This window comes from Pinus tabuliformis, chromosome 2_1 (genome assembly GCF_031772625.1).
Source record: "Pinus tabuliformis cultivar Carrire ecotype Pingquan chromosome 2_1, CPIR1, whole genome shotgun sequence".
NCBI lineage: Eukaryota > Viridiplantae > Streptophyta > Pinopsida > Pinales > Pinaceae > Pinus > Pinus tabuliformis.
In genome coordinates, this window is record NC_142299.1 from 734,571,408 (window position 1) to 734,859,765 (window position 288,358).

A 288,358-nucleotide genomic window follows, 5' to 3' on the forward strand; every position below is an offset into this window, starting at 1 on the left:
GACTAAATACTTCAAGGTGGAATGGTTTAGGTACATCTTGAAATGTCCGCCGAATAGATAGTGCCTAAAATTTTAGAGCACATACACTATAGCCAAACCTTTCCTCTCTATGGTTGAGGAATTCTTCTCAGAATTTGATAATTTTTCTCTCACAAAAGCTATAGGGTGGTCCATCTCTCCGTCACTAGCCTATGTCAACACTGCTCCCAAAGCAATGCAGGAGGCATCAATGTGCACATGGAATTCCTTCTTCCAATCCAGGGAAGCCAAGATCGGCATGGTGACCATCTCTCCTTTAAATACATCCAGACTGCATTGACATTCTTTATCCCAACAAAATGTAGCATCCTTTTCCAACATTTTCTCCATAGGAGTTATAATTTGAGCATAAGCCTTGATGAACTTTCTGTAATATCATGTATGCCTGAGCATTGCACGTAGTTGTTTGATAGTTTTCGGGGCCTCCAAATTTACTGTCACTACGATCTTGGCAGGGCCCACCATCATCCCTCGCTTGCACAGCACATGACCTAGAAAAATCCCAATGGGTATGAAGAATAAGCACTTCTTTAGGTTGAGTGTGATTTGATATCTTCAGAAAATATCGTAGATCAAGCGTAGACTTGCAACATGGTGCTTTACTAAACTGAACACCATCTAGTTGTCAAAGTACACTTCTAAGAACCTGTGAATAAACTCCTTGAACGCCACAATGACTACACAAGAGAATATCATCGACGCATTCTTGAGTCCGAATGGCACTAGAGTATACTGGAAACAACCCCATTCGGTTGGGAACGTTGCTTTTCTCCTATCTTCTGGCGCAATATTAATCTGATGGTATGCCAAAATTCCATCAATGAATGAGTAGGCCTCTTGCCCAACAATGTTTTCCAATACCTCATTAGTAAATGGTGTCAGAAAATGATCATGGACACAGGCATCATTAAGTTTTCTTACAGCTACACAAATCCTTATTTCTCCTTTTTGTTTCTTTTCTTGAACCATCATTAGGCTCACGTAATCATATTCCTCTACTGGTTCGATAATGCATGCCTTAAGAATCTTATCCAACTCCAAGCAAAACTTTTCCTTGTACTCCGGATTAAAGTGGTAAAGCCTTTAGTTAATAGAATTTGTGTCCAGTTTCAAAGTAATTTTCATCACACCCAAGTCACCATGATGCCTTTTAGGTCTGAAAAATTTGTAGGAGAAAGATCCTGGTACTCACGGAGTAACTCAGCAACGTTATCCACTATGGCATCATTTGAGTAGTCTCCGAATATTCACAAATTTTGGCTTTGCTTCAGTACCAAATTTAACTTGCTTGGTTTTCAATGGCACAATGATTTCTAGGTTCTCTATCTACGAACCATCAACTTCACAATGGCATTCTACCTCTAGAGTATTGATATTTCTTGGATCTTCATCCTCCCCCTCAACGGTCACATTATAGCATTCCATTGCATGGCGTACCTTGGAGCTCCAATCTGGTTGAACCAACTCCAAAGGATCCTACAAAATTATGAATATCACTGCCTTAACCACTTGCAGAGCTTCATCAATGCATTCAAACCCATCTTCAAGGTTGAAGGTCATGAAGAATCCTTCCCTTATTATATCCCACTCCATAGTACCATGGCGGAGCTCTGTCTCTAAATACCAGTTCATAGGAATGGTGTCCAAAGTATGACAGAATAAGTGCACCCACTCCATCTATGGCTCTGCTCCAAATGTTTTAGTCCACTTTTCTAGATGATTGACCAGATCATTTCTCCCATCGTATTTCTCAGTCAGGCGAAATTTAGGACGACCAAATTGCAACCTCATCATCCTTCGATACTCTCACTATTCATCAACATTATCTTTGTGCTTACCCCGCCATCGTGCGGACGTAGTGCATACCGAAAAATCCAAGGATTGGAAGAGATGATCCTCAAGGAATTCTCTTTCAAAAGAATCTAAAAGCTTATCTACGTCAGTTAAACCATCATAATAGGGTAAATTTATTACGTTCGATGACACAGAGTGCAATGATTTAGTCATCATGTTGCAGTGCAGCATAGATACTTCATGCATCTTATTCTACCAATGCTCCAATTCTTCATCTGAATTCGAGGTGTAGTAAGTTTCCTGGTCCCATGAAATCAATCCATTAGTTGTTGGATTAATAGAGTCTTGATCTTGCACTGTTATTTGTATATCTGATCCAATTCATCATCACTTTCTTCGTAGTTGCAAACCAGTTTAGTATAGCATTGTCCTTCCGAGGGTCTAGTAGTACTACCACCCAAAGTGATTTCATTTCAAATGACATGGTCTGCTTCTTCAAGTTGATCACCACATTCATGTCAATGGCCCAGTAAATTCGAAGGAGCATGGGGTACGAGTTACTGTAATCAACAATTTCTATCACTTCAAAATCAGCCAGCACACTTGCATCGTCGATATCCACTATTACTCCATGTAGCCATCTCGTAGGGATGATGTTTTGCTGGTTTTCCATTCTAAGTTGGATTGAAGACCACTGTAGCACAGGTCTCCCGATTATCTCCCATGTATGTTTAGGTAACACGTTTGTGTCAGATCCCAGATCCAAATAACCTAGCCCATCTCATATTCCCCTAGCTGTGGAGTGAGCCTCATTTTGTGACCTGTCCTTGCCTTATGTTTGACAATTTTTCTAACCATGTGGTGTCCATCATGGGTGTGTTCCTTACCATCACATTTTTTTTAGAAATTCCTATAGGCCTTTCACAACTTTGCTATTGCCCAGTACTTTCATACGGGTTTCCAAGAACATGGTAAGTACAGAGGGATCAAGCTCTATAGGCAGGCTAGTTTCTAATACTTTGTTCTAAATTCCTGATGTAGATGCCTCAGTGAAGCTTTTCTTGGCTTCCATAAAAATTTCCTTTGCATGCTCCAAATCGAAACCAACCTCCTTTTCTAGGGCCTTGCGGACCCATCCATCCTCTTCAGGTTGTTTTCCCTTATCGTCACCAGTCTTTATATTGTTACTTAGCACGATATTTACATTCGAATCTTCTTAGCGGCTCTCATCCCTCATCATTTGTAAGTTATGTGTAGGTTGTTGAGGTTGTGCCTTCTTTTCCTTCATCTTGGCTATCAACATAGGGCCCTCTTCTATGGAGTGGTCAGACTAAATGTAGTATTGGCATGATGGGCGCATTGTATTCTGACATTCTCGCGCATAGTTTCCTCACATCCCACAATTATAGAAAATAAATTGACCCCAGCCTCTACCAGGCCCTCCTCCTCCTTGGCCTCATCCTCATCCCTGATATCCTCCATGCGCTCCCCTATGCCCTATTTTAGAGGCCGAGTTTCTACTTGCATCCACTACATAGGATTTTTTTCCATCATCAACTCGCAATTGTGACAATGGTGCTCATCGTGAAGCACATATTTGGAGAAATTGCAGAACAATTGTTGTGGTGTTTGAACAAACTTTTGCACAAAATGAAAATTATTTGTTACATGTTTTCCAACCACTTGACAAATAGTGCACCAAAGTGTGGGCCCTACACTTGGTCCTGTTGGAGCTTCCTCCCTCAAGGGAATCGCTCCCCCCTTACAATATAATTTGGAAACATAGGCAGTGGTATTTATCATGCCCCTCACTCTTACACTTTAGTCACCAAAATTCCTCATGCACCTCTGGCCTATCCTCCTCTTTTTTTAAGCTCTGCAATTCCAGGAATAGGCTCTGCAACTACAAGTGAATTTGTTGAACTCCCAAATTCTCATCCTTAATAGGTGTCTAGTGCACTCTCATCTTGATTTCAAGGGCTTCTTCCTAGGTTCCTATCTTCTGTTGTGACAAAGCAATTCTCAAGTGCGGCGGAAGCGAGGCTATAAACCACTTGCGGTACTGACCATCTGTGAGATACATATTAGCTTCACGCATTACACATTTCAGCCTTTGACCTAAATCCCCAGGCGTGTCACTAGCCTTCATTGTGATTTCCTTAAATCTAATGACTGAATGCGACTTAGACTTAGGCTTACTAAATTCTTTTTTCAAAGCAGGCTTAGTTTCTACTAACGATGCCAATAGATTATCAATGGAATACTTAATGTACAATGTCAGTGCAGTATCATGCAGAGCGGTAACCAATTGCGCCTTCTTTATATTATGATCCATAATCTGTTGGTTTTCTACACAGAATTTGTAACAAACCAAAACTGATTCGCATCCTCACTCCCTATTTCCTTGAAAACTGGCAACTTCATTGTATTCAACATCTTGAATGGAGGTGGTGGTGGCGGCAGCGTGGGTGAAGGTGTATGCTGTGGAGGAGAGGGTGGAGGTGGAGTGGATAGATGTTGTATCAGTTGGACACACTCTACGATGAGGCTTATGCCATTCCCTCATCATTGCTCGAAGGAGGTCCATTCAACGGACTATATTCAGGACCTTTTTTCTCCACATCTCTGAAGAGCTTTCCACTCCATGTAGCTCCAAACATGAAGGAAATGGCATAACTCGTTTTTCACACAAGAGCATCTTAATCCAGGTATTCAGAGATCTTAGGTACTTACCTCATAGCCCCTTGAAAAAGTGTCGCTCTGCTTCGTTCTAGCTAAATGAGGTACCAACTGCAAATTCTGTCACAAATCCTCCTATAATCTGGTCAAGCTAGTGATCAACATCATGCACGATATTATCTTCAAAAGCTTCCAATCTCCGCACTAGCTCTAGAGTCCACACTATTGGACCGTCAAGCTTCCACCTTCCTTAGTTGTCTACCAACTTAGCTATCCACTCGTATAATTCGATCGGGAAGGTGCAGAAGAAAATTTCATGTATTTCAGTGTACAAATATGTGTCCAACCCCTGTCCTTTTGACAGGTGAAGATTTATGTTCTCCTGTGCCGCGACTTTGTGAATCTTCTTATCCAACCACTTCTCAATTTCCTTCTTGGTCACATTCCAGTGATGTGACATCACACATTTCCTTGTGTAGATCCCTATCCCAAAAATGGAACCATTTGTTGTCTTAGTGGGTCTTGGCCAAGGTTTAGAGTTAATTGTACCAAACAAAACCCTACATTGTTGGCCCTTTTGGCATCAACCTACATAGTTTAGGCTAAAGTCTCACCCGGAGTAGTATGGGGGGATGCTGGAACCAACTTTCCACATCCAAATATCACTCTGATGTCCCTTATATCCCTAGATTTGCATTCACACAGATCTATAAGCCCCTGAGTCTAGGTATTGCAACTTTACTTAAGCAGTCTTTAGACCTTCACAAAGGTCTATGATAGGGTTTTGTGGACCTTTAACAGTTGAATCACCCACTTATGTGCACCATAAAGAAACCCTAGATCTGAGGGCGTACAAATCTACTTAAATATTCAACAAACGTAACATAATGTATTATGAAACTTGAGTAAGTACTTAAACATGCATTGTGTACAATTGGCAAAACTTATCCAATAGAGTCGCGCATTAATACATCATTATTTTTTAAAGACAATATTCTATTACAACATATATCGTAAACATAGATAATAGAAGTAAATAGATAAACATATGAAATTCTCCAACAACCTTCTTTATTGATCTTCAATATGAGGTTGCAGACTCAAAACTACCTTGTGCACTTAGCTGCAGGGGTCCGCACACTTATCTATAGGCTCCACTCTAGGCCTTCATGCACTCAGTTGTAGAGTCTTTCCTCTTCTCTAAGACTTATTCATTTGTGCTATCTTCTATCAACCCATTACATTCATCATTCGTTACTATCCCTTACACTCTCTAAGACAACTCTATTTATACAATCCCATGGTCCATGGGCCATGGGTGGATCTCAAAACTGACTCAGCTTTACATAAACAAGGGTTATAACCCTTTTTGACTCCTAACGACCTACGCGTTCTGCATGAACAATTCACGGAGACTTTACATATTTTCACCAAAATTTACATCAAAACTTGGGTTTTTACCCCCAAAACTGACCCAAGGGACCCCATCCCAACACTTCATCCAATGTTAATTCATATAGTGGTTCAGATATATCCTCTTAAGATACAAAACCATGGTCTAAATCATCTTTTTTATCTTCAGTGATTTTGAAAACACTTTTAGTTTCTTCATCTTCATGTCATTCTTCAAGTAAACTTTCCTATGGAAATAACAAAGAAGCATTTGAAGGAAGAGAATTTGCAAGTGTACTTTAAGCCTCATTTCCAGAGTCCCTACTCCCTTCCATGTTATGTTGACCCATAGGTCGAAAATCATCATAATTTGGAGCTTCTCCTTTGTGTGTTGTTCCATTGTAGTTCCTCTTAAAAATTCTTCACATACAAAGAGATTTTTCCACAAAATCTAGATTCCAGTATACCTGTGTATATATTGTACACATTCAATTAAAAATTATACATATGTTTGAAATGAGTAGCCTGTGAAACATTGTACAGGCTAAGAAAATTCTTATTTAAATAAAGGTCATATAAAGGCATTGAATTATTATTATCTACTTTCAAAGACATGGAAAAATAGAGTAAAATGATTCAAAACTAACTTGTTCTCGATGACCGAGCTAGTATCCTAGTGGCCCAAAGAGAGCTTCATGTTCAATCAAGAAGAAGATAAGTCTATGCCATGCACGTGCTCCCACTTTTTCCTGAAATCCATCAGCAACAACAACTAATGCATGCCTATCAATCTGCATATAATAATAAGAGATAAGCAATCAAAATTATAAATTATAATTCATATTATACCAAAAAACTTTATGCCTCAGTCATAAAGAAATATATATACCTATTTTTGCCTCATGTTTCTTTCTTTATCAACCATCGTAGCCAATGCTTGAATATATTTCAACACAATCATAGAAAAATTCTTTTCTAAAGCCATAACAGGATCAGTTAATTTAGAGCATTCCAACCATGCAGTTCCCATTGCCTCAAAATTACTCTATCTCTTCATTCTTTCTCGATCACCAATACTCCTCGCCTGCAATGATGTTGTCATCGCAACAGTACTTAGACCCCTTCCAGAACCAATTTTGGCACATTTCTCAAGATCTCGTGTAGCTGTCCTTTGTAGTTGTCTTGTCATTTGGTACAGGATGAGGACTTCCTAGTAAAGTAGATGGTTTTCAAAATCTTTGTAAAGATATGTGCTCTTCTTTCCAGAACTGACATCTCACATCTCAAGGGTGTATTTTTGGAATATCAAACTCCACCACCACCTGCCCGAGAAACTGCCATTTCTAATGCCATTACAGTTGGAGAAGAAAATGAAGAAGCCCAACCTAGACATATAACTACAAGGGCAACCTACAAAGGACATACATTTTCATCACTACCATTAAATTAAGGGAAAGGTAGAGAGTGAAAGATAAAATATTTTTCTGAAGTAGTTGGGATGACAATGCCTCGTAAAGCTCAATTCTAGGGAATGTAAGTAGGGCAGAAAATATGATATCGTTAGACATTGTACAATTGTTCCCATATCCTGGTACTATATAATTAACCATATTATAGGAGAAGGATATATATTTAAAAAAATACATATTTAAGCATAGTAGCTAGCTATATAAATCAATATATGATCCAAAATTCATCAATTGATGATCAAGGATCTTGAAAAGGCATAAAATTCAAAGTTACTAGATTTGAGTGGAAGTAGTGCCATTGCGTAGAGCTCGCAGAAACAACTCCAAAACAATTTGAACGAGTGCACTTGGCCTATGAATGAATGAGGAATTAGTTGTGGAAGTTTGTGATGAAACGATGTTTTACTACTCAACACATGGCAAAATTACAGGTTTAGCTCAGTGGCAGATCTCCAACTTCGTTATAGTGGTAATATCTCCAGTTGGTTGCATGGCGAGATTTGGGTATATATGGTGACATTAAAAGTGATTTCCATTTATGGTGAATTAAAATCTAATTTTAAATGCAATATATATATATATAAACCATATATTAAAAATATTGTACATTATTTATAGATTAAAAAAAACTATGTACAAAATATATAGTGGAATGGAAAATGGATATAAGTTTAAACTATGTCAAATGGAATTTAATTTCAAATACATGTTACGTGGTGGTTGAACGTATACCATATATGGTGGGGATTAACATTATAGCACAAGAATATACATATGGTTGAACACATGTGTTAAACATAGTGTATGGTTAACATAATTCGAAATCGTTGTATTTGTGATTGCAAAATGTGACACAGAATCTCCGCTTCAAACCATGTGAACAAATGACGTGGCGTGCTCCAAATCCACTGTGACTGCAACAGTTCAACTTGCTCCTCCATTCACATGCTATATTCCATATATGGTTCTAACATTTATGCCATGGGTTCCACCGCTCCACTGTGACCACAAAGTGTTAAGGCACAGTTTGACAGCACTGTGCTCAGATGACAAGATCACTGAAAACGACATGATATGTTCAATGACATGCCACAAGTCCACAACTCTATTGACTTCCCATAACATATGATATTTTTTATATAATGTTGTGCATTTTTTATAGTTTTGATTGCCCCGCAAAAGATATGTAATATTTTATATGGGTTTTCGGTTATAAACAAACCTTTTCCAATGTGTCGAATATAGAATGGGGTTATAACAATAGGACCATATCGTTATATGGTTATAAAAATATGGTATGTAACTTAATACATTTCTATATGTGGGTTATTCACCATCACTACATATAAATGTAATGTAATTGCATGAAAAGAGTAGTTGTGACATTTTTGTAGCAGAGAAGAGGTTTAGTGCAACTGTGGGGATTTGGAGGTAAAACTTTGTAGGTTTATTACGAGAGTTGTAAGATGTCTTTTTCTGAGCCATTAGTTACGTCAGAATCCTAAGATCGAACATAACACAAAAGGACCGTCTAGGGACCTTGTTGATGTAACTTTGATGTATGTTTTTGGATTTGAATTTATAATATAAAGGCCTCCCTGCTGAAGACGACGGCCCAGAGATGTAGGCTTGAAGATAGCCGAACTTCGTTAATAATCTCTTGCGTCACTTTTCTTCTCATTGTTTTTTGTTCCAATATGCTTCAAAATTTCTTAACAGTTTTTCATGCTTATGTATATAATGGTGTTTCTAAATCATGCATTAACACTTTCTAAATAGTGAGTGAATCACATTTCAATTAAAGATATTTTCTTTTGGGATCATTTGGTATCATAGCGAGTGTTGATAATTGTGATTTCAAGTGTGCATGATCACGAAGAGAAAATCAAAGCTTGGTGAAGGAGAACTTCTTGCAAGAGATACAAAAGTTGGCTCGAGAAGATACGGATGAAGGAGGAAGCGGTGATCATCCGTTTGGATTTGATGCAAGATTCGTAGGCACTTTCATCACTTTGCGAGCCATGTTCGAAGAAATGTATCGAGAGTTTAAGACAAAAAATATATAAATATGAAGAAGGAAAACCATCACAATATGGAAAAGAAGATGAAAGCAATCAATAATAGCCTATCACTTCTCTCTTGAATCCATATAGAAATTTGAAACCGCTGTTGAAACTCGATGTTAAGATCGAGTTACTGATGTACAATGGAGAAGTTGATGCTGAGAACTTGACAACTAGGTTAGGAAAATGGAGGCATATTGTAGTGTGCAACAGATTGCTAAGGATGAAGTCAAAATCTTACTAGCATCGCTTCGTTTAAGGGGCACATCATTGATCTAGTGGCAGAGTAAGATACAGAAAGGTACTGAGCATGTTAGTAAGATTTTTCCATCATGGGTTGATTTTATTAGTGCACTTAGAAATTAATTTTATCCATTAGGATATATGGAAAAAACTTTATTAGAAAGGAAAGGACTAAAAGTTAGGAAAGGTCAATCAATGCAGGAATATACAGATGAGTTTCATAAGAAGGTGTTGATGTTATATTTTCCTTTGTATACTCAAGAAAATCTAATGAAATACATAGGAGGATTACTTGAGTATGTTCGCAATACTGTATTTATGTTCAGTCCTACTAACTAGGATGAAGTGGCAGTACATGTGACTTACATTGAAACAGGTAAGTTGGGAGTTGGGGTATCATTAGAATCGACAGTCGTAATGGAAAGCAAGGGAAAAGGAAAAGTGAAGAATGTAAACTTCGACAAGAAGGAGGTTAGAAAATTCTCTTGTAAACATTACAAGAAAGAGGGCCATGATGAGGATCACTGTTGGCAATTGCATCCTAAAATGAAACCGAAGTGGGATAGAAAAGGGAAACAAAAGGTTAAAGAAATAGCGAAACCGTTGGACCTAGGGTCAAATTTAGGCAATGAGATGTAGATCACATCATTGATTATGACTGGTAAATACGATGAAGGTAATTATTCTAACAGTACCAGAGGAAAGTTATTTCATATAAGGGTTGTTATGAAACATAAAAATATCGAAACATTGTTAGATAATGGATCTCAAGCTAACCTAATTTTAGAAAAAGTGGTTAAGCAATTGAGATTGAAAACCATAAAGCATCCTAAACCGTATAGTTTAATTTGGATGAGAAGAAATCATAAATTAAGAGTAACTAAGGAATGAATTTTACCATTTGCAATAACTTCTCAATTCAAGGATAAGTTGAAGTGTGATGTGGTAAAACTAGACAAATGTGGAATGGTCTTAGCTAGCTCGTATTTATATGATATAAAACCAATCTTTACACGGAACAAAATCAATATCACTTCTTCAAAAAAGGCATTGAATATGTTGTGCATTCTCTTGAAACAAAAGTAGTTAAATCTCTTTTTATAATTGAATAGTTAAAACAAGGAGCTTATGTCAATAAAGATGTTGTCGTACAGTCTACAGAACCTAAAAAATAAATCATTAAAGTTAATTACAAACAGATAACTCTACTTAATGAATCCAAAAGTGTACATCAACAAGAGTTGAAACATGATAAGTGAAGTTTTGCTTTAGCTATGAAAGGAAAGTAGGGTATGGTTTCACGTATGTTAATACTTTTAATGGGTTTATTACTGTTTATTGGTGCCTATGTACTACCAGAAAATATGAATGTAGATGTGGGTGAAAAAGGACTTGATATTCTGCAGTTTGTGTGTTTTGTTGACGACTGCATGGATGAGTAAAGTGTACAGGTTCAAAATAGAATGGACAGGTACTTGCAAAGTGGGAAAATGGAACCCACAATTATTTTATGGAACCTAAGCCTTTTGGTGGTCCAAAAGGTCTAAGTGGTGAGGAAATGATCAGAAATTGGTCAATGTATGATCAAGGATGTACAAGAAGCATAAAATTCAAAGTTACTAGATTCGAGTGGAATCAGCGCCATTGCGTAGAGCTCACAAAAACGACTCCAACATAATTTTAATGCGTGCATTTGACCTTTGAATGAATGAGGAAGTGCTTGTGGAAGTTTGGGACAAAACAATGTTTTACTACTTGACACATGGCAAAAGTACAGGTTCAGCTTAGTGGCTGATCTCCAGCTTCGTTACAGTGGTAATATCTCCAGTTGGTTGCATGGTGAGATTTGGGTATATATGGTGACATTAAAAGTGATTTTTCTATATGGTGCATTAAAATCTATATTTAACTGCATTATATAAAAAATAAAACTATCTATATATATATATATATATATATATATATATATATATATATATATATATATATATATATATATATATATATAAACCATATGTTAAAAATATGAGGCATTATATATAAATTAAAAAAAAGCTACGTACAAACTATATAGTGGAATGGAAAATGGATATAAGTTTAAACTATGGAAAACAAAATTTAATTACAAACATATGTTACATGGTGGTTGAACATATACCATATATGTTGGGGATTAATGTTATAGTGCAGGAATATACATATGGTTGAATGCATGTCTTAAAGATAGTGTATGGTTAACATAATCTAAAATCGTCAGATTTGTGATTGCAAAATGTGCTACAAAAGCTCTGCTTCAAATATTGTGAACAACGATGTGACGTGCTCCGAATCCACCGTGACCACAACAGTTCCACCGGATCTACCATTCACATGCTATCTTCGATATATGGTTGTAACGTTTTATGCCACAGGTTCCACCGCTCCACCGTGACCACAAAGGGATAGGGTACAATTTGACATCACCGTGTTCTCCTGACAACAATGTCGGAAACAACATGTTATGTTTAATGACATGCCACGTGTCTACAACTCTACTGACAGCCCATAACATATGAGATTTTGTATTTAATGTTGTGCATTGTGTATAGTTTTTATTTCAATGCAAATGATATGTAATATTTTATATGGGTTTTGGGTTATAAACAAACCTTTCCCAATGTGTTGAATATATAATGGGGTTATAACAATAATACCATATTGTTATATGGTTATAACAATATCTTATGTAATTTAATAGATTGCTATATGTGAGTTATTCACCAACACTAGGTATACATGTAATGTAATGCCATGAAAAGAGGAGTTGTGACATTTTTTGTAGCAGAGAAGAGTTCTAGTGCAACTTTGGGGATTTGGAAGCAGAACTTTGTGGGTTTATTTCGGGAGTTGTAAGAGGTCCTTTTCTGAGCTGTTAGTTGCATTAGAATTTCGAGTTCGAGAGGAAAATAGCTGGACCAACCAGGATCTTGTTGATGTAACTTTGATGTATTTTTTTGGCTTCTAATTTATAATATAAAGGCTCCCCGTTGAAGACGAGGGCCTGGAGATGTAGGCTTGAAGATAGCTAAACTCTGTTAACAATCTCTTGGGTCACTTTTCTTCTCATGGTTTGTTCTTCTAATATGCTGCAAAATTTCTTAACATTTCTTCATGCTTATGTATTTAATGGTGTTTTCAAATCATGCATTAACACTTTCTAAACAGTGAATGAATCACATTTCAATTAAAGATTTCATTTTTTTGGATCAATCTATTTATCAAATTTACACGTATTTCTACAGTGAGAAGTAATTATGCATAAGCATCCCATAACAACAACTAACAAGTAAATTTCTCCACTTAAATCGAGTATTACAAAAATGTTCCGATAGATTGGCCCAAAAAAGGATTGGTAGTGATAGAGATCACTCTCCTCTGTTACCCCTCCATGTTTTACGAAATGAACTAAAAACAAAATTTGATGACTGAAGGAAATGATCAATTGAGAATCAAGATTACCCTATGGGATTGGTTGCTTTGACCCTCAACAACTATGGAAAACCTTGTTGGCACTCTCCAAGACCTTAAGGGTAATGAGGCACAATGCAAAATTTACTGGTTTGGAATTTTTTACACCCAAACCTTATTCCAATCGCCAATAGAGTCTCGAAGAAACTTTAGACTCATTACCCACTATCACCTTAGCAATCATGTTTGCTTGAGGATGGTGCTTTTCCAACTTGAAGGAGTGGATTTAAGCGCTAATTCTCACCTAGAAAACAAGCTCAAAAGGAGTAAATTAAATCAAGAAATAGAGAAAACTCAAAGAAGGATCAGATGCACTATGTTACTAGTTTAGAATTGTTTTCTTCCAAACCATACGATAGTGACCAATGGAAACATGACGCAACTTTAGACAAAATTCCCAATATCACATTAGAATTCATGTCTCTTGATTCAGGCTAGTGTTTTTCCAACCTCAACGCGGGGGTGAAGCCTTTCTTCCAATCTACAAATCAAGATCAAAACAAGTAAATTAGATCAAGAAAAAAATAAAATTCAATGAAGTATATATCAATGAGGGAAGGATGAATCCAGGAAGACGAATCCCTACTCCCTAGGCTCTCAAGTCAAAAGAAAAATAGATGTGAGTGGCGAAATCAAATATGGCATCTAGTTCAAATGAATCCAAATGGATAGGGGCCAAACAACCTTCTTATCACTAATGGCCAAGAGTGACCCATAGGTGAAAGAACCATGCATGCAATTCTATCCTGGCCACTTCATGACTAGGTCAAGCGTAGGGGAAAAGTAAGTACTAAATTCAAAGCTACAAGTAGCAAAGTTTGACTAACAAAATAATTGAACCTTAGCCTAACACTATTACATCTAGGGATTGAATCAAAAGGATGATCACAAATGGTCATACAAATAAGGAAAGAACAAATCCACATAGCATACAAAAAAGTGAAACTTAATCAAATAAGAAAATCATTCCAGCAATAAGATAAATCAACATGTTAGGAGAAACAAAAAATAGGGCCAAACTACTCATTTTATTGGCATCAATGCCCAAGAACAAATTAAAAAACATGGGGGAGTGAAGCCCCATCATTCAACCACTTTCTCCTTCTCTAAAAACTAAATAAATAGATAGTTATTATTCTAAGTGGTTGTGACTTCATCAAACAAGAATAATCATGCATGTGAACTCTAACTAAATCTTGAGCTGAATTGGAACCACAATTGAATAGATAAGGTTGAGTTTTACATAAAGTGTCTGTACTCACCTCAAGTAGTGCACCCTCCTTTTAGAGAAGGGTCTACTTCTTTGTTATAAATAATCTTCACTTACACTACCCCTTGCAAGGATAAGATGAAATCTTTTCGAAATAAATTTTGGGCAAGATATATTGTTAAAATGATTAATTATTTCCAAATCTATCCACACCAGGACACTGGTCAATATCCTCATGCTCATCAAATTATAATTATCGAATTATGTTTTTCGCACACTTCAACACATGGCACCATCCTTTGACCCATCATCTCCATGTAAGCACCATGTCATTGCCTAAAAATTGGTGTACTAAAAATAGTAGTGACCCCTTCTAAAAAATAGAGTCTCAAAATGTCGAGTTGAACATCATAAAATATAGGAACCTCAAAATGCCAAAATGTCTCCCATGGAAATACTTAATATAAAAGAAATATCTACAAATAACTGTTGCTAAAAATAGCACCACCTCGCATGTCATCAATCATTAAACTGTCTACCTCCAAGGAACCTCAATATGTGCTCTACTTTGCCATGCTAGCTCTACAGAGTCTTGACTCTCTAGCGTTTCCATGAAATCAAGTCTCCAGCTGCAAAATATTGAAGTACCGCAAAACACCTCACTTGTCAGGCATTCTTCGCTCAGGACTATCATGTCTTTGGCATCAGTTTTTGGTTGGAAATTATATTAGATGGATGTAAATATAGTCTTCCTCAATGGTGTGAGAAGTATACATTAATCAATTGAGATGATTTGAGGTGTATGGACAAGAGACCCATTAAAATTCTATTATGGCCACTTCATGACCAAGTCAAGCATAGGGGAAAGGTAAGTACTAAATTCAAGGCTACAAGTAGAAAAGTCTGATTAACAAAATAATTGAACCTTAACCTAACATTATTACGTCTAGGGATTGAATCACAATGTTAATCACAAATTCCCATACAACTAAGGAAAGAATGAATCAACATAGCATATAAGAAAGAGAAACTTAATCAAATAGGAAAATCATTCCTGCAACAAGATAAATCAACATGTCAGGAGAAACAAAAAATAGGGCCAAACTAACTATGTTGACATCAAAGCCCAAAAAAAAAAATTACAAAACATGGGGTAGTAAAGCCTCATGCTTCAACCACTTTATCCTTCTCTAAAAACTAAATAAATATATAGTTATTATTCTATATGGATGTGACTTCATCAACCAATGTTAAAATTGGAAACTAGGGAAAAATTCCACTTTGGACAGCTCTTTTGAAAAAGATAGTTTTTGAAATGATTTCCTCTTTTTGAGAGGACCAAAAATGACCTAACAATCACTAAAATTGGATAAAGGAAAATATATTTTTGAAGCAAGCCCACTCATGTGTAACTCATCAAGGTTGGCTTGGGGTTAATCTAACCAAGTTAAACCCCTCTTCCACTCCTATAAAAGGAAGTGTCCTCCTTCCTCATTGTACACATTCAAATCTCATATTCTTCTCTCTGAAATTGGTTGTTTCCCTAGGAGATCAAGCAGGAGGACGAAAAGCATATTTTTGGGTTATCTATATTCATCCTTGAGGTAATCGAGTAGTAAAGGAGGCAAGATGTGGGTTTTAGATCTGTTTGGTTTTATCTATTAGTCTCTTGTGGGACCAAGGTGCTATAGGAAGGAAGTTGTAGGGATCAATTTAGTTAAGGAGAAAAGTTGGAGTTCCTTTATATAAAATCCCTCTAATTCTGGTAGGCCGCAACCATAGGAGGCTAATCTAGGTAGGCAAAGGCCTCATTCCTCATGTTTGATGGGTGATAGCATTCACCAAGAATCTACTTGTCTAAAGAGCGTAATCAAAAAAGCACATAAAGTTGTTTACAGGCCTAGAAGGAGGACAAGCTGCAAAAAGTTGAAGCATCTTTCAAAGAAAGAAGGGTCACAGTTCTTGAGATCAAATCTGGGCTAATATGGGATCTATATCTACATCCCTAACCACAAAATTTTCACTATAGGATCCCTCATCTGATCAACCTAGCTTTTATTGGTCATTCTTGGACTGTTTTGGGCTTATTCTATTCATCAAAAGAGGTTGAATTACTTGAACCATAATCGAGCTCCTTTTCCTATCTTGGGGTTTTTCCCTGGCTTAAGCCAATTTTTGTGTCTTTTGTCTTAGCTTGTCTTTAGCATATGATATTTATGATCGTTCCTTAATTATTATCAATGTGATAATGATTTATATGTTACTAATGAAAGAGATAGAAGTAAACTTGGGCTTATGTGGAACATTGAAGTAATTTTCTTAAGCAAATATTATGTTAACCAAAAATTATCATGGTATCAGAGCCAGTTGAGAATAAACCCTACAACAATGCATCACCCTACAACTAGAGGGATGAAATATCTGCAGTTTTGGTGGGTATTCTCTATGTGATTTAAAGGATTTGTAGATTATGGTACTAAGGCACAATATCTTCAAAAGTGAATTTCTTTATGGCACATCTTATAGCCTATTTAAGGCATATCATCGTTGTGCATGCAGGATTTTATGAAGGCATATTCGTAGGTTTCTAACTCAGATCTGAAGGCGTCCTTCTATGGTCTTTGACATGCCCTAACCATTGTAACCCAATCCGAGATGATTGATGTTGCCTTATGAGAAAAACTTAAGAAAGTTTATTTAAAGTTCCAAATAATTCGCAATTGGTTCATTGATTACTAAGTCTATTCAACCTCCCTTGAACTTAAGCGAGAGAAATTTGTATCACATGTCAAGGATCTCTATGGGATGAAAATTACATCTCACTGAAGGTTAGTCACCTCAGGTTATATTCCAACAACAACAGCTGGTGTACCTCAAGAACATCTGGTTTTGTACTCTTGAAATGGATATGTTGATGATGATTTAAGGGTCACTTGGTCTTCCTTAGATCAAAGGTTCGATTACTTTTTTTTCACCCCTCCATTTCAAAGCTATATCTCTTGCATTTAAGGTCTAGTTGAGATATCATTTCAAAAACATAGTGATGTTAATCCTATGGAGAAATTGATATGTATGATGTCCCTATCTATTGAAGAAGTGTGCCCTAGATTATGGGGTTCTGTGAAACTCTCTTAGGTAATGTCAATAATAGGAATGACAAGTCCGAAAAAATGAAATTTGATGAAGCTACCAAGGACCACAAATCAGCCTCTATGAAGTGTTTAACGAGGGTGATTCCCTGAGACTATACAAATCTACTTCCAGAATAACTGAAGGTCCTAATCAATGAAACTTTTATGAGAAAATCAAAGTCCTATCTCGAGGAACAGTCTAAAGAAAATAACATAATTGTTCTCTTTTGACAGTTTTTGATCTGTTTGTAAAAGAAAATATAGCTCCTTTTTAATTTAGCATATTGGATAAGGGTTACAACATTCATGAATTCATCATTCAAGAAGAACACTTATAAGAAGAAGCCACTGGTACAAAAGTCAAGCAGCTATGACCTGGTCTCATATATATATCCCATCCATGTCTTCTAAAGAAGCTGACCTATCAAGGGTGGTTGAATAAGCTGATATTCTTGTTTCTCCTTGAAGAAATAGTCTTGAATGTGTTGGTTAGGTAATAAGGCTGAGAGCATGCATTGAAAAATCCTCAGACGATTCATCCTTGTATGAAATCATACAATGAGAACAACCCTATTACAACTTATTGCACATGGAGCTTAGTTTGTCTAAACATATAATTTTTGTTGATACAATACAGATCTAAGATATAAAGACCGAGATCCTCTTGACAATTCCATATCTTATTTAGTAAGAAGGATCGTGATCTAATATATACAGACCAATATCCTCTTTACAATTCCATATCTTATGCAGTAAGAAGGATCATCTAACCAAGAGGGAGTTGGTACCTTGCTTTGACCAACCCTCAGCAAAGAAAGGGATTCTGTGTCTCAGTAAAGATGTCCTTGAAGAGGGTATTAGAAATATTCTAGAACCTCCTCTATTATCAGGTACATCTCTTTATTGAATAATATTACTTATGAAATTCATATCTAGATCTATGTTAAGGAGTGGTGTGTCACCTATACAAGTCTCATTGAGATTCATATCCAAATAATATATCTATGGGATCTAAGGAGACATGTTATGGAACCGTTCTAAGGATTTCTAATCCATATTGCAATAAATAGGTCAGCTAATGTAGGCCCACACTAGTTTTCAAATCACGAGGTCTAAAAGATCCAAAGACCACATCAATTGGTTGATGATCTTGATCTAATACGTCCAAGAGATAATCTACATATTACTCAACTTACAGGTGATTGAATTATAGTAATATGTGTCATACTAAGTTACAACATGAGATCTGAGTTTATGTTATCAAAATTCTATAGGAGATCAGAATCTATTCTGCTAAGAATGTTCATAATTTGACTGAATCGAAAGGAATACAACATGTTGAAGTTATTGTTATAAGTTAAATGATGTGATGGCTCAAGTATGAACAAAAAGTGATAACTAAAATAATGGTATGTATGAATCAACTCATTGAGACCCTTCACTAGATGATGTATATAAGATATACTACAATTATAATGAGTATGAAATTCCTCATTAAAAATATTTCTTGCTAAGAGTCTTCATATTAAAACTTGTCTGACAATGACAAGTCCAAGGACGTTTTGATATATATAATTTATGGCATGCAGATCTTATACCAAATCCTTATTTTCATTACAATACTCAGATGTTGGTACAACTATAGCATAGCCCAGATAATTGATTGAATCAGTGTGTTAAAGATAGCATAGAGAATACATAAAAACAAGAGTATGTTTTGAAGATTCCTTGGTCTGTGATAGGATCCTATCATGCATTGTTGGTTATTGATTATGTCTATGAAATTTTATGAGCAGCTCACCTCTAACATCTCTTTAGTCTTAGAGGGAGTTGTTTGTTGAATCCTCCTCACAAGTATAGAAAAAGACATTGATGTTTATGGAAATGCATTGTCACAATCATGGAATTCTTAATTACATTAATAAATTATCTTCAAATTTAATGGATCTCATGCTGAGAAGATTTCTAGGTGGATACTTTAAGGAACGTTTAATGATATGAAATATTGAAGAACCATCTCTGGAAATTCAAGCTTAGGATTGTGGTCTTCCTTAGTAAAGAGGGAGTAAGACCAGTTAAGTATTTTCTTTCTAAAGATTTGGGATCTTAAATATGCAGAAATATAACGATTGATGCTAAGATCTCTGCTAAGTTGTTTCCCTTCATACATACATATATATAATGTTGAGTCAAGCAATGAAGCTCCTATTGATGAAGCAATCATCAATACCATCACCAAGATCTAGTCCCGATTTTCATAAAGAATCTTGACACTATTCTCTAGATGAAGGGATATCTAGTTAATACCATGTAATTTCAAAAAAATAGTTGTACTAAAGTAGTAGTAAACCCTTCTAAAAAATAGTCTCAAAAAGTCGAGTTGAGCCTCCTAAAATATAGGAACCTCAAAATGACAAAACATCTCCCATGGAAACACCTACTATAAAATAAATGTCTAAAAATAAATGTTCATAAAATACCACCACCTAGCATGTCATACACCATCTAACTCTCTACCTCCAAATAACCTCAATATGTGCTCCACTTTTTCGTGCAAGCTCTGTAGAGTCTCGACTCTCCATCTTGGCCAATAAAGCAAGTTTTAGCTGCAAAAGATTGTAGTACCATAGAACACATCACGTGTCATTCATCCCTCTCTCATGACTATCATGTCTTTGGCATTATTTTTTGGTTGAGAATTATATCATATGGATGTAAATACAATATTCCTTGGTGTGAGCAGTATACATGAATCAATTGAGAGGATTTGAGGTGCGTGGACAAGAGACCTATGTGTGAACGATAAATAAAACCCATTATGGGCTGAAGAAAGAACTTTGTGATTGCTATTACAGGATTGATGAGTGGATGTTACATTTGGGCTTAAAACCTTCTTCATATCCCATTCTTTATTATTTAATTGATAGATCTATTCTACTTATTTTGGTCTCAAGAAGCTCATAGTAGGATGTAAGGAAAAGTTCGCAAAGCCCAAGTAAGTGTGTAGTTGAGATTCTAAAGAGGTTTTAGATGATGCACTATAAACCGCTAGATACTCCTATGATACCTAAGTAAGTGTGTAGTTGAGATTCTAAAGAGGTTTAAGATGATGCACTATAAACCATTAGCTACTCCTATGATACCTAATATGATTATTGATTTGAGGCTTCTGCAATCTATATTTTGTGTTGTGTTATCTTCCGCAATCATCACATTCATATTTTCTATAATGTGATGTTGAATACTAATTTGGATTCAAATTTGGTAAATGCTTTGATGCATAAACAATGGATTTGACCTTTCATGTATATGGTTAATACCAGAGCTAATATACATTTTTAAGTAGGCACTTTGAGCCAATATATGGTTAATTCATGGTAGAGTCACTAGGTAGCCACAAAGCATGTGATATGCTACTTAAAGGGCACAATACGTTATGGTAAGTTGATGCCATATGGGGTTATTGATTCCAAATGGGAAATGGATTCTAGTGACATGAAAAGTTCTTCAAGTTATTGCTTTGGTTTGGATTCATGAGTGATATCTTGGTCTAGATTCTATAAAGAAGCAAGCATCATTCACATCGAGTTCATCTAAGGCAGAGTGCATGGCAACAGATACTACTACTTATGAATAAATATGCCTTTACAAGTTGATAATAGAGCCGTCAGATGAGATCTCAAAGCCTACTATGGTCTATGAGACAATCAGTGCCATATCATACTCTTAAAATCCAACATTCCATGACTACTCCAAGACTATTGATATTAAATATCATTTTATTCACAACATAGTTGAAATAGAGTAGTGGCTCTAGAGTATTATCAAACAAGTTCACGGGTTGCAGACATCTTAGTTAAGCCCCTAGAAAAGGGGAATTTCAACATGTTCATCAAGACACTAGGTTTGGTTGAGAAAACTTTCCACACTAATGGGAGCGTTAATTTTTTTACCTTGTTTAACTCCAATTGTTTTCTCCACAGTACCAAGGCAAACTTAATAAGCAGGTACAACTGCAGATTCATACTGCAACAATAAGGGTACATCTACTGTAGATTCATATAACAACAATATGTTTTGGTACCCTAACCACAGTAGAGTGTGGGGAGTCTTGGTCCATGCACCTATATTTGTATATACCCATCTTTTCCACGTTCGGTGAATTATAGCTTCCACACTACATCAAAATTAGCCATTCCAATTTTTCTTCAGTTCAATTTCGAAATCATATTCAATTTAGTTCAGTTCAGCGAAAGTAGATCCCTATTTAATCAGAAGGCTTGTGTGTAATAAATTTCAAGATTAGGTATAGGGTGCATTTCTTATGGAATGGGATTCATTCCTACAAGCTCCAATTCATCTTCCAGCTCAGATGCACTTACGTGGCACACTTTATCCATGTAGTTGGAGAACACTTGGTGATTAGAATAGGTTAGGGCTTCAGTTAAGATTAGCAAGTCTTTTCTTTTGAGTTATTTCCATGTAGTTTTGTCTTTCTATATTCAATAGAATATATATGTGATTCAAATCCAGATCTATGCACTAGCTATTGTCATTTTTCTGTAGTATGTGTCTATAGATTCATGCATTCTTGTATTTGAAAACTATTATGTTGATAGGTTTCAAGATTTAAATTTACTTAGGATTTAGGGTCAATCTTTGAGTGCAGAATCTACTTATGATGGTCATGAAAACAATGATCTTGGAAGAATCCAAAATCATAATGTTGTTGATTTTTCAGTGTATGGTAGCAAATTTCAACAAATTAAAAAAAGGAAAACACACCTTAAAATGCATTTTGTTACATAGTTTTACATCTAATTTTTCTATGCCCTTAATCGTTACATGTTTTCTTGATAGTGTAAAAAGCACATCTTGTTTGCATAATTACCTTAGAGCCACCACAGATAGCCTTATTACTTGATGATGTGGAGGAGAAGTTTTATTGAAATAAAGAAGCATTGGAGGATGTAAACTAGCCACTAGATGATATTTATTGCGGTATTTGAAAGATCTAGCAATAGCCATGATCAGGATTTAAATAAGAACACAACAAATTATAGAGATAACCATAAACACAGAGATGCAACAGAAATAATACTTCATTTCATTATTGTAAATTACTGAAATATGCTTACAAACAAAAATGGAAATAAACCAGCTAGGGCGATGGTAGCTTATCTCTTAGAAGAGATGTGGCAACTACATCACTCTAAACTATGTTACGATGAGGCTCAAAGGCCTATTTATTGTTGAGAAACAATGGAAAACCCTTAACATCCAAAAACCTACCCCTAGAAGATGAAACACCAAATTGTGAGCCTCATTTGGGTAAATTGGTACAATTTCCCAAGGTCGTAACTTTGGCACCTGATCTCCATTTGACATGTACAATAGCTCATTAGAAAGATCTATCGAAGAACTATAACTTCGGGAAGAGAAACATTTCCATGACCCCATGTTCCTCCCATATTTTTCAAAAAATTTCGTTTCGGGCATCAAAATGGCTCCGAAAGTTTAGGACCTGAAAAACTGCTAACAATAGTAAATTGTGCTACAATTACGGAAACTGAAAAACTGCGAGAGATAGTTGTGGGGGTCCAAATGGGATAGGTTGGTGGCCACCAACATCCACTTGGATCATTCCTCCCCCATTAGGATGAAATGGTCCTCATTGTGTTGAGTTTCTCCCTGAGATGAGGAAGCTTCTGCTTAGCTGGGTCTCTGGTAAGCTGTTCTACAATCTCTAATGTGTCTAGTTATGGTGGGGAGCATGGTCGGTGACGATCCACATTGAACACTCAGTGTAAGCGAAGGAATGGAGGAACGTTGTGCTTCAAAAAATTATCTCCCATAGCCTTGGTAATGGTGTAAGGACCATGTTGGTGTGGTTGGAGCTTCTGATGGGCTCTTCTAAGGCATTCTTTCTGCAAATGTAACCAGACTTTATTGCCCACCTGAATCTTGTGTGGTACCCTTGTAGGTGAGGAGAAGTTGTTCCTATGTTATTTCATGGCCGTATCCCTCTGTTGTTGCTGCTATGTGGAGGAACCCTTCGCGGGGGTCATGGATGTGGTGACGATCTTCCCCTTACTTTGGGAGCGAACCAGATAGATGAATTTCCTAGTCTGGGAGATGAGCTTGTTGCCTTTCTTAGTAGAGATCAAAGTGGTGGCGGTAGGTGGGGCTATCTCTGGTATCCTGTATAATGAATTATCCATAGAGATAATGACAGCACGAGGCCTTGACTCATACACACCATGTCACCTCCACAAATATGGCTGGCCTAATAATACATCACAAACATCCAAAGGTGTAACATCACACAATACCTCATCCATGAAGGACTTGATGCTATAGGGAAGCGGCACTGCTGGCAAACTTTGATATCTCATCCTTCGTGAAGCCACCCGATATTGTACGGTTGCACGTGTGGTGTAGTCGGTAGGCCCAACCACTTCATGACCTCTGGTGAAATGAGGTTCTTTTGGATACCACTATCACAATGAATTGCAGCAGCGAACCCTTCACCCACATCTATGAGTGGAAAAGATGCTCCCCCTCCTCTAGATCTTCAAGTTCATTCTTCTAGATCTTGGCGATGGAAACAGTGGCACTAGGCTTCACATCAATGATCTACTTCCCTTTTCCATTCCCCTTGTCGGGTTCTAGCTTAGGGTTGGAACATGAATTTGATTCGAAAGCCTTAAACTCAGACACCAGTGACTCCTTGGTGTGACACTCACTTGTGCTATGAGTGGGACTCTTGTGGAACTCACACCACTTTCTTCTGTCCTTCTTCGGCTTTATGGTGTTGTTTTTTTCTTGCAGCTTCGATGGGTTATCTTGGGTCACCCCGCCTTGGCTTTGTCCATTGGGCTTCAGATTTGTGGATCCAAAGTCTCGCTTCTTCTGTTTGAACATTTGCTTGATTTTGACATCATATCGGTACGTCGTGCCGAGCGAGGAGATGTTCAGGAACTCGATCTCTTCCTGGATGTATCTGTGTAAGCAACCGCAGTATTTGAGTACCATATGCAAATCAAAATCTTTGATATCCAATTGTGTGCAAAGGGTATGAAAAATGTTTGTGAAATCTAGCACATCTTGGTCCCTTCCCTACCGCAGCGTGGTCCACTTTATGTATTTGTCATCGTAGCTTTTGACAGGGTAGTACTGCTCCTTGATGACATCCTGAAGGGGATCCCAAGTGTGTGTGGCTGAAAATAGTGGGCCTGTGGTTTCATTCTTCTTCTCACAGTAGGTTTCTCACCAGTCCTTGACGTGGGGGGCTGCTTTGAGAAGGGAAAAATCAATTTTTTCCCAACTCAAAAATTCATTAACAGAAAAATACCCTTCTAGTAGATTTAACCATTTATCTACAACATCCACGTCTATTTGACCCTTAAATATGGGGATTTCAAAATTAACTTGTACCTTAAATGATGTGGTGTTTCAGGAGTAGCTGTTGGAAGCCAATGCGTCACCTTTGGGTAGCCACTGAAGGATCTACGCAAAACTATCCATCATCGCGTCCCTTTGTCTTTCGAGGGCTTTTTAGAGCAATATTTTGATAGGATCTCCTGCCCCTTCATCTTTCTTTTCATCCGCCATGAGAGGCCATCAGGAATTGCACGACTAGTCTTGCAAATGTTCGACCAGTTCAATCCCTAACTCCTTATATCCCGACCTTGTTGGGGACATGCAAAGAAAAACAGAGAAAAAGCAGACCCATCTGATACCACTGATCCAAATTTAAATAGGAATGAAACAAATTAAAAATATAACTATAAACACAGAGATGCAGCGGAAATAATACTTCATTTCATTACTGTAAAACTGAAATATTCTTACAAACAGAAATGGAAATAAACTAGCTAGGGCGATGGTAGCTTATCTCTAAGAAGAGATGTGGTGGCTACATGCCTTTTAACTATGTTACAATGAGGCTCGAAGGCCTATTTATTATTGAGAAACAATGTAAAACCCTTAACATCCCAAAACCTACCCCTAGAAGATGAAACACCAAATTGTGGGCCCTGTTCGGGTAAATTGGTACATCAATTTCCCGGGGTCGTAACTTTTGCACCATATCTCCATTTGACACATACAATAGCACGTTAGAAAGATCTATTCAAGAAGTATAACTTTGGGAAGAACAACATTTCTACGGCCCCATGCTACTCCCAGATTTCCCAAAAATGTCGTTTAGGGCCTCAAAATAGCTCTGGAAGTTCAGGACTTGAAAAACTGCTAAAAATAGTAAATTGTGCTACAATTACGGAAACTGAAAAACTGAGAGAGACAGTTGTGGGGGTCCAAATGGGATAGGTGGGTGGCCACCAACATCCATCTAGATCAAGCTAGTTGCCTACTCTTTGGTTGTCTGATTTATGTTTGGACTACCTCCAAAAATTGATGGACTACATTTACAGGGGCACAAATCAGTGATGGTAAGATGTTGACAACTTGACACTTCATTATATGATCAGAGGTTCACCTTATTTTTTTAATCTTTATCCTATGTGTAGCTATGACTATGTTCCAATAATGGAACATTTCTCTTCTAGTGGTAGTAGTAGCAAACTCTCCTACAGTAACTTTCTACAGTGATAATGAGAGTGAAGGGTCATTTATGGAAGCCATCAAAGCCCCAATCTCAATTCCAATGCTCAAGAAAGTGGAATGGTGCTTTGTCAATACAGCATATCCATCAAAATGTGGAAAATATATCGTTAGTTCATTAATGAGGTTGATGCCTTGTTAAGTTGTACACTATCGATTTGGTGTCAATATGGCATATCCCATCCAAATAGCATGATCTCTTAGGGAATGAGGCCTAGACAAATTCATAGGCAATTTTGGTGAAATACCTCACCATCAAACCTAGAATCTCAGTTGAAGGAATTTGTGATTATATGTTTGTGTGACTATTAAAATATCCTTGAACAATTGAATCCCTCTATTTCTTGGCATGAGAAAGAGAAAATTCACTTATTCAAAACCACAAGCAAGTATAGGATATGTTGCATATTCTCCTCTAAAATTTAAAAGAGTTATTATCCCCCTTTCTATAATTATTGTAAACCTTATAAATTATCGTCAATCCCAAATGATAAATTCAAAACCATAACCAAGAATAGGACATGTTGTAGGTTCTCCTCTAAAATTTAAAAAACTTACTATCCCCCTTTCTGTAATAATTGTAAACATTAGCGATTGTCATCAATCCCAAATGATAAATTAATGAAAGAAGGCACCCAATCTCAAATAATCGAGTCCAACTGAAATAATAAAAATGGTAGGATGAATAATTTTTCTGATGAATCCTCCATTAGCTAATGAAAGAAATAAAAAGATGGAGGCGACTATGAATTTGAGGAATCATACCAAGTGGAAAGTTTAAGGAATTATTCTCGTCTAACAAAACTGACTAACCAGCCTATCAAAACTTTGGAATAAATTTTTTAGTGTTTTTTATGGTTTGATTTTTGAATAGTTGTTAGCTCGGTTAGCTATTCAACATATCCAATCCTACCCATTGTGTATGTAAAGACATCCCCCAGCCCATTGTATTACACATGCCTCTTAGTTTTGAGGATTACTTTTGATCAGTAATAGTTCATTCTAAGGGAATTATTTCATTAGTTTTAGTTCATTCTAAGGGAATTATTTCATTAGTTTGTTGGATTACTATTACCTTTTGGACGTTTCCTGTTCTGTCTTGAATATAAGTGAATAGGAATTACATTTCATTTCATTGATTGGTTTATGCGAGAGCCACCTCTGCTAACATTATTAACAATTTAAAGTATTATTATCCAGGACAAGCAATGAAGATAGGTAACTTTTTTCTACATATTTTTCTCTATCCAATTCAACTTTTAGGGCATATTTCTTAAAGCACTTTCAGAAATAATTGTTGAGACAAAAACTAGTAGGAGTAGACCATACCATGTACTGCCACTCTATCCAGTTGTTGATTACAAAAGCCTAACAATTGATAATGTTTGTTAGGGATACATTTCTACACTCATTAGATGAAAGAAAACATAGGAAAATATGCTGAGTTTCAATGGAAACCTCATTTATTCCCAAAATTCCAATCAAAACTTAGCTAACTCACCAGCTCCTCTGGCCCCAATTCTCACTATGGTGTGCCTGACCATAATGAAATTTCAAAAGAAAATGAGGCCTCTTTGATTTCTCACAAAGATAGCAGCATAGAATTCTAAGAGTAAGCATACAACCCGAGGTCTCTAATTTGTGACTGTGCCCGTTAGATGAATAATATAGGTATATAATCAAAGAAAATGCACAAATAATTGAGCTCTATATCCTTGTAATTTATATACAATGTATTTTAATCATGATATAAGGAATCTAGTTCGTACCTCCCTAAACTAAACCAAAAATAGAGAGGCAAGTTCCCACAAAGGTAAATTTTTGTCAATGTCATCTCCCAAGGTTTTAGCATATAACAAAAAATCAATAATATTTGAGAAGGAAGTGTAATTAAGACATAAAACCCTAATTTTAGTTCAGGTTCCATACCTCAACATGCAAGAAATAGTCGTAGTTTCAGTTCTGACCATATTGTGAAAGTATTAGCTCTTGTCGTGGTTATTGAAAATCACGGATACATGGGATGGAGAAAGGGTTACGAGAAACCTCCATTTTGTGGTGCACGGAATGAGAGTTACAATGTTAGATTAAGAGAGTGGCATGGTTGGAAAATAATAGTTACCAAGCCTCTCAATGGCAGTATGCATGAAAACCCAACTACCCATCTCCATTAGCCTTGATAGATGGATAAAGCTGGTGATACAGTGCAGTTTTGGGGAGATAAATCCCCATTTTATTAGTGCCCTGCGATGCCATACCCATATTGTTATGCATATAATATGCAAAATCCCAAGGAAAAAAATATCATCCGACAAACCTCTCTCGAAATAGATGTTTCATCACCTTCAACCCTACTTATACCTGCAGAAGAGACAAATAAATACAAGGACCTCCCTCACACCTATCAGGTTCACTGCAATAGTAATTTAATTTGTTATCTTGTAGCTCTGACTTGAGCCTGAAGGCCATGTATAAGTCACTAATCCCATAACTCTAAAAAAGGATTCTAGCTTCGCCACAGTCTTGGCATGGCTCCCCACCAAGAAAACTATTGTTCTCCTTAACCCCTTTATCCCCGCTCAACACTGAAGCATCCATAGATTTGTACCCTGTAACTCGGTCATCCCATAGCCTAAAATAAAGATTCTAGCTTTCTCCACAGTCTTGGCTTGACCCTCCACCAAGATAGCGAGAATGTTTTCCTTATCACCTTTTTCCTCTCCCAACATTGGTGTATCCATGGATTCGTAGATCCCATAGCCCTAAATAGGGAGTCTAGGTTCACCACAGTCTCAGCATGCCCTTCCAAATGTATTTGGAATTTCCTTGCTAAAAAACGAACTTCTTGTTTGCCTCTTTTCCTATTTCTTTCTCTAAACTAACCCGACCTAACCAAAAATTAAATATATAATTTCATTGCCAATATGATAATAACCTGCCTTAATAAATGTTAGTGCTTGGTATGTTTCTCAAGAAAAGGAACTGTTTGTATTAGATGGAAAAACAAAATGCATTGATTATAAGATAATTTCCATCCACACCATAGAATTAAGCTATTTCAATAATATTTATGCTTATGCCATTGATAGAAAATTTCCCTTATTAACTAATTGATATTGTGACTATTAAGTTGTTTGATCAATTGGTATATATCATCCACTAATAATACATGTTTTTTATTTCAATGTTTTTAATAATAAAGTGTCAAAGGTTCAGTTAAGAGCTAGTAGCAATAATTATTAGTTCAATTGGTAAATTTTCTTGCAAAAGAGTTCATAGAGTTCTCGATACAAAATCTTATTAATTCCCTTAGGGTTACTAGTTCTTATTTTAGTTTCCAGTTACTACTGTGCTCCATTTGAAGACCAAGAAAGGGGGTAAATCTATGGGGATTGAAAATGTACCACCAACCTCCGTTAGCACTTTAATACAATGGTTAGTGAGGGAAAACATTTTTTGAAACATGAAATGAACAATAGTTCATTTACTAAGTAACAACCAAATATTAATAAGATATAAGATATATATGATAAAATATAATGGATCCATTTGTAACACTCAATCCCAAAGTATTTTATGTTATGATTAGTTATTATCATACCTACGAAAATATTGATTTCTTGTTAATTGTTTATTGGTGTTATTGGTATATATACAAGGTACGTGTATGTTATCTACATACCCATAAATGACATGGATACGCTAGTATTCTATGGTCTATTATCCTAAATGATCGATTAATTATTAAGCTTATGATTAGAGCTAAGATTTATTAAGCCTGATTATTACTTTAAGTAAAACCTTATCAATAATTTAATATTAAATTAATTTTGGTCCTCTCATGACTCTTTGACTTTGATTAAATAACTAAACTTGTTTGATTACTTATCATGTATTAATTCTTATTATTTGGTGGTGGTGGGGGGGATGTGAGTTATGGGACTTAAAGAATGGGTAGGTGAACCATTAAAGTGGAATAAATATTTTGGGGAAGGGGAGGATGGAGAGAAGGAACTCTAGTCGTTTTGTCATATTTGGGTTTGTTGAATTTTTGGGGAGAGAGGAGAGGAAGAAAGTTGAAAGAGTATGGATACTAAGGGTTCTCTAAGCAGATGATAGGAACTTGATGATTTGAGCACATGGTTTGAAAACACTATGGGCAGAAATTAGGGCTTGGGCACAAAGGGTAAGGGAATTTGTGGAGATTCCCTAGTACTAGGATGTGAGAAATATTATTCCTAGATGGTTGGGTCACAAATTCAGTCAGGTGGGCTTGAAGGTCATGGGAAGGAAAGCGACTTCATGGACCTCACAAACTCCATGTACTCTTCTTACTATTGATTTTATCTAAATTAGTTTATGAATATTATGTGTGTGTGTATACATATATCTCCATATACATATTTAAATGCTTCCAAAATATTCTTAAGTCAAATGAATATACAAAATGTAACATGGGAACATGGTAGTTCAAAATTCTTGATGCCTTGTCTTAAGAATCACACATGGTATCAGAGCTGAGATTCAAAATATAGGGCCTAAAACCACTATAATAGCCTTAAACACCCTTCATCCATCGATAAATTTTTTTACCTGCAATCTAGCAAACTAGGCACATAGGCCTACATAAAATAACCCTTAAAAAATGGTGCATCTCTCAAATTCCCAAAGTTAGGCATCAAACCATTACAAAACATGTCAAAACCACAACATATAACTATGAAGAAAATGGCACAAGGCCACTAATAGAGCCCCCATGGAATAACCTAGAGCAGATCTGATAGGAACCAAAATGATTATGAAGCCCCAGCCATTGACACCTTGATGCAAGGCAACAATACACACTAGTAGATAAGAAGTGAAATGTAAATGATGTTCCTATTTGCACAGTCTCAAGAATGACCATCGAGGTTGATGAGTTGATTCCAAAGTAAAAAGGAACCTACTCTATATCTCTGTGTGAATTTCATACCAATGAATCAAACATGAAGAAAGATAGATACTATTGTACACATAATCCTTGTATAGTTAGCAAAAGATAAATTATTTTGTGGGAAGTTGTAGGTCTTATTTTCTTTGATTCATCAAAAGTAAGCATCCATAAGTATAAATATAATGTAAAATTTTTACTATAAAAAGGGTAGGTAAGGCTTGTTGGAGAAAAGATATGTGGTAGCTTAGGCAAAAACAAACCTAAAAATATTTTTGGTGAAAAGGTTATTTAATTAGTTTTTTAAGACAATATTAAACAAATTTACAACCTACAAGGATGCAAACTTCGACATTGCCCTATTTTATATGATAATCTAACATAGCAAATGTATATGGCCTCCTTGAGAGCTTGAGGTGGCTACACTAGATCACAAATTTTGTGGTAAGGATTAGATTTTTGGGTTCTCAAGTGCTCCCAAGACAAACAATTCTATCCAAGTTGGAGCCAAATGTTACCCACAATCTTGTGGGGTAACCTTGGGTGGTCGTAAAACTACTTCTTGAAGACAATGATTGTGTTATTGTTTGTGGAGCTAGATTTGGATTTTAATCATGCTGAAAGTGTGAGGATACTGAACCAAGTACATGACATACTAAATTCATAAATGAGAGGTTACAAATGCCATATTAAATTCATAAATGGGAAGTTACAAAAGCTAAAAGGATCCTGTCTCTCCCATTATTTGGATGGAAAATAAAGAAGAAGGTTGCCTGCTAATGGCCAAAGTACTAGGTGATTATGGTATCCTAGATGAGAAATAACCATAACTTTTCAAGATTTTTTTTTCAGAAAAATGATGGTGTCAGAGAATTTACTCCAGCTTAATCACATGTCATTGGGTGAAGTTGTGCATCCAATGCTACTTGAACCAATTATTTCAATGACAATGGTATAAGGCAATATTGAATCATGCCATGGTCAAGTCTTACAATGTTTTAAAATGTCTTAGAAGATGATGAGATAATGTCTTATAATGAGTGGAATTCTATTATTTGTAGGTTTAAAACTTTATCTACGAAAAGAGGCACTCGTAATTTTCTTCATGGCATTCAAAACTGCAAAACAAACTATTCTTTTAGCACTGCTCTTACATATGTCTACTAGAAATTATGTTTTTTTGTCAAGGTAAGGTACAAAGAAGGTCATAATAATGTCAAATGCAAAGAAAAAGTCTTCAATCACGTCTACAACAAATAAGACTCCTTTTAGCTCCTCAACAAACCCAAACTCAAATGGTGAAACCCTCCTTTCTTCTTCTTGATAAACCCAAACTCAAATGGAAAAGCCCACACTGAGTAAATCACCCGCATGGTCAAGAACGTTTCTCAGGCCCTGCAAGTATAGAAATTTCAATATAAATCACACTCTCTAATAATTCATCCTCTCATAAATTATAAGGATCTGTTCTAATAAAAATCAAATATTGTTACTAACACAAAAGACATAGAATTGTTCAGTTATTTTGATAAGGGATCATGGAAGGTATAGATCGATCAAAGTCATCCCTTATTTTTTTCGAGAAGGAATAATGTCGACTGGGAGAAATCAAGATCAATCTTGACCTAGGGCAACCTAGTGAGACGACTATCCTAGTTTCTCTAGTGGTTTATCTACATGCATTATGTGAAAATGATGGGAAATCTTATAAAGGAACAAATCTTTTATTTCAGGGAATCTTTTAGCTTGTTTGACAAGGACGGAGGTGGATGTATCAAAAGAAAGGAGCTTGGGATAGTAATGCATTATTTAGGCCAAAACCCCAATGTATATAGGAAGTGGTCCAAATGTTTATACTCAATAATGAAGTCTCGAATAAAAACAGCCACAAAAGAGCATTTCTAATATGTTTGTAAATTTAGCATCTTAAATACACCCTTCCAAATTGATTTTGAAAAGGAGCATCGAATAAATAGATGAGTCGAGTCATCCATTACCTTCATACAGAGTAAACAATAACTAGGCCCACTATGTCCTTTACGACACAGATTGTCCCATGTCAATATGAAGTTAGAAAGATCATTTTAATGATATTCTTAGGCAGAGCGAAAAGATGAAGCCAATATACACAGATGCTATGAAGGACTGCTCAAACTAGAGTTAACTTGCCTCCTAGGGAGAGCCCCCTGTGTGCCCATGATAACAGTTTACGATGGATTTTATTTATAAGCCAACTCCAATCCTTAATTTCATAATTATTAGGCTAGAGAATAAATCAAATATATTTAAAACTCACATCCAATGCAGTGCAGATAACACCAAAAATATGAGAAATCTCTAGTACTAGTGCATCATCTGGGTAAGTATAAATCATATGAGATTTAGTATTATTCTTAAGGAGTCCATAGACCGATCCAAAGAGGTCAATAATACCATAAATGTGTCTCCATGTTGGAATAGGAAATCTACCAAATAGTAACAAATCGTCTCCACCATAAGCAAGGAACTCGAATTTTCTTCATGCACTAGCTATTTTGGGTTGATTGTGCAATTAATTGGATGATCATTGAGTTTGATTGATTTCCTACTGTACAACTGACTTCCACTAGCTCCACAAGGAGTCAAAACTAGTTTAACTAAAAACAACTTGATATAATTGAATTTGATTGTTAAAAATTAGCAATCAAACATGCTTAACTGAACTTTAATTCCTCCAAATCGAATTTACTGATTAAATCAGGTGACACAAGCCATGTCACACAAGTTTACTGCATCCAAGTGATTTGTTAATGTGGAAATTCAAATCTTCTCAATTTAATCAAGGAAAAATCAAATTGAGAATTTCTTGTTGCATTTTTCAAGACTCCATCTCAGCAAGAAAGGGATTATCAACCACCCCTATCCTACACCTGTGGAACTCAGAATTCACTCTTTACAAAGATTTTTTCAAAATTTCAGCATCTTATTCATCTGTCAGAATTTAATGTAGCAACATCATCCACCTCCACATACAGTCTCATAAATGTTGATATTGTATTTCTATATGCTTGGATCGATCGTGAAATACAAGATTCTTAGAGAGATTTATGTAACTCTAATTATCATAGTTGGAGCCATCATCTGACCAAACAGTCCAACAAATATATTTCTCATCCAAATCTCCTCACACATCATTTGACTTGCATCGATGTATTCTACTTTTGTCAAGCTAAGCACCACATATATTTTCTTCCTGTTGTACCAAGAAAAAACTACAGAACTAACACTAAAAATTCCACCTGATGTACTCTTTCGATCTAATGGACTTCACGCCCAATATGCATCTATGAAGGCACATGAATTCACTCCCTCTTCTTGTTTCTACCATAGTCCAAACTGGGTTGTGCCTCCAAGGTACGGTAAAAGATGCTAGATTCCTTCCAAAATAATTTGGTTGGCCTAACCATAGCTTGGGTTTGTTGGTTGACTTCATAGCACATATCTAGTCATGTGTTCCCAAGATACATAAGTGAACCCACTAGATTCCTATAAATGCTAGCATCCACTTCTTCACTTGAAGTGACATCCTCCTTCCTCTAGTTGTTTGCTAGATCTATCTCCATGGGTTTACAACTCTCCATAAATAATCTCTGTAGTATCTTATTTGCATAATTTCCTTGAGAGACAAATAGATCGCCACTGCCTTTTCATACTACCAACTCGAGGAAGTAGTGCATGAGACCTATGTTTTTCATTTTAAATTCTCTTCTAAGGTCCTCGTTATAATATTTAATCAGCTACTCATCACTAATTAAAATCAAATCACCAACATATAAGACAATAATAACCAATTTACCTTCTACCAAAATGTGATAGAAGTTTGCATCCACTTCACTTATGGTGAAGCCCAAACTAGTGAGATAGTTATCGATCTTGGCGTACCAATCTTGACGTGCTTGTTTGAGATTGTACACCACTTGCTTGAGTCTACACACATGAGACTCCTAATCAAATGTCTCAAAGCCTTTCGGTTTTCGGATGTACACCTCCTCCTCAATAACCCCATTGAGAAATGTTCTTTTGACATCCATTTGGTGGATCTTCCACCCCATCTGCATAGCCAAAGCAAGAATTAATCTAATGTATGAGTACCTTGCTACGAGAGAAAAGGCCTCCTCATAGTCAATTTCCTCAACTTGAGAGGACCCCTTGGCTACAAATATGGCCTTACACCTTTCTATTCTCCCATATGTTTCTTTCTTCACCTTCAAGATCCATCTCGAACCCATTATTGGTTTATATGTTGGTCTTGGGAACACTTCCAAAACATTGGTATTTGCAATGGATTCATATTCCTCCACCATTGCATCAACAAATACATGTTTTTCTATTTATTCCTCAAAATAGGATGGATTAATCTATATAAGCTTAGTCATAAGATCCATGTTTCCAGTGTACATCTCAGGTGACCTCCTTTTACTGCACAAATTTGAAGGAGCTCCCACATTCTCCCTCACATCCTACACAACTTTGTCAGCTTCCTTGTTTCTTTTTCTACCTTCTCTAGATGGTTCTAGTTGAGGGAATTTCTCCACCCTTACTCCTTAATTTGTGGTTTCTCCATAACTTCCTAAGGCTCCTCCTTTGGAGCTAAAATCTCCCCTTCTGGTGTGATCTAAAGTTCCCTCTCAAGAAAGAAACACATAGCTTTCTTGTCATCAAACTTTACATCCCTTCAGACAATTATCACTATGAGAGATGGAAAGTGCACACAGTAGTTGTGGGGAGTTTTTGTGTAACCCAAAAATAACCCCAATTCTAAGGTAAATTCAAGCTTATTCCTCAATTCTTTGGATAAATGGCAGTAAACAGAGGCTCCAAAAATATTGGAGTGCAACACATCCAACTTTCTCCATGAGAAAGCCTCCTCCAATGTAATCATGCCAAGAATCCAATGAATACTTCAGTTCCACAAAAATATTATTCTATTACATGCCTCAACCCACAAATGTATAAGTAGGCCTTGGTCAAGTGACATTACCCTCATTGCTCCCATAATGCTATGATTCTTTCCCTCAACCACCCCATTCTATTGTGGGTTGTGGGGTGTTGTTAACTCTCATCGAATGTCTTCTTTCACACAATTTGTTTTAAAGTCATTCAACACATTATCACCTCCATTATAACTCTTGAGAGCCTTCACCTTCCTGTTGGTTTCTTTCTCAACCAGTTCCTTGAATTATAAAAACTTGGAGAATGTCTCATCTTTGTTCTGCATGAAGAAGATCTAACACTTCTGTGAGAAGTCATTAATAAAAATAACAAAATATTTGTGTATGGAAGTGGAAGTTTTCAAGAAAGGTCGACAAACATCAGAGTGTATCCTTTCTAGGATTGCATGTTCTTTGTTGTCCCAATCATGGAATGTGGATTTTGTGTACTTCCCCGACGTACATCCTTACCATACATCCTACTACTCAAGTGCTCCTTTAGGGAGGCCAATGGTTATTTGTTGTATAATATTTAAGGTTCCATGATGAAAATGGCCAATTCTTTTGTTCCAAAGTTCACCAACATCACATTTCTACACTTTATCTACCTTAGTGCTTAATGCAACACAACCTTCCGCATCTAGCCTATACAACTTCTTCAAACAAACCCTGACCTGCTTCACCTATCCCATGGCTATTTGCCTCAGGAATTCGTTTTCTTTGCTAAAAATCACATCATAACTACGATCTTTCAAAACTGCAACAGAGATGATATTTTTCTGTAGGCCCGGAACAAACATGACATCCTTGAGCTTGAGAGGGGATCCCAACTCCCTCTGAAAGGTGACTGTACCAATATTAGTCATGTTGTACCTTTCATCCTCCCATAGCTTGATGTGCATTTGGAGATCTTTCTCCTTTATATCACTAAAAAAATCCCTACACCTGTCATGTAGAACAATGCACCCGTGTCCAAGTACCACACGCTCATCGTCATTGTGTTGGATATGCATGCGATAAGGGTAAAGTTAAGATTGAACTATGAAGCCAAGGATTCACCTGCTACTCCTCCTAAGGTCTTTTTTCCTTCCTTATTTTGTGGACACTTTCTGGCATAGTGCCCATATTCATGAAAATGGAAGCATATAATTTTTAACAAATCTTTCTACTTCCCCCCTTGGCTAGATTCCAGTTTGGTTTGATATTTATTCCCTTTTCCATTCTTTCCCTTTCCAACCAGTAAAAAGTTTTATTCATCAGGTTTTTTGGATGAGGTTCCATCTTTGGTATTCCCCATTATTTCCTCCTGTATGAAATTAGACCATAAGCATTCCCAATTTAGTAGTTTCTCTCTCCCATTCACTGAATCTTGATAGCTATGACAACTTTTGGGAAGGCCCAGAAGGGATATGCTTACCAAGTCATCCTCTAAAACAGTAATACCAGCTCCTGTAAGCTCATCATGAACTTGTGTGAACCTCCTCAGATATTACAAGACAAAGTCATTTTTCTACATCTTGATATTTCAAATTTTATCCTTGAGCACCACTTTCCTGTGGTCACTAGTATTTTGGAACATATATATTAGTGCATAACACATCACATAAGGATTTTCTTTCCCATGGATATTGTTGACAATGTGGTCCCATACTCCCTCCAATATTATTTTCCACACCATCGGTACATCTTTCTTCCAATGAGAAAGGCTTTAGTCATCAAATTCTGCTGGTTTTACAACATCACTCTTGATGTATTCTAGAAATCCATTGTCATCAAATACCTCTTCCATCTTATCCTTCCATGTAATGAAATTAGAGTTTCCTTCCAAGGAATAATCTAGCCACGACCCATTGAAGGTCATCTTCTCATCTCTTAAGAGATCTGGCTACACTAGACTACAAATTCAGACTTCTTGAGAAGCAACTTCAAAATTCCTTCTCTATTGTGAATTCTACTATGATACCGTGTAGAAATTATGGCGTATATTTGCAACTTCTCATGAATTCTTTTCAAAATCACAAGGCACAAACATTCTCTACTACTCTTCGTAAGTTAATTCACAATTTAGAACAAAAAATTTATACCTGCAATAAGAAATAAAAAAATATGCACACAATATTTTTCCCCGAGAAAGTAATCTGCTAAAAACCCCAATGCCTTCTTGCATTAATATGATGAACATATATGTATTACAATTGCTTTTCTCAACTTAGCACAACTTACAATTAAATAACCTATCTCTATGCTCATTGACAAGCTCTAACCCAAACTTTGTCAATTTCTGCCTCTTCTTGAGCCACTATTTCCTTATGCAATTCCTTGAGAAATTAGGAACCTATTATTTACAATTTTTTCCAAAATGGATTGCGCAATTCCTAAGGTTGATCATCTGACTACATGCAACACTTGTACACTCAAGACTAGTCTACAACTAATGTTACACTGACTTGGAATCTCCACCACAACTCGGGAACTCGAATTCTTTGCATGCACTAGTTATTTTTGGCTGATTGATCAGTTAGCTAGATTATCACCGAGTTTGACAAAAATCCCACTGCACAACTGACCTTCCACTATTCTCTCCAACAATTAGAACTAGTTTAACTGAAAACAACTTGAGATAATTGACTTTCATTACTTAAAATTAGCAATCGCAAATTCTTAACTGAACTCTATCTCCTCCAACTCAAATTTACTGAGTAAACCGGGTGACACAAGCCATGTCATAAAATTTAATTTCATCCAAGTTGTTTGTTGATGTGAAAATTCAAATTTTCTCAATTGAATCAAGGCAAAATCAAATTGAGAATTTCTTGTTGCATTTTTCAAAAATACTTTATGTGAATCTAATCCATGTGGCTAATGACTGTCAGGGGTTCCAGCACAACAATTTGTTGATAACAACAGCCAATAGATAAAAGTAGCGTTCAAAATAAATAAAACAGTAAAAAAACACATATTAAAATACAATCGATGGAGACCCCGAAAAGTACTCCAAATATATTACTACCTATCCACGTTCATCAAAAGTGCCTATGTTGCTCCTCTCATGAAGCACACCTTTGTTGTCGGCCTCCATCACCCTAAATCCCATCAATTGTTGTCAACCTCCATCACTATGCTTCCTGAAGAAGCCATCAATAATGTAAAGATGGATGCCTAGTCATTTACCTTTACCTCTTTCACTAGCACCTCATATTGAAAATTTTAAGACAAAATATTTCTTTTGTATTAAGAGATTTCTGTCACATACCCTGGTAACCTCACATGTGAAAGCAAGGAGTTAGAATTTTTTATACAAATTACCCTCAAGTAATTATCCAATTCACAGCTCCTCATTCCTCGTTAACTATTAGATATAATGTTCATTAGTACATAAAGTAAATTGCAGTAAGTTGCATAACCATTAACCACCCCTGTGGTAGTGTAATAACATAACTGTCTCATGAACCTCACATCTGTTTCATGATTTCCTTAACCATATGAATTAATTAAATACTTGGACATTATGATTATCACATCAATAAAGAATCATCATCATCAAGGATTCAACATCATCAATTGACACAAAAGGCAATCACACCATTGAACACCAATATACCATGGAAACCCCGTAGGTTGAAAACCAGAAAACGTTTAATCTTATGATTAAACACTCGTGAGGGTTTTCACCCCTCACTCAATGGTTTATAAGGGATTCCATCCCTTAACCATTGTTATAAAATTATTACAATAAATTATCATTAAGTTGTCACATAACTAGCTATAAGCTAATACATTTTCCATAATACCCTTTACTTACATATCGCCACATGCAAAATTCCTTGTGGCATGATTGTTCTATCAATGTACGATCCCACATCTCGTACTCATCTGCATGGACCATTAATCCTTTTCCTGCCACAACGTTAAATATAATCTATGCCTTGCACAAGATATCCAACTGTACCTGTCCATGTTATCATTATCAACATTGACATCAGAATTACATTTATAAATAATCATATAGCTAGCATTTCCCTTCGCAAATTCGTACAGGATGAAACACTAAGGCATTCCTTTGAAGGGACTAACTAAAACATTAGTTATAATCTTCTTACATAGAAAATTTACATAAACTTTACCAAAAGAGCTAGTCCTTTAGCCATTACTTTTGTTGCCTACAATCATGTAGCAAACTAACACAACTTGTTGTCTCTTCCTGCATGCGTATGTATACCCTTTTTAATGAAATCTAACACAAATCTTGTGTGCTTACTCATCTCGTTCAACAAGAAACTAAGATAATAGTTACGTTAGCATAAAGTAATCACATATCATTTTCCTAAAGAAATATGACTCAATAGTTCCATCCATACAAGAACATACTTCTATAACACGATGGGTAATCCTTAGTGCATCCCATAACTTATGATAATAGCCCTTATTTGATGTATGCAACACATATTCCCTTTTCTAGAATTCTACCATATAATTTAAGATTAGTGTGACTACAAAAACTGTCCTATAATTTAGGATTAGCATGGATTGTGACTAACTAATTAACTCCGAGTACACCTAAGTGAACTACAGCGACGGTATAAATAGATTTCTATGTAAACTTGAGCATTTGATAATATGAATCCAATAGGCTCGCTTCATATACTAAATACCTAGTATTGAACTCAGCTCTTGCTGGAAAAATAATACAAAATAGTAAAACGTGTCAACATGGAAGAATTCGCAGTTTCCATTAGTCAACAATGCACAAGAATAAATGAATTAATAATGAGATAACCATCTAGAAGATAACAGGAACTAGATATATATATATCCCATTAAGAATGTCACAATTTTGAGATATACCACTAAACTCTTTCTATTAGAGAGTTCACTCCAACATTGCCTCTGCATATCTTTAACAGAATTAGAAATCCATCAGAATTTGAAGCCTTCTAATTCAACCCACTCACCTCTTGCGAGGAGTCTAGAACTCAAAAAAAGCTCAGTAGGTTGTATAAAAAGAACTGCAAGGTCTCCAACGTGTTTTCTGAGATGAGAGTATATTTCATGGCGATGTTTAGAATGATTTCCATCAACAAACTTTGGTGATCTGAAACTGTGGCTGATCAGATTTTGACAACGTTGACATTGCTCTTCCAAGAGCCCACCATGCAAACGGAGCAGCCAGAGCAGCATATACTGCTACCGATATTGCTCTTACTATGCCATTGGAAAAAAGAGGAAAGGCCATGACAAAAAGTACACCGAATATACCCAACCAAGGGGTGAACATGGGCAAAACTGGGAGCTGAAAGGCGTTTAAAACAAGAACCCCAATTGACATGGAACCCAGTAAATAAAGTCCCCAACCAATCAGAGGATTATTTGTTCTTGGAACAAGCAAAAATGGAAGCAAGTAACTTCCCACCATACAAATAGAACCAACAGCTTGGGAACAATAGAATAGAATGACAAACCCTGTTCTGATTTCAAGAAGTAGAACTTAGATGAAGCTGTTTGGGAGCCTTTGCAAGCAATCATTGATAGAGCCAGAGTGACCAAGTAAAACAGTGACTCGGCTATAACAAGAGGAATCTCTGCACCATACCCTATTGTCTGATGCCTCTGATCATGCCAAGGAAGCCCTAAGGGGAGAACTAGCCATGACCACCAGTACCATGGCTTCATCCATGGAACACTAGGAAAGGTGATGACACTATTTGATCCACATGGAACGTGCCATTTCAGCTTCAAATAGAAATAAGAAACATCCATCTGATATCCTAAAGGAAGTCGATAGATTCCATTCAGTTTAGACCCATTGACAGGAGGATAAAACATCAGACTATCTAGCAAGTCATTAAAATACAAAACCAGAAATCCTTGGTCTACACCATCTCTGTTTTCTTAATGTTTTCAGTTCATGCATCATATCATGGAACACAGCCACTGAGGGTTGCAAACAAACAATAAGTAAACCACATTCAGAGATAGATACAACAATTTAACATAAATGACAGCACATCCAACAAGGGTTTCATGAATACAAGTTGCTGTTCATTTTCAAGAAATCAAGATGCCGATGCTCGCGGGAGGGTTCTTCAACCAGGGGAGAATCTCGCCAGTTTAGGCATCTGTCATAAAAAGAAAGCCAAAACGAAATAGCATACCTGTAACACAAAAAGTGTAACAAACCTCTAAAACCTCTTCCCGCAACTTCGCAAACATTCATGAGGCCTCCCCAAGGCAATCGGATCCTCCTCGTTTGATATCATCCCAGCCAAATCTTGATGCCTCAACCTCCAACTACTGAGAAAGTGGCCAAGCATCTCGTAATATCTCTCGTCTCAATGCTAATCCAACCTTTTTCTTTTAGCCAACCGCTGCATGCCTCCATTCTTTCCTTTCTTGATTTCAGTTTCCACAAATAACAAGGATTATTTTTGTAACTAATTCGTAACTTAAAACTACTTTTACGCAAGGTTGATTACGATAGGGATATTACAATTTCCTTAAAATCCCCCTTCTTGTAGTAGTTTTGAATGCAACGAAAGTCGAGTTGTCTCTAATCGCATCAGCAAAGATTGAAGGGACAAAAGAGGAATTGATATCCGGAAAATCTTGTGAAGAAAGGTTGTCTCTTTCTTCAGAGTTAGCTAACCCCACAAAATGAAGAGCCCAACAAATCATTGTATTTATATAAAATAACGTGAATGGAAAGTGAAATAACAACCTTCGTATATGCACGAGACAGTAGTAGCCTACAAGTTGGCGAACTTAGGGCCCACTGCGAGAGTCAATTTTGTAGTTGTTAGATAGTATTTTCTTAAATTGACATGTTTTTGTCTTAATTGTTAATTGTCTTAAATGGGTTTCGTCTTAAGTGGCCACTGTCTTAAAATATTTTTGTCTCAAACTATTTCTGTGTTAAATAAAAAGTTTTGTGTAAAATAATTTTGTCTTAAATATAAAATTTTGTCTTAAAATATTGTTTTGTCTTAAAATATCTTTGTCTCAAACTATTTTTATCTTAAATTTTATATTTAACACAATTTAATTGATATTAAATTTTACTCCAAAATAACTAAAATGAAAAGTATTTATTTAAAACAAAAATTTGTTATCTTAAAAATTCACTTGGTGTTGTAGTAATACAAACATTATAGATATAACTTAAATGAAATTGAAGATTGGAAATCAGTTCCATGAGTCCCCCACACTTCTTATACATTCATGTTGATCTTCACTCAAATATTAAAGGGGTTGGATAACATTATAGATATAACTTAACGAAATAGGAGATTGGAAATCAGTTCGGTGACTCCCCCACACTTCTTAGACATTCATGCTGATCTTCACTCAAATATTAAAGGGGTTCCAATCCTAAATTTGGTATAAATTAATATTACAGTCGTGTTGACCTTCACTTAAATATTAAAGGGGTTCCAGTCGCAATTTTTGTAAAAATCAATACTAGACAGTCATAGTGAGCTTCACTAAAATATTAAGGGGGTTCAAACACTCAATTTGGTTGAAATCAAATGTCGTAGTTCATGGTAACTTGCAATATACTTCTGTTGGGAATATCCTCTTCAGAATGAGATATGCATAGTTAACCACAAATTTCTTAAACAATGAAGAACCCCTCCTCGCAGTCACCTAGCTCTCTCCCATCAAATATACCACACCTGATTCTCTCGCTCTTTCTAAGAAACCAACCTCCTGCTACGGCTCCAACTCAGTGGGGTTGAGTATTTTTGTGTATTTTTATGTGTGTTGTTGTTTTGTTTATGCCAATATTTATTTTCAACATGTGTTGACAGTTCCTTATGTTTTAATCTGAAAAATTCATTTCCAAAATTATATACGTTGAATGTATGTTTATCGAAAAGGGCATTTAAGTGAATGGGAGTGATAAGGTGAAATTAAAACCACGTTGGGATTGCATGAAACATTTTAGTCATCAAATTTCAACAAGTTAGACATGAATAAGATGAAAAAATGTGTAGGAAATACATGCACCAACAATAAATTCAACACAACAAATCTATGTGATAAATAGGAATTCAAAATAAAAATGAAAATCCTATTCCAAAGATATATTTGCATTTGATGACAAAAGAAACTACTTGGAAAGATAGACCTGATTAAAACATAAAAAATTAAGTGCACTATAGTTTGAATAAGAGGGTTGACTATGAAATACATATGCAATCAGAAAACAAAAATCAAATTGCTTTGAAAGAAAGAAACACAGAGCAAAGTAAGCTACCAAGTGTAAAACAAAATATTTTTTTATCCACGCACAAATATGCATTAATAAAGTTAAAATTTGATTAGAAAAGATGTTCGTAAAGAGATAAAAGTCATGAGAGAAAATAAATGTGGTGGGTCAATCCTCATTGAAGTAAGTTTTGTTCTATGTAAATATTTAACTTCAAACATTTCATGTTGAAATGCTAACCTTCTTCCCCAAATATATTTGCAGTTGCATTTACTGCTAGGACAAAAAATTACATGAAAATAATTTATGTTGTATATGAGAGTGATTATGTTGATTGTAGTTTGAATAAGAGGCATTGATATGAAATAGAGAACAAATAACAATTTCCTTTAACAAAGGAAAAAAGAAGTGTACCATATGTTGATAAGTTTTTAGGAGAATATCCTAATTTTGATTTTGAGAATATCTTAAGTTTTTAAGAGAATATAATAATTTTGTCTTAAACCGTTTTTGTTTTAAATATAATGTTTTATCTTAAAATATTGTTTTGTCTAAAACTGTTTTTTAATAAATTTTATATTTAAGACACTTTAATTAATATTAAATTTTACTGTAAAATAAATAAAATAAAAAGTGATTTTAAAAAAAAAAAATTATTGTCTTAAAAAAATTTATCTTAAAAATCCACCCGTTGTTGCAATAATAGAAACATTATAGATATAATGTAACCAAATTGGAGACTGAAAAACAGTTCCGTGAGTCCCCCACACTTCTTAGACATTCATGCTGATCTTCACTCAAATATTAAAGGGGTTCCCATCCTAAATTTGGTATAAATTAATATTACAGTCATGCTGAGCTTCACTAAAATATTAAACGGTTCCCAATCCTAAATTTGGTAAAAAACAATACTAGACAGTCATCTTGAGCTTCACTAAAATATTAAAGGGGTTCAAATCCTCAATTTGCTTGAAACATATTAATAAATTAGTGTTTATAAATTAATTAATTATAATAATAATAAATTGCAGTAATTGAAAAATTAATAAATATATTTAAAAATAATAAAATGATATCTCTATTAAAAAATTGAAAAAATGAAATAAGAAGAAAATCTTTCAATATTATTCACAAATGAAATTATTTAATATTTTCTTCAAATTTATATCAACACCATATAGAACCTAAAACAATCAAAAATATATATTTAGATATTATTTTGGGATTCATCTAGGTTAATTAAGTCATTTAGGTATTGACTCTATGGATTCATTTCACTAGTTTCAATCCCACTTCTTACCCCTGTGAGCATCACCGGAAGCAATGAGTGCTATGTGAACTATTCAAAAATCATGAGAAATTAGTAAGTTAGGACTACCTCTCATAAAAATGGTCATAAATGAATCACTTAATTAACACAGTTGAATCCAAAATGATATCTAATATAATGCACTGTTTAAACCCCATACTCAATATATATATTTAATTAAAAAAAATTCAATAATTTTTTAAAAATATTGGAAATATGTAATCACTTTACTAATCAATCAAGGAAAAGAAATATGTAATCCCTTTACTAGGAAAATAAGAGTGTCGGAACTACCAATCACTTCGCATCCTCATGGAGGTCTTCCGTACTAGTTTAACGCGGTATCATAAAAGTATCTTCTCTGCTAATTCAAGGGTGCAGAATAGAAGTATTACATACAAATATTATAGGTATAACCTACTGAAATAAATAAGGGGATTCGAAATCAGCTCCCTCAGTCCCCACACTTCTTAGACAGTCATGCTGAGCTTCACTAAAATATTAAACGGGTCCCAATCCTAAATTTGGTAAAAAAACAATACTAGACAGTCATAGTGAGCTTCACTAAAATATTAAAGGGTTTCAAACACTCCATTTGGTTGAAATCAGATTTCGTAGTTCATGGTAACTTGCAATATACTTCTATTGGGAATATCGAGAGAAGTCGTTCCTTGTCTGCAGTTCCTCTTCAGAATGAGATATGCATAGTTAACCACAAATTTCTTAAACAATGAAGAACCCCTCCTCGCAGTCACCTGGCTCTCTCCCATCCAATATACCACACCTGATTCTCTCGCTCTTTCTAAGAAACCAACCTCCTGCTGCGGCTCCAACTCGGTGGGGTTAAGTATAAATTGTCTCAAGGAATCTAATAACTCGTTTTCGAATTCCACATTCCCAATCCTTATGTCTCCGTAGCCGTACAATGCAACACATCGATACATTTTGTATTCCCTTAAACTAACTTGACGAAATCGAAAACGTTCTTCAACTGGGACGGTGCTGACGGGCAAATACTTTACAGAAACAAATACAACGATGGAATGGATGGACGGTAGAATTGTGATAAAATGAGAGAATATGGGTGGAACTCCCTGTGACAGTTCCGAGAATAGAGGCCCAACTCCGGGAACTCTGTTCACATTCAGGTCTGTGAATAAACTCTGAATGCTTTCGTCGGACACCCTGTGCTCCACGTCATAAGCATATTTCCTTATGTGCGCATAATGCCACACATACATAACAAATAACAAAACTGCTGCTAAAGCTAAGGGTAGGTATCCTCCTTGGGGAAACTTATAAAGAGCTGCTGAGTAGTATATCAGCTCCACTGATCCAATCACAACTAGAAATATTGCTACCAAAATCAGATTCGTTTGCCATATCATAAGCATTACGAGCGTGAGAAACATTGTGCTGATGAGCATTACACCAAGCACAGCAATACCTGCATGTAATATACAATTCAACAAATGAATCAGTATTATTTTCTATAAAGAGTTTTGGAATGAAGTTACATAGTATAAATCAAATGGGTCCTAGATACCAGTAGCCACCCATTCATAATATGCATTAATATTTTTTTTATTTTTTTTTTTTTTTTTTTTTTTTTTTTTTTTTTTTTTTTTTTTTTTTTGAATTTATGAATTTACAAAATAAGTATTTAATATTTATTATGGAGTAATAAGTACTGGTATATATCTATATTATTTATAATTTATTTTAAATATCAATCTAACATGAGCGGAAAAGAGTTAAATTTTTTCTAGTACAAACTTTTTTTAATCTGCAATAAATAGTGTATTTTTTTTATTGTTTAAATTGTCTTTTTGAATGCTGTAGAAATTACATAAGTGAAACTTATAAGTCAAGAAAATGTATGTCCAACACACTTTTGTTGGACTTTGACAAAAAAATCATATACTAAAAAAACCTTAAACTTTAAAAAACTAAAACCACTTCAAACTTTTAACCATAAAACTTATTTTTTTTCAATAGCCTTATATGATATATACATCATTTTTAAAAATAATTTATAAAATATTTTACATTACATTTGCATTACATTAAAACAGTTTTTTGTTATTTATATATATATATATATATATTTTAGCATACTTCAATATAAGCTAATATTATGTATTTTATTTATAACCCATATTGGATATTTAATTATATAGAACATTAATATATTTTCTTTTAACAATTTTTTTTCTTCTCTATAGATATATATGAAGTTTCAAATGCTAGAGGCAAATTCCAACCTAGAATCCAAAAATTGTTAATGGTAAAACTTCCTATATATTTATATATAGAAAAAAGGGGTTAATGTTGTATATAATAAATATACAATGTGAGTTATCAATAAAATATTTTAGTATGAATCAATATTAACATATATTTAAAAACATATCAATAACCAAAAAACTATTTTAATATGAGTTGATCTAGGTTGGTTGTAGCTTATATTGTCTTTCTATTTAGAGAATATTTTGTTTTTATTTTAAAAGAGATATTTGTGAACTCCAAATTGACCGTTGACATATTTACACATCCCCTTCACAGTAGGTTGTAGAATGAGCCTTGTGGTTCAATAAATTCTTACTAAGATTTAAAAAATATATAAAACTATTTAAATTGCTATCTTGTTTTAAATTATTATTACTTTTATTAACTATTTAAAAAAATATAGATAAGTTAGATATATATAAATATTGAAAAGGAAAGGGAACAAGATTCTTAATGAGGGAGATTTACTCTCATTGTGGCAAGGGTATTTTTAATTTGTAAATACATTTTATTACAATATAATCACCAAGGCTTATCAATAGCCCATGCGTAAAAAGCCATAACTCAAATCAAATGATATTTGTTTGTAGGGAATTTTTTAGTTAAACAAATTAATTAAAAGGGAAATACAAGCGCATAATTACTCCATAAATCTTTGACTTGTGTATTAATATATGAATGTTCTAAGTTATTCTTGGAAGATTAATCTATTATCACCTAATAATAATTTATATTTAAATTAAAATTCTAAAAAACCTATTTTAAAATAAATAAACCAAATTAACCTTTTAAATTAAAAAATATATATTTAATAATTATAATATGAAAATGGACTGAAATACATTATTCTTGAACCGGATTGAGAACTGGAGAAAATGGCTCCCCGCTCTGCTTTGAAGGTCGCCGCAGCAGCAAACCCTACTCCTTTGACGAAGATTCCTGGAGATGCACAGGCGAGGCCGCCATTGCCAAAGGCCGTTTCTGTACAGGCTAATGCTCTAGATGCCACAATACGGAAGCAGTCATTGAACAAAACTGACAGAGTAGTGGCAAAATCTGGTGCCGACTCAAAGACGTGAATAGGGGAAATACCTTGGACAACATATGTGAACCATGATGCGACGCTTCTCTCTGCAAATCTATACAGGTACCCATTCTGTTTCAAGCAACAGGAGGAGATCCTCGTAGCGGCTGAAGAGATGAACACGGGTTAGCTTATTTACTATGAAAAGAAAACTAATAGGACTGCGGATTTTGGGCTGCACTTGAGACCTATTCTGGAGGGAGCCTCTGTCTGCGTCCGGGGTTCTATTGCCAGATTTTCTGGCAACTACGCCATTAATGACTGCGACACTGACATTTAACGAAGCTTTGTGGACAACAGAAAGGAGTCCGCAGAAGAACCAGAACCTAAATCGCTGGTGAATAACCCTCCCTATCCTCACCATGGTTCTAAGAATTCCTGGACCTGTTGGAGCCAGGTAGTAGGGGCCAGATCTGAACCAGATCTGCATGAAGATTCACATGTTTTCTAGATCCAATTCAACCTCTCGGGCAAGACAACAATGCAATGGGCACGCACAACAGATCTTGTGCAGGACCTTTTGCAAAATCTTGAATGCTGGCTAGGGATCCCCTCATCTTGCCTCAGACTGATATACAAGGGTAAGAAACTTATGAATACCCTTCCTCTCTCTTATAACAACATTCAGAGGGATGCCTCTATTGTAGCTACTTTTCGTTTGAGAGTGGGTTCCTTCAGGTAGACCTCCTCTTCACCTTCTTTCTCTTATAAAGATGCTGTCCGCAAAGATGCTACCCATTCACAGCCCACTTCAATAGCAGGCCAGCCATTTGAGGCTCCAAAGCCTTTTCTGGTAGACAAATCAGAGGATATTCCTTCCATCAATCTCTCCCATCCTAGGATTGATGATCGCTAGCAGATTTTTGCAGAATCTGCACTTGTATGCAAGTTTAATGGGCTATGGCCTCGCACATCAGACCTATACCAATGGATTCATACCAACTGGACTAAAAAAAGCCAGATATACTTATGTTCAAAAGGATTTTTCATTATGGTTTTTGACCGAAATGAAGATTACCAGAAGGCCTTAACGGGAGGCCCTTGGTTCTGCGGCTTGGCTGGGATTTTTCTTACTCCTTGGTTTCCAGACTTCGACCTTTCTACAGTTGTTATCACCAAGATTCCCATTTGGGTCAAGCTCCCAAACCTTCCGGCGCATCTATGGCATATCTCGGTCTTCATAGCCACTGCAGAAACTTTAGGACGCTACCTAGCTGTAGATTCTTCTCGGAAGGCAAATGGGCTCTACACCTATGGTAGAATCTGTGCAGAAATAGATTTAAGCAGAGGACTGTCAGATCAGATTAATCTCAAATATGGAGATTTCCATTGGACTCAAACCTTGGATTACGAGAATACAGCCTTCCGTTGCCGCCATTGTCATCAAACAGGACACCTCCAAAGTTCCTGTCCCCAGTACGTCGACAAAAAGAAGATTCTGAAGTGCAAGCCCAAGTCCAAAAGTTGGAACCCCTGTACGCCTCCTTCCCATATGGACGATTCAGATTCCTCCAGTTTGGATGAGGAGGAAATTGTTGAAGATGGGTAGAACGTTGAGATTCCGCTGGAAGCTCCCTTGGATGATCCGGCAAACCCCTCCGTCTCTCAAACATCCCAGAAACATTCTCATCTCACTTCGTCCTCAGACTCTGAGAAGGATATTCCGCCGCGAGGGCAGAATAGTCTTCAACGTGTTTCAGCTCAGCCAAGCTCCACTGAATGGGTCAAAGTAAGCAAGAAAAAAGGAAAAAAAAGTCGTGTGATAGTAACAGCCCCCTCAGGGTAGTTCTCTTTGCTTAGTTCCAATTCTTTGTTATTCCATGTTCTCCATAGCCCTCTCCTGGTTCTTCGCCAAGGAGCAAGGTGGATCCCATCTCCTTGGGCTCCCTTTCTTTTCTGCTTCGCTTGCATGCAAGCTTGATTGTACTATACTCTTCTTATTTTAATAGAATTAGTCTTTACTCAGAAAAAAAATAAATTATAATATGAAAATGAATATTATAAAATATCTAGAAATTATATTAAACAAATTTACTGAGAAATGAATAAATGGGAAGGAATATAGCAAAATTGTTAAAATATTTTTAATAATGTATAAGGAAATATATTTCTATTTTATTTTTAATAAATTCTAATTATAAATAATATTTACCAACATAGTTAATTTCATTAGTTCTTTTATAAAATTTAAAATTGGGTAATAAATTTGATATTTAATATTTTGTTGTAAAAAAAATATTATATTTATTTGTTGAGAAGAATTCTACAATTTTTTTAGTTATAAAAAACAAATTACTTATAATAAAAATACAAAAATAGATTATAAAAATAAATTTAATATAATTTATCAATAAAATATTACAATTTTGATCTTAATTTTAAGTTAACATTATATAGAGATATAAAATACTAAAAGAATTTCTAATTTCATTTATAATTGTTTTCCACTTTTTAATGTGAGAAAGATATGTAATTCATTCACTACTCACTCGAAAGTTAACATATAATAGTTAAAAGTTATATATGTATATGTATATATATAACTAAAATGTATATCTATTTAAAATCACACTTTGACCCATAAGGTGTGTGTGTGTGTGTATATATATATATATATATATATATATATATATATATATATATATATATATATATATAACTAAAATGCATATCGATTTAAAATCTCACTTTGAGCCATACATTTACACTTGAATGAAGAAACAAAATGGAAAATTGTCACAAAAATTCTTTTGTTATGTCATTATGTCATATGTTATATCATTATAGTCAATTTACATCTATTACAATCCTATAATTTGTAGTAGTAAATACTTCGTTTAAAAAAAAAAGCCAAAATTTTACTACATTTTGAGTAGAACTAACCCATAGAAGCTGAGAATGAGTCCCATCAAAAGATTTGTTTATATTGAAAACATGATTTGATGAATTATGGTATGGTATAGATATTTGAGAAAGATTAATAGAATTATTGTAGGAGGTAGTATTAGATTGCCTCTAACTAAATGTTGTTTTCATCAATCCTAATAGTTGGCACATGTTTTCTAGTTCATCCCCAATCATGTGGATAAGGATATTCAGGTCTAAAAGAATATTTATAGTTGAAGCAACATTACTGATATACCTGAAGTCTCAAAAATATTCGTTTACAGTTGATATAATTGCTCCAAGATTTTCTTTCGACTTCCCTCTATGTAGCCATTTTGAAGATAATTGGACAACCACACCCTTGAATAAGACATTTTCTTGAAATTTTGAGTATAAAACTAGAGATATGGTGTTTCCAAACAGAAAATTTTATCACACATATCGTGTCCACTCCAAATGGGGAAAAAATATGGAGAATATTATATAAAACATAAGTATAGTATTAATAAATTTATTTCCTAATCACAAACATAACCATAAGTTGTAGGAAATAACACTTATTGTTGGAACTGGTTTGCATCTATTCAAAAACACTTAGCTCCTCTAGTGACCCCACTCCAACTTTGAAAACAAACTGGAATTTTCCATTACCATTTCCTACTTTGTTCCTTTACATTCCATGCTAATGGATGTTCTTAATATGGAGGAGAGACACAAGTATTTTCATTTCATATCCTATCATCGAAATTTCCTATGTTTGGACAATGTATATGGAACACTACGACGTGAAATTATCAAGATGATGCATAATAAAAAAAAGTACCATGAGATGTTGAGTTTCTCTATTGCAAGGATGCAGTATATTAGCCTCCCACAAAGTATCGATAAAAAATAGTTGCATCTTGTCCACATACAAGAAATTCCCCAATTTTATTCCAATATTCCATCTAATGAGTACTTCCTCAAATATGTAGGGTGAAGATAATTTACCCTCGACTCATAACATGCCAAAAATTGCATTGATAATCTTCCATTTTTTTCTAATAATTGTAATGATGCATAGGGAAGGCACCAAACTAGATCATTCCTCCCAATTTGTACAAATTTCCAAAGTCAGAGCAATGAAATATAGGAAATGGGTCATGAGCCTTCCCGAAACCATATTAGTTGATTTCACACTGTGAGCGTGCCCATTATATACTCAGCTTATGTGTGATGAACTATCATATTTTTCATCTTCCAATCAATGTCAAGTTGTGATCATAATACATCCATACCTCATGCCATTGATTATTACTACAAGGGAGAAATATGTGGGCTGTCAATTTCTCTATTCATCACTACTTTGATTTTTAAACATCTACATGCTTCAAAACACTCACTAGCACCACGTAGAGCTAGCCTTCATTAGGCCTTTTAACTTTTGGATATAATAACAATGTCATTAATGTATGGAACAAAGTTTCCATTGAAACAAATAATTTTTCATTACTGTGAAGTAAGCCATTTCTCAAGCTTCTTTTATACAAAAAAATAATCACCATCAGTTTTTATAGCTAGGGCATATACTATTATTTGGAGGGACTTATAGTTTGAGGAAGAAATTAATATATCTATCTCTCTTCCATAGAGTCCAACATTTGAGAGATTGAATGGGGTTGAGCTTTCAAATGCAATGTTTTGAAAACAATGACAGGTCCCTCACAATTGTGGTTTGGGGCTAACTTCTAATATCTTGAGATATTTCTCTACATATGTCCAATGATATCTGAAAGAGCCAACCATACTTTCTTGAATGACGATTTTCCTCTAAGATTTTTTGAATAATATTTCCCCCCGATAATGAAACAATTTTTCCATGTTGCTAAAAAAGATAACCTCAATTTTAAAGATTTCAAGGCAATTTCTCAAACAAATCATTTTTTATTGCATTCAATAAAATGGTTATGCATAGTCTCTCTATTGTTTTGACATGAAGGAAAATGAGAAGGGCCACTAAGACCTCGTTCCCTCATGTTATTTGCAGTGAGTATTTTATTGTGAGTAAGAGATCAAAAAATTATATTGATATTAGGTAGTGTATCTACTTTAAAGTTATTGAGCTACAACTTATATAGGATGTATGTTGGGGTATCCACATGTGAAGTTCAATCACTCACCCTATTCTCATATAGCATACTCCATAAGGGAAGATTAACCACTCACTCTACGTTCACATACAATGAGCCTCACAGAGGAAGGTGAACCACTCACCTCGTTCTCATATATAAAACCCCATAAGGGAAGGTGAACCACTCACCTTGTTCTCATATAACAAAACCCACAAGGGAAGGTGAACCACTCACCTTCCGAGATCTTAGTGTTCAGTCCAATCAAGATCGCTCCATATAGGGAATGTTTCCTCTGAAGGCTAGTAATTTTTCATTCCCAAGGCTTTGTGAGGATATTGCAAACAAGACCATTTATCCATGAGAGCATCATTTCTCCTCACAATAGCATATAGATGATGGTACATAACACACTAGATAGCTTCTTCAAAGCACATTGTGTTACATCTGGCCATTATAGGAGCAATTATTTTAGGAATCCTTTGTTTGTCATACATCCAGCACACCAAATCAAAAATAATGTTAAAGAAAATATTTAACTAACTTTACTCCCTCTCACTTAGGGATACCACAAGCCTAAGCTTGTCTTAATTCATGAAGGTGCCCCAATGCCTGTTCTGCACAATTTTCTTTCATATAACCACACTCTCTTTAGTTTAAGGTGCATGGTGTAATAGAAAGTATGCACCTAGAAGTCTGCTCATCATGGGATCCAATAACCTGAAGAATTTCCAACCAGTGTGCCATTTTTCTGACAATTCACTTCCATAGGGAAGACCTTTGATATAATTATTGGGAGGGTCCAATACACAACTCCCTCTGAAGCTGACTAGATAAAACATTCCTTCCAGAGACAAACTACTCATAGAACCCAGTTTCATAGATATACCTTTACTCCATCTAAGAATACTTCAAACAATAATGTAGTGATTATGAAAGCTCTCATTCTAATGATTCTAGAAGTCATTGATCTTTAAACTTAGTTCTCGCATTGTAGTATGTTATGCATGGAAACCTTTATTAAGCTAGGAGCCAAGCAATATGTCAAGGTGAAAGCCCTTCAATATTATCACGTCTTTATTGGTAATGCCACTTATGGTTTATGAAACAGGGTTTTATCCAATCTTATTTGTGCTAGATGAATTCAAAATACATATTCTTGAATCATAGACTTTTAATTATTCCTTATTCCATATTGACATATATAGTCTTATAGAGTATTCAAATAGAAATTACTATTAGTAGATACATACTTGAAATTTCAGTAATTAGACATATTTACTAGTAGTTAGTGCCCATCATAATTTTTGGAATTATTTTCATTCTTTATATTTTGGTAATTAGACACATTTACCAGGAATTACCACCCACCATAATTCATGGAATTCTTTGCATTCTTTAGGTAGTAGTAAAAAATTAAATATGTTAATTTTTATGGTATGCTCTACACTTGCAACAATTACTTCAATATCTTATCATTAGTGACAGTAATTGTATATAGAGAATCAAAAATACCTACAAAAACATATGAGATGATTTTATTACCACTAAGGGTCCCAATTATATACCTAAGTAGGTACCCATTCGCGAATGGTAATGTCCTTGGATACATGACTCTTCAACACTAATTATTGGTTAATTATTCATTATTTATGATTGTTATATATATATATATATATATATATATATATGATTCATAACACGTTTCTATGTTATTCATAACACGCTTCTATGAAGGGGAATTAGCCCCTAGTTGCACTCTTTAACAAATTTTCCTTTCCTTAACTAAACATAAACAAAGAAAAAGGACATATTTGTTTTTTACAAACTACTATTGACCCATTATCCCATAGTTCCATATATTTATTTGTCACCCATTTCCCAGTATCCAAGTGACATGTTCCATGAATAACATAGTAGATTCGATCATATGTTTTGACATTTTTGAATGTCCTCTTACACAAGTAGGGTAAGTCAACCATATTTTCCTATATTGTAAAAAACACTTGTGCATAATAACACTTTTCCACGACTCCAATTGCTATGTTATCATATCCCATAAAATATTTTCATCAATGGGGAGGTTCAATATAGATGAGTCTCTTATACCTAACACTCCAGTAGCTTAGGAGTGTGAAAATAACCCATCTAGGTAAATGAAATTTATTTTTATTGGATATTCCTCCTTTCCAAAGGATTTTCCTTATTTATTGGGCCATTTGTATATCGATTCTTCAAAGAGTAAGTAATGCATATAATTGATATAATGGAAGGTGCAACAAAATTTTGTTTATTAGCATCACGATTCCAGTTCGATTTAACCAATGAGCTCACCATTTTTCAAATTTCCTTTTAAATTTGAATATGATAGGAAAAGTGATGGATGGGGATGAGGTTTTAATCCAACTAACATGCCCGAGTTTTAAAATCCTTCCATGCTTCTGAAATTGGCAATCCAAATAATTGTAACAAGAACCTCATAATAAATCGTTGGAATTCAAGTATAGATCTAACTTTTTATTCATTAATCGGTCCTCTTGAATCGAAGAAAAATATTTCTAACATTTTTTAAAGCTTGCAATAATAATAACTAAAGCTCCTACCAAGGGTGAGGTTTCAACCATGAATTGTCAATGATTGATGTTTTTTGTTCCTCTAACAAATATAATTCCTAAAAATAATTATGTTCTCCATTCATAATCCATTCTCATACTGACATAATATGCCATTAAAATATACAGAGTGGGAGATAATGCACAACCTTTTTTCGAGGCCCTGGAGGATTTAGAGATATAAGATGACTACCCATCCACCAATTGGGAGATTCGTGGGTGTGATATGAAAGTAAAGATCCATTTTATCACCTTCTTAAAGCCAAACTTTCTCATAACCTCAAATAAGAATTGATGGTTCACTCAATTAAACAAATTTTCCATCTCTAATTTGATGATAATTTTCCCCACTTCTTTACTACAATGAATCACTTATGTGTCTAATTTTTGTTATCATTCCTCCGAATAATATAATCCTCCTTGATTTTCAGATACTTATTATGGAGTAAAGGGCTTTCATGTATATATTTTTTTATCATTCCCCAATAATATAACCCTCTTTGATTTTGAAAAGGAGTCAAGGGCTTTATTCTAGAAGCAATCAATTTTGTTATTGATTTTCAAGATTTGTGCAATCTCTCAACATGCACACACTATCTCATGGTAGCCCCATAGCTTTAGGTTAAATCCTCATAGGAATTAAACCATTCTCAGATGAACAAATCCTAGCTTTCCTCGATTAGTTACAACCCCTTTTGGGAAAATATTTTGTTTAGCACAACAATGTATATGTTTTATAAAGAACATGAAAATAAAAAATTATTCTCGTGAAAACATTTTATTAGTTTGTTGATCAAGATGAAGGAAATAGGTGATTCCTTCCATTCTTATTATGCACCCCACATGCTGTGTGTGTATGTCTATTGACACATGGTGTGCATGTAGTATAGTGTGACCATAGATCCATGCTAACCCCAACTTGATAAATCGAATGTTAGTGTGAATCTATACTAGTATATTTAAATAATTTGAATTCAAATTTTTAAATAATCGTTTAAATTTAGTTTAAACATTCAAATATTAAATATAATTATATTTATTTTAATCACTAATTTATTGAGTAGAGTTAATAGTTAGGATATAATTTTAAAAGTAGATTATGGTTATTATTTTATTTTAACCAAAAAATGATAATTAAGTTTTCTAATACTCCAAATTAAAATAATTTTATATTAATTTACTTTATTATTATTAATAGTTTAAATTATAATATTTTTCATAAAATTCACAAATAGAAAGTATCATACTTATTTTATTGGGGTAGGTAAGCATCCACGGGGATTTGAACCAATGACCTATGGCAAGTAGTGCCTTAACAGTGCACCCATTTCACAGTCAATCCAAAGCCCCGTGGGCTAGAAAGTATCATACTTATCCTAAGAGGTGGTTTACAATTCAATATGAGGGAGATCTTGTCGTGTAATTATATTTAAAAATAATAAAATAATACTAACATTAAAAAATTAAAGACTAGTGATATTGACTTAATATAGAGAAAGAAAGTAATTGAAAGTAATTAATATAGAGAATTAAAGTAATTGAAACTAATAAAAAGTAATTTTCATTTTAGTATGAGGCAGATACATAATTCTTTCAATATTGAAATATAGATTTCACATGTTACATGTGAAAATAATATTATTGATATTGAATGATGGGTAAAGGTAATTAAGGTTACATATTTCTTATATTTTTAGTTTTGATTGTGGGGAAGATGTGTAATTTTTTTCATTATTCATATGTAATTGATATATAATATTTAAAACATATTAATAAACAAAAGAATGTTAAATATGGGTTATAAATCAAATATTTTGATATGCATGTTGAGTAAAATATTTTAACATCAAATAGAGATACAGGCAAAGAAATGTATGAATATGTCTTATTCTATAAATAGGCTCTTTTTAATTTAATGTCTGTAATTCCTTCAATGCTTAATATGGTCTTGGCACACACATAAACAAATGGACTTGATATGTAATAGAGATATGTTTTCTATAGTTTCTACTTCTAAATATAACGGGCATGTAATAATAGTCTAATGTGAAGAAGGTTAACCATAACTAAAATATATAAATGTTAGCCATGTATATATTATATAATATAAATAAAAATGAAAAACTAGAACATTAAGAGCACAAAACCACCATAGATTTATCTTCACTCTATATCTACCAAGAGCAGAAAGAGATCAAATCTTTAGATGTGTAGAATTTTCCTCGTGTTTTGTAACAAAAGAACAAATATTTTTAGAAATTTGATCCCTTTCTACATTTGGTATATCCAAAGTTACGATGAGCCTATGATGGTATAATAGTACAACCACCTTATAAATTTAAATGAATTTATTTTAATTAAATAATGATAAAACAATATAAAAATCTAAGTCGAGCATTTCTAATTCACTGATAGGCGTATATATTTCAAGTCGGTGGAAGTCCATCGTTGGAAATTAATTTTTCTTATTTATCAATGACCCAGATTGATTGTCGGCGGAATATTATTCGTCTAAGAGCTCCATGGACAGTTGCGATTACAGGGAGCGTGAAGAGGCGTGGAGATGTGGAGGAGAAGATCGAAGGGTGGACGGGTGGCGAGCATGACGTGTCAACCGAAAATGAAATGTTTTGAAATGGAACATTTCAGTACCAAGTAAAAGGTTGGTGTTTTAAATATGGAAGAAAGAACAATTGATGTTTCTTAGGTGAGTTTTGTTTTGTATTGTTGGACTGCATTAGTATTCTTCGACTGCAATTATTCAAATTTGTAATTGAAGCAGGGGGATTGTGCGTGGACATGGAAAGTGTAGGGGACTACGTGAAAACATAGAAAGAGATGAGTGACTGCATAATTGTGTGTAACATATGGCTCTGGTGTTAAAAAAAGATATTTTGGTTTTCTGATTTCTCATCTCATTATTTTGAATTTGCATGAATCTTCTCATTGAAAATTGGTGTCCTTTGTCGGGTAATAAGTAAGAGATGGAATTGCCTATTCTTTTTACATAATATAATTTTTTCTAAGTTGTTTAGAATATTCACCTTTGTTTCTTTTGTTTCTTGTAAAACAAAAGGAAAAATTGTATGCTTGAAATAATGAGCGGCGGCACAAAAAGGAAGTCTTTTCTTTGTAAACGGATAACCAATTTAAGGAGGGTGTAAACAACAGATTACGAAACAGAAATCGGAAAGGAGAAAAGTAGGAGAAATTTTTTTTCGAGCCTGATGATTAGCGACCACATATAGCGACCACATATGCACATGGAGGTGAGGCCACACAAAGGGACATCAGGGAAGGTTTAATTGAAATAAAGGTGATTAGAAAAAAGTAGAGGAAAGTGATAGTTGCCACTCAAAAAATAGAAAAAGAATATTTTAAACATAGTCAGAGCTGGACTCAATCCAGTAGTCGGAAGGCGGGATGGAAATGCAACTGATTTGCTTAACTTTGTGAGCCCAACCACAACATAGAGGGTGTTGCCGTGTATTGGTCATCGGATATGAAGTGAGTCGGGTAGTTGCCAGGTGGGATGGTGTTGGATAGAAGTTAGTTGGAGGGATGGCAACCCCAACATGCAATGTATTCAACTTGCAATGATTTTTTTTCATATTTTTGAAATGATTTTGCCACCAAAATGTTATTTTGGAAGAATTGTTATTTGAAAAAATGTTTTAAAAGAGAAATGAAATGTATTTTTAGAAAAGTAATTTTTTTTCAAATTGTCTTGTTATAATTTTATTTTTAAAAGATAGATAAGAAAATAGATTAAAAAAACTAGTTTTTTCTTTTTAGAAATGTTTTGCAAAGGATATGATTTTTGCATGTTTAACATGAAAGTTTGAACATTTTAATACTTGAAAATAATAGAAAGTGATTGGTGGCAAATAAATCGATTAAAACAATTTTCTCTCGGTGGTTGGCATTGGAGACATTTGGGTAGATGGAGGTCGGGATGGTTTTGTGTAGAAGTTATTTGGTGGGGAAGCTAACCCCAACTTGCAATATTTATACTCGTATTTTTGGTGTGTATGGGAAACGTTATTTTTAATTTTTTAATTTTTATTTTCAGTGATGTTATTTTCCAAGAATTGTTACTCGAATAGATGGTAAAAAAGAAGAAAGAGATTTTTTTTTTTCAAGATTGTATATTTTTTTGTAAATGTATTAAAATAGTGCTATTTTTAAGAAATTGTATTTTCATAGCAAATTTTTGAGAAGGATATTTTTTATCATGTTTAATATGATAGTTTGAATGTTTAAGTAGATGAAAGTAAGAGAAGCTAATGGAGCCATGAAAAAAAAAACAAAATTTTTATTGTATTGGTGGTAGGAGCTTAAAAGAGTGGGGTAGTCAGAAGTGGGGAAGGTGTTCCATAGAAGTTACTAGGTTTTTGGTGTACTCACAAAACCTTATTTTTAAATTGTTTTTTTTCTTTTTTTTGGTGATGTTATTTTGCAAGAATTGTTAGTTGAAAATATGCTAAGAAAGGAGAATGATTTTTTTTAAGAATGCATATATATTTTTAATGTATTAATATGATTTTATTTTAAATAATTTGTGTTTTTTTAATAAATGTTTAGGGAGGATATATTTTGGCTTGTTTAATAAAATAATTTGGGTATTTGACCACATGAAAGTAAGATAAACTTATTGTTGGCATGAAAATTGAGAAAAATAATATTGTACGGTGCTGAGAGACGAAAATAGTCATGTAGTCAGAGGCCGGGATGGTTTTACGTAGAAGTTAGTTAGAGGGACCTCAATCCCAATGTGGAACATTTCTATGTATTGGAAAAATCCTATTATTTTTGCATTTTATTTTTTTCAGCTATGTTATTTTTGAAGGATTATTGGTTGAAATGACGTTTCAAGAGAGGGAATATACTTCTTTTCAAGAATGGGAATGTTCTTGAATTTGTTTTGAAAATTTTGTGAAGGATATTTTATACAAATTTAAATCTCATTATTTACATGTTTGATAGGATGAATTTTTTTGAGTTTATCCTTAGCAATGTAAGATGCAATATTTGGTTTGGTTTTAGGAAATTTGTTGATTTTCCAATGGATATAATTATTTGGAAGTTTTTTTCATTAGAGATTCTTAAGCTTGTATTTCATTGGCTTCCTCTATCGACGCTCATAAAATTTCGGTTGGTTTATAAAAAATGGAGTCTTTTGTTGGAAACCCTGAAAATTTGGATTTATTTCTTTGTCATCTCATATGGATGATAGTTTCTTTGCTGGATATTACCTTAATGACAAAGGACAAATCTATTAGTTGGTATTTCCTTTTTTTCACTATTTGTACAAAATTAATTGTACAATTGGATTGATGGTTCTATTCACTACACGTGGAGGTTGTTTGCATTCAACTAATTATTTCATAGTAAATCCTTTTACAAAGACTATTATGCAACCAACTCAAAAAATAGAAGAAAAGATAGATCAAAGACTTCGAAATTAGCCTCTTCGAGGGGATAACCTCCTTTACATCATATAAATGGGTAATAATTGAATTGTCCAAATGACAACACCTCCTTTATATATATAGGATTCTAAGAGGTCACAATATAATTAGATCCCATAAAACGATAATATTTTAAGGGCACAACAATAACAATATTAGAGCTACACCAATAATAACAATAAGGGGGCTACACTAGTACTATAGGGACATTGCATGCCCTTCTCCTTCAGAAAAGTGTTGTTCTCAATGCTTGACTATTTTCAGATGCTTCTGTATAAAATTTTCATCCTCTCATGTGGAATATTCAGCGAGTAAGTTCTTCCACTTAATGAGGTACTCTGAAATTAATCGATTCTATAGTTGTCGGGTTCTTTTTTTCATGATTCCTTTATGCTCCAATATGATTTTTACTTCTTCTTCAAGTTCTAACAACAATGTTTGAACTGGGATCTTATGACATATAACCTTCTTTAAGCATGATACATGGAAAATTGGGTGTACTCAGGAAGATGTAGATATCTCTAATTTATATGCCATAGTACCAATATTTCGTAATACTTAATAAGGACTATAATACTTGGGTGATAATTTGCTATTCTTCTTATCTTTCTTGAGGGACAATTATTTGTATGGTTGTAGCCTTAAACATAGCCAATCACTACATCAAAACGTATTTCATTGTGATGTTGATCTGCCTGATGTTTCATTCGATTTTGTGCCAGAGTGAGGTTATCCCTTAAGAGTTGGAGAAATTTTTTTTGATGCTCGATGTGATCTTCTGCTGCTTTAACATGCTTGAACCTTGTAATTTTCTCTTAAAGATGATTTGATGGACGGTGTATGATATCCATAAAGTTCCATAAATAGGGTAATTTTTTCTTAAGTATGGAAGGAAGTGTTATACCACCATCCATCCAGAGGTAACCACTTGACCCATTGTGCATTTTTATCTAATACAAAACAACAAGGATATCCTTCCAGACATTTGTTCACTATCTCAGTTTTCCCATCAGATTGAGGATGATAAGATGATTTATGAGCTAATTGAGTACAAAGAAAAGAAAATAATTTTTGTCCAAAAATTTCTAGTGAAAATTGGATCTTTGTCACTTACAAAATATTTGGCTTTCCATGTAGTTTTCAAATTGTTTCCATAAATGTGGTAGCAACTATACTAGCTTTAAAAGGATGAGATAATACAAGAAAAGTGCACATACTTGGTAATTTTATCAACTACCACCATGTTAACACTCTTTTCTTCAGACTTGGGTAAACCTGTGATAAAGTAGATTAAGGCCTCCTCCCAACACTGAATTGGAATGCCTAAGGTTGCAACCAACCCAAGGTCTTAATTTTCTCAACTTTATTTTGTTGGCAAACCAAATATTTTGGCACAAACTTCTGAATATGAAGTTTAAGGTCATCCCCAAAAGATCATTCTTGACCCTATGGTAAGTTTTTAAAAATCCCCACTACCCTCCTAAGGGGGAGGTGTGTAATTACAAAAGACTCTTGTGTTTGAGTTGGAAATTATTATAGAGATATAAGTTATCTTTGTACCATAATGAATCATTTTTCCAGATAAATGTATTATATATATACTAGGATCTTACTGCAACTTTTGAATGAGTTTCCACACCTCTTCGTCATTCTTCCATCCATCACTTCCTTCAATTATCCAATCAAGTTGGATAATAGAAATGGCATAGAGAACTGCTTCGACATCCTCACCCTTTCTTGAGAGTTCATCTGCAACAAAGCTTTTCTTCCCTTTTTTGTATATTATTTCAAAGTCATAATTGAACATCTTTGTGACCCATTTTTGTTTCTTTTCTGAAGATAATATTTGTTCCAAAAAATGTTTAAGACTATCATGATTTATTTTTACCTTGAAGTGTCTTCCCATTAGGTAAGGTCACAATTGATTTATTTCATGTAGTATTTCCCACATTTGCTTCTCATAAATAGGGTTTTGTAAATACCTTCCCTTGATTGGGTGACTGTCAAATGCAATGGCTCATCCTTCTTGCACTAAAATAGTACCAATTCCATTTCCTGAGACATCACATTCCCCAATAAAGGTTTTTATGAAGTCTGGTGTAGCTGAGAATGATGCTTTGAAAATTTCCCCTTTAAGATAGTCAAAGGCCTTAATTTCTTCTAGAGTCTAATAAAATGCATCCTTCTTTAGTAAAGCTATTATAGGAATTGTTATTCTCCCGTAAAAAAACTTGCAATAATACCCTGTCAACCCGACAAATCCTTGAGGATGATTTAAGGTTTTGTGGATTTTCCATTCCTTAATGGCTTTAATTTTGTTAGGGTCTACCTTATCACGCTCATAAGATACAATATAACCCAAATATTCCACCTCATGTACTCCAAAGAAACATTTGGAGGATTTTATAGATAGTTGTTTCTTCTCCAATATTTTGAGCACCTTGTCAACATGTTGAATATGATCATTCGAGGACTTGTTGTAGATTAGTCTATCATCAAAAAATAATAACACAAATTTTCTAAGGAAGGTTTTGAAAATGGAACTAATCATACCTTTAAATGTGGAAGGTACATTAGTAAGGCCAAAAGGCATGACCAAACATTTGTAATGACCTTTATGAGTTTTGAATGTTGTTTTATGAATGTATTCAATCTTCATTCTAATTTGATGATATCCTAAATGAAGGTCCATCTTGGTGAAGTAAATTTCTCCATGTAATTCATCCAAGAATTCATCAATGGTAGGAATGGGAAATTTATCTTTAATAGTTAGCTTTTTGGTCTCCCTATGATTCAGGAACATATGCCATGGTCGATCCTTCTTGGTCACCAATACTACTAGAGAAGAGAAATAAATTTAACTATGTTGAATTATACTAGCCTCTAGCACTTATACAATCATACATTCAATTTCACTCTTTTGGGCATAGAGCTATCTATAAGGCCTGTGGTTTGGAGGAACACTTCCTGGAATCAAGAGAATAGCATGATCATAATCACGAATAGGTGGGATATCTTTTGGAGTGTCAAATACCTTGGAATCATTATCCAAGACTTTTCAGAGATATAGAGAACTAGATGATTTCAATGTTTGATTCTATAGTTAGCATAATTATGCATTACCCCTCATTGTTAGAATATTTTGAATATGAGTCAGGGTTTCAGTTGGTGATTGATTTCTTGTTGAGAAGCAAAATAATTAGGTACATTGTCATTTCAATATCATGGTTCATAGTAAACAAATATATGCAGTCGGAGAACACATATTTATTTTGTTTAATTACAATATTCTAAACAAAATATTGTTGCATGCATCACAAGAAAATACATTTCCATGAAATAAATTTTGTTGAAAAGCAGGAAAATTCGCTGGATTTTCGTTTATGTGTCAGGTTCATAGTTAAAAATATATGTCGTCGGACAATAGACAACAATGTCCTTAGACAAAGAAAAGAAATTACAAGGTATGGTAACAAGTGTTGAACAAAATATTACTATTTACAACCAAAGTTAGACATGAATAAGCTGAAAAAATCTGTAGGAAATACATGCACCAACAAAATAAATTCAACTCAGGAAATTTGTGTGAGCTAAATAGGCATTCAACTCAAGGTTTTTTTTTCAAAAAGCTTCTACTGCAAGAATTGCTTGGGAAATAAAAATGATATATTTTCATTCGATGACAGAAAAAAGTTGCTTGAAAAGATAGACCCTATTAAAACATAAACAATTAAGTGCATTGTAGTTTAAATAAGGGGTTGAGTATCAAATACATATGCAATCAAAAAATAGAAAACAAATTGTTTGGAAGAAAGAAACACACAAAAGGTTAAGCTAACAAGTTGAGAATAGAATATCATTATATATAGGCAAAGTTAGACATGAATAAGGTGAAAAAATGAGTAGGAAATACATGCACAAACAAAATAAATTTAAGACAGGAAATGTGTGTGATAGCTAAATAGGCGTTTATCTCACATTTTGTTTTTCAAAAATATTCCACTGCAACAATTGTTTGGGAAATGAAAATGAAAATGTTCTTCCAAAGATATATTTGCATGTGATGACAGAAATAGAGTTGAAAGGAAGTGATGATTAAAACATAAAAAATAAAGTGCAGTATAGTTTGAATAAGAGGGTTGACTATGAAATACCTATGCAATCACAGAATAAAAAACAAATTTATTTGAAATAAATAAACATCGAGTAAGTTTACTTAGTGTATACCAAAATATTTTTTTATCGAGGCACATATATACATTAATAAAGTTAAAAATTGATTAGAAAAAATGTTCATAAAGAGATAAAAGTCATGAGAGAAAATTAATGTGATGGGTCAGTCCTCATTGAAGTAAGGGTTTTATTCTACATAAATATTTAACTTCAAAAATTTCATGTTGAAATACTATCCTTCTTCCCAAAATATATTTGCATGTAATGCTAATAAAAAAATTTACATGAAAATAATTTATGTTGTATACGAGAGTGATTATGTGCATTGTAGTTTGAATAAGAGGGATTTATACAAAAAAGATCTGGAATCAAAGAACAAATAAATTATTACTTTAACAGGGGGGAAAAGGAAGTGTAACATATGTTGACAAGTGTTTAGGACAGTATCCTAATTTTGAGCCATACACGGACATGGATAAAGTTAAGAGTTGGGTACCAGATAGATGCATTATTTGTCAATGCATACAACTGGGTAGTAGACATTGCAAGGAAAAAGGTTCACATGAAAATAATTTATGTTCTAAATGAGAGTCATTATCTGCACTAGAGTTTGAATAGGATGCATCACTATGAAAAAGGATATGGAATTACAGAACATATAACAATTTCCTTTGACACGGGAAAAAAAGAAGTGTAACATATGCTGACAAATGTTAAGGAGAATATCCTAATATTGAGCTAGAGAGACACATGGACAATGTAAGAATTGGGTAGAAGATACATGCATTATTTGCTAATTCATACAACTGGGTAGGATATATTTCTAGTTAAAAAATTTGCATTATAATAATTAATGTTGTAAATGAGAGTGGTTATTTGCATTGTATTTTGATAAGAGGCATCAATATGAAAAAAAAATGGAATCAGAGAACTGATAACAATTTCCATTGAGGGGAAAAAAATAAGTGTAACATATGCTAACAAGTGTTTAGAATAATATCCTAATATTGAGATAAACATAAACATAGATAAATTAAGAGTTGGGTAGCATATACATATTGTTAGCATTCCATAAAATTCCCTAGGATAAGGAGAGAAACTTCAAAGGTAACCACAAAACCAATTTTAGGCTAGAATCTAGCCCTTCTAGCCTTCGAGAGGGCTCTCTCTATCAAGATTTTCATCTACTCAGAAGTTATGCTAGGTATAGTGCTCAATAAGGTATGCCTTTCAAAATTTTGCTAGTAAGAAAGGAGACAGATCCATTGAGCATGGAGTCATGTCAAATATCTTATTTTTCCAGTGATAGGATGAAGAGATAAAGGGTTTTTCCATAGGGGAAAGGTAGGGAGTCTTGGTGATGGAATTAATTTGTTTTAGGAGGGTGAGTGTGAGAAAGGATGGAAACATCACAAAGAGTATCACACTGCAGATACATTTTGAATGTTTCTTTGATAAGAAAACATAGATCACTTGGTAAAACTAAATCAGAGCACCTTTTAGATGAACTATGAGCTAAACATTTAGTTCTTCGAAGCATGAAGACATACATTCAAGAAATGTAAAAACATAAGAAAAAATTACAACATGAAAGAATAAAAAAACCATCAAGATCTAACACAGGAATCCCCGCAAATCACCTTTTCTCTTTCATTCACTAGCAAAAATATTTAGAAATAAAATGCACACAAAGTCTCTTTCTCTCTAATTGGACCAACAACCCTTTTCACATTCATATTCATCAATTATATACAATATCATCTTCCTAAGTCAAAGGGGATTGAAATCCCTGATTTTCCTAAAGATAGGAAGAGATTACAATGCTTTAGGAACAAAATATTTGGAAAATGTGCGCATACCCTACTATCTAGGTTTGGTTTTTGACTAAACAAAAATATGCTAATTGAAGAGAAAATCATGGCATTGGGTAGAAAAATATTGAAACTTCATCATCTAAATCATCTTGGAATCAATTATTCCAATTTGGATGTCCACCAAGTAAAATTTCAAAAATTCTAGAACTCTGTCAATAAATTTGTCTTCGCAAAATTGTGAAAATGGGTCTCAAGTTACACATGCAATTCAAAAACCATAATGCATGTATGGAAAAGGAGAGAGGCTTTTGTAATTTATCTATTTAAAAAAAAAACACCTCTTTTACCTTTTGAAAATTCATGTCCCTTCAATTAGGAACTGATTTTGAAGTCAAACTATAAAAAACGTAGTGTCTCCTGTGAATCTTCCACTTTCACAACAACTTTCACAACATTTCAAGTTCTACATATTTCCAGCCCATCTATGATAAAATGAAACTGATGGGTCATATTTGAATGTCCATGTGAAGGTTATGAACCTATGAAAGAGCCCCAAAACTGAAAACCTTGCTTCAAACCGCAATCACCTTTTGCTATTGGATTCACAACAACTTTTGTAGCACTACACTTGTGACTGATATTTATCTAATATCTCCTAAATCATGAATCAAATTGAGATGATTTTCTTTTAGCAAGTCAATACCGTCATTATAATTCTCCATAAAAAAAAACAAATTACCCAAATATGATTCATGAATTTCGAGAAATCCAAAAATTGTTGTCGATGATGGTGGCTCATTTCTCCAAAACCATGAAGCATTTTCACTTGATATTAAGTGGGTATATTATATTACTTGTATACATTTCTATTAAAAATTTCATGGCAAATGGGTATGGGGTTTAAGCGATATAGTGAAACAACATTTGTGCAACGCACTTGCGCAACACTCAAATATTGAACTATCTTTGGTAATCCTTTGAACTATTGAAGGCTATGTGCTAGTGTGGAATGATCAATCCCACGTTGTAAACCCATCAGACAAGTTGTAAACCAAGCGCAAATAGCCAAGCTTCAAAAGATCTCCTTATAGAAAAAAACGCAGCAAAATCCAAATTTCTAACTTTTACTTCCTTCCCTTTGAAATTTATTACAAATTGTTTAGTGAGCTACAAGTGGTCACCCTAGCCTTGAATCTTCTCATAAAATGTAATACAACTGGTTTGTTCAAATGATACCCTAATGTCAAGGTCACAGTTCACTAGGCTAAGGTATTGGGGTTAAAATCATACAATACCTCCTCGTTTTACTTTATTATTTCCTTCTGGGGTATCCATAATCAAATATACAAGTTATACAATCTCGTAAAAATAGAATATGATGTTGTTGAAAAGTGGAATATGCAATAGGTTGGAGGCAAGGTACTTTTGCAGCAAACAGGGGAGTTTCACAGAAACAACCCGATTTTCGCATCAAGTCTTTGATTTGTGCAACAACTCATTTTTCTGAGCCTCCAAAACTCTACTTCAACCTCCAAAACTGCTCCAAAGCCAAGATGAATTTTGAATGAAGGGAAATTAGGAGTCACTAGAAGATTTAAACTCCTCATGCCAGTAAATCCTTCCTTGAAATCATGATGGCCCACTTGTTGATGTGAGATATGAGTAAGGGGTATCTTTGTAATGATTACCATGACATGACATAATTGATCATAACTAACTCTTATAACTGACATGACATCCTCATAACTAACTCATGATGACCATATTTTTCATGACATGACCTTTATGACTCTTCCATGATGACATTACACTTCGGAGTTTAGAAATAGACCCTTTTGACTAAATACTAATGAAACCAGGATTTTTATTTATAAATTGATGTCAAATGAATAGTAAGATAGAAATAAGTGTGATCCCTATAATATAGGACTCTAACATTGGCTCCAATGGGGATGGCACCCTCCTTGTGAGGTGCCAATAACACCATTGACCATTTCCTTGACCATTGGGCTATTCCCCATATTGAAACCTACAAATTGGTTGTTGTTTTGATCTACTACTAATTTATTCTATAATTAAATCCATTGAAACCATAATCACTGTACAAACTGAAAATGAATGCTAAAAAGTACCAATCTTCCAAGAAAAACTGCTAGAAATTGTCACACTCCTACCTAATCTAATGGATCCACAGGCCCCTTGATCAAGGGAAGCCAAAAGGCCAGTGTAACCATGAAATAAAGTGGCTTGATGACTTGCTTTCATTTCTCTCAAATATATATATATATATATATGCCATCACAATCCAAAAATACAAGGAAATACATCTTCCTTGATGACTACAACAAATTGGCAAAATGGTATTCAATAATATGAAACATTACCATATCTTGATGGTCAGCAAAAGCACAAGCACTCCCTTCCTTTTTGGTCACTAGTTGTTCTATGTCGTCCAATGTAATATCTTGGTTAGAATGAAAGAAAACAATTTGTTCATCTGGATTATCATTTGCATCAGGGAAACGAACAGTGTGTTCTTGAAAATTACAATTGAGGTAGCCACCTCTTGAATAAAAAAAATGTGTTGATCCATGGGGTCTAGAACAAACTGTTCTTCTTCATTAGCTTCTTGCAACTGTGGAGTATAGTTGTCATTATTTATCTCACTTCTTTCGGTAATAACACATTCATCCTCATTTAAAGTGAGCTCATTGCTTTGAGTTTCTAAACATGGAATTTTAGAACTAAGAATTTGATAAGATTGTTCTTAGAGGAAAGACCCGAGAAATAAAAGGGTTGATGAAAATTTTAATTGTCTATCTTGTTCTTTCTCTTGGTGACTTAACATTTGACAAGAATGCTGTAAATTTTGTTCAAATTCAGAAGATGAATCATAACTGTCTAAATCGAAATGTTGATCTACTTCACTTTCAGGCAAGGAGAAAGGTACTATTTGCTAGAAATTTTATTGTGTAGGCTGCTAAAATCTACTAGTTCTTCCTCTTCATCACTTAAAAACTAACAAGGTTTTTGAACATGTTCATTCAACACATGAGAAGAAACATGAACATCTACATCAAGATCCTGATCAACTTCGTTAGCAGTTAAGAAAGAAACTAGTACCTGCTAAGAATTTTTTTGAGTGTCATGGAAACTAGCTTCTACATTTTGACTGTGATGATGAAAAGGTTTCTCATGCAAAGCCTCTAGTATCTCTTCATCCATGAACTGGTCATATTCGTAAAAACCCTCCAAGTGCTCAGTAAAATTTTTAAAATGTGTGTAATAGTGTTTGATCAGCAACAAGGAAGGATGAAATTGTTTATATTTCTCATAAAAAACTGTATGAAAATATTTAAGAGAAGATAAACAAAAATTTAGCAAGATTTCTAATACGAATTGGATCATTATATTTTTTATCATCCATATTGATGCATTTGTAGTGGAAAAAGTGGAGGAATTAGCTCATGGGACCATTTTTACCAGTGTGACTGAGTTTGGAAAACGGGGTCTGAAACCTTCCAGGAGCGTTTTGAGGCATCAAACGAGGTTTTCTTCTCAGGGGGATGATTTTCCAACTAAGCATAGAAAATTTTCATGTTGTTCTACCCATAGAAAGCTTTCCAACGACGAAGAATTGTGTCAATGAAAGTCTGTATGTAAAATTTATCCCACTCAAAAGTTGACCTTCCTGTTTCCACACCTATAGTTCAGAAGGATGTCACGTCAACTCCCATTATTCGTGAAAATGAGATAGCCACATTTTTTTGATGTAGAATACTCTAGAATATTCTATTTTATAACTCTAGTTAAGAGTTAATATAGTCAATCTTAACCACTAGTAGGCTAACAGGTTGTGTTATAACTTGGCCATTAGGAGGAAGAGGCATTCCATTCTTTCAAGAGCATTTTATTACATAGCTGAGAAATGATAACCATGAGAGATATAAGGTAGAGCACACACAGAGTATTTGTGTACTGTAGTAGCCCATGGGCCACAAACACTATTTCTTTGTATCTACAACCATATATCCAGATAGAGAAAGAGAGCGAAGCAGCCTCAGCTTCCAGCTAGGTTTTCTCTCGAAAGGGTTTCCCAAAGAGCATATCTTGTCTTTATGTGTGTGTGACCTTATTTTTTCATTCTCTTATTCTCTGCATAATTTACTTTTACATGCATGCACTAATTATAGTAAGATCTACAGATCTAGAAATTAAATAAAACTGTAATAGTGTAGAATCTCATATTTTTAATATAACATTATCATATTTGTTGTGATGAACTTTCCAGTGGAATATCCACTGCAGTTTATGGATAATTTGGTATCACAATAGGTTTCTTTAGGTATTTTATGGAGATTGCAAGGATCTAGATTGGTGGGGCCAAAAATCATAAAACCCTAATCATGGGTGACGAATATGTAATGAACCTCATGATGCTGCATAGGTGAGGTTTTCATGGCTCAAAGAGCAAGTCGTGGATATAAACCACAATGTAAACCTCCTCATGGTGACCCTAAGAAATAATTTGTGGATGTTTGGAGAAGAAGGGTGTTCGAATGTAGAGGAAAAATCAGAAGGCACATCAGGAGATTGGGAAGACGTCGATAACCATCCGAAGAAAGAACCAGGAAAAGATCAGCCCAGTTCTAGTGTCATGAACCAATACCTGTTTAAAGTGGAAGTAAAGGTTGATAATAAGACATACCACTGTGACATCGACAGTATGAAGCTAAACTGCTTGTTGCAGCAGCTGGAAGTTTATTCAATTTCCATCAGATCGAGAAAGGGAAGAAGATCTCATTCACCTGGTTGAAACTAGAGGGCCATGCGCTGACTTGGTGGGAGAGCCACACGGAAACCCTGAGGTTGGAGGGATAACTTCTAGTGGCTAAGTGAGAAGATTTTAAAACCCTCATTAATTCATTGTTTTATCCCATTGGGTACATGGAAGACTAGTTGATCCGATGGCATTACTTCAGGAAAAAGTCGGGCCAAAGCGTGAAAGAGTACACCACAAAATTTAGAAATATGTTTGTAATGTTGGGTATCTCTCCAAAGAACCTAGATGTTCACCTCAAGTATTTAGTGGATGAGGCTTGTGTACAGGAACAATACCTGGAGATCATCCAAACCCATATCCACTGGGATGGGTACATAAGGATGAAGAGTTGAAGGTAACAAAACAGTGTAAAATTAGATTTTCTATCAGTGTTGATTTTATTGGTGAAGTAGATCTTGATGTGTTTCCCCTTGATGTAATTGATGAAGTAGATATGCATCTGGTTCCCCTTGATGTATGTGGAGTTGTGCTTGGGAGTCCATATAGGGACATGTATGACACAATATTCATCAGGAGAGTTAACCAGTACCAGCTTATCGAGGATGGAAAATCATTCATCATCAACACGCACAAAGGCAAGTTGAAAATTTCACTGGTAAGTTCCAACCAATCTATGAAATTGATCAGTTCCAGCAAGAAGTATGTTTTATTGTTTTAAAGAGAAAATAAGTTTGTAGAGGAGTCAGTAAGAGGAAAGGAATCCCTAGAGGGGTGTACTAAGAAAAAAAAAAGCAATTGGAGAAGTTGTTACTGACATACAAAGATGTGTTATGAGAGCCTAAAGGGCTACCCCCTAAGAGAGAAGTAGAGCACAAGAGCTAGCTATTGTCAGACTCCCCATTGCCAAATATTGGGTTGTACAGACAGTTTGTTATAGAAGCAAGTGAGGTGAAGAAATAGTTGAAACAACTACTGGAACGGTTTGTAATTCGACCGATTACATCATCATGTGGGTCACCCATCATCAATGTGCCAAAGAAGGATGGGAATTGGCAGATGTGTATATATTACACGATGTTGAGTAAAACCACACTCAAGAATAGATACGCCCAACCCAAAATACATGATCTGCTATATCAACTATAGCAAGCAAAGTATTTCACCAAGCTGGACTTGAAGTCTAGATATCACCATGTTCGAGTCAAAGAAGAAGATACATGGAAGACTACCTTCAAAACTAGGTAAGGTTTGTATGATTGATTAGTTATGCCATTTGGCCTATGTAATGCACCAGCTACATTTACGATATTAATGAATGATGTACTATGCCCTTTTATATATCCATTTGTTATTGTCTATTTGGATGATATACTAGTACATAATGCTACCTGGGAGGAGCATATTTCACATTTGACACCGCTACTGGAAACATTGAAGAAGCACGAGCTGCTATCAAATCTCAGGAAATGTGAGTTTTCATATTAGTCCTTGGTGTATTTGTGATATGTGATTGGTGGAGGAGAATTGAAGATAGAACCTTCCAAGATGGAGGTCATCATGAAATGGCTAGTGCCTACTAATGTTACTGAGGTTAGGAGTTTCATTGAAGCAACACTGTACTTGAGCAAATTCATAGCCTCGTTCTGAGCACTAGCAACACCGCTCCACACCATAACAACAAGTGGCAAGAGTTTCCAGTGGGGAATGGCTCAGCAAAAGGCATTCGATGAGTTAAAGAAGAATATTAGTGAAGCATCAGTTTTTGTAGTACCAAATTTGCAGCTACCCTTTGAAGTGCAGACAGATGTGAGTGGGTATGCTATGGGAGTTGTCTTGATCTAGGGAGGAAGGCATGTATGTTACCGTTCTAAAGTTTTGTTATGCAACTAGCTCACAAAATAGAAGAAAATATAGAGAAACGACTTAAAAATAGCCTCTTTGAGGCAGAAACCTCCTTTACATTACAGAAATGAACAATTCTTGGATGATAGAAATGACAAAACCTCCTTTCTATATATAGGAGTTTAAGGGGTCATAATATAATCAAAGCCATCATAACAATAATAATATAAGGGCAGAACAATAACAATAGTGAGCTTCTATGGGGCACACTAATAACAATATGGGGACAATAGGGGCACAACAATAATAATAAGGGCTCCAATGACAATAGTAATGGGGGAATCACTAGTATTATAGCGACTTAACATGCCCCTCTCCTTCAAAAAAGTGTTGTCCTCAATGCTTGAGTAGTTATGGATGCTTCTATATAAAAGTATCATCCTCCCATGTGGAATCTTTAGTGGGTAAGTTCTTCCACTTGATGAGATACTCTGAAATTGATCAATTTAGTGCCTGTCAAGTTCTTGCTCCTATGACTACTTCAGGTTCCAATATGATTTTTCCTTCCTCATCAACTGCTGGAAATATTTTTTGAACTAGGAGCTTGTCACCTACAACCTTCTTTAAGAATGGGACATGGAAAACTGGGTACACACGGGAAGTTGTAGGAAGCTCCAATTTGTATGCCATAGTAACAATCCTTTGCAACACCTTGTGCAAACCATAATAATTTGGTGATAACTTATTATCCTTCTTAGGTTGCTTGAGCGACATTTTTTTATATGGTTGTAGTCGTAGGAATACCCAATCACCTACATCAAAACTTCTTCTGCGATGATGTTGATCTGCCTATTGTTTCATTTTATTTTGTGCCAAAGTGAGGTTATCCATTAAGAGTTGGAGAACTTGTTGTTGATGCTCGATGTGATCTTCCACTACTTGAACCTTAGAATTTTCTCTTAAATATGATGTGATGGACGGTGGATGATATCCATAAAGTCCCATAAATGGGGTCATTTTTGCTATAGTATGGAAGGAAGTGTTATACCACCATTCAGCCAGAGGAAACCATTTGACCCATTGTATTTGTTTATCAAATACAAAGCAATGAATATATCCTTCCAATCATTTGTTTACTATCTCATTTTTCCCATCAGATTGAGGATGATAAGATCAGCTATGAGCTAACTAAGTACCAAGAAAAGAAAATAATTATGTCCAAAAATTTCTAGTGAAAATGGGATCTCTGTCACCTACAGTAATCTTTGGGTTTCGATGTAGCTTTTGAATTGTTTCCATAAATGCAGTAGAAATTGTACTGGCTTTACATGGATGAGATAATGCACAAAAGTGTGCATACTTCGTAAGTCTATCAACTACCACCACGATGACACTCTTTCCTTCAGACGTGGGTAAACATGTGATAAAATCCATTGAAACCTCCTCTCAATGTTGGCTTGGATTGGATAAAGGTTGTAATAGACCTAGGGTTTTAATTGTTTCAACTTTATTTTGTTGGAAAACCAAACATTCTGCCACAAACTTTTGAATATCCGATTTAAGGCCAGCCCAAAAAAACTCCTTCTTAACCTTGTGGTAAGTTTTTAAAAATCATGAGTGCCCTCCTAAGGGAGGGGTGTGCAATTACATAAGAATCTTTTGTTTGAGTTGGGAATTCTTACATAGATATAAGCAACCTTTGTACCTTAATGAATCATTTTTCCAGCTAAATGTATTAGATGTACTGGGATCTTGTTGTAACTCTTGAATGAATTCCCACACTTCTTCGTCATTCTTCCATTCATCCCTTGCTTCATTTATCCAATCTGGTTGGATAATGGAAATGGTGGAAAGCAATGCTTCCACATCCCCATCCTTTCTTGAAAGTGCATCTGCGACAACATTTTTCTTCCCTTTTTTGTAGATGATTTCAAATTCATAACCCAACATATTTGTGACCCATTTTTGTTTCTCTTTTGAAGATAATATTTGTTCTAATAATTATTTAAGACTATCATCATCCGTTTTTACCTTGAAGTCTCATCCCATTAGGTAAGGTCGTCATTTCCTAAGTGCATGTAGTATTTCCAACATTTCCTTCTCATAAATAGATTTGTGTAAATACTTTCCTTTGATTGGACAACTTTGAAAGCAATGGGTCTTTATTCTTGCATTAAAAGAACACCAATTTCATTTCCTGAGGCATCACATTCCACACTAAAGGTTTCTGTGAAGTCTGGCATAGCTAAGGCTGGTGCTTGGCACATCACCTATTTAAGATTTTCAAAGGCCTTTGTTGCTTCTAGAGTCCATGAAAATGTATCTTTCTTCAATAATGTTGCTAGAGGTGCCGTTATTCTCCCATAATTATTAACAAACTTGCAATAATACCCTGTCAACCTAAGAAATCCTCACATATGCTTTATGGATGTGGAGATTTTACATTCCTTAGTGGCTTTAATTTTTCTAAGGTCTACCTTAACACATTCATGTGATACAATTTGACCCATATATTCCACCTATATTCCACCTATTGTACTCCAAAGAAACATTTAGATATTTTTGCATATAATTGTTTCTCCTCCAATAGTTTGAGCACCCTCTCAACATGTTGAACATGATCCTTCCAAGGCTTGTTGTAGATTAGTATATCATCAAAAAATACTAACACAAATTTTCTGATGAAGGGTTTGAAAATGGAATTCATCAAACCTTGAAATGTAGAAGGTGCATTGGTAAGGCCAAAAGACATGACCAAAAATTCATAATGACCCTCATGAGTTCTAAAAGTTGTTTTCAGAATTTCTTCAGTTTTCATTCCGATTTGATGATATCCTGAATGAAGATTGAACTTGGTGCAGTAAATTTATCCATGCAATTCATCCAATAATTCATCAATGACAGGAATGGGAAATTTATCTTTAATAGTGAGCTTGTTGAGCTCCCTATAATCCAGACACATGTGACATGATCCATCGTTCTTGTGCACCAATATAACTAAAGCATAAAAAGAACTTTTACTAGGTTGAATTATACTACCCTCTAGCATTTTTGCAACCATACATTCAATTTTACTCGTTTGGGCATTGGAATATCTGTAAGGCCTAATGCCTGGAGGACCACTTCATGGAATCAAATGAATAGCATGACCATGATCATGAATAGGTGGGAGGCCTTTGGGAGTCTGAAATACCTTGGAATGATTGTCCAAGGCATTTTGGGGATCTAGAGAAATAGATGATTTCGATGTGGGAACCTCTAGTGAACATAATTTTGCAATTACGTCTCATTGCTATTTCTTTAGAAGCTTTGTCATTTTGTTAGAGATGATTATCTTTCCCGGTTTCCCTGAGATAGCCCTTAATTCAACTTCCTTTCCTTTCGAAACAAATTTTATGAAAAGTTCTTGAAAATTAAAAGATATTGTACCCAAAGATTGTAGCCATTAGACTCCTAGTACAATATCAACACCACCCATTTGAATGGAAAGCATTGGGCTATTCAATACATATTCTGCCATGGCTAGCTTGATATTACGACACTTTCCAGAGAAAATTATGGTTCTCCACTTGCAGCCATCACTTGACGTGCTATGATGCTAGATATAGGAAGCAATTCAATTCCTTGGCTATCTTACGATGAATAAATTATGGGTACATCCTGAATCAATAAATACTATTACATTTTTCTTCTTGATATCTATCTTGATAGTTTGAGGATTGGTAATTCTAGCCAATACATTACAAGATATGGTAAAATTCATTTCATCTTTCTCTATGCTTTGTTCTTGGTGTATATCCTCTTCTTTTGACGTTTACTGTTCCTTTTCTTCCTCCTCTTCACAATATATGTAAAATAATTTCTTCTCATCACACTTATGACCTTTAGTGTATTTGCTATCACAACTATAACAAAAACTTGTTGGTCTATTTTCTTCCAATTGTTGTGTCAACCTTGTAGGTTGTGGAAGGCTAGGAGCAACAACACTTCCATATTTATAATTGTGAGTGGTAGGCTTCCTTCTTGCCATAATTTTGCTTTCCATTTTTCTTTCCAACCTGAATGCCTTCTCCAATGAATCAGGTTCCCAAAGGAAAACCTCATGTTGGATGTTATCTTTTAAATTTCCTATGAACACATCAATCCTATGCTCTTATGGAATATATTTTAACCTTATATTCAATTTTTGGAATTCATCAATGTGCTCCATCATTGAACCCTTTTATTCGAGATTTACCAATTGGCTAAACGGGTGTTTCTTTTTGTATCCTCATAATGTGCTATCATTTCTTCCGTAAAAATTTCTCAAGTCACAATTTGTTTATGAGAGAAAATCCATCGATACTATACAAACCAATTTGGTTCCAAATATAAAGTTGCAATGCATACCTTTTGTGTGTTTTGCTCATTACGGAGATCGAAATATTGCTTCACCTATAGTATCCATGTTACGTGATCCTTTCCATAAAACTTCCTCATATCGGTCGTTGGAACATGGTGGGTCTTCAATCCAATGTTAGAGTCTATGAAATCATGATTAACATCTTTTTTGTTCTCATCATGAGTTTCATTTACTACCCTTTCACCATTAGTAAGCATTTATTGTAGCAACTTTGTCAAATTGTCTTCAAATCTTCCATGTTTCCTTTAAGTTTTTTTCGATATCATCCATCTTAGCTTCCTTGTCATTCATCTTAACTTCCATGCCTTTCTTTAAAGCATCCATCTTGGCTTCCATGCCTTTCCTTAAACCATCCATATTAGCTTCCACCCCATCCATCTAAGCTTCTAAATCATCCATATTAGCTTCCACGCATTTATTTAAATCACATATCTTAGTTTATGTTACTTTTTGTGAGAGTGAATTTTGTTGTAGTTGGTCTCCTAATTTTTATATATCATGTTGCATTTATTCCACTTCTTCATGAGTCATGCTAGATCTTTTAGGTTTCTTACTAAGTGTTTCCATTTTCTTTCTTCGGGGCATCAATTATTGATAATAATTCTTCACTATGCCCTTGGAATTCCTTAAAATTATTTTTTCAACCAAACTTATGCAAAATTTAAAAAAAAAAACTACACACCTTTTATCACTTTCTATGAGCTCGATATTGAATCTCTTGTATCTCTGTAATTGAATATCTCCAAGGTCTGAAATTTCGTCTTGGGGTAGCCCTCTAAGTACTATTTCCAACTTCGCAAGTCTAATCAATATTGGATTCTCCAAGGAAGAGTTATGCCAAATCTCCCACGATGGCCTGATTATAGACTAGTTCAATAGAGAAAACTTGTACAAAGTTCCACATGTCACTATTTCGACCTTAAAACCTGAAACTGATACACAAAAAACTAAAGGCCGTCTTATTTCTGTAACTTTTTATGCAATTTCAATATGATGCTAAAACAGAAATTTATGACGATTTTCCTTAGGTCACATGTTTGAGATATAATTTGGGATCCTACGAAAATCTTAACTTCCTTGGATCCTATATCTGAAAATATGCGAAAAAAGAATTGAAATTTAGATCCAAGGTTCATCGAGATCTCGTCTCCAATGGGTTTTTATTTCATATTCTAAAACATCATATAAAAATTGTTATAGCGAAAATTCCACAATGACCTATTTGGAGCAGTGAAACCCTAGAATCCAAAGTTGTGATACCAATTGTTATGCAACCATCTCACAAAATAAAATAAAAGATAGAGCAACGACTTTGAAATTAGCCCCTTCGAGGGGGAGACCTCCTTTTCATTACACAAATGAAGAATTCTTGGATGACACAAATGAAAAAACCTCGTTTCTATATATAGGAGTCTAAGGCGTGACAATATAATCAAATTCAACATAACAATAATAATATAAGGGCACCACAATAACAATAGTGGGCTTATATGGGGCACAATAATAACAATATGGGAACAATGGGGGCACAACAATACCAATAAGGGCTACAATGACCATAGCAGTGGGTGAATCACTAGTATTATAGGGACCTAACAATTTTTTCAAAGGGAAGTGTTTAACTACCCTACCTATGATAATGAGCTCTATGCCATGGTGCAAGATGTGACGAGGTGGAAGCACTAACTGTGGGAAAGGAGACAATAATCGACACGGATCACCAACCATTACAGTAACTACATGGAATAATATACAGCAGATTAGACATTACAAATGGATGCAGTTTTTACAACAGTTTCATTTGGTGATCAAGTATAAGAAGGGTAGCACAAACAGGTTGGTCGATATGCTTTCAAGGCCACCCAAATAAAATATTACAACTTTGGGGACTCGTATGCACATGGAGCCATATTTCACCCATGATGCATATAGAGAGGAATATTTAGAAGATGAGGACTTCAAGGAGGTGTATCAACAGTTGTAGAGTCATAATCATGTGCACAATGGCGACAACGTCATTGACTACCATCTCTAGTATGGATTTCTCTATAGGTTGGATAAGTTATGGATTGCTAAACCTGAGTGTTTGCAGTTGATTAGAGAGGCTCACATCTCCAAGGTTGTAGGGCACTTTGGTGTAGCGAAGATCGTGGCTAACTTGCCAAGGTATGTGTATTTTCCTAAGATGAAAGAACAAGTAGCTAGGTTCATAAGAGGATGCATGCTTTGTTGTACCAACAAGCCTAGCAAGATGAAACATGATTTGTATCATCCCTTACATGTACCTACTCATCATTGGGAAAACATTTGCATGGACTTTGTGGGAGGTTTGCCAACAAGCAGGAAGGGACATGACTACATGTTCATGGTAGTTGACAGGTTCAGCAAGATGCATGTTCTGATGCCTTGTATAAAAACCATCAGCGAACAAGAAGTAGTGAACTTTCTCTTTGGACAAGTCTGGGTATACTTTTGGATACCAAGGAGCATCATTTTAGATAGAGATACAAGATTTCTCAGTGCATTCTGGACTACATTGTGGGAGAAGATGGACATGAGGTTGAAGAGATCTACAACATTCCATCCACAAACAGATGGGCAAACATATGTAGTTAAGAAGAATTTGGTGCAACTTCTGAGCGGTTACAACCAAAAGCATCTGAATACCTACGATGAAAATGGTATACATACAACATTCTTATAGTAGAGTAGACCACACTTCTATAGGAAATCCCCATTTGAGACTTGTTTTGGATATCTTCCACCTTCACTATTGGATATTGCATATGGACAACAAGGAGGAGTGAGTGAAGATCTTACACGAGATTCTTTAAGGGCTGAAAATTTTATAGAGAAGCATAGCCAGATCCATATACAGGTACATGAAACACTGTAGAAGTCACGGGAGAAGTATAAGGCCAGAGATGGTTAGCATAGAACAAATAAATCATTCGAGGTGGTACATAGAGTATGGCTACAGTTGAACAAGGAGACGTTGGAGGGACCTCATAAGAAAATTAAGGCTCTATGGTATGGTCCCTTTGAGATACTGGAAAAGGCGGGTGATAATTCTTATCGAATTAGTTTACCACCATATATGTGCATTTACTCAGTTGTAAATGTGGAGAATTTGAAACTCTATGAGCCTTCCATGCTAGATCAGGAGGAGGAACAGGTCCTACCTTCTGTGGAGGATTTGGAACCAGATGTTTAGGAAGAGTTGATAGAAGATATAGTTTTGAAGAAGAGATCCAGGACTACAAGAAAAGGCTAGCATGACCTCTGGTAGATTGCGTGAAAGGACAACTTTTAGGCAAAGCTAAATGGTACACCAAAGAGAAGGTGGAGGAAACATTTCCTCACCTTATTCAGTAAAAGATTTTTCGAACAAAAGCATCCAAAAATGTGGAGGTATGATCTAAATTGGATCATTATATTTTTTTATCATCCATCTTGATGCATTTGGAGTGGAAAAAGTGAAGGAATCAACTCACAGGACAGTTTTACTGGCGGGGCCTAGTTTGGCAAAACAGGGTCTGAAACCTTCTGTGAGCATTTTGAGGAATCAAACGAATTTTTTTTAGGGTAAAAATTTGACTCTTAAGCATCACACATTTTGATAATAGTCTACACACAAAAATATTTCCAATGGCAAAAGTTATGCCATTCGGAAGTTGACCTTCCTATTTCCACACCTATAGTTCAGGAGGATGTCGTGTCAACCCCCATTATTCATGGAAAATGGGCTAGCAATATGTTTTTGATGTAGAAGACTCTAGAAGAGACTATTTTGTAACTCTAGTTAAGAGTTTATTTAGTCAAACTTAACCACTAGTAGGCTATCGGGTTGTGTTTAATTGGCCACTAGGAGGAAGAAACATTCCATTCTTTCGAGAGAATTTTGTTCCATAGTTGAGCAAAGATAGCTAGGAGAGATAGGAGGTAGAGCACACATAGAGGATATGTGCCCTATAGCATCCCATGGACCAGAGACACTACTTCTTTGTATCTACAACCATATTTTGAGACAGAGAAAGAGAGCGAAGTGACCTCACCTTCCATCAGGGTTTGCTCCCAAAAGGGTTTCTGAAAGAACATATTTTGTGTCTTATGTGTGTGCAAGCTTATTTTTTCATTCTCTTCTTTTCTGCATAATTTACTTTTACATGAATGCACTAATTACAATAATATCTACAGATCTAGAAATTAAATAAAAATGTGATAGTGTAGAATCTCAGAGTTTTAATATAATATTATCATATATGTTGGGATGAATTGTTGAGTGGAATATCCACAGTAGTTTACAAATCACTTTCATATGATGATTATGCATTTCCCTCCAACGATAGAATGAACATCTTCATGAGACAATATTCATGAAATTCAACCTTAAGTCTATGTACATGTATGTGAAACTTAACCAAGTGAAGTGCAACATCATCTCCTACCTGATCTCTGAATTTGGGAAAAGAAGTTTTCCAATCTACATGATGCATGTGATTCAAAAACCTAGAATGTGATCTCATTTTAAAGTAGCATGCCTTATAGATATAGAACTCATCTTATGCCAGTGGAGTCGCAAGTAAAAACTTGATTTTTGGATCCTGCTACCAGTGGAGTCTTTGGATCCGGTTGAAACTTAATTGGGGTTGTCAGGTGAATGGTACAACCTTCATGTGTCTGTTTGTTGTCCATAATCAACATACAAATATGAAACTTTGATAATCTTTCCCGAGGAAGATAGAACCTTTCGCTCTTGGACAACAACACCAGAATATTAGCACTTCGAAAATTTCTCTAGGCAGAGGAGAGAAACTTCAGAGGTAACCAAAAAACTAGTTTTAGGCTAGAATCTATCCCTTCTAACCTTCGAGAGGGCTCTCTCTATCGAGTTCATCTACTCAGATTTTAGGCTCCATGTGATATGCTTTCAATGCCACCCACGTCAAATATTACAGCTTTGGGGACTCTTATGCACATGGAACCATATTTCACCCATGATGCATACAGAGAGGCATATTTAGAAGATGAGGACTTCAAGGAGGTGTATCAACAGTTGCAGAGTCATAGTGATGTGCACGATGGAGACAACATCATTGACTACCATCTCCAGGATGCGTTTCTCTACAAGTTGGATAAGTTACAGATTGCTAAACTTGAGCATTTGCAGTTGATTAGAGAGGCTCACATCTCCAAGGCTATAGGGCACTTTGGTTTAGAGAAGATCGTGGCTAACTTCCAAAGGTATGTGTATTTTCCCAAGATGAAAGAACAAGTAGCTAGGATCATAAGAGGATGCATGCTTTTCTATACCAACAAGCCTAACAACATGAAACATGGTTTTGTATCATCCCTTACATGTACCTACTTGTCATTGGGAATAAATTTCCATGGACTTTGTCGGAGGTTTACTAACAGCCATTAAGGGACACGACTACATGTTCGTGGTAGTTGACAAGTTCAGCAAGATGTGTGTTCTGATGCCCCGTAAAAATACCATCAACAAACAAGAAGTAGCAAACTTTTTCTTTGGACAAGTTTGCGTACACTTTGGATACCAAGGAGCATCATTTTAGATAGGAATACAAGATTTCTTAGTGTAGTCTGGACTACACTGTGGGAGAAGATGGACATAAGGTTCAAGAGATCTACAACATTTCATCCACAGACAGAAGGGCAAACATATGTAGTTAAGAAGAATATGGTGCCACTTCTAAGCGGCTACAACCAAAAGCATATAAATACCTAAGATGAAAACATGGTATATATACAACATTCTTATAATAGAGAAGTCCACACTTCTATAGGAAATCCCCATTTGAGACTTGTTTTGGATATTTTCCACCTTCACTATTGGATATTGCATATGGAAAACAAGGAGGAGTGAGTGAAGACTTACACGAGATGCTTTAAGGGTTGAAAGTTTTATAGAGAGGCTCAGGCAGATCCATATACAAGTATAGGAAACACTACAAAAGTCATGGGAGAAGTATAAGGCTAGACATGGTCAACATAGAAAAAATAAATCATTCAAGGTGGGAGACAGAGTATGGCTACAGTTGAACAAGGAGATGCTAGAGGGACATCGTAATAAAATCAAGGATCTAAGGTATGGTTCCATTGAGATACTAGAAAAGGTGGGTGGTAATTCCTATAGAATCAGTTTACCACCATATATGCGCATTTACTCACTTGTAAATGTAAAGAATTTCAAACTCTATGAACCTTCCATGCTAGATGAGGAAGAGGAACAAGTCCTACCTTTTGTTGAGGATTTGGCATCAGATGTTCAAGAAGAGTTGAAAAAGGATATAGTTTCTCAGAAGAGATCCAAAACTACAAGAGAAGGGTAGCATGACCTTTGGTAGATAGGGTGAAGGGACAAATTCTAGGCAAAGTTAAATGGTATGTGCCATAGAGAAGGTGGAGGAAAAATTTTCTCACCTCATTCAGTAAAAGCTTTTGTGGACCAAAGCCTCCCAAAATGGGGAGGTATGATCTAAATTAGATCATTATATTCTTTTATCATCCATCTTGATGCATTTGGAGTGGGAAAAGTTAAGGAATCTTCTCACGGGTCCGTTTTTACTAGCGGCGCCTAGTTTGGAAAAACAGGGTCTGAAACCTTCCTTGATCGTTTTGAGGAATCAAACGAAGTTTTCTTGGGGTAAAGATTTGACGCTTAAACATCACACATTTTCATACTATTCTACAAACAAAAATATTTCCAACGATGTAAGAATCGCGTCAATCAGATTCTGTATGAAAAAGTTATGCCACTAAGATGTTGACCTTCCTGTTTCCACACCTATAGTTCGGGAGGATGCCGTGTCAACCCCATTGTTCATGGAAAATTGGTGATGAGCCTCATAAATGGGTATCTATATAGGCTAATTTTACCTCCTAACCTAGTCAAATCAACCATTCTCTTAGCTTATTGTATGATTTTCTTATTATATTTATGCTTATAGGGTGAGTTGAGTTACTTATTATGCCATGTGGTCTAACATGTATTTAATGCAAATTATTGATGAATTTCAAGGTCAAAATCAAGGATATAGTGGTCAAACTATAGTAATAAATTGAAGTAGATAGAGCAGAGGACTTATAGGAGGGAATCCCCCTCATTTATTTCTCCTTACTTCGAATTCCCCTTCATTCAGCTCGGAGTACAAGCAACCAAATCATGCACTAGAAGGCAGCCGAGCAAGTGGAAGATGATTGATTGTTATCTCAAGTTTTGGGAGCCAAACCTCCCTAATTTTAAGGAAGCTATTGGTAGCTTCAGATGTATAAGTAGAGGGGCCTAGGGCCTCACTATGGTTGACTTTTTGCTTGTGTAAACTCTGCTCAAATTTTGAGCTTACTATTTTATGACAACTTTATTTAATCTTGCTATTTTTTGATAATGAAGATGGAATCCTTTTTGAGCTAGAAATGAGTTACCTCAGAGGGCTGAAGCTCTTAGGTTAGGGCCTAATCAAAGTAGCCAAGCTTCTCTTTACTTGTATTTGTATGCTTTACTTCAGTTTGTAGCTTAATTTGTTGTTAGATGTTTTTCTTTTATGGTTAAGAATAGGTTGCTTTTGATGATTTAATAGCTTGATTCCATTTGTGCTTTTTGTAGCAGGTTAAGTAGTGATCAGAGAAGATTTAGAAGGCTATAAATAGTTCCTTGGCCTCTCTTCCTCCCTCTGGGACCGTGATTTGAGGTGAAGACTCTCTTGCTACCCCAAAAACACAAATTTTCCTCATTCCTAGGACTTCTAGTGTTTGCAGTGCTCTAGTAGGTTAATAGTCTAGTTTTGCTTCACTTTAGATCTTCATTATCATATCGCTTTTTTATTTGAAATATTATTTTTTCATCCTTTCCTTTCTTACATCATTTCCCCGCATTTCCTTCTATACATCATAGTTTAGGCCATTTCAATCCAAAACTCTGTTTTTCCTAGGATGCACTCATTTCATTAGTTGCTTGATTTTATTGGTTTACTGTTAGTTTCTATGCAATAGATCTCTTCCAGCAGTATGCCATCTTACCAGCAATCACACCCTCCATTTGATCCATGCCCTATAGGTCTCCCAAACCTCACCTCAATTTTTCATAGAATTTCTTCCTCTCTCCTTGAGAAAACCCAATCATCTTTCCCTCTCCTGGTGATTCATGGTAGACCCTAACACCTCATTCCAACCTTCATCCACCTTTTCCACCCACTTTCACACCCTAAAAATAGAGAAAATAGCTCTCGGCCTCCTCCTGTAGGCCTCCCGTGGTTTCCCTATTTTCCTCTTGTAGTTTTTACAATAGGCTTTCTTTTGAAGGTTTAATGTGGGAAAAGCCTCCAAAAGGCCACCTAAGACCTCCGAGGACCCATCCACACCATCCTCCATCCTCCCAAGCTCCAAAACTACCCTCTAATGCCACTTGTTCACTGCCACACTCACACACAATAAATTAGATGCATGTTAAATTCACATAAAAACACATAAAAATCCAAAAGTATATTTTCTTCTTATTTACATCCAGAAATAGCATGGTTAGATGTTGTTTACTTCCTTCAGTAGGTAATGGCATTTCTTTCATGGTTTACATAGTTTTTTTTGGCAAAAGAAGAATTAGCTTGTTAATTAGGGTTTACTAGGTTTTGCTTTACATTCTAGTCTTTCTCCTTTCTGCCGTTAGAATAGCATCTATAGAGTAATTTTTCTCTCCTTTCAGCACACATAGAGCTTCTTCTGAAATCTATAGAAGTTTTCTTTAGATCCTAGTGATCTTGCGCTGGCTGACCAAGTGACAACCTGCAGTGAGAACTAGTACTTGTGCACATAGCACCAATGCTTCCAAGTTTGTTACAAACTACTGTGTTGATAAAAGTAAGGTTGGTAGCCCAGGATTTGCAACATTCTTGCTGCAATACTAGCTCTCACCACATTTTGGCACCATTTCTGGGGAAGCATCAGAGTATTATGTGATTACTGCTTTCTTCTATTTTGCTATTGCAACATTCTACTTATAGTTTATTTCAGCAAAAGTAGACTAGTCATTTCTTTTCTTTTAGTTTCACATATCCTTGCTTTCCTTTTCAATTCTGCAAATTTCCATTCAGCAAGTTCATTTTAGCTAGTTGCAATTTGTCTTGTTCAATCACAATTTCAATTTCTTTAGGTACTTTTAGTGTGGGGAAAATGAAACAAAAACCAACCAAAAAGATTTCCTTTTATGCCTCGTAGGAATAGAGATAACTCAGGAAAATTTTTGCCCAACACCCCCATTACTTCACACAACCAACCTTCTCTCTTCTTCGGTGGCTACAATTGAGAAGAACCCTTAGGTGAAGAACCAAACATATTTGAGGAACCTCTAGGGGAAGAAGAAGAAGAAAACATTCCTATGGAGCCAATGGCTGAAAACAGAAATGCTAGGGGAAATGGAGAGAGAATGTAGGGTACCTTCCCCATTCGGCAGACCAATGGGGACACCAAAATCAAGAATATAAGTCCTTCAGCCCTACCTCACTTCCATGGTCTGACTACAGAAGATCTTGACACCTTCTTGTTCGAGTTTGTTGTCATCTGTTGAACTTATGACTATGTAGAAGATGAGCAAAAGTTGAAATTGTACCCTTCTACTCTCAAGGTTGTAGCACTGTGCTGGTTCATGGGATTACCTAGCAATAGCATCACAACTTGGGCTCAAATGCAGCAGGCCTTTAACGATAAGTATCTAGACTATTGTAGTCAAAAAATACTAAAGAAGAAATCTTCCAAATGACCATAGGAAGTGATGAGTCCCTGGAAGACTATGAAGAGAGGTTCCAGCTCAGTTAGGAAAGGGTCAGGTGTCCACTTGACCCTGAGTCTCTGAAGTTGGTCCTGCTCAAGGGAATTTGGGAAGACCTTTTAGACACCCTCCATCTACTGGCCGGGCGAGACATCTACCAATTATCCTATGAGGACATAAAGACTGTTTTTAGAAATCATTCTAGAGCAGCCAGAAGGAAAGGTACAAGGAGTCAACCCATAGCCAGTACCTCTTCTTCCAATTCATCCATTCAAGGTGAAATTGGAAACATGCTGGAAGACTTCAAGAGTGAGATTTTGCAGACTCTTGCCATGCAAATGGATACCTTACATATCAAAAGAAAACAAGAGGAAGCAGATAGGGCTTTTGCCATTTTTTTCCCTAGATGTACTAGGAGGCATCCTAGGAATGAATTCCCATTGAACTCTATAGAGGTTTGCTAATTCTGTGAAGAAGATCATTCTACAGATAAGTTCCCTTCCTTGCCTGGACTTAAAGCTGTATACCAAGGGGCTGAAGGAGTCACTGAACAGATCTATTACATCAACCAAAGGAGGCCTCATGGACCTAGACCATACCAATAGGGGATGCAAGGGACATCTCAGGCATACTACAACCCCAACCAAGTCACCTCCATACATTCTTGGGGCCCCCATACTCATCCTTCCTAGTCCACACCTCCTCCTTGGTCTTTCACACCTCAATATCATGCCCAACCAGCCACACATTCATTTTAATCCTATGCTCAGCTGCAACCTCAGTGGAATGCATCTCATCAGGGGTGGAGGCCCCAATACAACTCTCTTCCCACTCTTCTACCTCCACCACCTGCCCAACCACAACCGTTACCTTCTGCTCCACTAAGGCAACCCCAAATGCGTACCCAATGAAATCCAAACCCGAACAACAGACAGGCTCAACAAGTGTATAGTGGGGAACCATCATGCCCAATTTATGTTGTGGAGATTCAAGAAATTAACTTGCGATTTGAGAAATTTCTCCCAAATAACCAGCCTCCACCTAAGGAGGTTGAGAAATATAAAGAGGAACACAAACCTAAAGCAAATCCACCCTTTCCTGAGAGACTATCTGTGACAGTCCAGCCTACCCTAGAAGAGACTAAACTCCCGGGAGAATTGAAACATTTACGTGTGAAGATACCACTTCTCCAAGCCATAAAAGATGTGCCTATCTAAAATAGAAGTGCTTTAGGCATCTAGGAAGGCACAAGAGAGATGCCCCAACCTTTAATGTCATAGGACAACTATCTGACCTGATGTTGGTGCAGATAATCTATCCAAAATATCTGGACCCTGGAAGCCCAGTAGTTCATGTCCACATCAATGGCACAATTGTCCCACATACCTTAATTGATCTGGGAGTTGCCATTAGTGTGATGACAAAGGACACAATGCGCAAACTTAACCTCCAAGGCTCCTTGAGGAAGACCACGACAGTGCTGCAGTTAGTAGACCACTCCACAGTGACCCCTGAGGGGATTGTGGAAGATGTGATGGTCTCCATTCATTCTTTGGAGTACCTTATTGATTTCTTAGTTCTCTAGCCAAAGGTGAAGCTCACTATGTATCCTCTCATTCTGGGAAGACCCTGGTTGGCTACAACCAATGCCTACATCAACTGCTGAGCTGGGAACATGACCATAAAGAACGGGCACATGTCCAAGAAGTTAATCCTATATCCTCCTGCCCTAACCTTTCTAGAGCATGATATACCTCTCTAGTTGGAGGAGGAGGATGAGGATGAAGTTTATTCTGCACCACCTTGTACATTAGAAATCGCCATGGGGGAAAACCGCAAGAGGAGGATGATATGATTGAAAATTTGATTCAGAATCCACCTCCTAGTATATCTCCATTAGAAGACATAGTAAGAGAAATGCAAAACAACCCCTCAACTAATCTTTGTGTGGGTAACCCCACTTCTCTCCATGTTAAAAATATAGAGTTTGACTGAAAAAGAACATTGAAAGCAATCCATCCCTATCTACTTCCTACGAGAAGGAGCTATGCAGCATACTAAGAAAACATCTAGATGCCTTCACCTGGAGTTATAAGGAGATGAAGGGAGTGCACCCTTCAGTATGTACTCGTCATATATACAAAAAGGAAGGTTGTAAGCTAGTCAGGCAGTGTCAACAGAGGATGAACCTAGCACTTAAAGATATTGTTAAGGAAGAACTACAGAAATTTTTTGATGCAAGATTCATCTATCCCATATTTGACAGTGAATGGGTCTCTCCTTTGGTGCTAGTGCCAAAGAAAAATGGTAAGTGGAGAATCTATGTTGATTATCAGGAATTCAACAAAGCCACTAAAAAGGACCATTTTCCTTTACCTTTCATAGATCAAGTGTTAGACTGTCTAGTAGGGAAAAAGTTCTTCTCATTCCTATATGGGTTTAGCGGATACAATCAGATTCAAATCAACCTAGAAGACCAATATAAGACCACTTTCACTTGTCCTTGTGGTACCTTTGCATACTAGGTCCTTCCTTTTGGTTTATGCAATGCTCCAACCCCTTTCCAAAGAGTGGTATTGAGTATATTTTCTAAACTAGTTCATGATGCAGTAGAAATATACATGGATGATTTTACTCCTTACGGCTCTAACTTTCAGGAATCTTTATCTAACCTATGAAAAGTTCTAGATAAGTGTACTGGGATGAACCTATCCCTCAGCTCGGAAAAATGTGAATTTTTGATGACTGAAGGGACAATGCTAGGTCATGCAATATCTCAACAAGGACTACAGGTGGACCCCAACAAAATTGCCATCATCCAAAAGGTCCCACCCCCTCAAAAGGTGAGAGATGTCAGAAACCTCCTAAGCTTAGCTAGATATTACAGGAGATTCATTAAAGAATTCAGCAAGTTAGCCTCTCCTTTGTTTGGCCTCCTAGGCAAAAATGTTGAGTTCACATGGTCGGAAAACTGTCAAGAAGCCCTACATATCTTGAAGAGAAAGCTAGTGTCTACCCCCATTCTCAGAGGCCCAAACTGGGCCCTACCCTTTCACATTCACACAGATGCCTCAAACAAAGCAATAGGAGAAGCCTTAGGAAAATTTGATGGAAATTTATCTTATGCCATATAATTTATAACCAAAACATGTCAAAGGTAGAGTTAAAATATACAATGACTGAGAAGGAACTCCTAGTTGTTGTGCATTCCTTAAACAAATTCAGACATTATATCACAGGCTATTAAACCTTTGTGCACACTGGTCATGCTGCAATTAGATATTTAATGAACAAACCAGATGTAAATGCTCGCATTACTAGATGGTTGCTTTTACTGGAGCAGTTTGATCTGACCATTATTGATAAGCCTGGTAAACAAAATGTTGTTTCTGACCTTTTGTGTAGAGTAAATTTTCCTATAGGTGAAGAAGGAATGGTGGATGACGAAATTCCAGATGAACACCTATTTGCTATATCAGTACTCTCTCATGGTCTGCTGATATATCAAACTACTTGGTTTCAACACAGTTCCCACCACACCTATCCTCAAAAGAGAAGAGCAAGATAGTAAGGAAAAGCGCCCCTTTCACCTGGATTGGAGGCAATCTCTTCAAACGTGGCCCAGATCAAATCTTGAGAAGATGTGTTAGGGAGGAGGAAGTCTTTGACATCCTCCTGACCTGTCATGACGGGCCTTGTCAAGGTCATTTTGCAGCAAAAAGAATTGCCTTCAAGATATTGCAAACAGGCTACTATTGGCCCACTCTTCATCAGGATGTGAGGAGATACACGAGCGAGTGTGATTTGTGTCAGAGGATGAGGAAACCCACTCCAAAGGATGAAATGACCATGCAACCTCAAGTGACCTTTGAGCCATTTGAGAAGTGGGGCACAGACTTTGTGGGGCCTATCAACCCCCCTTCAAAGAAGTAGTAGTACATCATTGTGTGCATTGACTATCTAACAAAGTGGGCACAGAAAAAATAAATCAAAGCAATGACAGAGGAAAAAGTAGTTGAGTTTTTGAGGGAAAACATATTCTACAAGTTTGGGTATCCGAGAGAGTTGGTCATAGACCAAGGAAGTCAGTTAACTTCCAACCTGATTGAATACCTACTCACACATCATAAGATCAAGCATAGGACTTCCACCCCTTACCATCCACAAGCCAATGGGCAAGTGGAGGTCACTAATAGAGCATTGGAAGGGATCCTAACCAAGGTAGTGAGTAACAGCAGAAAAGATTGGGTGGACAGATTAGTTGAGGACACTTGGGCCTACAACACAACATGGAAGACCACCACCGGGTTTACACCCTATCAACTGGTCTATGGGAAAAAGGCTTTACTCTCAATGGAGTTTGAATTCAATACTCTAAGGATGGAAGCTCAGCTGGACCTCGACCTCAGCCATGCATAGAAAGAGAGATTACTTCATCTCAATGGATTGGATGAATACAGATTGCAAGCCCTTCTCCATAAAGAGGTATTTCAGCTTCAGAGAAAGATATGGCATGACAGAAATATCAGGGACAAGCAATTCCAAGAGGGAGATTGGGCACTACTATATGACTAAAGATACAAGGATTTCAAAGGCAAGATGAGGACAAGATGGCTGGTACCCTAGATTGTGGGGAAATTCAATTACAATGGTTCAGTTCTGATCAGAACAATTGATTATGAAGCCATCCCCATGCTTGTCAATGGACATCAGTTGAAAGTCTACAAGAAACCCCTCTCCAAGCAAGATTTTATTAAATATTTGAATAAAACAGTGATGGTAGTGGAGCATGTCTTAGCTTCCACTTCACCCACTCACTAAAGAAAAAAGAGAAAAAATAAGGATTCAAGCGAAAACCTCCATGAGGCACTTGAATCCCATCATTGGGTTGAAAGCCTCTTCTGAGGTGGCCCAGTGATGTAAAAAAAAAAGGGGAAAAGAATAATATCCATGAGTGAAAACCTCCCTTGGAGGCACCGAAGGCAGGAAATTAAGGTGAAAACCTCTCTGAGGTGCCATAGTTGTTTTTAAAGAAAAAATGGAAGGAAAAAATGATTTTTTATTTCATTGTAGGTATGCAGGAGGACGACAGTGAGTAGAAGAAGGTGCCAAGGGGACCCTGACATTCATACCAGCATCCATCTCATCTTCTCCACACCTTCCTCTATCATTTTTGGTATCTCTTTCACCCCACTGTACCTCTTCTTTCAAAACTATGTTTTCTACAGGAGGCTTTGCAATTTCTACAAGAGGCTCCTATGGGAATTACAGAGACACAAAAGTGTCTACAGGAGGTAGTTTGAGGGACAAGAAAAGCTTCATGAGGAACCTATAATCCCTCTTAACATATCCAAACCTCCTTGCCATCATTTCCAAGCCTGCATCACACTCCAAGCATCATTATTATTTTTTTTCCCTTTCAAAGAAAAAACACAGAAAAACAGTTTTTCAGATTTGAAAAAAAAACAAAAATAAAAGGAGGAAAAGGCACCATTAACTTTACCTAAAGATTACCTACTATCCCTCTGTCATTCATCTCCACCTCTTGCATCATTCTTGAGCTCCAAGTACAGGGAAATAGCTGAAGTTTCAAGGGGAGAAGCAGCTATAGGAGCTCTTGTAGGAATTCCTGTAGCAGCTGATCCCATAGAAGTCTAGCACCAGTAGCAAGGGACAACACATCTGAAGGTTGAAAGGGCACATGCAGCTTAGCTACATCAAAAGAAGAACCTAAAAAAACACACAACTACACATAAGCAAGCAGAGACAGCATGCATGAAGGAAAATGAAGGCATGCAGCAGAGGAAGCCACAACACCTCACAGTCGATGGCAACAAATACACTTGGATTACAGGTAAGTAGCTAAGTCGCTCCTTTATCTGCATTTTTGTAGTTATGAATCATACGAAGGCAACAAGATGGTTGAAATTGAAAGAGGGAAAGGTGGCTAGTTAACTTGGCCACCTTCATTTAGTTGACTCCACTTAACAGAGATATCACCCACACGTGTGCACAGTCAACTCAAGCAAAAGATGTGAAGGAAAGGTAGTGGGAGGAAGAGTTAACTCCAATGTAGTAATGAGAAAATGATTACGAGGGGGGGCAATGATAACCAAGTAGGTGGGGACCAACGGTCCTAATCGAGGCAACATACACCTTGCCAACTCAGCACTCATAATTGAAAACAGCCATAAAAGGTAATGAGCACTCCTCCCTACGCATTCTCACCACCTTTTCTTTAGTTTCTCCTCGTAACTCAGCCACACAGTAGTCTTCCTACACCCCCATGACCTTGTATCCACCATATTCCATCAATTTCCTCCATATTTTTTCTCTCAGCATTTTCTACAGGAGAACCTATAGGAAATCTACAGGAGGGACAATGGGCTTCTATAGGAGGGGCAGTGAGTCATTTTGAAGGGAGGAAACATGATTTTTGGAAAGAATTTCAGTCTAATGAGGTAGGGTTCATGAATTCCCTCTATTGAATATCAAAATGTGAACGAGTTAGTCCTAAATTGAAGATAAAATGAGTCTTTAAGAGGGCAGAAATGCATAAGAAAATTTTCTATTTTTTCTTTTTTTAAACACAGTCTCCTCTATTTTTCTATTTCACTCAAAATTCTTTGTCTCCACCTCCATATCTGGTTTTTCAAAAATAAGTATAGTTAGTATGACAGGGGGCCTTATGAGAAAAGAGCCCACTAACTCCACTAGACTCCATGCACATCCTCAAGTGGTGGAAATATTTACAAGGGAAAACTGGATGAATTTTCTTTAAGAAGTTTAGAGGGTTTGATGATGAAATTCCCCATGAATTTTCTCTCTCTAGTCTCTCACACAAAAACTCATGCTACTATAACCATTAGAGGCCTCTCAATTGAATTAACCCTTGAATTCATCAGTAGGGTCACTATCCTTCCTCTTGGGCTGCCTTGGAATAAGGAAGAAAAACCAATTGGCCAAGCTGCCAAGAGGAAATTTTTCCAAGATAATGAAACCCTTGTTGAAGACAAAAATGCAATTATGAGGGCTACTGTACCATATCCCTGGGATAAGGTTAGCTACCAAGTGATCAAATACATTTCCTGTCAGGGGAGGCACAACATTGTTTATGGATATCATTTCAGAATCCTCCAAGAATTGAGATATGGCATGGATACCCCAACACATAAAAAGCTCAGTATCCCTTACTTTCTCCTTCAGTCCCTCATTGACTCTAGTACCAAGGTACAAGAAGCAAATTCACAACAACTAGCTCACCATGACCTAGTCAAGATCCTAGTAAAAGAAGCCCTCCATACCCTTACACTCCCTATAGCATGTGAAGTTTTTAGAAATATGACAGCTGAGGATGACATCAAGGCATTAACCTATGATGTCAGTCCTGCTGTCAGTGAGGAGGGAGAACAGCAAGGAGGAAAAGATGAAGCCAGTGGTGACATAGAAGAGCAAGAGAGGAAGGAGGTAGAAAAGGAGACAGAGCAGGAGGAGGAAAAAGAGACAAAAGAGGGAGAAAAGGAAGCAGAGGGGGCAGAGCAAAGAGAAGAGTCCCTTGAAATTTTGGAAAGAGAAGCAGAAGCTACCATCACTGCCCTCAGTACACCAACTAAGTAGAAGCAGAAGAGGAAAAGAAAAACCTCCATGTATTTCAAGGCAAGGAAGAGTACCAAAATTATAATAGTCGAACCTCAGCCCTCATCAAAGACTCCCATTCACATTAAAGATTCACCATCTGCCAATGTGAAAGAATCTCCTTTCAAGACACCCATAACATATGAAAGGAGGCCTACAATATCTTCTACATGGAAGGGAAAGGAAATTCTACAAGACCCAAAACTAGACGTACAGGAGGCTAAAACATTCCTACAGGAGACACTGTCCAAACTATAGGAGACACAAAAACTTGAGGAAAGGATAGGAGGATAGCGAGAGGTGAAAGAGGAAACACAAGAGCTACAAGAACCTGACCCCAAGCCTAATCTTGACTCCTATTACAGAATACTTGAGGGAGGCAAGATAATCCCATAGAGATTTGTAATTCCACTATTTTTCGAATTGGAAAAAGAGAGAGTGAGAATGCGTAGGTGGATGCAGATAACCAAGTCCAAAGGAGTTAAGGATATTGGCCACATGGAAACCAAACTCAGGGAAATGAGCAGGGAATGAATTCTCTCAGAGATAGAGAAGCCATTACAAGAGGCCACCTTGAGAATGAGAATGAATTACTAAGGAGGAAGTTGTAGGAGAAAGAGACTCATTTTGCATACATGGCTAGCTTATCCATAAAAGCATTACAATGCAGAACTCCAGCCAAATCTTATGGCCTCTACCTGAAGGATCAATGGCTTCAATTCCAGATAAAAACTTTGGCACAAAGATGCACAATGCCTTTCCAAGACTACAGGTAGTTCATGGATTTGTGTGACCAAAGCACCTCCAAGGACAAAGAAAAGATGGTGGAGTTCTATCTACACAACATGGCCCTCACAAACCTGAATGTGTGGAATCCCAATGCCAAGCTAGTGGATATTTAACTAATGGCCATGGAGTCATGGATGAACCATGAATAATTGAGGGCAGAAAAAATGAAAAGATTGTTAATAAAAGAGAAGAATGAACCACTGATGATAAGAGCTGAGCCATTAGATCCTATGGCACTCATTATCACACACAATTTTCTTGCCAATGACCCTCATATTGCCCCTAAATATCTAGCCAATCAGGAACAAGCCATTGCATACTTTCAAGATATGCTTAGGCTACTTGGGGATGACTGTGTGCATGCATGCATGAGAAGATGGAACACCCTACCCGAAAACCTGTAAATCAGAGAATACCATTCACCCATGAGGTTGAAGGAGGCATTGAAAAGAGTGCCAACGTACAAGAACTCCATGCAAAGATTGAAGGTCAACTGGATTGGCCTCAAGCTAAGTCCTCCACTCCTATTAGGCATGCAGGAGGGTAGAAGAGAAGAAGAAGAGGAGGAGCAGTGGAAGGACATAGACAGAAAGGTAGGGTTTTAAGGAGAACATGAGCAGACCACATCAGAAGCTTGGAATGCTAGGGAGGCCACTAGGGCCATAAAAGACAAAGGGATTGACTAGGTTGCTCAGAGGATGAGCAACACTTTTAGTAGGAGAGGCGATGACGAGCCTCATAAATGGGTAATTATATGGGCTCATTTCACCTCCTAACCTAGTCAAATCAACCATTCTCTTAGTTTATTTTGTGATTTTCTGATTATATTTATGCTTATAGGGTGAGATGAGTTAGTTATTATGCCATGTGGTCTAACATGTATTTAATGCAGATTATTGATGGATTTCCAGGCCAAAATCAAGGATCTAGTGGTCAAACTGCAACAATAACTCAAAATAGATAGAGGAGAGGACTTACAGGAGGGAATCCCCCTCATTTATTGCTCCTCACATTGAACTCCCCTTCATTCAGCTCAGAGTACAAGCAGTTGAATCATGCACTAGAAGGCAGTAGAGCAAGTGGAAGATGATTGATAGTTATTTCGAGTTTCGGGAACCAAGCCTCCCTGATTTTAAGGAAGATATTGGTAGCTTTATATGTATAAGTAAAGAGGTTGGGCGACCCTTTGCTTGTGTAAACTCTGCTCAAATTCTGAGCTTACTATTTTATGACAGTTTTATGTAATCTTGTTATTTTTTGATAATGAAGATGGAATCCTTTTTGAGCTAGCACTGAATTACCTCAGAGGGATGAAGCTCTTGGTTTAGGGCCCAATATAAGTAGCCAAGCTTCTCTTTACTTGTATTTATATTCTTTACTTTAGTTTGTAGATTAATTTGCTATTAGATGTATTTCTCTTATGGTTAAGAATAGGTCGCTTTTGATTATTTAGTAGCTTGCTTCCATTTCTACTTTCTATAATAGGTTAAGTAGTGATAAGAGAAGATTCAAAAGGCTATAAGCAATGCCTTCACCTTTGTTCCTCCCTTTGGGACCATGATTTGAGGTGAAGACTCTCTTGTTGCCCCAAAAACACAGATTTTCCTCATTCCTAGGACTTCTAGTGTTTGCAGTGCTATCGTAGGTTGATAGTCTAGTTTTTCTTTTCTTTCGATCTTCTTTATCATGTTCACTTCCTGATTTACAATATTCCTTTTGCATGCTTTCCTTTCTTATAGCATTTCCCAGCATTTCCTTCTATACATCATAGTTTAGGCCATTTTAATGCAAAACTCTGTTTTTCCTAGGATGAACTCATTTCATTAGTTGCTTGATTTTCTTGGTTGATTGCTAATTTCTATGTAGTAGATCTCTTCCAGCAGTAGGCCATCTTACCAACAATCACACCCTCCATTTGATCCATGCCCTATAGGTCTCCCAAACCTCACCTCAATTCTGCCCTAGTTTCCTTCATTTTTTCATAGAACTTCTTCCTCTCTCCTTGAGCAAGCCCAATCATCTTTCCCTTTCTTGGTGATTCATGGTAGACCTTAGGTTCCCTAACACCTCATTGAAACCTTCATCCACCTTTTCCACCCACTCTCACACCCTCAAAACAGTGAAAATTGCTCTCAACCTCCTCCTGTAGGCCTCCTGTAGTTTCCTTGTTTTCCTCCTGTAATTCTTCTTGTAGGCTTTCTTTCGAAGGCCGAGTGTGGGAAAAGCCTCCAAAAGCCTCAAAATGCATATCTCATTACCCTGATGATGGACTCACCTAGCTAGTCCGAAACGTCGGTTTCATAAATTGCTCACAGGGTTTTTCCATTAATTAAAAATACACCTAAGACCTCCTAGGACCCATCCACACCATCCTACATCCTCCCAAGCTCAAAAACCACCCCCTAATGCCACCTATTCACTACCACACTCACACACAATAAATTAGATGCATGTTAAGTTCACATAAAAACACATAAAAATCCAAAAATATGTTTCTTCCTTATTTACTTCTAGAAATAGCATGGTTATATTTTTTCACTTCCTTGAGTAGGTAATGGCATTTCTTTCATGGTTTTCATAGTGTTTTTGGCAAAAGAAGAATTAGATTGTTAATTACGGTTTACTAGGTTTTGCTTTACATTCCACTCTTTCTCCTTCCTGCAGTTAGAATAGCATCTATAGAGTAATCTTTCTCTCCTTTCAGCACACATAGAGGTTCTTCTAAAATCTATAGAATTTGTCTTGAGCTCCTAGTGATCTCGTGCTGGCTAACCAAGTGACAACTTGAAGTGAGAACTATTACTTGTGCATATAGCACCGACGCTTCCAAGTTTGTTATGAACTACCGGGTTGATAAAAGTAAAGTTGGTAGCCCAGGAGTTGCAGCATTCTTGCTGCAATACTAGCTCTCACCAATGGGCTAGCCATATTTTTTTATGTAGAAGACTCTAGAAGAGCCTATTTTGTAACTCTAGTTAAGATTTGATTTAGTCAAACTTAACCACTAGTAGGCTATCGAGTTGTGTTATAACTGAGCCACTAGGAGGAAGAGACATTCCATTCTTTCGAGAGAATTTTGTTCCATAGTTGAGCAAAGATAGCTAGGAGAGATAGGACGTAGAGCAAACATAGAGGATTTGTGCACTATAGCATCCCATGGACCATAAACACTACTTCTTTGTATCTATAACCATATTCCGAGATAGAGAAAGAGAGCGAAGCAACCTCACCTTCAACCTATGTTTTCTCCCAAAAGGGTTTCCGAGAGAACATATCTTGTGTCTTATGTGTGAGTGAGCTTATTTTGCCGTTCTCTTCTTTTTAACATAATTTATTTTTAGATCCATGCACTAATTACAGTAATATCTATAGATCTAGAAATTAAATAAAAATGTAAGTGTAGAATCTCAGAGTTTTAATATAATATTATCATATATGTTGGGACGAATTTTCGAGTGGAATATCCATGGCAGTTTACGAATCACTTTCATACCATGATTGTGCATTTTCCTCCAAGGATACCATGAACATCTTCATAAGACAATCTGCATGAAATTCAACCTTAAATCTACGTACATGTATGTGAAACTTAACCAGGTGAAGTGCAGCATCACCTCCAACCTGATCTTTGAATTTTGGCAAAGAAGTTTTCCAATCTACATGATGCATGTGATTCAGAAAACCTAGAATGTGATGTCATTTAAAGGAGCATGCCTTACAGATATAGAACTCACCTTGAGCGAGTAGAGTCGCAAGTAAAAACCTGTTTTCCAGATCTTGCTACCAGTGGAGTCTTCGGATGATGTTGAAACTTAATTGGAGTCGTCGGGTGAATGGTATAACCTTCATGTGTGTAAGTGTTGTCCATGATCAACAATCAGATCTGAAACTTTGATAATCTTTCCCGAGGAAGATAGAACCTTTCGCTCTCGGACAACAACACTAGAATATTAGCACTTCGTAAATTTCGGTAGGTAGACGAGAGCAACTTCAGAGGTAACCACAAAACTACGTTTAGGCTAGAATCTAACCTTGGAGAGGGCTCTCTCTATCAATTTTAGCTACTCAGATGTTAGGCTAGGTATAGTTCTCAATAAAGTATAGTGTCGCAAGATTTTTAGTCATTCTGTTGTGGTATGTGACCTGACCCTCGTTAGAACAGGAGTGAGAAGGTCAATTATATCTGTTGTGTTTTATGAAATAGAATGATCTAACTTCCCACCTCGGACCTCCCACTTACATTTTTTTTGTTTATATTTTTAATAATAATTAAAAAAAATAACAAAATATTAATAATAACAAATTCATATATCTAATATATAAATTAAATACTACTTATTATTTATATAATGATAGATATAATTTTAAATATCAATTAAATTTTCAATTTCAACTTCAATTAAATCCTAATAATAATAATAATAATTATTATTATTATTATTATTATTATTATTATTATTATAAAATTAATTAGATAAGAAAAATAAATAAATAAATGATTAATATATTAATTGGATATTATCTATTATTTATTATATGAATAATAATAAAAAAATTAATGAATAATAAGAAAACTTTCGCTGAAAATCACATTCTAGGAAAAAAAATTCTCAATAAGTTTGGAAACAACGACGACGACTATTATCATCCTAAGCCACAGAAGCAGATAAAATAGTTAAGTTTAAGAACTTCATCAAACTTCTTCTCACCTAGAATCAAAATCTCATACATAGGTGGCTCATCAACAAGCTTTTCAATCATTTCCTCTTCTTCATAACTAAGATCCAAATGTCTATGCAATGATTTGAATAAAATTTCAAATGAGCACATTTCCTTTCCACCAAGCCTTTCAAACCATGTTTTGGCAAAAACTTCGAAGGTACATACAAACATTCTCATCATGACATCCTCGTGGAAAACATCAATATATGAAATAGTTTTTATGAGGAATGTTTATGCAATGTAGTTGAATGGACATGTCCATGGAATTTTGCAATGTTATCATCCCAATAAGGAGATAGGATCTCATTCAAAAATCCTAAGATACTCAAGAAATTAGATAAGGGATATCACTTGGCCTCCTGTGGGGAAATAACATGTTTCTTCAGATTCAAATCTTCAACATAAATGATTGATATGGAAATTTTAAAACATATTACAATGGTACCCTATTTCAATACCATTGGATTCACCAAGTTAGTATTCAAATGCCTTCAATCTTGATTCCTCACGTATACATGCAACATGTGACTTAAAAATACTTAAGAACATTGTTTCATTCCTTTGTGGAGTCCCCAAATGAGAATGAGATCTTCATATAAATTCCCTGTTCAAGTCATTTTAGTCAATCTACTAAATCTCAACAATTGGACTTTGTCCCTAACAATGGTGTCAATTTTTTACCTCTTGGACCTACACTTAAAGATATTCAATTACTTAAAATTTATTTATGTTACAAGTAGAGAAATCATTACAAAAATATTTTTGATATTCTTTAGAAATAATGGGTTGGTGGATTACCAAGCCTCACACATATTCAATTGGGAAATTGAATTGAGATATAAGAACAAGATGAATTGAGATATAAGCCTCACACATATTCAAGCAAACTCAGAGTACATACCGTATGCATTTGTAATTAAGGTGGTTGTTTGGAAGCCCGCCGTTACAGCCACACATGCGACCATGAGAATGTAGTTGACTTCTGGAATGTATACCTGCCCTTCATATTTTTTTGAGGTGTGGATAATTTTTACACGTGGAAAGCACCCAAGAGCCATTGATTGCTTCAAAATGGAGAAAGTAGCAGAGATCATGGCTTGGCTCGCAATAACAGCGGCGATAACCGCGATAACAAACTGAGGCCAGTATAGAGGACCTGGATATTACAAGAGATTCAGTTTGTTTTCTCCAAACGAAAATACAAAACAGAACGAAACTTGAGAATGGTGTCATAAAAATTTAATAAAAACATTAGGACGGAAAGAAATCAAGGAACCTGGAATTGACGTGTAAAACACCGTGCTGACATTCGTTGGGTTCTTTACAAGGTAAGCAGATTGTCCAGCATATGCGCAAAGGAGACTAGGGTAAACAATTCCTGTAAACCCAATCTGAAAGAGAAACAATAGTGTTAGCACTAATCAAATTTGCACCTATCGACCTTTGCAAATCCACTATCCACTATATGTCTTTCACTATTCAACAATTGAGATTAGGGTAGTAGACATTTGGGTACTAAAGACAAGCTTTTTTTGTTCATGGCCTTCTATATTTTATTAGACTGCTTTGAAATAGCTGGGTAGTAATTGAAAAAGGAAAAGAAAAAAATCATCTAAGAATATGTTCAGAAACAAGGCTGAATCAATTATCATAATCTTCTATCTGAATGAAGTTCTTACTTCCTTCCACCATATTCCAGAGTCAAAGATGCTGAGAAGGAACGATGTTAATACTTAGACAAGAGTAAGATGGAAATGGCAATTTGAACTGAAAGTATTTAGGGTTTATGAGATATATCGAAGGAAAAGAAAAATGTAAGGTTGATTATAATGGAATTGAAGTTAACTAAATAAATCTCAAAATATCTCGACAGTAGAATCAAAATAAAAAAGTATGTCCCACGTCGGATGCATTTCAGAGTTTACTGTAAAAGAAATAATGTCCTGTAAAAGGAACACTCAATTTTTTGTTTTAACCTAATAAAACAATATCATTATTTTACTAGTATAAATTTATGATTAATCATCAAGTATATTATCTATTAATATATATGTTTTCTCTAACTAGTTTTAGTTTTTTACAGCGGTCAAGTAAATATGTATATTTTGGTTATTTATTTTTTATTAAAGTTACTTTTAAGGTTATTACTATGACATTTTCTTCAATAAAATGATTATGTTTACTATTTTAAAGATTATTTAAGTATTTTTTATTTCAAAAATAAATTTGACATCTTAGTAAATGTGCAATTAATTTAAAGTTGAGATGTGGCATTTCACTATTTACTATGTATGGAAAGAGTTGAGTGTTTCAGCTATATAAATTAAATGATTATAGTATCAAAGCCCTTATCTCATGATATATCTTACATTGCAAAGATTTAGAAAGTCAATTCAGTTATAATTTTATTTTAAATTCTTATTACTTTTATTGATTACAAAAAAAAATAATAGAGTTAATCATACATTTATGAAAACTTATACCAAGATTCTTAACAAGTGAAATTCTTATGTAGCTAGGCTTTGTTACAATATCATGCTTAAACATGTTGAGAAAACCGTAACTCATGTTCATATCATATTTTTTTAATTAATAATTGGAGCACGAATGGGTTGGAGCTCTGCTAGGGTTCTGAAGACACTAGCATTTCAAATCGTTGCAGCCTATGTCGACATTATATCTCCATGCTTTCACCTTCGCTGATGTGCTAAGACGTCTCCTCCAAGTTGAGCGTCCTCACAATGGGGCGTCATGAAGGAGGGGGATCCACCCCCTCCAAATCTGTCTCTAGTGCACACCTTCCTCCAGCAGATCCTTCATCCAATTCCGACTAACACCATGGCAAACAATCTAATTTATCAACCTTAGGTGCTCAATGGAAGTCGCGTATGGGAGGGTGCTACTATCCAAAAGCAACCAAGAATCCTCGAGTTGTGATTCCCAACAATCGCCTCGAGTAATCTCATAGGTTTATGCAGGATCGTGCAATAATCTGTAAATTCATGGGCATTTGGCCCAGAGAAGCAGATATCCAGCATTGGATCCAGATTAAATGGTAGCCAAAATCCCCTTTCAATCTGTGCCTACAAGCGAAGGGGTTTTTCACAGTAATATTTGAAGATCTAGATGATCGCAATCGAATCTTGGAAAAATGGCCCTTATTTCATGAATAGTGTTGGTTTATTAATGAGACAATTGGAACCTTGTTATAGCACATAAAAGTAACAATTCTTTGCTGGCCACATCTCGGTTCGACTATACTCCCTTTCACAGGACTTTTGGGAGATGGATATCCTGGAATCCATCGACAATTCCATAAGAGATGTTGTCCACGTCTTAGAGATCAAAGGATGCAAGCATTTTCCTTCGTATGCACGAATCTACATGTATATGAACATATGTCAGCCTCTCCCGAAGTTAGTGGAAATATAATACCAAGATGAGATCTGGTCACAACTGTTGGACTACGAGCATGTTCCATTTAAGTGCAACCTTTTCAATGAATATGGTCACCTATTTTGTGATTGCCCTAAGCAAGCCTCAACTCTCGTGGGCGAACCCTCCTCAGACAACTTTATGGAAGTTAAGAGGTGGTGCCCTCCTCTAGGTAAAACCCCATCATCCCAGGCTCCGGTGAGCACTTCTCAAGCTGATCCTAGTCGACCTCCAAGGCCCTCTCAAGTGACTCGTAGTCTCCCCTCTACAAACTCTCAAGCAACCCTAAGTCGCCCTTCAAGGAACCACTTTGCCCTCCTAGCATATCAAAATGAACCTAACCAACCTGTGGGTCTTGTGTTCATGGCTCAGTCCCAAGCAAATAAATCCATCAAGTCCTCGCCTGTGTACACCATGCTTTACAACATGATGTGGAGATGGATTAACTCAACTCTAATGAAAGGGTGATGGTCGCTTATTTACGAAATTGGGCTATAGATGGATCAACGGATATCCCTCAAGATCAGCTTGAGAAATTCCATTAAATTTACAAGGAGTGGGAGAAATGCCAAGTTGCAGCGGAACTCCCCCTTAAATGGCTCTTGTTATTTGGGAAGATGACTCATCAAATTATCTAACGAATCTGAGCTCAGGCTCAAGAAAGAAAGGTAGACGGCTCACTAACAAAATGATTTGGGAATGAGGGGTGATCTTAGTCAACTGAGGGTAGATTAACGTTCTAAAAGAATATTGTTAGTGATCCATTCCTCCTCCCCCCCCCCCCCAATGAAGTTTTTATCATGGAACATAAGAGGCATCAACTCCAAGGGTAATTTAAGGTATCTTAAGGAATGAGCTCAATCTAAGAAACTATATTATAGTCCTACAAGAAACCAATGTAACGCAGGAAAGAATTACAAATATTTCAAGTAGAAGTTGCCCTCTAGTGGAGTCCATGGATTTGGATGCAAGTGGTATTCTTTGTGGCCTAGGTATCCTCTGGGATCCTCGATCCATCTCCTTTAGGAGTTGGATAAATCACCCCAATACCCTCTCGAGCCAATTTGAATGTATTGATTCCCCCGAAAAAGTTTGGATAACCGAGGTGGATGACCTTACTCTTCCAGGGTCAAAAGCAGGCTTCCTTCACAGCCTGCAACACCTAAAGGAACTTTTGGGGGACATAAACTAGATCCTAGATGTGGATTTCAACCTCATAAAATATATCAGTGAGAAAAAAGGAGGACTTCAGTGGTTGGATCTTATCTCCTCTACATTAGAGGAAACCATCCAAGATCTGGTCACCGAGGACACTGATTTCAAGAATGGCTCCTTCACCTGGAACAACCTATGGGGAGGTATATATTAGATAACCTCAAAATTGGATCATTTTCATATTTCTAACAACATCCTCCATCATGATTTGTTTTTTCAAGTGTTGATTCTCCTGTGCTTGGGATCCGATCACAAGTCTCTCTACCTAGATATCAATATGTGAATGGCTCCTCGCAACCTCTTGTTTTTCTTTGAATCATTTTGCCTTGAAAAACCAAACTTGCTAGCCAAGCCTGAATAATGGTTGAAAATAAGTAGGGTGATGGGTCATAACCCAATGGAAACATTCCAACTAAAGTTGGAGTTAAAAGGAAAGATCAAAGATTGGAATTGATTAGATTTTGACAATATTCATCAGGAAAGGTGGTGGCTTGAGGAAGACATTAATGCAATACAACAAAAAATGAACTTGGAAGGAAGAAATGATGACCTCATAACCTGGGAGGGTGAGGCTATAACTAATTTGGAAAAAGGGTGAAAACATAAGGAAATCCTATGGAGACAAAAGTCGCACGTCCAGTGCATCAAAGAGGGTGAGCACAACACAATTTTTTTCCACGGGATTATGTTGAAGCATAGGCAGCTTAATCGGATCTTCCCCCTCAATGGTTTAGATGGTCGACGAATGGTGCAACACAAGGTAAGATCTAAAGAGTTGATCTCCTACTTCCAGACTCTTTTGATAGAGCATGTTGAGGATAAATGTAAGGCTATAGCTAGAATCCATCATTGTATTCCAAATCTAATATCGGTGGACCAAAATGAGGACCTCATGAAAGAAATGTCATATGTAGAAGTGGAAGAGGTGGTCTAGGTTGTCCCATCGAATAAAGCCCTGAGATTGGATGGCTTTACCTCTGAATTCTTCAAAGCAGGTTGGAATGTTCTAGGTGACGATACACCGGAGCTAGAAAAAGACTCCTTCCACTCTCAATGAATTTGATCAGGGTTGAATACCACATTCATAAAATTCATCCCCAAGAAAGTGTGGCACTTGAATCGGGCATATTCTGCCAATTGCCTCATGACACATCATTTACAAGATTCTTTCGGGAATTCTGGTTCGACGGATGAAAATCTTCCTTTGCAATATCATCATCCCAGAACAATTTGGTTTCGTGGAAGGAAGGAAAATAATGGATAGAATACTGGTGGCTCATGAGATGGTGCATTCTCTATCTTCATCTCAATCCATAGGTATGCTTATCCAACTAGATCTTTCAAAATCTTATGATCGTTTAAATTGGGATTATTTGTTCTCTACCCTTGCTGCTTTTGGATTTTCCTCTCCTTTGATTAGTTGGGTTAAATACATGATTTCTACTCCCTTCTACTCCATCCTCGTGAATGTAGCACTATCCCGAACCTTTCGCTAATCTAGGGGGCTTCATCAAGGGGATCCATTATCCCCCTTTCTCTTTATTATAGCAACAGAATGACAGGGAAGACTGATTAAAGTGATAGTGGAATCCTAGAGTCTCTAGGGCATCAAGCTCTCCTAGGAGGTCCCCCCAGTCATCCATCATCAATTTGTTGATGGACACATGCTATATGGGCAACCTGTCTTATGATAAGCAAAACAATTTAGATCCATTCTGAAACTCTTCCACCAAGTTTCAGGTGCCTAGATCAATGACAAGATATTTGATTTCTTCTTTTTCAACACTCACCCTAGAGTGCAAATTCATCTGGCCGGGACCCTCGGATTTTGAATTAGATCACTTAATGACACTTACCTTGGAGTCCCTTTAGTGTCTAACTCTCTCGAGACTACCCATTAGAAGGAGCTTCTCTCTCACAATGATAAGAAATTACCAACGTGGAGCTTCAGAGCTTTAAATTCAGCAAGTTGACTTCTTCTTATGAAGGTGATTCTGCAGGCTGTCCCCATTTATTAACTCTCATCGCTCCTAGATCCTCAAAGCATCTACAAGGATCTGATGGTAAAATTCCATAAATTTCTCTGGTCCAGATTGCAGATTGGCCGAAAATGGGACCTGGTGGCTTGGGACAAACTATGTAAACAAAAACTTCATGGCAGCCTGGGCTTAAACCACCCAGGACTTTTATTGCACATCCTTAGTGAAAAAATATGGTGGAAATGGCTGCAGGGAGGAAAGAATATTTGGAAACATCTATGGGCATCCAAATATTGAGTCATAGGTTGGCAAGATCTGCTAAAGCATTTCCATAATTTACCATCTCGCTCCTCAAATTGGAATTGGGAAAATGATCACGAGGATTCATACAAGATCATAGTTTTTGGGAAATAAAGAATAGTTCTAAGACCAAATTATGGAGGGAAGCATGGATGCAACACCCCATACTGGATCAGAATATTTCCCTCGAAGATCTTCAATGGTTTACCAATTAGTTGGGAGTGGATCATGTTAAGGACTTCTAGTTGGACACAATCCCGAGGTCGAAATGGAGTGAGTGGAAATATTTAGATCATTGGCCAGTCCATGGTCCTCATCTAGATTGGGAATCTCTCACTTCAAATTTCTGTCAGCATCCTATTTTTAATAATGGGGACCTAACAAGTTGCGATGGGGTTACCTTTCGAAAGATATGTTCTCCCTCAAAGAAGCTTATTCGATCTTGTCATCTGTAGGGAATCTGGATTTGGAACCCTTATAGAAACGAATATGGTACTCCCTCTTATGGCCAAAAGTCCCATTTTTCCTATGGTTAATGATCCAAGACAAACACCTCACATGGGACAAAATTTTGAAAAAAGGCTTCTATGGCCCATCCATGTGCCCTCTCTATTGCAAAGAGGAAGAAACAACTGACCATTTCCTAATTTTTTGCCCAAGGTTGATGGAGGTCTTGGATTTCCTTGATACTGTGCTCGACGCTATTGATCAGTCAGCTAACAAACTTAGAGAATCTCTAGAGTCCTGGAGATGGATAGTTTTGAAAAATCCCATTGTTACCATAGATTGGTTTCTTTCTTAGGGTTTGTCCTCTAGAATATATGGAAGGCCAGAAATAGAGTAGTCTTTCACTCAGAAGCCCTTCAAGTTAATCACGTATGGAATAAAGTTATTAGAGATATGAAAGAGACTCTCTCCATTTCTATATGGTGAGTGGAGGAATAAAAATCCTAAGTCAATGAACGCGTTATTTTGTCTACCCTCGATCTCAAGCAGGACTCTTTTGGCCTTGGGTTAGCTTGATACCCTCCAATGCGAGGGGCCTCTTCAGCCTCCTTACTCTGTCCTCGAAAGGGATTATTCAAGCTCAACCTCAATGGTGCCTCTAAGGGAAACCCTGGGTCGATTGTTCTAGGAGGAATAATTCACAATGACAAGGGGAAAACAATGAAATGCAACCTCTTGTGGTAGCACCACGAAAAATGTAGTAGAATATCTAACATTGCAGAGAGGTCTGCACGTGGTAGAAGATATGGGTATGGAAAAACTTCAGGTCACAACGTACTCTCATATTGCTATATCTATGCTTCAAAATCTCATCCAAAGATCCTCTAGATCTAATTATTAATAGGGAAACATATTCTCTTCAAGTTTTCCTCCTTTGAATATATAATAACACAACATGTAGATCATGAAGGGAATAAGGCCATTGACAACCTTTCAAATTAGGGAAGTGATAATGAATGGAAAGATCTCCTCCAAGATTAGCCCATGTGATGGATATTTGTCCAATAGTGGCACCGGAAGAAGATTCCCCAATGGGCTTGATGGATATAGCCCACGGGGCACCTCATCACCCATGATGACTGACAGCTGAAACTTGAATCGAGGGATGCCACCCCTGCCCTAACTTCACATGGTGTATCGGGAGGAGTAATTGTATGCATGTGGAATTTAGCAGTGCCTCGATCAGTGTGGGAGACATTGTTGTAATATCGAGGGTGGTTGACAGGGAATTCAATCATGTTTCATTTCTTCTTCATGCTCTTGCCTGGTTCTTTGCTCGCCAGAGAAGGAAACAACATTGCTTCCATTGGGGAGGATGGCACCCCAAAAAACATGGTTCGGCCCCAGGTTGTTGGTTCTGTAAATTGGTATATTTCCTATTGCAAGGGTTTTTTTGGAGTGGTTGTTGACTATGGTTCCATTTGGAATTGGCCTTCGGGAGCTTCTGGCCAATTTGTGTATTAGTGCTCTATGGTTATGGGTCTTTCAGTGGTTGGAGTGGACTGTGTAGGCGACATTGCTCCTCGGAGGGTTGGTAGTTTTGTAGATGGATTTCATATTTCGACTTTTGGGCCCATAATTAGGTTGTTTGGATTCTCCGCATGAGGTTTTATGTGTCTTTTAGGGGGAAGGGAGCAACAATCTTGTAGGTAGAAGTGATCTTTTACTACTGGTGTTGTTGGGGGGGAGGTTCTCAGAGTGTGGTGGTAAATTATCGACTTCCTCTAACCTTCCTGCATTTGAATTATTAGAATTTCAACACCTCTCTTTGTTCATGCTTAGGGTGGCATGACTAGTGGGCTCGTGGAACTCCTGAGTTTGTGAGGTGTTGTATGGCTTTTGTTGGTGTGAGTCTGCAGCCCTATCTAAGAGGCTGTTGGTTTCTATACTCGGTGTGGCGGGCCTGTGGGTGTGGATCGGGCGTGCCTAGAGAATCTTCTGAATTGCAAATGAAGCTTCTAGTCTATGGTCGAAGCATCTAGCCATGAGAAGAGTATGGTTCTCCCTCCCTCCAAAGCCATGATTGGCAGGATGTGGTGATTAGGCTTCTCAATTGTAGAACATGGAGCAGGCGCTGGAGGTGTTTGTGGATCTTTGGGGTGGAAAGCTGATGGGAAGCTCCTGGAGGATGGTGGATGTTATGCATGATAGTCGAGGGTGTGGCATCTCGTCGAAGGGATGCAGAGGTCAATCATTGTGAAAACTAGCGATGGGTAGGGCTCGGTGGTGTAATAGCTTGAGACAATGAGGGGATGTAGATTCTTTAGTTCCTTGTTCGTATTAGCTCCCTAATTTTCCCCCTTTTGACCATTCTTCCCTTCCTAAATCTTAACCATTTACCCCTATTTTATCCCTCTTACACACCCTCATCTTGCACTAGTACAAGAACGATGATACATTTTGCATTAACTTTATATTTTACATTTTTTAACTCAACTTAGCATTTATTGATTATTTACTACGTGATTTCTTGCTTATAATTACTTTCGTAGCTTATCGATACCTCCAATGTTATATGGTAGTTAAATGCTTACATGGCTGCTGATCTTAGTGCAGGAGCGGATTTCACACTAGTGTCAGCACCACAAATCCTTGCAGCAGATCCAGATCTCCTTGATCGCCGCCCAGTTTTGTGCCGCTTTAGGCACAATAGCAGGTTAGATCTAAAGGCAGCCAAGCTCCACTTACGAAAGAAAGGTAATCTAGAGGTAGCTGAGATCGAATTTATGAGAAATGAACAACTCGAGATTGCTACGGCCTGTTCTATCAAAATGCCTAATTTTGAAGGCTGAAAGCTTAATTTTGCAATCAATTATGTAATGAGTTAAAACAATCCTTTTGTCCTTCGGCAAAGGATCTATATAATGAGAAATGTAAATAGGACGAGATGGTGAATGGTTGATAGAGTTGTATAGAATAGAGATAGAACCAGGAAGGCGGTAACAGGTCTGTATTTTCTTATCCCAAAATCTGGGCTGGATATGTAATCATGCATGTATTTGCCTTTATGATTTAATCAGAAAGGGAGCTTCACCTTAAATTTCATGGAACTTATTTTTATGTTTAACAGCTGATGAATTGATATAGTACTGAGTAGCATTTCCATTTGAAAGGGAAACACGTTGGTTGGCTAGGGCCCAGCCAACCCAGCACATTCTCCCTATTTTCTGTTCTTGTAATTTATATTTTATACTGCCAAGTGTGATTTAACTTATAGCATCTGAATTCCTGTTTGAGTGAAAACAGATCTGAAGTGTGAAGTAGTTAAATTTCCTTTCCCTACATCTAATTTCGGATTGGTTTTCCCCGCCTAATCTAAGTAGGAGAAATTACTTGCCCTAGTGCATGTTGGTGTGCTATTCACTTTCTGCATGTTTTGTTTTGATTGGTTTTCCCCATCTGGTCCAAGCAGGAGAAATTTCCTACACCAGTGCATGTTGGTGCGCTATTCATTTTCTGCAAGTCTATTTGATTTGGTTTCCCGCCTAGTTTAAGGAGAAGAACTAAACCTACACCAGTGCAAGTTGGTGTGATGCAACAAGCCTTTTTAGTTTACTTCTAACAACTTTCTTGCTTTCATTAATATTTCATGATAGGATAAATTATAAAGATTGTTTCTCTAGTTTTGTACTTTGATAAACTCATAAACATTCATCTTTTTGGTATGAAATTTGGTTTCATAACACTTGCATTATTTAAGCACTGATTTCAAGAATTAAATTTTCAAGTGTAAGAAGCTCTGATTTGGTACAAGAACCAGTTTCTGGTTACTAGATTTGAGTGATTTTGATTTGAGAAAGTTCAAGCCCTTGCACGAAGAAAAAATATTTTAGTACATACGTCATTTTACACCTTCTACATAAATCGTTGTTCCTGAACTAGTGCAGGATAGATTCTTGTGAGAAGGAGTTCTTCACATAATCAGGTTTGAAGGGCCCATCTGTTGAAGACTGCTAAAGTGTCTTTTCTAAAGAAAAGACACACTCAGTAGTTAATCAATAGTTAGCTATAGTGATTGCCCCTTTATTTCTAAATCTCTTTTGCAAGTGAATTTTCTCTTGTTCTAGTCTCAGATTATTTTGATGGTTCAAGTTGCCTTTTTCTCTTTATAGTTTGATTCTGCAATGTTTCCTTTAAAGAAAGTAGGAATTGATACTAGAAATATTCATACCATCTCTGACATTTCCTCTGCTTTGTCTCTAAGTTTACGAATCCCCCAGGTTGACAATTTAAGTGTTGAGTTTTCTTAAGTGTAATTCCTTCACACAACAGTTCGAGGGTCATTCAACATTGCTGCCCAAAAAATTGTAAAGACTTTATTTAATCCCCGCTGGAGTGATTGGAAACTGTTGAGAGAATCTAATAAGAGGAACATTCAAAACTAGGAGCTACCTTGGATAAATTGCACTACTTTGAGTGGCATGTCGGGTAGCATATTATGGTGGTCTCGCGAAGACAAAACTTGCTATCAGAGAAGGTGGAGAAGTTGAAGTCCTAGATGGCTCATTTCGAGGAGCACATCCAATTCTCTTTTTGACCTCCAGCCCCTCATGGGACAACCCTGGATGACCAAACCTCCATTAGGTCAAATGATTAGCATCACTACACATTTTTTCTGTGTTTTAGTTGTATTCAGGTGCCTTTGGCCTTCTCGATTTTGGATGATTTCCTTAGTTTGCTTTTATAATTTTTTCGTATTCTGTATGCGATGATCAACAAACTTGGTTTGGATGAGACCACCTATTTTTGCTACTACTCTCAATGTACATCTTTTTTAAGAATGAATAGAATTTCGACTTACAAAAATTAATTAATTAATTAATAAATTTAAATAAATTTTAGTCATGTTTAGATAAATCTCATCACTTGGTTTGTGAATACTACTAATAAAGTTCTAAAATATTCCATGGATGTTTTTAATGTGTGAGTCAATATTCTAGAATATTTTGTGGAGGTTAAATTCCTGCCATCCACCTAATAATTAATAATAATTAAATTGAAATTCTCAAATCAAAATTCCAAAATAAACATGCAGAGAGAAACAACTCACATATATGAAACTTGAGGAAATTCATTGCAACTAAGCGAAAACTTTTAAATTGAATGGAATATCCTCATCCCTCACATACACAAGCTCTTGAAATTGGTAGCAAAAGAAAGATTTTGTAAAAAATACATGCTAAGCCTTACTCCACATGTTGAAGTGAGAATAGAAACATTCCCTCTAATTATATGAGCACTCATTATTTTGGAAAGGAAGATTCACATATGGCTAAAAACCCATGCGAAATGAATTAAAGGCCATGTTTCACTTAGATTATATTCATATCATTCAACAAAGAACCACCTTGTTACTCTTAGGATCATTCAAATAAGTGTCTTAAAAATAAATTTGATCTACTATCTTGTTTCATTGAATTTAGAAAAGTTTATGGCACTATTACGAGGATAAAACTTTGGAAGACATTAGAAGAGATAATGGTTTCTTACAAATTGAATGTTACTATGGTAGGTGTTTATAAGGATAGTATTGATAGGTTTAGGATCAATGAGGGTTGGTGGAAGAAATTAGAAAGGGTGTTCATTATCCATACCATTTTTTGTTATATGATTGTTTGGATGACAGAGGTTATGTGGTGCCATGTCTGACTAGTATAGTTATCAATTTACTTCATTATGTTGTTGATATTGTTATTTTCTCTAGGATTACCTACATTCGTAGGAAGTAATTAAGAAACTTGCAACATTACAGTCCCAAGATGGGTATGAGTGTCAATATGAAGAAAATGAAATTCAAGATAATTAAATCTAAAAGGATAACATGATACTTTCATTTGAAAATAACAACTTCAAGGAAGATCCTTCATACAAATATCTCGAAAAATATATCCGTCACATGCTTAATAGGAATTATAGCATTGAGGAAAGGATAATTAGAGGGTGGAAATATTATTATGAAGTTGAAAATAATTGAAAAAACACACATCTATAAACACCTCGTTGAGGCTTTCGTACCCATGCTATTTCCAATAGATGTGAGGTTTGGAAATGAAATAGAGATGAAAAATATAGAATATATCCAAAAGTAGTTTATAAGATATCATCTTGAAATTAAAGGAAATATACTTTATCCCATCATCTGTATTGAATAAGGTCATTTCCCCTTTGAGATCATGACTATGACTAGATATCTAGTGTATAATATGTTAGACAACATGGAAGTTAGAAAGATTCCTAAAATTGTTCCAAACTCAAGGAAAAAATAACTTCTTCTTAAGTATGGAAGAATAATGATGCCAATATTTTGTCAAAATATTGGGAGATAAATGAAGAGATCATTTTCTCCATTAACAATAATGTTAAAAACGATGATTAATATTATCCAAGGTGGTTGTCAATGATGATTGTTGTCCCCCTGAACCAAATTTAATTCTAGCAAGTGACATGCTGAACTCATATATTTGAAGATTTATTAGATTATTTACATTTTATTAAAAATTAGCATATTTAAACACTTAAAATAACATACCTCAATCCTTGAGGTATATTGGTAAGAACTTATAACACTTCTTACGTATAATAGTTTTGCTATTTTTCTTTATATACCATGGAGAGACACACTTATCCATAGAAAATTGTTTCATGACTTAGAACCATGTGTAATACAAATATTTAGGTAACTATAATATACATGTGTTAATTATATCTAATAATTTCCCCTCTATCATATTTTACTAACATTTCACCCACAGAGATAAAATAATCCACATTTATGTTAAACATAAAAAAAGTCATACTACAAAGTCTAAATCAAGAAACCAAAGGAAATTATAAGTCAAAGTGAAACTAAAAGGAAAAAAGAGAAGAATAATCATGTTTATATATATGTGTGTGTGTGTGTGTGTGTGAAATTTAGAGATATGTCACCTTATTAAAAAGGCCACAGGGGTGTTTTACTAAGAATATATATCTAATGAAAAGTAGTAAAAGACTAATAAAGGAGAAATGGTAAAATGGTAATAAAATGATGTCAAGGTGGTAAGTTGAAACCAAAATCATTGTTAAAAGGGTTACAAACACAAAATGAATAAAGTATTATAACTCCAAAGAGATATTTGGATGAACAAAGCTACATATGCATCATTAAAAATATATTTGATCACTAAAACAAAATGTTTCCATTTTATTTCCCTCCCTCAATAAATAATAAAATTTACTTATATCTAACCAAATTACCTATGAAATATTTTTTTTCCTATTAAATTGATACTTATAATGTGGGAGAAACTTTTCTACCATAGTGAACTTAAGATATTTATAAAATTAACCCACGTTATGTTGTTGTTAGAGGGTATTACTTAATGATTATTGTATAATGACTTGTTTGAAGTTTGATGCATCATTATAGGTGGGCACCCCCACATTGGCATCCATACGCTTTCTCCAAAATCCATGTCATTTCCCCAAATTCCATGTAATTGCATTACAATCCATATAAAATTATTTAATTATATACCTATAGTGGCATATGTTAGGTCCCTGTACTACTAGTGTAACCCCTTATTGTTATTAGTGCAATACTCTTATTATATTATTGTGCCTATATAGTCCCCATGTTGTTATTATTATGCCCATAGAAGCCCATTATTGTTATTGTTGTGCCCCTACAATATTATTGTTATGTAGTCTCTAATTGTATTGGGACCCCTTAGACTCTTATTTATAGAAAGGATGTCTTGCCATTTGTAACATCCAAGAATTGTTCATTTGTGTAATGTAAAGGAGGTTTCCCCCTCGAAGAGTCTAATTTTGAAGTCGTTGATATATATTTTCTATATTTTGGTGAGTTGCTTTCATAACATTTGGTATCAAAGGTTTAGATTCTAGGGTTTCACTAGTCCAAACAGGCCATCGTGGAATTTTTAAAATAATGTTTTTCCTACGATGTTTCTAAAGTTGAAATTAAAACCCATTTGATTCGAATTCGTGATTAACCTTAGGTCCAAACTTTAGATCGTGTCTCGCTATATTTTTCGAGATATGATACAAGGAAGTTAGGGTTTTTGCAGGATTCAAAATTACATCCCAAACAAATGACCCTAGGAAAATCATCATAATTGTCTCTCTGAGAATAAGATTGATATTTGGTAAGAATGTACAGAAAGCAGACAGACCATAGATTTATGTGTATAATTTTCATGTCCTAAGGTTGAAACAGTGACACATAGCACTTTGTATAAGTTTGCTCTACTGAAAAAGTATATAATCATGTCATCTTGCGAGATTGGGAATAACTCTCTCTTTGGGAATCCAGTTTTGATCAAACTGGTGGTGCTGGAAAAAGGACGCAGAGGGCTACCACAAATCACAGTTTCAGACCTTGGAGATCTGAAATTTCATTGATACAACATTTTTAAGATCAAGCTCCTAAAAGCAAGAAAAAGATTGACTTGAATCAAGAAAATAGAAACACCTAGTAAGCGAAATTGGAGGGATGATTTGAATAATTTGATCAAATATATGATTAATAAGATAAATGGTATAGAAGAAAAATGAATGGGAACATGGAAGATTTGAAGAAATACATGGAAGGTTTGAAGGAAGGTGGGACAAATTCACTACAAGAAAGGCTTCCTAATGTCGAAAAGGTAGTAGAGGAAACTCATGATGAGAAAAAATGAAATGCTAATCATGATTTCATATACTTTAAAGTTGTATTGAAGACCCACTATATTACAAATATAGATATGAGTAAATTTGATGGAAAGGATCCGATAACTTGGATGCTACAGATGAAGCAATATTTTGATCAACATGAGGTGCAAATGCCAAAAAGGGTATGTATTGCATCTTTATATTTAGAACCGGATAATTTTTTATGGTATAGAGGGATTTGTTCTCATAAACCACTTGTCACCTAGTTAATTTTCATGGAGGAAGTGATAGCACATTATGAGGATACAGAGAGAAACACCTTCTTTAGCCGATTCATAAATCTCAATCGAAAGGGTTCATTGGCAAAGCACATTGAGGACTTCCAAAATTTGAATATAAGGGTAAATGATATTCCAGAGAAGAATAGGATTGAATTATTCATAAGGACTTTAAATGATAACATCCAACATGAGGTTCATCTTTGGGAACCTGATTCATTGGAGAAGGCATATAGTTTGGCAAGAAAAATTGAAAGAAAAATTATGGCAACAATGAAGCCTACCACTTATAACTATAAATATGGAAGTGTTGTTTCTCCTATCCTTTCACCACCTACAAGGTTGACACCACAACAATTGGAAGAGAAAGAGAAAAAGGGATTTGTTACAATTGTGATAGAAAATACACTAGAGTTCATAAGCGTGCTAAGAATAAATTAATTTACATAGATGGGGAAGAAGAACAAGAAAAGGAACAAGAAAGGTCAAAAGAAGAGGATATACACCAAGAACCAATCCGATAGAAAGAAGAAATGAATCTGACCATATCTTGTAATGCATTGACAAGAATGACCACTCCTCAAACTCTCAAGATAGAAGGGAATATCAAGAAGAAAAAGGTAATAGTGTTGATTGATTCAGGTAGTACCCATAATTTTATACATTGCATGATAGCCAAGCAATTGAATTGCTTCCTATATCTAGCACCAAAGTGTCAAGTAATGGTTGAAAGTGGAGGAAACGTATATTTCTCTGGAAAGTGCCACAATATCAAGCTATCCATAGGAGAATATGTCTTAAATAGTCCAATTCGTTCCATTCCAATGGGTGGTGTGGATGTTGTACTAGGATTCCAAAGGCTACAATATTTGGGTATGATAGCTTTTAATTTCCAAGAAATTGTCTTGAAATTTTTTTGGGAAGGAAAGGAAGTTGAACAAAGGGGTATCGCAGGGAAACTGAGAAAGATAATCAACTCTAACAGCATGAAAAAGCTTCTAAAGAAGGAACAATAGGGCGTAATTTCACAATCATGTTCACTAGAGGTTGCCACAACGAAGCATCTATTTCTGAAGATATCTAAAAAAAATTGACAATCTTTCCAAGGTATTTGAGACTCCCAAAGGCATCCCACCTATCTGTGATCATGATCATGCTATTCATTTCATTCCAGGAAGTGTTCCCCCCAAACATCGAGCCTTACAAATATTCATATGCCCAAAAAAGTGAAATTGAACATATCGTTGCAGAAATGCTAGAGGTTGGTATAATTCAACCTAGTGAAAGTTATATCTCTGCTCTAGTGATATCGGTACAAAAGAAGGATGGATCATGGAAAATTTGTCTGGATTATAGGGAGCTCAAAAAACTTACTATTAGAGATAAATTTCCCATTCCTATCATTGAGGAATTATTAGATGAATTACATGGAGAAATTTACTTCACCAAGTTGGATCCTCATTCACGATATCATCAAATCAGAATAAATACTAAAGAAATTCCAAAAACAACATTTAAAACTCATGAGGGTAATTATGAATTTTTGGTCATGCATTTTGGCCTTATCAATGCACCTTTAGCATTTCAAGGTTTGATGAATTCCATTTTCAAACCCTTCCTTAGAAAATTTGTGTAGTATTTTTTTATGATATACTAATCTACAACAAGTCTTTGAAGGATCATTTTCAACATGTTGACAAGATGCTCAAACTATTGGAGGAGAAACAATTATATGCAAAAAGCTCCAAATGTTTCTTTGGAGTATAAGAGGTGGAATATTTGGGTACTCAGTTATCTCATAGCTCATGTTATCATCCTCAATCTCAGGGGAAAATTGAGATAGTGAACAAATGTTTGGAAGGATGTCTTCGTTGCTCTATATCTGATAAACATACACAATGGGTCAATTGGTTGCCTCTGTTTGAATGGTGGTATAACACTTCCTTCCACACTGCAGCAAAAATGACCCCATTTATGGCACTTTATGGATATCATCACCATCCATCAAATCATCTTTGAAATAAAGTTCTCATGTTCAAGCAGTGGAAGATCACATAGAGCATCAACAACAAGTTCTCAAAATCTTAAAGGATAATCTCACTTTGGCGTAAAATAGAATGAAAAAGTAGGTAGATCAACATCGCAATGAAAAACGTTTTGATGTAGGTGATTGGGTATTTCTATGACTACAACCATACATACAAATGTCCCTCAAGCAAGCTAAGAAGGATAATAAATTATCACGAAAGTATTATGGTATGTACAAGGTGTTACAAAATAATTTTACTATGGCATACAAATTGGAGCTTCCTACACTTCCCAAGTCCACCTAGTTTTCCATGCTTCATGCTTAAATAAGGGTATAGGTGAGAAGATCTCAGTTCAAACAATATTTCCATAGCTTGACGACGAAGGAAAATCATATTGGAACCTAAAATAGTCACAAAAACAAGAAATCAACAGCTACGAAATAAATCGATTTAAGAGTATCTCATCAAGTGGATGAACTTACCTACTGAAGATTGCATATGGGAGGACAAATTTTTTATACAGAAGCATCCATCACTACTCAAGTGTTGAGGAAAACACTTCTCGAAGGAGAAGGGCATGTTAGGTCCCTATACTACTAGTGTAACCCCTTACTGTTATTAGTGCAATCCCCTTATTGTATTATTGTGCCCATATAGTCCCCATGTTGTTATTATTATGCTCCATACAAGCCCACTATTGTTACTGTTGTGCCCCTACAATATTACTGTTATGTAGGCTCTGATTTTATTGGGAACACTTAGACTCTTATATATATAAAGGACGTCTTGTCATTTGTGTAATGTAAAGGAGGTTTCCCCCTTAAAGAGGCTGATTTCGAAGGCGTTGATATATATTTTCTATATTTTTGTGAGTTGGTTTCATAATAGCATCTGTACAATTTTTTTTTGGTATCTGTGTCACTAAATTTAGATACATGTCAACATAGTGCATAATAATGATTGCGTTACATCATAACTAAGGTTTTGACATCATCACATCGTACACTTGTCAACATAGGAAGGATTCATGGGCCAGATAGACGATTATTCTCATAGAAGTCGATGGCTAAAGGTAGATAGAACACATTTTTCTAAGATGGCCAACATTAGGGGCAATTATCTTTTGTAATAATTATCATGATCCTTCTAGATCAATGCCACTCGATGAAAAGTAGTCATAATTGTTTTGAAATAGTGACCTCATATAATATCAGGAGAAGGTTTCCCTAATTTTGATGTTATAGAAATTGAAATATGTAAATTATCATTCATTTCTACTAGTCGGTAGCCATACATATGGAGTTAAGTGGAATTTTTCTCATTTTATGAATGATTTTCTATGTTTAAGGAATTTTCTTTAACTTCTAGTGCTTCTGTTATGAAAACAGCTCAAGAAAAAGATCGAAAAGATAGATCCATACCTTAGAATTCAGCCTCTTCGAGGGGGAAACCTCCTTTACATTAATAAATAAACAATTCTTGGATGATTCAAATGACAAAACCTCCTTTCTATATATAGGAGTCTAAGGAGTCACAATATAACCCAGCCGACCTAACAATAATAATATAAAGCCACAAAAATAACAATAGAGGGATTCTATGGGGCACAGTAATAACAATATGGGGACAATAGGGGCACAACAACATTAATAAGGGATACAACTACAATAGTAATGGCGTAATCACTAGTATTATAGGGACCCAACATGCCCCTCTCCTTCAAAAAAGTGTTGTCCTCAACGCTTGAGTAGTTATGGATGCTTCTGTATAAAATTCTCATCCTCCCATGTGGAATCTTCAGTTGATAAGTTCTTCCACTTGATAAGATACTCCGAAATTGATCGATTTCATAGCTGTCAAGTTCTTGTTTCTATGAGTGCTTCTGGTTCCAATATAATTTTTCCTTCCTCATCAAGTTTTGGAAATATTGTTTGAACTAGGAGCTTATCGCCTATAACCTTCTTTAAACATGAAACATGGAAAACTGGGTGCAATTGAGAAGCTGCAAGAAGCTCCAATTTGTATGCCATAGTACCAATCTTTTACAACACCTTGTACGGACCATAATACTTTGGTGATAATTTATTATCCTTCTTATCTTGCTTGAGAGACATTTGCTTATATGGTTGTAGCCGTAGGAATACCCAATCACCTACATCAAAACTTCTTTCGCTGTGATGTTGATCTGCTTGTTGTTTCATTCTATTCTGTGCCAACACAAGGTTATCCTTTAAGAGTTGGAGGACTTGTTGTTGATGTTCGATGTGATGTTCCACTACTTGAACCTTAGAATTTTCTCTTAAATATGATGTGATCGATGGTGGTTGATATCCATAAAGTGCCATAAATGGGGTCATTTTTGTTGTTGTATGGAAGGAAGTGTTATACTGAGTACCAAGACAAGAAAATAATTCTGTCCAAAAATTTCCAAAGAAAATGGGATCTCTGTCACTTACAATAATCTTTGGGTTTCCATGTAGCTTTTTAATTGTTTCCATAAATGCAATAGAAATTGTAATGGCTTTAAATGGATGTGATAATGCACAAAAGTGTGCATACTTGGTAAGTCTGTCAACTACCACCATGATGACACTCTTTCCCTCAGACTTGGGTAAACCTGTGATAAAATCCATTGAAACCTCCTCCCAATGTTGGCTTGGAATGGATAAAGGTTGTAATAGACCTAGTGTCTTAATTGTTTCAACTTTATTTTGTTGGAAAATCAAACATTCTGCCACAAACTTTTGAATATCTAATTTAAGGCCATCCTAAAAAATTCCTTCTTAACCCTGTGGTAAGTTTTTAAAAATCCTGAGTGCCCTCCTAAGGGAGAAGTGTGCAATTCCATAAGAATATTTTGTTTTAGTTGGGAATTCTTATAGAGGTATAAGTGATCTTTCTACCATAATGAATTATTTTGTCAACTAAATGTATCAAACATACTGGAATCTTGTTGTAACTTTCGAATAAGTGTCCACACTTCTTCATCATTCTTCCATTCCTCCCTTGATTTGTTTATCCAATCTGGGTGGATAATAGAGATGGCGCACAACAATGCTTCCACATCGTCATCCTTTCTTGAGAGTGCATCTGCCACCACATTTTTCTTCCCTTTTTTGTAGATGATTTCAAGGTCATAACCCAACATCTTTGTGACCCACTTGCGTTTCTCTTCAGAGGATAATATTTGTTCTAAATAGTATTTAAGGCTATCATGATCTGTTTTTACCTTGAAGTGTCTTCCCATTAGGTAGGGTTGCCATTTCTTAAGTGCATGGAGTATTGCCAACATTTCCTTCTCATAAATAGCTTTGTGTAAAAACTTTCCCTTGATTGGATGACTTTCAAAAGAAATGGGTCTTTCATGTTGCATTAAGATAGCACCAATTCCATTCCTAAAGCATCACATTCCACAATAAAGGCTTTTGTGAAGTCTGGTGTAGCTAAGACTAGTGCTTGGCACATTGCCTCTTTAAGATGTTTGAAGGCCTCTGTTGCATCTGGAGTCCATGAAAATGCATCTTTCTTCAATAATGTTGTTAGAGGTGCTACTATTCTCCCATAATTATTAACAAACCTGTGATAATACCCTGTCAACCCAAGAAATCCTCACAGATGCTTTATGGATGTGGGGATTTTCCATTCCTTAATGGCTTTAATTTTGCTAGGGTCTACCTTAACTCCTTCATGAGATACAATATGATCCAGATATTCCACCTTTTGTACTCCAAAGAAACATTTGGATCTTTTTGCATATAATTGTTTCTCCTCCAATAGTTGTAGCACCCTGTCAACATGTTCAACATGATCCTTCCAAGACTTGTTGTAGATTAGTATATCATCAAAAAATACTAACACAAATTTTCTAAGGAATGGTTTGAAAATGGAATTCATCAAACCTTGAAATGTTGAAGGTGCATTGGTAAGGCCAAAAGGCATGACCAAAAATTCATAATGACCCTCATGAGTTCTAAATGCTATTGTCGGAATGTCTTCAGTCTTCATTTTGATTTGATGATATCCTGAACAAAGATCCAACTTGGTGAAGTAAATTGATCCATGCAATTCATCCAGTAATTCATCAATGACAGGAATGGGAAAGTTATCTTTAATAGTGAGCATGTTGAGTTCCCTATAATCCAGACACAAGCACCATCATCCATCCTTCTTGTGCACCAATACTACTGGAACAGTGTTATGAAACCAGCTCAAGAAAAGATAGAAAAGATAGATCAACACCTTAGAATTCAGCCTCTTCGAGGGGGCAACCTCCTTTACATTACATAAATGAACAATTATTTGATGATACAAATGAAAAGACCTCCTTTCTATATATATGATTCTAAGGGGTCATAACATAATCAGAGCCGACATAACAATAATAATGTAAAGGTATAATAATAACAATAGTGGGCTTCTATGGGGCACAATAGTAACAATATGGGCACTACATGGGTGCATCAATATAATAAGTGGGTTGTACTAATAATAATAAGGGGTTACACTAGTAGTATAGGGGCCTAACATGCCCCTCTCCTTCAAAAAGCGTTGTCCTCAACACTTGAGTAGTTCTTGATTCTTCTGTATAAAATTCTTGTCCTCCCATGTGGAATCTTCAGCGGGTAATTTCTTCCACTTGATGAGATACTCTGAAATTGATCGATTTTGTAGCTGTCGAGTTCTTGTTTCTGTGATTGCTCCAGGTTCCAATATGATTTTTCCCTCCTCTTCAATTTCTGGCAATATTGTTTGAATTCGGATCTTTTGCAACTTTTGAATAAGTGGCTATACTTCTTCATCCTTCTTCCATTCATCCCTTGCTTCGTTTATCCAATCTATTTGGATAATAGAAATAGCATAAAACAATGCTTCCACATCCTCATCTTTGAAGAGTCTTCCCATTCGGTAGGGTCACCATTTTTTAAGTGCATGTAGTATTGCCAACATTTCCTTCTCATCAATAGCTTTCTTGAGATGTAGCAGTAAAAATACCCAATCACCTACATCAAAACATTTTTCACTACAATGTTGATCTACCTGTTGTTTCCTTTGATTTTGCACCGAAGTGGCGTTATCCTTTAAAAGTTGGAGAACTTGTTGTTGATGCTCGATGTGATCTTTCACTGCTTGAACATTTTTTTTCTTGATATGTCCTTCTATCTCTAGAGTTTGAGGAGTGGTAATTTCTTCCAATCCTTTATAAGATATGGTCGGATTCATTTCTTGATGCTCGATGTGATTTTTCACTTCTTGAACATTTTTCTTCTTGATATGTCCTTCTATCTTGATAGTTTGAGGAGTTGTAATTTCGACTAATGAATTACATGATATGGTTGGATTCATTTCTTCTTTCTCGATGTGATCTTTCACTTCTTGCACCTTTTTCTTCTTGATATGTCCTTCTATCTTGAGAGTTTGAGAAGTGGTAATTCTTGCCAATGTTTTACAAGATATCGTCGGATTCATTTCTTCTTTCTCTGGGATGGGGTCCTGGCGCATATCTTCTTCTTTTGATGTTTCTTGATCTTTTTCTTCCTCCTCTTCATATTCTATGTAAAATAATTTCTTCTCAGCACACTTATGACCTTTAATGCATTTTCTATCATAATTGTAACAAAGCCCTTTTTCTCTTTTTTCTTCCAATTGTTGTGGTGTAACTCTTGTAGGTTGTGGAAAGCTAGGAGAAACAACACTTCCATATTTATAGTTGTGAGGGGTATGCTTCCTGGTTTCCATAATTTTGCTTTCCACTATGTCACAAAGCCCTTTTACACCTTCCAATTGTTGTGATGTTGCTCTAAAGAAGGTGTTGCTCTTTGTATCCTCATAATGTGCTATCATTTCCTCCGTGAAAATTGACCACGTAACAAGTTTTTTACGAGAACAAAGCCCCTCATACCATAAAAATTGATCCGGTTCTAAATATGAAGATGCAATACATACCTTTTGTAACAGATGCACCTCATGTAGATTGAAATATTTCTCTATCTGTAGTATCCAATTTACCGGATCCTTGCCATCAAACTTCCTCATCTCGCTTTTTCTTGATTTTAGGAGCTCGATCTTGAAACAACTGTAACTTTGTACTTTCAGATCTTTAAGTTATGAAATTGTGGTCTGTAGTAGCCCACTGTGTCCTCTTTCCAATGCCACAAGTCTGACCCATTTTGGATTCTCCAAGGAAGAGTTATGCGAAATATCCCACAGAGACTTGATTATAGACTAGTTTAGTAGAGTGAATTTGTACGACGTGCCACGAGTCCCTGTTTCGACCTTTGGATCTAAAAAATGCATAAAAGAAACTACAGTCCGTCCTCTTTCTGTAACTTTTTATGAAATTTCAATCCGATCCCCAGAGAGAAAGTTATGACGATTTTCCCCAGGTCACCTGTTTTGAATGTAATTTAGGAGTCTGCAAAAACCAACTTCCTCAGATCATATCTCCGCAAATATCGCGTGAAAAGCTCTGAAATTCGGACCCAAGGTTCAGCGTGATTGCTTCTCAAATGGGTTTATTTTGCGACTTTTGAAACATCACAGAAAAAAACGTTATAACGAAAATGCCACGATGACCTATTTTGAGCAGCGAAACCCTAGAATCCAAAGCTCTGATACCAAATGTTATGAAACCAGCTCAAGAAAAGATAGAAAAGATAGATCAACGCCTTAGAATTCAGCCTCTTCGAGGGGGCAACCTCCTTTACATTACATAAATGAACAATTCTTTGATGATACAAATGAAAAGACCTCCTTTCTATATATATGAGTCTAAGGGGTCATAACATAATCAGAGCCGACATAACAATAATAATGTAAGGGCACAATAATAACAATAGTGGGCTTCTATGGGGCACAATAGTAACAATATGGGCACTACATGGGTGCATCAATATAATAAGTGGGTTGTACTAATAACAATAAGGGGTTACACTAGTAGTATAGGGGCCTAACAAACAGAGAAAGAACTTTGACTCGGTTGAATTATACCAGCCTCTGGCATTTCTACAACCATACGTTCAATTTCACTCTTTTGGGCATAGGGATATCTGTATGGCCTGATGTTTAAAGGAACACTTCCTGGAATCAGATGAATAGCATGATCATGATCACGAATAGGTGGGAGACCTTTGGGAGTCTCAAATACCTTGGAATGATTCTCCAAGACTTTTTGGAGATCTGGAGAAATATATGATTCCAATGTGGAAACATCTAGCGAACATAATTGTGCAATTACACCTCTTTGTTTCTTTTTTAGAAGCTTTGTCATACCGTTAGAGTTGATTATCTTTCCCGGTTTCCCTACAATACCCCTTAATTCAACTTCCCTTCCTTCCACAGAAAATTGCATGAAAAGTTCTTGAAAATTAAAAGCTATTGTACCCAAGGATTGTCGCCATTGGACTCCTAGTACAACGTCAGCACCTCCCATTGGAATGGAAAGCATTGGGCTAGTCAATACATATTCTCCCATGGATAGCTTGATATTATGGCACTTTCCAGAGCAATTTCTTATTCCTCCATTTGCAACCATCACTTGACACTCTGGTGCTGGATATAAGAAGCAATTGAATTCTTTTGCTACCTTACAATGAATAAAATTGTGGGTGCTTCCTGAATCAATCAACACTATTTCCTTTTTCTTCTTGATTTGTCCTTCTATCTTGATGGTTTGAGGAGTGGTAATTCCCACCAATGCATTACAAGATATGGTCAGATTCAATTCTTCTTTATCTAGGCTTTGTTCCTAGAGTATATCCTCTTCTTTTGACCTATCTTACTCCTTTTCTTCTTCCTCTTCAAAATCTATGTAGAATAATTTCTTCTCATCACACTTATGACCTTTAGCGTATTTGCTATCACAACTGTAACAAAGCCCTATTTCTCTTTTTTCTTCCAATTTTTGTGGTGTCAACCTTATAGGTTGTGGAATACTAGGGGCAACAACACTTCCATCTTGATAGTTGTGAGTGGTATGCTTCTTGGTTGCCATAATTTTGCTTTCCATTTTTCTTTCTAACCTAAATGCTTTCTCTAATCTTTTGTTTGAGACTTATGAATTGGCTAAAAGAAGTGCCGTCAATTATTCCGTAAAAATTGCCCAAGTTATAATTTGTTTACGAGAGCAAAGCCATTGATACGATACAAACTTATCTGGTTCCAAGTTTAAAGTTGCAATACGTACCTTTTGTGTGTTTCGCACATTATTGAGATCGAAAATTGCTCCATCTGTAATATCCATGTTGCAGGATCCTTGCCATCAAACTTCCTCATATCGATTTTTGGAATATGGTGGGTCATCGATCCCACATTAGAGTCTATGAAATCATGATTAACATTTCTTTTGTTCGCATCATGAGTTTCCTTTACTACCTTTTCACCATTAGTAAGTATTTCTTGAAGAAAATTTGTCAAATCTGTCTTCAAATCCGCCATCTCTCTCTTCAAATCTATCTTCAAATCTATCTTCAAATCATCCATCTTAGCTTCCACACCCTTTATCTAAGCTTCTATTAGCTTTTGTGAGAGCGAAATTTGTTGCACTTGGTCTTGTAATTTTGATATATCATGCAGCATTTCTTCCTCTTCTTCATGAGTCATGCTAAAGCTTTCATGTTGCTTACTAGGTGTTTTCATTTTCTTTCCTTGGGGAATTAGTTACCGATAATAATGCTCTACTATTCCCTTTGAATTCCTTCAAAATAAATTTTCAAACCAAGCTTAAGCAAAAATTTAAAAAAAATCTACACACCTTTTTTCACTTTGTAGGAGCTCGATATTGCCTCTGATGTATCTCTGTACTTATGGATCCTCCATTTCTAAAATTGTGACCTGAAGTAGCCCTCTGTGTCCTCTTTCCAATGCCACTAGTGTGATCAAAATTGGATTCTCCAAGGAGGAGTTATGCAAAATCTCCCACAGTGACCTGATTATAGACTAGTTCAGTAGAGTGAACTTGTACGACGTGCCATGAGTCACTTTTTCGACCTTTGTCTCTAAAAAATATATACAAGAAACTACAGTCTATCCTCTTTCTATACCTTCTTATGAAATTTCAATCCGATGCTCAGAGAGAAAGTTATGACGATTTTCCACAGGTCACCTGTTTGGAATGTAATTAAGGAAAATTTCTAAATTTAATTCTTGGTGTGATAGAAATTCATCCAACTAGTTGAATTCTTAGTAAACATGAAACATGATGAACTTAGGAAAATACTTCTGCAAATCTTGAATTTGACACTAAACTGGTTGAAAGACTAGAATTTCTATGAATACCAACCCACAAAAAGAGTTTCAAATGGCACTAGAATCACCAAGAACTTATATATACTAGAGATATTGTCCTAAGAAAATAGAATAATTTCATATAGTTAAATTAACTTCACATCTGTTCCTACTCCCAATTTCAACAAGTGAAAATGATCCTCAAAAACATGTACAATAATACCCACCCCACAAATACCTTGAATCTTGTAACATTCTCCTTAAAGAACCATCCTCGAACTTCATAACTAAAATTAGAATCCCCATAAGGATTAACAATAGAATGTAACTTATTTCAATATGGTTTCATTATATTTGATCTTAATTGTGTGAAAATTTATCTCTCATAAGAATTTAATATCTTTAAATATCATATTAGTCCTGTAAAACCATATCCCACAAGGAATATATGAAGGAAGCTCTAAAAAACATGTCTCCAAATTATTGTACATCCAAATCGTATACACCATTCAATCACCCCTCTATTTGACACTCTAGGCATTGCAATATCCAGAATACCTTTTTACATAGATGTGTAAAAAATGAGCAAGAAATAAAATGATGGTTTATTCATTCGTCTTCAAATTCACAAAAGGAAATTTATTTAGGCCATGAAAAAATCCTTTTTTCCCATTATCCCACATTAATACTAATTTTTTTATTTCCATTCATAGAATATTCGAGCCTTTAATGGAAAATTCTACTTCTATAAGGTCAAGCACCCAAATTCGTCATCCTCTGATTCATCTACACTAGAAAGAGACTATTATCCTATATTCATGATTAGGATACCTATATACTAGTTATAATACCATAATAATTGAACTTCCTCACAGTTGAAAAGAATATAATTCCTTGATAGATATTGAATTAAATTAGTTAATTTTTGTGCGAGGGCCCCCCATTTTCCTATCTCATTTTTTGAAGTCCGACATTGAAGCACTACACCTATACTAAATTCATTTTATAAATCAAAACTTGTGGTAGGTAAACTAGGTCTCTATTGATCTATCAAATTAGGAAAAATAATATAATTTGTACCTCTCAGACCCATGGAAATTACCCAAGTTGAAAATGACCACTATTACCTATTTTATAAACCACTGATCATCCAAGTATGAGGAAAGAAAAAAATCAAATCACTCCAAATATTTAGTGAAAATATCATTGAATCTGTCTGAACTCTAATCCATTACTCAACTAAATAATATCTAAAGTGTCTTTTATGCATAATTTTCCCTTATAGGTTTTAAAAAATCAATCTTCTTTATATGATTTTTATCTCCAATAGTTTCTAAAAAATGGTAAGAAATTATAAATGCCCATCCACTGTTACATTTATTTTAAAGGGATTTCCACCTCACTAGAGGAATTCCTCCTTTCTACTTTTGACCATACAATAAGAATGTAAACTATCTCCTTCTAGAAACATTTAATATTCTTTATCAAACATTGATAAGAAAAATATAGTAAAATAAGGTGCTTTCTAGCATTGATTTCACTAAAACTAATATACTCTGAATGAAAGTTGTCTGTAGCATTAGAAATTCACCCTTTCCTTTGATTTTTCTAAGACACCGTGACTGGTCAACCATGATATAATAATTGGGGTTCAAATGGTAATCTAAATATGTCATCCCATGAACTACTAAATCCATATAAATGTAAACAAGTGGACAATCTATGCTTTGACCTTTCGATAAAGAGAATTTGATAGAGAAAAAAACTTTTAATATTGATATGCATCCTAGTAGTGAAATGGAACAACAATGAAAATGTTTTATGAACCTCCATTCTCTAACAAAAACTTCTCCAAATAAAATTAAACTGAATTAATGAAAATAAGAGAGTCATTTTTATCTTTTGTGTCATGGAAACAATTTTAAGCCCTAAATAAGCCCCATGTTAACATTATTCCCTCAATATTTAGAAATTTTATTTGTATTGTTATATTATTATGTAGACTAAAACCCCTCATGGTCGCATTCTCTTATAATTGTATCGCTTATCTCATATATATATATATACTAAGGATTACCTAGTACTACAATCATCAAATATTGTAATATACATTGTATTTATCATAAAAAGGAGGTTTTTACTTTGAAAAGGACTATAATTATTGGTTTCTTCTCATTTTTAAGGCCCAACGATCATAGAATTTGTTATCACAACTCATGATTCTAAGACTTTTCTACTTTCAATAGGCCATTGTGGTATTTCTACCGTAGATTTTTTTTGCGAGGTTTCACATGGTGAAACTTGAAGAATATTAAGAAGACATTTGAGGAAATGTCTTCTTCAAATTTCAGATATTTCTTTGCTATATCTTTGGAGATATGTTCCAAGGAAGCTAGGTCTTATGAATTCTCTTGAAATCTATCTCAAATAGGTTAGCTCGACATTTTCACTATTACCCTTCTACTCTATGAGATTTTGGTTTGAATCTTAAGGGGACTTATAACTTACCTTTATATGTATAGCTTATAAAGTCATATTTTTATGGAAAAGGAAACTTAATTCATGTGTAACTAATCATTTTAAACCTAACCAAAGTTGAATCCATCAGCAAGATACCATATAAGAATCTAATGCATAGAAGCTAACACAACCATATTTCAATCATTTCTCGTCTTGTTTATGGTGGTATGGGTGGCATAGAAGCATAATAATGGATCGAATGGAGGGAAACAATATGCAACGAACTTCATGCATGTTACTTGAACTCTATATATCACTTCAGACGGTACATGCTAAATCATTTAAAATGATTTTCTATTAGCTTATTTTTTCTGTTAATGGAATTTTACTTAGCTTCCTATTTTCAGATGTATCATTTATTAAAATCACACGTGTTTGTAGAGCTATGCAACCATGCATACCTTGAGTTTTAGGAATGATCTTTTCAATTCATAGATAATCATAGTGTAAGTATCTTATATTGTAGGAACATATATTCAATACCTCAAATGAGTTTTCAACGAAATTTGATTTCACTAAGTGTATCAAAATTTCTCAGCAAAGCTATAACAATAGTTTAATTGCCATAAAAATTCAAAAAACAAAAAGTTATGGTTTTGGGTCATCGACAAACCCACAATTATGGGTAAGCCACACAAAGCCATTCTCTAGAATTAATATTACAAACCCAGTTATGGGTCATCCACAAAACCATGTTTATGGGTTAACCACATAAAACCCATGTCTTCATTGACACTTATCACATTGTATTCATGATGGTTATCGGCCATAAAGAAACCCACAATTATGGGTGAACCACACAAATCCATTTTTTTCATTAGATCTAATATATTGTAATCATTTTTGTACATTGAACATAATAGGGTCCCTTTTTTATTAGTATTTTGAAAGATGGGGGTCATCATTATCTAAAGGGGAAGGATTGACCTAAATCTCACGGGGCCTAAAAGCTATGATTAGATGTATATAGAAGAAAACTTAATCGATATGTAACTTAAGGGTTCAAAACTAACTGAAGTTGACTCCATCAACAAAACACATTACAGGAAGGAAACAATAAGAGATTAAAGGTCTAGAATAAAAGGTCCTAAAAATTGGCATCATTGCATTTGATGGTTCTTTTCAATGGAATTATTCTTATTATCCAATCCTATCTCTCTCTCTTTTCATGTTTTTGTGATGTATTCAGTTCTTGAATTTGTATAATTTTTCTTATGATTAGTTTCATGGTAGATCTATTTATTTTCTCTCCTCTTCTCTCGACATTCATGACTCCTGGATCTTATCCCCAAAGATCTACATCATGTTTCAAATCACAAAACTTGGATTGCAATGAGGAAAAATAAAGGTGAACATCTGCATCAAATTTCAGATCCTAGTTCATTAAAATTATGGATGTATGCTCTAAGGAATTACCCATTCAAAAATACTTCTAAAATCAGTTTCCCGCAAGTCAATTTAGATTTTCTCCAATAAATTTTCCTCTGATTTTTTATATAGTCAAATTTAGACCATGTGGAGGATAAATCTTGAATAATATCTAGCTCAATTTCTAGAATCTGGTTCATTACACTTTTAGAGTTATACCCTATGGAAGGAATGGTTTTGAACAATCCTCAAAATAAAATATTAAACAGGTAAGTTCAATGCTTTTGATATATCTTCCTATTTGGGACTTTTTCGACTGTGAAATATTACAGCATTTCAACATACTTATGGAAATACCTCAAGTACAAAGTTTAGAATCATATTTGAATAATTAGACACATGGCACACTATATGAATTTCCTTGTGGGAAGAGGCCAAAAATAAGAAAATTCTAGGAATGTTACCATAACTTTCACTTGACACATCAAACTCAACAAACACTTGTGTAATTGTAGAAAAGACATATCCGATTATTACAAAACAATTTTTTATACCCAAAAGGGCTCGAATTTCAAACATATGAGAATAAAAATTCAACCATTATGAAATTCTCAAAATTAAGGTGTGTAACTTACTAGTGACCTAGTTGTTGATGATTTTTATTTTTATTTCTTTTAACTAAAAGTTGTGATTACGATGAGTTATATTAGTATTTTTCAACATGCCTACAAAGAAATCTACTATGAAACCTAAATATAATGAAGACTCATTCTTGGCATATGAAGAAATTGAAGACCTAGAATTTAGATCATTTTAATTAGAGAAGAAATTTATGAAATGGATGGTATTATGTTGAAAACAATGGATTAATCAATTTCTTAAGATAAACTTAATAGAGAAATGGAAAAGAATATGAATGAAAATAAGGAATAAATAGAAAAGAATATGAACGAAAATGGGGAAGGAATAGAAACTAGGGAAAGAATATAAAAGAAAGGAATAAAAATAGGGAAGAAATAGAAAACTAGATTAATGAAACTATGGAAGAAATACAAAAAACGTTGATTTCTAAAGAAATTCTTCTCTTGGATAGGATTCCTAAAATGGACCCACAGATCCAAGGAAATCATGAACATAAGGAGAAGCATGTTCTTAAGCATCAATCTCATATTGGGAGTATGTTATCACAATTATAGATCATAAATATTGAATCACATAATCATAAGCATGAATTCTCAATCCAATATCAACCTCATCAGGGATTCAGGTTAGCACCACAGAACTACTACATTTTGAATATTGACATGAGGAAGTTTGATAGTAATTATCCTTTGACATGGATATTTTAGATGGAGAAGTACTTTGATATGATCCAAGTGGTATCCTTACAAAAGATATGTATTCCATATTTACTTTTAGAACAAGAGCAATATGTATGATATAAAAGGATTTGTGAAATGAAAAAAGGATTATGTTATATATTAGTCCATTTTTTGTAGTGAAATTGATAGCATATTATGTATATATTAAGAGAAATGCATTATTTGGCGATTTGGTAAACCTTTAACAAAAATATCTAGTGATAGAGAAAATTAAAAAATTCCAAAAGTTGAGTATCAAAGTAAATAATATTTCTAAGGATAATATTTTGGGCCTATTCATGGGAACTTAGGAAATCATCCAACATGAGGTGCATCTCTTTGAACCTAAATCTTTAGAGCATGTCTTCATAATGGAAATGAAATTTTAATGTAAGAATATGGCCATAATAAAATCAGTCACAATAAGAATAACAAAGATCATGCTCTCTCACATAGACCAACAAGGTTGACTCAAGAAATGGATGAGAGAAGAGAAAAGGAATGATGTTTCAATTATGACAAAACGTATAGGAAGGGTTGTCAATGAAATGAGAAAAATATATTGTACATAGACCGTGAAGATAAAGAAGATCAAGAGGTAGAAATGTCACTATATCTAGAGCTAGAAGTGATTACATTAAAAAATCCTTTTCATGCATTAGATGACATCAATAATCCAAAAGCCCTCAAGATATAAGGATATGTGAAAAGGAAAAATGGAACAATATTGATGGATTAAGGTAGTTCCCATAACTCTATCAAATAAAAATTTACAAAACTTCTTAATTTCTTTGTTAATCCATGAAGGTTTTAACCATGTATAGATAAAATTGGAATTCTTAAAAAATAGAAATTATGAAATGGAAATAACATACAATATACACAAATATTTTTCAACTAGAATTCAAAACCAGGAAAACCATATTGAATTTTCATTATTAATACATGTTGAAGCATTCATAAACCCTCAATCCATTAGACTAATATTAGAACATAATCGTATTTCCTTTGACCAAATATACAAAATCATGGTCCAAACCATAATCCATAAAACCATGGACAAAACTATGCACAAAACCATGGGAAAAACTAACCTTAAACCCCCCTTTGTTTGTGGTGAATATAAGTTATGAAAGGAATATAACCCACACCCAAAACTCTCACACTTGTTGTTTTATTTGAAAAGAGGGGGCTAAGAGGGGTACACAGTCATCAATTCAAATTGACAATTCCCATTGTTTCTCTACACCAAGAGAGCATTTCAGTGCTCATTAATTTTTTCAATGCACTTGCAACATTCTTCAAACTATCCACCTTTTCTAACAACACCCCTTTTTATTCAATGATACCCCTAACAAAGTGATAATAAACATCTATATGCCTTTTATTCAAATGATAAGTAAGTTATTTCCAATGAAGTTTCTCTTTGGACATCACAATCTATCCATATCTTGATGTACTAACCCCATACCCAAACAAAATCTCTATAACCAAAATTCTTCATTGATTTTATATGTGGCTGCCATGTATTCATTTTTTGTAGTTGGAATTTCCATTATAGACTACCTCTTACTCATCAAACGTATTTCTCCTCCAAATAGGTTGAATACATACCCACTTGTAAATATTATGTGATCTATATCTCTAGCCGAGTCTCCATAGACAAATCGACGTAAGTCTAATACCCTATGTAATTATAGTCATAGTATAACAAACCATAAACACTAGTGTGACACAAATACCTTAAAACTTTCTTTATTATTTTCCAATGCTCCTTCCCTCATTTTGGCATAAACCTGCTAATTACTTACATTAGATGTGTAATGTTCGTTCTAGTACAAATCATTGCATACATCAAACTTCCTACCACACTTGCATATGGAGCATAAGACATGTCCACTTCCTATTCATTTTTCTTGGCACACTATTATGCAGATAACTTTATAGCTACAAAAATAGTAACCCTCATTAGTTTATTATGCTATATATTAAACCTCTACAATATTGTCTCAACAAACTTCCATTGATTTAACTAGAGTTTCCTCTTTATACGATCTCTTTTAATTGACATACCCAAAATAGTGTTTGCAACACCAAGAGAATTCATGTTGATTTGGAGGAGAATTGGGTATTCACATCCGAGATGATTTCTCTTTCATTTCCAATCAGTAACATATCATCCACATACAAGACCAAATAAATAATAAAGTCGCCAACTAATTAATAATACACATGATAATTCATTTTCCTCCTTGTGAAGCACAACCATTTTATATATGTATCAAACATTTGATACAACCTGTTTGGGGATTTTTATAACCCATATAATGCCATTTTTAACCTGTATAACAATTATTTCTTACCTTTTGATTCAAAAACTTCTAGTTTCTTCTTGTAAATATTTTCTTCTAGATCCCCATGTAGGAATGTTTTCTTCACACCCATTTATTTTAACCCAAAGTAAAAATAAAAAATAATAGATAAAAGTAATATAATAGAAGATAACTTGGCAAGAGGAGGGAAACATTCACCCAAATCAATTCCCAACACCTAGGATTAATCTATTTCTACTAACCAAACTTTGTATTTCTCCACATTTCCTTATGTATTCATCTTCTTTTTAAACACCCATTTGATTCCAATTGGTTTTCTTCTAGCTAGAAACTCCACCATATCTAAAGCCTAGTTATTGTTAAATATTTCCATTTCTTCAACAATGGATTTTTTCTAGAGTTTTCCATCCTCAAAATCGATTGCCTCCTTAATATTTTTAGGATCATCATTAGTAATAGATAAATAAAAAATTAAATGGAAATAAGATGTAGTATACCTCTATGGATGCCCTAATTGAAGAATTGATCTCCTCAAAATAAAAGTGTGTAATTTTTCTTCTTTTGATTCTTATTATTATGTAGAGTCTGATCCTTCATCCTTCAATTCAAACTCTATATTCTATAGTTCCTTTTCCCTTAGAATGAATTCCTATTTCGTTACATACTTTACTTCTCTAAATAATACATTTCAAATATACACGGACTTCTTTTCTTTTTGGTTCCAATGATTATAACTTTTTAAACCATATTTATATGAAATAAACAAGCACCTTTCAAGTTTTCTACCCAACTTTCTTATTTTCTTCTTTGGAACATGTACATATTCATCAAAACCAAATAAATTGAGATGTGAGAGAGAGGGTAAATACCTCATCTCGATTATTATCCTCCAAAGTTGATGAAGGTGATTGATTAAATATGTAAAATCCACTCTCCACTACCTCTAATAATAATTTATGTCCTAATCCAACACCACGGAGCATACTCCTTACCTTTTTTTCTCAATGTCCTGTTCATCCTTTTAGCAACTCCATTTTTACTAGAGTGTGTATGGAGTAATATTTTTTTTTTCTATACCACACCTCGTACATAAGTCTCCACCATTATCTATCCTCAACACCTTAATGTTCTTCTTTGTCTGATTTTCCATAAGAGCCTTAAATCCATTAAAGTTGTCAGATAATTTAGATTCTTTCATGAGGAAATATATCCATATTCCTTGAGAAGTCATCTATATACAAAATGTAGCACACATATATACCTAGTGAAAGAATCAACATAAGTAAAAGCATGTCACTTTGTACAAGCTCTAATTTTCCTTTTCCCCTCTTAGCACTAGAGGAAAACATTACCTGATTCTACTTCCCATATTCTCAATGTTCATAGAAATCAAAATTAAAAGAAAAATTAGATATAACTTCTTACCATACCACTACCATGTAATATTTGAAGGCCCTTCTCTCGAACATGTCCCAATCCTTGATCCCATAGCATAGTCTTTTATAGATACTACAAGACCCCTACTCGACCTTTAGGAATGAAAAAACTATTGCACCCACCAATAACAATAATTCTTAATAGATTTTACAAAGTTTCAATATGAACACCCCTCATCAATATTAATTCTCCTCTAATCATTGTTGGAAATAATACTGAGAGGGGGGGGTGAATCAGTATTATCAAATTCTTTTCAATATATTTATACTTTGAATTATTCTTCAGATATTGTTTGTCTGTACCATAAAATAATGAGCATGAACAAGAAAAAAACAGATAGTCACACCAAAGAACACCAGATATAAGGTGGAAACCCAATGTGGGTGAAAACCACCTGCTGCAATATGTCTCTATATTTTTTCAATTAGAAACTCCTTTTACAATGATTTTGTATTGGTGCAGTCCTTTACCAGTAAGCAGGCTGCAACCTGCAGAGAGCTACAACTCTCTCTCGTTTTCCAGTCTCTCCTGGAAGGGAGCTACAACCCCCTATAAATTTTTTTTTTTTTCTTTCAAGGACCACTTTTCATTAAACATCAAGTACATGTGAATCAACCAATCTCCTTATACAATCAAACCAATGAGCCACCCAAACTTCTCAGAATGTTGTAAACAGAAAACCAACACCATTAACCTAAACCCAGAACATAGCAGCAAATAAAAAACAGGCAGCCAACAAATATTTCAAAACAGGACCGCAACTTCACCAATATAAGCCTGCGGATACCCGCACTTCACCTTCAGCTGCGCTGCGTATACCCACACTTCGTCTTCTTCTGTACTGCGTACCCCGCACTGTGCCTTCAGCTGCGCTACGTATACCTGCACTGTACCCTCATCTGAACTGCGTACCCCGCACTGCGCCTTCAGCTGCGCTGCGTATACCCGCACTGTGCCGTATTCTGTACTGCGTACCCCCACACTCATGCTGTAGATCGCCTGCGAACCTCTGATTAGGGGCCAAATTAACAGTCCTCCAATGTACCACAGACAGTCAGATCCACAGATCTGATCATGCACCCGAGAGATCACGACTTAGCAATAGATTCGCCTTTAAATTTTACCTTGATTTAGATCTAGCTTTTAAAACTGATAACCCAAAATTCAAATCTTAAGATATTCAACTTTCAAAGATATCTCAGCCAAGTGATCTCCTTCCCTATTTATAGCAAGCCCTTATTCACACCATGGGACAAAACCATCAATAACCAATACAAGGGATCCAAACCGGGGCTAAAATAGATCCTATACCACAGGCCAAAACCATAGGATCATGAACGACGGGCTAAATACCACGGGCCAAACATAAGAAACCCCACGTGAGCGCAATTCTCTGCCTTGAAGTGAGTGAACTGGGGGGCCACACTTTCTGAACGGGTAACCTGCGAGTATGACCGCACTTCATGAATGACGAACCTGCGGGTCCGCACCTTTTGAACCATTTACCTGCGAACCTCGTAATTTTCATCATTTTGAGAGCCTGAACAGAGTTTTGCCACTTGAGTGAGTTTCCATCAAGTACAACACCTGTACCATAGAGCCAAACCAGAATCATAATGCCAACAATCTCCCCCTTTGGACTTGATGGCAACCTCACGATCCTCAACGTCATTCTCTGCCTTTGACATCAAGGGCAAAGGGTTATGCTCCCCCTAAGAACATGCTCCCCCTGACTATAAACCAGATCTGCAAAGGAAATAAATTTCTTCAAGAAGAACCATAATCCACCAAACACCATAAATGACCATGAAAGAGATAGAGACATATTGCAGCAATATTCAGATCAGCATCCATGATCTCCTTCAGTACTTCCTCCATAATGCCAACAATGCTTATATGCTCCCCCTGAGCCTGTGCCATTCGATTTTCAACCAATCTGCAACCCAGCAAATGTACGCGTATACCCCAGATGAACCTTGCGTACAACCAACAATCTCTTGAAATAGAAGAGATTCAACAACAAGATGATGCATCAACAACCCCCAGCTTTTGCCTGAGGTATTCAAAGGTCTCCCTGGGCAATGGTTTGGTGAGTATATCAGCTACTTGTTCCTTAGAAGGAACATACTCCAACTTGACCTTTTGTTCAAGCACTTGTTCCCGGAGAAAGTGATACTTGATTGGTATGTGCTTGGTCTTTGAATGCATGACTGGGTTCTTTGAAATGTTGATTGCACTTGTATTATCACATAAGATGGAGATAGGTGGTGTACAAGTGATTTGAAAATCCTGCAAGGTCTGCATCATCCAAAGGAGTTGAGTGCAGCAAGATGCAGCAGCCACATATTCCGCTTCAGCTGTAGACAAAGCGATTGAACTATGTTTCTTGTTGAACCAAGATACTTATCTGGAACCCATAAAGAATGCACCACCACTTGTGCTCTTCCTGTCATCCACGCTTCCGGCCCAATCTGCATCTGTATAAGCATGAAGTCTGAGATCTGTATCTCTAGGATACCATAAGCCATAGTTTTGAGTCCCTTGAAGATATTTGAAAATTTTTCACTGCCTGAAGATGAGTTTCCTTTGGATTTGCCTGAAATCTTCCAACTATTCCCACTGCATGCATGATGTCTGGTCGGGTACCTGTCAAATAAAGTAGATTTCCAATCATAGATCTGTAGGTTGGTTGATGCACTGCTGCTGATTCATCATTTGCACTGAGGTTACATCCTGTGACCATGGGTGTACATACAGGTTTTGTATCTTCCATACCATATTTCTTCAAAATCTGCTTGAGATACTTGGTTTGAGACAAGAAGATCCCTCCTTCATTTTGTTGGATTTGCAATCCAAGAAAATATGTCAGTTCTCCAAGCAAAGACATTTCGAATTCTTTCTGCATCACCAAGGCAAAGCTTTGACTCATAGCTTCTTCATTGCTGCCAAAGATAATATCATCTACATACACAACAAGTATTAGCAATTTGTCATTTTCAATTTTTATATAAAGATTGCTATCTGCTGATCCTTTTGAAAAACCTTGTTGATGAAGATATTTGTCCAAACGATAGTACCAAGCCCTTGGAGCTTCTTTAAGACCATAGAGAGCCTTTTTCAGTGTGCATACAAGATTTGGATCATTTCCAAGAATGAAACCATCTGGTTGCTCAATGTATACTTCTTCTTCTAAGTCTCCATTCAGAAAGGCTGATTTCACGTCCATTTGAAATACTTTGAACTTTTGAAAGCTTGAGAGAGCAAGGAACATTCAGATGGCCTCAAGTCTTGCAACATGAGCAAAAGTTTCTTCAAAATCTATTCCTTCTTGTTGGGCATACCCTTTACAAACAAGTCTGGCCTTGTTTCTAATTACTTCCCCATTTTCATTTAACTTATTCTGGAAGATCCATTTTGTCCCTATAACATTCTTATCCTTTGGTCTAGGAACCAACTCCCAAGTGTTATTCTTTTCGATCTGCTCAAGTTCTTCATCCATTGATTTGACCCAACATTCAACTTCGCATGCCTCTCTTACATTTTGTGGTTCAGTGGAGGAGAGTAATGCCAAATAGCTTGAAGCTTCTACAATTGTTCTTCTTGTTTGTACACCTGCTTCTTTCTGCCCCAAAATCTAAGATTCTGGATGATTCTTCTGAACGTACCTTGATGGAGTCTTCTCTTCTATCCTTATCTGTTCCTCTGGTGCTCCTTGAGGTTCTTCTTCTTCATCATTCTGCCTTTGAGGGTAGTCTTCATTTTCTTCGATATTTTCATGATTTACTTGCCTAGGAATGTATCCTTTTTCATCAACCACCACATCAATGTTGTCAACAATTCTTCCAAGTCTTTTATTGTAGCACTTATATGCTTTGCTGTGTGGAGAATAACCAAGAAGGATGCCCTCATCTGCTCTAGGTTCAAGTTTGCCAAGTTGCTCATCAGTATTCTTAATATAGCATTTGCTCCTAAAAATTTTGAAATGCTTTACCGAAGGAGTCTCACCATACCAGAGCTCATGAGGAGTTTGAGTGTTGTTCACTCGGACATTTGTTTTGTTGAGAATAACAACCGCAGCATATGCAGCTTCACCCCAGAAAGTTGCGGGAGTTCCAGACTCATCAAGCATAGCACGAGCCATTTGCTGGATTGTTCTGTTCATCCTTTCCACCACTCCATTTTGCTGACGAGTTCTAGCTGTAGAGAATTCCCTTCTTATCCTATGTTCTTCACAGAAATCGAAAAATTCATTTGAGGTAAACTCCCCACCTCTGTCGGACCCGAGGCACTTAATTTTGTAACCTGATTCATTTTCAACCAAGGCTTTGAAGGATTTGAATTTTTCGAATGCTTCATCTTTGTGCTTCAAAAGTCCTAACCAAACAAACCTGGAGAAATCGTCAATGAATAATATCAAGTATTCTTCTCCTCGAGGTGACCTTGTCCTGAAAGGACCACATACATCTGTATGGACTAGTTCAAGAGGCCTACTGGCTGATCCTTCCTTCTCCGGGAAGTTGGTTCTGGTTTGCTTACCAAACTGACATGATTTGCATATGGTGTTGTCTGGAATTTTGATATCTGGAAGACCACGAACTGCCTGATATTTGCATGCCTTCCTTATTTGTGAAAAGCTTAGATGCCCCAACCTCCGGTGCCATAACCAATGTTCATCATCCTTGCTCAAATAGAATTATTGTTGTCCTTCTTCAAATATGTATAGATTATTTGGAGTTCTTCTACCTTTGATCATTGTTTTCCCTGTATCAAGATCACGAACACTACATCCATTTGATCGAAATATTACCTCAATTCCTTGATCGCACATCTGACTGACACTCAGAAGGTTATGCTTCAAGCCATCAACATACAAAATATTTCGAGCTTTGACCTTTTCTTTCAACTGAGTTGTTCCTTTTCCTTTTATAGCTGCAGGAGTATCATTTCCAAAAGAAACTTTCTTTCCCTTTTCTAAAGCAGAATATGATTCAAGTTTTTCTTTATCACCTGTCATATGCTTCGAACATCCACTGTCGATGTACCATAGATTTTCCTGTCCCTCTGCATAAAAGGCTATCCCACATCTTTCTTATTGTGGTTCCTTTATTCTCCATGTTCTGGTGCTTGAGGCTTGTTCCTTTGTCTGCTAAAACCTGCTCCTACATTCAGAATCCTCATGACTGAAGTTATTACAAATAGAACATTCAATTTCATTTTCAAGAGCCGAAAAGTTGTTATAGGTCCTTTTTGTAATCCCAGTCATACTTCTTTGTTTTTGAGCTTCTCTAGTCATGATTGTTTTATATGCAACACATTGAGCTGCTTTGTGACCAAAGTTATGGCAAGAGAAACATTGGCCATTGAAGAAACTTCTGCGGTTATCAAATCTACCGGCCAAATGATTGTAATTTCTATTGTCATCCATTCTTGAAGCAAATTGAGAAGATTTTACCTGTGGCTGGTTGTAGCTTTTGTTCACCCTTAAGACAGATTGCCCCTGGTTTACCTGGTAGTCTTTGTTTGTTCTTGATGTAATTCGTCCCTGCTTTACCTGGTGATCTCCATTGTGCTTTTGCTCATTCCTTCTTGCTGCATCAAGATAACTCTTTGAGGTGGATGCTTGAGATGTTTCTCCATTATACCCCAGACCTGTCTTGTTTAGCGGAGAACGTTGTACATTGATGATCTCATCCAGAGTTTTAGATCCTTTGACAAACTTAAGATTAATAGCCTTTGTTTTCTCAATTTCTTTTCTAAGGCCAACAATTTCACATTCTAACTTTTCAAGAAATTTTTCTTTTTCATCAATTTGAAATTGTAGAGTATCAATGATCACATTCTTTTCTTCTATACATGTCTTGAGTCTAGAAATCTCTTCATAAAAACTATCCACATCTATAGCATCCATGTAATCATCATCTTCAAAGGCCATTAAAAGTTTATAGTCATTACCTCGTTCATCTTCATCACTATTTGATAGACCATCACTGTCTTCATGGGTGTAGTAGCTTTTCTTATTTGCATTCTGTTTCTTGTTCCATCTAATAGGTTCCTTTCCCTTGTCGATCTTATCCTTATGAGGACATTTGGCAGCATAGTGACCTACTCTTCCACAAGCAAAGCATTTGAAGGGTAACTTACGTCTGAACCATCCAGCACCCCGTTGAAGATTTCTGACAAAATTTGATTCTTCTTCTTCTTCTGACCCATGTCCTGATTCATAGTACTCTCCTTTGCCTGAAGCCTTGAAGGCAGCTTCTCTCCTGTCAGATGGACCTCCTTTCCTCATTTCATAAGCAGTTAGAATTCCATGCAGTTGTGACATTTTAAGATGTTGTAGATTCTCCTTTTCTTCTATAGCAGAAACTTTAGATTCAAACCTAGGTGATAAAGATCTTAGAACTTTTTCAACCACAACAGCCTCTTTTATTTCTTCACCCAAATTTTTCATACAATTAACAATCTCATCCACACGAAGGAAGTAGTTAGCCACACTTTCATCATTATACATCTTGAGATTTTCATATTGAATCCTAAGGGTTTGAAGTTTTGCACGTTTTACCTGATCATCTCCTTCATAGCTCAGAACAATCTTGTCCCACATTTCTTTTGCGGATTTATACTGCATAACTTTCACAAATTCTGATTGAGATAGACATCCTAGAAGAGTATTGACTACCTTTGCATTTGTTTCATATTTCTTCTTCTCAGTTGGATCTGTAGGAGTGGCTGATGGAAAAGTATACCCTGTTTCTATGATGTCCCAGACTTCTGTACCCAAAGATTGAAGATAGGTAGTAACTTTTACCTTCCAATACACGAAGTTTGTCCCATCAAAAATCGGTGGCCTGATTGATGCTTCCCTCTCGTAGTTGCTCATGATGATAGATCTTCCTTCAAGCGATCAAGCTCCTTCAGAAGGACCTGGTCTGATACCAATTGTTGGAGATAATATTGAGAGGGGGGGGTGAATCAGTATTATCAAATTCTTTTCAATATATTTATACTTTGAATTATTCTTCAGATATTGTTTGTCTGTACCATAAAATAATGAGCATGAACAAGAAAAAAACAGATAGTCACACCAAAGAACACCAGATATAAGGTGGAAACCCAATGTGGGTGAAAACCACCTGCTGCAATATGTCTCTATATTTTTTCAATTAGAAACTCCTTTTACAATGATTTTGTACTGGTGCAGTCCTTTACCAGTACGCAGGCTACAACCTGCAGAGAGCTACAACTCTCTCTCGTTTTCCAGTCTCTCCTGGAAGGGAGCTACAACCCCCTATAATTTTTTTTTTCTTTTTTCTTTCATGGACCACTTTTCATTAAACATCAAATAAACATCAAGTACATGTGAAACAACCAATCTCCTTATACAATCAAACCAATGAGCCACCCAAACTTCTCAGAATGCTGTAAATAGAAAACCAACACCAGTAACCTAAACCCAAAACACAGCAGCAAATAAAAAATAGGCAGCCAACAAATATTTCAAAACAGGTCCGCAACTTCACCAATATAAGCCTGCGGATACCCGCACTTCACCTTCAGCTGCGCTGCGTATACCCGCACTTCGTCTTCTTCTGTACTGCATACCCCGCACTGTGCCTTCAGCTGCGTTGCGTATACCCGCACTGTGCCCTCATCTGAACTGCGTACCCCGCACTGCGCCTTCAGCTGCGCTGCGTATACCCGCACTGTGCCTTATTCTATACTGCGTAACCCAACACTCATGCTGTAGATCGCCTGCGAACCTCTGATTAGGGGCCAAATTAACAGTCCTCCAATGTACCACAGACAGTCAGATCCACAGATCTGATCATGCGCCCGAGAGATCACGACTTAGCAATAGATTCGCCTTTAAATTTTACCTTGATTTAGATCTAGCTTTTAAAACTGATAACCCAAAATTCAGATCTTAAGATATTCAACTTTCAAAGATATCTCAGCCAAGTGATCTCCTTCCCTATTTATAGTCAAGCCCTTATTCACACCATGGGACAAAACTATCAATAACCAATACAAGGGATCCAAACTGGGGCTAAAATAGATCCTATACCACGGGCCAAAACCATAGGATCATGAACGACGGGCTAAATACCACGGGCCAAACATAAGAAACCCCACGTGAGCGCAATTCTCTGCCTTGAAGTGAGTGAACTGGGGGACCGCACTTTCTGAACGGGTAACCTGCGAGTATGACCGCAATTCATGAACAACGAACCTGCGGGTCTGCACCTTTTGAACCATTCACCTGCGAACCTCGTAATTTTCATCATTTTGAGAGCCTGAACAGAGTTTTGCCACTTGAGTGAGTTGCCATCAAGTACAACACCTGTACCATAGAGCCAAACCAGATTCATAATGCCAACAATCATCTTGTAGGTATCTTTCAAAAACACTATTTTTACACCTAACTCATCCATATTGCTTATAAAAAATAGATTTTTTTCCAATCTTATAATATGCACAACAACATTGGGTGTTATAATCCTTTGCCTATTAACTTCAGATTTACATTTCCTTAATCTACGATTCTAGTCTTTTTGTCATCACCTAGGAAGACATCACAACCAACATATTTCTCAGACTCGCAAAACCACTCCCTATGGGGAATCATATCAAAGGATGCACCTAAGTCAATAAACTATACTTCATGACCTACATGTAGACCTGAAGAAGATCAGTACAAATTCCCACCTTCATCTGAGGTGGTTTTCAATTCGATAGAAGGATCATCATCAAATCCTTTTCCTTTCTAAAGAGTTTTATCTCTACAATGTTTCTTGTAGTCCCCTTCTTACCTTTACAAATTTTCTTGGAGGTTTAGATCTCCCATTAGGTTTAGACCTCTAAATTTTTTACTTATTTATATTTTTGTTTTGGGGCCATCCTCTTACAGACAAGGCATCTACACTCCAGCTCTGCATGTTTCTCCATCTCATCTCCTCCAACAACAAGGATGAGAAAATTTCAAAAAATTATAAGGTAATTGCAATACTACCTATTATGATAACTAGACTATGCCAAGAGTATGGTAGAAAAAATATTAGGATAATGCACTTATCCTCATGCAAAATCTTGATATCAATAGATAATAATTAACTTACCATAGTATTGAAGGAGCTTAGATTCTCCATCACCAAGTCTTCGTCCCAAATACTGAGATTATATAGTTTCTTTCATAGGAAAATTTTATTTACCAAGGACTTATACTAATGAAAAGTCCCCAACATGTCCCACAATGCTTTCACTGAGGAAAATTTTAAGGATGGAAAATGATCTTGAAGTTTAAAAACATTAGCAAATCTCACCAGTCTCTAATATGAAAACTATATATAGTCTTTATATAATGTTGGTGATTTTTAATGTAAAATAATATTATTTTGTAAAATTTGGGTGAATCATTTTTATAAAAAATGGAAATTGGTGAATCTTTTTTGTGGAAAAATCATGGAAAATTAGCCCACCTACAAATATTAGCACCTAAAACATTCCATGGCTTTCACTATAGCTTGTCCTAAAACATTTGGCAGTACTAAATCTCAGACACAAAACTTCATTGTGCTCTTTTCCTTCCCTTAAAACTTCGTCCATCCTTTTATGGACATTGTCGTTGATTTAATACGTGGATCCACAATGATAAACTATTATTTATCCACTGATAAATCATCTTATTAAGCTCTATGTATTGTGTGATTAAATTTATATTATTGTATTTTTATGTAGGTCAGAACCTCAAATGGACCCATTCTCTTATAATTGTATTTGTTTTATCCTATATATAGACTAAGGAGACTTAGTCTTAGAATCATCAAATATTGTCCTTGTAGAATTTATTCGTTGTAAAAGGATGCTTTCCCCTTTAAGAGCACTATAATTATTGGTTTCTCATCATTATTAATGCACACATATTATAACTAATTCTTTTAATATTACTTAATTCCTTCATAGCAGAGAGAACCCTAATCAATCCTTCCAAGCCCAGTAAAAACAAGAGAGGGGAAAATGGACATATCTACAAAAAATCTCTCGAATCTTTGAATGTTGGGTGTGTTTTATATTCTTTCAAGGATTAGCCATGTTCGTGAAGTCCAGGGGGTTGTTGAAGGAAATGTAACTACGTTCGGTCTTCATAAATGTACTTTTGATATTTGTACTTATTAAAGAAAAGAAATATTATTTTTATAGTATATTTCAATGAGTTTATTGCTCATTGAAATAGGTTTAGAACTAGTTAAAGTGCCATAGGTGAGTCAAATAGTCAAAATTAAATGTTGAAGGCCTTAAGGGAATGTTACAACTTGTATGTATATGTATTATGGTAATGAGAATACCTCCAGTAAAAGTTACAAACATCCTCCAAGAAACGACATCCTAAAAGAACAAATTGAAGCATAAAAGTTAAGTCAACCTAAAAGAAGGACCATACACCTATATATTAGGGTTATTACACCACTCAAATAGAATGCCTTCATAGCTCTAAAATTAGCATAGAAAACAAGGAAGAAAAAGGGTGATCACGTGACAGTAAAGGGACCCTCTAGTGTAGCGTGCAAGGAGGAGTCTAGGCCGAAGTTGAGAGGATTGTTTTCTAGGGTAGAAAACAATCACACGTGCGAAAATAAGCCTCTTCTTGTGATAATTGCAGCACTATCATCATAGTCACATAACATTATTGGTTAGGAAATCTAAGTAGGCCTATAAGGCCCCTCACTGAAGTGTAGAAGGAGCCCTCTAAAGTGAAGAAGGAAGAGGTCTAAATCACAAATAAAATAGTCACACATGCGAAGGTAAAGAGGTTGTCCCTGCTATCATAAAAACCCTTCCATCATAGTCTTACAACTTCATTGATTGGTGAAGACAAGAAAGGAATCATCATAGGAAAAGGGTCTCATTAGAGGCATCTCCTCTAGAGAAAGTGCAACAAGGTTTACTAACAAGTTGAAAGAAGAATGAAGTGCTGTAAGGAGGACGACGAAGTGTTGGGGAACAAAGTGTCAGAAGAACGAAGCCAATGTGGTGGGCAACAAAGTACAGAAAGGAGAAAGGGCTTGAATTGTGCTTTGAGGATATTCTAGTCAAAGGTGTAGGTTTTGGCATTGATCAATATAATCTTGAATAAGAGAAATTCACTAAAGGGTTTTCCTCTCAAGAGAAGAGAGGTTTTGGTCCTGGAAGAGAACCAACATCTTTTGTTCTTGTTCTTATGTTTTTGTGGCCGTTTGATGAAGTACACAAACATGCATTAATAATAAGAAGAAGAAGATTAAGATAACAATAAAATAAAAACGACTTCAAAACTTGTTATCAAGCAACGAAGTATCACACTACACCTAATTTGTCCTAGATTATTCAACATGGTATCGGAGGTAAGGTGACACATCAAGGAAAGGGAAACTCAAGAACTCTCATCAAGGAGAAGCATCTACAAGGTTGAAGCACAAAGCCTAGATTTCTCAATCACTTCAAGGACAATAAGGGTCTACAATCCATCATTCGTCAATGAGGTCTACATAGCAAGAAGAAGAGGGTTACAAAAAGGCACCTACAAAGAAGAGAATATTGAAGCAGGACCTACAACAACCTACAAGTCATCAAGCAAGTCCACTTGGAGTAGGCAACTTCAAAATCATAAAAATCCAATGAAGGAAAGCCATTAAATCTTCAAGGAGGAAGAAAATCCATTACATCTCAAAATCTATCAAGTAGGTACAAGTCCCCTTCTGAATATACATCAATGTCCTTTTGCAAGGAAAACAATAAATTGGTAGGTACCAATAACTTTATTGCATGGAAGAAGAGGACTGATCTACTTCTCAAGAAGAATGAACTCCTAGAACATGTCAAAGGGAATATCACTATCCCCACTAAGGAACAAACTCAAGCCTTAGCCAAGTACAATAAGGATGAGAAATGAGCTCAAAGGATTCTGATAGAATCAATAAAAGACTCTCTCATTCCCTATGTCTCCAAATTTCAGACATCGAAAGAAATTTATGATAAGCTAGTAGAGCTATTCTTTGTCTCCACTACTGGAGAAGTAATATATTTTAGGCATGAATTATATAGTATGAAGATAACAAAGGAAGGAATAGTTTCCTACTTAATGAAAATCTCTCAAATGAGAGATCAACTTCAAGAGCTTGGGGAATTCATGCCTGACAGAGAGATGAAAACTATAGTACTCAATGCTGTACCTGACAATTGGGGCAAGTTCGCATCAAGAATATATGCCAAGAAGGAATCAACCTCTCTTAGTGAAATGTCGTCTCTATGTGGGAAAGAAGAAACCAAACTTAAAGAAAAGGAAGATGTGGTATAAAAGGAGAAATCATTTGCCACCATGGTTAGGAGGAAGAGAAAATTTGGAAAATTTGGTCCACGAACAACAAACAACAAAGACATGCCCAAAATCCAATGTTTTAGATGTGAAGAATATAGACACTACAACAGGAATTGTTCTAATATTAATAAGGGAAACTACAACAAAAGAAATAGGGAAGAAGGTCACATAAATCAAGATGTGAAAGAAGAAGGGAGGAAGAAAAGTAAGGAAGATCCTCCAGATCTCTACTGTGACTAGGTCAAACACTTTACTTCAAGTCTCCTTTCAAATTTTGAGTAGTATAGGAGCATGTAGGAATAGAATAAAATTGCATGGTTAGAAGCATCCTCTCGAATCTAGAAGCATGATGTACGTAGAGTTCTAGATACTCATGAAGATGTAGCATTTATAATAAGAATAAAAATCCATGGGTAGAAGTATCTTCTAGAATATAGGAGCATGATAAGATATAGCTCAATATTTTCATGTAGAAGAAGCATACATAGTAGAGGACCTCATCCACGATGAAAGAAAAATTGATCATGATTAAGAATCTTAGAATACCTCAATCATCAAAAGAAAAGGAAACACTTGCAACATAAGGTACTTTAAGTTCCTATGATGGAATCTTAAAAAGAAGGTTCATGAACCAAAGCAGATGTCTCAATGATGGGATTCAAGAAAAGGATGATATGCACGCAAGCTAAGATGAAGCAAGAAGGGCCACAGCAAGAAGCTTAGATGATCAAAGGAGAATCAAGATGAGGTATGTATGCATCAAAGTTAAGTCATGTTATCATTTTTATATTATTGAGTCATGGGTATAGTTATATAACATGATCAAGTATGAAATAATCTCTTTCACCAATGAAATGCTCGAAGGCATGTACTACATTGAAATGAACGTCAACAAAAGAGTATCTTCACATAAGGAGTATAAGATTGCTGACTATGAAGCAATAATAAATGTTGACTTTTCGAGGAAACAAGAAAGGAATAAATGATCTCACAAGAAGGATAAGATGGTTGACCTATCTATCTAAGGATAAAATTAAGAAAGAGATCAAGCATGTGAAGAACACCATGATCATCGAGAATCACTATCTGTCAAGACACCATAAAGATACCTCCCAAAGGAAGGCAGGACAACTCTAACAAAGGAAGGAGGGAACTTTGACACCTATAAAGGCCTCAAAGATATAAAAGATGCAGATAATAGATTCCACTCTATGAAGGTGTTCTGATGAAGAATCCATCCAGCAAAAGAAAAATCTATGTTGAAGCAATATCGCGATGAAATCATGATGGGCTATTAGGTCTAAGCATTTAAACAAGTAATTACAATGAAGCATCCATGAGAAGAATATTCTGAAGAATGGACAAGATGACAAAAAAATAGCCAAAATAACAAGAAATACTAATGAATGAAAAGAAGTCACTTTCCACGAAGGAAACAATGACATGAAAAACCAGGAAGGAAGGTTATCAATGGATGGTTCCCTACCTATAAGAAGTTCAAACAAAGACCTCACGAAATCAAATAAAGGAAGGAGATCAAGCAACTGAAGGATCCACGAAGAAGAAGTTGTTGATGAATGAAAGAGTCCCTAATTAAGTGGGAGTTGTGACATGTCCCCGATCAAGAGGAAGTTTTGAATCAACCCTAATTAGAGAGGAGTAACAATTTTGCTTTTCCATCTCATGGGTCATGCACTAGACCAGGACCAACAACTGTAAGTCTAGATGAAGGCCATGAATGAAAATGTAGACACAAAATAGACACAACATTCTTGTCCTCACATGGGAAGAAAGAATCAGAGGATTTGGTAATAATCTACCATTTGATACTCTTTGCAAATGTGTAGGGCATCCAAGACAAAAATAGGAAAGACGATCGATATTCTTTGAGGGTTTGGAACCAAAGAAAAGAATAAGTCCTAGAAGGTCATACTCAGAGAACACTCGGATGGGTATGTACCTTCAGAGACAATGATGAAGGTGTCTATAAATCATTGGTCTTGCTAGCATTGTAGTTCATGGCCTCATGAAGAGATGGAGTTGCGCTATGACAATACAGATGGATATGATGCTATAATAGATGGATTGATAATCCGATTTCTCTTATGTGAATTTTTCAAAGATTGATAATAGCCAAACACCTTGTAACCTTTTATGAATACCTCCCTAGTTAAGAGGAAGTGTTGAAGGACATGTAACTAGGTTCGGTCTTCATAGATGGAGTTTTGATATTTTTACTTATTCAAGAAAAGAAATATTAATTTTATAATATATGTCAATGAGTTTATTGCTCATTGAAATAGTTATAGCACTAGTTAAAGTGTTATAGGTGAGCCAAATAGTCAAAAGGAAATGTTGAAGGCCTTAAGGGAATGTTACACCCTATATGTGTATGTATTATGGTCAAGAGAATACCTCCAATAAAATTTACAAGCATTCTCTAAGAAACGACATCCTAAAAAGAAGAATTTGAAGCATAAAAGTAAAGTTGGCCTCAAGTTATCTAGTCGGCCTCAAGTTGGCGTAAAAGAAGGAGAAGACACCTATATATTAGGGTTATTACAACACTCAAGTATAACACATTCATAGCTTTGAAATTAGCGCAGAAAACGAGGAAGAAAAATGGTGATCAAGTGACAAGAAAGGGAGCCTCTGGTGCATCATAGAAGGAGGAGTCTAGGCCAAAGTTGAGAGGACTATTTTCTATGGTAGAAAAAAGTTACTCATGTGATAAATAGAGCCTTTTCTTGTAGTTATTGCAACACTATCATCACAGTCACATAACATCATTGTTTGGGCAATCTAAGTAGAGCTTTAATTCCCCTCACTTAGGCATAGAAGGAGCCCTCTCAAGTGAAGAAGGAAGAGATCTAAATAGCAAATAAAATTGTCACATGTGCGAACTTAAAAAGGTTTTCCTTGTTGTCATAACAACCCTTCCAATACAGTTTTACAAGTTGATTGATTGGTGAAGAAAAGAAAGGAATCATCATAGGAAAAGGGTGTCATCAAAGGTATCTCCTATAGAGAAAGTGCAACAAGGTTTACTAATAGGTTTAAAGAAGAATGAAGTGCCAAAAGGAGGAGAACGAAGTGTCAAGGAACAAAGTGCTGGAAGAAGGAAGCCTATGTGTCAGGGAGAAAAGTTCAGAAAGGAGAAAGGGCTTGACTTTCTCTTGGAGGATATTCTACTCAAGGTTCTAGGGTTTTACATTAATCATTAGAAGCTTCAATAAGAGGAATTCACTAAAGGGTTTTCCTCTCAAGAGAAGAGAGGTTTTGGCACTGGAAGAGAGCCAACATCTTCTGTTCTCCTTCTTATGTTTTGGTAGTCACTTTATGAAGTACACAAAAATTCATTAATAATAAGAAGAAGAATATTAAGCTAACAAGAAAAGTAAAAATACTTCACAAATTTTTATCAAGCAATGAAGAATAACACTGCACCTAATTTTTTGTAGATTCTTCAACATGGCATCTGTTGGGTCCCTATAATACTAGTGATTACCCCATTACTATTGTATTTATACCCCTTATTTATATTGTTGTGCCAATATTACCCCCATGTTGTTATTTCTGTGCCCCATAGAACCCCTCTATTGTTATTTTTGTGGCTTTATATTATTATTGCTAGGTCGGCTGGATTATATTGTGACTCCTTAGACTCCTATATATAGAAAGGAGGTTTTGTCATTTGTATCATCCAAGAATTGTTCATTTATGTAATGTAAAGGAGGTTTCCCCCTATAATAGGCTGAATTCTAAGGCTTTGATCTATCTTTTCTATCTTTTCTTGAGCTGGTTTCATAACATTTGGTATCAGAGCTTTGGATTCTAGGGTTTCGCTGCTCCAAACAGGTCATCGTGGAATTTTTGCTATAACTTTTTTCTGTGACGTTTCAGAAGTCGCCAAAAAACCCATTTGAGAAGAAATCACGCTGAACCTTGGGTCCAAATATTAGAGCTTTTCGCACGATATTTATGGAGATATGATCTGAGGAAGTTGGTCTTTTTGCAGAATCCTGAATTACATTCAAAACATGTGACCTAGGGAAAATTGTCATAACTTTCTCTCTGGGGATCAGATTGAAATTTCGTAAGAAGGTACATAAAGAGGATGGACTATAGTTTCTTGTATGCATGTTTCAGATCCAAAGGTTGAAACAGTGACTCGCGGCACATCGTACAAGTTTGCTCTACTGAATTAGTCTAGAAGCAAGTCACTGTGGGAGATTTCACATAACTCTTCCTTGGAGAATCCAATTTGGGTCAGACTTGTGGCATTGGAAAGAGGACGCAGAAGGCTACTACAAGTCGCAATTTCAGAATTGTATGATCCGAAATTACAAAGATACATCAGATTCAATATCAGGCTTCTACAAAGTGAAAAAAGGTGTGTGGTTTTTTTAAATTTTTTGCGTAAGCTTGGTTTAACGGAATTCAAAGGGCATAGCAAAGCATTATTATCGGTAACTGATGCCTCAAGGAAATAAAATGCAAACACCTAGTAAGGAACCTGAAAGCTCTAGCATGACTCATGAAGAAGAGGAAGAAATGCTACATGAGATATCAAAATTACAAGAACAAGTGCAACAAATGTCACGCTCACAAAAGCTAATAGAAGCTAAGATAAATGGCGCGGAATTTAAGATAAATGGCGTGGAATCGAAGATAAATGGTGTGGAATCTAAGATAAAGGGTATGGAAGCTAAGATGGATGATTCGAAGACAGATTTGAAGAGAGACGTGGCAGATTTGAAGACAGATTTGAAGAGAGACATGGCAGATTTGAAGACAGATTTGACAAATTTTCTACAAGAAATACTTACTAATGGTGAAAAGGTTGTAAAGGAAACTCATGATATGAAAAAAAGTAATGTTAATCATGATTCCATAGAATCTAATGTTGGATCGAAGACCCACCATATTCCAAAAATCGATATGAGGAAGTTTGATGGCAAGGATCCCGCCACATGGATATTACAGATGGAGCAGTTCTTCGATCTCAATAATGTGCAAAACACACAAAAGGTACCTATGGTAGCTGTATATTTGGAACCAAATCAGTTTATATGGTATCAATGGCTTTGCTCTCATAAACAATTTATCACTTGGGCAATTTTTACAGAAGAATTGATAGCACATTATGAAGATACAAAAAGCAACACTTTTTTTATCTAATTGATAAGTCTCAAACAAAAGGGTTCAGTAATGGAGCACATTGAGGAGTTCCAAAAATTGAACATAAGGGTAAAAGATATTCTAGAGGAGCATAGGATTGATTTGTTCATAGGGTCTTTAAAGGATAATATCCAACATGATGTTCGCCTTTGGGAACCTGATTCATTAGAGAAGGCATTCAGGTTAGCAAGAAAAATGGAAAGCAAAATTATGGCAACCAGGAAGCATACCACTCACAACTATAAAGATGGAAGTGTTGTTACCCCTAGTCTTCCATAACCTATAAGGTTGACACCACAACAATTGGAAGAAAAAGGAGCAAAAGGGCTTTGTTACAGTTGTGATAGCAAATACACTAAAGGTCATAAGTGTTCTGAGAAGAAATTATTCTACATAGATTGTAAAGAGGAAGAAGAAAAGGAGAAAGAAAGGTCAAAAGAAGAAGATATACTCCAGGAACAAAGCCTAGATGAAGAAAAAATAAATCCGACCATATCTTGTAATGCATTGGTGGGAATTACCACTCCTCAAACCATCAAGATAGAAGGACAAATCAAGAAGAAAAAGGTAATAGTGTTGATTGATTCAGGAAGCACCCACAATTTTATTCATTGTAGGGTAGCTAAAGAATTGAATTGCTTCCTATATCCAGCACCAGAGTGTCATGTGATGATTGCAAATGGAGGAACAATAAATTGCTCTAGAAGGTTCCATAATATCAAGCTATCCATGGGAGAATATGTATTGACTAGCCCAATGCTTTCCATTCCAATGAGGGGTGCTGATGTTGTACTAGGAGTCCAATGGCTACAATCCTTGGGTACAATAGCTTTTAATTTTCAAGAACTTTTCATCAAATTTTCTACGGAAGGAAAGGAAGTTGAATTAAGGGGTATTGCAGGGAAACCAGGAAAGATAATCAGCTCTAATGGTATGACAAAGCTTCTAAAAAAGGAGCAAAGAGGTGTAATTGCACAATTATGTTCGCTAGATGTTTCCACATTGGAATCATCTATTTCTCCAGATCTCCAAAAAGTCCTGGACTATCATTCCAAGGTATTTGAGACTCCCAAAGGTCTCCCACCTATGCGTGATCATGATCATGCTGTTCATCTGATTCCAGGAAGTGTTCCTCCAAACATTAGGCCATACAGATATCCCTATGTCCAAAAAAGTGAAATTGAACGTATGGTTGCAGAAATGCTAGAGGCTGGTATAATTCAACCAAGTCAAAGTTCTTTCTTTGCTCTAGTAGTATTGGTGCACAAGAAGGATGGATCATGGCGCATGTGTCTGGATTATAGGGAGCTCAACAAGCTCACTATTAAAGATAAGTTCCCCATTCCTGTCATTGATGAATTACTAGATGAATTGCATGGATCAATTTACTTCACCAAGTTGGATCTTCGTTCGGGATATCATCAAATCAGAATGAAGATTGAAGACATTCCAAAAATGGCATTTAGAGCTCATGAGGGTCATTATGAATTTTTGGTCATGCCTTTTGGCCTTACCAATGCACCTTCAACATTTCAAGGTTTGATGAATTCAATTTTCAAACCATTCCTTAGAAAATTTGTGTTAGTATTTTTTGATGACATACTAATCTACAGCAAGTCTTGGAAGGATAATGTTGAACATGTTGACAGGGTTCTTCAACTATTGGAGGAGAAACAATTATATGCAAAAAGATCCAAATGTTTCTTTGGAGTTGAGGAGGTGGAATATTTGGGTCATATTGTATCTCATGAAGGAGTTAAGGTAGACCCTAGCAAAATTAAAGCCATTAAGGAATGGAAAATCCCCACATCCATAAAGCATCTGCGAGGATTTCTTGGGTTGACAGGGTATTATCGCAAGTTTGTTAAGAATTATGGGAGAATAGCAGCACCTCTAACAACATTATTGAAGAAAGATGCATTTTCATGGACTCTGGAAGCAACAAAGGCCTTTGAACATCTTAAAGAGGCAATGTGCCAAGCACCGGTCTTAGCTACACCGGACTTCACAAAAACCTTTATTGTGGAATGTGATGCTTCAGGAAATGGAATTGGCGCTGTTCTAATGCAAGACGAAAGACACATTGCTTTTGAAAGTCGTCCAATCAAGGGAAAGTTTTTAAGCAAAGCTATTTATGAGAAGGAAATGTTGACAATACTCCATGCACTTAAGAAATGGCGACCCTACCTAATGGGAAGACACTTCAAGGTAAAAACAGATCATGATAGCCTTATATACTCTTTAGAACAAAGATTATCCTCTGAAGAGAACCAAAAGTGGGTCACAAAGATGTTGGGTTATGACTTTGAAATCATCTACAAAAAAGGGAAGCAAAATGTGGTGGCAGATGCACTCTCAAGAAAGGATGAGGATGTGGAAGCATTGTTGTGCGCCATTTCTATTATCCAACCAGATTGGATAAACGAAGCAAGGGAGGAATGGAAGAATGACGAAGAAGTGTGGGCACTTATTCGAAAGCTACAACAAGATTCCAGTACGTCTGATACATTTAGCTAGCAAAATGATTTGTTATGGTACAAAGATCGCTAATACCTCTGTAAGAATTCCTAGCTAAAACAAAAGATTCTTATGGAATTGCACACTTCTCCCTTAGGAGGGCACTCAGGATTTTTAAAAACTTACCACAGGGTTAAGAAGGAATTTTTTTGGGATGGTCTTAAATCAGATATTCAAAATTTTGTGGCGGAATGTTTGGTTTGCCAACAAAATAAAGTTGAAACAATTAAGACACCAGGTCTATTACAACCTTTATCCATTCCAAGCCAACGTTGGGAGGAGGTTTCAATGGATTTTATCACAGGTTTACACAAGTCTGAGGGAAAGAGTGTCATCATGGTGGTAGTTGACAGACTTACCAAGTATGCACACTTTTGTGCATTATCACATCCATTTAAAGCCAGTACAGTTTCTACTGCATTTATGGAAACAATTCAAAAGCTACATGGAAACCCAAAGATTATTGTAAGTGATAGAGATCCCATTTTCACTGGAAATTTTTGGACAAAATTATTTTCTTGTCTTGGTACTCAGTTAGCTCATAGCTCATCTTATCATCCTCAATCTGATGGGCAAACTAAGATAGTAAACAAATGTTTGGAAGGATATCTTCGTTGCTTTGTATCTGATAAACAGACACAATGGGTCAAATGGATGCCTCTGGCTGAATGGTGGTATAACACTTCCTTCCAACAGCAACAAAAATGACCCCATTTATGGCACTTTATGGGTATCAACCACCATCCATCACATCATATTTAAGAGAAAATTCTAAGGTTCAGGTAGTGGAACATCACATTGAACATCAACAAGAAGTCCTCCAACTCTTAAAGGATAACCTCGTGTTGGCACAAAATAGAATGAAACAACAGGCAGATCAACATCGTAGTGAAAGAAGTTTTGACGTAGGTGATTTGGTATTCCTACGGCTACAACCATATAAGCAAATGTCCCTAAAGCAAGCTAAGAAGGATAATAAATTATCACCAAAGTATTATGGTCTGTACAAGGTGTTGCAAAAGATTGGTACTATGGCATACAAATTGGAGCTTCCTGCAGCTTCTCGATTGCACCCAGTTTTCCATGTTTCATGTTTAAAGAAGGTTATAGGCGACAGGCTCCTAGTTCAAACAATATTGCCAGAACTTGACGAGGAAGGAAAAATTATATTGGAACCGGAAGTAGTCACAGAAACAAGAACTCGACAGCTACGAAATCGATCAATTTCAGAGTATCTTATCAAGTGGAAGAACTTATCCGCTGATGATTCGACATGGGAGGATGAGAATTTTATGCAGAAGTATCTAGAACTACTCAAGCGTTGAGGACAACACTTTTTTGAAGGAGAGGGGCATGTTGGGTCCCTATAATACTAGTGATTACCCCATTACTATTGTAGTTATACCCCTTTTTTATATTGTTGTGCCCCTATTACCCCCATGTTGTTATTTCCGTGCCCCATAGAACCCCTCTATTGTTATTTTTGTGGCTTTATAGTATTATTGTTAGGTCGGCTGGATTATACTGTGACTCCTTAGACTCCTATATATAGAAAGGAGGTTTTGTCATTTGTATCATCCAAGAATTGTTCATTTATGTAATGTAAAGGAGGTTGCCCCCTCGAAGAGGCTGAATTCTAAGGCGTTGATCTATCTTTTCTATCTTTTCTTGAGTTGGTTTCATAACAGCATCAAAGGTAAGGTGACACATCAAGGAACAGGAAACTCAGGAACACTCATCTAGGAGAAGCATCTACAAGGCTGAATGATGCAGGAGCATGTGACTTGGAGGGAAAATCTTCAAACTTATATCAAAAAGTCCAAAAAAATCTACAGGCAAAAGAGTGGGGTCCTTTAGCTAGCAAATTTCCATGCTTTCCTAGTTTAGGATAAGAATAGAATTAAGAATAAATCATGCTAAAATCATTGCCTATGGATAAGCTGTAACAAATCTTTATGCTTTAAATCATTCCATGTAAAAGCATGCTTTTGTAAAGGATAATGGCAGAGAAGACTTTATCTATTGATTATAAATAAAATTATGGGAGGGTCAGAGTGGGAGTCGTGCCCGAAAGCATTATTATCTGAAGAAACACCTCTCTCTGCATCTGATATATGGTTCTTTGTTGAATGCTAATTAGACATGTGTATCAGCTTTAATGCCCTTTTCCAGAGCTTGAATATCATTGAATTAATCTTATTCCCAATTAATATCTTGGTTAAAGCCTGAGATTGTGTTTTTCCTTCATATTACCAAGTGCAGGCTTCTTTAATTACCTTATAGAATTTCGCGGCAAAAATCCTATTTACACAGAGAAATAGTGGAATACTTAGTCTGGAATGAGTTTCCGGACCTGAAATATTATTAAGTCTGGTTTACATCCTCATTGGGTCCAAACCCCGTATCGTATCGCAGAGTCGCAAGTGGAGTGGAAAGGGCTATAGAACTGCCGAAGTCTGAAACCTTGATAAGCCAGACCCGAAATACTATATAGCAAGTTGGACAAGTTTTCGGGTCCGCAAGGGTGGTCACATGGCATAGTTGAAGCGGGAGGAGTCTATTGTGTGGTCTTTCAGAATCACTGATAGCAATTGTCGATAGCCACGTATTATCGTATCGGAGGAATGAGAGTTGGAAGGCCTGATTTGACAGCACTGGTAGTGTTATTGGATTAATATGAAATCCTTTGAATTCTAAAGTACCGATAGTGTTAATTCTTTGGAATTAACACGAAGACTATTTACAAGTTGTGATAGTGATATAAGGCACCGATAGTGTATTTTCCCCTTTGGAACAAAATCCGAGAGATTGTGTATTTTGCGTGGAAAACGTAGTTTCCTCATTTTTAAAGGTTCGATAGTGTTTTCTGTAATTCCTTTGGAATTAAATTTCCGATAGGAACATAAGGTTATGTTTATAAATTGTGTCTGATAACAAGAATTGCTATTCTAGAGAAAAACCATGAAGCTATTAGTTTAACTATAAATGACTGATATGCCAATAAGTGGAGTAGGAGGAATTTGGCTAGACATTGAAGAAATTGTAGCTAGATTTGAGAGGTTGCCTATATCGCCTGCACCCAAGCCACCATTAGTGGTATCTGAGCCCCCTTTTGATATTGAATTGAATCTCAGAAGCAGGAGAAGGAAAGTTAATATGGCTTTCAGAGTTGGAAGAGGATGAGGATGTTGACGTGGTGGAAGAGGACAACCTATTGCAAATGCTGAAGTAATGGAAGCTGTGAAACAGATGCAAGCTATATTGGATGCATTAACAATAGGTAGAAATATAAATGATGGAGATGTTAGTGTACCTGAGGTTGAGGTTACAAAGGGGGAAGTTGTAGCAGTTACTCCTGAGATGAGTTTCTTTCAGTCAGTATTGAGATGCACAGCTAGGCCAAAGATTGAGGTTCCAATATATGAAGGAGGACTGAATCCAGAAGAATTGATAGACTGGATTAATGACATGGAGAAATTATTCGATTATGAAGAAACAGAAGATGAGAAGAAAGTCAAGTTTGTTGTCACCAAGTTAAAAGGCCATGCAATTCTTTGGTGGGATGGTGTGCAGGAAGAAAGGAAGTGACTTGGTAAGAAACCAATCAACAATTGGAGTAGGATGGTAGCAAAGCTAAGAGGTAAGTTTCTACCAAGTAATTATCAGCAAACCTTATTTAGATAGATGCAGAATCTTAGACAAAGTTCTTTGACAGTAAGGGAATACAAAGAGGAATTCTACAAGGTAAGCATAAGAGTTGGAGAAGCCCAGGATACAAATGAGAAGGTGGATAGATATATGAATGGTCTTAGGATGGACATTAAAGATGAGATAAGTCTAATTTCTCCTAAAACAGTAGAGGAAGCTTATTCGATAGCACTGAAAGCTGAAGAAAAACTCATGAGGAAGCAATATGCCAGAGGAAGAGGTACTTTCCAAGGAAGGGGAAGTCAAGTTGTTAAAGGAAGATCTACAACACCTAAAGATGGAGCTAGCAGCAGCTCAACCCAGCATGCACCCACAAGAGGTGATGCTAGTGGCAGAGGGAGCTTTTCTAGAGGAAGAGGAGGCAGAGGAAGAGGAAGAGAAATAAAATGTTACAGATGTAACAAACTAGGACACAAATCTTTTGAGTGCCCAGAGAATGCAAAAACAAATCATAGGAATGCAATTGTTGCTCTAGTTGAGGGAGAAGCACTAGCAACAACAGTGACAGAAGAAGAAAATATAACAGAGGGGGGAGAATCTTTGGTAACTAATAAAGCTTTTCTCAAGCCAACAAAGGAGGTAATTGAACCATCACAAAGAAATACTTTATTCAGGATAGTGTGTAAAGTCCAGGGGAAATGTTGCGAGATGATCATTAATAGTTGTAGCACTGATAATTTGGTCTCTACAGAAGTAGTGGAGAAATTGAAGTTGAAGACAATGAAACATCCAACACCTTACAAGATGTCATGGTTGCAAAAGGGACATCAACTGTTAGTAAATGAACAATGTGAAGTCGAATTCCAAGTGGGCAAGTATAAAGATAAAATTGTATGTGATGTGATGCCAATGGACGTGTGTCACATATTTCTTGGAAGACCATGGCAATATGACAAAGGAGCCATGCATGATGGAAAAAGGAACACCTACAAGTTTGGAAAGGATGATTTTAATCATATGTTGTTGCCTCTGCAAAAAGAAGATGTACCAGGAAAGAAGATTGATCCAAAAATTTTGTTATTAGGAGGAAAGGAATACTTGAAGTAGATTGAAGAGAATGAGGTAAATTTTGTTGTGATTTGCAAGCTCAAGGTAATAATGACTTCTACTAAAATTTCTGATTTACCCATCGAAATTCAAGAAATGTTGGAGAAATATTGTGATTTTATTGTTGATGATTTTCCAAATGAGTTTCCACCAATTAGAATAATTAGCCATCATATATAATTGATACATCGAGCAAGCCTACCTAAAAAAGTAGCTTACAAAATGACTCCTACAGAAAATGAAGAAGTTCGAAGCAGGTACAAGAATTTCTTGACAAAGGGTTGATTAGGGAGAGCTTGAGTCCTTGTGCAATACAAACAGTGCTGAGTCCAAAGAAAGATGGAGGTTGGAGAATGTATATAGATTCAAGAGCCATCAATAAAATCAAAATCAGGTACAAATTTCCTTTACCTAAAATTGAAGATTTAATGGATTGCTTGAGTGCAGGAAAGTATTTTTCAAAGCTAGATCTTAAAAGTGGGTATCATTAAATGAGAATAAGAGAAGGGAATGAGTGGAAAACCACTTTTAAGACAAATAAGGGATTGAATGAGTGGAGATTAATGCCTTTTGGGTTGTCAAATGCATCAAGTACATTTATGAGACTCATGAATGAAGTTTTTAAAGATTTCATCGGTAAATTTGTAATAGTATATCTGGATGACATATTAGTTTACAACAGGTCTAAAGAAGAGCATACGAGGCATTTGAATTATGTCTTACAAAGGCTGCATCAAGAGAGCTTATTATTGAATTTCAAGAAGTGTTCATTCATGAAATAGGAGTTAGTGTACTTGGGTTTTGTTATTTCTGCTGAAGGGCTGAAGATGGATCCGGAGAAGATCAAGGCAATCATATAATGGCCTTCACCCAAGAGTGTTTTTGAGTTAAGAATTTTTCGTGGTCTTGCTAGATTTTATAGAAAATTCATTAAGAATTTTAGTAAGATTAATGCACCTATTGTTGAGACCATAAGGAAGGATAAACAACCATTTAGATGGACTTTTGTAGTAGAGCAGAATTTTCAGTTGTTAAAGAAGAAAATCACTGAAAAGCCTATTTTGGTTTTACTTGATTTTAGCAAACCTTTTCAAGTGGAGTGTGATGCCAGAGGAGAAGAAATTGGAGGTGTTTTAAGTCAGGAAGATAGACCAATAGCCTATTTTAGTGAAAATTTGAATGATTCAAAAAGGAAGTATTTTTCTTATGACAAAGATTTCTACGCAGTTGTGCACTCATTAAAAAAATGGAGGCATTATTTAATGTCAAAAGAATTTATCCTTTATTCAGATAACCATGCACTACAGTTTATAATGCGGTAGCCAAAGCTCAGCCAGAACATGCTAAATGTGTAGAGTATCTTCAAGGTTTACATTTTGTTTTGAAACATATAAATGGCTAATCAAATAAAGTTGCAGATGCCTTAAGTAGGAGAAATGTATTGCTTCAAGAGAGTCAAATCCAAGTGTTGGGTTTTGATTTTCTTAAGGAATTATATGAGACTGATTCAGATTTTAAAGAGGCATTTGAGGCTTGTAAAAATCATGTTTTGATGTATAGGAGTAAATGGTTGGATTACTTCTTACAAGATGGACTGTTGTTTAAGAAAAATCAGTTGTGCATACCAAACTATTCAATGAGGGAGAACTTAATCAAAGAAAAACATAGTGGAGGACTTGCAGGACATTTTCGCATAGAGAATACTTATGAGCAGCTAAACAGATTTTTATTTATATTCGAAAATGAAATCTGAAGTGGAGAAGTATGTGAAAACTTGCAAAGTCTGTTAACATGCAAAAGGAAGGAGCCAAAACACAGGTTTATATATTCTATTACCAATTCCAGATAGACCTTGGGATATGGTAAGTATGGATTTTGTTTTGGGCTTACCAAAGACTCAAAGAGGTAATGATTCAATTTTTGTTGTAGTGGACAGATTTTCAAAAATGGCACATTTTATTCCATGTTATAAAGCTAGTGATGCTTCTCACATTGATAATTTGTTTTTTAAGAGATTGTAAGATTGCATGGGTTGCCCAAAAGTATTGTCTTAGACAAGGATTCCAAATTTGTTGGACATTTCTAGAGGACGCTATGGAGGAAGCTAGAAAATAAATTAAGTTTCAGTTCTTCCTATCATCCACAAACTAATGGACATACTGAAGTGGTGAACAAGAGTTTAGGCAATCTTTTAAGGAGCCTTACTATAGAACATCCAAAGCAATGGGATCAAGTGTTAGCACAAGCTGAGTATGCATATCATGACTCACCTAATAGGAGTAAAGGATATATTCCATTCCATATTGTTTATGGAATGCATCCAAGAGGAGTAGATGAGTTAAGAAACTTGGGAAAAGAAGAGATGAGAAGTGCAGAGGGTGAAGACTTTGCTTTAGAAATGCAGGCAATAAATGAACAAGTGAAGCAGCAGCTACAGGATAGCAACATCAAATACAAAACTAGAGTAGACATGAGAAAAAGAGAGGTGAACTTTGAAGTTGGAGATCTAGTTTTAGCACATCTCAGAAAGGAGAAGTTTCCAAAGAGGGAGTACAACAAGCTGAAGTTCAAAAAAATTGGACCTTGCAGAGTATTGAGGAAATTTTCTGCAAATGCCTATGAGATTGAGTTACCCCCTGATGTTGGAATATCACCAATTTTTAATGTTGCAGACCTGTACAAGTATGAAGGTGAAAATGCAGATGATACAACACAAGATCAAGAGACCCAAGAGATTGACTGGGTAAAAAATTTACCCACAACAAAGAATTTGCAGTCAGAAAGAATTCTGGACAAGAAGGAGTTTAAGAAAACAAGGGGACAAGAGTGTTTCTAGTATTTGGTAAAGCAGAAGGATCAGCTGACTGTTGAAGCTACTTGGATTATAGAAGACATGCTACAGAAATTGGGCAGTTCTATAGATGAACTCATGGACAAGAGGCCATGAAGAATTTTGTCCTTAGGAGTCTGATGGAGGAGCATGTGACTTGGAGGGAAAATCTTCAAGCTTATTCCAAAAATTCCAAAAAAATCTATAGGCAAAGGAGTGGGGTCCTTTAGCCCACAAATTTACATGCTTTCCTAGTTTAGGATAAGAATAAAATTAAGAATAAATCATGCTAAAATCATTGCTTATGGATAATATGTAACAAAGCTTTACGCGTTAAATCATTCCATGTAAAAGCATGCTTTTGTGAAGGATAATGGCTGAGAATTCTTTATCTATTGATTATAAATAAAATGAAGGGAGGCTCAGAGTGGTAGTCGTGCCCAAAAGCATTATCATCTGAAGAAACACCTCTCTCTGCATCTGATATATGGTTCTCTGTTGAATGTTAATTACACGTGTGTATCAGCTTTAATGCCCTTTTCCTGAGCTTGAATATCAATGAATTAATATTATTCCCAACTAATACCTCGGTTAAAGCCTTAGATTGTGTTTTTCCTTCATACTATTGAGTGCAGGCTTCTTTAATTGCCTTATAGGATTGCGCGACCAAAATCCTATTTACACAGAGAAATCGTAGAATACTTAGTCTGGAATGAGTTTCTCAACCTGAAATATTATTAAGTCTGGTTTACATCCTCATCGGGTTTGAACCTTGTATCACATCGCAGAGTCACAAGTGGAGCGGAAAGGGCTGTAGAACTGTCGAAGTCCAAAACCCCAATAAGCTAGACTCGAAATGCTATATAGTGGGTTGGATAAGTTTTTGGGTTTGCAAGGATGGTCGCATCGCACAGTTGAAGCGAGAGGAGTCTATTATGTGGTCTTTCAGAATCATTGATAGTGATTGCCGATAGCCATGTATTATCGCATTAGAGGAATGAGAGTTGGAAGGCCTGATTTGAAAGCGTCGATAGTGTTATTGGCTTAATACAAAAATCCTTTGAATTCTCATGTGCCGATAGTGTTAATTCTTCGGAATTAACACGAAGACTATTTATAAGCCACGACAGTGATATAAACCGTCGATAGTGTATTTTTTCCCTTTGGAACAAAATCCCCATGATTGTGTATTTTGCGTGGAAAACATAATTTCCTCATTTTTAAAGGGCCGATAGTGTTTTGTGTAATTCCTTTGGAATTACAGTTCCAATAGGAATAGAAGGTTTTGTTTATAAATTGTGGCTAATAACAAGAATTTCTATTCTAGAGAAAAACCATGAGGCTATCATTTTAACTGTAAATGACTAATACGCCAATAAGTGGAGTTGGAGATTTGGCCAGATATTGAAGAAATTGTAGCTAGATTTGAGAGGTTGTCTATATCGCCTGCACCGAAGCCACCATTGAAGCATAAAGCCTAGAAGTCTTAATCAATTCATGGACAATAAGGCTATACAATCCATCATTCATCAAGGAGGTCTACATAGCAAGAGGAAGAGCCTTACATAAAGGCACCTACAAAGAAGAGAAGATTGAAGAAGGACCTAAGTCAAGCTACAAGTCATCAAGAAAATCTCGTCATCAAGCAAGTCTGCTTGGAGAAGGCAAATTGAAGAACAACAAAATCCAAGGAAGGCAAGCCATCAAGCCTTCAAGGAGGAAGCAAATCCATTACATCTCAAAATCTATCAAGTAAGTACATGTCCCCTTATGAATACACATCAATGTCCTTTTTCAAGGCAAGCAATAAATTGGTAGGTACCAATAACTTTCTTTCATGGAAGAAGAGGTTTGGTCTACTTCTCAAGGAGAATGAACTCCTAGAAGATGTCAAAGGGAATATCACTATGCCTACTAAGGAAAAAACTCAAGCCTTAGACAAGTACAATAAGGATGAGATAAGAGCTCAAAGTATTTTGATAGAATTAATCAAATACTTTCTCATTCCCTATGTCTCCAAATTTGAGACATCGAAAGAAATTTATGATAATCTAGTCGAGTTATTCTCGGTCTCCACTATCAGAGAAATAATATATCTCAGGAATGAATTATATAAGATGAAAGATAAAAAGGGAAGGAATAGGTCCTTACTTCATGAAAATCTCTCAAATGAGAGATCACCTTCAAGATCTTAGGGAAGTCATGTTTGACATAGAAATTACAACTTCAGTACTCAATGCTCTACCTGAGGACTGGGGAAACTTAAAATCAAGCATATATTCCAAGAAGGAAGCAACCACCCTCTATGAAATGTGGTCTCTATGCATGACAGAGGCAACCATTCTTAAGTCATGTTATCATTTGTATATTATTAAGTCATTGGAATAGTTCTATAACATGATCAAGTATGAAAGAATTGCTTTCACCGATGACATGATCGAGCACATGTACTACTTTGCAATGAAGTTCAACAAAATAATATGCTCACATAAGGAGTACAATATTTCTGACTATGAAGCAAGAAGAAATGTTGACTAGTCCAAGAAACAAGCAAGGAAGAAATGCTCTCACAAGAAGAATAAGATGGTTGACGTATCTATCTAAGGAGAAGAAAATGAAGAAAGAGATTAAGCATGTGAAGAATACCATGATCATAAAGAATCACTACCTGACAAGACACCTTAAAGATATCTCCGAAAAGAAGGAAGGAAAACTCTAACAAAGAAAGGAATGAACCTTGACACATATGAAGGCCTTGGAGATATAAAAGATGCAGATAATAGATTCCACTCTACGAAGATGTCGTGATGAAGAAGCCATCCATCAAAAGAAAAATCTATGTTGAAGCAATATTAGGATGAAGATGTGATGGGCTACTACGTCGAAGCATGTAAACAAGCAAGTACAACGAAGCGTCCATGAGAAGAATTTTCCAAAGCATGGACAAGATGACAAAGAAGTAGAGAAGATGACAAGAAAACCTGATGAATGACTAGAAATCCACTTTCCACTAAGGAAAAAATGACATGACAAACCAGGAAGGAAAGTTATCAATGGATGGCACTCTACCTACAAGAAGTTTGAACAAAGACTTCATGTCATCAAAGAATGGAAGGAGATCTATAAGGTGAAGGACCCATGAAGAAGAAGTTGTTGATGAATGAAAGAGTCCCTAGTTAAAAGGGAGCTTAGACAAGTCCCTGATCAAGAGGGAGTTTTGGATCACCCATGATTACAAAGGAGTGACAATTGTTTTTTTCCATCTCATGGGTCATGCACTAGACCAGGACTAACAACAGTCAATCTAGATGAAGGCCATGAATGAAAATGAAGACACAAGATAGACACAAAATTCTTTTCTTCACTTGGGAAGAAATAATGGGAGGATTTGGTAATCATCTACCATCTGATACTCTTTGAGGATGTGTAGGGCATCCAAGATAAGAGCAGGAAAGAGGAATGGTATTCTTTGAGGGTTGGGAACCCAAGATAAGAATAGTCCTAGAAGGTCATATGTTATGAAACCAGCTCAAGAAAAGATAGAAAAGATAGATCAATGCCTTAGAATTCAGCCTCTTCGAGGGGGCAACCTCCTTTACATTACATAAATGAACAATTCTTGGATGATTCAAATGACAAAACCTCCTTTCTATATATAGGAGTCTAAGAAGTCACAATATAATCCAGCCGACCTAACAATAATAATATAAAGCCACAAAAATAACAATAGAGGGATTCTATGGGGCACAGTAATAACAATATGGGGGTAATAGGGGCACAATAATGTTAATAAGGGGTATAACTACAATAGTAATGGGGTAATCACTAGTATTATAGGGACCCAACATGCCCCTCTCCTTCAAAAAAGAGTTGTCCTCAACGCTTGAGTAGTTCTGGATACTTCTGCATAAAATTCTCATCCTGCCATGTGGAATCTTCAACGGATAAGTTCTTCCACTTGATAAGATACTCTGAAATTGAACGATTTCGTAGTTGTCGAGTTCTTGTTTCTGTGACTGCTTCTGGTTCCAATATAATTTTTCCTTCCTCATCAAGTTCTGGCAATATTGTTTGAACTGGGAGCTTGTCGCCTATAACCTTCTTTAAACATGAAACATGGAAAACTGGGTGCAATCGAGAAGCTGCAGGAAGCTCCAATTTGTATGCCATAGTACCAATCTTTTGCAACACCTTGTACGGACCATAATACTTTGGTGATAATTTATTATCCTTCTTAGCTTGCTTGAGGGACATTTGCTTATATGGTTGTAGCCGTAGGAATACCCAATCACCTACATCAAAACTTCTTTCACTGCGATGTTGATCTGCCTGTTGTTTCATTCTATTTTGTGCCAACACGAGGTTATCCTTTAAGAGTTGGAGGACTTGTTGTTGATGTTCAATGTGATGTTCCACTACCTGAACCTTAGAATTTTCTCTTAAATATGATGTGATGGATGGTGGTTGATACCCATAAAGTGCCATAAATGGGGTCATTTTTGTTGCTGTATGGAAGGAAGTGTTATACCACCATTCAGCCAGAGGCAACCATTTGACCCATTGTGTCTGTTTATCAGATACAAAGCAACGAAGATATCCTTCCAAACATTTGTTTACTATCTCAGTTTTCCCATCAGATTGAGGATGATAAGATGAGCTATGAGCTAACTGAGTACCAAGACAAGAAAATAATTCTGTCCAAAAATTTCCAGTGAAAATGGGATCTCTGTCACTTACAATAATCTTTGGGTTTCCATGTAGCTTTTGAATTGTTTCCATAAATGCAGTAGAAACTGTACTGGCTTTAAATGGATGTGATAATGCACAAAAGTGTGCATACTTGGTAAGTCTGTCAACTACCACCATGATGACACTCTTTCCCTCAGACTTGGGTAAACCTGTGATAAAATCCATTGAAACCTCCTCCCAACGTTGGCTTGGAATGGATAAAGGTTGTAATAGACCTGGTGTCTTAATTGTTTCAACTTTATTTTGTTGGCAAACCAAACATTCCGCCACAAACTTTTGAATATCTGATTTAAGGCCATCCCAAAAAAATTCCTTCTTAACCCTGTGGTAAGTTTTTAAAAATCCTGAGTGCCCTCCTAAGGGAGAAGTGTGCAATTCCATAAGAATTTTTTGTTTTAGCTGGGAATTCTTACAGAGGTATAAGCGATCTTTGTACCATAATGAATCATTTTGCCAGCTAAATGTATCAGACGTACTGGAATCTTGTTGTAACTTTCGAATAAGTGCCCACACTTCTTCGTCATTCTTCCATTCCTCCCTTGCTTCGTTTATCCAATCTGGTTGGATAATAGAAATGGCGCACAACAATGCTTCCACATCCTCATCCTTTCTTGAGAGTGCATCTGCCACCACATTTTGCTTCCCTTTTTTGTAGATGATTTCAAAGTCATAACCCAACATCTTTGTGACCCACTTTTGTTGCTCTTCAGAGGATAATCTTTGTTCTAAAAAGTATTTAAGGCTATCATGATCCGTTTTTACCTTGAAGTGTCTTCCCATTAGGTAGGGTCGCCATTTCTTAAGTGCATGGAGTATTGCCAACATTTCCTTCTCATAAATAGCTTTGCTTAAAAACTTTCCCTTGATTGGACGACTTTCAAAAGCAATGGGTCTTTCATCTTGCATTAGAACAACACCAATTCCATTTCCTGAAGCATCACATTCCACAATAAAGGTTTTTGTGAAGTCTGGTGTAGCTAAGACCGGTGCTTGGCACATTGCCTCTTTAAGATGTTCAAAGGCCTTTGTTGCTTCCGGAGTCCATGAAAATGCATCTTTCTTCAATAATGTTGTTAGAGGTGCTGCTATTCTCCCATAATTCTTAACAAACTTGCGATAATACCCTGTCAACCCGAGAAATCCTCGCAGATGCTTTATGGATGTGGGGATTTTCCATTCCTTAATGGCTTTAATTTTGCTAGGGTCTACCTTAACTCCTTCATGAGATACAATATGACCCAAATATTCAACCTCCTGGACTCCAAAGAAACATTTGGATCTTTTTGCATATAATTGTTTCTCCTCCAATAGTTGTAGCACCCTGTCAACATGTTCAACATGATCCTTCCAAGACTTGCTGTAGATTAGTATATCATCAAAAAATACTAACACAAATTTTCTAAGGAATGGTTTGAAAATTGAATTCATCAAACCTTGAAATGTTGAAGGTGCATTGGTAAGGCCAAAAGGCATGACCAAAAATTCATAATGACCCTCATGAGTTCTAAATGTTGTTTTCGGAATGTCTTCAATCTTCATTCTGATTTGATGATATCCTGAACGAAGATCCAACTTGGTGAAGTAAATTGATCCATGCAATTCATCCAGTAAATCATCAATGACAGGAATGGGGAACTTATCTTTAATAGTGAGCTTGTTGAGCTCCCTATAATCTGGACACATGCGCCATGATCCATCCTTCTTGTGCACCAATACTACTGGAGCAGAGAAAGAACTTTGACTCGGTTGAATTATACCAGCCTCTAGCATTTCTGCAACCATACGTTCAATTTCACTCTTTTGGACATAGGGATATCTGTACGGCCTGATGTTTGGAGGAACACTTCCTGGAATCAGATGAATAGCATGATCATGATCACGCATAGGTGGGAGACCTTTGGGAGTCTCAAATACCTTGGAATGATTGTCCAAGACTTTTTGGAGATCTGGAGAAATAGATGATTCCGATGTGGAAACATCTAGCGAGCATAATTGTGCAATTACACCTCTTTGCTCCTTTTTTAGAAGCTTTGTCATACCATTAGAGCTGATTATCTTTCCTGGTTTCCCTGCAATACCCCTTAATTCAACTTCCTTACCTTCCGTAGAAAATTTCATGAAAAGTTCTTGAAAATTAAAGGCTATTGTACCCAGGGATTGTAGCCATTGGACTCCTAGTACAACATCAGCACCTCCCATTGGAATAGAAAGCATTGGGCTAGTCAATACATATTCTCCCATGGATAGCTTGATATTATGGCACTTTCCAGAGAAATTTATTGTTCCTCCATTTGCAATCATCACTTGACACTCTGGTGCTGGATATAGGAAGCAATTCAATTCTTTTGCTACCTTACAATGAATAAAATTGTGGGTGCTTCCTGAATCAATCAAAACTATTACCTTTTTCTTCTTGATTTGTCCTTCTATCTTGATGGTTTGAGGAGTGGTAATTCCCGCCAATGCATTACAAGATATGGTCAGATTTATTTGTTCTTCATCTAGGCTTTGTTCCTGGAGTATATCCTCTTCTTTTGACCTTTCTTGCTCCTTTTCTTCTTCCTCTTCACAATCTATGTAGAATAATTTCTTCTCAGCACACTTATGACCTTTAGTGTATTTTCTATCACAACTGTAACAAAGCCCTTTTGCTCTTTTTTCTTCCAATTGTTGTGGTGTCAACCTTATAGGTTGTGGAAGACTAGGGGCAACAAAACTTCCGTCTTTATAGTTGTGAGTGGTATGCTTCCTGGTTGCCATAATTTTGCTTTCCATTTTTCTTGCTAACCTGAATGCCTTCTCTAATGAATCAGGTTCCCAAAAGCGAACATCATGTTGGATATTATCCTTTAAAGACCCTATGAACACATCAATCCTATGCTCTTCTAGAATATCTTTTACCCTTATGTTCAATTTTTGGAACTCCTCAATGTGCTCCATTATTGAACCCTTTTGTTTGAGACTTATCAATTGGCTAAAAAAAGTGTTGCTTTTTGTATCCTCATAATGTGCTATCAATTCTTCCGTAAAAATTGCCCAAGTGATAAATTGTTTACGAGAGCAAAGCCATTGATACCATACAAACTGATTTGGTTCCAAATATAAAGTTTCCATACGTACCTTTTCTGTGTTTTGCACATTATTGAAATGGAAGAATTGCTCCATCTGTAATATCCATGTGGTAGGATCCTTGCCATCAAACTTCCTCATATCGATTTTTGGAATATGGTGAGTCTTCGATCCAACATTAGCATCTACAGAATCATGATTAACATTTTTTTTATTCTCATCATGAGTTTCCTTTAGTACCCTTTCACCCTTAGTGCCCATTTCTTGTAGCAACTTATTCACATTTACCTTCAATTCGTCCATGTCTATCTTCAAATCTATCTTCAAATCATCCATCTTAGCTTCCATGTCAACCATCTTAGATTCTACGCCTTTCTTTAAACAGTCCATCTTAGCTTCTACACATTTCTTTAGACCATCCATCTTAGATTCTGTTCCTTTTTGTGTAAGGGATAGTTGTTGCACTTGCTCTTGTAATTTTGATATATCATGTTGCATTTCTTCCTCTTCTTCATGAGTCATGCTAGAGCTTTCAGGTTCCTTACTAGGTGTTTGCATTTTCTTTCCTCGGGGCATCTGTTACCGATAATAATGCTCTACTATGCTCTTTTAATTCCTTCAAAATAAATTTTCAAACCAAGCTTAAGCAAAAATTTAAGAAAATATACACACCTTTTTTCACTTTGTAGGAGCTCGATATTGCCTCTGATGTATCTTTTTACCTTCCAATCATCTAGTTCTGAATTTGTGACCTGTAGTAGCCCTCTATGTCCTCTTTTCAATGCCACAAGTCTGACCCAAATTGGATTCTCCAAGGAAGATTTATGTGAAATCTCCCACAGTCACTTGATTATAGACTAGTTCAGTAGAGCGAACTTGTACGATGTGCCACGAGTCATTGTTTCAACCTTTGGATATGAAAAATGCATACAAGAAACTACAGTCCGTCCTCTTTCTGTACCTTCTTACGAAATTTCAATCCGACCCCCAGAGAGAAAGTTATGATGATTTTCCCAAGGTCACCTGTTTGGAATGTAATTCAGGAGTCTGCAAAAAGACCAACTTCCTCAGATCATATCTCCGCAAATATAGCGCGAAAATCTCTGAAATTCGGACCCAAGGTTCAACGTGATTTCTTCTCAAATGGGTTTTTTTGCAACTTCTGAAACGTCACAGAAAAACGTTATAGCGAAAATGCCACGATGACCTGCTTGGAGCAGTGAAACCCTAGAATCCAGAGCTCTGATACCAAATGTTATGAAACCAGCTCAAGAAAAGATAGAAAAGATAGATCAATGCCTTAGAATTCAGCCTCTTTGAGGGGGCAACCTCCTTTACATTACATAAATGAACAATTCTTGGATGATTCAAATGACAAAACCTCCTTTCTATATATAGGAGTCTAAGGAGTCACAATATAATCCAGCCGACCTAACAATAATAATATAAAGCCACAAAAATAACAATAAAGGGATTCTATGGGGCACAGTAATAACAATATGGGGGTAATAGGGGCACAACAATGTTAATAAGGGGTATAACTACAATAGCAATGGGGTAATCACTAGTATTATAGGGACCCAACATCATACTCAGAGAACGCCTAGGTGGGTATGTACCTTTAGAGACAATGATGAAGGTGTCTATAAATCATTGGTCTCACCAACATTATAGCTCATGGTCCCATGAAGAGATGGAGTTGTTAGTCAAGGCCTTGCACTATGACAATGTCGATGGGTATGTTGCTATAATAGTTGGATTGATAATATGATTTCTCTTATGTGAATTCCTCAAAGATTGATAATAGCCAAACACCTTGTAATGTTGTATGAATACCTAACTAGTTAAGAGGGAGTGTTGAAGGAAATGTAACTAGGTTCGGTTTTCATAAATGTACCTTTGATATTTGTACTTATTCAAGAAAAGAAATATTATTTTTATAATATATTTCAATGAGTTTCTTTCTCATTGAAATAGGTCTAGTACTAGTTAAAGTTCTATAGGTAAGTCAAATAGTCAAAAGGAAATGTTGAAGGCCTTAAGGGCATGTTACACCTTGTATGTGTATGTATTATGGTAAAGATAATACCTCGAAGTGAAGTCACAAGCATCCTCCAGGAAACACATCCTAAAAAGAAGTAATTTGAAGCATAAAAGTCAAGTAAGCCTCAAGTTCTCTTGTCAACCTCAAGTTGGCCTAAAATAAGTAGAAGACACCTATATACTAGGGTCATTACACCACTCACATATAAGACATTCATAGCTTTGAAATTAGTACAGAAAACGAGGAATAAATATGGTGATCAGGTGACAAGAAAGGGAGCCTCTAGTGCATTGTACAAGGAGGAGCCTAGGCTAATGTTGAGAGGACTATTTTCTAGGGTACAAAATGGTTAACGTGTGAGAAATAGAGCCTCTTCTTGCAGTCATTGCATCAATATCATCACAGTCACATAAAATCATTGGTTGGGAAATCTAAGCAGGCCTATAAGGCCCCTCACTCAAGAATAAAAGGATCCCTCTCAAGCGAAGAAGGAAGAGGTCTAAAACAAAAGGAAAGTATCCAAACATTCGAACGTAAAGAGGTTGCCTCTGCTATCATAACAACCCTTCCATTATAGTCTTACAAGTTCATTGATTGGTGAATAAAAGAAAAGAATCATCATAGGAAAAGGGTCTCACCAAAGGTATATCCTCTAGAGCAAGTGCAACAAGGTTAACTAATAGGTTGAAAGAAGAACGAAGTGTCTAAAGGAGGAGGACGAAGTGTTGGTGAACAAAGTGTTGGAAGAAGGAAGCTTATGTACTGGGGAACAAAGAGCAGAAAGGAGAAAGGGCTTGACTTATGCTTGGAGGATATTCTAGTCAAGGGTCTAGGGTTTTACATTGATCAAGTGAAGCTTCAATAATGGAAATTCACTAAAGGGATTTCCTCTCAAGAGAAGAGAGGTTTTGGCCTTAGTAGAGAGCCAACATCTTGTGTTCTTGTTCGTATGTTTTCGTAGTCATTTGATGAAGTACAAACACATGCATTAGAAATAACAAGAAGAAGATTAAGCTAACAAGAAAAGTAAAAGTAATTCACAAATTATTATCAAGCAACGAACAATTATGCTACACCTAATTTTCCCTAGATTCCTCAACATGGGTTAGAGGGTGGTTGGCTAGGTTCCCCTTCGTTGCTGCCAGTGCAGCAAGGGGGTCACACTAGGTGCACAAGCCCCCCTGTCAAGGGGTTCAGAGGGTAGTGGTAGCCTCCATGCACAAGGTCCAGGGCAGTGCCATGACAAATTTGTTTTGGACCCTATATTAGGTGGGTGGACCTACCTATGGTTTTTTCCATGGATTTCACACATGGTTTTGGGCATGATCATTTTTTGCCCATGGTATTTTGTAGATTCGGTTAAGAGAAGTAAAGTTATGTTCTAATCCAGGGTTAACAGGTTATGGTTTATGGATGCTTCATCATTTATATATATGTATTGTAACATTGAAAGGAATACAATGAATAATCAATCTAGTAGTCATGGATTTTGGATCAAAGGGAAAATCTCTATGTATATCTGTTTTATATTTTATGATCTCTCCATTGTTTATTTTATGTTTTCAGAATTCGTATGCAGGTAATCTTTGTGCGTGATTAAAACCTACATTTAAGAACCCACATGGATAACCATTAATAAAAACAACTAAGTTAGTAGATGATGCACAACCCATAAGCTAATTCATTATTTCCATATTTAATATGGTTTTAAGTAGCTCACCAAGTGAAGATAAGTCCAGTTTACCTTAACGTATGTGTTTACTAAGTCAAACTTCAAACCCTTTGCAGGGGTATTTTTTGAATTTAGTTAACAAAGAACCTCTTATGCACAACTATCAATATTCAAGATCTATCTATTGCTTATGAAATGAAATTATTTCTTTGATATATTGTTAGATACAAAAACAATTTAAATTGTTAGTAAGAATTTATTTAATCATTTTATGTGGTATTAAATAATGACATCAACCAATTTTTACCAAAAAAAATAATGTTTATATTTGCTAGGATAAGATCCAAGAAAATACCACTAAGAGCCCCTGAGACTCTACTAGATAAACTATATTCCCTACCCACATTTAAGATATAACCAATGAATAGATTAAAAAACACAAAATAAAAATTTGATTATTCACCTATCAAGTCTCAATAATTCCTCCTTTTAAAAACCTATAATACTTTCTCCAATTCCTCTTCTGTGTATAGAGATACAACCCCATCTTTTGAGACCTAATCAAAGAAGAAAGGGAAATACTTGGTTGCCCTCAACTCTTCCATAATATTACTTTTAGAGGTTTCCTAAATAAGCCTTCAAAATATGAATGTTATACATCCAATATCTCCTTCAATGATTTAATCATGGATACATCTAGTAAATGAAACTTTGAATGGTGTTAACATCTCATTTAGTGATTTAAACATATATAAATCTAGCCTCGCAAATTTATGGAATTATTTCATATTATTATCTCCCATTTCAATCCAAATCACTTGATCCTTCAATAACAAATTTAACTCGTTTCTAGGTTTTAACGTTGTAAAGTTAATTTTTACAAATAGATTCTTAATGAAGATAGAAAAGATTAAATTTCGCACACAAACACACTATAAAATAGTCATTTTATTTTTGTTGGTTAGGGAATGTGAGTCCTAAAATGATTTCCATGCTTAACAAGGGCTTGACTAGCCATAACCCAGGGGCATATAAGACCTTAGAATCACCTAGGGATAACAGTCGGCCTAGGTGGTACCAACCCTTAGCATGGATGATTTTTTCCCATGCGGTTTCGTATCATTAAAATTTTCACCACAAATTTCCTTAACAAAACTCCCTATCACCCTCTATTCTACACCCCATGGGATTACCATGTATATGACAATTAAAAACCAAATAAGGAAAACCAGAAAGAATTTTCAATATATTCTTTCTATAGATGTCACAATACAACATATATATCTTGAGGCATCCATGAATCACCAATCCATTTTCCATAGAATTTAATACAACCATAGTTCCTTAATTGGAATCACAAAATCATAGGCTAGACCACCATGTGCAAAAATGTTGCTAAAAGAGAAATTTGTGTGTTGAAAACCACCACAAATAAACTCAAAAAACCACCCATTTTTTGGTGTATTGATTCTTAGCCCGAACCCTCATGCATGGGGCCTTCTACACCCCTATAAATCCTTAAGTGGGGCTGCACACAACCCTCATGTCTCTATTGTGGTGCACAGAAAAATGTACATCATTTGGGGATAGTTGTGAAAATAATATAACAAATATCCATCATTCTACCAGTTATTGTTACCCCTGAATACAGGAGGTCAAAAGAATACATAGTCAAAAATCCATGGAAATACTGAATTTTATTTCTATACAACAACAAAAAAAATTAGTGCTCATATATTTTTTTAACTAATCTATAACATTCTTCAAAGTTTCTACCTTTACCATTACACCTTCTTGTCTTTAATTCAAAATATCAAAAATCAATGTTGGAAATGAATATGCTTTGTCTTAAAATGATAAGTTGGGTTCATTGCTATGAAGGTTGCACTTTGATTATCATAATATATCCTTATATCTTAATGTAACAACCCAATAGCAAAACACAATCTGTATAACCATATTGCTTCCTAGCTCACATGATTGGCTACCATGTATTCAATTTGTATGGTTGACAATCCCAATGCATACTATCTCTTTTCCATCCCATTAGTTTCTCCTCCAAATATGTTAAACAAATATCCACTTTTCTATTGTCTTTGATACATATCTATAGCCTTGTCTACATTAATAAATCCATATATGTCGAACTCTCTATCCAATCGTTGTCTATATTGGGATCATAATCCATAATTGGTAGCAACATGGAGATACCTAAAAACACTATTTACTATTGTCTAATGACGCTTCCCTCATTTTGACATATACCTACTTAGTAGTCATACTACATGTGCAATGTCTAGTCTAGTACAAACCATTGCATACATTAAGCTTCAATTGGCACATTTGTGTATGGAACATAACATATGTTTCCTTTCTCTTATTGTGTTTGAGTATATTGTTGTGTAGATAACTTTATACGAAAATTACTAAGAAAGTTTAGGGATTTACATTTTTTCATAGTAAACCTTTGTAATATTTCCTTGACATACTTTGTCTCATTCAACCATAATTTCATGTTTTCCCAATATCTTTTAATCTTCATGTTGAAAATGGAAATTATAGCACCAATATCCTTCATGACAAATTTATAGGGAAATTGAGTATTTTCTTCCTAGGTCATTTCCTTATCATTTCAAATAACCAACATATCATCCATATATAAGACTAAATAAAAAAATACAACACCATCCAATTTCAAATACACATAATTAACTACTTTGTCATAAATCACATATGGACTTTCTTAGCTCCACATCAATTATTTATTTTCCTTCACCACAAATCGTTATGGTTGATTCATCCAGATTTCTTCTTTTATATCGCAATCTTGTAAGGATTCCTTAACATCCTTTCTTTCTACTTAAATATTAAAAGCATCAACAATAGATAATAGATAAAAGTAATAGAATAATATAAATTAACTTGGAAAAAAAAAGAAGAAAAAAAATCACTAAAGTCAATTCCTCTACGTAGGAATAACCTTTTTCCAGTAACTCAGTTTTGTATTTCTCCACTAATACTTTTGCATTCAACTTCTTCTTAAACACCCCTTTGTTTCCAATTAGATTTCCACCATCTAATATCTCCACTTAACACTAGAACTTAAGCCTCACGTTTTTCCAAGACTACCATTTCTTCAATAATGGACCTTTTCCATAACTTTCAATCTTATGAATTCACTTCCTCTCTAACAATCCTAGGATCACCATCAAGGGAAATGTTAGGGGTGGGGGGGGGGGGATTTTTGCTAACTATCTATTTTTTGGACATTTTATGAAAAACTATTCAGTGATTTGGTTGAAATTTAGTAATTCTTTACATACATATGATTAAAGGGATGATATTCACAAAAAAATTTCCAATTTTAGTAGTAAATTACATGTTCTTTATCGAATATTCACCTACATTCTATACTTATTACCTTACAAAACAAAATAGTTGCCTCTAAAAGTAAACATATCCATCGTATTTGAATCCTTAAAAAATATCTCGATCATCATCACTAATAGTGTCTCAAAAAAAATCTTTATTCCACGAAATCAGTGAAACACCAATCCACGAAATCCGTGAAACACAAATCCATTTTCCCTAGAGTATAATATAATTGTAGTTCCTTAATGGAAATAAAAAAGCCATGGCATAAATTAGAATGCACTAAAAGATCGTTAAAAGCGAAAAAAATGCATTGAAAGCCATAAAAAATCAATGCAAAAAATGACCCAATTTTATGTTGGGGTTAAGGGGGAGCGGGGGCATAGATGGTCTTCTTCCTTGCCTGTGACCCCTCCTTATCCTTGTATTCACCCGACCCCACCCCGCTAATGTCTGCCCCTGCCCACTAGTCCCGAGGCAACATACGGTGACTAGAGAGTGCAAAGAATATAACACATATCCAACATCCTCCATAGGAAAAATCTAAGCCTTACACTATATCAAAATACTAATAATGGCTTGTTGTTCATTAAAGAAGAAAAACATGTTACACTCGTTTGTTCGAAACACGTTGGCCAAAAATTTCTCTTATGTGATTTCTACTGAAAGACTTTTTGTAAAACATGTTACATTATTCTGAAATATCCTACCAATCTTGTCTTTACTGCTTACTAGCTCTACATAGTTCTCAACTTTGTGTCAATGATCCCACTCAATAATTAACTTTTTCATCAATCTTAAATTGGCTAGCAACTAAGATGATATTGAATAATCTTCATGAGGCGTTAATGGTATCTAATGATCTAACACCAACCTTCTATACTCTTCCAAAAACCAACTAAGTTTGAATTTGAATGAACCCATAGGTTTCTCACTCTCCTTTTGCAAATGCATTAAAGAAGGATTATGATGAAATTCATCAACCTCTAGTATCGAAGGATGGAATTTACCACATCCTTGCAAAAGATTCTTAGCCACTAAATTTTTTTCCAAGTATTTAGACACACCTACTTCTCCTCTATCACTATTTTTCATGTTGGAGTCAGTATACTAGGTTCAATATCTACCAAACTCAAAACTTTGAATAAATGCACAAAAAAGTGCCATGTTATCTTATGTAACATAAAGCTTAAGTTTAAATAAGCTCAATGTAAAACCCCAAGAATCACCCAATTTCATTTTACATATGATTTTTAAGCTAGTGAACCCAAAAATATTTTGGGGCCTACATAGCAAAATACATAAATATGTAAGGATATGCAACCCATCCCGATATATATGCATAAGGATTCCCCATATGAATTGGTCTAACAAACCTAGTTCTGTAAATATGTAATGATATGCATCGCATCCCGATAGATAAGCATAAGGATTTCCCATATGAATTGGGTTAGACCATTTAACGAGTTCCCGATTAACAGTTTATTTACATGTCAAAATATCATCTTAGTCATGAAAAGACCCTCTTGTTGTAGGAAGATATGTTGATCAGATGTGATCCTTAATCATAGTAAACTCTAGGCCATTTAATCCGTTTTTCTTTCGCACTCCATGGCCATGTCTTTTCCCAGGTTCTATCATCATGAAAGCATGTATTTTTTGATGTCAAAACTCAATAACATTGTCTTTTCAATTTCAATCATTTCTAATATAAATTTATATTGATGGAACAATAATTTTATCAATGGAATGTTTAAAATCAAGTTGAAATAATTTAGGTTTTCTATGTAGTTTTAAAATCCATCTCATCGACTTGATTCTTTTAATTATCGTTTCTTCTAAACTTCATGAAAAGTAATTTAAATTTTGAAGAAAATGACCGAAAGTTTTTCGAAGAATTCCATTGGAATCAGAAGAATTTAGAATTAAAGGAGCGCGCAGTGAATCGACATGCCTGAATAGAACGAACAGAAAAGTGGCCCAAGTCGGCAAACATTGCTTCATTTCCTGCATCATACACAGTTTACAAGCAATAAAGTTTGCATCTCTATGTGGCAAATCAATAACAGGATTTCAAAATATGATGAATTGGGAGACAGGAAGTAATGTGTACCTGTTATGCACATAAGGGTTCCTCCCAGGGAAATCCAAGCCGTTTTAGGATTTCGTCTGAAATAGTCAATAATATACTTTGGATAGAAAGCGCGTAACACGGTTGGATCGTATTTGAAAAGGTTGAAGAGGCCAATCCCCGCGATAAACAAAAACCAAAGCATAATAAAAGGCGAAAATGCGTAACTGACGTGATCGGTTCCGAACCTCTGGACTAAGAAGAGTACAATCAAGATCGCGACAGATATCCCAACAATGACACCTGCAACGTCAAACTCAAATCAATTCATATTCGAGCAGAAATATTTCTTTCCGATTGCAATTTCACAAGTATCTATACGCTCCACGTCGTGATATTTTATATATGAACCAGTAGGATCTATTGAGTTAGCCCTAAACTATCATATATGAAGAGGAATACTTATTACCTTGGCCTAAATGTATGTGGGGATTTGCGTCTAGCCCCTCCACTGCTGACAGAACTGTTTCGTACACATACAAATAAAGGTTAACTACAAGGCATGCCGAATAACCATAAATTTGTCGATGGATTGCACCTAATTATTCGGATGTAAAAGTAGGTTTGGTGCCACTAGGACCGGCAATTGTTAAGTGGTTCTTTAAAAAATTGTCGCTATTGATATTTTAAAAAAAATCGATTCCTCTATGAGGATGATACCTGACATGCAAGGAGTCAAGATACCATCTCCAATTACCATGGAGGTTCCTATAAGGGCTAGTAATAATAACGTTGTCTTGGCTACACTGCTTCTCTCTAAAGCTTCCTTAATGGCCAAAGCTCTTTTCAACTGTCTGTTGGGTGTTGCAAGCTTATAGGTTGAAAGCTCCGTGTCCTCTGCTTGATAATTGGGTATCAGGCTTACCCTGGCATGGCGGCATATCAACGAATACAGTGCAAACGTACCACCTACACAATGTCAAAAGAATATTATTTTAAAGAATATGTTTATTAATTCATAGATACTTTCACTTTGACCATTTTAAAATAAAATAAGTATTCTTGGGGATTCTGGAAGGCATGTGTAATAAGTTCCGTCATTTCATATGTGCATGCATTAGTTTAGTGTTATATATATGAAATGGGTTTTTCATTATTTTCTACGTATTTTGATTAAATATCACATAGATTTAAAAAAATTTAAGTTGTCTAATTTCTGACATTTGATTGCTGCAAGGGGATTTTCATGGGGCTTAATCTATTTATGTGTTTAAAAATGTATTTTAAACAACAGAAAACCAGTCTTGTTTGAAATTGTTCCTATATAAATTAGACCACACACATAATTTGATTTAAAATTTGTGAAATTAAGAAATGAATATTATTTTTATTCATCTACTCTTTTAAATTTATATTTCAAATATTTTATAAAAGATTATTATTTTTTAAAATATAAATTTATTAAAATTATGTATTTTAAAACAATATTAATTTATTAAAATTATGTATTTTAAAACAATATTAATTTATTAAAATTATAATTACTACAATTATTTTAGATATTTACTTTACTTTTATCAATTTTAAATTTTATCGGTTAAAATTCTAAAAAATATAGAATTACCTACAATCTAAATGTCTTTTAGATTGGGACAGTTACCTACCATATAAATATATCTTACTTAAAATGTTAATAAATTTTATGCTTTTAATACAATAAATTAAAATAAGATATTATTATAGTTGCATGCATGGTATAACACATTTAGTTTTTCCTTTAACTAGGTATTAGTTTTTCTTTGACCAAAAATTTGTGATGCTTATCTATAATTTAATATTAGGAATTCATATTTTGTTATTTTTTATTATTATTTAAATTTATTTATTTATAAAGTTAATGGTTTGAGGTCTTATTATGGGTTGTTTAGCAACATCTATTTCTATTAGTTACTAATTATTTCTTTTTTGTTTAAATTCTTTTATTTTTTTCTTCTTCTTTTTTCTATTATTTCTATTTTCATGAATTATATTTTTCGACAATATTTCCAATTTATGTTGACTTATTATTATAAAAACATATTTTAATAAATTAAATTATAAATAATTATATATATTAATAAAATTAAAACACACATAGATATATGTATAAATGAAGATCTCATTCCAGATGATCAAGCAGAATTGAGAAAGGAGGTTCAAAAGGTAAAGGAAGCTAGGGAGGAAGGAAAATGGGCAATAATGAGAAATAGAAAAGGCGTTATTCGAGATAAAGACCAAAAAGATAATAATAAATAGCAATTGAACATGCTCTAGATTCTTTCTTGGAACTGTCAGGGCTTTCCATGGAAGAAAGGCCCGAAGCTAAGTTGGATCTCAAATGGGGCTTTCCATGCAACAAAGGCCCGAAGCTAAGTTGGATCTCAAATGTTGTTGATATTATTTTGTTTGTTGAAACTTGGAAGCATGAAGAATCTAAGGTCCCTAACATAGATGGCTTTACATTATGGTCTACGAGGAATAAGCAATCATCCCATAGACGCATTGGGGGTATAGCTTGTTACAATAAGAAGAACATCTCTCCCCATGCTAGGATTTATAGAAATGACCCTTACAACCAATATAGTTGGATAGAAATTCCTCACATTTATGATAAGAATACCTACACAGCAATCTGCTATTCCCCCCCATCAATTCTAACTTTTATAAGAAAAACAATCTAGATAAAAATAGTCCTTACAATGGTTTAGAGAATGATATTTCTAGCTTAAGGAATGAAGGCAATATCCTTTTAATGGGTGACTTTAATGCTAGAAATTCAGGCAACCAAGCTATTCTTCTAAGTAATCATTCCAACCCTAATCCTCTTTGGTAAGATGAAGACCTTCCTCTGGTTAGCCGGTACAAAAGGAGCTCTGAAGATCTCGGGGAGAATTTGTTTGGGTCGGAGCTAGTCAAGCTCTGTAGTGCTCAAGATCCCATAATTTGCAACGGTTTAAGGAGGTCGCCCAATTCTAGCCATATGATCTACATCCATGGGCTTGGTAGCAACGTGGTAGACTATGTTATCTCCGATCTCCCTCTATACAACGAAATAACAAATTTTGACATCTTAAATGACCACAAGCCTGACTCTGATCATAGGCCTTTACTTATAACTCTCAATTTTGTCATGCACAGATATCCCATAGAAGATAATCCTTATATCCAAAATAAGTTAATCTTTGATAGAAATAAAAAAAATTCTTTCTAAATGAATTAAAAACTACTTTGCTTCCTTTATCCAGTATAGACAACATAGAAGATCTCTATCATAGTTTTACTACAATCCTCTCATATTCTATTAACAAGTTTTCAATTGAAGTTTCAAGTAATAAAAGAAATAGCAAAATCAACCCATGGTATGAAAAAGATTGTAAAAGTGCGAGGAGAGAAATTAAGGAAGTTTTTGATGAATCTCTTAAAATTGGCAAGATAAAAATATACAAAGCCCTAACTAAAAGGAAAAAAAGGAAGTATATTCATAAAAGACAAGAGAATCTCTTACACCTCTCTAAGATAGCTCCTAAGAAATTTTGGAGGAAGATTCTAACTAGGAAAACTAAAGATAATAATAAAATTGCTTTACACGACTGGAATTCCTATCTTAAAAAGCTCTATGAATCTCCAAATGTCAAAGATAACTTTGAAACCCTAATCATAGCGAAAGAATTTTTCTCATTAGAAGACAATGATTTTGGGATTAATCGCTTGGCTAATGGGAAAGCTAAGGAGATTGAAGGTTACCATGCGGAAATCTTAAAAATTGGAGGTCCTGTCCTCATCCCCCACATTCACAAGCTTTTAAATCAAGTGCTCAAGCAAGGGTTCCCTAAACTATGGACTCAAAGCCTCATTACCCCTATTTTTAAAAGTGGGGATACAAATAACCCGACTAATTATCAGACAACTATGATCAGCCCCTTCCTAGCCAAGTTATATGGTATTATTTTGGAAAGGAAGTTGAGCATATGGCTTGAAAGTGAAGGTAAGCGGGCTAAAGGCTAAGCAGGTTTTAGAAAGCAACACTTGACAACAGACCACCTCATTACGCTTAGGATCATTGTGGAGGAATTCTGCAATGATAAATCCAATCTCTTTTGTTTCTTTGTGGACTTTAGAAAGGCTTTCGATATGGTTCCTAGAAATAACTTTTGAAACAGATTAGAAGAGCTAAAGGTTCCTTTTGTGTTGAGAGTTGTCATTATAAGGTTATACGAGAATGTAATTGCCAACCTAAAGAGCAATGAGGGGTGGTCGAAAGATATTAAGTGTAATATCGGAGTTAAACAAGGTTGCCCCCTCTCCCCTACCTTATTTGGCATTTACATCGACAAGCTAGAAGGATTTTTAGAGGAAGCAGGATGTGCTAGCATGATCTTAGCTGGGACAGTCATCATCCTTGTTCTCTACTCTGACGATATTGTTCTTCTTACAAGGTGCCCATCTGATCTTGATAAGCAACTTATACTTCTTAAGGATTTCTGCTCTACCATGGATATGCGTGTTCACACTTATGAAACAAAAGTTATGATTATCAAATCCAAGAAGGACACTTACGATAATTTTATGTATGACAATATTAACTTGGAGGAAGTGTCTTCCTACAACTACCTAGGAATTGATATTCATCACAAGCTCAACTAGAACTATAGCATTAAGAAAAGGATTGATGGGGGATGGAAAGCTTATTTTGGTCTTGAAAATAATTGTAAAACGAAAAACCTTGTAATGTGGGATAGAAAAAAGTTCCTCTTTGAAACTTTAGTCACTCTTGTTATCTTATATGGATGTGAGGTTTGGGCTTGTAGCATCTCTAGAGAATCCCGGAGAAAGATTGAGAAAATCCATAAGAATTTTATAACGTATAACCTCAAAATTCAAAGAAACACACCCTATCCTATTCTCCTTATAGAAGTGGGTCTTTCCCCTATCGAGAGCCTAGCTATGACTAGGCTTCTATTGTACAAGCACAAACTCAATAACATAGGAAACCATAGACTTCTTAAGCTAACTTTAAATTCTAGCCAAAACCACCCAGGGCTCAAACGAAGTTGGTATAAAGACACTAGGGCCTCGTTAAACCATTGGGAGATCGACGAGAATGTTGCATTGCAAAACATGATTAATAACGTTAAAAATCTTGTTACTTTTAAGTTCAGAGAAAAAATGTGGTGTGAGAAAGATTTCGCAGCTAAAAGAAAATTAAGATATTATAAAGTGTTCATCAACCCCACCCTAGAAAATTGAAAGTATCTCCCTGTTTTATCTAGCTCAAAGAAGAAAATTAATATAGCTAAGAACGAACTCTCATGAGCTCCATAGTGAAACGGGTCGTTGGGTAGTTCCTAAAACACCATGGATGGAAAGGTTCTACCATCTCTGTGAGAATACGAACATCGAGAATGAAAATTACTTCCTCTTAGAGTGCCCCACGTATAACCACACTAGATCTCAGTTTCAAAACCTTTATTGCAATACTGACCTTCCTAGCCTTTTACGTTGTCAAAATTACAGTGAGCTCGGGAGGCTTCTCTCCAAGCTTTTTGAGCATAAAATCTTAAATCAAACTAAATAATTTGTTTCTTTAGGTCCGATAGACCAAATTTTGGTCTCAGTGGAGGTTAACCACCATCATCATCATCATCAGATATATGTATGTTAATATAAGAATTATTACATAATCATATTTCTTAAGTTTTGGTGATGACATTTAAAAATAAAATATTTATTAGTTGTATTATTTTTGTGATGAAATTTTGTCTTCGTTATATTTTTGTTTAATTAAACTATATTTAAGGTAAGTGGTAGGTACTCGCTACTATATAGCCTTTATTTAAATAAAAAAATCAAATTTAAATTAAAAAGATGAAATATTAATTTAAAAAATATAAATATTAGTACAAACTTTTATTAAAGGATTATTTATTTTTAATTTAATTATAAATAAAAATATTATTAATAATTTTTATAAATAAAGTAATAATTTCTCATTTCAAAACTAAAAGTATTTGGAAAAGGTGAAAGTCTAACTTTACTAATAATAAATAGATTATTCAAAATAATGTAATTATTTTTTTAATAAAAATGATGTATCCACTTTTCAAAATTTTCTAATATTATTTCTATGTTTATTTGAGACTGTTCAACCAACCATTAATTGTCTCTCACCTAATTTTATATATTACACAGTTAGAAATAAATAAAAAATAATTTTTTTTAACAAATAACATATTAATTATTTTCATATATTTATATCCACTTTCAAATAAATAAACAGTTATCTAATTTAACAATATTAGTCTCATATATGTTATTACCAAATTAACAATCAAATTATAATAAATTTTTCCAGTATAGTAACTATATCCCTGATTTCATAAATATATGAAAACTCAAACTATGAAACAAATTATAATATTTTTTTCCAGTATTATAACTATACTATAGCCCTAATTTCATAGATACATCAAAACTCAAATTAAAATTGACTTCCTCATAGGTTGTATACCCCTGATTTAAATACATCACAACTCAAACTAAAATTGACTTCCTCATAGGTTTAAAGCATATTTTGGGAATCAGGTCTATCTCACAGTTTATATATAAAACAAACTATCAAAAGAAATCTCATACCTTCTCCATTATCATTGGCCCAAAGTACAATGAAACAATATTTGAGAAGTGGCAACAGAGTGAGCGAATATATTATGATAGAGAAAGCTCCAATAACGTCCTCTGTATTATCGATCCCGTTTGGGAAAATGCTAGTATATACATAGAGTGGAAAAGTCCCTATGTCTCCGTAAACGACACCAAGTGTCTGAAATGCCAAACTGAGAGTGGCGGTGGTGGTTAGCACCTGCAAAATAACAACAATACAAATGATGTTACAGCCTGCAAAGCCCAAGAACTATATTGTCCAAATGCTGGCACGGAGTCAAACATGGTTGAATAAATAAAAAGCGGTTTTATTATGAAAAATAAAGTTGTTTCACGGATATCATAAGCCTATCACATTAAATTAATCAAATGACTAACAAGACGAACATAGTAACAAGAAACACGTAAACTAATATGTTATATAATCGTAGAAAATTTGATTTATTTTTTATAATTTATGTATTTCTCCCCTAAACGATAACAAAGCGTTGGAAGAATCACCCTACTTTTATATCATTTATTATTTTTATTCGGGGGATTTTAGTTATTTGTTTGAAAAGTTTACAAACTGTGGCGAAGTTTGGTGTAACTGCAAATTTCTTTATAATATCAGAGTTTGGATCTAGGTTCAATTCCCCTAGCTATGCAAACTTCTTTATAGTATCAATTCTCTTAGCTATGCTAACTTCTTTATAGTATCAGAACTTAGATTTAGGTTCAATTTCCCTAACTATATTTGAAGTGAGTGATTGGAAGAATCAGTTTCTCTATGAAATTTATAATTGCCATTTTATTAATTTAAAAAATTGACTGTCGAAAGAATCAATGCATTTTTATGAAATCTATAATTACTACCTAAATATCTTAATTACCAGTTTGGAAAGTTTATTAACATTTATAAATTTTAGTGTAGCAGGAAACCTTTTCACAAAATAGACGCATCAGGTTCAATTCGCCTAACTATATTTAAGGTGATGTATTTTAGAAAATTTACTAACACTCAAAAATCAATGCACCTTTATGAAAACCATAACTACCTAAATATCTTAATACCAATTTAGAAAATTTACTAGCAAGTATAAATTTTAGTGTAACAGAAAACATTTCCACAAAATAAATACGTCGTTCAAAAAGAAAATATAAACATAGTGCACAGGAAAAAAGTGATACCGACCTTCACACCTTGATGGGTCTTCAAAACTCTACTGGACTCGACATCCAACGAATCGGCCCGTCCTCCATTTAAAATACTACCTCCTCTCTGCACTCCAACCCTTGCCATCTCTTCTTCCACAGAGACTACCTTCACTCCGAAATATTAAAGCTAGAAAGGTCGGAATGAAGTTGGGCTGAAAATACCATATTTATAGCTGCAGGAGCGGCACTCGAAACCTCATTCAATTATTGTTTCAAAGTCAACGAACCACCGGCGGTGTTTACTGCATTCAATTATTGGTGTAATGACAACTAATCCCGAGGACAGGCGTTTACTGTGAAAATACTGCACGCCTGGTCTGCTGATATCTTATTGAACACGATTGAAAATGAAAGAGATCGGATGGCACTGGTTGGATCTCCATGTAATTTCAAAAGCTCGAAACCGATTATCTTCAATTTTTATTTGGGCTAGTTCTAGTTGACACGGCTCTCCAGTATATAAAATTATCTGGAAATGTTTCAATTTGCTTCGGTAACTGCAGCACAGGATGTTAAGATGTGGTGGCAAGGGAGGATGGATCAGATTGCCAATGGCAATGCTGAAGACATAACTTCGTGGGATGACATGAAGAACGCTTTGCAGACCCACTTCAGTCCACAAGATGAAACATGGGATGCAAGGATGAAGATAAAGAATATAAAACAAACAAGAAGTCCAGAGGCATATCAGCGAGAGTTATCAAGTGTGGTTTTTGAACTTCTTGACATGGCGGAAAGGGACAAGGTGTTCAACTTTATCATAGGTCTGAAACCTTGGACGCCGAATGAAGTGAAGAAACAAAAGATTAAGACACTTGAGGAGGCTTTTGCTGCTGTGGATCGTTTGGTGGAACACTATGATGAGGGTTCTAATAAGAAGAAGAAGAAGTATGACAAACCGAAGGAAAAGACTATGAAAGAGGAGACTTCAAGATCGAATGACAAGTCTATGGTGGATTTTTTTGTTTTAATATAAAATAAGGTATGAAGTTATAAGTATACTTATTTTGCTTTTCTTAAATGTCTAAAAAACATATATTTTTATCATTAAATTAATATAATTTCAGTCAAATTTCTTTTCTATTAGTTTATAATTTTTAATATATTAAATTTGTTAATATTATTTAATATCATAAAAGTCAAAATAAATGTAACATTCATTAGTGTATTATTCAGTTCTGACATAGAATTTTAGTGCATTATTGGATTCTGATGTAGTATATATTTTTTTAGAAATTACTTTTAGTCTAGTATTGACCAATACAATTTACAATGTTTAAATATAAAAAATAATATTTAATTTTAACTATTATTAAAAAATTATTATTTAAACATTTCTTTGGAACATAAATGAAAGTGTTAGTATAGTTTTTGCACAATATAATACCATGTGGTAAATACCTCATATATTTTTTATAATAATTTATGGAAATAATTGCAATATTCAAGTATGTATTATAAATATTTGTCCAATGATTTTATTTAAGTATTAAGGGGCTTTCACTGTGCATTATATTAGATTTCACTTTTGCGATGCAGTATTCAAGCATGTTTTTTAAATATGTGTCCAATGATTTTATTTAAGTATTGACGGGCTTTCGCAGTGCATTATATTAGATTTAATTTTTGGGATTCAAGTGCGTTAAGTAAGTCATTCATCTATGACCATTTCCATGAGAGGTAGTCGTAACAAACTAATTTCTCATGATTGCCACCTAGAACTTCCCGGGAGGTCACCCATCCCAAATTTCCTTTGGAACAAGCATTCTTAAGTGTGCAGTTTTCCCCATAATCAATGATTTTATATTACAAATATTTTTAAAAAACCGTCTGAAATAAAATCCTTGAAAATAGCTCATAGTCAAGTACATAACATATTGTCAAGTTCCGCTAGGACAACCGGTTGAGGATGGGCCTCGTCAGCAAGGCTACCTAGCATCAAATGTCATGTTGAGTGGTTGTGCCTTGTGCTATAGGGAGGAGAAATGCTAAAAATCAAGTCAGCTAAGGGCCGGTGTGGCCCAGACTGGTTGCTATCCCCGGGTGACTTTGTCGGCTTAGATGCCCCTGGGTATTGTCCCATGCTTAGCACGACCCCTCCATGGCTTTGACAACTTAGATGCCCCTAGCTCCTCGCCTATGCTAGATGCGATCCCATGGTGACATTGACGACTTAGATGCTGGCCTAGGCTATTTGTGATCCCCAGGTGACTTTAACGGCTTAGATGCCCCTGGATCCTGGCCCATGCCAGGTACGACCCCCACATGGCTTTGACAACTTAGATGCCCTTGGGTCGTCCCCTGTAAGGCCCCCGAGCTATAGATGACTGGGGCATGGCTGCACGATGATGGTGCATGGACGAGCTGGGTAGCCGCAGGAGAAAATGTGAAGCCGTTTGATGGAAAAATGGCTAAGTGTTTGGATGGAGGTTTATATGGCGAGGTGGTCCCAGGTGGGGGTGCCCCAGCCATGGGCCGACGTGTGGAAAATAGATGAAACACTGAATTGGTGCGTCGGCTAGCATGGGCCAACGTGACCACAAGGGTAGATGAAGTTTATAAGTATATGGATGGCTTGATGGAGTTTGGCACTCAAGCAAGTGCGAACAAGTCTTCATCTCAACAAGAAGTGTGAGCTAGCTTGGGTGTTCTAAATTAAGGGTGAAAGGTGCTGGCAGACATAGGGGCCAAAGCACCCTAGCCGCAGGTTGGGCGAACTGTGTGGTGGCCGTAGGGTGTGCAGGCAGCAAGCGCAGACACGACAGCGGGCAAGTTGGTGAACAGGTTGACGGTCAGATCGTTAGTGCGAGTCGGGTAGAAGGGGGGCGAGCGCAAACAAGCGCCGTGTAGATAGCCGGGTTAGTGTAACCAGTAGGTTGTTTGGAAGTGCTAGCACACAGTGGAACGGGCAAGCTGGGTAAGGCAAGTTCGGGCGGGCGCTCGTATATGGGTTGAATGGAGGATCGTTGGGTGGACGAACTAGGCGAGGGCGCTGGTGAATGGTTGGTCATGCAGAGTGTTGTGCAGATGGGTGAGTTGGGCAGACGCGCCCCGGGCATGACGACACGATGAATGGGTGAAACGATAGGTGAGTTTTGAGCGGTCGTGGTGGGTGCGCTCGAACAAATCGAAAGAGTGTGCGACAGGCGAAGGCATTGGTGAACAAGTGAACTAGGCACGGGTGAACGATGACGGGCGGCATGATGAAATGACGAAACAAGAAAGTCCGATGAACTGCGCCAGGGGTGAATGACTGGTAGGTGTGCACATTCGACACGATGATTGAACGGGTGCCCGATTGTGCGAAAAGTGTGACAGGTGCACGAGTTGGGCAGCAACTCGTGTGACTTTTCCCAGTCGTTGGGCAAGGCTGCACGATAGTGTAAGAAAGATAGATTTTGCAAGTAAGAGGAGAAACTTGGGGTTTCCTCCCATTGTAAAGTTTATGTATAAATCTGAATATTATCATTGTTAATACGGGCAGACTCATACTTATAAGGAGTTTCCCCTCCCATGTTATTCTGTTGTGCATTTGAATGTTAATGGTGATAATATGTTTATGATGTGAAAGTTTTCGCTGTGTATTTAACGAAAGATTGTACTTAGTTGTTGGAAAATATTCTAATTATAGAAGTAAGACGTATTCCATGATCATTAGTATTGTTAAAAAGAAAAGGGTTAGTGGTGTCGCAACTCCTATAGTGCAGTTGGGAGATTACTGCCAGTGTAGGGGCATGACAGTTGGGATCAGAGCCTTGATTTAGAGGCCGATACATGACGAATAAATCTGACAGGTGATTTAGATTTGCAATTTATGGCCTACACAAGATCGCAAAGAAAGCAGATGGCAGAGATGGCGGAAGAACCTCAGGTGATGCGAGGTGAATCTAGCCAAGATAATAGAGAAGATTTCCTTGACAGGGTATTGGATCGTATGGAAGAATTGGGTTCCAATATGGCTTCGAGATGAAGGCCGAGAACATGCAGGTTCATGAAGGCTATGCGAAGGTGAAAGAGGAACTTGAAGACCTCAAGGTTCGATATAGGTAGACGGAATGGGAATATACGCTAACGAAGGAAGAAGTCAAGAAGATTGGTGAAGCAAGAGATCAAGGCTTGGCTGAAATCTTGAAATTGTGGAGAGCTCTTGACAATGCTCTGGATGAGATTGTAGTTTTTAACAAGGTTGTGAGACACTACTCAGGTGGAGGCTTGACTCATGTCAAAGTCGAAGAGCCAGATTGTTATGATGGAACAAGGAGTGCGAAAACTCTTGGAAACTTTCTATGGGATATGGAACAGTACTTGGAGCTCTTATGATTATTCGATAAGGAAACCAAAGTGAAGGTATCTACTCAATTCTTGACAAAGGATGCTAAGATGTGGTGGCGAAGGACGATGGATCAGATTGCCAATGGCAATGTTGAAGACATAACTTCATGGGAGGACATGAAGAAGGCTTTGCAGACCCACTTTAGTCCACAAGACAAAACATGGGATGCGAGGATGAAGATAAAGAATAGAAAGCAAACAGGAAGTCTACAGGCATATCAGCGAGAGTTCTCAAGAGTGGTTTTGGAACTTCCTGACATGGTAGAAAGGGAAAAGGTGTTCAACTTTATCATAGGTATGAAACCTTGGGTGTGGAATGAAGTGAAGAAACAAAAGATTAAGACACTTGAAGAGGCTTTTGCTGATGTGGATCGTTTGGTGGAACACTACGATGAGGGTTCTAATGAGAAGAAGAAGTATGACAAGCCGAAGGAAAAGGCTATGAAAGAGGAGACTTCAAGATCGAATCACAAGTCTATGGTTGGTTTTTTTGTTTTAATATAAAATAAGGTATGAAGTTATAAGTATACTTATTTTACTTTTCTTAAATGTCTAAAAAACATATATTTTTAATCATTAAATTAATATAATTTCAATCAAATTTCTTTTCTATTAGTTTATAATTTTTAATATATTAAATTTGTTAATATTTTATTTAATATCATAAAAGTGAAAATAAATGTAAGATTCGCTAGTGTATTATTGAGTTCTGACATAGAAATTTAGTGCATTATTGGATTCTGATGTAGTATATATTTTTTTAGAAATTAGTTTTAGTCTAGTATTGGCCAATACAATTTACAATGTTTAAATATAAAAAATAATATTTAATTTTAACTATTATTAAAAAATTATTATTTAAACATTTCTTTGGAACATAAATGAAAGTGTTAGTATAGTTTTTGCACAATATAATACCATGTGGTAAATACCTCACATATTTTTTATAATAATTTATGGAAATAATTGCAATATTCAAGCATGTTTTATAGATATCTGTCCAATGATTTTATTTAAGTATTGAGGGGCTTCCATGGTGCATTATATTAGATTTCATTTTTGCGATTCAATATTCAAGCATGTTTTTTAAATATGTGTCCAATGATTTTATTTAATTATTGAGGGGCTTTCGCAATGCATTATATTAGATTTCATTTTTGGGATTCAAGTGCGTTAAGTAAGTCATTCGTCCATGACAATTTCCATGAAAGTAGTTGTAACAAACTAATTTCTCATGATCGCCTCCCAGAACTTCCCGGGAGGTCACCCATCGCAAATTTCCTCTGGAACAAGCATTCTTAAGTGTGTAGTTTTCCCCACAATCAATGATTTTATATTACTAATATTTTTAAAAAACCATCTGAAAATAAAATCCTTGAAAATAGCTCATAGTCAAGTACATAACATATTGTCAAGTCCTGCTAGGACAACCGGTTGAGGATGGGCCTCGTCATCAAGGTGACCTAGCATCAAACCTCATGTTGGGTGGTTGTGCCTTGTGTTATAGGGAGGAGAAATGCTAAAAATCCAGTCAGCTAAGGGCTGGCGTGGCCCAGGCTGGTTGCAATCCCTGAGTGACTTTGACGGCTTAGATGCCGCTGGGTCTTGGCCCATGCTTGGCATGACCCCTGCGTGGCTTTGACAACTTTGATGTCCCTGGGTCCTCGCCCATGCCGGATGCAATCCCATGGTGACATTAACGGCTTACATGTCGACCCAGGCTAATTGCGATCCGCTTGTGACTTTGACGGCTTAGATGCCCCTAGGTCCTGCCCCATGCACGGTACGACCCCCACGTGGATTTGACAACTTAGATGCCCTTGGGTCCTCCCATGTAAGGCCCCCAAGCTGTGGATGACTGAGGCAAGGCCTCACAACGATGGAGCGTGAACGAGCTGGGTAGTCGCAGGAGAAAATGAGAAGTCGTTTGATGGCAAAATGGCTAAGTGTTTGGACGGAGGTTTATACGACGAGGTGGTATCGGTGGGGTTGCCCCAGTCATGGGTTGACATGCTGAAAATAGATGAAACGCCGAATTGGTGGGTCGGTTGGCATGGGCTGACATGACCACAAGGTCAGATGAAGTGTATAAGTATGTGGATGGCTTGATGGAGTTTGGCAATTAAGAAAGTGCGAACAAGTCTTCATCTCAAGAAGAAGTTGAGCTAGCTTGGGCGTTCTGAATTAAGGGTGAAAGGTGCACGTGGACATAGGGGCCGAAGTACCCTAGCCATAGGTTGGGTGAGCTGTGTGGTGGCCGCAGGGTGTGCAGGCCGTAGGCGTAGACACGACAACAGGCAAGTTGGTGAACAGGTTGGTGGTCAGGTCGTTAGTCCAGATCAGGTAGCAGGTGGGTGGGCACACACGGGCGCTAGGTAGATAGTCGAGTTAGTGTAACCAGCAGGTCATTTGGCAATGCGAGCACACGGTGGAATGGGCAAACCGGGTAAGGAATGATCGGGTGGGTGCTCATATATGGGTTGAACAGAGGACCGTCTGGTGGATGAACCGGGTGAGGGCACCAGTGAACGGTTGGTGGTGCAAAGTGTTGTGCCAATGGGTGACTCGGTTAGACGCGCCCTGGGCACAACGACACGACGAACGGGTGAAATGATAGGTGAGTTTTGAGCGGCCGTGGTGGGCGTGCTCAAACGAAATGAAAGAGCATGCGATAGGTGAAGGCGTCAGTGAATGGGTGAACCGGGCACGGGTGAACGGCGACGGGCGGCACGATGAATGGTGAAACAAGTAAGTGCGATGAAGTGCGCCAAAGGTGAACGACTGGTAGGTGTGAAAATTTGACATGATGGTTAAATGGGTGCCCGATTGTGCGACAAGTGTATAAGGTGCACGAGTTGGGAAGCAACTCGTGTGACATTTCCCAGTTGTTGGGCGAGGCTGCACAAGAGTGTAGGAAAGATAGATTTTGCAAGTAAGAGGAGAAACTTGGGGTTTCCCTCCATTGTAAAGTTTATGTATAAATCTGAATATTATCATTGTTAATACGGGCAGACTCATACTTACAGGGAGTTGCCCCTCCCATGTTATTTTGTTGGGCATTTGAATGTTAATGGTGATAATATGTTTATGATGTGAAAGTTTTCACTGTGTGTTTAATGAAAGATTGTACTTAGTTCTTGGAAAATATTCTAATTATATAAGTAAGACGTATTCCAGGATCGTTAGTATTGTTAAAAAGAAAAGGGTCAGTGGTGTCGCACCTCGTATAGTGTAGTTGGAAGATTACCGCCAGTGTAGGGGCATGACAGTTGGGATCAAAGCCTTGATTTAGAGGCTGATACGTGACAAAGAAGTCTGACAGGTGATTCAGATTTGCAATTTATGGTCTACACAAGATCGCAAAGAAAGCAGATGGAAGAGATGCTGGAAGAACCTTAAGTGATGTGAGGTGAATCTAGCCAAGATGATAGAGAAGCTTTCCTTGACAGGGTATTGGATCGTATGGAATAGTTGGGTTCCAATATGGCTTCAATGAAGGCTCAGAACATTTAGGTTCATGAAGGATATACGAAGGTGAAAGAGGAATTTGAAGACCTCAAGGTTCGATACGAGTAGACGGAATGGGAGTATATGCTAACGAAGGAAGAAGTCAAGAAGATTGGTGAAGCAAGAGATCAAGGTTTGGCTGAAATCTTGAAATTGTGGCAAGCTCTTGACGATGCTTTGGATGATATCTCAGTTTTTAAGAAGGCTGTGATACACTACTCAGGTTGAGGTGTGACTCATGTCAAAGTCAAAGAGCCGGATTGTTATGATGGAACAACGAGTGCGAAAACTCTTGGAAACTTTCTATGGGATATGGAATAGTACTTGGAGCTCTTGGGATTATCCAATGAGGAATCCAAAGTGAAGGTAGCTACTCAATTCTTGACAAAGGATGCTAAGATGTGGTGGCAAAGGAGGATGGATCAGATTGCCAATGGCAATGATGAAGACATAACTTCATCGGATGACATGAAGAAGGCTTTGCAGACCCACTTCAGTCCACAAGACGAAACATGGGATACAAGGATGAAGATAAAGAATATAAAGCAAGTAGGAAGTCTACAGGCATATCAGCGAGAGTTCTCAAGTGTGGTTTTGGAACTTCCTGACATGGTGGAAAGGGACAAGGTGTTCAACTTTATCATAGGTATGAAACCTTGGGCATAGAATGAAGTGAAGAAACAGAATATTAAGACACTTGAGGAGGCTTCTGCTGCTGTGGATCATTTGGTGGAACACTACGATGAGGGTTCTAATGAGAAGAAGAAGAAGTATGACAAACCAAAGGAAAAGACTACGAAAGAGGAGACTTCAAGATCAAATGACAATTCTATGATTGGTTTTTTTGTTTTAATATAAGATAAGGTATGAAGTTATAAGTATACTTATTTTACTTTTCTTAAATGTCTAAAAAAAATATATTTTTAATCATTAAATTAATATAATTTCAATCAAATTTCTTTTCTATTAGTTTATAATTTTTAATATATTAAATTTGTTAATATTTTATTTAATATGATAAAAGTCAAAATAAATGTAACATTCACTAGTGTATTATTGTGTTCTGACATAGAATTTTAGTGCATTATTGGATTCTGATGTAGTATATATTTTTTTAGAAATTACTTTTAGTTTAGTATTGGCCAATACAATTTACAATGTTTAAATATAAAAAAATATTTAATTTTAACTATTATTAAAAAATTATTATTTAAACATTTCTTTGGAACATAAATGAAAGTGTTAGTATACCTTTTGCACAATATAATACCATGTGGTAAATACCTCATATATTTTTTATAATAATTTATGGAAATAATTGCAATATTCAAGTATGTTTTTTAAATATTTGTCCAATGATTTTATTTAAGTATTGGGCGGCTTTCGCGGTGCATTTTATTAGATTTCATTTTTGCGATTCAATATTCAAGCATGTCTTTTAAATATGTGTCCAATGATTTTATTTAAGTATTAAGTGGCTTTCGCATTGCATTATATTAGATTTCATTTTTGGGATTCAAGTGTGTTAAGTAAGTCATTCATCTATGACCATTTCCATGAGAGGTAGTCGTAACAAACTAATTTCTCATGATCGCCTCCCAGAACTTCCCAAGAGGACACCCATTCCAGATTGCCTCTAGAACAAGCATTCTTAAGTGTGTAGTTTTCCCCACAATCAATGATTTTATATTACAATTTTTTTTTAAAAACCATCTGAAAGTAAAATCCTTGAAAATAGCTCATAGTCAAGTACATAACATATTTTCAAGTCCTGTTAGCACAACCAGTTGAGGATGGGCCTCGTCAGCAAGGCAACCTGGGATCAAACCTCATGTCGGGTGGTTGTGCCTTGTGCTATAGCGAGGAGAAATGCTAAAAATCTAGTCAGCTAAGGGCTGGTGTGGCCCAGGCTAGTTGTGATCCCTGGGTGACTTTGTCGGCTTAGATGCCCTTAGGTCTTGGCCCATGCTTGGCATGACCCCCACCTGGCTTTGACAACTTAGATGCCTCTAGGTCCTCACCCATGCTGGATGCGATCCCATGGTGACATTAACGGCTTAGATGCCGGCACAAGCTAATTGCGATCCCCAGGTGACTTTGACAGCTTAGATCCCCCTGGGTCCTGGCCCATGCCAGGTATGACCCCTACGTGGCTTTGACAAGCTAGATGCCCTTGGGTCATCCCCTGTAAGGCCCCCGAGCTACGGATGACTGGGGCAAGGCCGCACGACGATGGAGCACAGACGAGCTGGGTAGCTGCAGGAGAAAATTCGAAGCTGTTTGATGGAAAAATGGCTTAGTGTTTGGATGGAGGTTTATATGGCAAGGTGGCCCCCGGTGGGAGCACCCCAGCCATGGGACAACATGCGAAAAATATATTAAATTCCAAATTGGTGGGTCGGCTGGCATGGGTCGACGTGACCACAAGGGTAGAAGAAGTGTATAAGTATGTGGATGACTTGATGGAGTTTGGAAATCAAGCAAGGGTGAACAAGTCTTCATCTCAAGAAGAAATGTGAGCTAGCTTGGGTGTTTCGAATTAAGGGTGAGAGGTGAATGCGGACATGGGGGCCGAAGCACCCTAGCTACAGGTTGGGCGAGCTTTGTGGTGGCCGCACAGCGTGCATGCCACAGGTGCAAACATGACAACAGGCAACTTGGTGAATAGGTCGGCGGTCAGATCATTAGTGCAGGTCGGGTAGCAGGCAGGCGGGCGCACAAGTTCGCCGGATAGATAGCCAAGTTAGTGTAACCAACAGGTCATTTGGGAGTTTGCGCGCACGGTGGAACAGACAAGCTGGGTAGGTGAAGCTTCGGTGGGTGCTCGTCTACAGGTTGAACGAAGGACCATCCGGTGGACGAACCGGGCGAGGGCACCGGTGAATGATTGGTCGTGCGAAGTGTTGATCCGATGGGTGAGTCAGGGCAGAAATGCCCCGGGCACGACGACACGATGAATGGGTGAAACGATAGGTGAGTTTTGAGTGGTCGTGGTGGGCACAGTTGAACGAAACGAAAGAGTGTGCGACAGGCGAAGGCATCGGTGAAGAGGTGAACTAGGAACGAATGGACAATGACAGGCGACGCGATGAAACAATGAAACAAGCAAGTGCGACGAAGTGTGCCAGGGGTGAGAGACTGGTAGGCGCACATTCGAGACAACAGTTGAACGGGTGCTCGATTGTGTGACAAGTGTGACAGGTCACGAGTTCGGCAGCGACTAGTGTGACTTTGCCTGATCATTGGGCGAGGCAGCGCGACAGTGCAGGAAAGATAGATTTTGCAAGTAAGATGAGAAACTAAGGGTGTCCCTCCATTGTAAAGTTTATGTATAAATCTGAATATTATCATTGTTAATACGGGCAGACTCATACTTACAGGGAGTTGACCCTCCCGTGTTTTTCTGTTGTGCATTTGAATGTTAATGGTGATAATATGTTTATGATGTGAAATTTTCCGTTGTGTGTTTAATGAAAGATTGTAACTAGCTGTTGGAAAATATTCTAATTATAGAAGTAAGACGTATTCCATGATCGTTAGTATTGTTAAAAAGAAAAGGGTCAGTGGTGCCGCACCTCGCCACCATGGGCTAGCATGGGCCAACGTGACCACAAGGGCAGATGAAGTTTATAAGTATGTGGATGGCTTGATGGAGTTTGGCACTCAAGCAAGGGCGAACAAGTCTTCATCTCAGGAGGAAGTGTGAGCTAGCTTGGGTGTTCTGAATTAAGGGTGAAAGGTGCTGGCAGACATAGGGGCCAAAGCACCCCAGCCGTAGGTTGGGCGAGCTATGTGGTGGCCGTAGGGTGTGCAGGCAGCAGGCACAGACACGACAGTGGGCAAGTTGGTGAACAGGTCGACGGTCAGATCGTTAGTGCGAGTCGGGTAGAAGGGGGGCGAGCGCAAAAAAGCGTCGAGTAGATAGCCGAGTTAGTGTAACCAGCAGGTCATTTGGCAACGCTAGAGCACAGTGGAACAGGTAAGCTGGGTAAGGCAAGTTCGGGCAGGCGCTCGTATATGGGTTGAATGGAGGATCATTGGGTGGATGAACTGGGCGAGGGCACCCGTGAATGGTTGGTCGTGCGGAGTGAACAAGTGAATTGGGCACAAAGAAGTCTAACAAGTGATTCAGATTTGCAATTTATGGTCTACACAAGATCTCAAAGAAAGCAGATGGCAGAGATGCTGGAAGAACCTTAAGTGATGCGAGGTGAATCTAGCCAAGATGATAGAGAAGCTTTCCTTGACAGGGTATTGGATTGTATGAAACAATTGGGTTCCAATATGGATTCGATGAAGGCTCAGAACATTTAGGTTCATGAAGGATATACGAAGGGGAAAGAGGAACTTGAAGACCTCAAGGTTCGATACGAGTAGATGGAGTGGGAGTATATGCTAACGAAGGAAGAAGTCAAGAAGATTGGTGAAGCAAGAGATCAAGGTTTGGCTGAAATCTTGAAATTGTGGCAAGCTCTTGACGATGCTCTGGATGAGATCTCAGTTTTTATGAAGGCTGTGATACACTACTCAGGTTGAGGTGTGACTCATGTCAAAGTCAAAGAGTCAAATTGTTATGACAGAACAACGAGTGCGAAAACTCTTGGAAACTTTCTATGGGATATGGAATAGTACTTCGAGCTCTTAGGATTATCTAATGAGGAAACCAAAGTGAAGGTAGCTACTCAATTCTTGACAAAGGATGCTAAGATGTGGTGGCGAAGGAGGATGGATCAGATTGCCAATGGCAATGATGAAGACATAACTTCATCGGATGACATGAAGAAGGCTTTCTAGACCCACTTCAGTCCACAAGACGAAACATGGATACAAGGATGAAGATAAAGAATATAAAGCAAGTAGGAAGTCTACAGGCATATCAGCGAGAGTTCTCAAGTGTGGTTTTGGAACTTCCTGACATGGCGGAAAGGGACAAGGTGTTCAACTTTATCATAGGTATGAAACCTTGGGCATAGAATGAAGTGAAGAAACAAAATATTAAGACACTTGAGGAGGTTTTTGGTGTTGTGGATCATTTGGTGGAACACTATGATGAGGGTTCTAATGAGAAGAAGAAGAAGTATGACAAACCAAAGGAAAAGACTACGAAAGACGAGACTTCAAGATCGAATGACAAGTCTATGGTTGGTTTTTTTGTTTTAATATAAAATAAGGTATGAAGTTATAAGTATACTTATTTTACTTTTCTTAAATGTCTAAAAAAACATATATTTTTAATCATTAAATTAATATAATTTCAATCAAATTTCTTTTCTATTAGTTTATAATTTTTAATATATTAAATTTGTTAATATTTTATTTATATCATAAAATTCAAAATAAATGTAACATTCACTAGTGTATTATTGAGTTCTGACATAGAATTTTAGTGCATTATTGGATTCTGATGTAGTATATATTTTTTTAGAAATTATTTTTAGTCTAGTATTGGCCAATACAATTTACAATGTTTAAATATAAAAAATAATATGTAATTTTAACTATTATTAAAAAATTATTATTTAAACATTTCTTTGGAACATAAATGAAAGTGTTAGTATACTTTTTGCACAATATAACACCATGTGGTAAATACCTCATATATTTTTTATAATAATTTATGGAAATAATTGCAATATTCAAGCATGTTTTTTAAATATTTGTCCAATGATTTTATTTAAGTATTGAGCGGCTTTCGCGGTGCATTTTATTAGATTTCATTTTTGCGATTCAATATTCAAGCATATTTTTTAAATATGTGTCCAATGATTTTATTTAAGTATTAAGGGGATTTCGCATTGCATTATATTAGATTTCATTTTTGGGATTCAAGTGTGTTAAGTAAGTCATTCATCTATGACCATTTCCATGAGAGGTAGTCGTAACAAACTAATTTCTCATGATCGCCTCCTAGAACCTCCCGGGAGGACACCCATCCTAGATTGCCTCTAGAACAAGCATTCTTAAGTGTGCAGTTTTCCCCACAATCAATGATTTTATATTACAATTTTTTTTTAAAACCATCTGAAAATAAAAGCCTTGAAAATAGCTCATAGTGAAGTACATAACATACTGTCAAGTCCTGTTAGCACAACCAGTTGAGGATGGGCCTCGTCAGCAAGGCGACCTGGGATCAAACCTCATGTTGGCTGGTTGTGCCTTGTGCTATAGCGAGGAGAAATGCTAAAAATCTAGTCAGCTAAGGGCTGGTGTGGCCCAGGCTGGTTGCGATCCCTGGGTGACTTTCTCGGCTTAGATGCCCTTAGGTCTTGGCCAATGCTTGGCACGACCCCCACCTGGCTTTGACAACTTAGATGCCCCTAGGTCCTCACCCATGCTGGATGCGATCCCATGGTGACATTGACGGCTTAGATGCCGGCCCAGGCTAATTGCGATCCCCAGGTGACTTTGACGGCTTAGATCCCCCTGGGTCTTGGACCATGCCAGGTATGACCCCTACGTGGCTTTGACAAGCTAGATGCCCTTGGGTCATCCCCTGTAAGGCCCCCGAGCTACGGATGGCTGGGGCAAGACCGCACGACGATGGAGCGCAGACGAGCTGGGTAGCCGCAGGAGAAAATGCGAAGCCGTTTGATGGAAAAATGGCTTAGTGTTTGGATGGAGGTTTATATGGCGAGGTGGCCCTGGTGGGAGCACCCCAGCCATGGGACAACATGGGAAAAATAGATTAAATTCCAAATTGGTGGGTCGGCTGGCATGGGTCGACGTGACCACAAGGGCAGATGAAGTGTATAAGTATGTGGATGACTTCATGGAGTTTGGCAATCAAGCAAGGGTGAAGAAGTCTTCATCTCAAGAAGAAGTGTGAGCTAGCTTGGGCGTTTTGAATTAAGGGTGAGAGGTGAATGTGGACATGGGGGCCGAAGCACCCTAGCTACAGGTTGGGCGAGCCGTGTGGTGGCCGCACAGCGTGCATGCCACAGGTGCAAACATGACAGTGGGCAACTTGGTGAATAGGTCGGTGGTCAGATCATTAGTCCAGGTCGGGTAACAGGCGGGCGGGTGCACAAGGGCACCGGGTAGATAGCCAAGTTAGTGCAACCACCAGGTCATTTGGGAGTTTGCACGCATGGTGGAACAGACAAGCTGGGTAGGGGAAGCTCGGGTGGGTGCTCATATACGGGTTGAACGGAGGACCGTCGGGTGGACGAACCGGGAGAGGGCACCGGTGAACGATTGGTCGTGTGAAGTGTTGAGTCGATGGGTGAGTTAGGGCAGACACGCCTCGGGCACAACGACACGATGAATGGGTGAAACAATAGGTGAGTTTTGAGTGGTCGTGGTGGGCACGCTTGAATGAAACGAAAGAGTGTGCGACAGGCGAAGGCATCGGTGAAGAGGTGAACTAGGAACGGGTGAACCACAACGGGCGACACGATGAAACAACGAACCAAGCAGGTGCGACAAAGTGTGACAGGGGTGAAAGACTGGTAGGTGCACATTCGAGACAATAGTTGAACGGGTGCTCGATTGTGTGACAAGTGTGACAGGTCACAAGTTCGTCATCGACTAGTTTGACTTTGCCCAGTCATTGGGCGAGGCTGCGCGACAGTGCAGGAAAGATAGATTTTGCAAGTAAGATGAGAAACTTGGGGTGTCCCTCCATTGTAAAGTTTATGTATAAATCTGAATATTATCATTGTTAATACGGGCAGACTCATACTTACAGGGAGTTGACCCTCCCGTGTTTTTCTGTTGTGCATTTGAATGTTAATGGTGATAATATGTTTATGATTTGAAATTTTTCGCTGTGTGTTTAATGAAATATTTTAATTAGCTGTTGGAAAATATTCTAATTATAGAAGTAAGACATATTCCATGATCGTTAGTATTGTTAAAAAGAAAAGGGTCAGTGGTGCCGCACCTCGTATAGTGTAGTTGGAAGATTACCGCTAGTGTAGGGGCATGACAGTTGGGATCAGAGCCTTGATTTAGAGGATGATACATGACAAAGAAGTCTAACAGGTGATTCATATTTCCAATTTATGGTCTACACAAGATCACAAAGAAAGCAGATGGCAGAGATGGCGGAAGAACCTCAGGTGATGACAGGTGAATCTAGCCAAGATGATAGAGAGGCTTTCCTTGAAAGGGTATTGGATCATATGGAAGAATTGGGTTCTGATATGGCTTCGATGAAGGCTGAGAACATGCAGGTTCATGAAGGCTATGCGAAGGTGAAAGAGGAACTTGAATACCTCAAGGTTCGATACGAGTAGACGGAATGGGAGTATACGCTAATGAAGGAAGAAGTCAAGAAGATTGGTGAAGAAAGACATCAAGGTTTGGCTGAAATCTTGAAATTGTGGCAAGCTCTTGATGATGCTCTAGATGAGATCGTAGTTTTTAAGAAGGTTGTGAGACACTACTCAATTGGAGGTGTGACTCATGTCAAAGTCAAAGAGCCGGATTTTTATGATGGAACAAGGAGTGCAAAAACTCTTGGAAACTTTCTATGGGATATGGAACAGTACTTGAAGCTCTTGGGATTATCCGATGAGGAAACCAAAGTTAAGGTATCTACTCAATTCTTGACGAAGGATGCTAAGATGTGGTGGCGAGGGCGGATGGATCAGATTGCGAATGGAAATGCTGAAGACATAACTTCATGGGATGACATGAAGAAGGCCTTGCAGATCCACTTCAGTCCACAAGACGAAACATGGGATGCAAGGATGAAGATAAAGAATATAATGCAAACACAAAGTCTACATGCATATCAGCGAGAGTTCTCAAGTGTGGTTTTGGAACTTCCTGACATGGCGGAAAGGGACAAGGTGTTCAACTTTATCATAGGTATGAAACCTTCGGTACGGAATGAAGTGAAGAAACAAAAGACTAAGACACTTGAGGAGGCTTTTGCTGCTGTGGATCGTTTGGTGGAACACTACGATGAGGGTTCTAATGAGAAAAAGAAGAAATATGACAAACCAAAGGAAAAGACTATGAAAGAGGAGAGTTCAAGATCAAATGACAAGTCGAAGATGAAGAAACAGTTTAAGTGTTGGGTATGCAAGGAACCACACATGGCGAAGACTTTTCGTTCAAGACCAAAGGTGTCTGCCTTGGCACAGTCCAATGCAAGGAAGAAATAAGAAACTTACATAGGGGTTATGCAGATTCCAGGAGTTGTGGTGGCTATGGAAGATGTCTCAAGGAGAGACCCGAAAAGAAACAAATTGGAGTATGTTGAAATGAAGGTCGGGAGTGCTGTTGTGCTTCCTATGGTGGATATTGGCACAAATCACAACTTTATGAGCAAAGATATTGTGAGAAGGATTGAGCTAAATTTTGTACCAGTGCAGGCACAAATGACAACAATGAATTCTCCTCTAGATTTTGTGATTGGTGTAGCTAAAAAAGTGGATGTGACACTTGGTGAATGGACAAGGAAATTCGATTTCATTGTGGTGCGGATAGATGACTATGAGGCTATACTGGGTATAAAATTCATGAAGGAATTCAATGCAATGATTATTCCCCCTATGAAGAAACTATAAATTTATGACGGACAAGAGGATGTACCCATTGGTGTACCAACCATTGGAGTAACTAAGCCTAAATGTAACTTGACAGCAATGAATATGGAGAATGAGAAGCGGGATGAAGAGATTTGTAAGTGGTTGTTTGTTGCAGAGGAAAAGCTTATGGAGCAGTCACAGGTGATCAGGACATTATTAGATAGCATCTTGGATCTATCTAAGAGGTTGGAAGCAGTGGAAGATGATGATTATGGAGAGTATGTGAGGCCGAATGTTTAGATGGAGGATCGAGAGGCATACTTGCATAGAATGGAAGTGGAGGATCTGGATAGGTGGATTGAGTTGATTAGTGAGGGAGAGCCTTTAAGCTTTGCTCCCTCCTCATCATCTTAGGCTATCATGGAGGATGAGGCTCATTGTTAGCTACTCATGGCAGTGAGTCTCCAAACACTTTGAGCAGGCATCTAGGGATGAGATGACACAGGTTGATAGCTAGCATGCAGTGTACAGTCATGATGATGTAAGGCATGAGTTCTTCTGGAGGCGATGCATGGCTGGATTAGCTACCCAACTAATCACTGACATGAGGATTACCAGCACATGATTCATTGCCAAGCAGTGGCATATCTATGGCGTAAAGCATGTTGAGTAGTGGACATATCGATTACCCATATACATAGTTGTGTGGATGATGATCTTGGTGACGGATGGTTGTTGGGATGAAGAATTGTCGAGGGCGACAATGAATTTGAGTGGGGGAGGATGTCAGGCCCCTGAGCTGCAAACGACTGGGGCGAAGCCGCACGACGATGGAGTGCAGATGAGATGGGTAGCTGTAGGAGAAAACGCAAAGCCGTTTGATGGAAAAATGGCTAAGTGTTTGGACGGATGTTTATATGGCGAGGTGGTGCCAGGTGGGGGCACCCCAGCCATGGGCCGACATGCGAAAATAGATCAAATGTCGAATTGGTGGGTAGGCTGGCATGGACCGACATGACCACAAGGGTGGATGAAGTGTATAAGTATGTGGATGGCTTGGTGGAGTTTGGTAATCAAGCAAGGACGAACAAGTCTTCATCTCAAGAAGAAGTGCAAGCTAGCTTGGGTGTTCTAAATTAAGGGTGAAAGGGGCAGGCAGACATAAGGGCTGAAGCACCCTAGCTGTAGGTTGGGCGAGCTATGTGGTGGCCGCAGGGCATGCAGGCCGCAGGCACAGACACTACAACGAGTAGGTTGGTGAATAGGTCGGCGGTCAAGGTGTTAGCGTGGGTCAGATAGCAAGTGGGCGAGTGCACATGGGCACAAGGTAGACAGCCGAGTTGTTGTAATCGGCGAGTCGTTTGGCAGTGCGGGCACACGGTGGAATGGGCGAGCCGGGTAAGGCGAGTTCGAGCGGGCACTCGTATACGAGTTGAACGGAGGACCGTCAGGTGGATGAACCGAGTGAGGGTGCCAGTGAACAGTTGGTCGTGCAGAGTGTTGTGCCAATGGGTGAGTTGGTCGAACGCACCCCGGGCACAAAGACATGACAAATGGTTGAAACGATAGGTGAGTTTTAACTTATCGTAGTGGGCGCGCCCAAACGAAATGAAAGAGTGTGCGATGGGCGATGGTGCCAGTTAATGGGTGAACTGGGCAGGGGTGAACGACGATGGGCGGCACGATGAAATGAGCAGGTGTGGTGAAGTGCGCCCAGGGTGAATGATGGGTAAGTGTGCACATTTGACACGATGGTTGAACGGGCGCCTGGATTGTGCGATAAGTGTGACAGGTGCATGAGTTGGGTAGCAACTCATGTGACTTTTCCCGGTGGTTGGGCAAGGCTACACGGTAGTGCAGGAAAGATAGATTTTGCAAGTAAGAGGAGAAACTTGGGGTTTCCCTCCATTGTAAAGTTTATGTATAAATTTGAATATTATCATTGTTAATACGGGCAGACTCATACTTATAGGGAGTTTCCCTTCCCATGTTATTCCATTATGCATTTGAATGTTAATGGTGATAATATGTTTATGATGTGAAATTTTCCGTTGTGTGTTTAATGAAATATTGTACTTAGCTATTGGAAAATATTATAAGTATAGAATTAAGGTGGATCGTTAGTATTGTTAAAAATAAAAGGGTTGGTGGTGCCACACCTCCTATATTGCGGTTGGAAGATTACCATCAGTGTAGGGGCGTGACATCCCCTATGCCGGATGCGATACCATGGTGACTTTAACGGCTTAGATGCCCTTACGTCCAGACACCTCTAGCCACAGGTCAAGCTTAGAGGAGCACAGACAACTTGACAAAAGAAAGGTACATAACATATTTAATATCAACTAATTCCCACCATAATTTAAGCAAGTTTTTGCATAAAAAATGATAGGAATAAGATGTAAATAAATATACTTACCAATAGTAATTATCACCAATATTTGTGTTTTATCTAATTTTTATATAGCAATAAAAGTGTAACTTTATATACTTATTAGTGATTACCACCCACCAAAATTTATGCAAGTTCATGTACTTCAGAAAGCAATTCATTTAGCCACTTCACATCTCTATTATTAATTTCTACGAAAACAAAGCTATAATATTCTATTTGCCTATTAACCATTATTAATGTATCATTGACCAATATAAATTATAATTTTTTTATGAATTTTTTATAAAACACATTTTTTAACTTGAGTAACAAGAACTAAATTGTCATGTACCACTGTTTTTATAGCACTTTATTGTTAAAATTAAAATGACTTATAATGTTTTAAAGTGCATTTTTTGAATTTAAAAACACATTTTATACGTTAAAATTATGAATACATAGTTATTTAATAGTAACCATATTTAATATACATTAAAATCCATAATTAGTTTGTATAAAACATATTTAATATTATTTATAAATAATAAGTAATAAAAGCGTTATATATATAGGGTAATATTTAATACCATATATTTAATATGATTTATAAATAATAAGTTGTTATGTGTGTGGGGTAGTTTAGATTAGTCTTTGTGAGTAAAGTTGGAAAATATATAAAGGGAAGTTAAAATTATTATGGCTAAATAAAAAAGTAAAATGTGTTATTTGTTATAAGACCATTAAAATAAGAAAAATAATATTTATTCATAAAATCTATAAATGAAGATTGAACGATCTCTTATAAAATAGGATATTTAAAAGTCTTGAAAAACAGCTTTATATGAATTATTAACATATAAATTGTAAATTACGTATTGGCACCATTATGACACAGTATATTCTTACCATCTGATATATATTAGCTAAATGTAAAATAAAAATATATTATACAATATGTTAGCCATCAATATGTATACATATTAATGTATAATATTATATAATTATATATATACATTAATATGTAGAAAACTTAAATGTAAAATAAAAATATATTATATAATATTATAACAATAAATATGTATAACTATATTATATGCATTAATGTGTAGAGAGCTTTAAAAAAACTATTCACAAGATTAGGAGTTTCAAATGGGGAAAAATAATTAAAAGAATTTTAAACATTTCTTATTAATAAGTTTTTTTTAGTCCTTTCTATTTCAATTTATTGTTTTTTAATTTGTAATTTTTTAATTTTCTTTTAACTTTTTCTATTTTTTACCAATAAAATGATACAAAGTAAAATTTTAATATATTACAAAAATAAAAATAAAATATACCTTTAATTGTTTATATTAGTAATGGGATAAATAATTAATAAAAATATAATTGATACAAATTTAACGATAAATAAATAATTGTCATCTTCCTCTTTCTCTAAAATTAATTTAGTAAATAATAATATTTTACTATGTAATTTTAATACTTATTTTAATTATATAGGTTTTTTAACATTTTATCTTTTTTATATTTTATTTATCTATTAATATTAATATAATCATTATTAAATCAAATTTTATAATATTCTTTATTAATAAAATATTACCTTCAAATACATTAATATAAGATAATAATTTTTAAAGATCTTGGAGTAGTATATAATATTATTTTATTTTATATATATATATATATATCATACTATTTTAATTTATATAATATTTATTTTTTCATATATATTATTTTATAGATTTATGTAAATAAACATTAATTTAAATTTTATATTATTCTTTATTAGCAAACGTATATGATGATGATGATGCAAAATGTCCATTAAAACTTATATGGTCTACCTAACCTTAGGAAGAGATTAATGAGAATTTGATAAACTAATTAATGAGAGAGCCATCTCAAGATCACCTTAGGTTTACTTAGTTAAAGGTAAAGAAGGTGTAACACCCTCTTAACACATCTAACCAAGTAATCGGCTAGCCGAGGTAAACATGTGACGAAAGGCCACTATGATATGATTCGACTTCCTAATTCACGTTAAGGAAGTGGAACCAGTAGAAGCACACCATATCGACCTTAAGCATCAACATAATAAATCCTAAGAACCATCCGAACATTTCTGCTAACCAACCCCTCAGTCCCACTAAGTTTTTAGACCACTTTAACCTTTGGATGCTCTCATGCTATGGGCATGTGAGCGTCCAGGGACCTTTGGATGCTCTCACAGGCCTGCAAGCCAATGTCCAAAGACTAATTTGCTCAGTTATGTGCTAATGTCCCCGGTATTTAACCCACATTTTCAGGCCCAAAGCCCAGGTCACTGTCCAAAATTGAATGAAACCTTCGAAACCATAAGATAAACTGGAAATAACAGTACTAATGCAATTACTTGAATAAGACCTTATGTGGACCCCTACTAGCCATGACAGGAATTTTGTCAAACATATCACGAATATGTAATATGCATGTGTAAATAATAGATTTGAGCATAGGGGTCTCATACTTATTTGAGATTCACTATGAGGCACTGTTTCCTTGTCACTTTAGTTGTAGTTTCATCCATTAGGCTATAGATAAATTATTCATTCATATACAAGTAAAAACATGATCAGAGCCATACATAGCCACTGTCATAATACATATTCAAGACTAGCATAATAACAACAAAAATAACAAGGATAGAATAGCCATAGAATCCACATATAAACTAGTATAATACTCATAGAAATACAAGGAGAAATAACCTCATATTGATGATGAAAAAGCCAAAACTGGGATTGGACTTCCACGTTCCACCCGACCGTAGAATGGATGGGCCAAATCTCTTTTTAGCCATTCACCTTCATGCCATATTCCAAGCATGAATGTGGGATCTCATAGAACACATCAATCCAAAACCATCTAGGGCTTCTAGAGGTCGAACACCTCAACCGATGAAACAGTGATTCCACCTCATGGTCGAACATCACAAAACCATCATTAGATTGGTCTCTAACCAAGCATTCTAGGTCTCGAGAGCATTTATTCTAGCCAAGGTTTCGAGGACTAGTAACTCAACCCACAACTACCACCGGGCTTCTAGAGTGTGTGTCCAACCAAGGCTAGTAAATCAACCCGCCAAAATCTTCGAGGTAATTTGTCCAACCAAGGCTTCCAGGACTAGTAACTCAACCCATGCTGTTACAGGACTTCTAGAGTGTTTTTCCAACCAAAGCTTCTTGGAACTAATAGTTCAACCCAAGCTAAGGAAACATGATAACCAACCAAAACAAAACAAGGAAGTAAACCCACAATCTCCATGACTATCCAGGAAATGGAAAGGCTAGGAAATCCACTGTCGATCTAGGTAGACCTCCATGGCAATGATAGATCATAACCAAGGAACCACATTCATGTTTCGTGCGTGCCAAAACTAGTGAGGAAAACATACATTCAACTCTATACCTGCAAGAAAAACTCATTGTAGTTGTTGATCCTGATGTCCTCTTGTGTTTTCCTTCTCTTCCCTTGCCTTCTTAATCCAAAACTCTATGTATGTCACACTCTCCAAGAATTCTCCAAGAAAACTCTAAGTATCTAAGAGTATGAGAGTGACAGAATAATGAGAGAGCTCTAAAACTTAACTGACCAAGCCTTACTAACTGATCCTCAGAAGCCTTTTTACTAATGAGGCCTCTATTTTCTTCAATTTCCATTATTTTCCTTCATTTTCCTCCTCACATGTAACCTACGACCTTTCACCTTCATTTTCTCCTAATTTCCATTATTTTCATAAATAATATGACAATTAATGCCTCATACCTTTCCAAAGCCTATGTCATTGCCTTTTCCAATTTCCCTTAGCCAAAATAAACTGAATGAACACCCACTAGGATGTTTTTCCCACCATTCAACTTGGAATACATGTCCCATCACTGTGGCCTTATATATTTTTACATGGATTTTTAACTAGGGTTGTGACATAAGCCTCCCCCATGGAGCTTTATAACATAGCTCATTGCAGTATTTATAGTGATCATCTACTCATGAAAAACATACCGTTTAATTGGAGCTTTATAGCACAAATCATTACAACATTTAAAATAATAACCCCATATACTCACATACACATTTTCTTCACCCAAAAAATAATCATATCACCTATGGAGCTTTATAAATCCAACTGGATACAATATTTACAATAATACACACATATACACATATGCACATTTTCTCATCCAACAAATAAAATGATATGACGTCTACATACACAACAAGGGAATCCAGAGGCTCAGCCCTCCACCCTCAAAGTAATACCAGGATTCATATCCTTCCCAAGAAGTCCATAATCCACCGCAAAGTGAAATTTGCATCTAATGTCCAACACTATAATCCTGCACCACTTGTCGTCTTAGTAAAAATTTATCGGCTCATTGTTCCAGGCAGCACTCCCAATGTGCATCTGATTCCATCTCACAATGATAGTGACCAAAATAAATCCAACTCCAACCTTCCCTTCTTTGCTACAAAGTCTCTTGGGAAATCCGGTCACCCCCTTCCTTGTAGTCAAACACCTTCCAAGTTCCGCTAGCACCCCCATCTCTAGAAGTCCATCCCTTGGAAAGGATTCCTCGCATCGGAACATACAAAAACCAAGGCATATCACTGCCTCAAACCATCATATCGTTCATGAAATTCTCATGGAAATTAATGGACATTATTGGGTACTAGTGTCCCACAATGGCCCTCCTCCTGAGTACTTACCAGCATACTACTATCTATTCCAATTCCTTTCACTGATGTTGCTAATTCTTATCATCATTTTCAACCACCCAACCAAGAATTTCATGCTTTCCTCTACCAAGCAGATAATTTCCATTAGATTCAAAATAAATTAAAATAAACTCACCTCATACCTCATTGGTGGCCCATCAATAAGCTACACTTGAAATCTTGTTCGCTTCCTGTCACAACAAGTCAAACTAGCATCTTTGACCAAATCATCATGCATAAACATATCACATCAGCTTAGCTCAACACAACCATCATAGATCAAAATCATAAATCGTATGTAACCATCATGAAATAGAATCAAAGATCACATGTAATTAGCATAGACCATAATCATAAATCACATGCATGACAAAACTGAAATAAAATGTAGATACTTATCCTTTAACCAATCCTTAGCTTCTACCTTTGTCTTTATTCCATACACCCTCTGGATCAGTCTCTATGCCCAAAAAACATCGAATGCTTTCTCCTCAACAATGTGCACATACACATAGTGTGCATCACACACATGCAACTACACATGACATACAACACCATGCAATACCTGCACATACACCTGACATACTACACATACATCTACACTTGGGCTACAACACATTACATCTATGCCCGATGTACAACACCACACAATACATGTACCTACACATGGTGTACAACACAACACAATACATGTACTACACAGTACAACACAATGAGTACACATGTCATGATAACATGACTACATAATGCACATACATAGTACCACATGTACACAACCCAACATGTATGACATGCACATAATACCACATGTACACTAGTAACACATGTACAACATCTACACAATGCCAACTTTACAAAGCACCACCTGCACAACGTGTACACAACATCACATGTACACGACACTACCTGCACAGCGTGTACACACTGCCACATGTACATTGCACCATATGTACAATGTGTACACAATGCCAGACGTACACAACACTATGTCCATGACATGTACACAATACCATATGCATGACATGTACACAACACCACATGCACACAACACCATATGTACAATAGGTACACAACACTGCCTGCACACAACACCGTATGTATAACAGGCACACAAAACCATATGTACATAGCACTGAATATACAACATGTACATAGCACTCTATGTACACAACACTGCATATCCAATATGCACACAGTACACTGTGTACAAAGTATGACATATCTAACATGTACATAGAACCATCTATACCCAACACTACATATGAAATATTCACACAACACTATAAATACCACCCTATACATAAAATTGCATAAACAACATGTACATGCACTATATATACACAACATTGCATGTGCACAACATCACAGATCCTTCATGTACAACATATACAACATAGGCACAACAATAGTACCACACATCCAAAACCACACTGTCTCTACCATGAAAGCTTGCTTCCAGTGTCTTTCCACCATCCACGCTTTTCCTAGCATGTCGTATACCACACTGCCTTTATTTCGCTGATGTATCCCTGAGTGTAGCCTGGCCATAATATAGAGATAATATAATCACATAATATCAAATCAAAACCACATGATACTGACCTTGTAGGTTTGTGAGGGCTACTCCTCCCAATTGGTTCCTCGTAAGATCAGCATCAGGGGATTTTTGACGTCTAAAATGGGCCTCCTAAGAAAAATGTACAACCAAAATAAACTTTATAAGAACCAATAGGATTCAAGATGATGATGTCAACCATGGGTGATGATTCACCATTTTTGGAGTAAAAAAGTACAAAGATTACAAAATAATAAAATAAGAAAGCTACTTTTTCAACTCGTATTTTCAACTTATCTCCCTAAGTTTTTACTCAAATTTTGAGCAGGAGTACTTGTTGGATGTAAAATTTAATTCCTCATCCAAGGAGTACCCATTTTCATACTTTCGATGGACCCTACTACACAAAAAATGAGAAATACATCAAAAAACGTGATTGCAATCACGTTTTTCATGTATTTCTCATTTTTCATGTAGCAGGGTCCATCAAAATTATGCAACATGGGTACTCCTTGGATGAGGAATCAAATTCTTCATCCAATGAGTGTTTCCACTATAAATTTGAGTAAATCCATACGAAGATAAGTTGAAAATACGAGTTGAAAATATAGTTTTGTCTTTTTTCCCTCTAAAATTTGATTATATAATCTAATATTATTTTATTATTTCAACTATTATTTTATAATTTCCTTAGGAGGCCCATTTTAGACCTCAAAAATCCCCTAATGGAAACTCTTCATGCAATTCACCTACATAAGCAATCATTCTTCCACAAGAATGATCCTTGATGACCCTGTGAGATAGTGACATAGATACATGGATGGATACATACATATACATAAACATTAGCATAAGAAATCATGATCATGTGATACAATAATATGCATACAGACACATACATACATATGTACATATAAACATTAGCATAAAATAATCATGATCCATGATGACCCTGTATGACATGACATACATGCATACAGATATATACATCAACATAATCATGATCAAACCATAATTACTAGATATCATAAGTCCAAGGTTAAGGGAACTCCCTTTATGCATGCAACACATGTGCAACATTGAGAACAACAATTCCCAACATAGCCAAGGCATATGATGCCTCAAATCCATTCACCTTACCTTTCTTGATTACCTTTCCCATGATTTCCCCGTCATCGTCTATTGACACTAATGGACCCAACCATTCCAACTGGTTATCATACTCTTACCTTCAACTACCCTTATACATAAACAAGCTTCATCTGAGTCTTACATTATTTGTTGGATTTCATTCAGCTCTCGTCAAACTCCACTAACTTTCCTCTTTCCCAACCAATTCCCAAGACTCTAAAAACATAAAAGGAAATACAAGAAAATAACAAGAAGAAAACCATGAAAAAAAATAACAACATGACACCGTGAACAAACTGGAAAGGTCTTGCACTAGTCATAACAAGGACGCAATCAAGCACAACCAAATCACAAATACTGAAAGAACAAAACTAGGACAGACACCATGAATCCATCCCCATGGTTCCCAGTGCCTCCAAGTGAATCTCAACCCAAGCCTTCCTTAAGATGTCATGGCATCTCTTTTGCCATGCAATCCCCTGCATCACACTGCCATAAACACATAACTGTCAGCGCATAAGTAAACGTAACAATACTTTGGTTACCATATCTTATTACGCCAAGCATATTTCCTTGTAGCAAAACACATTCTGTGCCATCTCTCAAGGGACTCCAATTCCCTTGACAAATCCACCTGTAACTAGAGATTAGCTAATATACATGTCAAGTACATGTTCATGAATCTAGCACATATCCATATAATGTCAGACAATATTAAGGTTAAGAAGATTTCAAGTATGCAAAGCACTAGCTCATTTGGAATTATGGTTTCCAAACATAGCCAAAGGAATTCTTTCCCAATTCCTTTCTTTTACCTCTTTACCTTATTGCAATTGAGTCTTACTATGTACTGTCACTTCACCCAACTATTAGTTATATAAACATAAAAATTGTTACCTTGTCACGCTAATACCAAGCATGTTACCCTGCAATTGGTCAGACATGTCAACCACATGTTCCAAATATCAAGACAACCATATCTACCAATTTGAAATCAACCTTTTCCAAGACTAACAATCATGTCATAATCCATAGTCAACTCATAGTCATTAGACATAATGCTACAACTATCACGTATTACACTCAAGTATATGTCAGCTATCTCAACACATATGTATTAGTACAACCATATTAAAACAAGATCATTCCTTCATGTGATCTTATGGACACAAGCTCATATCATGCAATTAATCAAACATTTAAACAAACTATAAATTTACCACGTTATATAAATCAACTAGATGACATAATAGACACGAACACTCAAAAAACAAATAGATGACATAATCAAACATTCAAGTACAAAATAGACGACATAATAGATATCATACCTTAAGGTATCTTAGGGGAGGATCTATTGTCTGCAAAATCAATCTAATTAGCACTATCTAACTTCACAACACATCAGCTCAAACACAATTAAGATCATGATATCGATAACATCAACTAACCAACATGTTCACATCATATGATCATAACCATTTCTCTTTCATGCATAAAAATCACATATGTACGATCAATCTAGATTAGTACAACACAATGTCATAAATCAGTCGACTCATACCTGAATGTCCTAACCGTGACCATCTTCATAGGCCAATCCAATTTAGCATGATGCATATAACATCAAGATCTTAATATAATAACCCTAATAATCAAGTTACTAGAATATAACAACAAGAAGTTATCTATCATGCTTATCAGAAACATATAACCTAATCATCAAGTTATATATCATGTTCGTCAGCAACATATACCTTAATCATCAAGCTAACTATCATATAACAATAACAATTTGACCTATAACATACTCATCAACAACGTATAACATAATCATCAAGTTATCTAACATAAAACAAAAATAGCAATGCATAAAACCACAACTTACTATCTTTCATGACTATTCGACACATGTGTATATGACTACAGTAATCAACTAACATCTATCCTGAATGTAACAATAACATTAGTAGAATGAAAGTCATACACATAACCATAATGCATATAACAAACCTTAACCTACATACCTGCATGCCCACCATATAAACTTGTATGATGATCTACTCTTACCTTGAAGTCCATTGTTGCAACTTCACTTTAATGATCTTCATCCCCTACTCTATCTCAGTCAACACATTAGCATCCTAACATACTGATATCATCATGACGGCCTAATTGCATACAATGACCTCACAATGCATCTATAACAACATATAGACACTAACCTGCATAAAAAATGCATATACAACCATACACTCATGACGACACATTCCCATAACAGCACCATCAACCATCACATGGCGACATCACTACAACCATGATCAACACCATGCAAATGAAACAAGAATATGGACAACAAGCATAAGGAACACTTATGAAACTGACATGAATGCATGACCAACACACAGCCCATCTAGTCTGAGGGGTGAACCATGATCTAATACCACTCTATAACACCCTCCTCACACATCTACCCAAGCAACCAACCATTCGGGGTAAACATGCGACGAGAGGCCACTATGATATGATTTGACCTCCTAAGTCATGTTAAGGAAGTGGAACTGACAAAATCACACCATATAGACCTTCAACATCAACATATGGAACCCTAAGAACCATCCTAACATTTCTGCTAACCATCCCCTGGATCCCATTGAGTTTTTAGAACACTTAACCTCTGGACAATCTAATGTTGTGGGTATTCGAGTTTCCATGGACCTTTGGACACTCTCACAGGCCTGCAAGCTAGGGTCTAGGGAATATTTTGCTAACTTTTGTGCTAGCATCCCTAGGATTTAAGCCACATTTTCAAGCCCAGAGCCCAGGTCACTGCCCATAATTGAATGACACCTTCAGAACCATAATATCATTTGGAAATAACATTACTAATGTAATTACTTGAATAAGACCTTGACTAGACACCAACTAGCCATGATATACATTTCATAAAAAATATCACGAATATGTAATCTACATGTGTAAATAATAGATCTTAGCATAGGGGTCTCATACTTATCTAAGATTTGCTATGAGGCATTGTTTCCTTGTCACTTTAGCTGCAGTTTCATCAATTAGGATATAGATACATTGTTCATTCATATAGAAGTAAAGACATGATGGGAGCCATACAGCCACTATCATAATACATATCCATGACCAACATAATAACAATAGAAATACCAAGGATACAATAGCCATAGAATCCACATATAAACCAATATAATACTCATATAAATACAAGGAGAAATAACCTCATATTGATGAAGCAAAATCCAAACCTAGGGTGGTACTTCCACATTCCACCCGACCATAGAATTGGTGAGCTAATTTTTTCTTCAGCCATTCACCCCCTGTGCCATATTCGAAGCATGAATGTGGGATCTCATAGAACGCATTAATAAAAAACTAGCCAGGGCTTCTAGAGGCCAACCACCTCAACCCATCAAACAATGATTCCACCTCACAGTCAGAAATCACAAAACCATCATCAAATTGGTATCTACCCAAGCCTTCCACAACTCTAGAGAATTTGTTCCAACCAAGGCTTCCAGGACTAGTAACTCAACCCATAACTACTGTTGGGCTTCCAGAGCATTTTTCCAACCAAGGCTTCCAGGACTAGTAACTCAACACACCAAGAGCTTCCAGAGCATTTGTCCAACCAAGGCTTCCAAGACTAGTAACCCAACCCAAGTTTTTAAAGGGCCTCCAAATCGTGTGTCCAACCAAGGCTTCCAAGAACTAATAACTCAACCCAAGTTGAGGAAACATGAGAACCAACCCAAAAAAAATAAGGAAATAAACCCACAATCTCCATGGCTCTCCAAGAAATGGAAAGGCTAGGCATATCCATTGTCAATCAAGGAAACCCTCCATGCCAATGATAGATCATAACCAATAAACCACATGCATGTGTCATGCATGCCAAAACTAGTGAGGAAAACATAGATACAGCTTGGTACTTACAAGCAAAACATGTTGTAGCTGCTGATCCTGATGTTCCCTTTTACTTTCCTTCTCTTCTCTTGCCTTCTTGCTCCAAAATTCCAAGTATGCCACACTCTCCAAGAGTGCTCCAAGAAAACTCTAAGTATCCAAGAGTGTGAGAGATAGAATAATCAAAGAGCTCCAAAACTTAACTGGCCAAGTCTTACTCACTGATCCCCATTAGCCTTTTTATTAATGAGGCCTCTATTTTCACCACTTTCCATTATTTTCCTTCATTTTCCTCCTCACGTGTAACATGTGACCTTTCACCTTCCTTTTCTCCTAATTTCCATTATTTTCATAAATAATATGCCAATTAATGACTCATGCCTTCCTAAAGCCTTTCCATTTCCTTTTCCAACTTCCTCTAGCCATAATAAATTGAATGAACACCTGCTAGGATGTTTTCCCCACCATTCATCTTGGAATATGTGTCCCATCACCGTGGCCTTATATATTTTTACGTCGTTTTTTAACTAGGGTTGTTAGAGAATGTTGGTAGTGTGACAAATATTTTGAAAATTACATCAAATGTGAGTAAGATGGACTGTCTAAGAGAAACTAATTTTCATCTTCTACTCTCTTTGTATTGTAAATGTGACATACTCCTTTATCTCATGGTCTTTTGGGAATTGAATAATTCCAAATTTCACTTTGAAGTCATGAGAATTAGTTCATTGAAATGTCCATTTTTTTCTTAACACTAGTGAGAGAAATAGATATTTTTTATTTTTCAGATTCGGGTTGATCATCCCTGTATAATATTTTAATTTCACTTTTCCCTCTAAATGTTTATCACCTACATTTTCTCCTTAAATTTTGAAGTAATAATATTTTTAGTATTATTCTTATTCTATGAAATCATCTCCTCCTTTAACACCCAATGGTCTAGCCAAGACTTGCCATCATTATGATACCCTCATTTGAGATGAATGTGGCATATTTTTCAAGAGTTAGAAGAAATTTTATGAGATATATTCACTTCCATGTTGTATAATTTCTTCCCATACATAAGATAACAAGTCAGAAGCATGCTTTCAATGAAGGAAATGTTTTCTTCAATTAGGAGGATAGGGTAGGGATTATTTCCTTTATCTTGATATTATAGTTCATAAACTGCTTTTAAATCTTCTGAATCTCCTTCCACAACTCTCTAGGGATACTGCACCCTAAAACCTCACATCCATATAAAAAATATGAGTGAAAAGAGTATCAAAGACGATATTTTTATTCCATATCAAAATATATACCCACATACAATTATTTTCAAGCCCATGGTAAGATTTCCATCTTCCATTTATCATTTTCTCAATTCTATAATTCTAATTTAGCCTATGAGGATGTTGATTCTCAGATATTTGTATGAAGAAAATTCCTAGAAGTAGTTATTTTCATATGTGAAGGTATCATATGTAATCCTTTCGAGTCAACTATGATGGCTTTAGTTTTTCTAGTATTAATATTCGAACCCACCTTGGAGTGAAATTCTTTGGGCATTCATAGTTGCTCACAAATATTGTAATGGCTCCTTGCTAAAAGAAAAATATCGTGAGCACAAAAGATAAATTGTATTACTATAATAGTGAGTATGGGGCCATGAGAACTTGCATCTTCCAAATATTATTTTATCTTATAGATGTATATTCCTAAAATGGTATGGGATACGTGACACCCTTGCTTGACATTGATATTGCATTTAATTTTTTCATACCGACCCTTAGTAGTCATAAGCTTGGAGATATCATTCTCATACATCCTCATCACAACAAACCTCATCTTGATAGAAACCATTATCTCTTCTAACATGTTCCATAGCTTTGTCTTAACAACAATGTTAAACACTTCTAAATCCAATAGTATCATATAAGACATCAATTTTATTATTATGGAATTTCTCTACAATGATCTAGAGAGTAACGACATCATCGATAGTTGAATGATATGTCTTAAATGTAGCTTAACATTTAGCTCTTTTACCATGGATTTCAAACCATAGGCTAATATTCATCTCTATAATAATTATGTGGAACTTGGATTAAATGTGGCTAACTAGAATGGTCTCATAATTAGAGAGATTGATTTTTTCCCCACTTAAATATAGGCACAATGAGGCTCTAAGTCTTAGGCTTAGGAAACCCTTTCTTCAATACCAAATAAACGAGCTTTTTTATGTGAGGGATGAGGAAAATGCCTCCCATTTTGACAATATCATATTTCTAGCATTCAATATCTTTATCATTCACATTAACACGATGCTTAAATCTAAAGTACATGTCTTCCAATGAAAGGATATCATCCTCTAAAGGGGCATTCAAAATGGTATCCATGGCATTAATGGATTCCTAATGGTTTTTAAGGTGGGAATTACAATTCTTTAAGGGAATCAAATTTCTTTCTCTATTTTAACAAGTTAAAATTTTCCTCTAAAGTATCCTAGTATCACATTTAGAAAGGTGTGGTAGCTTTTCCTTCTTTCTATTTACCCTGTACCATTTATTTATTTTAATAAGAGCTTCATACGCATTTATCATATCAAGTTTTAAATTTTTTCTAAGAGCATCCCTAATCACTTTCCCAACAATTTTACAGTCAATATCACACTAAGGTTTTGTAGTTCTTTGTTCCTTTTATATGACACCTTAGTATAGAAATTTCTACTGAAAGTGGAAAGGGTTATAGTAAAATTATGATAGAGGCCTTTTAAGTTATCCTCATATGTTAAGAGGTGTAAATCCCTATTTAAATCCTTTAGAAGAGATCCATTTTAGTTTTCCCAAAAAGTAGAGGTCATTGACCTCAAAATTCTCTTACATGTGACTATTGTGCATGGAAAAATTTAGAGTTAAGGATAAAGGTATAGTAATGCTCATGCTAATTTAAGAGAACAAAATTTACTATTTGATTGGAATCAAGGATATTGGATAACAAATAATCCACAACATTACTGCCAAACCCAGGAATACAAGTGTTATGGGTGGATTTTGCCACTTGATTACGCCATTGTAATTTATAAGGTCTCGAGAAGTATAAATATTGAGTAACTCAATACCAAATATATTCTCAATCAGGTATTCAATGTTTCTTTCTTATGTACTATCTAAATCAAAGCGGCCATCTACCAAAATAGATTTAGTGTTAGAATCATTTCTAAGAAGAATAGATTTGTTAGTTAGAGTTTTAACATTAAAGTCTTCTAACTAGAGGATATTATCTCCACTCCTTAGCCTATGAATATATTTTTCTAGTGTATAAAGGAAATTCATATCTATATTTTTTCCTTATAATAGGTCTAGTTGATAGGCGTGCATAAACAAATTGCAAAATAAACCATGTCAGTGTTGATGTTAGATATTGTGATCTAGATGTATTGATTAAAATGGTCTATCTTATGAAGTTCAGTGCTAGGAGAAACATTATTTTCTATATAATAGACTATTCGTTCAATTTCTCTACAAGAGTATTTCTTGTTCCACGGTGACCACAAAATTAATCCATTTATGTGAGAGACCTAAGACTCAACATTATTATTCCAATTTCAACTTAAAAAATTATATCAATGGTACTTGGGATCCAACCTAGTAAAGGATATTTATTCCATGGAAAATCGTGGAAGTTCCAAAATAGGGCATAGTACTTTCCTAATTCCTATTTGTTACTCCTATTTTAGTCTCTGTCCCTAATAATAGGTTTCATATTTCTAATGATATCCCATTTTCCTTCCTTTCTAGGTTCATTTACCTTTTAAACCCTGTTCTTTGATACAACTTGGTTTATTGAAGTGAGGTCATCATTTATAAAGATTTCTATCACTATTAGGCTTTGATATCTACTTATTATGCCAAATTTAGGGTCACTAAAGCTTACTCTGATAATGATCAGTTTCTCTTTATACTCAAGTATATTTCCCAACTTTCCTTCTTCTTCAATCTATGAATTATTTGTTAGTTCTTCTTTTACTATCACTAATGTGTGATCATATCTTTTTTATCTTTTATAAAAATAATTATAAGATTCAAGGTTATTTTATTATGCTTATGATCTAACTCAATTAGCCTCATCATTTCATCTTTGATTTCTAATTTATTTTTTACATTATATAAGACCAGATTTTCATTTAGTTTTCTTTTAACTCTTTAATCTTGTCTCATTTCATGAGAAATTGATTCCCTTTTCTTTTAACTAATTCTATTTTATGTTCCATTTTTATTCTTTCTTTCCTTATTATAAATTTCAATAAATAAAAAATAACTTTCACTAATATATTATTACATTATAATATTTTTAAATTATAAAAACAATAAAATATTAATCTAATATTAATTACTATATAATATTATTCTATTTTAGAAAATAATAAGATAATGATTTAGTCTTCAATTAATCTATTGTTACTTCTAAAGCAATAATGTAATTATGCACTTGCACTCATCTTATTATGCTCTAATATATTTAGATAACCTAAATGATCATTTTTAAGATAAAGTAATTTAAATAGTTTATCATATGCAATATCCCAATAAGATTCAACCATCTCATGGCAAGATCACTTTCACCACATTATTGGTCCATGCCACCACTTTATGGATGTAGGACTATTCTAATATCTTTTGTATATTTGTATTAGTATGTATAGAAACCAAGCTAGCTCATTAAGTAACTAACTTAAGTTTATATTTAATAAACAACGTTTTTTAATCAAGTAGAAATTTCTTATCAATATTTTTAACACTAGGAAATTTAGAGATTTTATTTGGTCTCATATTTCTAACACTAAAAAATTTAGAGATCTTATTTGGCTTCATATCATGGCAAAATCCAGGAAAATTTAGGATAACTTGTGGATTCAATGCATTTAATTCATTCATATTATCGGAATGGAAACTAATGTGAGCATTAATTAATAAGAATTAAATGAATAGGCATTGAATGATTGGCGTATAGATGCTTGGTAATATATCAAGCAACACACTACATGGTTGTTTGCATGTACTGGTGTAGTGTCCAGCGAATGGGACACTTATTCTTCTTCTCCTTAGAAAAATCAACGAAGCCTCTGTTAGAGAACTGAAATCCTGTGATCCATTTTCCATATATGGAAGTGAGTGTCTGATAGGGTTTTTAGTAATATATCATGCAACACAAAAGAACTATATGGTTGTGTGCATGTACTCGTGTGGTGTCTATTGAATGGGACACTTATTTTTATTCTCCTTAGAAAAATCAATGAAACGTCTGTCAGAGAACTGAAATCTTGTGATCCATTTTCCTACATGGAAGTGAGTGTCTGATAGGGTCTCTTGCACACTTATTTTTCTTCTCCTTAGAAAAATCAATGGAACCTCTATCAGAGAACTAAAATCTTGTGATCCATTTTCCATACATGGAAGTGAGTGTCTAATAGGGTCTCTTGCAGATTCTCTCAGGGTGTTTTTTATAGTAAACCCCTCAGGGTGATTCGTAGGGTGTTTTTAATGGTAAACCGCTTAGGGAAATTTGGAGAATACTAGTGGTAAGTCATCCCATGAATCTTCCAGAGAAGGGTAGCCTAGTGTTTGTAGTATTTATATTTTGATTTACCAATGTTGAGTTTATAATATTAGTCCCATAGGTTTAGTATTATTCCCTTGGGTTCATAGTCCGTTGGGGTTTTAATATTAACCCCTTGGGCCTATGTTTCCCTTGGATTCATAATATCAATCCCTTAGTTTTTTAGTATTAATCCCCCAGGTTTAATGTTCCTTTGTGTTTATAATATCAATCACTTGGGTTTATTATTCCCCGGTCAACCATGGTTTATTATGATGTCAACCATGGTAAACCATGGTCCAACATGGAATTGTGATAAGGATTGTCTCAATATGACAATCAATGATGGTCAATCATGTTTATTTTAGTGTTTATAATATTTATCTTAGGGTTTATATATGTTGGGTTTATAATATTAGTCTCATTGGGTTGAATATTATTCCCTTGGGTTCATAATCCCTTAGGGTTTTAGTATTAATGCCTTGGGTTTATTATTCCCTGAGGTTTATAATATCAATCATGGTCAACCATTGTCAATCATATCCTAGCATGGTCAACCATGGTTTAATGTTGCATTGTGACAAGGATTGTCTCACCATGAAAATAAACCATGTTTATTTTAGTATTTATAATATTTATATTAGGGTTTACCAATGTTGGTTTTATAATATTATTCCCTTGGGTTTATAATCCCTTGGGGTCTTAGTATTAATATGTTGGGTTTATGTTTCCCTTTGGTTCATAATACGAATCCCTTGGGTTTACTAGCTTGGGTTTATAATATCAACCATGGTCAACCATAACCAACCATGGTCAATTGTAGTCAATCATTGTCCAATCTCGTATTATGACAAAATTTGTCTCCATATAAAAACCATTGACAATCATGGTCGACCATGGTTAGCCATGGTTGATGATGGTCAACCATTTTTTATAGAAGCAAACATGGTCAACCATTATCAATTGTGGTCAAACATGCTTGAACGTCACGTTGTGACAAAATTTGTCTCAATATGAAAATCAACCATGATTAACCATGGTCCACCGTCACATTGTGAAAAAATTGTCTCAATATGAAAATTAACCATGGTACAACATGGAATTATGATAAGGATTGTCTCAATATGAAAATCAACCATGGTCAGTCATGTTTACTTTAGTGTTTATAAAATCTATCTTAGGGTTTATATATGTTGGGTTTATAATATTAGTCCCTTGTGTTTAATCTTATTCCCTTGGGTTCATAATGCATTGGGGTTTTAGTATTAATCCCTTGGGTTTTTTATTCCCTTGGGTTTATAATATCAATCCATTAGATTTGTAATATTAATCATGGTAACCCATGGTCAATCATATCCAACCATGTTCAACCATGGTCAAAGCATATGGATATGGAAATCGACCATGGTCAACCATGGTCCAACATTGTGTTCTAACAAAAATTGTCTCAATATGAAAATCAATCATGGTCAATGATGGTTAACCATGGTCCAACGTTGCATTGTGACAATGATTGTCTCTATATGGAAATCAACAATGGTTAACCATGGTGAACCATATTCATTTTAGGGTTTACAATAACAATCCCCTGGTTTTATTGATGCAAGTGTTCATATTCCTAGGGTTTAATATTATTTGACAATGGTCAACCATGTTCAACCATGGTCTAATGTCACATTGTGACAAGGGTTGTCTCAATATGAAAATCAATCATTCTCAATACATTGGCTTTATAATATTAATCATTGTCAACTATGGTAAATCATAACCAACCATGGTCAAACAAGGTTGGATATGGAAATCAAGCATGGTCAACCATGATCTAACATTGCGTCCCACAAAGATTGTCTCAATATGAAAATCAATCATGGTCAACCATGGTTGACCATGGTCCAATGTTGCATTGTGACAAGGATTGTCTCTGTATGGAAATCAAACATAGTCAACCATGGTCAACCATGTTTATTTTAGGGTTTATAATATTAATGTTAGGGTTTATATACCTTGGGTTTATAATTGTCATCCCTTGGGTTTATTGGTCTAATGGTTCATATTCCTAGGGTTTAATGTTATTCAACAATGGTTAACCATAATCGACCATGGTCAACCATGGTCCAATGTTGCATTGTGACAAGGATTGTCTCAATATGAAAATCAATTGTGCTCAACCATGTTTATTTTAATATTTTTAATATTTATCTTAGGGTTTTTATTCATTGGGTTTATAATGTTAGTCCCTTGGGTTTAATATTATTCCCTTGGGTTCATAATCCCTTGGGTTTTAGTATTAATCACTTGGGTCTATAATATCAATCCCTTAGTTCTATTATTCCCTTAGGTTTATAATATCAATCATGGTCATTGATTGTCAATCATGGCCAACAAGGGTTGAATGTCGCATTGTGACAAGGATTGTCTCACCATGAAAATAAACCATGTTTATTTTAGTGTTTGTAATATTTATATTTGGGTTTACCAATGTTGGGTTTATAATATTAGTCCCTTAGGTTTCATATTATTCCCTTGGGTTCATAGTCCCTTGTGGTTTTAGTATTAATCCCTTGGATTTATGTTTCCTTGGGTTCATAATATCAATCCCTTGGGTTTATTATTAACTTGGGTTTATAATATCAATCATGGTCAACCATAAGAAACCATGGTCAATTGTGGTCAATAATGGTCTCATCTCGCATCATGACAAAAATTGTCTCCACTTACGGTTTATATACCTTGGTTTCATAATATTAGTCCCTTGGGTTTAATATTATTCCCTTCGGTTTATAATCCCTTGGGTTTTTAGTATTAATCTATTGAGTTTAATATTATTCCCTTAGGTTCATAATCCCTTGGGTTTTTAGTATTAATCCCTTGGTTTTGTTGTTCCTTTGGGTTTATAATATCAATCGCTTGGTTTTATTATTCCTTGGTCAACCACGGTTTATTATGATGTCAACCATGGTCAACCATGGTCCAACATGGAATTATGATAAGGGTTGTCTCAATATGACAATCAATGTTGGTCAATCATGTTTATTTTAGTTTTTATAATATTTATCTTAGAGTTTATATATGTTGGATTTATAATATTAGCCCCTTAGGTTGAATATTATTCACTTGGTTTCATAATCCCTTGGGGTTTTAGTATTAATCCCTTGGTTTTATTATTTATTTGAGTTTCTAATATCAATCCCTTGGGTTGATTATTCCCTTAGGTTTATAATATCAATCATGGTCAACCATTGTCAATCATAGCCAACCATCATCAACCATGGTTGAATGTTGCATTGTGACAAGGATTGTCTCATCATGAAAATAAACCATGTTTATTTTAGTGTTTATACTATTTATATTAGGGTTTACCAATATTGGGTTTATAATATTAGTCCCCTCGATTTAATATTATTCCCTTGGGTTCATAATCCCTTGGGTTTTTTGTATTAATCCCTTGGGTTTATGTTTCCCTTCTGTTCATAATATCAACCCCTTGGGTTTATTATTGACTTAGGTTTATAATATCAATCATGGTCAACAATGGTAAACCATAACCAACCATGGTCAACTATAGTCAATCATGGTCCGATCTTGCATTATGACAAAAATTGTCTGCATATAAAAATCATTGAAAATCATGGACAACCATGGTCAACCATGGTGAGCCATGGTCAACCATGGTGAGCCATGGTTGGTGATGGTCAACCATGTTTTATAGAAACAAACATGGTCAACCATTTCCAATCATGGTCAAACATGCTTGAACGTCACGTTGTGACAAAAATTGTCTCGATATGAAAATCAACCATGATCAACCATGGTCCAATGTCGCATTGTGACAAAAATTATCTCGATATGAAAATTAACCATGGTCAACCATTGTCCAACATGGCATTGTGATAACGATTGTCTCAACATGAAAATAAACCATGGTCGATCATGTTTACTTTAGTGTTTATAAAATTTATTTTAGGTTTTATATACGTTCAGTTTATAATATTAGTCCCTTGAGTTTAATCTTATTCCCTTGAATTCATAATCCCTTGGGGTTTTAGTATTAATCCCTTGGGTTTTTTATTCCCTTGGTTTTATAATATCAATCCATTAGGTTTGTAATATTAATCATGGTAAACCATGGTCAATCATAGCCCACCATGTTCAACCATGGTCAAACCATATGGATATGGAAATCGAAGAGGGTCAATCATGGTTCAACGTTGTGTTCTGACAAAGATTGTCTTGATATGAAATAAATCGTGGTCAACAATGGTTAACCATGGTCCAACATTGCATTGTGACAATGATTGTCTCTATATGGAAATCAACAATGGTCAACCATGGTCAACCATGTTTATTTGAGGATTTATAATATTCATGTTAGGGTTTATATATCTTGGATTTATAATTTTTGTACCTTCGGTTTATTATTCCATTAGATTTATAATATCAATCCCTTGGATTTATTGATGCAAGTGTTTGTATTCCTATGGTTTAATATTATTATCTTCATAGGATTGGTTATATCTTCATAGAACCAAGGTAGATTTTTATGACAAATACATTGAGAGTGTTGATGACAATAGGGAGCTAAGATTCTTACAGGGAAAGAATAAAGCCACATCGATTAGGATGGTGACAACTATGCAAGAAAAGTGTAGTCACAAGAAAGGGTGTATGTTATTTGTAGTGCACATTTCTAGTGACAAGGATAAGGAAGTTGACAATGAAAATGTGTTGTGCAGGTGCCTAGTTATAAAACAATTCCGAGATGTATTTCCTAAGGACATTTCAGAGTTGCCACCTCATAGGGAAGTAGAATTTCCTACTAAGTTAGTGCCAGGGATATCTCACGCATAAAAAGCACCTTATCGTATGAGTACACCTGAGTTTGTTGAGTTGAAATTGCAGTTAAAAGAAATGTTGGACAAGGGATACATTAGACCAAGTGTATCACGTTGGGGCACACCAATATTATTTGTGAAGAAGAAAAATGGAATTCTCATATTATGCATCAACTATAGGAAGTTGAAGAAAGTGTCTATCAAGAACAGGTATTCGTTACTGAGGATTGACTATTTGTTTGATTAGTTGAAGGGAGCACTAATTTTCTTTAAGATCAACTTGAGATTGGGATACCACCAGGTACACATCAAACAAGAGGACATTTACAAGACAACTTTCTTGACCAGGTATGTACATTATGAGTTTGTTGTAGTTCTATTTGGTTTAACTAATGCTGTAGTTACATTCATTTTCTTGATGAATAATGTGTTGCGTCCATATTTGGATTAGTTTGTTATTGTGTTCATTGATGATACGCTGGTATATTCTAAAAGTGAGGAAGAGTATGTCGAGAATTTAGAAATAGTGTTGAGGTTGTTGAGAGAGAATTAGTTGTATGTTAAGATCAGCAAGTGTATTTTCTTTTAGAGTGAGGTACACTACTTGCGGCATGTTGTCTCCAAGGAGGGCATTGCAGTAGATGTAGAAATGATAAGAGCCATCATGGAGTGGGTAGCTACTAGGAATGTGGATGAGGTGAAATATTTCATGGGATTTGCACGCTATTATAGGAGGTTCATCAAGAAACTCTCACAGATTTCTTATCCTATTACATCATTGTAGAGGAAAGATAAGAATTTTGAATGGACAGACCAATGTGAGGCTAGTTTTGAGTACCTTAAGTAGTTTTTCACACATGCACCAGTGCTACAAATTGCAGATCCTTACAAAGAGTTTGTAGTGTGCACATATGCTTGCAAGAAAGGACTTGGGGGAATCCTTATGAAAAATGGATAATGGTATGCTATGAGTCATGAAAACTAAATGAGCATGAGCAGAAATACCCCACACATGATCTTGAGTTGGAAGTGATTACATGTGCATTGAATATGTGGAGACACTAACTTCTAGGAAGGATATTTTTGTTGATGAGTGATCACAATGGTTTGCAGTATCTACTTGACCAACTGAATTTGAATGGTAGGCATGCTTGGTCATTGGCTATGATCAATGAATTTGACATCGAGATCAAGTAAATCAAAGAAAGGAAAACATGGTGGAATATGCTCTTAGTAGGTAGATATAGGTAAATCAGTTAGCAACTATGAACTCCTATGGGATAGACTTATAGGATAAGATCTTGTAGGTATATCAATAGGATGTCAAGTATATGGAGATTGTGGACATGTTGCAACTGAGTACTAGTACAGGTATAGGTATAGATGATAGTACACATACAGGTACATGTAGTGGTACTAGCGTAGGTATAGGTGTAGTTTCACAGGATGTGGACTATCATCTTACAGTAGATGGATTGCTCAGATTTAGAGATAGGATATATGTGTTAGATAACAATGAGTCCGAAAAGGTGATATCAAGGGAGTTTCATGTGAAACTGTATTTGGGTCACCTAGGTTATCAAAAGAAATTGACTGCAGTAAAAAGGTTTTATTATGGGTTGAATCTAAAAAAGAATGTAGCTGAGCTTGTGGTTAGGTGTTTTGATTGTCAGTGTGTGAAGGTAGCGTGTAAACATCCAGGTGGACTGCTATAGCTGATTGTGATTCCAAAATGGAAATGGGAGGTCATTTCCATGGATTTTATCACATGGTTGTCGAGGACAGTGAAACAACATGATTCCATCATGGTTTTTATGGACAAGTTGACAAAGGTTACAAAATTCATTCCAGTTAAGTCTACATTCTCAGCTAGCGATGTAGCACAGGTATTTATCAGAGATGTGGTCAGATTGTGTGGTGTCATAAAGAAGATTGTGTCAAACAGGGATGCAAACTTCACTTCGAAATTTTGGAAGGAGTTATTTGCAAGTTTTGGCACAAATGTTTCCTTGAGTACAACTTATCATCCGCAGATAGATGAATAGATAGATATGTGACACATCAATAGTGGATGTGGGAAGAGTACCTTCCACTGGTATAGTTTTCTTACAAAAATGGTTTTTAGGAGTCATTGAGGATGATTCCTTTCAAGGCATTGTATACATGGAATTGTAATACTCACATCAGCTAGAGTGATCCAGTTAACAGGGTTTTGATTGGAGAAAACATGTTGGCATACATGGAATAAGAAATGCAGGTAATCAAGAAGAATCTAAAGGTATAAGGTATTACAAGATAGGAAGAAGAGATATGCGGACCAGAATAGGTTGTTCAAAGAGTTCCAGGTTGGGGAACATGTCTACTTGCACGTCCAACCAAAGAAGAGACCCTTACACATTGGATCATGTGCCAAGATGGTGCGAAAATTTTGTTGACCCTTCGGTATTATTGAGAGGATTGGGCGAGTACCCTATCAACATGCATTGCCTTTGAAAGTGAAATTCCATGATGTTTTCCATGTGTCATTTCTTAAGAAGTATCTTAAAGATGTTGATCACGTGATTGACTGGTCTGTATTGCAGGTGGAATCAGATGGAGAATTATAGCTGGAGAATCAGTGTATATTGCAGGTTAAAGTGTAGTGGAAGCACTTTGGGAAAGATTAAGCTACATGGGAGATGGCGGATCAGATGCGAGCTATGTATCTTTCATTGTTTACCAGTTTAGGCAAAGCATTTTTGGTATCGTGTTTTGCTATATGTATTTGGCATATGTTTTGGTATATGTATATATGTATATGGATGCAAATACCACCACGAGCTATGTTATAAAGCTCCAATAACCGGTATAGGTGTCATTTCGTTATGGTTTTACGCTTATTATGTTGTCGTGTTTCCTTGCTTTTCAATAGCGTAATCATTGTGAATACTCCATCGAGTTATGTTATAAATCTTGATGGGAAACATGTTTTCTCTTCAACAAATATGATGAGGTATAGGTGTGGTTGAACACTAAGGATAGTGTCCCAAAGGGGGAGGGTTCTATAAAACCCTTGGTGAAAATTCAATGTAATAAAAGTTAAAAATAATAACCATGATTGATGGGACGCTTATTCCAAGCTAAATGTTGGGAAATACATCCCAGGGGGTGTCCATTTGGTTTATTATGGCTAAGGAAATTGGCAATGATAATGACTAAGGATTTAGAAAGGAAAAATGGAATTTTTGGCACATTTATTTATGAAAATAATTCAAATTAGGACAAACCAGATGTGAAAGGTCACAGTTTGCATTTGAGGAGGAAAATCAAGGAAAATAATGGAAAATGAAGAAAATAGATACCTCAGTTATAACCTTTTGACAATTCAATTTTGGAGTTCTCTCATTATTCTCTCTTTCTCTCACTCTTGTACTCTTAGAGGTTTCTTGGAGCATTTTGGAACTGGATCAAGAAAGGAAAATAAGGCAAGAGGAAGCAAATATCAAGCATGGAAAGGCAGGATCAAGTAACTACAACATGATTCTTTGCAGGTATTGATTTACATGTGTATTTTCCTTGCTAGATTTGGAATGCATGGTATTGCATGTGGTTCTTTTTTTCTTATAGCATGGGTTTTTCTACGAGTGATAGTGGTTTTAGCCTAGCCTTGCCATTTCTAGATAGCCATGGTGTGATGGTGTTCTTACATTTTTGTTGAGTTGTATTGCTATATGGATTTGAAATTGAGTATGATGTATCTCCAAATGATAGATCACATGGTATAGTGGTCCCTGAACAGGACTATGGACCATGCTAAATCCACTGGCCTAGTGACCCCTAAGCCAAACTGTGGGTTGCGGTAAATCCAAGATTGTGTTGCCTCCGTGGGCCTAAGAATCCTTTCTAGTGAATGGTAGGATATACAGTAAATATAGGAGGTGTTATTCTCTCCTTTGTGCATACTAATCCTTGGTTTAGGATATGTGGTAAATCCTGGAGAGTGGGTCTCTGTTTAGGACGTGGTGATCCAGGTTTTGATTACCGTAAATCTTAAGAGACTAGGAGACAGGGCAATTCCTCACGGTGTAGGTGGAGAAATATGGCGACATCCATGCTTTTTTTGCCTAGTGATCGGGTGGACAACATGGTAAACCCTATTATGACATGTTTATTTTTGTTGGCTTAGTAATCGAAGATGGATATCTTGGATTATGGTAAAGTCTCGTTTGTATTGATGAGGGTGAGGTGGTTTACCCTCGAGATGCCCTCGTTGGTTATTTCGGTTTGAGTCCCACATTCATGCCTGGAATATGGCATGGGGATGAATGGCTAAAGATGTATTTGGCTCGACCATTCTATGGTCGAGTGGAACGTGGTAGTCCCATTTCAGGTTTGGATTTTTCATCATTAATGAGAGGTTATTTCTCCTTGTATTTCTATGAGTATTATAATTATTTATATTTGGATCATATGACTGCGATTTTGTTGGTATTTTTATTGTTATTATGTTGGTTATATATGTGTTTTATGACAATGGCAATGTTTGTCTCTCATCATGTTTTTACTTGTAAATGAATGGATAATGTATCTATATCCTAATAAATGATAATACAACAAAAGATATGATGGAACAATGGTTCTTAGTGACTCTCATATAAGTATGAGACCCCTATGCTTAATTATGTTGTTTACACTTGTAGGTTAAATATTTGTGATATGTTTGACGAAATGCCTATCATCGCCAGTAGGGATATGGTTAAGGGATTATTCAACTATTTTCTTTAGCATCATTGTTTCCATGTTGTTTTATTTTTTTGAAGATTTCATGCAACTTTGGGCATTGATCTGGGTTCTAAGCATTAAAAAGTGGCTTAAATCTCAGGGAGGCTGGTACAAAACTAGACAAAATAGTCCCTGGATGCTAGCATGCCTATAGCATGAGATCATCTAGAGCCTCTTCGGTGCTGGTAGGCATATCTCATGAAAGTGTCCAAAGTTCAAGTGATCAAAAAATTGAGTGGGACCCAAGGGAAAGTTTCTTGAAGTGCTCGGATGGTTCTCGGGGGCCTTGTAGCTGACATGGAAGGTATGTAGGTTGTGCTTCCATTTATTCCATTTCCTTAAGGTCACATATGAGGTTGAATCTAATCATAGTAGCCTCGCGTCACATGTTTACCCTAGTTGTTTGGTTACTTGGGTAGGTGTGGGAGTAGGGTGTTACACCAACAGTATATGCCTCCTTCGCACTCTATATCTAAGGCCTACCAGCTTGATTTTATAGAAAATATCTCTTAAGGTGCTCCTTACCACATTTTGAACACTCCAACCAACCATTACACTCAACTCTATGTTGTTGTTGTGACCCATGTTCCTGTCTAGCTGCATTAAACGTCTTTAGTGGTGCCGTATTTTATTTCTCATTTGAATTTTAAGGCCTTTCTCCCTTGGGCTACCATTTACCTTAATCTTTGTCTTTCCCTTTCCAACCTGACTGAGATTCATTCTTACGCTTTGACTGTTCATAGAAATTCTTAAATTTCCCAATAAATACCTCAAGTCATTAAGGCTCATCATACTCAATCTGATCTGTAATTGTTAATGGAAATCCACTGACAAATCATTGAAATTTATCCTTCTCATCTTTAAGATATGGTACATACCTCAATGGATCCAAAAACTTAGCCTTTTACTCTTCATCTACCATTGATCCCATCTTTATCTCATATATAATTGGCCTTATTGTCGTAGTAACTTTCTAACAAGTACTTCTTCTCGAGAAGCCTCTTGAACTTGTGCCAACTCAAGTGATCGGTCCTGATGTCTCGAACCCACTTCAAATCTTCCCACTAGACATTTGGTTCAACACTCACACTAAATATAACTACTTTGGCCTTCATATTGTCTGCGTTCTCATGCAACCCAAAGAATTTCTTCATCCCAATTATCCAAGCCTCTGTATCTTCCATCTTCTTCACATCTGCATCAAAAGTAGGTAGCTTCACTTTCTTAAACTCATATGGAAAGTTTTCCCTATCGCTCCTCATGTAAGGATGATAACAATGATGATCATGATGCGTATTAGGACCTGAACTAGAATAATACTTGTATCCATCACCTTTGTTATCCAGAGTATCTAACAATCTAACATCTCTAACCATTTCATCTCTATCTGATGTCTAACTTCCATGAGACCTATTTCCATGTGCCCCATTAGTTTTTTCGTCTAGTCCATGGCTGATGCAAAGTGACCCATGTCGCTGCAATCCTGACAAACTTTGAAGAAGTGCAGCCTTAACATTTGCTTGTTTCTCTTGTGCATGTATGATTTTTCATTGTCTTCCTTACAGCTCCTTATTTCTTCCTTTAAGCTTCTCAATGTGTATGCCAAATCAAAAGAGTGGCCAACACCACACTTCTCATCTAATTCATAGGGAGAGTCTTTGTAGTCAACCATATTTCTAGTCATTTTGATCTTTCTCCTGCAAGGCATACTATGTCGGCTAAACCAAATCACAATAAACCAACATACCTAAGCATAATCTGGGGAGGATGTCTCATTCGCAAGATCATGAAATCAATGTGATACATGTATAACATAATCATAATTTCATATAAACATATAGTACATAATCACATAACCATGTAACCATCAGTCTAAATAGAGTCCAGTCATCAATGCGTAACCATATCAACTACACATACCATGACCTCTTACATGAAAACAATAACCATACCAAAGTACACAAAAAATAGGCAAGCGTAAACAACATGTAACCAATCATACACTCATGATGACATACTTCATAACAACAACATCCTCTTCCACATGATGACATCACTACAACCATGGCTCACACGATGCATATGCAACAATAACATAGACAATAAGAATGATTAACCACCTGCTGATATGACATGAATGCACAACCAACACAGCACCCATCCAGTCTGAGGGGTGAACCATGCTTTGACACCACTCTGTAACACCGTACTCCCACATATACCCAAGTAATCATCCAACCGGGGTAAACATGTGATGAGAGGATACTATGATTAGATATAACCTCCCATGTGATCTTAAGGAAGTGGAATCGACATAAACACGACATTAAAATCTTCCACATCAACTACAGGACTCCTAGGAACCATTCCAACCACTCAAATGGCTAGCGCTTGGCTCCCACTAAATAGTTTTACCACTTCACCTCTGGACGCTCTCATGCTATAGGCCTGACAGTGTCCAAGAGGCTCTGGACTCTCTCATGCTATAGGCTTTCCAGTGTCCAAGAGGCTCTAGACGCTCTCATGACAATGCATACCAACATCTAGGGACTACTTTACTCAGTGTTGTGCTAGCGTTCCTGGGATTTTAGCCACCTTTTCAAGCGCAGATCCTAGGTCACCACCCATAATTGAATAACACCTTCAGAATAATGAGATAATAGGGAAACAATGATTTAAAAGTAAATACTAGAACAAGCCCTTAACTCGACTCATACTAGCCATGACATGCATTTCATCAAACATATCACCAATATGTAATCTACAGGTGTAAACAACAGATTTAAGCATAAGGATCTCATACTTATATAAGAATCGCTAAAAGCCATTGTTCCCTCATATGATTTGTTTATCATCTATTAGGTCGTAGACACATTGTCCATTCATTTACAATTAAAAACATGATGAGAGCCATACATAGCCACTATCATAAAACACATACATAACCAACATAATAGCAACAAAAATACCAATGAAATCACAACCATATGATCCACATATAAACCAGTATAATGATAGTATAAATACAAGGAGAAATAACCTCATATTGATTATGCAAAATCCAAACCTGGGATGAGCTTACCATGTTCCACCGAGCCATAGAATGGTTGAGCTAAGTCTCTCTTTAGCCATTCACCGTCGTTCCATATTCCAAGCATAAATTTGGGACTCAAACCAGAATAACCAACCAGAGCTTCCCGAGGCTAAACCATCTCACCCTTATCAATAGAAACTAAGCTTTACCATTATCCATCCCAGATCACCAGGCCAACATAATAAACATATCATAATAGGCTTTACCATGATCTCCACCTGATTACTAGGCCAAATAGAGTTGGATTCCATCGGATTTCTCACCTACACCATGAGGAAGTTTCTTGTCTCCTAGTGTCCTAGGCTTTACTGCAATCCACACTAGATCACTAGGCCTTAAACCGAGACCCACTTTCTAGGCTTTACTGCATATCCCAAACCCACTATTACTAGCCCCAACAGAGATAAATCCACCTCTTGGCTTTACCGTATATCCTGCCATTCACCGATAAGGATTCCTAGCCCACCGAGGTAACACAATCATGGCTTTACCACAACCCACAATCTAGCTAAAGGGTTACTAGGCCAGTGGCTTTACTATGATTCACAGTCCAATTCAGGGACCACTAGGTCATGTGCTCTATCATTGGGAGATCCACCTCACTTAGCTTCAAATCCATCTGACAATCCAACTTATCCAAAACATGAGAACCCCATCACACCATGGGTATCTGGAAATTGCAAGGCTATGTTGAAAACATTGTCACACCTAGAAAAACCCATTCCATAATAGAAAAAGAACCACATGAAATAACATACATGCAAAATATAGTAAGGAAAATACACATGCAAATTGATGCCTGCAAAGAATATTGTTGTAGCTACTTGAACCTGCTCTTCTTTGCTTGATTTATGTCCAAGAGTGAGAGAGAAAGAGAGAATAATGAGAGAGCTCTAAAACTAAACTGACAAAAGGTTACAAACTAATCTTAATAATCATTTTTATCAATTAAGCCTCTATTTTCTTTATTTTTCTATTATTTTTCTTCAATTTCCTCCTCACATGCAACATGTGACCTTTCACCTTCCTTTTCACCTAATTTCCATTATTTTCATAAATAAATGTGCCAAAAATTAAGCCTTAGCCATTGCCTTTGCCAATTTCCTTAGCCATAATAAACCAAATTAACACCCACACTAGGATGCCTTACCCAACATTCAGCTTAGAATAAGTGTCCCATCAACCATGGTTATTCTTTTTCCCTTTATTAGCTTTTATTATACAGAATTTTCAGAAGGGTTGTTACAAAAATTTTCTATAGGAGAACCTTAACATTGAATGCATACATGGGTGAGTTTTCACTAGAATGTATAATACAAAAATTTATAATATAGAATTTTCCTATGGCTTTTTCATTACATGTTTGCTACTCATTTTACCGTTATTTGACCTACACCTCATATTTGTCTAGGATATATTGGATTAGTATCATGCATTTTTCTTTGTGAAGGTTTTAATTTCTTTCCTACTCTACTATAGTGACATACCCACAATTTATATACATGCATACATTCTATACTCTAGCTCACAATTAACCTACCTGCCATACCTCTGTTAGAATATACATCACGGATCATAATAGTTTCTTAACCAATAAATAAAATAACCTTACTTTCTCATTCTTTTTGGATCTATAACATAAACCCACTAGTTGCTATATTCATACTCCCATAGATAATCAAGTACTTTATGGATAAAAAATTTCCATCTCATAGAGAGTATACAATCCCCTCAAAATACACCCATGTACTTATCTAGATAATACTTACTCCCTTGAAAATTTCATAGGAAAAATAATGTTCCTCCCAACCAATGAGTTGCAATCCCACCAACTCCCACAAAGCTTAGACTTATTTCTGCCTCCTTATTTTCTCAATGGTCCCCACACTATTTTCACTTAATCATATATATTTCTTTCTTCCCACAAAACATTTCCTATCAGCATCCTGCTATTAAGGTATTCCCAACTTAGTGATTTATCTAGGATTTTTTTCCGAGTGGTAAAAATCATTATTTTTTCCTTCATAAGAATGCCTTCCTCTCCAACTATTCTTATTATTATGTTTTCACCACCATAACTTTTATCTCTAGTTATGTTGTTTCCTAGTGGCAGTCTTTCTCCCAGGAATTTTGGGGGAATTTGGGAAGGTTCCAATTGTGATCTCTATTACTTTCCTCTTTCTTTTATACCACTTGGACTTAAACACTAAACAATTTATAAGACAACTGGAAGCCCAAAATATTCATATGTTATTTCTCATATCATTTCTAAGAGACAAAAATTTAATTATTACAAATTTATTTACATAAATTAGTAAACTTTTAGTCTTGTCCCCACAATGAACATTTCCGAAATATTTACAAGTAAATATAAAATAATAATGTTTGAAAATGTGATTGTGCTAGGGGTATCACATGTGGACTTTATATAAAGGTTAGTTAGTCCAATATTCTACAAAGAATAATGTATATATTGTTGAGGTTATTGTTTCTAGATGACCACCATTACAAAAAAGTAGTATCTACTTCCAATAGTAACGTAGAGAGAAAAATAAGACATAAAATATTATCACTAATAGACTAGCTTAGGGATGATAACATAAAAAAGTCGAAGGGAAATGTAGAATTGTTCAAATCAAATGATGAACCTTTGTTCAATGATCATAAATCTTTCAACATGTATCTTGAGAAAATTACCATTTTTATGAAGAAAAAAATATGTTTAATGATATTTTTTACTGGTAACATCTTCATATTACATAATTACTAGATAAAATGCATATAAAGAAAGAAATCCATCTTAATTGTGTAACACATCATCAAAACAATGACACATTAGCTGTTATAAGAAATATTGTTTATTTAAATACATAGAAGGTGATATCCCACAAATTTTTGAAACAAAATAATCATTTTTCGATGTAAATCAAATGATATTTCATTTGTCAATGCGTTTCGAACCAACCAATGTGGTTCATCGTCAGGACAAGTTGAAGAATCAGATCCAACTTTTCCTATTAAATAGTTAGAGCAGAACATCAAAAATTATAGCCGTTGGATGTTCTACTCTAACTATTTAACATGCAAAGCTGGATCTGATTCTTCAACTTGTCTTGATGATGAGCCACACTGGTTGGTTCGAAACACATTGAAAAATGAAATATCATGTGATTTACGCCAAAAAATCTCTCATAAACTTGATATGTATCACAAAGGCCTCAATTCAACAAAATAATCATTCTCTAGAAATGTTTGTTATATTGGGTGTGAATATGCCTTATTAGTCCTTACCTATGGCAATGCAAGGACTATAGAGATCGCTCTAATATTGACCGAAGATTAATTTATCGTTTGACCAAAAACATTTGCTCAAATTTAATATTTAACTAAAGTTCAGGATTAACAATTTCCTTCAATAGAAATTTTAACCAATGCTTTTAATTTTCCCAGTTATTACAAGCTTCACATGCCCTGAGGTTATTTTAGCTGGGCAAAGTTAATTTATGGCAAGTTTTTATTATCCAAAGTTTGGTCATATTTCCAACCTAAACTTTTTATCGAAAGTTTTATGCAAACATTTGGTCTATGTTTTATCCAAAGTATTTTAATTGACAACCCATAGCTTTTTGGCAAGATGCATGCACTTGCATTAGCTGAGCCCATGCCTCTCTTCTTCCTAGACCTCAGCTTTGCCATTATCTTAGTTGTGGATCTCTCTTCTCCCTGTGCCTCGGCTCTGTAATTACCTTCGGAAAAAGCTTCTAATTTTTTTGGTGGAGTCAGGAAGCTAGCATCGGTCTTTTCAATACCTCTAGCCACGAGCTTAAATCGGATTAGAAATACTTACCTTACATTAGCCATGTCTTCCCACGCCAGATCCATTTATTAATGGTCATATCCTTCTTGGCACCTGTGATCATCCTACAGGGTGGTTAATTCTATGCCACCAACAGTCCAACATTTGATTCCTACAACCTTTCACTCTTTCCTTCCATGAATGATCCATGATGCATGCGCTGTGGTCAAAACAGAGGCTATAACAGTTTTCACGGACAACAATTGGCCTTCAAGGACTGCTCAAATCCTCAATGTATGAAAATCACCTTTTCTTGTGGTAACGATTAGCTTGTTTATAAGTAGAACACTTTAAATTCAGGGGTGTTTAAAGGAATTTAAAGGAAAATAAGAGCTCTAGACAGAGGTGAGAATTTTGGACTCAAATCTCTTAATGCTTTAAATTCATGGGTATTTAAAGAAATTACGACAAAGGTGAGGGTGTTGGATAGAAGGAGGCACTGTAGAAGTACTATTCGAGGGAATTCATGGTCGAAGACTCTAAGCATGTTTTTTGTTTGGAGCATGCTTTTATTTGATAAGTCCAATAAAATTGCATCTTCCTTCATATTATACTCATGTGCTAGGAAACTTGCAAGGAATTATTGTAACTAAGTGCTAAAATTAAGAGTATTATGTTATGCGTGAGAGATGCTATCAATTTTCTTTGTTTCGCTTTCACTTCCTATGCATCTTCTATTAGTTGAAAGTGTAAGTGAGAAAGTAAAAGAGAGATTAATAGTTTGTTAGTGAATAGTGTAAGAATGAAATCAACGGATATTATTTGAACCTTTTGAAGGAAATATGAGAATATTCTACATATGCTATCATTATATTATTTGTGGCTTCTACATATCATTGTATTATTTGTGGCCAGTAAACCTCTAGATTTAGAGATTTAGTTGTGTTATTGTATGCTGGCATCCTTATGACATCTAATAATGTAAGAATGAAACCAAAACCAATACTATTCTTTTTCAAAAATACAAATATTTATATAAAGGTATTTACAAACAACAAGATAAAATGGAGAAGGATATATCCAACAATGTAAGGAAGCCAAACACAATATATATTTTTTTAAATACATCATAAATTTACATAAAATTGTTTACAAACAACAAGATAAAATGGAGAAGGATATTCTAGAAACCAAACACAATATATTTTTTTTTAAATACAACATAAATTTACATAAAATTGTTTACAAACCACTAGATAAAATGGAGAAGGATATTCTTTGTTATTTCTAAGTTTCAATATTAGGTTAGGTTACTTAGATGCTACAACCTTTAGAGTTGTTAGGTAGTCATGCTTACCTCATTTTTATGCTTCTAATGCACTTAAAAAAAATCTGAAAGGGCTAGGCAAGTTTTGAAAAATTCATCATCATTAAATACAAACTCAAGTTCACTCTTAGTTCTTAGACATTTCATGAGAATTTACATCTGTCTGAAGGCAACATTCATTGGATTCTTTGGCATCATTATCACCATGACCCTAGATTGTTATTTCAGGAGACATGTCAGTAAACTGTCTATTTCTTTTGCAATCTCTCTCTGATTGAGGGATGCACCCATAAATACTAATTTCAAATTGACTTTGTTATTTCATGAGACATGTCAGTAAACTCTCTATTTCATTTGCAATCTCTCTCTGATTAAGGGATGCACCCATAAATACTAATTTGAAATTGACTTTGTTATTTCATGAGACATGTCAGTAAACTGTCTATTTCTTATGCAATCTCTCTCTGATTGAGGGATGCACCCATAAATACTAATTTCAAATTGACTTTGCATATTTCTGTTTGGAGTATTATTAGCAGTAATATTCACCAAATTGTTGCTAGAATGAATCAGTCCTGAAATTTGATCTATCTTTTGCTGACTAGAGATTTCTTTATGTTCATTACCTCTTTCATATTTTTGAATGCATTCATTCAGCACCTGGCCTACAGATTCAATTTTCTCTATAGATTCGTTACAAGAGTCTTAACTACTTTTGATATTCATTTAAGGTTCACACCTCTTGTCAGTATCTACATAGGTTAATGATGAAATAGGTTCTATCATTACGTTTATTGTTTGAAGGAAACAATCTCGGGTGTCATTCTCTTAGTGAATCTATCTGACTCGGGGTTGTTTCACGAGAAATGTCAATAAAATATGTATTTCCTTTCGAATCATACTCACATTGCACATTTCCATTTTATCTCAAGTGACTTTATTCTTTATCCTTGCTAGGAGAGGAATAACCAAGGGCTTGCTTGCAACCAGCTAGGTATTCAGGTAGCTTGGACGAGGATTTTTTGGTAGGCATTCTAACAGGCCTATCTGTTTCATAAGCTTGGTTTCTTTCCTTCAATGGAACTAAGAAAGAACTAAGAAAGTAAAGGATGAGTTTTCTTCTTGAATTCCCTATTTTGGCGCTCCTTTCCTTCCATGCCATCACTTAATATCCTTATGTTCATTGAGAAAGCAAGCCAAGTGTTCGGTGGGTAGGCAAGCCCAACGTTGCAGTGCATCCCCCAAGTAGAACAATCCCCAAGGTAGAAGCATCAATCAAGAACCCTTACACTTGACAAAGGTCATTTAGAACACCTGCATGCCTTGCACTTGACAGAGGTCATTCAGAACACCTACATGCAAAACACCTGGAAGTGACAATCTTAATATTAAAGCCATTTGAAGATAGTGAGATATTAAAATAATATTTTTTCACCTCAGTAGAAGCCACATGAAAATTAGTGAAGCGACCTCACTAAATGGAGCTGCATCATAGGATGCATATTATAGTTTATATTGGAGCCATTTATTAAATGGTTATTAGTTTTTATTATTTATTGGTGACGTTGGTTATTAGTTTTTTACTATTTATTGGTGTCATTGTCATGAGAAATAAACCAATTTAAATAATATAGTGAGATTTTAAAATAATATTAATGCAAAGTGAGATAGTAAGATCTTAAAATAATATTGGTTTTTTGTTGTTTTAAATTCATGAAGCTTCTTTGAGTAAATGGAGTTACATCATTATAACATCTATATAAAATTGTCTTCACTTACACCTTATCAAGTATTTTATAGAGCGATCACACTCTCTAGTCAATCCATGTGTCCTCTATGACAAAATAGACCAAACAAATGTTTTTAACTCAAATCTCATTTTATTCGATAAAATAAATAATTAATATAAAAAATAAAAAATAATAATAAAATTGTATAATATTTATCAAAAATACCAATTCACAACAAAATTATAATATATTTTACCTCTTTAAAATAATAAATTACAAAGATTATGAATTGAAATTATATACACATAATGCAGATAATCTTATGAGTTAAAAGTATATATACATAATGTGCCGATGCAAAGTGAGAAAAAAAAAAGCTTATCAAAAAAGTAGTTACATTCCAGAAAAAAACAAAGTAAGTTGCTTATCTTCTAGTTGAGTTGAGCAGTACATAAATGGAACAAATCTTGGACCCATATTTCAGATATTAACTATTTTGACAAGAATTAAACTACCTAGCATGGAGATCATCTCTCTCGCAAAAGGGAATCTAGTGCGTTATATATGAGATGATATGTGCAATTAATTTTAATAATAAAATTTTATATGAAAATTACAAAACACAATTATAATTAAACCTTCGTAAATATACATGCGAGTATCGGCATAAGCCATGAGCTGAAGCAATTCACGAACTCCAAGACTAATTCTGTTGAAAGAAACAAATCAACATTATAGGTAGCGACTACCGGTTGCATGCAACACTGGTTTATATAGCTAAATTATACAATGCTACTTCATCAGTGAACATCGTTTGAGGTTTTAAATTCCATAATAATCTAAAAATTTGAAGGGTAAATATGCTAATTACATGTTTCTTATTTTGTTTCTTATTTTGTGGTGTAAGTTATCATACGTTATGCACTCATATTTTTATGCCGATTAAATTTATATTTGTTTTTTTTTACTATACTTTTCTCTCACCTTTTCTGCCAACAATGAATTTCTTTAGGATTTATGATGTGCCATATAAAAATTATATGCATTTCGTACATTAGACTACATCAAAGAAAATTTAGATGTTTATCTTTACGTGGTGGTGTTGGACAATAGCTAACATTGATTGCCTGCTAGAGTGTTACATAATGTAAAATTTGTTATATTATTCAAATGAGTACTTCAAGAAAATATAAGACACTGCAAGCATGGAGGTTCCATGGAGGTTCTACGTGACCAATAGAATGAGGATAAAGGAGAAGGGGAACTACTCTAAATAATTTCAGAAGTTGCATGCTATAGAGTAATTCACTTATCTATTTTGAAATATATGTAGTGTAATTGTTTACATTAAAAAATAATAAATTACATTTATCTTGTTATATTCAGTATGATTTCATAAATACATCAATGAATTTAGAAATTGATGCAATCCATAAATTCAGTATTTATAATGGGGAGGAAACACAATTGTGTGATGCATGGTATGAAGTGAAGACAAGCAAAGAACACAATGACAATAAAAAATAAATTTTAATTAACCGTACAAAAATGCCTTATCCTACTAATTAAGAATAAAATATTCCGATGATATATTCTATAAAGAGGGTGGTTGACTAGATTAGTTGAAAAATGCCTTATCCTACTAATTAAGAATAAAATATTCCGATGATATATTCTATAAAGAGGGTGGTTGACTAGATTAGAGGGAAATTTGGTTCAACTAGTAATTTCTTTCATGGTGAGGGGGATGCATAAAATATAATAATAAACTATTGAAAATTTGTAATAATGTCTCTATGTACATTATTAATTTTATAAATCAAGTTGGAACTTTATATGTATTATACTTTTAATAATACATACTTATTAGACACATGGTATCATCCTTTTCTCACCTTTTTTTTCTTATCTATGTTACCACATGGAAATCATTTTCGCATGAAGTATTCCAATGAAGGATGTGTCATACTATATTATCGAGTGAAAGTTATAAAGTTAACCAGTATAGTATTCCTTGTGTTAATTAACTAGAGAAGGAATGAAATCGAATATATATCATTTTTGCATGAATAACTTCATAGCCAAAGTTGAAAAGAAAAAAAAACATTCCCAAAATAATTGAACCCAAATCCAGAAACAATAAAGACAATGGTTGAAATATAGGGCTTAAAGGTAATTGTCTAATGGAACTTCCCCCTCTAGAGATGAAAAAGGGATAAAGGAACTCAAGTTAAGAAAGCCCAAATAAACTAATTTGAAAATAAAACTTCGTAGATGACCTGCAAACCCTACTAGATATTGCCATTAGTGAATAAAGAGTAATAAAATGAAACTAAAGGAATAATTTAGCACCAACAACAATCATTTAATGACTATTAAAATCACTTTTCGGAGAAAAGGGTAGGGTTACCTTTTGTTGGTAACTAAAAGAGTTATTCCATATGAGCCAAACACTCTAAGAGAGAGACCATACCATGATTAGAAGAATGATGTCTCTGTAATTTCAACCCTAGGCAGTAGAGGAGGGCTCAAATGACAAAATAAAACAAACAAAAGTCACTATTAGTGAGGGTGTTCAATATTAGGGATTGTACCCTCACCACATTTTAACTATTCGATATTGACGATGAGATATGAATTTCCCACATATGATGTGCTCACATGGATGCAACTTACCCCTTAGCTAATGCAACACATAAGGTAGCGGGTCTCATAACTATTTCTCCTTAGTGTTGAAAGGTAAATTAACAGTAATTGTTAATGGTTACTGCTTTTGGTTAGTGCATGGATTAAATCTAAATGGGGACCCCTATTTACTATGTTCAAACCATATATATTTTATGAGCCATACATTGTAAACCAAGGTAATAACGACAAGATTTTGAGACACCTTGTGGTTGTCACAAATTCCAGGCCCCAAGGGTCAAAACTATATCATTATAACCTATCTCAATATATATATTTGAACTTATTCAAAGGAAACTTATTAATCATCTTGTCTTGTGGTCAAAGTAATATTTGTAAGAGTTTTTAATGCGCAACCCATCTATTTACAAGTCTCAAAGATCAAGTAGAATCAATATTATAAGTTCAAAGTGCACAAGTATGTCACAAAGTAAAATATCAACCTATGAGTACTCCAATTACATTATACCAATGGAGAGGTGTCACAATTTAACTAAGAGTATACTATTTTTTCCTTTTATGTGTTTGGAGGTATATTGCAGTCAATGGAATTTGAAACACCATTTATCATAAGACGTTCAAATTATCACCTAATACTAGTATCACTGTGTAGAAGCATCCAACCCCAAGTCCGTCATTAGTTCCTAGACTAAGGGTTATTGGAATTTCTTAGTGGGAGTGGACTCCTTGAGGTTACATTTTTTAATAAGTTAGGAGTTTCTCATGTAAATTCAAGTGCCCTAGTTCTAGAAGGAGTCTAACTTGTTAGAGAAGTTTTATGAGTTGGAATTTCTGCCATCTGGAATATTGTAAAAGAGCCAACAATTAGGCTAAGACACTTCATGACTTCTAGAAGATGGGAAACTATAGAATTTCACCATAGTGTAGTAGATATTTTGATTAGTACGAAACATTGTAGAATAATAGAAAATAGATGCAAAGTCAATCGTGTCTAAGGACCAAGAGAGGTCAGGAACATAGGAATGGCCTGACTATTCTATAATCATGGTACATTGTATAGAACTATGTTAATATCAAACTTGTGTTATGTTTTCCTCTATTGTTGTGTATAATTGACCTCTCCATGCATGCATGTTTATCTCTATGTTAACCCATGTGTCTTTGTGTTAATAACATAGCTATATTGGTTCTCCTAGTTGTAATGTGATGTAGACAAATGAGTGACAAGAGAAACTGAAGGAAGAGAACAACTGAGTTGCTATCAAGCTTGTGTGTTGAAATCAGGTATTGGTGTAGAGAAAGCCCCTACTAACAAGTATAGCAATTGTCAATATTATTAGTATGGTGGAAGGTTGGGCAAGAGAGACTAGTCAAAGAGGTGTGGTTGAATGAGATTATGAGAGGTATTCCATGGAGCTATGATAGAGAGGCATTTCACCCTCAGTTCAAAGTGCCACGTCGGTATGAAGATTGATAGTGAAAGTAATTTTTTTCCCCATACAAAGTTCCTCACCACATATTGTATTTGAAAACCATAGTTGGTATTGTTGGCAGGGGGTACTAAACTTATAAATAGTAATCAGGGAGGTGGGACTATGATAAATAGGATTCTTCCATGTATAGGGATAGGATACTAGATTGGTTTCTCCATGTCTCCCCCTCTTTTGTTAAACATCGACATCATAAACCCCCCTGTGAACCATTGATATACTAGAGGAAAAAAAAAATATTGTCCAAATCTCTAGGGAGGTAATGGTATGCAATTTTTTAACTCATGGGAGAGAAAATGGAGAAATCCCCATCAGTTTCCATGTCTATCATCCATCAACCTAGTCGAAGATTCACTCAAGTGTTGAAAATCATGATCACTGGTAGAAGTTGGGCATTACCATTGATTAATAAGCCTAACATATTTATAGTTTTCCATGTGTTGCATATTGGTCACTACTCTACCACCAATCTAGAAGGAGATGGAGAGTTGAGGAGTGACCAAAGGTTGCAGGTTGGCCACTTGACTAATGGAGAGGAGTGATGAAAGTAGGGAGGTACTGATGCGTAGGAAACAATAGGCCATAGTTCCTTCCAAGTTGACAATTTTTTTCTAAGCATGGCCATATGCGCAAATGTTGAAAATTCCTGGCCCTTAGGGGATTTATGAAATTTGGTGCTCACATGAGGTTTATGCATTGTAATGGCTATAACTTTTGTAAAAATTTAAGTGAAGTGCAATAACACTTCAAGTTATGGATTTAGAGCCAACCCATAGTTTTGATTTCAATGTGAATGGACATGGGCCATGGATGAATATGGGTATAGTTGTGAGATCAATCAAGAGTGAGTAAGGGGAAGTAGGTTAGTAAAACCATTAAATGGTATTCGAGAAAACTAAATTAGAATGAGAAATCAGGGTGAAGAGAAATAATAGCAAAAAGAAACACTTTTATTAAAGAAAAAGGTTAGATAAGAGTTAAACAATTTTTTTATAACACTAGAAGGAGACTAGTGTAGGAGGTAAAAGAAGATGAAGAGATGAGCAGAATGTTTGGATCATGAACGAACAATGGAGGAAAAAAATCGTTGAAGGAAGCAAAGAAGTAATGGGCATATATATTTAATAAGAAATCTTAGTGTGTGTTGAAAACTAAAAGAATGGAGTTACAAAGGTTTTAGGAAGAGACATCCCATAAAGGATTTGGTACAAGGGAGAAAAAAATTCCTGCAAAGCAAAAGTGTTGGGGAGAATTGTCAAAGAAAATTAGAGAAGACTAATAATGAAGTAATATTACACTAGTTTGAAGAAACAAATCAAAGAAGTTATTGGAAATAGATATCCAATGGGACCTAAAAGGTGTTTGTTCTTATTTTTTTAATCAATTAACTAATGTGTAGGTGGCATGAGAGAAAGAAATAATTGTGGTAACCCTTGCAATAGAGAGAGGTGAATAAATTCCAAATGGGATTGTATAGAAGCTGTTGAGATAACTCCATAGTTGTAAAAGTGAGTAGAGTTGTCTAGACAAAAGATCAGTTCAAGCTCTTTAATGTGAGTAGAGTGTAGAAACTTTAGATGAGTGGAATAATATCAGAAGGTTTGAGAGGGGATGGCCAATGATGCAAAAAACTAATTTCAGAGGAGATAATTCTAGTGAGGGATTTTAGTAAGGTGAGCAGGTTTGTTATTGGAGAGGTGTGTTTGCACCTCATAATTGAGCATGGAGAGAGAGATGGTCACTAATTTTCAGGAAAAGAGTTGAAGAGGAAGCGGAATAGAATGGAGGAAGGTGCCAATATAGATGGAATAAGGAGAAAAGGGACAAGTCAAGAGGAAACTAACAAAGAAGTTGTCGATTTGAAGGCCCAACTTACTTTGTTAAATATATTGTTATATGAAGGTCAAGGATGCCATAGATTTCGATGGTGAATGAGGAAGCAAGTTAAATGGATTGTTAGGAAGTTAGTTGCAATAAAGTTAATGAAGAATCTATGGTACATGCTGACATCTTGGTTGAATGGAAAAGAACTCGGACCAGATGAGTATGAGCATGAGGAAGAGGAAGTTCACTATAATGAACTAGAGTAAAGAAGTATCCTTTTAAATGAAGATGATCTTGATGAGAGTATTCCTGTGACCATCATAGACAATGTGGATAATGGACATTATCATGAAGAATAGATGACAAAGGCATAAAATGATGCTAAGGAGTCTTATGTTTTTAAAACTAATATTTCTTGTATGGTTGTAAGTCACAAGAATGATGAATATAGACAACTATCTAAAATTGTCATAAATATGCAGAGACGTAAAGGAGAAGAATACAATCCTAATTTTGTTTTGAAGGTATTTGAGACAGAATTATCTCATAAAGGAAATTAAAGTTAGACCCATGCATAGTTGATAAATGAAACCTTTGAAGGGAAATTACAAGGCCCTATTAGCGTAGAAACCATGACAAAGTTTTCTTATGAGGAAAACCAAGAAAATAATGAAGGAGAGGAAGGAAAAAATTATGATGCAATGATGAGGTAATTTGATAAGGACATGTTAGAGGGAAGGCCAACCAATTCAGGGATTGAAGATCAATACATAGAGAATACATAAAAGAAGAATGAGAATGATGACAACAAGAAATATCACCAGGAGGTTTTGAAAGATGAAGCGAACGGTGAACTAAAAACTAATCCACATGGAAGGATAGTAAACCACATTTTTATCGACAACCATGAACAATAGAAATTTTTCATTCTTATGGCTAGTAATAGTATATTGGAATTAATAATTGTGGTGGTATATTTTTTTCACGTGTAGACACAAGTTTGGAAAATGAAAGGAAACATTTCATGAAGAAAACATAAAGGAGGAAACAAAATGAAATAAACATAATTAAGGAAATATGATGCAGGAGCATCACTTTTCATTTTGTTTAAAATAAAGTCATGTAAATATTTCTTTCTGGTTATATTTGTTTTCCTATGTGTCCCTTAAGGTATAAGTACAACTACATTTTGTTTTTATGTTTTTTGACATGTCCCTTTGTTTTGATAGCTGATTAGGTTGTTAGTAGAAGGCTTATAGAGAATCCCAAATATCATTTTTTAGGGAGGATGCTATTAACCATCATCTCCTTATCCTTTTTTGAAGATATTCCTTTTTCTTATGTATATATATATATGCCTAAAGACCTCACGGGAACGAAGGATTGAGAAGGAAAGGACGAAATATTTTGTTTTATCTCTTGGATGGTTCACCACATGATATATTGTCATTCAAATTGTTAGTTTAGACTAACTAGTGTGGGTTTTTTCTTCAAGTTATGAAACTTTCCATACAAAATAAATATGGGGTTTGGTAAGGTGAATCCAGGGTTGACTAACCAATGTGGGTTTTTTTCTTCAAGTTATGAAACTTTGCGTATAAAATAAATATGGGGTTTGGTGAAGAGAATCCAGGGTTGAATATCATCTCTTAAAATAATCATCGAATCATGGCAAGCCTCTATGTATAATTAACTTTATCGTGTTATAAATGTTGAGAAATGATTTGTATGCTAAGATTCCTTAGTGAGAATTTCACATTTAACTTTTAAATGTCTCTTTGAATATGGGGAATGCTTTGTGGCATAAAATATTTCGATTAAAACACAATTATGAACCTAAAGGAGGGAATTCAAATAGGTGTTCCAGTACAATGAGGTTAGAGGTCAACCATCTAAGCCCATTTTATTGCACGCACTTCTCAAGATACCCCGAGTCTCGACCTAGTTCGAAGTCTCACACTATGACTTGTGCGGGCCCTCGTTGGTGTAGTCAAGCATGACGCTGAACTTAGTGAATTATAATAGGCTCTAACTACCCAGCCAATGAAATTCTTGACTCTTAACTGTGTGTGAGGCTGGTAGCTCTAGTTGGGCCTTGAATCAATGTAACAACTCTTGGTTTATTTTCCATATAGATAAAATAGGACCAAGGTCATGGGACACATATTCCAAGTTGAATGTTGGAAAAAACACTTTAGAGGGCATCATTTGCGGATTACATTATTGATATGGAAACTAGAAAAGGTATTGGAAAATGAAAAGAGGGAATAATTGGAGTTTAATTATCAAAATAAAAATAAAAATACGAGAAAATGAAGGTGAAGAGACACAAATTTGCATCCAATTGAAATTAGAGGAAAAATGAATTAAAATGAAGAAAAAGGAAACATCAATAATGAAAAGGCATCATAGAATCAATTCACAAATTTTTTCAATTCATTTTTGGCGCTCTCCTTTCGTTCTCTCTCACACATTCTTGCACACTAAAAAAATTCTTGGAGCACTCTTGGAGAAATATAGAATTCACTTGGATTGGAGAAAGAAAGCAAAGGAAAGAAAGGGAGTGCATGGGAATAGTTGGATCAATAACTACAACAAGGATACTTTGCAGGTAACGGGTTGCATGTGTGATTTCCTTTTTGATTTTTGGATGCATGTTATATGCATGTGATTCCTTGGTTGTGTTATCATTGGCAAGGTGATTTGTATGGATTGATAGTTGTTTTAGCCCTGCCTTTCCATTTAATTGATAGCCATGGTGTTGTGGATTTCCCACTTATTTTTTTGATTATTGCTGAGGTTTCCTATGGTTGTGGGTTGGAACAAATTCTCTAGAAGCCCTGGAATAACTTGGGTTGAGTTACTAGCTCCTGGAGCCTAAAGGTTAGGACAAATTCTCTCGAGCCTTGTTGCTTGAGTTACTAGTCCCTGGAGTAGTGAGTTGGAACAAAAACACTAGAGCCCTAGTGATGCAGGAGCATATGGACTTAGTCAACAATTTGATTGTTTGTTCACATGCTGTGGCTAGAGGAGTTGAATTTCATGACCTGAGTGGTCACAAAGTTAGTTTTGGTAGAGAGGGTTGGATCTCTCAAAGATGAGTTTTACTTCATTATCGTAATAGTTAGGAAATTATCTTATTTTAGACTAAGGGCTATGTTGTTAGCATAGGTGTGTAATATAGCTTAAGAATAGAGATTTGATTGTTAGATTGATTAAAATAGAGATCAAGTGGTTAGTGTAGTTAGAATAGGATTGGTTCATAAAAGATAAAAAATGTAATGGAAAAAGGTTATCTGAGATGATTGAGGTTTGAGTAAGAGGTGAGAGTTTGAGTTTTAGAGAGGGTTTTGAGATTGAGATAGATGTCAAATAAATCATTGTAATTGAGCCGAGAGGGCCAATAATCTGTAACTTCTATTATATTAATGAAATTGATTCAATGTGTATTTGTGTGGTAATCCTGGTGCAAACTCTCGTTTTACTTTTGTGTATGAACGTTTAGATAGTTAACTGCATATTTTCTTTATTTAAACACTTTAAACGTAAATTTCAACGTTTATGTGTTAATCACGGTCATTTAGCATTAATGGGTAATCTTGCGATCAAGTGATAAAACACTTGTTAAGCACTTTAGCTAAGTATTGGGTTAATGCACGTGGTTATATCTGAAAAGCGGATTTTAAACAGTGAAGCTGGTTATCAGGTGGAAGAAAGGTTGTAAGTGGTATTTCAGGGTAGTCACCTGATTCCACTAACCAAGTGACATGTAGCACTCGGGTGGAGATAGAAAACCACTTTATCAAGCGGGTATTCTCCATGCAAGTGGTTCACCCTATATCATTGTGAACCACTGGATCCAGCGCCTTGATCAACAATGGAAGAAGACCGAATTATTTATTGATTAGGTTGAATGACGATCGTTAGATATGTAGAGATGAGATAAACGACATAGAGCGATCACCAAATTTCTTTGTTGATCGGGTCGAGTAAGGACCGTTATATCTGGAGAGGGGAGATCAATGACATATTTTGAACCCAAAGTATTTTGTTGATCAGGTTGACTATTGACTATAGGATCTGATGGAATGAGATCAACGACGCAACGAGAAGCATTGTTTATAAATGGAAAGTCAACGTGGGATAAACATTTTTAGTGGAAAAGTGGGGACCCTCAGTGTAAATTGAGCCATGAATAGAATCCGCTGGAAGCACCTGATTGGTTATAAAGTAACCATTGGTCTAGTTTAAGACTTCACCTTTTTTTCACCAACCTCCTGCGTCATTTTGGTATCAGAGCACAGAGATTGAGTTGACTACAGTAAACATGTGACCAAGGGGAGGAGTTGGCATATGTCTGTTAAAAATATACAGAAGAGTTTTATAGATTGAGTATTAGAGCAGGACATGTAGAGGATTACATGGAGAAAGTAGCTAGATATATAAATGGCTTGAGATATGACATCTAGGATGAGATCATCTTGCTAAGTCTGAAGACCATTGAACATGCCTATCAAGTAGGTTTGAAGGCAGAAGAGAAGATGATGAGAAAACAAAATCATAGGAATAGAGGGAAAAGCTTAGTAAGAGGTACAGGAACTACTAAACCAAGGGTTCAACAACATTAGCATGAAGGAGGAAGTTCAAGTAGTAGACCACCATAGAGGGGATATTTTAATAGAGGAAGATTTTCACACAGAGGAAGAGATATCCGGTGTTACATATGTGGAGAATGGGGACATGGATCATGGTACTGTCCTACTAATAAAATAGTAAGTTAGAGGAATGTGAATGTGGCTGAGGCAAAGGAAGGAAAACCTCAAATTAAAGACAAGGAAGACTCCCTTGAAGTAGGAGAAACCCTATTGATGAAAAGGGCATTGCTTAAGGTAGAGAAAGATATTGGAGAACCTGCTCACATGAAGAGTTTATTCAGAACTACATGCAAATCCAAAGGTAAATGTTGTAAAGTGATAATTGAGAGTGGAAGCACTGATAACCCTTTTCCTATAGAGATGGTGGACAAGCTAGGATTAGTGAAGACATTACACCCTACTCCTTACAAAGTGTTATGGTTGCAGAAAGGACATTAGATCATTTTGACAAAACAATGCAAGGTAGAGATACAGATTGGTGCTTATAAAGATGTGACATTATGTGATGTAATGCCAATGAATGTATGCCATGTATTGCTAGGAAGACCTTGTTAGTTTGATTGGAAAACTATTCATGATGGGAGGAGAAATACTTATACTTTGGAGTAGGATGGAAATAAACATACACTGCTTCTTTTGAAGGATGAAGCTAGTAAAGGAGCACCTAGAAACAATGCTATGTTGATGAGTGGAAAGGAGCTATTGCAAGAGGTTGAAAAAGGTGAAGAAATGCATTTTACTGTCATAGGGAGACAAAAGGTAATTTTGACTTCCACAAAGTTAGATGATTTACCTGAAGAAATCAAAACTCTATTGAATGATTTTGTTGATATTATTGTGGATGAGTTGCCCAGTTCATTGCCACCAATCAGGAGTATTAGTCATCATATTGATCTAATACCAGGAGCAAGTTTTCCAGACAAACCATCTTACATATTAACTCCTCGAGAGAATGCAGAAGTTGGAAGACAAGTTCAAAAATTGATGGATATGGGACTAATCAGAGAGAGTCTTAGTCCATGTGTTGTACCAACATTAATCAGTCCAAAGAAAGGAGGTGAATGGCGTATGTGTACAGATTCTAGAGCCATAAACAAGATCACTATTAGGTACAGATTTCCTTTACCATGCACGAATGATTTGATGGATTGTTTAAGTGGGTCAAAGTATTTCACTAAAATATATCTGAAGAGTGGATAGCATCAAATAAGAATTAGAGAAGGAGATGAATGGAAGACTGCATTTAAAATAGATAGTGGGTTGTATGAGCGGTTAGTGATGCCTTTTGGACTCACTAATGCACCTAGCACATTCATGAGATTGATGAATGAAGCCTTGAAGGAATATGCAGGCAAGTTTGTTATTGTTTATCTTGATGATATTCTAGTCTTTAGTGGAAGTAAATAAGAACATCTAGAGCATCTTAAATTGGTTTTAAGAACTCTGCAAAAAGAGAAACTACTGATAAATCTGAAGAAATCTAGTTTCATGAAAGAAGAATTAACTTACTTGGGATTTGTAGTTTCTAAAGAAGGGTTGAAAATGGATCCAGATGAATTCCAAGCAATTTGGAACTAGCCTATTCCAAGGAATATATTTGAGGTAAGAAGTTTTCATGGACTTGCAAGATTTTATAGGAAATTTATCAGAGGTTTTAGTCAGATTTGTGCACCAATTCTTGAAACAATCATGGAGACTAATCAACCATTCAAGTGGACAAAAGCAATAGATAGGGATTTTAAGTTGCTGAAGAGGAAAATCACAGAGAAACCAATTTTAGCTTTACCTAATTTTGAGAAAGTATTTCAAGTCGAAATAGATGTTAGTGGAGCTGTAATTGGAGCATTTTTTAGTCAAGAATAGAGACCAATAGCATACTTTAGTGAGAAACTAAATGAAGCTAAGAAGAAGTATTCTTCTTATGATAAACAATTTATGCTATTGTACAAGCCTTAGAGAAATGGAGACATTATTTGCTACCAAAGGAGTTCATATTCTATTCTAATAATCATGCATTACAATTCATAAACAACCAGCCAAAATTGAATCAAAAACATGCCAAGTGGGTAGAATTTTTGCAAAGATATACTTTTGTGATAAAACAAACAAGTGGTAAGTTGAACAAAGTTGGTCATGCTTTAAGAAGGGTAAATTTTATTATGCAAGAATTAAATGTTGGTGTTGTAGGATTTGAAGAAATAGTTGAAATGTATAAAGATGATGCAGATTTCAAAGATGTTTATACAGTTGTACAAAATCCCATAGTTTATAATAGAAGTCGATGGTTAGATTATCTTATCCAAGGAGGTTTATTCTTTAAAGGCAAAAAGTTGTGCATTCCCAAATGTTCTATCAGGGAAAGCATAATAAAGGAGAAACATAGTGGAGGATTATCTAGTCACTTTGGACAAGTAAAAACCTTTCCTTAGGTAAATGTTTTTTACTATTGGCCAAAGATGCATATTGATGTTAAGAGATTTGTTGAGAAGTGTAGGATATGTTAGCATGCTAAAGGGAGAAGCTAGAATATGGGATTGTACCAGTCATTGCCAATACCAGACCGACCATGAGATGTAGTTAGCATGGATTTTGTTTTGGGGTTACCTAAAAATCAAAGGGGGAATGATTCTATTTATGTTGTCGTAGATAGATTTTCCAAGATGGCACATTTCATTGCATGTAAGAAGACTATTGATGCAACACATATTGCTAATCTATTTTTTCCAGAAAATGTAAGATTACATGGATTTCCTGTAAGTATTCTGTCTGATAGAGATACAAAATTTGTAGGGAATTTCTAGAGAACTCTTTGGAAGAAACTAGGAGCTAACCTCAGTTTCAATTCAGCATACCATCCTCAAATAGATGGATAGACCGAAGTGGTAAACAGAAGCTTGGGGAACATATTGAGAAGTTTAGTGTATCAAAGTCCTAAACAGTGGGATTTACCACTAGCTCAGGCTGAGTTTTCTTATAATGACACTCCAAACCGAAGTAATGGAATGAATCCATTTCAGGTTTCTTTTTGGATGAATCCAAGAGGTGCGTATGAGCTCAGAAATTTGGGTAAACAGGAGATAAGAAGTGCAAAAGTTGAAGGGTTTGCAGAGCAGATGCAGAAACTACAAGAAGATGTCAAAGGCAGATTGCAGGAAAGTACTGACAAATACAAACAGAGAGAAGATATGAAGAGAAGAGAGAAATAATTCCAAGTGGGAGATTTAGTGATGGTATATTTGAGAAAAGAAAGACTTCCTGTTAAGACTTACAATAAACTAAAAATGAAAAAGATAGGACCATGTAGAATTGTAAGAATTTTTTCAACTAATGCTTATGAAATTGAATTGCTAGAAGGAATTGGAATATCACCTATCTTTAATTTTCTAGATTTGTATCCATTCAAAGAGACAGAGATAGAGCTACAGGAGGAAACTACAGAAGATGAAGTTCAAAATTTGAACTGGGAAGAAGAATTGTGAAAGATAGCTAAGAAAGAGGTGGAAGCTGTTTCGGAGAAAAGAGTATCCAAAGGAACCAGAGGATAGGTTTATTTTCAATATCTAGTAAAATGGAAAGGACAACCAGTGGATTATGCTAGTTGGTTGACATTAGTAGAGTTGCATAAGTATGGAGTAAACCTTGCAAGTCTGAGGGATGATTATTTTCTTCCTCAGGAGTTTGATGCAGGAGCATCTAGACTTGGCTAGCAATGTGATTATTTGTTCACATTTTGGGCCTAAAGGAGTTGAATTTCATGACCCAAGTGGTCAAAAAGTCAGTTTTGGTAGAGAGGGTTGGATCTCTCAAAGATGAGTTTTACTTCATTATTGTAATAGTTAGGAAATTGTCTTACTTTGGACTAAGGGCTAAGTTGTTAGCATAGGTGTGTAATAGAGCTTAAGAATAGAGATTTGATTGCTAAATTGATTAAAATAGAGATCGAGTGGTTAGTGCAGTTAGAATAGGATTGATTCATAAAAGAGAAAGATGTAATGGAAAAATATTGGGTGAGATGATTGAGGTTTGAGTGAGAGGAAAGAGTTTGAGTGTTAGAGAGGGTTTTGAGATTGAGACACAGGTCAAATAAATCGTTGTAATTGAAACGAGAGGGCCAAGACTCTGTAACTTCTATTATATTAATGAAATTGATTCAGTCTATATTTGTGCGGTCATCTTGGTGGGAAATCTCATTTTACTTCTCTGTATCCGCATTCAGATAGTTAACTGGGTATTTTCTCTATTTAAACAATTTAAACATAAATGCTATTGTCTATGTGTTAATAGTGGTCATTTAGCATTAATGGGTAATCTTGCAATTAAGTGATAAAACACTTGTTAAGAACTTTATTTAAGTATTGAGGTAATGCATGTGGTTATATCTGAAAACCAGGTTTTAAACAACGAAGGTGGTTATCGGGTGAAAGAAAGGCTATAAGTGGTATTTCGAGGTAGTGACCCAATTCCACTCACCAAGCAACACGTAGCACATGGGTGGAGAGAGAAAATTGGTTTATCGAGTAGGTATTCTCCATGCAAGTGGTTCACCCAAGATTGTTGTGAACCATTAGATCCAGTGCACCTTGATCAATGGTGGAAGAAGACCAGACTGTTTGTTGATCGGGTTGAATGACGACTATTAGGTCTGGAGATGGGATATCAATGGCGTAGAACGATCACTGAATTGCTTTTTTGATCATGTTAAGTAAGGACCATTAGACTTGGAGAGAGGATATGAATGGCGTAGAGTGATCCTGATGTATTTTGTTGATCGGGTTGAGCGTTGACCATCGGATTTGATGGAATGGGATCAACAATGTAGAGTGGAGTGGTGTCTATAAAGAGAAAGTCAACGTGGGACTGACATTTTTAGTGGAAAAGTGAGGACCCTCAATGTAAGTGTGCCACGAATAGAATCCACTGAAATCACCCAATTGGTTATAAAATAACCAATATTCTAGTCTAAGACTTCACCTTGTTTTCACCAACCTCGTGCATCACCTAGAAGGCTATGGGTTGAGTTACTAGTTTCTCAAGCCTTAGACAGCTTGGGTAGAGATTGATTTGATTGATGTTAGTCATTTCTGGATAGTAAAGGTGAGATCACTGTGGTTGAGGGTTGAGGTGGTTTGGCCTCTGGAAGCCCTAGTTTGCTTCTTTTTTGGTTTAACCCATAAGACCGCACATTCATGCTTGTAATATGGCGCAGGGGTGATTGGTTGAGAGAGAGACTTGGTTCAGCTCAATTTGTACTCCGTTGGAACGTGGAAGACCCAAACTTGGTTGACATTTTCACATGTTAATGTGACATATTTTCCTATTGTGATCTATGAGAATTTATAGTGATTATGTTGGTGATTTTGTGTTTAATTTTCCATGGTTTCCATTATATGTATATGCTTGTTATATGTTGGATATATGATGTATTCTACCTATGGCTATTGACATGTTTTCATAAGTTATTGAATGGTTCAAGAATGCATGGGCTAACAAGTGTTTTTGTAGCTAGCTAGAGAGGCCTTGGGGCCTTCTTAGTGATTCTCCAATAAAATTCATAATTTTATGATCAAATATGCATTCATGACCTATAACTCATATATTTACCATATGTTATATGAAATGTGTATCATAAATTATGCATATCTAGGTTAATCTCTTGCTTGAGTTGTGAATGGTTAGTGTTGTTAGCATCTTGTTTTTGTTTCTAAAAATTTATAATAAGTTGTGGAGAGTGGTCTCGAAAATAGCTTAGAAAAGTGGCTCAGATCGTGGAACCACTCACACAAAATAAGATTTTTTGGGTTATAACTACATGGAATCAAGCCTATGCATGCAATTGGGACCTCATAAACGAACTAATGCTATGTTGTGTATGGGGTTAGGGATTTTTCCTTGTGAAAAGAACTCTAGCTTAGGCTTTGGTAACCTCCAGTGGGTTTCATGCTCCTGAGTGGTTTATAGTTCCTGAGGTATATTTGTAAGCTATCGGTGTGTCAACCCCACTTCCATAACTATAACTTGGAGGTTGGGTCATGTCATAGTGAAACTCGTCTTATGTTTACCCTAGCGAGATTGTCAATGTGGGTAAATGTGGGGTGAGTCGTTACATATTGGGATCAAACAAGTTTTCTCTCTCCTTGTGTAACATCTAATACCATAGGGTGGTATCAAAGCTTACATGTTCAAACACTTGGACTCGATGGGATAAATGTGAGTGTTATGGATGCATGCTAGTAGTGAATGTGTTTGTTGTGCATGCATTATGATGGTTATGGTTATGAACACATAATAGGTCATACATGTAATGGGAAGGTTATTATTCTAGTTGTTTCATCATGATGATGTTGGTATGTTATGATTTTATGATGTTGAGGTGTTGACATGTTGATGGCATTATATTTAGATTGATTTTGCAGATAAGATAGCCTCCATTGAAATATTGTAAAGTGAGATTTTGATTATGTCTATATTTGGTTTATCTAACATGACATGTTTGTAGGAGATATAAGATCTGAGATGCCAAAATCTATGGTGGATTACAGTTCACATGACTCTCCTTACTAATCAAATAAGAAACAAGGATATGAGTACTCCCATGATCCAGTAGATACACTAATGAATTTTGAGTGCAGAAATCAGAAATTTTAAAGAAGATAATAGTAGGTTTCTTGAGGCACATGAATGAATTTCCAGAGCTCAGGAAAAGAAAGTAAAAGTTAATGTAGTCATCCTTCAGAGCCTTTCATATTTGCATATGTAGGTATAGTTGAAGATCAACCACGGGTAGGAGGAAATGAGTAATGGGGTATATGGTAGTAGGTCTCAATCATGATATGGGTTGGAAAGGGATGATATAGTTAGAGGTGGAAAATGGTTGGATACACCTGATAGGAGAGGTAGTTATTTTGGATCATATTCTAGTTCTAGTTCAGAGAGAGATCATCATCAATACTTCCATCATCCTTATAGTAGGAGCAAGAAACAATACTTTCCAAAAGAGCTTAAGAAATATAAACCTTCTACTTTTAATGGGGATGTGAAGAAACCAGAAGACGTAGAAGTATGGCTACTTGGGATGAAGAATTTCTTTAGGTGTCAAAGAATATAAAGGAAAATATAACTATTTTTAGTATCAAGGGAAGAGAAAATATTTTTTGGGAAGATTTGAAGCGTGTCAGAGGCATTAGGATAGAGGAGTTAAGTTGGCATGACTTTAAAAGACTCTTTAGGAAGAAGCACTTATCCAAGAGATATTATGATGGGAATGCCAAGGAATTCTATAAGTTGAATATGGGTTGTACGAAATATGAAGAGTGTAAAACTAAGTTTCTAGAGTTTTTCAAGTATCTGTGTTACCTCAAGAATTAGAAAAAGAAGGTCCAAAGATTCATCAATGGATTTCCTTTAGAATTTAGTGATAAAATTGAGTATGATGAGCCTCGTTCACTGGAGGAAGTCATCGGGAAGTTGAATCGTTTCTATGATTTGTATAATCGTAAGTCTGAGCCTAAGAGAGATTATTAAGGTAATGATAGGACTAAGGGAAAGTGGGCTAAGAAGCGAGGAAGACCTCAGGATATAGATGATAAGGAGAATGTAAAAACTTATAAGAGATTCAATGTAGTTGATAGAGGGCATGGGTCTCAGCCTGAGGAGCAGAAAAAAGGTGATGGTAGGAAACCTTTGAAATGTTGGACTTGTGGTGGAGAAAATTGTAGGAGATATTTTCCATCGCATCAGGGTGGTATACTTCATATTATAGTGCTAAGGAGGCAAAGATAGTTGGAAATGTTGGGCAGAGTATTCCCTGGATTTATGCAACAATGGATAATAGATAGGTTGTTCATTAGGCATCCATTATTGATAAGGAAGGTAACCTTTATGATCAAGTTGTTTATATTTTAATTGATCCTGAATATAATTATAGTTATATCATTTTGTTGAAGGCTAGAAAATATTTTCCTCAACATCAAGGAATACCACCCGTTCGAGAACTTAAGACATATATGTTTTCGTTTGAATTGGTGGCTCTGACTCAGAATAATGGGACGATCTTCCCTTAAAAGAAATATAAATGACTGAAGGAAATAGAATTATAATAATGGAATAATTCTAAGCTAAATATGGTATTGATAAATAAACTTATTCTATGTATCTCTGAGGATAATATTTCTTTACATGTGATTCATAAAACGATTTCACGATGTATGAAACAATATAGATCATTAAACACTTTATGAAAATAAATTGAATAAGATAAAATAAATTGATTAAATAATTAACTAATTTAGTTGATTAAAATTGATCACATATAAGATCTTGTTATTTCATATATTATAAAAATTATGAAATCGTACACATCAATAGTGACAATGCTTGATTGTTTGCAAAGCATACATATAATGAAACAACTTATAGAAAATTTACTATATATCTCAATGAAACATAGAAGTAATATAAAGATAATTGTACCTGATACATCAATACTCTTCTCATGAAAAGGATATCTTCTGGTTCAACTCTTGTATTAGATAATTTTGGAATAACAATAGTGTGACTTCAAAGCTATCTATCAAAAATTTAGAACCTCTTTCTAAACACACGAGAGGAGTTTAAATAGTCTATTAAGATTACAAAAATATTAAAATAAAAATAAATATCTTAAAATAGTTCCAATAAACTAAGCTAGGATAAAGTAAAGATAAAGATAGAATCATGTTGTAACAATAACTTCATGACTTTGTTGTAGGTTGACTTTCCATTTGCTCTCTGAGTCCACATATGTCCATCATTGGATTTAATTGGGGGGATGAATTAGATACATGCGCATCCACCTCGTAAACACTGCATCACCGAGTGCTAGTAGAAGATGAGTTGTCACATTAGAAAGACACCTCAACACAAGCCATTGACTATTTGGTTTACCAATAAATGTCAATATATTTCAAGGTTAAATTTTGATAAAATTTTGATAGCTTCGACCTTTTCCTGGGATGTTTCCTACCATGAATTCTTCTGCAATTTGACATCTGGTAATGTTTCCCATGGACATTCCTATTTTAGATTGGCTTGCAATAGGTTGTTTGTGATATATTCGGTGAGATTAGAAGCATGATTTCTAGCTCTAATGATAGCCATTTCTTCTTGCTTCATCTCTATGTCCCATTCATTGAAAACAATAACTTTCTAATATTTTTCAATTCGAGGAAGATCAGTTGATCTTATTTCGGCACTATCCTACCAATCTATATCCTCATAAACTTTATCATAAACTTCTTCATAGAGTGTCCTCAGATCAGACAACCGGTTAACCAACGAATCACTGGTTTTACACAAATCATGAATTAAACTTAATTTATGACAAAAGATAACATGTTGTTTAGCAAGGAGTGTATCAAGTTCTCCTGCTTCCCATTAAAATTCATTAATTTCTTGATTTTCTTTCAAATGGTTAATATTTTGTTGTAGTTTTTGTACTTGTGCATATTTATATTTGATTTCAATTTCATATTGTGGTTTCAAATTATTGAAACTTTTCATTAATTCAGAATTATTTTCTTTCAATTGTTGTTCTATCACCTACGTTTCATTCTGGCAACTTTGTTCTAATTGAACAATCCTTTGGTCCATTTCCTTTATAAGCAGTTGAAATTTTGTTTCTCTATAAATAGTCACACTAGCATAACCTCTTGTAAACTGTGAGAGTTTGTTTAATTCTTCATCAGGGGCTAATTGGGCTCCTTTCTAGAGAACTTGAAAAGGAGTCCCATTTGAAACTAATGCTTGTCCATGTTCGAGCTTTCTTTTCATTCTTTGTCTGCTCATAATTGCTTTGTGTTTCAGACTATAAAACAAATCTAAAGCATGGATTTCTTCAATTTTTAGAACTAACATTGACATAGGAAATGATGGGATAATTTCCATATCTTCAACAACAGTAGTTTTCTCGGGAGCCTGAGTAGCGAATGAGATTTTCCCTCCAGTTTCTGGAATCTACAGTGTTTCTTTGTTGACTACAGTGTTTACATCTTGAGTTTCTTCAGTTGATAATGCGTGATTAAATTCCACCCAAAATTCATCCAATATATTTTATTCTCGAATTTTATTTGTTTTCTTGACAACTAAAGTAGCTATCTCTGAGACTTGAAAAATAATTGGAGCCTTTGATGAGGAGGTTGATGTATTTGGAACTTTAGGACTTTGTTGAGAATATCTCAACAAATCTTATGGAAAATGGGCTATTCTCTGACTACGATATTGATTGAACTCAATCAATTCTTCAGGAGTTAGTCAATCTGCTACTAACGTTTCAACCATGGAATACTCTGGAACCATCTCAAACAAATCATCAAATTTATGAGGCTGTCTTGCGAATTGTCTGATTCTATTTTTTTTGTGACATCTTTTGCGACTCCATTGGGATCATACTATTTGTTTGGGATGCTTGGAAAATTAAAGCTTTAATTTGGTCAATTTCAAAAAGAGAATGTTTGATATTGTCCAATGCATAGATACCACAAGAAATGGGAAAATAAGGCCAAATGGTTTTCCTAGAATCCTTGAGTACTTTGGTCAAACCATTCCCAACTATTTGGTATGCAATTTCTCTAGCCAATAATTTATCAGGGACAAAAAGAGGCAAAACATGAGGATTGGAAAGACTGACAAAAAATCAAATATAAGTAAATGCCTCCTCCTCGACCACCTTCCTAATGACATTAAGTCATTATTAGCTTCTATAAAGTGTCTGGGAGCTTTTTCACCAAAAAAGTCTTGGTGAATAGGGAGGGTGACTTCATGACAAATCTTATAAAAATGAGAATGATACTTGGATTCTCACAAGATATCAGGGTAAATATGAATGGGGAGGGTATTGAATTGCCCATTTCCATCCCATGGATGGAAAATCATATTAAAAAAAGTAGCATCCATGACATAGCCACCCATAAAGAAAGGGGGAAGAGTTCTATCATTGATATTCCACTTATGTATGTAGATACGAATTTGAGTAGTTAAATTATTAGACAAGATATTTACCCAATCCATAATATAACCATCAGAATCAACATGGTACCCCTTCTTCTGAGAACTTTTGTGTATTAGGGTGACTGTATAAACAACACATCTTAAAAATGACGTGAGAGAAATGGCCAATAATAGAAGCTAATGAATGCATACCTATATCCTCACACTTGTGCTTGTTTGGGTCCCTTCTCTAATCTCTCATAATATATGTTGGATTTTTCTTCTCACATTGATAAAGTTATCGACAAATTGAGTTACATACTTTTCTGTGGTAGCAGCAAGTAGTACATTTTTCTCAAATCCTCAGCCTTGAATGATCTGATGATTGTATTCTCTAGAGTCATAAAAATTATGTCTGTAATATCCAAATGGTTGATGACCCATCTCAGCATATCTGTGTAGGGCAATATCTTGGGACGAGGGGAAATTCTATGTAAAAAGGAACTAGCCATATCATTCCATGTAAAGCTAACACCTGGGGGCATAGCATCTACAATAACACTTTCCTTCTCAATTACACTTGGGCTTTCATCTTTAAACAATTTGTATATGACCTCCCAGGAGGAGGACCCTACATCTGGCATACGTGTAGTATCTGTGAATAATGGTGACATCTTGAAAACTTCTTTAGGAGGTAAAATTGTCTTTGTTTGAATTACAAACTTCTTCTTTGCTTTGATAATTCTTGACAGCTCCTTTAGCTATTGTCTATCAGGATTTACTTATTAAGAAGAAAACAAGGATGAGCGACAAGAACTCGTAAATGAAAATAGTATTTTCAATTGAATGCAAGATTTAATGAAGAAATCCTTCTACATTACATCAAAATCATAACAAATCGTTTAAAACCTTGAAACTATAAATCACACAAAGTCACCATTTAATTTTCAAATGTTTTGTTCACGTTGTTTTGACACCTGTCACTATATCAGAAAATTGCTACTGAAAAAACTTCATCAGTGTTTCGGTATCGGGTGATATGGATAGAACCTTGCGATATGTAAACTCTGATATCACAAGTCATTTGATTATTCACAAATTGGGATGCAGGATGTGCGATATTAGAGTGTTAGGACTTGACAGACCGCGATATCGGCTATCGACATTTTCTTAGTGGTACTTACATTGAAATTTCCAATGTCGATAATAAGATTAGCGCCTCACGTGTAGTTTTAATGGGATGAACTTTTCATAATATTTCTATTTATTTTCTTGAAAACCCTTTAGGAAATTTGGCAAAACTATTCAAAAGTTTTATAATGGAAATAGAGTTATCAAGGTTTTATAACTTTTATATTATTTCTTAAGAAACTATATAAAGGATTTTAAGCCTAATGAAAATCCTACACTTCTCTATATATGCTTTTGAAAGATTTTTTGTTTTATTTATTAAAATTTAAAGGTAAAAATATGAAACTTGTCCTATTTTATTAAAACAAAAAGGATTCTTTCCTAAAAATTTAAGGGGTTCCCATTATTTATTATTCTAAGTCTAATGATAATGGGTGGTTGTTGAGTACTACAAAATTGGCGACACACTAGACGAAACAATTAATCTCTGTAATAATAAATAAGAACTTGATCTTACCAATAAATCTTAGAAAGTTTAAAAATGATTTAAATTTAGATTGATAAAGATAAATCTGAAGTGAAAGAACTAATTTTATTGTAAGTATTCTCAGAGCTTGTTATAGATGAAAATATTCGTTGTGTAAATTAATCATTAATGGGTTGAAAAAGTGAAGTAAAAGGTATTTGAGTCTTAGTGTATTAAATAAAATTATTTGCTACTCGTAGAGTCACTTTTACCAGTAAGCATCCATAACCTCAACAAGGTTACCATTTAACCAAAAATGAACCAGTATCCCATCCACTTCATAATATCATTCTCAGAGGTAATAAATTGATTTTTATTTTTTTTATTTTTATTTTTTTTTACTTAAAAGCCATTACCCTGGTTTGGTATCCAAATAATGATAATTCCATTCACAAGTTGTAATAAAATTGAACAAGTCGACTCGTAATGAGACATATTGTCTTGTAGTCTTGTAACTACAAGCCATCATCTTGGTTTGGTAGCCAATAGTGATAATGTTAATGTCATTAGTTTCCTATGATCATGGTAAGTAGGCTTGTGATGAGACCTCTTATCTTTTAAGTTTTTTTATATTTTTGAATTAAACTCTAAAAAAATTAAAATTAATGGATGGGGAGCTTTCACTTACTCCTTAAGAGTTTTCGATGACCATTAAAGTAAAAGATGTTATAGCTTCAAAATAATTTCTACTTTGTAAAAATAACTTCTCAAAACCTATTTACAAGTAAATAGATTTTCTAAGGGTTCTAAGCCAAAAAAAAATTCACAATTAAATGGTTATCAAATTTCAACGTTTTGAAACAAATATAATACTAGATTTCAATTTATAGCTTTTCTTTTTGAATTCTTTCTTGAGTAAGTTACCACCTTAATAATGGAGATAAACTTCCTATGTAAACTTCAAAAGTGTACTACTTAACATTATTCAAAACTAAAAACATTTTTTTGTAATTTTGATTATCTACATATTTTAGAAGAGAACAAATGTTCCTTCAAGAAAAATATTTTTTTAAAGTCCATTAACGGGAAGAGTATCTTTCCTCCCTTGTAAATATTGCAAGATAAAAGTTGACGGACCTACATTCTCAAGAATATGAAATTGGCCAAGATATGGTTTTTGAAATTTAGTGTGTCTTACTTATCCTCATGAGATTTATCCCATTTCAGGACTAAATATCCAATTCCAATTTTTTATATCTTTGACTAAATTTATATCAAATGAAGCTTTGACCAACCGCTAATGGTGAGCATGTATTTGTTTATATTTATTCCTTTCTTCTTACAATTTAAGTATTTGGGACATCCTCAATTGTAGAGCAAAAGATGGTTTTTCTTCAATGAATTATACTAGGGCCAGTGAGGGATGTTCTACGTTAGGTGGTAAGATATATTTTTTCCCATATACTAGATGAAGAGGAGAAGTACCTATAGAGGTATTTTGAGTTATTCTATCAACCCATAAAGAAAATATTAAAGCCTTATTCCAATTCTTTTGATTTTGGTCAATGTTCATTTGATAATTCTTATAATATTTTTATTAGTGGATCATGCTAGACCATTTCCCTGAGGGTAGTAATTTCCAAAATACTTAAACTTTAATCCTCGTTTTAGAGAAAATTTAATCATAGCAATTCTTGAAAAGTAATAAGCATTGTCAAAAATAAGAGAATGAGGGATACCAAACTTGGTGATGATAAATTAATCAATGAATTCAATAATTCTCTCAACACCCCTCCCTTGTGTGCTAAATTATTGTAAACCTCAGCTGAGTTAAAGTTAGGTGTGATATTCTCTATTGTGTTAAATGATTGTAAACCTAAGTTGATGAAAGCTAGGTGTGATACCCTCCTTTAATAGTTAAACTATTCTAAACCTAGGCTAAGGAAAGCTAGGTGATATGTAATATGAAAAGAAAATGTGTTATTAAATAAACTAATAAAATAAATCAATATGAGGGTGTAGCACCAAGAGAGAGGACATTCTTGCCAAATCCCATGAGAAATGGGATAGAGATGAATATTCCATGATAAAGCTTCTAGATGTTATTCTAGATAAGCTTGGATGGATTGGAGATCCATCTTATGGATGGGTGATAAAGATCCATCGGACATAAAAGCCTTGCGAGAGAGAAAGGCAAGCTTCTATGAGGAAAAGCCTCGTGGGAGATAAAGAGAATCTTTTCCGAAAAAGATATAGGAATATGGAAAAAATCCATAAAAATGGGACATCACTAATGGTAACTAAATCATGAAAGAGGACATTAAATACCCATTGCAATAATCAATTGAGTATAGTTGATACTTGGATAGATTGTCGGCTCAGGGGGAATCAGAGGAGATTCATGGTTGGGTGGTGGTGCTCCTACCTCCAAGTGAGGTTTTAGTTGGCGTCATATGCGTGGAATGCTTTATAGGATGATTCTTACTCTCTCTCTCCATTATAGTTCCAAGTTGTTATGAAAATATTTTCTTAAGTCTCTATTATAGTTACAGTTTATTTATGAGAAGAGTTCTTAAGTTTATTTCCATGAGAATGTTTGAGGGAATTTCATATGCTTATGTATTAATAGGTTTAATGGTGCTTCCCTCTAATCTGATGAGGCTCACTTGCATGGTATGTGTTTTTACGTTAATTCTTAATTTTTATGAGGTTAAATCATTTAGCTCACATATACAGATGATTGAATTTATCTCTATTATGGGAATGACAGATTTTCTTATGCATGTTGCAATTGAGACTGAAGTTAATTGTAGAATCATATTCAGTGGGTAACAGTTCTAGTACCCATTCATGGTAGAATTTGCATGTGACAGTTGTTCATAAATAGATTACCTGTGTTAATTTTTTTCTTATCATAAGGATTGTAGCTTTATACATTTGATCCCTTTTGCATTCAAGAGAAGAATTAAAGCAGAAGTAAAATATGTAGATGTAATTACTAACTTTGTTTTTGAGGAGATCATATATAAATGTACCTGATCATCTCATATTTAATAATGGAATATGGTATGCTTATAATTTCCTAAATCAGTAATGGCTTATGCAAGTAGAACAGTTGCGGAAATAAATGCTTCACAGGGTATGACTAATGGTTCAATTATCTGTGTTTGCATGTTAATAAGACTACCTCCACTTAGGCTAATTCTAGCTAGTTATGCATGTGAATGAAAGGTTGGCCGATAACATATTGATGATCATGTTGTATGACCATGATGGCTACAGTAAACTTAAATTAATATCCCTTAATGCTTGCAAGAGTTATTTCAAGGTTTGTTGGTTGCATGTCATGATTTGTTTCCTTTCTCCCAGTTGGGATTAAGCTTAAGGGATAAAATAAGAGTGTGAAATATGGTTCATTATCTTGCTGGTATTTAGTAGCTAATATTTTGAGTATAGTTGCCTGGATGATTACTGTGCATGTAATGATTTGGTTAACTCCACCTATACCTCCATTAAAATTTAACTATATATAAAAGAAAATTTTAATTAATGGAGCCTAGTAGCTATTTTTCCGGGGTAGGCCCAAAGGGGTACGTTAAAAATGGTATCAAATCCAAGTTCAAACCTTGAGGCTTATGGACTCATCTACCTCCGTTAGTGGGTTTGATTATAAAATTCTTATAAAAAACAATAACCCCAAAATTTATGGAAATTTAAACATATGAAATTCATAATAATTTCTCGCCACCAAGGGAATTTAAGATCCTTTCAAGGAGAATCCAAGCATAATCATGGGTGTTGAAGGCTCAATAATATATGTCTATAACAGCTTATATTTCAAGAAGGGTTTATTTTTATAAAAGTTTTAATTGATTAAATCAAGAGCTAAATAAGTTCGCTCTTTTGGACCAAACCTTTATTTTGTTGAGGTCGAACCTCCCTCGGCCGCCTATCCCATAGCCACATTAAAATAATTGTGAAATTGTGGTATCATTGTGCATATTAAATCATGCATTAAAAATATTAAAATAGTAATTCAAATATTAACATGGTTATTATCAAAATATATAACATGTTAGTATTTTAAAGCATTTAAAACTAATAAGGGTTTTTATGCATACAGTCCCTATAAAATAAGGGCTTTAATTGACTAATCTGTGGCATATGGATCAAATACAGAGATAAAAACCAAGTAGTAAGGCTTCAATGTCGTTGGTCAAAATAGGTTGTGTCTCTATAAATACCTACTTACAAAGGATGTACTTTCAAATATAATCACTTATGTGAGTACGTAGAGTGACTTTTTAAAATCGAATGCAAGAACTCCATGCACTATTGTAAATGGATAAAACACTAAATTAACTCTGAATGCTTACGATAGAGGTTGATACTTTTGGTAGTATACATTAGTTAATTTGTCATGGAATAAGCGGTCTCATGCCAAATCACCGAGATAAAATCCGATTTGTGAAATATACATGTTGGGTATGGGTATTGTTGTCTCTATGGGTCACCAGAAGCTAGGAGCCGGTTAGTGCTAATGGGGGAAACCCTAAGAATAAGAATGAGATGAGGAGGCAGCTCAGAGAGGTTGGGTTGGAATCTGAGAAGGCCTTTTCTGAGCCTAGTTATGTTTTTCATATACTTGCATGTACTGCAAAACCCTCCGTAAGTATCAGTCAACCTATTAAAATAGAATTACCATATACTGCGAGTTATGTTGTGAATGAATAATCAACATATAATTTTTTTGTTTGAGGCTATGTATGTAATTTAAAATCCATCTTTAAATATCCGCCAACCCATTAAAACAAAATACAACTACGTGTGTAATAAGGATGACATGGTCTTCATCCAAACTTTACGGCTCAAGCTTCGAATAATGGTCCTAATCATATAATCCTAGATTTCATGGCATGGATATGCCAATAGTTGAAGTGCACTTGTGGTGGATATTGGACCAGTACTTATCTGTAGCTACACCAGATGATGGGAAACATCCAGGAGAGCTTGATCTCATCTAATAATCTGGAGAGGTAAGAAAATCTTCGACCCCCCAAAAAAGAAGAAGCTAATTTTCTCTTTGCTCATGAATATAGTAACGCTATCCATTAAACAACTAGTAAAAAGTAGAGTTTCTTTTTTGTTCAACTAAGACTAGAAGGTTTCTTAAATATCGTGCACACTAGTTTGGGTGATTCTAAAACCATGAATCATGGATAAAAGAAATCATAAATTAAGGGAATACGATCATCAATGGAAGAATCAAGGGAGTATGAATCTTCAAAAGAATGGAAAGAAATCAACAATAACTGAGCTTTTTCGTTGTTATTTTTCATACGACCTGTCGATGAAGAGGTATGCCTATGATGAAAATGGGTATACCACAATGAAACCACAACTGTTGTTGTTTCTTCTAGGACACAGATAGTCACGGATAAGAGTTACCATTAGCGTGTCGATATGGTTGTGTCTGGAATGATTTTTATTTTTTTATGATAATGTTTGCATGAAGGATCCCCAAAAAGTTATGAGGGTTGTTTCCTTGATAAAGACTGTTGCTTCATTTTAAATATTGCTTTTGACATGTTTTACCACATGTTTCAAAGGGATAAGTAATTCATCGCATGGCTATTTCTTTTTGAATAGCAAAGGAAAATTCCTATCCGTTAATTGGAAGCATGGGATAATGATTATCCTCGTGGGCATATAGAGATATCTTTAGATTCCATGGTGCTCGACTATATAAAAGCCAGAAATAGGAATTGAAACGAGTATTTTGGCTGTCGATATAGAAAATATACAAGCTCGGTCTCTATAGATCTCATTATGCTCTTAAGACAACATGGGTAAGTCTATTTCCCCCAGTCGTTTGAGGTTATGTTTGAATAAGTTGACAGTTGTTAAAAATTGTTCTCAGAATCATTCTTTTGGTTGCGACATAGCTGACGTGGAATATATATTGATTGGATTGACCTCCTTTTCTAATCTATGGTAAGAAGTAGATATGAGAAGAAGATTTGACAGTGGCAAACAGCAAACATGCATGCATCAATACCCATAATGATGCTACCAGGTGTTATCACCTATCTTATCTGCCCATTAGAACTGACTGTATATTCTTAATGTCCCTCTCTTCTCACAATAAGAAGAATTTTGTATATTCATAATGTCCCTTTCTTCTCACCATAAGAAGAATACTCAAATTTTAAGTCATGAAACTTGGGAATCGCCAGATAGTATAATGGATCACTTTGTTTAGCTGGTGTCAATTGTGTACTACTTTTTTTTTTGTTTATGCAATTTCAACGAGTGTTCTCTTTCGTTTCACCAAAGCCCTGCCTTTGAGGATTCACAAAACATCTATCACTGGAAAAGAGATCCATAGGGAAAGGGTTATACCGACCTCCACGAACCAGCGTAATCCTTTTTCTTAACCTTCTGCACAGAGATGGGGATTGGTAAATCCTGTTAAATACTTCAAGCATAGTGCAGGTCGACTTCGTTTAAAATTGTATGTTGTTGTTTCCGTGAGGCTTGAAACTTAAACATTTATTGTTGTACTAAAAAAGAAATCAAAGAAAAACTTCCCAAAGAGATGTTTAATCCTTGTATCCTCTGTGAAAACTGTCAGGATTATAAAAGAATCACTAATTTGTGGAGTCCCCATATTCAAAGATTCTGAAGACCTTGCTTAAGGATGTTGTAATTGCTCAGTCAAGAATACATTCATCTGAGGCACTTGAACACTTTCAGAAGTTCAATATCCCAGTAGATTCTTATGGTGGTTGTCATCAAATCAAAATGGCAGGGTTATGCACATATGAAATTTTTAATATTTTACTATAGTACTCATTCTTGCTTAGCATTGATTTTAAGTGAACTTGCACAAATAAGGGAGACAATATATTTAAGTAAGTTTCCTCTTATTCATAAATAAATATGAGTTTATGAAAACGATATTATTCTAAACGGTTGCAAATAAATTACTATTTCCAAATTGTTTTGCATGTGGGACTCATTGTGGAGTTACAATGAGTTGTATAAATATGCCTGCATAAGTGAAGAAGTCACAAACTAAATTAGGCTAAAAACAAAAATGAAAATATATAGATATAAGCAAGGTAGAAACTAAGCAAGTTCTGAATAACTAACTTGCAAGGGGAAAAAGTGAAGCTTTGGAAATCCATGTTGGAATGAAAGGTAAAATTTTAAATAATAACATGGTCATTACAATAAAAGGAAGAATGGTTGAGTTATGAAATGGTAAAGATTCCATGAATAATGTTAAAAATTATAAAGAGCATGAAATGGCATAATTATTTTTCAATATATACAATGCATTTTGGAGTGTAATTTGTCCTTCAAAAAAATGATTGAGGGGAAATCTATTTTAACATGTTATTATATACCATGATCTATGCATACGCATATTGGTACCTATAAGTATTCTTGTGTACCACAAATAAACCAGGGAAATTAATAAGAAGCAGGTTCTGATGCTCTTGATTGATGAAAGAGAGATCATGTTAATCTTATAAGTATCTTCTTAACAGTATGAAACTTTGAAACTTAAGAGCATACTTTAATGTATATATATGATATAGATAAGGTTCTGCGGGTAATGTTTAGCCAAAATGAACCCTTCCAATTTGGATAAGATTCTAATTGACAAGCAACAATGACTATGATCTAGTATTATTCACAACTTAGTACTTGTAGATAAGTAAAGGTGGATATTTGTGTATACCTTGAACTGCGGAAGAAATTACCTTTTCCACTGAATGTCATGCAAGTATGCAAAATTTGACTTTTAAATCCTTGTATAAGACTTTCAATGGCTCGAATTATATCTGAGGTAATATTTATCACAAACTATCATGTGAAAATGATAAGCAAGCAAGGTGTACCACTCATGAATATGATATGATTACACCAAGAGAGCTTGTGAGTGTTGTCATGTTTCTTATTAATATTGGCGTAATTGGAAAGTGTGCCTGCATTTAGGACATGGATATTGCTTGGTTTATTTTATAATAAATATGTACTCGTAGTTAAGCAGTGAAACCTTTTTAATATACATGAATTATTAAGTAATTATGATAAGCAACAACGATATGTAAACTATGAGAAATTTTCATATTTTAAACAATGGATTAATCAAACCATGAAAGAATTATCGTCATATTGGAGGATTAATTAAGTAGGTATTAGTTCCTATTGCTATATGAAAATCATTATAACCAAATCATTAAGGCCTACATAACTTTCCCTAAACAAGTGGGGAAAAGGAAGATTATATATTGGGAAAATCAATGCCATAGGATATTATACTTATGGTGAGAAAGGCATGATGATGGTATGATAATTATCCACTCTTGAATGTTTATAGCATAAGAAGCTGTGAATGTAGAGCAATTAACAAGGTATAATGGTTAATAATTATTATCATGCCAGAGGTTATGCACAAATTGTAGTTCGCTACTATGGTTATGGTAGAGGTCTTACCCTGTTAGGTACTGACCATGAGCCTTTGTGATAAATATGGCCTATTGGTAGGATATGGTTAGTGGATGATTTATGAATGTGTTATGAGAATGTTGACTAAGAAATCTTGTGAGTATTTTTAAACATTTATGTAATTGACATATATCATCATGATATTAACATTATAATTGGCTTCAATAGAGGAAGTCTATGTTTTCATCATTGTTTTATTGTTATATGATACATATACTCATGCATTGTCATGGATTGTTTGGTATATTGTTATCATAAGCCTGGTTAAGGGGTCATCAAAATAACTTGTTGTTGAAAGATTCATGCTAAAATCTACAAATAATAATGAGGCATATGAATTATCCATGTAAACACATGGGTGTACAATATGGTAGCCTTATAACAATATTGTAGTTATCATTTGGTTGATGAAATATTTCAAGCATCCATGACATGAAAGAGTCTTGAGTTTAATGGATTGTTGGAATTACCTTACAACTCATGATGAATTCCGGTATTGGTCTTGGTTTGTTAGGAAATTTATATAGAATTCATTGTACAACAACCTTGAAGATGTGGCAACCCCAATTCCTAAAAGGGGAGTAATCTATGGAAAAAATAACATGATTAACATAATGATCACGTTGGTAAAGTATAGTGCATAGTGGTTAAGTTGTTGAAACATAAAAATGGGCAATAGTAAATCACCTGAGATAAATGAATTAAGAATGAAGCATTGATCTAACAAATATTAAACTATGACTTAAAAGTTTGCTTAAGATGTAAATATGCATGAATACATACTATATTACTGATATTGTGTTACAATGACATGAAAACTAAAAATGATTTACACTTGACAAAACTTTCTATGATTACAGTGATGAAACATGCTCATACAAATCCCTTGTCAACTAAGTACAGTTGTTTGGCATGGTACTAATATGGTAGAAAAATATGTGGACAATGTTTTTGTCATGTAGGTGATACCATGCGAATGGTATGATGGACTGTAGCATAGATGGTACTATGTACAACGTACATATGATACCCATAGGACTACATATGTTACATGTTTGAAATATGATATGTATATCTGTGTGTATAATACACATTATGTGCATGTATGCATGAATACATTAGGTAGGTGTATGGTACGACAGCCAACTCGGTGGTTTCATAGAAGAAGAAAATAAAGAAGTGGTTCAAGGATAAGTAACCAGGGTTAAGTTTAGCATACATATGACTATGAAGAATATATATGATAAATGTATATGATGTATACATATATATGACATTGCAGACCTATTGATGTATGCTAACAGATGTGTTGTATGCAGAGAAACTATAAGAAGCAGGTGTTCAACAAAGAACACAAAGGCTTGGAAAAATGCCAGAATGGACATGCATTCTTCAGATAAAATGAAAAAAATGAGCAATAGTTACTTTTGTAATATTAAGTAATAGACTATGATATGTCTGATAGTTAAAATTATGCATCTATAAATTCTCACAAATGATTTGAAAACCATGTTACAGATAGCTATGAAAGGAGAAGTACTCTTGGTGGCCAATGTAGCTATGGAAGAGGAGCTCTCCTTGTGACTGATGTATATTGGCCAAAAATTGCACCAGATGGCAAAGCCATGAAAGCTGTTGATTCAGAAACTAGTTACCTCTGAACAAGGACATGATGCAGTGATATACGGAGGATGGTGTAAAATTTAAGGTGGGAGTATGTAACACACCTCCCTTGTGTGCTAAATTATTGTAAGCCTAAGCTGAGTTAAAGCTTGGTGTGATATCCTCGCTTGCGTGTTAAATGATTGTAAACCTAAGCTGATGAAATGTAGGTGTGATACCCTCCTTTGTGGGTTAAACTATTATAAACCTAAGATGAGGAAAGCTAGGTGATATGTAATATGAAAAGAAAATGTGTTATTAAATAAATTAATAAAATAAATCACTTGGAGGGTGGAGCACCAAGAGAGAGGAGATTCTTTCCAAATACCATGAGGAATGGGATAAACATGAATCTTTCATGATAAATCTTCTAGATGTGGTTCTAGATAAGCTTGGATGGATGGGCAATAAAGATTCATCGGACATAAAATATTTGTAGGAGATAAACACAAGTTTTTATGAGGAAAAGCCTCTTGCGAGATAAAGATGAGATTTTCCAAAAAAGACCCAGGCAAATGGAAAAATCCATAAAAGAAGGATGCTGCTAATGGTAACTAAATCATGAAAGGGGGTATTCAATACCCACTGCATTGATCAATTGAGAATGGTTGATCCTTGATAATATCTTCACCTCAGGGGGAATCAGAGGTGATTCATGGTTGGGTGGTGGTGCTCCTCCCTCCAAGTGAGTTTTTGGTTGGTGTCCAATGCGTGGAATGTTTTGTATGATGATTCTTACTCTCTCTCTCCATTATAGTTCCAGTTTGTTATGAAAAAATTTTCTTAAGTCTCTATTACAGTTCCAGTTTGTTTATGAGAAGAGTTCTTAAGTTTATTGCCATGAGAATGTTTGAGGGAATTTCATATGATTATGTATTAATAGGTTTAATGGTGTTTCCCTCTAATCTAATGAGGTTCACTTGCATGGTATGTGTTTTTACGTTAATCTTTACTTGTTATGAGGTTAAATCATTTAGCTCAGATATACTGATGGTTGAATTTATCTCTATTATGGGAATGATGGATTTTCTTATGCATGTTGCAATCCAATGTGAAGTTAATTATAGAAGCATATTCAGTGGGTAATAGTTCTAGTACCCATTCATGGTAGAATTTTCATGTGATAGTTGTTATTAAATATATTACCTGTGTTAATGTTTTTCTTATGAGAAGGATTGTAGTTTTATACATTGAATCCCTTTTGCATTCAGGAGTGGAATTAATAGTGGAAGTACAATATGTAGATGTAATTACTAACTTTGTTTATGAGGAGATCATATATAAATGTACCTAATCATCTCACATTTAATAATGGAATATGGTATGCTTATAATTTCCTAAATCATTAATGGCTTATGCAAGCAAAATAGTTGCGAAAATAAATGCTTCACAGGGTATGATGAATGGTTCAATTATCTTTGTTTGCATGTTAATAAGACTGCCTCCACTTAGGGTAATTCTAGGTAGTTATGCAAGTGAATGAAAGGTTAGCCGATAACATATTGATGATCATGGTGTACGACCATGATGGCTATAGCAAAACTTAAATTGATATACCTTAATGCTTGCAAGAGTTATTTCAATATTTGTTGGTTGCATGTCATGATTTGTTTCCTTTCTCCCAGTTGGGATTAAGCTTAAGGGCTAGAATAAGAGTGAAATATGGTTCATTATCTTGCTGGTATTTAGTAGCTAATATTTTGAGTATAGTTTCCTGAATGATTATTGTGCATGTAATGATTTGTTTAACTCCACCTGTATGTCCATTGAAATTTAACTATATATAAAAGAAAATTTTAATTAATGGAGCCTAGTAGCTATTTTTCCGGGGTAGGCCCAAACGGGTACGTTACACTTCAGAGGTATTTCCTCTACCCATTTTGTAAAGTAATCCATTGCAGTCAAAATGTATTTATTCTATTCGGAAGAATGAGGAATGATCTCACCTATTATGTACAGTCCCCATTTCTCAAAAGGTTGGTCAATGTTAACTCGCTGCAAAGGCATGGATGGCTTCTTCTGTCTCCTTGAAGCAATTTGAAAATTTTTTCATATTCTCACATACATCTGAGTGTCTTTGACCAAGGTTAACCAGTAATATCTAGCATGTAGGATCTTATTAGAAGTTTTATCTCCACTGTAGTGTCCACCAGCTGGTCCATCATGAAGTTCCTATAAAAAAAAATTGCTTCGTATTTTTCCAAACATCATTAAAAAATAGAATCGTAATTCTTTTCAAAGAAAACATCATTGATGAGTTGATATTGATTATCTTTCAATCTCAAGGCTCTTTCTCTTTTAAAATCAAGCTTAGATGGAGTATAACCATTTTTCAAATAAAAAGTCAAGTTAGCATATTGAGATCCGGTATGAACAAGAAATACCTTTTTGATTTGAACATTATTACCTATAGCTTCATCAATTGATGCATCATTAATTTATGTAATCAATATACAAAAAGCTTTACCTTTCACAATTTTAGCAAGTTTTATTTCTAGGACATATTCTTGCAATTGAGTAACCCAGTTAGCCCTTTCCTCTCCTAATTATTTTTCAATAAGTAATCTCCTAGCCACTGACAAATGGAAAATGACTTTAGTATGAGTTTTTAAGAGAAAAGGTATGAAATACTAGATTTCTTTGTTAATTGCAAAGGCTTGATTTTGTACTCCAGAATAATTTGATTCAACTCTTTGAAAATTTAAACTGAATAAAGAAATAAGAGCTGTAATTTTATGTTCATTTGGTTGTGTTAAGACTACTTCATATGATAGTTCAGAGGTAAAGGTATATAAAATGAATTGATCAGAAAAAATAGGAGCTGGTAGAAATGGAGCATCAATAGAAACTTGCTTGATTTATTTAAATGACTCTCTTCCATTGTCTCCCCATTTGAAAAGTGAATTTTTCTTGATCATGGGTTTTAATGGTAGGACGCTTTGAGAGAACTCAGGGACAAATCGCTTGAAAAAATTAATTTGGCCAAGAAACTATTGCATTCATTTTTTGGTATATGGCATAGGAATTTCATAAATTGCCTTAATTCTTTCTAGATCAATACAAATTCCATATTTGGATGCAATAAATCCAAGGAGTTTTCCTTCACTAAGCACAAAAAATGACTTCTTAGGTCTTATAGAAACTCCATACCTTTTGCATCTTTGAAAGATCTATTTTAAGTCATGTAGATTATTACATTTCTTCTTGGAATATATGATAATATCATTTAGATATACCACAATGGTTTTAATCATCAATCCCTTGAATGTGATGTCCATCCCTCTTTGGAATGTGTCTCCTGTGTTCATCAATTCGAAAGGAATTTTTTGATATGCATATGTTTGCCATTTTCTTTTGAATGTGGTCTTTAATCTATCCTCTGGATGAACAAGGATTTTATTATAACTTGAGAATCCATCTAGAAAATACATTAGTTTAGAACCAACAACTGATTGTATTACTTTTTCCATTGGTGGGAGGGGAAAATTATCTTTTTCACATGCCTTATTTAAATTCCTAAAATCAATGACTTTCCAAATTTGGATGAATCTTTATAAGTTTTTGCTAAATCGTTTTCACATTAGGTATCATTGGAATAATGTGTTGGATGATAGAAGTATCATAGGTTTTGAGATCTTCATAATTCCAAGAAAAAATGTTCTTATATTTCTTTAATAGATGAATAAATGCATTTCTTTCTTCTGATGAGAGCCCAAGACCTGCGTTAATATTTTGACGCTTGATATCACATCCAATATTAACAAGTTCAAATTTCAAAGTATAACTTCGAAGTTTGCAGTTGGTGACCTTTTTAAATATGTCTTTTAAATCATAAAGATACTCAAGCTTAACTACAGGCTTCAGAAAGGAATTTTATTCATTAGATTTATTCAATTGTCTATCATGCTCATCTTCATCTATTACTTGGTCAAAATCAGATTCTTCATATGTCAAAAAATCTAGGATATCTTCATCATCATTAAAAACTCACCAATTAGTGATGTTGTTAGGAATGGAAGGGAAAAAAAATAAATTCTATAGGAAACCTATGAGGACCAAATTCTTCAGGTGGGATGATTCTAGATGCAACATTGGCCAAAAGATCAGCACTTGCATTTTGTAGCCTAGGAATTGGAGAACTATTAAATGTAATGAAATGTGAAGTAAGATTTTGAATCAGGGATTGATAATGTTTGAGATGATTAGAAACACAATGAATATTGTTTCTAGCTTGTCTTATAATAATTTCTGAATCACCAAAGGCTTGAAGGTATTCAACATCAAGACTTATAGCTTTATGCAATCCTTGTACTAATTCTTCATATTCGGCTATATTATTAGTACACTCCAACTCTAATCTACATGCCAACATAGTTTTTTCACGATTAGGGATGATCAATATGCATGCAGCTCCAACACCATCGTTAGATGTAGAACTGTCAAAATAAAGTGTGCAAAATAAAGAATTGTGCTTAATCAAAGGTGTATCTACAATATTGATACATTGAGTAAAATCTATTTCTGAATAATTTTCAACTTGGGATGAAATAGAATTAACTAAGAAAGGTGATCTTTTCACTGCAAAACTTCCAAAGTAAGATTCAGAAGAATAATTCCCAAGGTTGTTGTTTGTGAAAACCGCAGGCTCATTTTATTCATCTAGATCAGTAACTGAGTATTTTGTATGATTTTCTCTATCCACCTCAATATGATGTCATTTCCCATTCTAAGGAAGCCATATGGGTGACCAATCTGTGGCTAAACAACCTTGTAATTTCTCACACAAATCTCTACTTAGAATAAGGCCATGAAATTCAAGAATATCAGTAATCAAAATATCAATAATTTGAAATACCTTTATATTTTAGGATAACCTTATTAAAATAGAGTTTAATTCTCCCAATACTTTAACCTTTGTTCTATATAATTGAAAAATTTGGACAACAAACTTCTCAGGTGTTATGTTTAGCTTGAGACAAAATGAATATGGCATAATATTTGATGATGCACCTGAGTCTATCAAACAATTTTGAACATTTTTAATAAAAATATCAAAGGCTAAAAGAAAAGGAGTAGCCTGGGAATTGGACAAGTCTCCAATTAGAATTGCATCGCAAGCATCAATTTTATCTAGGGAATCACTTGGAGGGTTTCCTTTTCCAACTGAGGTTTTTTCAGTTGGTAAAGGATATGTAGGAACATCATTTAATTCTTTAAGCAATAATTTTTGTTGTTCCTTTAGCTTTCTCACCTCATACATGGAAATGTTAGCCTTGACTTTCTTCATATCTTCCACAATGTTATATTCTATATCTTTATTAGAAATAACAAGAGTTTTAGATGAAGAGGGGGAATTTGAGGAAGAGGGAATGGATTCAGAAGATTTAGGCAGAAAAATTTTTATTGCACCTTTATCTTTATTGATAGGAGTAGTTGATATATATTTTTTATTTGATGACGATGGATCAATAGATATTTTACTCTGAGTTTCTACTGGTAGGGCCCCTCCTTATTCTTCATTTTCTAATGTACTAAGAATAAAATCCCATAATCTATGTGCTTCAACTAGCTCTTCTTCTTGATATTCTTCTGTAGATAGAGTCATTTCTTCATCATAATCTTGATTTGATTAATCATTGGATACAATATTGGGTGATTAAGGTGATGATGTTTAAGGTTTTTTTAAAGTTGTAAAAGGTATTTTTGAAGATTTCGATACCTGTTTCTTAATCTTGACCATTTCATTTGACATTGTTTTGAGGAATTTCTATAATTATTTTAAATCGAAAGGGTCCTTAGAAGGCTTCTTTTTTGTTTCTTCCTTAAAAGTTACTTTCTTTAACTTCCTTTTTTCAAAAATAGTTTTCTTCTCTAAAGCTAGAATTCTCTTTTCAACAGACAAAGCTTCTTTCATGTTGTCACTTAAAGTAGCTCTACTAGATCTATGTATGAATATCACAATATTGGAGCGAAGCGTATATATATATATATATATATATATATATATAACATTATATTTGTACATCTTCACTAGGTTTTGAAGTATTAGGAATCTTATTAAGTAATTTATTGAACCTAGAATTAAAATCTTTAATTCTTTCACTTTGTATTTGCTTTAAGTTTGGATAGATCATTAATTAATGTTCTTGTTGTATGATCCTCACCAAAATTGGTAAGAAATTGCTCTTGAAATATATTCTAGTTAGTTATTGAACCTGCAAGTAAAGAAAAGCACCAGGATCGTGATGAACCTACAAAATTATAGGGAAAAAGTCTACATACACAATCTTCTTCTTGACCTCCATTAAGGTTAATGGCTAGCATATAATTATGCAAATGTTCCTCAGATGTAATTCCTTTATCGGGATTAAACTTGGTTAAACATATTTTTTGATGTTTAGGTAAAGGATGAAGGTGTACTAGCATATGGATTGCACCTGGGTTGGTCCAAGCTCTGTTAGCCATTCTAGCAGTTTCAGTAAAAGAAGTTGTAGAAGTGGATGTAGAAGACATGGAGGATGACTGTGTAGAATAAGAAACTGCCCGTGTGATAGTGTTGGTTAAGCTAACACTAGTTGATTGAAAATAAGAGGTTTGAGTGGAAGGATTGATCGGATGAAAGGCAATTTATGACGAGGGGTGAAATAAAGGTGTTTGTGGTGGAGAAGATGATAAAATCTCACTAGTAGATGATTGCGATTAATATTTTTTAGTCTTTCTTTGGTGAGAAGGTAAGGAAAAATCGAACAGAGTAACCCCAAGTTTCTCACTTTGGGATTGAGCCAAAATACGAGAAGTTTGGAAAGATGATGATACACTACCTTCAAATAACTCAGATTGTTGTGGCCCTTCTTTTGAAATAGAAACTCCTTATAATTTATGAATTAAGTTCTGGACTTTAGGTAACTCCTGAGAAGGAGGTTGATCAGATGACTTAGAGTGTGTGCTAGGCGATCTTGTAGTTGCTTTTACAACTTTCGATCCGGGAGTAGGAGATTTTGAGTGAGAGCTAGAAGGCAGGGGATATTTTAAGGGAGATTGACTCTTTTGATGACCTTTTTATTTAGCATTAAACCTTGTTTCCGTTCATAGTTAGGGCCCTCCTTTTAGTGCCAAAACCGTTGAAGGATAGAAAACATTTTCCTCAATATTAGGAAATACGAACCGGTCAGGAACTTAAGACAGCTCCTTTTCCGTTAGAATTGGTGGCTCCGACTAGGGATAATGGGACCAATTTACCTTAAATGAAATATAAATGAAAGGAGGAAATAGAATGATAATAACGAAATAATTCTAAGCCAAATTTGATATTGATAAATTAACTTATTCTATGTATCTCACAGGATAATATTGCTTTACATGTGATTCATAAAAACAATTTTACAAAGTATGTGATCATATAGATCATTAAACACTTTATGAAAAGAAGGTGAATAAGATAAAATAAATTTATTAGGTGGTTAATTAATTTAGTTGATTAAAATTGATCACATATAATATCTTGTTATTTCACATATGATAAAAATGATACAATCCTACACATCAATAATGACAATGTCTAACTGTTTGAAAAGCATACATACAATGAAAAAACTTACAGAAAATTTACTATCCATCTCAATGAAACATAGCAGTAATATAAAGATAATAGTGCTTGATAAATCAATACTCTGCTCTTGAAAAACATAACTTTGTATTCATCGCTTA

The 288,358-nt window shown here is 35.5% G+C and overlaps 1 protein-coding gene and 1 pseudogene across 1 annotated transcript; both read right to left on the reverse strand.

Moving 5' to 3' along the window:
• Nucleotides 1-41,091: 41,091 nt before the first annotated feature.
• Nucleotides 41,092-41,999, reverse strand: LOC149202685 (putative glucuronosyltransferase PGSIP8 pseudogene; annotated as a pseudogene).
• Nucleotides 42,000-46,172: 4,173 nt separating this feature from the next.
• Nucleotides 46,173-191,191, reverse strand: LOC149202686 (potassium transporter 5-like). Its single transcript, XM_089401669.1, has 9 exons — nucleotides 191,090-191,191; nucleotides 189,883-190,108; nucleotides 183,931-184,179; nucleotides 183,680-183,733; nucleotides 183,253-183,513; nucleotides 183,094-183,146; nucleotides 103,235-103,349; nucleotides 102,860-103,114; nucleotides 46,173-47,014 (listed from the first exon to the last, which is right to left on the reverse strand). The coding sequence occupies exons 1-9, from the start codon at nucleotides 191,189-191,191 to the stop codon at nucleotides 46,173-46,175; spliced, it is 2,157 nt and encodes a 718-aa protein (XP_089257795.1).
• Between the last annotated feature and the right edge of the window lie 97,167 nt (nucleotides 191,192-288,358).

What these genes read in the sequence shown, in the direction of transcription:
- LOC149202686 (XM_089401669.1), bottom strand. Translation starts at nt 191,191, where the DNA reads ATGGCAAGGGTTGGAGTGCAGAGAGGAGGTAGTATTTTAAATGGAGGA. An exon ending in TTTTGAAGACCCATCAAGGT is followed by an intron (nt 190,109 to 191,089) that starts GTGAAGGTCGGT and finishes GTTATTTTGCAG; the next exon opens with GTGCTAACCACCACCGCCAC. An exon ending in CTTAATTACAAATGCATACG is followed by an intron (nt 47,015 to 102,859) that starts GTATGTACTCTG and finishes TATTACATGCAG; the next exon opens with GTATTGCTGTGCTTGGTGTA.